The sequence below is a fragment of the Choloepus didactylus genome, chromosome 20 (genome assembly GCF_015220235.1).
Source record: "Choloepus didactylus isolate mChoDid1 chromosome 20, mChoDid1.pri, whole genome shotgun sequence".
In the NCBI taxonomy this organism is placed as follows: domain Eukaryota; kingdom Metazoa; phylum Chordata; class Mammalia; order Pilosa; family Megalonychidae; genus Choloepus; species Choloepus didactylus.
Genome location: NC_051326.1, coordinates 37,244,328 through 37,532,685, shown reverse-complemented (window position 1 = coordinate 37,532,685; position 288,358 = coordinate 37,244,328). Strand labels below are relative to the sequence as shown.

Here is a 288,358-nt window from a genome sequence, read left to right as displayed (position 1 = left end):
AAAATTTCAGTGATCTATAACTCACAATATCCTGAGATAGTCTATTTCATTATTGGACTATTTGAAATCCCTTTCTCCTCTTATTTTGAGCAGAAGTCTAATTCCCTGCAATTTCTTCCCATTGGTCTTAGTGCTAACTTTTGTACTATCTGAGAACAAGCCTATTCTTTCTTCAGCACGGTAATAGTTCAGTTATCTGACAGTTGGCATGCGCACTTTCCCCTCCAAAGTCACCTCTTTCCAAGAATAAGTATTACTCCTTTTGAGAGTAACTACCAGATCTTTTGATTATTTCTCCTTAGAATATAGATCACAAGTTTTGTTTCATTTTGTTAACCATTCCTTTTCTGATGTATTTTTACCCTCCTCAGCCTAGTCTCTGTTCTGAATGCACACATTGCCTATGCCCCCCTAAATTTGCTGACCAGAGGGAAATACACTACTCCATCGGCATTCAGCCCAGAGCAGAGTTGAGCAGGACAAGCACCATGTTTATTTGATCTTTATATCTCAAACTGTGAATTCCAAAACCATAATGCAATGTGGATGGCCCATCATTGATCTCAAAGATAATGTAAATAGCACAATATTTAACTTTAGTTAGATATCATCGACTGCTAATTTGGAGACATGGGGAAAAAAAAACGTTTGTTGGAAAAGACTGTTTATTGGAATTAGAAAGCATATTGCCAGCCTCCCTGGCAATAATTTCTGTTTTGATGTATCCTTGAAATTATTTTGGCACAGGGAAGTCTTTTTTTTTTTTTTTTTACTAGTTGAATATCTGGGACAGATCTGGTATATCTGAACATATACGGTAGATCTAGAAAATCTGGTATGGATGAAGGAAGTTGAAACAAGCTGCAAAAACTTTGGAGGTTTTCCTGTATCCCTGCTATGATTCTTGTCCTCCTCTTTCAGGGTAATGGCAAAGAGACTTGTTTTTGCCTTAATTTTCTTAAACTTGGAATCCCAACTTCCAAGCAGATCAAAGTATATTTCATATTGTACTAGAGATCTGAGCTCTGATACAGCTGTTCAGGCAAGATTCATATCCTGTGTCTCTGGGATATTCGATAGTAGGGAATTCTGAAATTGCCCCCAACTGATGTAGTTTTGTCTTCCAGGAACTGATTAGACTACTTGCTTTCTTCATTCAGCAAGGGGCTCACTTCCGAGACAACTGCATTGTCGTGAAATGAATGGTCGCTGTGAAGCAGAATGTCTTAACTTCGAAGAAAAGATTGGGGGCTGTAGAGCTGATTTAACACCATTTTGCTGCAAAAAACGGAAGAAAAATTAAAAGCAAAGAGACAACTACAAGAATGAAGTGGTGAAGATGCTCTGGCTCTGATCTCAAGAGACCAGACCTCTCTGGATTTTCTCTTTGACCTCCAAGTTTTCGCTTCTCTCAAGCTGTGTCAGTCCTGTCTCTACTGCTATAGGGATATAGCTTTTCAGTATTGTGAGATTCTTGAGGGCAGGCACTATATTTCTTTCATCTTTGCACCCTTGTAGAGGGCTTATGGGTTGACTGAGGGAGAGAGGTAGTGAATAAGTAAGTGATGGACTAAACAGATCAATGAAATAAGCATCATAAGAGAGTGAAAAAATTGGACAAGGAGTGGGGAGACCTAAGTTCTCAGGTTCTAGCTATGACTTTAACTGGATTTATGGCCTCATGGAGGTCATGCAGCCTTTTTTTCACCAGTTTCATTACCTGTAAAATGAGGAGATTGGACTAAATAATGCCTGAAGTCCCTTCTAGAACAAACATTCTGTGAAAACACTGAATATAACCACCTCAGGAACTGCACTGTCAAGTTTCCTTTCTCTTCTTGATAGAAAAAAGGATGTCTCTATACACTGCTCTAAGAACATCACTTCATAAGAAAACAGATCCACGAGAAATTCAGTTGTCTGTACTCTAATCAGCCTCCTCATTTTGGCCACTTTCCATAAAAATGCATGAAATCATTGACTGTTAGAGCCTCCAGGTCCTCAGAAATCACCTAACTCAACCCCCTGATTGACATGAAGGGATCTAGGCCATTGAATGTGAATTGACATTACTTCAGGTCACCCAGCTGGTCACTGTCATACTTAAACCTAGAACTAAGACCTCTAGTTTTTGTGGTTTTGCCTTCTTAGCATGTCCATCAAACAGTGTGTGAAGAGGACAGACATCAAAACTAACCCTTAAGATGGAACATTTCCTTGTACTTCAGGTGAATGGTTGGATGGAGGAAGGAGTTGAAACTAGCTACTAAAAATTTGGAAACTCTCTTATATCCTTCCTGTGATCCTTGCCAGCCACCCCCTTTCAGGATGACAAACTGACAGTTGGCTTTGCTCTACGTGCCTAACCTTAGAATGCCAGCTTTCAGGCAGCACAAAGGATACTATATTGGCCATTTTCATGTTAAGAAGGGATTTTACAGCATGCCTGGAGAGAACAGAAGAGACAAAATCCCTCAACAACGTTCTAGAGAATTTCCCTCCAATTCAGTTCAGCATGCTACCCAAGTCAGCTCTCCAATGATATGAACAACAACAACAACAAAAATGAGCAAAATTTCAGAAATGAGGAATGTTTATTTTTCAAAATACACAAAAGGATAACTTGTGGCTTAAACCATATGTAAAAATTATTGCACATCTATTAGGTCATGTTCTTTATTTCAGGTATTCCTTATAACTGTCTCAGATAAAACCAATGGCTTGTAAGAATCTAAATCTGTTCATGTAGGCTTTCTCCCTTATCCCTTTCTTTTATATATATATATCCCTTCTCACTTATATTGTCAAAGTTTTAAAAGCAGTATTACTTCCTACCTTCATATTCTCCTCATATCTCAATGTACAGCAATAAGTCTCTGCCTCCATCATATCACTGAGATTGCTCTTAATAGGGTCATCCATGACCTCCTCATAGTTACCTCTTATGATTTTGGTTCAATAATTACCTGTTAAGGGCTTTCAGAAACATTTGACAATGAGGCCAATCTCCTAACTCTTAAGTCTTTATTCTTTGCCTTCAAGGGCAAAAGTCATTTGGCTTTTTTCCTACCTCACTCTACTCATTCTCAGCCTCCTTTGGTGTCTCTTTCTGATTCACTACTTGCTGATATGCAGTTGTCCATGTTTTGTCTTTCTTCACTCATTCCCATTATTTTCACTTTCATCTTTATACTAAAGATGCTGTCCCAGTTATTATCAATTTCTCTTGGCTCCAAGCTCATAATTCCGTATTTTCCTATAATCATGTGGAGGCTGATACATACTGCATTTCCCAGACTCCCTTGCCAGCTTTCCCTGCCAGTGTCTCTAATGGGAGGGAAAAATTTATATTGAAAGGTAGGAAGAAGAGTGAAGAAGCTTTGTTCCTCTTTCTAGTTCCTGTCACCATTGCTCCAACAGCAGCCGATGATTGCCTCCAGGCGCCAACAATTGGTGACTGTCTTAGCACCAGCGTCACACAGATTCCTCTGAGGAACCAGTAGCATCAGGCTACATCCCCCTGGTATTCAAAGCACCAGCTGAGCTGTGCTTCCTCACCTGCTGAGCTGTGCCACCTGGGCCACCCAAAACCTGCTTGGCCACATCTGCTACTTAATGGTCTGAAATCCTGCTGCAGGTACTCCCAGCTACTACGTCTGAGCGCCATCCACAAGACGCTTCCTCCTTAAATTGTCAGTTCACACCGAGATTAAAATGTACAGTAAGAGGTGTGAGCACCAGATGTGACATGCCCCATTCTCAGAGGTCCAAGCACCAGCTGCACAGATCATACTGCAGAAATTCAAGCACTGACTCCTTGGGACCTATTTTCTGGACTCCTGGGATCCAATGGTCTGGCAACACTTCCTCTTCCCTTCTGCTCCCCTAGGCCAAGTTAATATTCAACTTAATACCCTGAAGTTATTAGTCTCTGTTCCTTTCAGCCTTCTAAAACCTATGTAACTGATTTCCTTTTATTAAATCCCTTCTATTTGAAATACGTTTTGTGGTTTCTCTTTTCTTGACTGGACCTTGGCTTATAGTAGAAAACTATATCTCAGACCCTGAATTTTTGCTAGTATTGGTCAACTGGTCATTCCTGATTTCTGACAGGCATTTTAAAAATAACTTGCCTTGTTTAAAAAAAAGTATTACTTTATTTCCAAATTTGATTCTATAGGCCATTTATTGTAACATAATAAATTACCCTAAAACTTAGGGGCTTCAAGCAATAATTACTTATCAAACAGTTTCTATGGGTCAGGAATCTAGATGTTGCTTAGCTGGATGGTTCTGTCTTGGGGTCTCTCGTGATGTTGCAGATGTCAGTTAGGGCCACCATCTTCTAAGGGTTTCACCGGGACTGACAATCAGCTTCTAAGGCGGATCACTCACATGGCCACTGACAGGAGGCATAGGTTCTTCACTAACTGTTGGCAGAAGGTCTCAGTTCCTTACCACATGGCCCTCTACATAGAATTAAATGAACATTCTCCCTATATGTTAGCTGGCTTACTCAGAGTGAGGGACCCAGGAACACAACCCAGAAACAGCAATGTCTTTTATAATCTAGCTTTGGAGGTCACCCTCCATCATTTTTGTGTATTCGAAGAATTACAAAAGTCTGCCTGAAACAGTGTGGGTGGAAACTATATAAATGTTTGAACACCAGGAGGCTGGGAGCACTGGCGGCCGTCTGGGAAGCTGTTTCCCCTGCCCCTCAATGTTTCACATCCCTCTGCATGCACATGTGCTCACCCCTTCCGAAGACCTCAAAAAGTCTCATCCTATTACGGCTCTAACCCAAAGTCCATAATCTAATTATTTAAATGAGTTCCAACTATGGAAGAAACTTCACAGGCATGATCCTTAAGTAGAGCTTCTCAAGTATAGTCTCTCTCATTTTGAAGACTTGTGAACAAAAGGGACAAGTCATCCATCTCCCATATGCAATATACAATGACGGGACAGGCATATGATAACTTCTGAAAGCACTCCTATTCAAAAAGGAGACAAAGAGGAGGCACACAGCAGTCACTGATCCATAGTATTTATGAAATCCAGCAAGGCAAATGATGCATGTTTATTGATTATAATTCAGTCCTACTTCTGCCTGGGAATGATTCTCCATGACTCTTGGCTTTACCCTCTGGCTGTTGGTTCAGTCTTCTAAGTCATCTTTCCTTTGCCATGAAAGGTGGCCTCTGCAGATGCTTTATTTCCCAGTCTGCTTCCTGCCAGTAGAATTTAGGAGATCCAAAAGTCTCTTTCCATTTAGCACTCTCTCTGACTCAGTCCAAGCTGAAGGTGTTTCTCTCAATGTAATTATTTTAAACCTTTATTGGTCTCCTGGGAATCTCACTGAGTTCACTCCATTAGACAAAAGTCACATCTGTGAATCTCTTCCAGATGAATCCTTCTTTACCTTGGGCATCTGCTGCTACTGCTGAGGGACAACATCCTTAAGCTTTTTGGAAGCCCTGTTGTTTGTCTGGGAAGTTCTCTGTGGCACCACCTTAGATCATGCCATCTTAAAGAATGTTGCCGCCATACAATCAGCTTTATCTTTAGATCAGTTTTTCTGGCAGTGCTCTGGATTTATCTTTGCATGGAAGCCATTTCTTAATTTTAGCATCATTTGCCATCTGGAGAGGCTGGGAATTTTCGGAATCTGGTTCTTTCTTCTTTACCAGAAATTTCTTTATCTGTGTCCTTTCACATTTTAGTATAAGAATAACACGGGAGCCAGGAGGTACCATTATTGTGCCTGGAAATCTCCTTAATTAGATCACAGTTCATTAAACAAAGTTTCTACGTTCCTTGTTACTATAGGTACCAGTTTTGCTAAGTTGCCACTACATCATAATGATTCTCTTCCTCCAGTTTTCAAAAACATTCTCTTTACTCCCCTTTAAGCCCTCCCTGAAGGCCTACTCAAAGGCCATCAGACTTGAATTAACAGACAATTCAATATGTCAGGCTTTCACTAACATTCTGCTCAGTCCTTCTAGCTTCTATCTTCTACCTATTTCCAGCCACTCTCACATTTTAGGATTTGTTAAGGCAGTACCCCATTTCTAAAATATTGATTATCTATTGCTACATGAAAATTACCCCAAAACTTAGCAGCTTAAAATCATAATTGACATTTATTACCTCATACACTTCTGTGGACCAGGGATCTAGGGATACTTAGATGGATAGTTTGGATTCGGATCTCTCATGAGGTTGTGGGAAAGCTCTCAATTGGGGCTGGAGTCACCTGAGGCTTGACTGGTTCTAGAGGATCCACTTTTGAGAAGGCTCGCTCACATGCCTGCTGCCAGGAGCCTTCAGTTCCTCAACATGTGGACACTTCTCTTAGTCCTGCTTGGGTGTCTTCATGAAAGGTATGCTGGCTTCTCCCAGAGCGGGGGATCCAGGAGCACAGGACTGAAGCTGTAATATCTTCCAAGGCCTAGCCTCAGAACTCATACTCTGCCATTTCCATGAAATCCTACTGATTACACAAGTCAGCCTTATTCAGTATGGAAAGGGAAAGCACAAGGGCGTGGATACCAGGAGGTAGAGATCATTAGGGGCCTTACTGGAGGCTGGATGCCAAATGAATTTCTTTTAATATTCTGAATCTTAGTAAATGTTGTTTCCATTTACCTAAACACTGAGGTGAAAAATATTGTCTACCTGTATGCCTCTTCTCTCACATATTTTGTGTGTGTGTGTTTGTGTGTGTGTGTGTGTGATTATGTCCCTGTAAATTGTATCTCAAATATTTCCCCTCCCCTCTCTCTCTAAATTGTTTTAGGCTGGAGCTTCATCCAATTTAGCCTCTGTTATTGTAATAACCTTCTTCCCAATAGGTTGCTGTGTCAATTTTTTTTCATCTTCCATGGCAATACCTGAGGCTGCTTTATAAAATTGGGATGTGATTCTGTGTGGATTGAGGAACCATTTCATTCACACACATGCACAAACACACACTAGTGTTGTCACTTGTAAGAGCCAAGCCTGATATTATACTAACACAACTAAGAGAACTCAGAATATTCAAATATTAGAACTATGAGGAACCTTAAAAATGATCGAAGTTAGTATTTTCTGATAAATATTCCAGAACCAAATTCATCATACTTACCCAGAAAATTTGTTAAAATACAGACTTTCAGGTCCCACTCCACACAAACTAAAATTTCCTGAAGTGACGCTAAGTGTCTATATTTATAAAAACAACTTTTTCTCAATTGATTTTCACATACAGTAATGACTGAGAACCCCAATATAGTTCAAAAGAGGTGCCCTTGAGAGTCAAGGACATTTAGAACTCAAATCCAGACTTCCGGTCTCCTGCACTGTTCCACATGATGAAGAGGATTTGCTAGTAAATGACCACATGATTTGACTTTCTCCTTTGCTCTGAGGATTAAAGCATGGTCCTTGCAAGCAGGAAACTGACACATTAGTGGAGGAAGCAAATATATATTAGTCAAACTAGCATACAATGTGGTAAGGAATCTGCCATGAGCAGAGGGCTGTAGAGTTCAAACCAGGGGAGAGTGGAGTGATTAATTGTTAGGACGGCTAGTAGAGCCTGGGAAGTATTCACAAACAAATGTCCAGTCACTGATAAAACCAACTGACTTCTCAACAGAGCCTAATTTCTTATGTCAGTATAGTTGGTTGTTTGTTCATAAACTTTCATCTGTTGCCAAAATGTCTGCAGCTCATGTTCCCATTTAATGGGATTTTCTGCTCAAAACTGTGCACCCACATCCTTCAAATGAACTGAGTGGCCAACAAAACAAAGACTCTCAGTCTTTCCATGTAGGCCGCTCTGCACACATAAGATACTTCTGTCCACAAATACCCCTAATGAGGTACAGAAGGGCACGTTTTATCCAGACAAAGACATTCCGAGCCACAGATGGAAGTGCTCTCTGTCTTTGGAAATGAAACCAAACTTTCTCTTCTATTCAACCATGGGAATTGTTGTCCTCTTCTTTACCATTGTCTTCTTTATGAGCCAAGTTCTACCAGGTAAATAAATAAACTTTGCTGAAGCCTTGGTAAGAGTAGCTAGCCTGAGAACTTAGGGGATCCAGTATTAAGAACAAAATCACCATTACCTATATCCTGAGAAAAGGCCTCAGAGAAAATAGGGAAGAGCCATTGTGGAGAAACCTGCAGCCATCTGACCCATCATTAGTTCTACATGACTCTCAGTGAGATGAAATGAAACCAGGGGCATTTCAAGGGCTTGAAACTCTCTCTGCTCCATTGTTAAAGGTGAATTTAATTAAGCAAGTTTCCTAGCAGATACTGATTCTGAGTAATAGGAAACAAGACTAAAATGCCTTTCCTTACTTTCGGCAAAAGTTAGTTTTCCTACAACACTGGCATAAGAGTTTACTTCAAAGCTATAGTGAACCAGGAAGAAGTTACTGACGGGAGTCTCCTTGGAAGGACTGCAGTGAGTCTAAGAAACCTCTAACGCATTACTCTTTATTCCAGTTGGTCCTTTGGGTCTGACTCTGTCCCTTAAGTTTCCATCCCATTCCAGGCTCTCCTTACTCCCTCTCCACTCTTAGTCTTCTAAAGTAGAACTTACAGGGATCAGAGACAACTCTTCACTGGAGTGGGTCCTCCTGGGAATGTAGAACCAAGGGGGAATATGCTAATTGTTGCTCAATGCAAAGTGAGATAACCTTCTTATCTTTTCCTGAGAAACAAATGCCTTGAGGGTTGGGAGGGAGTATAAAAGTGGACAATTCTCATATTTTAAGGAAACATTAATTTCTACGCTTCATACTGTTTACAAGAAGACACTTCCCAAAAGTTCCAACAGAAAGTATAATGACAGGCATGCCTATTCTTGGTAAACCCAGACTTTCCTCCCTGAATCTGTGTTTTGAGAGACTGCATACTGCTAACAGGTAGCACTTCAGAGCTGGAGGGCACTTGTGAGGCAATTCCAACATTGCTTCAGGAGGATCTATATGGAGGAGTAGAGGAGAGATTGAAGTGGAGAGAGACTGGAAGTGGGAAGCCAGTTCACTTTAGCAGATATTGAGCACCCACTGTCTCTGGGGCCCTATGCCAGGAAATACAAGGAATAAAAGATATGATGGCCTTTGCCTTCCAAGAGGTCATAGTTGATTGTTACAGTCGAGAAAACATTCAACAAACCCCCAGAAAGAACACGAGGAAGCAGAGGCTGCACAAGTGAAAGACATGACAAAAATAAATCATGATGTCAAGAGAGAAAAAAATCCAAAAGTGACACAAGGTCTATAGCCCTAAGTCACGAAGCCTTAGAGATCTGATTGCAGGAGTCGGTTTTGGGAGGGAAATCATGGGATCAGGTCAGTACTGAGAGTGTTGAGCTGTCTACGGTTTTAATCTGCAAATTTCCCCTTCTAATTTTCTCTTTGGTGTGTGTTTTCATGTGTATTTGTGTGTTTGCATAAGTGTACCTGTGTGTTTGTGTGTGTTTGCAGGTGTGTGTGTGTGAAGGGTCTGAAATCAGGGTAAGAGACACACAGAGGAGAAAGCAAAGAAGGAACCTGAACAATTCTCTGCCCCTTGACTGACAGTTATTAGTTATCTTCTATACACTGACAAAAATCATTAGTTGGAAAGACAGAAGTTTAAGGAGAATTGTATTTGCAGTCTAACCTGGTTCATTTCAACAAATATTTACTAAATACAGCACAGTTTAAAAGTCAAAACATCATACTGCATAGTTTCAGTCCTTGCTCCATTGTGTAACCAAAGGCAAGTATGCAACCTCCCTAAGTCTTTTTCCTTTTGTATAAAATGACATTAATAACAACACCAATGTGCTAAGGTTGTTAAGAGGGTCCTGTGGGATAATGCATGTGAAATGCTTAGCAGGGTACCCAGAACTTATTAAGTGCCCAACTAATGGAGTAATTAGATAGGGGAGAATGAAGATGAGGGTGAGGATGGTTCTAGCAATGACTATCATCAATCCAGCATTGCAGATATACAGTCTCTGTTCTCAGGAAGTCATTAAGTCTTCAATCAAAAATTTCTATAGAACTCACTCTTACATTTTCTCCACATATCCCTTTACATAAGCAAAGTAATTGGATTTATTTTGAGTTATCACAAAGGATAGACAAGGAGGGCTGCTAATATGTGAAAATTGCAGGAAATTATTTCCATATATTTAAAAAAAACACTTGGAATAAAACAGAAATAGTAAGAAACTGGACCATACTGCTGAGAAGATCTGTTTATCAGCATCTGGTGAAGTTCTTAGTCAACACATCTGGAGAAAGAATTAGTGCCCTAGGTGGGAGATTAGGGAGATTAGCTCAAGTGACCTGTATATCCTCTCCAGCCCTCAGACTCTATTTTTGCTCTATGTATCCTTTGTGTTCAAAACAAACAAGAAAACAACCATAGGAAACCAAAACACCAAAGAAGCAGGGATCTGTGTTAGAACATCCAGGCAAGAAGAAAGAGTTTTTAGGGTGAAATTAGATCTAGTAGGTAGAATAGGGCTATATTTAGGAAAGGGTTTGAACATCCACATGCCATAGGGAATTTTTATCTTAGTCATCTGAAAATGACTGCTCAGTAAGGAGTATTAAAGGACACTTTATGGGTAAAAAAAAAAAAAAAAAAAAAAAGCCTCAATAAATGTTTACTGAATAACAATGAATGAATGAATGAATGAGCACAGGTTCAGTAACAAGAAAGCACTCCTAGATGGATGGGATGAAAGGGAGACAGATTAGGGAAGTGTGCTTCCTTTACTCATACTGAACTCTCATCAACCCCTTACTTTCTTTCATGCACATCTTTTTCTATTTATCCATATAGCAAACAGCCATCTCACAGCACACTCACAATTACTAAACAGCTTTACAGCTACCGTGACACTCAAGTGTTCTCAAAATTCTGCCCTATTCTTCGCCTCTAGCATCGATCCAGCCATATGTGCATGTGTGGATGAAATATTTCCTCTACCCCCAACTCCATATGGGTTTGGGGATGAATGACAGGCTAGTCTAGAATTATACCTTCAAGACTGTGACTACACAACCCCACCCCATTCTGAAGAGCTGATGTGGAAGAGCCTTTGAACACTTTATGAATTAACTTGAAAATGATTTCCCTTATACTAAGGTAAAATAGATATTTTTTAAACGAATGCCAAAAACAAAAGAACAGTTAGTCTTCTTGGGATTAGCGAAGAAGCTATGTAGGTGCAAAGACCAAGAAATCATTCAGTGATAAGATGGGAAAGAGTATTAAAGATGATCTAGTCCATTTTTCTTATTGTATAGAGGAGAAAATCAAGGCCTGAAAAGTGAAGGTCTTCCCCAAAGGTGAAAACGTGAGCTAAATGTGAGAGTCAAGGCTTTCTCACTTCCTGACTTTTATTCTTCCTCTCACCCTTGGTTTCTGTTATGCATCTTCCCTTGTATAACTCTGTAAGGATTATATCCATTATATTAACTCAGGAGCACAAAAAGCTGGGAACTTCAACTTAGAAGATAATTATCTTATGGCAACACTAAAGACCCATCTGATTAGTACTTATTAAGCCTTGCCCTCAATAAATATATAGGTTTGATGGAATAAATCAATTAAAAATATTTTTAAATTTATGTCCTACATGTGTGTCATCCATATCACTGAGAGAGGAATGCTTTTGATCAAGTTTTTAAATTTCCAAATTTTAAAAACTAATTCATTTTTTGGTTTCAATGCCATGCAGTTAAAATAAAGGAAAGCATTGTGAGGTTAGAAGAGCAGAGACAATAATATTACTTATTGCCAACATGGAATGCACCAAGACCAGAGAAGAAAATGCAGGGCATAGCTGAGGAGAGCTGGGTCTAGATGGGACTGGGGAGAGCCCTCTCCCGGTGTCCGTGGGTGGCCATTTGCAACAGGTCTGTAGTTTTTCTTTCGGAAGCCTGGAGAGGAGAAGAGGATACGGAGAATGGATGGGTGGGGGTTGAAACTGAATGGGATTCAGGACACACAAGCTTCTGTTCTGTCCCTAACCCCCTTCTTCTACAGAAGGTGATCTTGGACAAATTGCTTCCTCTCCTTTGGTCTCATTTCCTTATCTGTAAAATAAAGTGATTAGACAAGAGAATTTATGATGTTCATTGTAACTCTAACTTAATGTTTCTAAAAGCAACTAGCTAAAAATGATACATTTTTAGCTAAAAATGATAAACATGATATATTGTGCTCACAATATGCAATGTACAATGCTCACTAGCAAAGAACTAACGAAACAAAAAAGTAAGAAAAATGCCCTCACTTTATTCTTGAATTCTTATAAATGAGTGACTGTATGTCATGTTTTTACAAAGCTCTTTTGTGATCTGAAAAATTTTATGGGTCAATTGTAGCAAAATACCACACATAATTCCAAGACATGTGCACTGAGAGTGATAACAAATTTCCACACAAACATGTTACCGAGTGGAAAATGGATATGTATTAACCAACTGTTCGAACATCATTTACTAAATACCTATTATTCTGGGACCTGGACTGGGTTCTGGGAAATTATAGAGAAGAATAAGACATGAAATCTGCTCTGGAGGAATTTATCACCAAGTAATGAAGTCAGATGGGGAAAAAATCATGGTAAGATACAAGAAGTACCACAAACAAAGCATGTTATATAGTGCAAGGGTGATTTATCATGTATCACAGGACATGCCAGCGCTGCTTCTTCTATAACATACCAAACTCAGATGATACTTTGATAAAGCCAATCCAGGGGCAATATGCCAATTTTAGCCCAAGGTAAATGGGCCAACCAATGTATATGGTCATTGAGCAGGTTACAGGAAGACATGTGAAAGTCAGGGATCCAAAAGCTAAGACTTCAACTGGTTTCTACCTAGTGCTCAACACTTAGAATGATCATTGATTTTTTTTTCTTTTTTTGGTATAAACATGATGCATATTTGGTCATAGGTCCATTAACTAATTGCTTTGTGAATATTGAAGAGTTAAATTCAGTTTAATAAATTTAGATCTCAATTCAATTCAATTCCATAAGCATTTCTTGAAGGTATAATAAATATATTGACCAATTGGAAGCTATTCAAATACTGGTCTTCGTCTTGCAGAATAGGAAATAAATAGAAGTGCTGGCTTTGGCTCCTATTTTACTGTCAGCAAAGAGTTTAAGAAGTTGTCAAGAAAACGGTGCACTTTGTTACATATGAAGACTACTCAGAAGAAACCACTTTTGAAATCTAGCAACCTCAATGTGTGTGACCCATCCCCAGAACCATAACTCTGAACACAAATCAAGCACTATTCAGTGGTTTGAAGAAATCTACTTGTTCAGCCCTTAAGAAGAATTTGAAGGTTTTGCTCCTAATGTTTGCAATGGTCTCTAGAGGTGAAATTTCAAGGACCTTCAGTGCCAGAGAGATCAGTAATGAGTGAAGTATCAGGATGTTAAGAAATACTGTCACAGACTATTTGCATATTCAATATGTAGGAATATTGTTCCCTTTCCCAGAAAAATATCTGCTATAACATTTTCCTTGATGTGTATCTCTTTTAGATCTGTATCGCAGTCCTGCTATGGAAAGAGATACGTATAAAGATTTTTTTTTTTATAGAAGTTTGTTTCTTCTCTGTGAAAGTCAGCAGTACATCACTGATAATAAATGAAAACTGCTCCTTTCTATCAGTTTTAGCAGAAAATTAGGAGTGGGAAAGACTGGAATAAGCTCGAAGTGTGCATGATTCCTCTAAGGGCACAGGGCTCCCCAGCTTCAGCCTTTTGTTCCTAGGTGTGCTCAGTATTGGCAGCTTTCTCAAGAATCCCAGAAATCCAAATTTTTGTGTGACATCAGATTTTTGAGTGTTGGTTTAAGAAACGAAGCAAACAACAACAAATAAGTAAGTAAATAAATAAATAAAACCACACAAGATAGTTTCAAGACCCCTCTCTCTCTCCCATGTAATTCAATAAAAAATCAGAGACTACTCAATGGTTGCAATAACCCTCTTCTCTGTGTAGTCAGGGGCAAGTTCAAGGAGATCTGTGAGCGTCCAAATGGCTCCTGCCGTCACTTTTGCATTGAAACAGAAATGCATGCTGGGAGATGTTTAGATGGCGACCGTGCTGCCTGCCTGTCATAAGTCGACCGAGAATCGAGAGTACAACTACCAAGTGAAGATTTTTTGGGGGGGAGTGGGGCTGTTTTAATATTGCCACCCTCCCTCTTCGCTTTGCTTCTCTTCCCTCTCTCTTTCCCTCTTCTCTCTTTTTTTTTTTTTTCTTGATGGGGATTCTTATGGAGTCCTCAATTAAACAAAACCCAGCAAACACAAAACCTAATTTTTAAAATTCATGTTATACATTGCCTCTTGATTACTGTTTGGTTCTCAGTATTTTCCATTTTTTCTATTGGATCTGGATGAGCTCCTGGTTGAAAATGACCTGAGTCGGGAGGGACTTTCACTGAACACCCCTTGTTTTTGCCTGAGACCACGTCCCTTCCCTCTTCACCTGGGGGGACTACTCCCCTCTTCCTTTGGGAAATTGCACTACCTCATTCAGTGCAGCCTTGCAGGTCCTGCTCCAGAACAAAGGGGCAGCACCCAGGAAACTTGTACAGTCAGATTTCCCTACATCAATCAGACTTAACCAGAAATCTGCATCATGGATAGAGTAACCCAAAAACAAGGGGCAATATTCTCCACATCCTTTTCAAAGCAGTGCTCCAGGCCTGTCCCTGTTCTCCTGGCGAGCATTGGGATTTCCTTAGTTCCCACCTTCCACTGGGCCTGCTCACTCAGCTTTTCCTTCCACCCCTCAGCCGCTGTGTTCAGTTCATATTGCTGCTGTAACAAATTACCCACAACCTCGGTGTCACAAAACAACACAAATCTATCATCTTGCAGTTCTGTTGGTTAGAAGTCTAACACCAGTCTCACTGGATTAAATCAAGGCATTGCCAGTTCTCTGATGAGGATCTAGCACAGAATCCATTTCCTTGCCTCTTCCAGCTTCCGGAGGCCACATGCCTTCACTCGTGGTCCCCTTCCTCCGTCTTCAAAGCCAGCAATGGTATGTTGAATTCTGCTCGTATTGCATCACTCCATACTCCTCTTCTGCCTTCCTCTTCCATTATTTTAAGACTCTTGTGATTACTTTGTGCATTCCCAGATAATCCAGGATGCTCTTCCTATTTTAAGGTCAATTAGCAATCCTAATTCCACTTGCAACTTCAGTCTCCTCTGCCATGTAAGGTACCACATTTACAGTTTCCAAGGATTAAAATATGGGGAGGGATAGTAGAAGGGGGGCTGCCTACCACAGCCACTGAATATTTTTCTTACACATTAATTTTGGCTCAACTTTGAGATGGTTTCTGTTGATTTAAGTAAAGAGATATGATTGATCGAGTTTCATTTTGGGTGAAAAGTTGTGAAAGTCTCCCCAGGCCATTGGGAGAGCACAGAATCAAGATATTTAACTAGATTTTATTCTACACTATACCAATTTGGGCAAAGGGAATGTTAAGTTTTGCTGCATGGACTACTCAAAATCTCAGAGAATTCAAAACTTCAGATTCAATCTCAGAAACATACACATATTCAAACCAACTCCACTCTGTTGAAGTGCCAAGTTTTCCTCAGTATTACTCTTAAAATTATATCATCAACTAAGCCCATGATATATTTCTTGGATTGCATATTATTTACTTCTAGGGATAGAAATAAATAATAAGCAATACAAGAAGAGAGCAGTTTGGACAAATGTTTTAAAACCATCACAATGAATTTCCCCTTATGTTGTAATCATGCACCCACTTTCTAAGTTCTATAATTAATTTACAAACAATTCTGTTATTTCAGTAAATTTTTCCTGTGATTCCCTCTATCTTTTCAGAATTATTTTTTGTTTTGCTTTCCATTAGACCTCCTTACCTTCCTCTGCACAAGAATTACTTCTCAAATTACTTACCTTTTTGCATCTCTCTGGCACTAATTATTAACCTATTAATTAATAGCAGATAGCTAATATTTTGATACTTCAAACTATGCTTATTATTTTTCTTCTACCCTTGTCCATATTTAAACACTTGAAACACTTGTAAGTCATTTTCTAAATAGTTGCTAGTAGTACAGCAGAGGCTAAAAGTAATGTGTAGGTCTTCTGGCTTCTATTCTATAAAACCCATGCCTTTAGGATAATTTCATGTAGTAAAAAGGAGATGAAAGAGAACAGGTATTTTGAATATTTAGACAAAGTTTCCTAAATAAGAAGTAATTAGAACAGCCACATACCCCTACCCCCGCCATCAACCAGAAAGAAGCTCTGTCCTGTCTCGCAGTGAGGAGAAGAGCTAGATGTTTACAAGTCCCATGGTGGTGAGACCCAGATGGGAATCCTGGAATTAGCACCAAGACATGAGATTATATGGAATAGCTAGGCATATAGGATGATTGGAAGCCTCCCAAAAAGTCATACGTCCTAGAAAAATAGTAGCTATCTCTTTAAAAATAACTAATATATTCCAGGTATGTTCTACAATATTTACCTGTGACAGCTAATTCACATGTCATGAAACCTATGAAATTAATACTATAATTATCCCCTCTACAGATAAGGACACTGAGACACATGCAAATTAAATAACTTTCCCAAGGCTACACATCTAGTAAGTGAAAGAGCTGAATTTAAACTCAGATTGACTTTCTCTTGACCATTATAAGGTACTGCCTTTATAATAGTGCAAGTTATATCAATTTGGATCTTAACAGGAGAAGTAAAGAACACAATACTTTAAATAGGGAAAGTTTGTGTAAAGTATTATTAACTAGACTAGGGAGTGAAATAATAAGGTATTGGCTGGAGATAAAGAAAGGGAATTCTTACAAGTATAAGATTGGCAGCTATAAGGGGCAAACATCACCCCTAGGGCTGTGATAGAATGTTCAAGGAGGGGCACTCCTTCCTCAGACTGAGAGGCAGACGTTGTTGGAGAGGACACAGATAATGTTCCCTGATGACAGAAGGGTTGCCATGGAGCTGCACAGTAGAAGTTGGTGGAAATCTGCCCCTTGGACCTGGACAAATCTACCCTCTAGGGTACCAGGGATACTGTTTATGGGGGGGAGTCCCATCAGTGGCAGTCTGCTACAAAACTGCCCGAGGTGAGAGCTGGGAAAAGCTGCTGGCCACTGGGTGCTGCTGGCTGTCATATACTGCAAGAGAAGGGCTGGGCATAGAGGTGCCACTGGTGCTGCAGGAGCCTGATGCTGAACAGGCCCCCAGACTTCAGGAGCCCAGTGCTGAAGAAGCCACACCCTGCAGGAGCTGACTGCTGGGGAAGTTGCACACTCGCCTGCAGCTGCGTCTTGGAGAAGCCATGCACATGGCAGGACTCCAGTGAGCAAGCCAGACCCAAGAGGCAAAACCTTTTTGCCTCCTGCAATGTGTTTTCAAATCCCTCCAGATTAATATGTGGCAGCTGGCAAAGGAAAAATCTTTAAAGGCCCCATGTCCTTTTTCACAGAGCATGCCAAAAGGGTGGATTTAGAATTGCAAGGCACAGTCTACTGTTTTCACTACCCAGCTTCCATATGTACTTTTTCATACACATTTGAACTTTCATGTAGAAAAACAAACAATATTGCTACTTCACAGGATACTGCTATTTTTCTTACAAGTGAGGTTCTTAACTCTTTCCCCAAAAGTAGGAGGCACACAGTCTCCTTGAATTTAGTCACAAGTGCCTTGAATATTCTGTTACCTAAAGACTAAATTGAATAGTTAACTTCCAACAACTTGTATTACAAAATTAAAAATGGCAGGGGAGAAGAAAATGGTTATCATACAGAAATAAAAACATACATACATCACAAGCAAATAGAAAACCTGCAAAGCTACCATGGTCGTCATTTTTGAAATTGAAGCCGTAATTGAAATTTCCCCATGAACAGCTTTCCCTGGCACACTAGAGCACAGATTTGGGGGCAGTTTCAGAGGGTAGATTTCCATTTTTGTATCTATGACTTCCTTCTTCCACTACCTATTCTGTACTTCCCTCACTCTCAGTCAGGACCTCGGCAGGTTGGGGTTCCTTACCTGATTATGTGGCTCAGACCTTTATTCCCAAAGGGACTTTGTCCTCAATCATCCAGCCTTTTTTTGTTTGCACACTCAGGTGTGATGCTTGTTGCCCCCAAACCCAAAAAGATCTCCGAAACGCAGTGTCTTTTTATCTTGGTGTGAGGTGCAGGGAATTATCTGTCAATTTGGAGGTGATATAGGGACAGGCTTGAGGCCATTGGACACTCAGAAGCTTCACAGAGGTGGTGGGCTCCTGAATTTTTATGAGGTTTATCTCTCATCTGCTAGCTCACATGTGGTTTACTGAGGCATCTAAGGTGCTTGCTACTTCCTGCTCAACAGAACCAATCACAAAAGTGGTCAATGTAGCAAAGCAAATGCCACGTTTTGAAGAATGGCAAGATGATCCAGATTTCTGTAGACTGTATTATTTCAGAGTGCTGGGGAATTGACATGGGATGAAGCAAAACTGTGAAGGTATAGTGTTAATCCTGCCAGACAAAAACATACTGCTTCTGTTATGAAGAAAAAGGCATTAGTCAAGTCAATAGTTGCATACCAATTTCCAGGGGCTGTGTTGATTTGTTCCAGTAAAGATAATAAGCCTAGGGCCACCAAGAACAATTAGGTACTGCCAAAGATCTCTGTGAGACAAAGCATGCTGACTGCCTGCACACCCTGCTGTTTTATCACAGTAAATGAGCCTATCTTCTCTTTGGCAGTTAAGTGCTGTCACTTGGCCTCTGATACTCTGGAATCCCATATACCTGGGACAACAGCTGCAATAAAGTCACCACCTGATGAAGTTCACAATAGTCCGAATTCATTCCCCAAGATCAATCTGACTTCTGCACTGGCCTAACCAACGTGTTAAATGTGGACGTGGTAGATATCTCCACTCCTGCTTATTTGAAGTCTGACAATAATCTCTGAAATTCCTTCGGGGGTGCAGTATTGTTTCTGATTTAGTATCTTGGAAGGGAGAGGAAGTTCCAAGGACTTCAAGTTAGCCCTTTCCACCATGATGACCCATGCGTCAGTGAGCTGATGTGGGAATTCTGTCAGGCGCTGAATATGTCCATTCCAAGTATACATTTAGGAACTGGAGAAATAACCACAGAGTTATTCATGGGCCAACTGGGCTCACTGTGGGTCAGACCTGACTAAGACTTCATCTATCGCCTGATCACTAAGTCCCCACTTTGGTGGGCCACGATGGCATTTTGGGTCCCCAGGAATTAGCATCAATTTATAGCCAATGTTCAGTAATGCCTTAAAGGACTAGGTATTTCCTTTTCCCCAGTGCACTGTCAATCTCATAAATGCCTGCAGGCCCCTTGGGGGAAGTTTGGGAGGAAGATTAATGCTTGCGGCAATCAAGGGCCTCTGGATCTGTGAATAGATTTAAGCCTGGAAACTGGGAAGTGGCCGTGAGTCTCCACTGTGGAGAACTCAGATTGGATTTTTGGCTACAAGACCTAGAGCTTTTTCTCTGTATATATATATATATCAAGCAATACTCTTGTAGGCTGCCTATCTATTTCATTCCTAGGGTCACCAAGAACAATTAGTCACTGCCAAAGATCTCTGTGAGACAAAGCATGCTGAATGTTTATACACCCTGCTGTTTTTTCCAGTTGATGTGCCTATCTTGTCTTTGGCAATTAAGTAAGTGCTGCCATGTGGCCTCTGGTATTCTGGAATCCCATCATCCCCAATGAAATTCAAGAGCCTATCTCAAGATCTCAAGTGTGACATTCCCAATACTCATGTGGACTGCAAAGAAGCACAACCACAGAGCTTTTGCAGAATACAGGTGATACTCCACCAAGCTATTTCTCAATTCATTAGTTAAAGGAGTTATCTTCTGGTCCTTCTCATGGAACACAGTTTTGTGGAGGGATTGTGCAATTCACATATGAGAAATCAAGCCCACCATTACTGTCCCCCTATACCTTTGTATTCCCTCCTCCACAATGTGTCACAGCAGCTCTGCCATCTCAACCTCACAGACTTCAGGATACTAAGGAATCCAAGTTTTAGTCAACCCTTCAAGTAAGCTGTTAAAGCCACCTTTATACTGCATGAAATTACATGTTAAATCTGAAATCTCTAGTAAGTGAACCCATATAATGCATTCAACCTTATCTAGTGTTATAGTCTTCCCACTTAGTCTAACATTCTTAGAAACTACTCCCATATATGTTCCCCAGCTTTCTTCTAATATATAAAAGCACAATCATGCAATTCTTTTGGTGTGTAAGCCATAACAGTGTACTTGTCTCCATGAGTGTGCTAAGACTGGATCCGCTTTATGGGTCTGGGGCCAACAGAGAATGGTTGTGGTGGGTCTTGAGAAGAATTGGCATCATTTTTCAAAGCACCTGCCACAGGTGAGGTTTTCACATGGTTTTTCAAGCAGTGGGAGGCTAATCTAAATGAATGAAGGAAAAGCATCTTCTACTGTTAAGAAAGACTCAGAACGGCTTGGGTGTTCAAAATCCTTAGTTTCACCTAGATATCCCCATTCCAAATGTCAGGAACCCAGTCTTTACCAATAAATAGCCTAACTTTCAAATGAGAAAGTCATTGAGGCTCAATTCAACTGCCTTTGTAATTCAGCCACCCACCCAATTACATTTTGTGTTTGATTACCAGCAGTATGAATTCTGTGGCTATAAGAAACAAAAGTCTCTTTTAGGGCTGTCATGATAATTCTAATTCTCAGACTATAACTGGAACTAAGGAGTAACAGGCCTTAACTTATAATGTTCCCTTTTAAGCACCCAAGCACAATTCATCCCTCCATATCACAGTCCTCATAGTCATGAATATGGTCATAATGTACAAGAGCAGCAGCTAGATAGGCTCCCAAGGTATGTGTTTCAGGTGACAACTGTAGTAGACTGAATTACGTACCTCTTCAAAGGAAATTTTCTTAATCTTTACCCGTGTTCCTATGGGTGTGAATTTATTTGTAAATAGAATATTTTGAAGGTGTTATCTTTAGTTAAGTTGTGACCCAAATGAATCAGGATTGGTATTAATCTATACTACTTGAAGCCTTATAAAGAGAAGAAACTAGAAACTAGAAGTCAGAGAAAGTCACAGAGAATAGCCAAATGCCAGTGGAAACTCAAGGAACAGACACAAGGAGAGAGAGATCACCATGTGACGGGAGCAGAAATGCAAGCCAAAGAACCCCAAGGATTTTGGCAAGCCAGCACCAAAATGCTACAGATTTTGGAGAGAAAGAATGAAGAATGTCCTTGCCAGTGCCTTGATTTGGGACTTCTAGCCTCTGAAATCATGAGCCAATAAATGCTTGCTGTTTAAGCCAGCCCATTGTTTAATGTTTGTCATTGCAGCCTGGCAAACTAAGAGAGCAAGTTTTCCACAGACAACTGCAGTTGGTACTTGAATAATTGCGATTCTGTCACATGTAAACCAATCCCCAGATAGCATTTCTGTGGGACTGTTTCCTGGAACTACTACTGCTGTAAATTCTGTAAACAGTTTTGATCCAATAAAAAGAGAAAAACCACAGAGATGTTTGTACAGGGAAAGTTTATTGTAAAGAATTATTAACTATAACAGAGAATTTTAGATGAAAGGGACTGACTACTAAGGAGTAAAGATTACTCTAAAGAATATAAGAATAGCAGAATTAAGGAGCAGACAACACCTCTAAAGCTGAGATAGAGTGCCCAAGGAAGAGCCTTGCTGGAGAGGGTATAACCATGAATCCCCAGATTCACTAGTTGCAGAGAAGTCACTGAATTGCTGGCAGGTGAGTGGCTGGATGGGGGTTTCCACTTACAAGTGTGGAGAGCCGTCTCCCGGGACGGGCGTAGCGCATGCGCTGTAAACCTGCTCCAAAGTCCCCCCGCCCATCGAATGAGCCAAGATGGCGCCCATATCCTGCTTCCGCTTATGACGTGCACACTCACTATTCCTATCTGCCAATTGAGTGCATATGCGTGGCGCTAGATCATTGGTTATGAGTAGAGTACTTAAGAGTTTGCCCAAGCGAACCTCGGGGAGACAGCCCACTAGGAGCCGTACCTGACGGCCACATCGAGGCTGCTCTCCCGCGAGGCACTCTGCCCCGCGTGGAAACCTGTAACAGAGAATGCTTATCTAGCTTCAGTAAAAGACTTGCTCTCGCAACCGCCGTGTGGCTCGAGTCGTGACTTCCAGCCAGGTCAGTTTGCGTGGTCTGCATCTCTCTCTCTCTCATCCCTTGTTTCTCCCCTCGCCGGCCGGGGAACAGGGGTCGAGCGGGGCGGCGCCGGACAAGTGGTGGCCCGTACGGGGAACGCTCCTCCTCCTGCCTCGCTCTCGACGGTCCCTCTGTGAGGAGAGCAGCGCTGCGCATCGAGCTTACAGCGGACTTCCCGCGCCTGATCAACGCGAGAAGGTGAGTGCGTCTTATTACATGATAGTTAGGGCCCGTGGGTTTTCAGGTGACCCCGGGGGACTCGGAAGAGCTCTCCGAGTGACTGAAGTATAGTGCCGACTGCAATCATGGGGCAGTCCGGAAGTTCACCTCTCTTAGCTCCCTTAAAGAACCTTTTGAAACAACGGGGTATCTCGGTCAGGAAAAGCTCCCTTCAGCGTTTTCTTGATGATGTTGATACTTTTGCCCCTTGGTTTGCCTGCACCGGCAGCCTTAGCCTACCCTCTTGGATGAAGCTCGGTCGCGACATAGACCGAGCGCGCCAGACGGGCGTGTGTATGGACCCGATTCTAGTACCCATATGGGAGACCGTCCGTGCGGTCCTTGAACTAGAATCGGCTGCCGGCCTAAGCCCGTCCTCTGCCTTGCAAGAAGCACGGTGCGCGCTCCAAGAAACCCAGTCAGTTTCGTCAGCGGACGGCTCCTATAAGGGCAAACCGCCGGAGTCCAGTGACTCTGACTCAGAGTCAGATAGCGATACCGACGAGGAGGCGGAAGCATCCCCGCTAATTGAGTGGGAGGAGCCTCCCGCCACACCCGTGCGGCCTTCCGCCCCGCCAATGTCTACCGCTGCACCCCCAGGGACACCCCAGCTCCCAACTGACGCCTTGGGCGGTCCCACCAAAGGACCTCGCCGAGAGCTCCCTCTAGTGGCCATGCCCAGTAAATGTAATTATCCTTTGCTGCCAGACCCGGAAACCCCGATGGGCCGGTCAGGGGAGGGGCAACCTTTGCCGTACCCCCCGCCCGAGTACACAGGCCCTCAGGACCCTTTGCCATTAGGTAGTGGTGGGAGACATTTCTGGAGATGGAACCCTTTCACAACATTTAGACCTTTTGGCATGCTGGGTGGCTACCAGCCACTTGAGCCGCAGCCAGTCTCAGAAATGTACCCGGTTATTATCAATCCCCAAGGTGGCAATCAGCATGAATCATATGATTACAAACTATTGAGGGAATTGAGGCAGGCCGTCCATCAGTATGGCCCCAATGCCCCTTATACCTTGAACATGATCGAGAACCTCTCTGCTCTAAATCATACACCCGCAGATATTTTTCAGCTAGCCCGTGCTTGCTTGCCGTCAGGCCGATTCATAGATTGGAAAGCATGGTTTGAGGAGTTAGCTGAAGAGCAGGCCGCAAGGAATGCGGCGGGGAGACGTGGCGGGTGGAATGCTGACATGCTGTTGGGGAGAGGCGCCCATGCCCAGAACCAAACGGGTTTCCCACAAGAGGTCTACGCCCAGATCTTCCGCTGTTTTGTGGGTGCCTGGAAAAAGCTAACAGGTAAGGGAGAGGCTCAGGCCTCACTCAGCAATATACACCAAGGCCCCACAGAACCATTTGCGGATTTTGTAGCCAGGATGCAAACCGCAGCTGAGAGAATCTTCTCAGATCCAGGAGTAGCAGAGACTGTGGTTAAGCAAATGATTTTTGAGCAGTGCAACAAGGAGTGCAAAGTTATCCTGGCACAAAACAGAGCAAAAAATTTGACAGAGTGGGTCAGGCTCTGTAGAGATACTGGCAGCCCTTTAACTAATGCAGGTCTAGCTGCCATGCTAGCTAGCTCCCTACAGGTGGCTACAAAAGGCCCGAGAACCTTAGGGGCAAAGTCTAACGGGTGCTATGGCTGTGGCCAATCAGGGCACTTTAAGAGAGATTGTCCCAATAGACGTCAGCCCCCTGCCACTCAACGGTTTGGCGAACCAGGTGCAGTAACCAGGCCGTGTGGCCGTTGCCACAAAGGCCCTGACCCGGTGCTCAGCTGGGCCAGAGGCTCTGTTTGTGTTTTTCCCCAGGAACCAGGACGTCAACCAGTGTGGGTTCCGGAAAGACTGGTGAGAACCGTGACATCACCTGAAGAAGCCAAGGAACAGCTGTCAGAAACGCCAACGAATATACAACCTGAACCATTAGACCAAGCCTCCGACCCTGCTGATGATGGCGACGACCGACAAGACGATAATAGTAGGACTGACCACCCCGCGGTTGCCCAAAAAGAGGATCGGTAACTCTGTTCTTTGCTCTCCTATAGCAATCCTTCTAATCTGCCTTTTTCTTTTTTTAGTGGAACTGTGGTAGCGCAGGAGAGTGGTCTTTGGGGCCTGTGGCATCATCCCCCGACCCTGGCCCCATTCTCTGCTGGGTCTCCCGCCTCTCCTGTGTTTTTCACTCGTACCCTGTCTCTAGGTCTCCACCACCTGCCTTCTGACAGAAATATTTCCTCCACAAGCTTCAACGAGTCCTTCCCCCTCACCAATGACACACTGATCCTCTCTTTTGCTAACCTCTCTGTCAAGGTTGTCAACACCACAGTTGCGGCGAATGCTACTTGTGAAACTGGTAATGGCGAGTTAAGTAAGGGAGTCTTGCTTGAATTTCTTAACGTTACAGGGAAGAGCCGCCAGTCTTGTGAAGGGATCTTGAGTAAAAATGAGACTCAAAGGTGCCTTTTCCTTCCGGGGTTTGCTCCTACAGTCTGCAACCGTTCCAAAGACCCGGATGCCTCGCCGCCCCGCTATCCTAGTGTATCGCCCAAGTTATGTCTGGCTCCCCGTCAAGGCAACCGACTGGGTTGGCCCTGTTTCTCAAGTTGTTTCACTTAACAATATCCCCTTCTCTAAGTCTAGGCGTCCAAGAGGCATACCTTACCCGAGACGTGCTACGCCGCCACAATCAGATGCTGAACTTAAATTTCCAGGCCATTCAGAAACTCCTAGCGGAGATAGATGAACTTGGACTAGAAATAGATGGACTCTGGAGAGTTCTCCAGCAGACGTGTGATACCCGATGGTTATTCGGGAGGCTTTGTGTCACCCCGGTTAGGGTGAACTTGACAGAGGAGCAGCAAGATGTCGCCGAGTGGCTCAAGGACACTTATCTCCCCAACTTCACCAATCTCTCCGACCAAGTGAAATCCGACCTTCAGGGACTTGAGAACATTAGGAAATTGAAGACTGTTAGTTTCGACCTTTCCACACTGGGCGAGACTGTAAAAAATCTGTGGGACCAAGTCACCTCTTGGTTCTCTTGGCCCAATTTGACTAATTGGATTCTCTTGATGGTGGGACCATTGGTGGGATTAGTCATTGTTAAATCTTTGCTAGAACGCCTGTTTCAAGCGCGGCAGTACCGTGTTACCACTATGATGGCTATGTCCTCCACCTTTGATACCCCCAACAGCGACCATTCTGATGGCCATACCCCATCCTGGCCGCCTCGGGCGGGGCACTCGGGAGCGAGGTTTGTAGCTAAGCGCGCAGCTGTGTCCCGGGTATAACGGGCGACGCCAGCAGTCATAATTTTTGTCTCAGGTAGGTCCCTAAGGCAGAGTCATAGTTGTGGCCAGACTTGACTCTAGCCAATGCATAGGGACGCCTAGTGACGCCTCCGACTCTGGTTAATGCTATCCCTGCCCCCGCCTTTGTCCCCCAGTTGCAAGGCAAAGCACTGCAGGGAGAGTCATGTTGTTTCCAGCTCACGGACTCTCCTGTCTCCATATGAGGTGAGCATTCTGGTCGGTGCTAGAGGCTCCGCCGCTAAATGGCTGAGACCTAGTCCAGACTCCCCAAAGCACCGGAACAAATTGTGAGCCATCTGGGTTCACGGGAGCACACTCATCACTGGGGACACTGGGTCGATATAAATAATAAAGGGGGAGATGTGGAGAGCCGTCTCCCGGGACGGGCGTAGCGCATGCGCTGTAAACCTGCTCCAAAGTCCCCCCGCCCATCGAATGAGCCAAGATGGCGCCCATATCCTGCTTCCGCTTATGACGTGCACACTCACTATTCCTATCTGCCAATTGAGTGCATATGCGTGGCGCTAGATCATTGGTTATGAGTAGAGTACTTAAGAGTTTGCCCAAGCAAACCTCGGGGAGACAGCCCACTAGGAGCCGTACCTGACGGCCACATCGAGGCTGCTCTCCCGCGAGGCACTCTGCCCCGCGTGGAAACCTGTAACAGAGAATGCTTATCTAGCTTCAGTAAAAGACTTGCTCTCGCAACCGCCGTGTGGCTCGAGTCGTGACTTCCAGCCAGGTCAGTTTGCGTGGTCTGCATCTCTCTCTCTCTCATCCCTTGTTTCTCCCCTCGCCGGCCGGGGAACAGGGGTCGAGCGGGGCGGCGCCGGACATACAAGCTCACTCATGTGATTGGAAGATCTTAAGTCCTCACTGGCTGATGTCTGGAGTATTCCATCCTTTGCTACATGGGCTTCTGCATAAGCAGCTCACAACATGACAGCTGGCTTTCCTCGGAGCAAGCAAGCAAGCAACAGGGTGAGAGGAGGCACCCAGGATGGAACTCATGGTCTTTTTGTAACCTCATCATGGGAGTGACATCCCATCCCATCTGCTGTGTTCAATTCATTAGAAGTGCATCAGTAGTCCTGCCCGTTCTCAAGGGAAGGAGATCACTCAACAGCATGAACACCAAGAGGTGGGGATCATTGGGGACCATCATAGAAGCTGCCAACTATAATATTCAAGTGAGCAGGGTTGTATTCAGAAAGTGCAATTTAGGTTTAAAATACACAATTATTATGTGAATATTCGGCAGAGGTACTAAAAGACCTATACTGAAAAAAAAATTCCAAAATCTTTAGCTGTGATTGAATTTCAGTAATGGAGTTAAAAGTAATTTATTTTTTCTAAATTTCTGTGTTTTCTACATTTTCTATAATGCCAGGTTTTTATTACATACAAACCTTTCTTTAAAAACTAATATCTTAAAAAGCCACCAGATCTAAAAAAAGGCCGAAACATGAAATCTTTTCACTTTTGGGAAATGTCTTATATCATCTCTTTTACAAAAGCATTTCATGACTTCATCATTATCCCCTCCTGACTCTTACCACTCAGTAGAAAATAAACACTATTTCTTTTGGGTTACTGTGTCCTTTACATATAACATATTATTACATGCAACCATTTAGTTTTCCGTCTCTCATCATCTGTGTGTGAACTATTTGGTTCTGGAAACTGCTGCACCCCTAGTTTCTGCCATGTTGTCTGATACATAATAGGTACATATAGTATGAACCATGATTGGTACATGTGCATTTGGAAAATAGCAAAGAGAGGAGCTAGCAGTTAGGAAATCCTGAGTCTGTGGGACAGGGAAAGCATTAACTTTCTGCCTTCTCATCCACTGAGTTAGCACCACATTTGTGTACTTCTGTCTCTGGAGAAGGCCTGTGGGGGCCTGAGTTATTCTCTTCTCGTTAGGCTCTACTAACCAAGAGCAAACCACAAGTCCAGGAATGTCATAAAAGGCCCCAGACCAGACATGCTCAGAGACTGCAGACTCCAGCCGTTGATGCCTCTTCTCATGACTGGCCCTTCCACCATGAGACTCCATTTGCTTTTCTCCACATTCCTCCTCTTTTTGACTCTCTTACCCCCAGGTAAGTTGGTGGTTGATTATAGGGAGTCTGCAGTTTTTTGGGCTACCTGGCAAGTCAGACAAGCTTCCAAAATCTGAAACTCTATATCAACAGCTATACTAAGATTACAATGGGACAGAATGGGAAAAGAGACCAAGCTCTCCTGGAATTCCTTTGCCGTTTCCCAAACTGCTTATTGAGGTAACATTCTACTCTATCCTCATTTTGTATCTTGAGATCCTTGGTTAAGCGTTGCAGTTTTTTTGTAGGCAGGTAGATCTGACAGGATTGAAGAGCAGCAGCTTCTGTCATTATAGAGATGGACAGAATCCTATCATCAGGAGTTATCAAGAATTATCGCTAAGTGAGAAAGACACAGGAATTTGCTCTTGGCTGTGGAAGGGATCCAGAGATTAGCACTGAGGAATAATACACAGCTCTCGTTGTAGAGGTGTGTCCATAGCCGTAAAAGCAGAGTAAACACATACTTTTTTACTCAAACTAGATACTTTTGGAAATGAAAGGAGTACTATGAAATTTGCACCAGGACAGCAGGCATAAACCAGAACTGTCGAAGCCAAACTGGTCACAGGGTCACCCTATATAAAGGACATATTCCCAGAGTGGGCGCACATGCTAGGAAGGGATTCTCATGAAAAATATTTGTCACACACAATAAGCACCAAAGCATAATAGCCCCATAAAATGAGGCTGGTAGGAGAAATACATGCTCTGGACTACTAATGCAAGAGTTCTAGAGGGAAAAAAATGATTGGATTGGTAAGTGGAGACAATAACACAAAAGCTGATACTTTAGATCATCAATCATTATTGCTAAAAGGTCCATTAAAGGTTATCAGGTTCAAAATCATCATTTTCAAATGAAATAACATAGACTCATAGAAGTAGTTCATAATTCTATAATTTAAGTGTTCATATATACAACTAAATTCTCAGTTGCTTGACTCCAAGCAACCATTTAAAAATATCTGTTATCCAGTTGTCTTTATCTACCGATTAAGTTAATCAGTCATCTTATATTCAACATATGAAATGTTCCAGGCACTGCTGTAGGTATTGAGTCTCAAAAACAGGTAAGACACATTACTACTACCCACAAGGATCTTAAATTTTAATAGGAAGAGACAAACATGTAAAAGAATGTGTATACCAAAATTAGTGGAAAGTATCATTGTGGCTGTTTGGCAACATGAGGTAAGAGAGATAGATAACTAATTATTTTTGCAATATTGGTCAAAGTATAAACAAAGCAAATACATAAAACAGACTCTATAAAACAAGACTTGGTTTGATAAGATTATAAAGGAAAAATGATTTGCAAAGTTAAAATTTCTAAACAGGAGACAATAGCGAAGTGCACTTCAGACAAATGAGACAACATGAGCAAAGAGACTAAGATGTGAGGACCATAGCATATTGCAGGATCGGCACACAGTGCCATGTAACAGAAGTGATCGTGCCTGCAGTTGGTGATGGAAATCAGAGGCAGTCCAAGGAGGATCATAAAGGCATACACTAAAGCATGAGGGGAGCTGATCATGTATTGGTTGTGCTCTAATAATGAAAATGGACAAGCTCATCTGGGTTTATAAATATCTCTTTAGAGGCAATGAAGAATGATAACAGGAAGGGGAAACATAAGTGAAATAAACATGCAATTGGTACAACTAAATAATAAATAATAACTCTGAGGGTAAAGAGAAGATAACACCAAAGGAATATTTAAGAACAATAAATGATTGGATTTAGTAAAAGAAAAAAAAATGACTACAGGAGAATGACAATTCTCAGGTTCCTGAACAAGGTGAAAAGGCATTAACCAAGAAAGAAAATACAGTAAGGAGGATAATTCTGTTTCTTTGTTTTTGAGATTCAGAGGGAGAGAAACAAGATCAATTTTGTCACTTGTATCTGCGTGTCTTTCAGGTGGAAATATGTAACATTATACATGGGGGCCTGATATTCAGATGAGACATTGCATCTGTAGTTACATCGTCATTTGATAATCAATTTCTAAATCTGTAGGTGTTAATGAGAATGCCTAGGGAGAGCAAATAACATGAGAAGAGAAAACAGAATAACGGGAATAGGAGAACAAAAGCAGAGAAGCCGAGGGAGTAGATGGGAAGGAAAGAGGGCAGGGGAGAGGAGGGGAAGGAAGGGTCAAGGAGTGGGAGACAAGGGAAGGGGAGGGGAGGGAGATAGTAGCACAGCAATGTAAGTACACTGAACAAAGATGACTGTGAATATGGTTGAAAGAGGAAGCCTGGGACCATGTGGGACACCAGAACAAAAGACGAACGATAAAGACTGGGACTGTGTAACTCAGGGAAACCTAGGATGCTCAACGAATTTAGTAAAAGGTACAAATATGTTTTTACATGAGGTAGAACAAACGATTGTCAACATTGCAAGGTGTTAAAAATAGGATGGCGTTGGGGGGAAATACAATCAATGCAAAAAAGAGACTATAATTTACCGAAACACTGTATTATGCTTCCTTTAATATAACAAAGGCAATATACCAAAGCTAAATGCATGTGGGGGAGGGGGGATGGGGCATTGGTGACATTGTCTGACTCTTTATTCTACTTTAGGTTAATGCTATCTTTCCTTTTTTCTCTTTCTAGCTATCAAGTTTTTTTTTGTTGTTGTTTGTTTGTTTTTTCTCTCTTTCTCCTTTCTTTTTCTTTTGCCTCTCTGCCTTCTTTGACTCTTCCTCTGTTTTATATAGATAGTGGCGATGGTGCTGAATACATAAATACATGACTCTACAGGGAACCCACAATTGTTTACTTAGGACAGAATGTACGGTGTGTGAACAAAACCATCTTAAAAGAAATGGGTTGATGAAGAAAACTTGAGGGCACTATATTGAGTGAAATAAGACAGACACATAAAGACAAATATTGCAGGGTCTCACTGATATGAACTAGTTATAATATGTAAACTCATAGACACGAAATATAATTTACCAGGGTATAGAATGAGGCTAAAGAATGGGGAGTGGTTGCTTATTATGAGCAGAATGTTCAACTAGGGTGAACTTAAATGTTTGGAAATGGACAGGGGTGATGGTAGCGTGTTGTGAGAATAATTAACAGTGCTGAAAGGTGTGTGAAGGTGGTGGAAAGTGTAAGCTCCAAGTCATGCATGCTGCTAGAAGGAAAGTTGGAGCTTAAAAGATGGGAATGTATAAAACAGTGAATCTTGTGGTGGACAATGTCCATGATCAACCAGACAAATATTAGAAATCTCTCTCATGAACTAGAACAAATGTATGATGCTATAACTAGAAGTTAATAATAAAGAGGCATATAGGGAAAAAATATATACCTATTGCAAACTATATAGTACAGATAGTAGTATTTTAACATTCTTTCATCAGCAGTAACAAATGTACTATACCAAAACTATGAATCAATAAGGGAGGGAGGCATGGTTAGGGGTATGGAAGGGTCTGAGTTTCCTTTCTTTTGTCTTTATTTCTTTTCTGGAGTAATGAAAATGTTCTAAAAATTGAAAAAATTAAATGTGTTGATGGATGTACAGCTGTTTGATGGTACCATGGGCAATTGATTGTACACTTTGGATCTTTGGATAGTTGTGTGGTATGTGAACAATCTCAATAAAATATATATAAAGGTATTGATGTATGAATTTGATGCCATACTATTTAGCACTTAAAATTTCAGTGATTCCCACCATCTTTGTTATGGATTTTACCTGTTAGCAATTAAACTAAAAAAAAATTAAAAAGAAAAAAAAATTGTACTATTAACTGTAGTCCATGGTTTAACTTGTGGTTCACTCTGTGTTGTGCAGTTCAATGGATTTTTTCTTTTTTTTTGCATGTGGTTGTCCAATTGTCCCAGCACCATTTGTTTAAGACTATCCTGTCTCCACTGAATTGTGTTTGCATCTTCGTCAATAATCAGTTGATAATATTTGTGTGGGTATATTTCTAGATTCTTTATTCTATTCCAGTGACCTGTGTGCCTATGCTTTCACTGATATCTCATGCTCTTGATTACTGTAGCTTTATAGTAAGTCTTGAAATCAAATTATGTGAGTCTCTAAACTTCAGCTTTGTTCTTTCTTTGCAAAGCAATCTAATTTAAAAAATGGACAAAAGTTTTAAAAAGACACTTCACTAAAAAGATTACATGGATTTCAAATAAGTACATGACAAGATGCTCAACATCATTAGTTGCAAATTAAAACCACAAGGTGATATCACTACATACCTGTCAGAATGGAAAAACAAAAATCTACCCACACCCTGAAATTAAAAAAAAAAAAAAACTGATAATACCAAGTGTTAGTGAGAATAAGGAGCAATTGGAACTCCCATACATTGCTTGTAGGATGTAAAATGGTGCGGCCACTTTGCAAAAAGTTTGGCAGTTTCTTAATGAAGTTGAACCTACATTTACTACAGAGACCAGCAATCCTGCTTCTAGGTATTTACCCAAGTGAAATGCAAATTTACATTTACACGATAAAACCTGTATCTGAATGTTTATAGGAACTTTATTCATAATCTGGAAAAAAAAAAACTGGAAAACTGGGAAAACAAAACAAAACAAATGGCCCTCAACTGGGGAATGGATAAACAATGAAATACTCAATTACAATAAATCAAAGTAACTATGAATACATGCAAAAACAGAGCAATCTTAAATGCATTATGCTAAGTGAAAGAAGGCAGACTCAAAAGGCTGTATACTGTGTGATTCTATTTATAAGACATTTTGGAAAAGGTAAACTACAGGGATGAAGAGCAAATGAATGGTTGCCAGGGTTAAGTGTAGAGCAAGCTTGACTTCTGTAGCATGAAGGAATTTTATGGGGGCTGTTGGAATTATTCTGCATTTTGAAAGTGGTGGCGGTTACATTGGTCAAAACCCATAGAATTGTACACCAAAAACAGTGAATTTTTCTGTATGTAAATTAAGAAATTAATAAAGTAAATGTGGAGGGGTAAAAAAAAAAAAAAAAAACAGTAGAAGAAGCTCATGATGCACCTGCTGGCCCCTCTCCCACTCCAACTTGGCAATGGTGCACAGACAGCCTGCTCTGTCATTATCGGTCCCTGGCCCTGTTCTGGAGGAAGCAGAGTACCCCCTATATGCATATTAGGGTACCTGTTTGTAGATGCCAATCAATTGGGTAGCAACCTGAAGGACTGAACCAGGAAACTGCTTTCTAAGTTGCCATGATAGTGCTTGCCCTGCAGGCAGAAGTATCTTATATAAAACTAAAGCAGTAGAAGAAGCAATTAAATCAAAGCAGCTAAAGCAGTAGAAGAAACAATTAAATCAAAGCAGCTAAAGCAGTAGAAGAAACAATCAAATCAAAGCAGCCTGGAGCAAAGGATTACCTGCATTAAGTCATACAATAGAGCTCTGAGGATGGGAAAAAATTCTTTAAGAGCAAATAGTGTGATCATTTGATTCCTGTATAATGGGGAATTCCTATGGCCACAAAAAAAGCACAGGTATAAAACAAGTTGCAGGCTCAGAAAAGGCAAAGAGAGTCATGCACTTCACATTCACCTCAGTGTGCTCTTCTTGAACAGAGGGCTAAACACTGACGAGAGCACCAGTCAACACAGAGCCAATTTCCAAAGACCACAAAAAGTGTTTTTTTTTAGTTGATTCATTTCTTTTGTTAGCTCTTGGCACTCAAAGAAATCTCTGTTATATCCTTAGCTGCATACAAATTTAAGGAACAGACATTTCAGGAATTAATCCCAGGGTTAATACTTTAAAATATTAAATAATAAGTGGGCAACACAAGATTACAAGACAAACAAAGAAACAGGAAAGATTGCCAAACCAAAACAGCAAGTAAAAATCCAGAAACTATAAATGAAAAAAGCCAGACCTAGCAAAGACCATAAAAAAATTATCCTCAGTATGCTCAAGGAGATAAAGGAAAACACAAAGAAAGAACTAAAGGATATCAGAAAAGCAATGAATGAAAATGTGAGAATCTTGAGTCCTTTCTCCTTCCTATCTAGATATATTTTTCATATATGTTCCTTGTGGTTATCATGGGATTAAAATTTAACATCCTAAATATGTAAGAATCATATTTGATTTGATACCAACTTGACTTCAGTAGCAACATACTCAGTGTCCTATATTCCTCCACCCCCTACCTTTTTTATAGTTGTTACAAATTATACCTTTTTATATTGTTTGTCTAAAACCCTAGATTTATCATTACTTTTTATATATTTGCATTTTGACACCTGTAGGAAGTAAGAAGTACTTACCTTTATTATAGGTCTTTCTTTATGCCTCTTTGAATCACTGTCTAGTGTCCTTCACTTTCAATCCGAAGAGCTCACTTTAGCATTACTTGAAGGACAGATCATGTGGTGATGAACTCCCTCAACTTTTGTTTATTTAAAAATGTCTTAATCCTTCCCTCATGTTGAAAGAAATTCTCACTAGATATAAAATTCTTGGTTGCTGTGGTAGTTTGGAGCTGTTATGTATCCCAGTAAAGTCCATGTCCTTATAATACATTCTTGTGGGTACAGACCTATTGCTGGTGGGATCTTTTGGTTAAGTTGTTTCCATCGAGAGGCGACCCAGCCAAATCAAGGTGGCTCTTAATCCATTACTGGAGTCCTTTGTGAGAGGATAAAAGGCAGAACAACTGAGAGAGAGCTTACAGAAAAACGCCCACAGAAGCTCAGACATTTGGAGAGAAGCATGGAAAACAGGATCCAGGTGAGAAGGACTAGCAGATGTCACCATGTGACTTCCCATGTGACAGAGGAACCCCGGATGCCAGCAGCCTTTCTCTGAGAAGGCATCTTCCTCTTGATGCCTTAATTTGGACATTTTCATGGCCTTTGAACTACAAATTTGTGAACTGATAAATCCCCGTCAAAAAAACCAACCCATTTCTGGTATGTTGCATTCTGGAAGCTTTAGCAAACCAAAACAGTTGGCAAACGTTTTCTTTCGGCACTTTAAGTATCTCATCCCAGTGCCTTCTTGCCTCCATGGTTCCAATGACAAATCAGCACTTAATCTAATTGGGACTCAATTGTACATAGCACAGTGATGTTCTCTTGCAGCTTTCAGAAATTTCTCCTTGTCCTTGCATTCTACTATTTGATTTGCATGTGATGGGGAGGCATTATTTTTCGAATTCATTCTTTTTTAGTGTTTTCTGGGATTCTTATATGTTCATACTCATGGTTTTGCTAAGTTTGGGAAAGTTTTGGGTCATTTTTTCTTTCACTATTCCTTCTTCCCCTTTCTCCATTTCTTCTTCTGGGACTCCTGTAAGGCATTTATTGGTATGCCTGATGGTGCCCCATAGGCGTCTTAGGCTATTTTCACTTTTTACCATTCATTTTTCTTTCTGCTTCTCAGCCTGCCTTACTTCAATTGCTTTTTCTTTGGTTTCATGAATTCTTCCTTCTGCCAGTTCTAATCTGCTCTTAAAACCCTCCTAGGAATTTTTCATTTCATTTACTGTGGTCTTTAACTCCAGTAGTTCTGTTTGGTTCCATTTTAAATCTTCTGTCCCTTTACAAAGATTCTCATGTTTCAAATTCATTGTTTTTCTGATTTTTTTAGTTTATCTGTATTTTCCTCCATGTCCTTGAGCATATTGAAGAAAATTTTCTAAAACCTTTGTCTGTTATGTCTACAGTCTGTTCTTCTTCATTGACGTTTTCTGGATTTTCATCCTCTTCCTTTGGATGGGCCATAATTTCCTGTTTCTTCATTTGTCTTGCATTCTTTTGTTGCATACTATATACATTTTACCATTTTAAAATGTTAACTCAGTGACTTATTCCCTGAGATGTCTGTTTCTTCAGTTTGTTGCCAGTTGGTGATATGACAGAGATTTCCTTGAGTGTCAGGAACTAACAAAACCAAGCAAACCTAAGCAAACAAACACCTTGCATCATCTTTGCAAACTGGCTTTGCATTGGCTGATGCTCTCCACCAGAGCTCATCCCTCCTGTCAGGAAGGCTGGCCCAAGGCAAATGCTAAGTGTATGGTGCTCCCGATCTTTTCTGGGCCTGTGTCTTGTCCTGAGCTTATGCTTGCTATTGGCCTTACAAGTTTCCCTGTTTACAGGAGATTGAATACCCCCTTTACTCCCTGGAATCAGACCTTTTCCCTATCCTGGGTATTCCATTACAAGACTTAACATAGGTACGCCTTTGCCTCAGGCCACCCACCTCAATTATTTCTTACACTTTCATTGTTTCAAGCTGCTTTTGCAAAATGGAGGCACAACAAAGAGGAGTTTCTGAAGTCAGTCTTTCCCAGCTGGAAAAAGGCCATGGACCCACTCAAGGAGAACTTGTTACCCTCAGAAGGGGCTGAAGGAGGGGTCAACTAAGGGTGCCAGGGGCTCTTCCTTTGCTGCCTAAAATTGCACTCCTTGACTCAGCCCCTGCCCAGCAAATGCAAACCCTCAACTATCCTCCACACTCTGAGGAAGCACAGCCTCTTTTTCATTTTTGAACAAAGAATGATTGCCTTTTCTTTATGCTATTTTTAGATTTATTTTTCTATATTCAATTTCTTTGGAGTGATAATCTATACAGTGTAGTTTGATAACTCAATTGATTTCCCCTTCCCATTAATAAAAAATCCACCTTTTGACCAGCAGAGATAACAGAAAGTTTACTGTAGTCAGGAGCCTCCTTTGGTAAAATAGAAACCTGTGATTCTAGGTTATCTTTGGAGCCTGGGAAAAGTAACAGAGATGAATTGTTTCATCTCTCTGTCCAAATAGCCTCTCAAGGAAAAAAAATACTTTTTGAAAAATGAGATAAAATGGTGTCTAGCGAGACATGATTTCAGGTTAGTGCGAGCCCAAAGCATACAGTAGGGTCTACATTTGTGCATCTCAATTAACAATGAGGGATTCTTTCAGTTCCCTGAGAGTAGCCCAATTATGTTACCTAATCTGTTCAGTGGTCTCATAGAGCAGGTAGTGAAGGAAATTATTACCTAAGACCACACAGGGAAGAAAGGATGTACAGAAGGGTACAAAAGAGGTTCAGCCAGCTTAAGAGAAGCATCCTGGGCATCAAGAAAAACCTACCTCCTGAGCTCCAGGCATACTTTCTTTAAGTCTCCCCCACCACTTCTGTCCTGAGTGGGATGGAGCAATGGCCACCCTCAGGTCCAGGCCCTCAGCAATCCAAAGTAGCTAATGAAAAGCAGCGATCAGTGCCCGCACCCACCCACATCATCTCAGGGAAGTGGATTTTTATGTTCCTCTCTAGTGTCAAGAAAATACACCAGGGGCCAGGCCCCATTGCTGCCTGACAGGAGGGTGGGAATGGGTGAATGTAACTGCTGTGCGGAGAGCAATTCACTGGTGTTTATTGCAGTTTATCAGCCTCTTCCTCCCCACTTCCCTGGATGCTGTACACGGTTCTATTGGACTCCAGAGTTTCAAAAGAGTTGATTCAGGCAGTCCCTGCTTAATTAATCATTATTCTGGTGTACGCACTGATTCCTGGAGCTTCTTACTCCATTATCTTTCCCAATTCCTTAACATTTAATCATGGTGTCTTACCTTCCTAATAATCTTTGATGGCAAACTCAATGCTTATCCTTAATCTGTCAAAGTCCCATGGTCTAAACTGAGAATGTGCATTTGTCTCTGCAACCACACAAGATTACCATTGTGAAACCTCATCAATGTTTTATATCAATGTAGGAGTTCCAGGCTTAACCAATTGGCACTGCGCTGAGGCCTAGAGTGATTACTCCAAGGGCATTACTGATAACATCATTTATCTTCAGGAAAGTAAATATGGCTCAAGCTTCAGTTCACAGATTTTTTTTTTAAAGCGGTAGTGTCCTGGAACACTGCCCTCCTAGTTTTTAGAATAGCAGTATCTTACAGGGCATTCTGTGGGACCCGTGTGTTCTGTAGCAGCAGCCACTTGGTAGCATCTGACTGATGACTGTGTCCAAAGCCTAAACATCACTAGCTTTTCTTTCAAGCTAAGCATAATTAATTTGTATCTTTCAAGAATTCCTCAGTTTCTGATGCATTGGTGTTTCTCTATGATTTTTGACACTACCATAGAGTTTTTCAAAGTGCTCCTTACACCATTGCAGTGGCACTGGTTGAAGTAGAAGAGGAAAGAAAAAATCACAACTGATTTTTCTTCTTATGACTTAACAGCATTGTCCAAAAATCCCAAAGCAATATTAATACAGTACTGACAGTGCGCTGTCTTTCCCTCTGATTTTAATGGGACTGAGGCTAATATTGTACTATGAAATGCTAGGTAGGTTGCTGTGTTGAGACACAATTTTAATCTGGTTAAGACAACATTCTTCTCTTCCTATTTTTCAAGTAATATTTATCAGGAGTCAGTGCTGATTTTCTTTTCAATTCTTCCCTTTTAAATGCATATTAAAATAACCTGGCTTACCTGGATATATTGCATATTTAATTCTGTTACAAGAAAGAGGAATACCATCATCAAGTTTTAATCTGAAGATAGTGTCTTACCATTCCTAGCTAGGAATGACATCAACAGGCAGATAAAAATAGAAGTTATATGATAACACTAAAAAAAAAATCTTACTTTGAAAGGGTTCATGCCATATTTCATGGAACATAAAGTACCTCATGGATGATAAATCCTTAATCTAGAGTTGAGATCAACTGAAACCATTACCTGTTCTTTTCCTACCTCTTGTTTCAGTGGACTCTTACACTTGATAGTCATTTAATGTTGAGGATTGCATCCCTGTGCCATCACTATCAATAAAGAGTTTCTTATTGAATTAACTTTTCTAGAATGTCAGTCTTCTGGTGAAAATAATGGCTTGGATTCAATGACAAATTTTCAACTTTCCAATACCCTTTGCTGTATTAGAAACAAATTGAAAAAATCACTTAGAATGTCCATTAATTTACTTTTATCCTCTGGCTGAGATACACTATGATTAAAGTACTGCTGACAACTGAGGTAGGTAATCAGGTCTAGGGGTGGAGACAAAAAGTAACCTCTGCATCTTTCTGGGATGATTGATACATTGAGATACATTTAACACTTAATTGAAAATTTCAAACATTATATTAGGATACATCAGCAACCCAACTGAAACCTTCACTTTATCCATTCTCTAAACAGAAAGGGAGAAAGAAGGAAGTAAAAAGGTGAAATGCTAAACATTTTAAAAGAAGAATTACCATCTGGATCCTGAAATGAGCTGAAGTAAGGCAACTGCAAGATCAGAAAGATGGATCTGCATGCTTAGCATGGCCTACAAGCCATACATGATTTTGGTCCTTTTTACTTATCTAACCACATTTTCTTATCAAGCTTATTTTGCTTCATTCACACCAGCTTCTTTCTGTTCTTCAAATAAATTAAGCAAGGGCCCTTGCTCTTGCTTTTCTGTATACATACAGTGCTCTCACCTGGATGTTTGATTGCATTTCCCATTCTCATCATCCAGGTCTAGGTTCAAAGGCAACATCCTCATAAAGTCTTTCTCAGTCCATCTTACCAACTTCTTCCCCCAGACTATCTCGCCCATTATTGTATCATTTTGTTGTAACCACTTACCACTTTATAAAGTTACCTTATTAATTTATTTTTTATGGTCAGATTTTCTTCATTGAATATAAATTCTATGAGAATAAGAAAAATTTCTGCCTTTTTCACTTTTTTATTACTAATACAAAGAAAAATGTCTGGTGAATAAAAGTAATGAAGAAATTAATATATTAAAGACATATTTTTGACCATCCACTTGTTTCACTATAAAATCTACTGAAGTTTTTTTTCCTTTTCTTTGAAGCCTTAGTTAGCAAGGCCAAGAATTTACAAGAAAAGGAGGAGGGCATTTAACACTTAAGCTGTAGGGTAATGTGGAGAAGGAACCTGGGCATCAGAGTGATAGTGCAGTTAAAAAAATTCCTTTGTCCCATTTCTTTCCCCACCTCCAGACCCCCAGAAATGCTCACACAAGAGCCCTTCTGTTTCCACACTTAAGCATGTATATGGTTTTACATTTTATTCATGTTCTAATTACCTCACTGACTCTCTTCTACAGTAAGAAGTGGTTTGGCTGCTGCTGAAGGCCATTGCGTCAATCTCTCCGGCAGTTGCAGAAGAGACACCTGCAGACTGGTAGAGGATCAGATCGGTTTCTGTCGGAGAAGGTGGAAATGCTGTAGAAAATGGTGGACTCTTCTGCCAGTTCCAACACCAGTGGTCAATTCAGATTATCAAGAACCCCTTAGGCCTAAATTGAAATGAAACAAAGAAAATCCTCAGAAGGAAGTTCTCTGCATCTAGGAACACTAGAGTATATATATTGAAAACTACCAGCCTCATTACCATCTTCTATTTTCTCTTGTCAGTGAAACAATAAATGCTGGTTCTAAATATATCCAAATGCTATTTCTTTGTGACTGATTTGGAGATCCAGACATCTCGTCTTCAATGGGAAAGACCATTTATGAGAAAAAGAATTTTTTATTGTCATACAAAGACCAAAAGATTAACAAAGAGAGTTTACAAAGATAAATATATAATTAAACAAAACATTATTAAATAGACACACATAAAGGACAAGGAAATGGAAAGGCATAATGTAGAGTAAATCCAGAAAATATTGGGAGAAGGGCTGTAGATGGGGAAAGGAGAGAAAACTGGAATAAGGGCAAGAGGAAATAATTGGGAAGAAAATGTAAAGATTACAACTGAATGGCAGATAAGTGGAAAGAGGTGAAAATGAGAAAGTAGCCTCTCTAAGAGAAATTTATGCTAAGTATTTTAAAGTTAAAATTTCAAATAACAAATAGATTTTTGATGTTTTACTCCTGTAAACAAAGCTTGTGATCTCTTAGAGCTCCTCAATATTTTACTCCCCTAGATAAATATTTCCCCTTCTTAGAACCTAAACATTTTACTGTAAATATTCTGACCTCTTTCAATCCTAGGCCATCAGTGCCCCCTTTTCAAGCAGATGTTTTGATGTTTAATACCTTCTAAATGCAAGTCAGCTTCCTCCTTAGTGGCACAAGTTATCATCTTCTCTCTTGAATGGAACAAGACTTCTGCTCTGCTGCAGACATCAGAAGTAGCTCTTTCAAGGAGTCTTCATTTTCATTCACGTATAAAATAAAGCTTGTAATTTTGATGATTAAGGAAATGTAGTTTGGTGGTGAGAGCCCCCTTTTCTTCCTAAAATGAAATTCTTATGAACTCCTTATTTTTAAATTATCACCATGTGGACACTCTCCACAATACTTTTGTATAACCTTGTCTACATTAGGGCAAATATGACCTAAAAATAGTGGAGTCAAGGTCTACATGTGTGAATGGTGAGAGCTCTTGACGGATTGCTTTCCTTTCTTCCTCTTTATCTCCTCTCCACTACATGAAGTAACATGCATAATCACCACACCTGAGTTGCTTTCAGTTTAGAAAAACTATATCTTTTTCGGTACAGATGACAAATTGAGCCTCTCTACCTTTCTGTCAGTCCAGTCCAATATTTCTCATCCATACCTGGATTACACAAAAATTGGGTGTGCAATTTTTGTCCTTGGCTAAATTAACTTTTAATGAGTATTCTTGAAGCTAAAGGTTGAAAAGAAAGCCTCAATTTTTTAAAATTCATTTTTAAAAATTCATTTAAAAAGAGTATGGCCCCCATTGTCTATATTTTCTAATTGGCATTCCAGAGATGAACCAGAGCTAGTTGTTCTTCCAGAAACATGCTGTTTAATATAACTAAGGGGGAGAAATGGAAAAGTGCTATCCTGATTAGATGGAATCATAATGATTGTGAGAAAAGGAAGATTCTAAAAGAAAGACAAAAATCCTTGCAGAAACACAAGAAAAGTTTCAAAACTTAATTGAGGTGATCAAGGAACAATATGTAAGAATATTTCCCATGTATTTGTAAAAATCCCACCAAAGACCAAGCCCTCTCAATTTGTAATGGCTACGTCACCAAACATTGCCTTGGAACATGTTAGAGAAGTGTAACGATGATACAAATTCTGGTACTGGGAAAATGAGTGCCTGAAGAGGCTGAAGCAACTCCTGTGTGTTTCTCAGAAATCAAAGACCGCTAAAGGGATCCTTTCACTGGTCACCAAATTTCCCCTCTATGAAAATTAAAGGAGTTCTATTAATCTGCCTCAACATAAGGGTATGCTGTTGAGGCATTATCACCAAAGTCATTGTGACAATAAGAGAGAACAGGAAGTAATAGATTTAGAATTCCAAGAGAATTTTCTGTGACAGGCAAATGCCAATTTGCTTCCAGTTCTCCCACCCCCGTCTGCTGCCTTACCACAAGGAAAATATTCTTCATGGAGAAATTTCACTTGACTCAGATCGAAGTCATCATTTCACTGAACATATTTTATAACTCAAATATAAAGCCTTAAACCTTACATTTCAGTGATGTAATCTATATCATCCCCAAATTGTCTGGCAAGTGATGCAAAACTATGTTGTGTAATGTAATTAAGTTGACATTGCAACAAAACAGGCCTTAAGCAACTAAAAGTCTTTCCAAATATCTCAATGAAAATGTGTGTTGCAATTCAAAGAACTCTAGAACTCAGATCAAGTGAAATATCTTCCAGTTATTTTTTGTAGTGCTTCCCTTCCTCCATGGGCGAATACATTGCCACCTTGTTAACACAGATTCCCTTCTGTAATAAGTTGATTTTTAGCATAAGTGTAGTACTGGCAGGTCAACAGTGGACCCCACACCAACACCTCTGTTTCAGCTAGAGGTCTGGATATATGATTTGAAAAATCTGGAAAAAGAATGCCTAGCATTTAGATGAGCTGCAGCCTAGAAAGTTCTTTTAAACACATTCCTGGCTTTATAGTACACTGTAATGCCATTATAGCAATTCATTTTTGTGTGTGTGGTGGTTTTTTTTTTTTTTTATATGTCCCAAACTGTGAATTGGGGATGGAAGAATGACAAGCTTTGGCCACATCACCACTGCAGCAAAACAAGATGAACAGACTGCTGGAGTGACGCCAAAAACATGGTGACATAAAAAGCTACTGAAAACCTCTCCCCAGAGACTTGGTATAAAAAAGAAAAATTCTCACTTGTTCAGAACCCTGGAGGAAGTTATAGACTGGAGAAATATCCCACAAATGCTGCATTAAAGAAAGAGATAAATATCAGGTAGGAAACTTTTGTCCTGGACTCGCCAGTCCAGTCCCCACCCCCTCACTCAGTCCCAAACAGCTCAGTCCCAGAGGCAGCAGCCTGGATCCTTCCTGCCTCCCACCTGGGACACAGACGATAAAATCTCTCACAGAAGTGAAACAGATCCCCACCTATATCCAGATGCAGAGACCCAAGCCCAGAGGGACCCACGGCAGGACTTAAGCCATGGTGGAGGGTAGAATATAAAAGGGCAATAAGCAGTAGTTTCCAAAAGGGATGCTTAGGGAAGGAACAGCAGAATTTTTCCCCAAAGCAGCAAGTAGCCAGACAGAAGCTGTCTGAATCAACTGTTTGGGGACCTGGGGGACAGGAGAAGACACTTCAAAGTCAGGTCAGTGAGGGATGAAAAGTCTGAGTAAACATGGTCGGAGACTGTGTTCCCAGCTCCGGCTCCTGGTTTACATCCCCCACCCTTGTGGAAAACAGCAGTGGGAGGCCCAGGTCTTGCCTGGAGGATGGCTGCATGCTGGGGTAGCTTGGGGAATCCTTCACCACAAGTAAAGATGGGGACACAGTCCCAAACTGAGCAAGATTTTGGCTGGCAAAGTGAAGGCACAGGAACCCCACCCACAGTATCATCCCTGACTAGTCAAATGCTGCAGGGTTCCTGGAGGGAAACAGCTTCTGGGGACAATTAAGTCATTAAACAGTGACATCTGCTGGGCAGGACAGAAAGTGCAGGGAAACTGCAGGGCTTTTCAGAGCCTCTCCAAAACTTTTCCTAAGCCCATCAGAGCTGGTTTACACACCCTGCATGGGCACCTGTCCCTAATTTGGTTGACAAAAACTAGTGACCCAACTGGAAAAGCAGTACCCTAATACAAATCCAGGCAACAACTAAATTCTAGACAAGAGAGAGAAACTGACCCTCAGGGTAGACCTGTTCCAGTTTGCTAATGCTGCTGTTAAGCAAAATACCAGAAATGGATTGGCTTTTCTAAAGGGGGGTTATTTGGTTACAAAGTTACAGTCTGAAGACCACAAAGTGTCCAAGGTAAGGCATGAACAATTGGGTACCTTCACTGAAGGATGGCCATCAGCATCTGAAAAACCTCTGTCAGCTGGAAAGGCATATGGCTGGCATCCGATTGCTCCCAGGTTGCATTCAAAATGGCATTCTCCAAACTGTCTGCATCAGCTTCCAACAGTTGTCTTCAAAATGTGTGCTTCAGCTACAGCAGCAAGCTCCTTCTGTCTGAGCTTCTATAAGGCTCTAGTAAACTAATCAAGGCCCATGCTGAATGGGTGGGGCCATACCTCCATGGAAATCATCTAATCAGAGTTATCACCTACAATTGGGTGGGTCACATTTCCATGGAAACAACTTAACCCAAAGATTCCAGCTTAATCAACACTAAAATGTCTGCCCACACAAGATTGCATCAAAGAACATGGAGTTTTGGGGGACATAATACAACCAAACATTGAACGGAGTAATAGATAAGTCTACTATAACAGTTGTTGACTTCAAAACACCACTCTTTCCAACATCTAAACAGAGGATCAACAAAAAAACAGAGAACCTAAATAATATGATAAAAGAACTAGATCTAACAGACACCCATAGAACCCTGCATCCCAAAACAACAGGATATACATTCTTCTCAAGGGCTCATGGAACATTCACCAGTTTAGACCATATTCTTGGACACACAAAAAAGGTCTTAATAAATATAAAAAGATTGAAATTATACAAAACACTTTCTCTGACCAAAATGGAATGAAGCTGGGAATCAATAACGAACAGAGAACCAGAAAATACGCAAGTATATACAGGTTAAATAGCATGCTCTTAAATAATCAGTGGGTCAAAGAAGAAATTGCAAGAGAAATCAGAAACTATCTTGAGATGAATGAAAATGAGAACACAATGTATCAAAACTTATGGGATGATGCCCTGTGCAGACGCAGTCACCCCAGTGCTGAGAGAGCCCTGGCAGGAGCTGACAGCTGGGTGCTGAGCAGCTGAGTGGGCCCATGGTGGACAGGGGGCCAGGCCAGGGCCAAAACTTGGATGGCAGAGCTGCCATGTCTTTCATGATGAGAGATTTTGTGGTGTTCTCTCTTCTCTGTGTACTTGATAGTTTAGGTAGTGAAGAGATGGCTGACAGTGTCAAAATCTTTCTCTGGATCTTGGTGGGGAATCAAAGACTCCATCTGGGGCATTTGTACCATCTCAAAGCTATATGTTTAAATCCAGCAAAAGAGAGAGGAGCAGTGGTGAAGAGCAAGTAGTTTCTTAAACCAGTGGAGAGCCCAGAGCATAGAACAAAAGCAGGAGAGTGAACCATGATACTGTTAGTAGAATTTTCCAATGCTGTGCTTAGAATGGCAGAGTATTCCGGTTCAATCTCCTCTTGTTTTATCAAGTGTTTATTCCTGTGTTTCAGACAGTAACAGCACAAATTATTGATGACGCATTGCTGCATGGAGACATTTGGTTGTGGCTGGAATTCTTCTGTATGTCAATTTTCAGTGCTTTTTGTGTGCGCCCCCTGTTTGTGCTTAGCAAAGTTGTCAAGCCCATTTGGTTTCAGGATATAGCTGATCTGGCATTTGAGCTATCAGGGAAGAAGCCTCAATCATACCCTAGTGTCAGCAAAATAATTGCTGACATGCTCTTCAACCTCTTGCTGCAGGCTCTTTTTCTCATCCAGGGGATATTTGTGAGTCTCTTTCCCTTCCATCTGGTTGGTCAGCTGGTTAGTCTCTTGCATATTTCCCTTCTCTGCTTTTTTTTTCTTTTTTTATCACTTTGAATGTCACTAGTTCAATAAAGGAATTGAAATGAACCAGCAGTTGTCAAATTTAGAAAGGAACTTCCCTTACTATTTTTTTGGATTTGGTTTGCCCCTGGCTTTTCTCACAGCAACGCAGTCCTCATACATTATCAGTGGCTGCCTCTTCCCCATCTCTTTCCCTTATTCATTACCGGTACCAATTAAGCAAAGACCCCCAGTGAAACATAACTTTTCCAGTGTGCCTATTCTCCTTGGTGGTCTTCATAAGCAACAGACTCTTCCACAAGATGGCCTGTCTGCAGTCTGCCATGAGTAGCTCAACCCCTGCAGAGAAGTTCACTTCACTGCATCCATCAGTTGCCAAATTGAAGGCTGCTGCAGGCCACTGAATCTCCTGCTATCTGAAGAGGGTGGATGGGATTGGAAGAAAGCTATAGTAGATCATTTCCCTGTTCATCTTCCCCTACCCTGGGAAGACAGGTCCCACTCTGCCAAGGGCCTTCTGCATTTTCCCTTCTCTTTAAGAAATTGGAAATTTTGTTTCTGGTGCATGCAAGGCAGAATATCCTGACACCAGTATGTGGGTTTTTAAAACCACTGTGAGTCTGAAAAGACCATGGGTTTTTCTGCAGCAATTTTCCAACATTTGCCAGCCCCCGTATCTGGACTGATTTGAGTACTTTGTTTTTCTCCCTGTGCCATTTACCCTCCTATCTCCCCTTCCTGCCTTCCACCACCCATGGATGAATAAATTGTGTAAATCTAGACTTTGTAATTTGTGGATTTGTTATTTTCATTTCTTTCTGTGAAGTGCATACATCAGTTGTGGGGGTAAAGGATTTGTTCCTAGTCATTCCCTTTATAGCCATCACTGACTTGTTTCTTGTAACTCAGATTAGATTTTGGTCTCTTGCTCCACTGCAGAAAATGTGCCTGAAGACATGGGATGGGAGGAAAGACCTCCCAGGCAGATTTGCTGTTTTTTCCCCCATTTTTTATTGTGAACTTTAACATATATACATAACAGTGATAACTTTCAATGTACAATTTCACAAGTAGAGAGCCTATCTCAAAGAATGTCATGGGTCACAGTTCCACAACTTCAACCATTTCCATTATTATAAAATATAACATACACACATAAATGTGTCATCTCTCAATATACAGCTCAATAAACAATCATATAGGTAATCTCAAAAACTGTTATGTATTGCAAGTCCACAATTCCAGTTCTTTCCTTATGATGCAATACAAAGTATTCACAGAAAGGTGAAGACCTTCAAGGCACAAGTCCATGAGCAGCTATAGAGCAAATCCCAAGGGATGCTATAGGCTACAGTTCCACCATGTCATTTACCTCCTTCCAGCCATTCCAACACCCCAGCATCCAAGAATATATCTATAACTATATAAAGTTTCAGTATTCATAGAACTTTGTTCAATTTTATCTTGTTTGTTGCTACTCCTCCCTCTCACATAATTTCTCTCTCCATCTTTGGGGTGTCTAGGCAGTGAACACCCTAACTTGTTCATATTTTAAAAGGGTGTTGACAGTATGGGGAAGGGGTTCACATCTAATAGTTGATCTTAAAAGAGATTGTTTCCTCTGGGTTTTAGGACTTGTCTGGTATAGGTGGAGGATTTAAGTTTCTTAAGAATAAACTTAGTGAGTGAAACTTTTATAGAGTCTCAGATAGGCACCTGAGTTTCTTTAGGATCCTTAGAACTACCGTTGATTTGGGTTTGGCATACTGTGGCCATTTGAAATATCTAGCTGAAGCTTGCCTAAGAGTAAAATTCAGGATAGCCTCTCAACTCTTTGAAATCTCTCAGCCACTGAAACCTTATTTTGTTACCTTTCTTTTCCCCATTTTGGTCAAGAAGTCACCCTGAATCCCTTGATGCCAGGGCCAGGCTCATTCCTTGGAGTTGTGACCCCCCTTGCCAGGCAGACTCACTTCCCTGAGAATGGGTAATGCATTTGTTTGCAGAGTTGGGCTTAGAGAGAGAAAGTCCACATCTGAGCAACAAAAGAGGTTCTCTGGAAGTGACTCTTAGGCATAACCACAGGTAAGCTTAGTCTCCCCTATACAGTCATAGGTTTTGCAAGAGCAAGCTTCGAGATCAGGGGCGTAACTTATTAGGTAGGGGGTTCCTAATTTCACATAGCATATGTTCTGTCCAAGATAAACAATCAATTTCTCACAATTTCTCACAATGTACAATCATCACTCTCAATTTTAAACAATTATCAAAACCCAAAACTCCCCAAAGATCTTATCACACCCTAATTACTTATCCTGGTATTAGTGTGGTATTAACAAGGTATTTCCATTAAGTGTAGTCCATAGCATAAAACAGGAAGATTTTCCATATACCACTCTGTTAATAACTCTTTGTACCAGTGTCATAACTTAGAAGTAGATCATGCAAGCACCTATTTATCTCTGTAATGCTAATCTATGGGATACATACCTTTAAAAAATCCCTTTTAATCATGTTTGCATTCAAATCTGCTGTTGTTTGTCTGTAGTATACTTTTAATTTGATCTACAGTATCTCTTATTTCCATAAGAACTGCTATTTTTCTATTTACTCTTTCAAGTTCTTCCTTATGGCCTTCTAGAGTCTTCTTGATGTCTTTAGATCTTTAGCCAACACATTGAAGAGGTTTTGGAGATTTGCATGTACTTCTTTGAGTAACTTTTGCTCTATGTTCTGTGTCTCCTTCAGCTTTTTAATTTGGTCATTTGGCTTGTCCATATTTTCTAGGATCTTCATATGCTTTGTGATTTTCTATTGACTTTATGGCATTTTCTTATCTTGATAAGCTTATTTTGGGGAAATGCAGGACTATTTTGAAAATTTATACAAGATTTTGTTAGAACCACAGCTTGATGGAGAGTGAGTGACTTTCCCTTGCTTCCCAGCAGATGGCACTAGTGAGTCACTTCTTCCAATCAAGCTTGCTCTTCCCTGACTGTGGGCTGCATGCTGGGTGGTTTCCAAACCAGATGGAAGGCCAATCAGCCCAGCTGTTCTCTGTGTGCACTGGGGACTCCCATCCCTGGGGCTGGGGGTGGGCCTAGTGCAGTTTGGCAGAGAGTCCACCTAAGGGCACAGTGGGTCTGTATGACTCCCAGGATTCTGTGTGGATCGCTCTCAGCTGTAGGACTATGTATCTCACCCTACCCAGCCCTCAGCCAGCTCAAAAGTGCTCCTGTCCCTGACTGCCATGTGTCTGCGAGCCTCTGGGTTGTGGAAGGGGCTCCTTGTGCTTCCGTGTGGCACCCTCACTTATCCCGACCTCTCACACAGGCACACTTTGGGTCTTGTTGAGAAAGACTAAATGCACCAAGTTTTCTGTGTGTGGTCAATACAGTTCCACTGGTTCCCAAGTTCTGTGATGGGAGGTCCTGGCCATGGAGCTGGGAAGGTTTATCTCCCAAGATAATTGCAGAGAAGGGTGCTTGGCAGTGCAGGCCTCTTCCCTCCCCTGCCCAGCCAGCTGACTAATAACTTGCAGCCCCAGCAGTCATCCCAGTCAAATAAACTCACCCCATCCCTTATATTTTCAGAAGCAATTTCTCTACTTTTTCAACCAAGTTCCCACCAAATATTTTAGAGGTCATTGTCTGGCCACTCATTCCCTGGAACTGCTGTTCTAGTCATTTCTGCCTTTTCTCTAGTTATTCCATGGGAAAGAAATATGCTCTGTCTCTCCTATTCTGCCATCTTCCTGGAAGTCTGCCCAAATGATTTTTTTTTTTTTTGTCTTTTCATTTCTGGTTTATTTCATTCAACATATTGTCCTCAATGTCCATTCACCTAGTTGCATACTTCACTTTATTCTTTCTTGTAGCAGCTCAATATTCCATCATATGCACATACAACAGTTCACCATTCCATTCATCAGTTGATGTACCCTCAGGCCACCTCCATTCACTGCAAATCATGAATACTGCCACCATAAAACTCACTGTGCAAATGTCCCTTTGTGTCCCTGTTTTCAGTTCTTCCAAGTATATACCCAATAACAGGGTTGCAGAGCCATATGGTAACCCCATGCTAGCTTCCTGTGGAAACATCACACTGCCCTTCAGATGGTCTGCAGCATTCTACTTCACCACCAGCAGTGACTAGGTACTTCCTTCTCCTCATGCATTCTCCAGAACTTGTATCACTCTGTTTACTTTTTAGACAGTTTTATTCACACACCATACATTCCCCCCAGGTAAACAATCAATGGTTCCCTGTATAATCACATAACTATGCATTCACCACCACTATCTATATGAGGACATTTCTTTTTCTTCCACAAAAGAAGAGGAAGAGGTAAAACAAGAACAAAGAATAAAGAAAAAGAAAGAAAACATGATGACAAAAAGAAAACAAAAGAAAAAAATTAAAATAAAATAAAACAAAATGAAAAAAACAAAAAGATACCACCAACACCAAGAATCCCGTAACCCTCCCTTATATCCTCCTCTTATAGACATTTAACTATGGTATATTGCCTGTTTTAAAATTAATGGAAGCATATTACAATGTTGCTGTTAACTATAGAGTCTAGTTTGCACTGATTGCTTTTCCCCCAATACAACACCTTGCAAAGTTAGCATTTATTTGTTCTCCCTCATGTAAAAACATTCTTATAATTGTACATTTAATCACAATCATTGACCACTCTAGGTTTCACTAAGTTATACTATCCCAGTCTTTATCTTCTATCTTTCCTTCTGGGGTCCTATATGCCCTTAACCTTCCTTTTTCAACCATAATTACAGTCATCTTTGTTCAGTGTACTTACAATATTGTGCTACTATCACCCAGTATTGTGCTATCCATTTATGGATCTCCACAATCAGTCCTCTTGAACCTTCTATACTCCTTCAGCATCAAATGCCCAATCACTACCCTCTTTTTTTCTCCTGGTATCTTCATTTCTATACTCTTCTCCAAACCTCTCTCTCCTGTATTTTCCTATCTGTTTGTAGCACACCTTTTAGTATTTCTTGTACAGGAGGTCTCCTGTTCACAAACTCTCTCAGTGTCTGTTTATCTGTAAGTATTTTAAACTCTCCCTCATTTTTGAAGGACAGTTTTGCCAGATATAGGATTCTTGGCTGGCTGTTTTTCTCTTTCAGAATCTTGAATATATCATACCACTGTCTTCTTGCCTCCATGGTTTCTACTGAGAAATCCACATTTAGTCTTTTAGAGCTTCCATTGTATGTGCTGGATCGTTTTTTTCTTGCTGCTTTCAGAATTCTTTTTGTCTTTGATACTTGACAATCTGATTAGTAAGTGTCTTGGAGTAGGTCTATTTGGACCAATTCTGTTTGAGGTATGCTGCATTTCTTGAACCTGTAATTTCATGTCTTCCATATAAGTTGGAAATTTTTCATTGATTATTTCCTCTATTATTTTTTCTGTCCCCTTTCCATTCTCTTTTCCTTCTTGGACACCAATAACATGTATATTCATGTGCTTAATCTTGCCATTCAGTTCCCTAAGACCCTGCTCATATGTTTCCATTCTTTTCCCTATCTGTTCTTTTTTGCATAGATTTCAGATGTCCTGTCTTCTAGTTCAGTAATCCTTTTCTCTGCCTCTCCAAGTCTGCTTTTGTATGTCTTCATTGCATTTTTCATCTCTACTACTGTGCCTTTCATTCCTATAAGTTCTGCAATTTGTTTTTTCAAGCTTACAAATTCTTCCTTATGGTCATCCAGTGTCTTCTTTACAGCCTTCATCTCTTTCGTCACATTTTGTTTCAACTCATTGATTTAATTTAAAAGATTTCTTTGAACATCTTTAATTAGTTGTTTCAACTCAAATCTCAATTGAGGTGTTAGTTTGTTCCTTTGACTGGGACATATCTTCATGTTTCCTGGTGTGGCTCATGATTTTTTGTTGACTAGGTATCTGATTTTCTTGATTGGTTTATTCTGGAGTTTGCTTTCTGTTGTTTGCATTGGGTTTTCTTGTTGGTTTTCTTTGATCTCTACCATGTCTTTGTTTCTCTCACTGGTCTGTTGTCAGATTGGCTCTGTCCCCCAGGCTTCCCCCAAAATCAGGCTCCCACCATGGCCTGCCACAGGGATGGGAGGTAGATACTTGTCAGCCCAGAAGTTAACTGGATGTGGTAATATAGATCTGCTGGATTCCAGTGGTGCTGTTTTCCACAGACCAACAAGTCCTGGGTTTGTTTTAGAGCCCTGCTTTAACAGTTGTGTTGTCCATATTTCTCAGCCAAAACAGGGCTGTGTTTCTGTGCAGGGCATGTAGACTAGCTCCTGTCATACTAATAAAGGGTCTGGAGCATCTTTTTAAAAATGTTTCTATTCCCTTGCACTTTCCAGACTGTCCAGCAGATGGCAAGGTTTGGTAACGTAATCATCTTCAGAGGCTGCTATGCTTCTGAGCTTAGGCTGTGTCCACACAGGTGAGCTGAAACTGTGGGATTCCTATGCCCTCACTTTGCTGGCAAAAATCTGGCTCAAAATGGGGCTCCATCTGTGGCAAAGTACTCAGTACTTCAGCCATCCCCAAGAAAAGGACACAGCCTCTGGCTGCTGCTTCCCTCAAGGGTGGGGGAAGCGCTTTCAGTCACAGAGCTGGAAACAGTCTCTGCCCATGTTTTCTCAGTCTCTTTGTTCCTTACTGACCTGAACCTTGAGATGTCCTCCCCTGTCCCCCAGGTCTTCAAATGGTGAGGGTAAGTCTCACTGCTGTGAGAGATTTTGTAGTCTGTGTCCTTGGTGGGAGGGGTCCCATCTGCTGATTCTGTGCCTTTCCCCCACTGAGACCAAGCAAGGGGGAGTGGAAAGGACTGACTGGTCTGGGACAGAAGATTCCTACCTGATATTTCTTCTTTTTCTTCAGTTTGGCCTTTGCAGGCCTTCTCCAGTCTATATCCTCCTCCAGAATTTCAAACAATTCAAAATTGTCCTTTTATTCATTGATCTCTGGAGAGGACCCAATTGATTTTCAGTGGTACCCATTGTTTTGTTTTGTTTTGTTTTAGAAAAGCCAGCATGAAGCTCTTTTATTGCAATACCTCAAAACTCATATGTGGTGCAGGAGATGGGAGGGTGGAATGGGGTGGCACCAACAATTTCTCTCACCAAATCACTAAACAGGTCAACAAAGGGGTGAGAAGCAGAAGGAAAATCCAGGGAACTTTGAGATCAGCAGCAGGGCTGAGCATCAAAAACAAACAAACAACAACAGAAAAAAAAAAACAGGAGATGCTGAAACTGTGATGACCAGCATCATTTTCTTAAGAGAACACTCAAGGATTTTTCAGATGGCTGGGCTTTATTGGGTGTTATTAGACTTACCCTCAAAGCACAAGCAATGAAAGAAAGCATGGCTAAATGGGAACTCCTCAAAATCAAATACTTCAGTACTTCGAAGGACTTTGCCAAAAGGGTAAAAAGGCAACAAACTCAATGGGAGAAAATATTTGGAAACCAAATATCTGGAAATCAAATATCTGCTAAGGGTGTGATATCCAGATATATAAAGAAATCCTACAATTCAACAATAAAAAGACAAAAAAAAACCCAATGGAAAAAATGGGCCAAGACATGAATGGACATTTTCTCAAAGAGGAAATACAGATAGCTAAAAGCACATGAAAAGATGCTCAGCTTCCCTAGGTATTAAGGGAATGCAAATCAAAACCACAATGAGATATTATCTCACAGCTCTTTAAAATGGCCACTACTAAACAAACAGGAAACTATAAGTGTTGAAGAGGATGTTGAGAAATAGAAACACTCCTTCACTGTTGGTGGGAATGTAAAATGGTACAGCCATTTGGTGGTTCCTCAGGAAACTATGTATAGAGTTACACTACAACACTACAATCCAGTAATCCCACTACTCAGGACATACCCAGGGACACAAACAGATATCTGCAAACCAATGTTCATAGCAGCATTGTTCACAATTGCCAAAAGTTCAAAACAACCCAAGTGTCTATTAATAGTTGAATGGAAAAACAAAATGTGGTATATACATTCAATGAAGTATTACCAGCCATAAGAAGGAATGTAGTCCTGAAGCACACAACAACATGGATGAAGCTTGAGGACATTTTGTTAAGTGAAATAAGTCAGACACAAAAGGAAAAATATTGTAGTATCTTGCTGATTTGAACTAATTATAATATGTAAACTCAGAACATAAAATATAGAATATAGGTTAGCAAGCTATAGAATGAGGCTAAAGAATGGGGAGCAGTTTCTTAATATGTGCAGAAAGTTTAACTAGGGTGAACTTAAATATTTGGAAATGGACAAAAGTGATGGTAACTGGTTACTGTGAGAATAATTAACAGTGCTGAATGGTATGTGAATGTGATGGAATGGAAAACTTTAGAGTCATGTATGTCATCAGAAGGAAAATTGGATGTTAAAACATGGGAATCTATAACATAGTAAATCTTTTGGTGGACAATGTCTGTGATTAACTGTACAAATATGAAAAAATTCTTTCATGAACTAGAACAAACGTATGACACTATTACAAGAAGTTAATAATAGAGGGGTGTTCTAGTTTGCTAATGCTGCTGGAATGCAAAACACCACAAATGGATTGGCTTTTATAAAAGGGGCTTTATTTGGTTACACAGTTACAGTCTTAAGTCCATAAAGTGTACAAGGTAACGCATCAACAATTGGGTACCTTCAATGGAGGATGACCAATGGTATCTGGAAAACCTCTGCTAGCTGGGAAGGCACGTGGCTGGTGTCTGCTCCAGAGTTCTGGTTTCAAAATGACTTTATCCCAGGATGCTCCTCTCTAGGCTTCAGCTTCTCTCCACAGTGTCAGTCTCAGTTGCTCTTGGGGCATTCTTCCTCTCTTGGCTTCTCTGGAGCAAAAGTCTGCAATGGGTGGGGTAACACCTCCATGGAAATTATCCAGTCAGAGTCATCACCCACATTTGGGTGGGTCACATCTCTTTGGAAACACTCCAAGAATTACAATCTAATCAACACTGATACATCTTTTCACACAAGATTGCATCAGAGAACATGGCTTTTTCTGGGGGACATAATACATACAAACTAGCACAAGGGGTAAATGGGGAAAATATTTCTACTGCAAATTATGGACTATAGTTCACAGTAATATTTTAATACTTTTTCATCAACAGTAACAAATGTACTACACCAATACTATGGATCAATAATAGGGGTGATAAAGGGTATGGGAGGACTCAGGTTTCCCTTTTTATTTTTTTTTATGGAGTAATGAAAGTGTTCTAAAATTAATCATGGGTTTGTATGCACAACTATATGATGATACTGTGAGCCAGGGGTTGTACATTTCAGATGATTTGCACAGTGTGTGAATATATCTCAATAAAACTGCATTAAAAACAAAAACAAGATAAACTGAATCCTTGTAAACAGGGAAAATTGCCTAATGTGTTCCCTAAAACTGCTGTATACATTTTTATATTCTTGATGTATATATCAGTTGTCTAGTGCCAACTAGAAATAACCTCCTTATTCAAGTCTCTCTTCCTACAAATACCTTATAATTGGTCATGTACTAGTAATAAAGTATTTTGTCTTTTGGTATTTTTATCATTTTAAATAAAAATGTCCACATGATATTTGATTTACACCAGGCCTTAACACCTACCTAAATTTTTTTGGCTGCTTGGCATGCCACTATTGGCCTAATAATTCAAAATGTTGGCTAACTTCTATAAGAGATCTTATGTATGTGTGCAAAGTTGTGGATGGGTGTATTTGTTTCCAACTCTTTTGTTCAGACCCAAATTACTAGAATAGAGATATCTGAGCTAGAGAAGGACCTTTATAAATAAACCAGGGATATGAGAACAGTGCCCTTATGCAATAAGTGATACCACCAAGGACCTACAAATTGAGCTATGATCTCTTCTTTCTGTAGTACCACTAAAGTGAAAGGCTCATGAGCTTCTTATACTGGATCAAAGTGTTGTTTTATTTCATTATCAATGAAACTAATTATGTTAATCTGATCCTTATATAAAAGAATATTCATAAAAATTAAAAGTTAGATTCTCCACTCCTTGTGATAGGAACAATCCATTAGTTGGTTTGATGGATGCCTGGCTTTGGGGTTATGGTTTCATTAAAGGTTATTGTTAAATATGGATTAATAATCTTAGCAAGAATATGGATAGTCAATGCATTTATTATGTGAATAAGTTACTCAAAGTTTAAGAGACCCAATAAATGGCCTACTGAAGGGTGGAGATAGAATATCAAAATTAGGTGTAACCCAGCTCAAGTATCTTCTTACATTTAGTGTCCAACTTATATGAAAAATATCTTTAAGCTGTAGAGTTGTGAGATACTCAAACTACAAAAAGAATGCAGAAACTCTGACTGACTGCATGCACAGCAGATTTGTACCTTGCTTACCTGAGGAAATAGCTTCTCTAATTTGAATAAAGGAAGTGATTGCCCCCATGGTTTAAATTGCTAGGCTCCCTCTCTCCTTTTCCCTTTTCTTTAAAATAATAATGGAGCATGTAGTTGACTCCGTGTATCTACATATAATAAACATGTGGATTATATGATTCAACTATATACTTTTATACCAATCCATTTGAAAACCAAATGAAATAGACCAAAATATCAAAAAAAATATAAATTACCAAAAGTAGGTAAAGAAAACCAATAGAAAATAATCATTAAAAAATGGAAATTGTAGCCAAAGCCATCTAAGAATCTGCCCTACCCTCCCTGCACCTATGACACAAGCTCTTTGTAGTTATATAAGCAAGTTCTACTAAATCTCAGAGAAATGTTCAATACCATCTTGTATTTCAGAGCATAGTAATATATGGGGACCCATACGTTTATTTTAGGAGGCTAGTTTATTCCTTATATCAAGGCAAGAAAATTAAATTACATGCAAATCTTGCTTATGAATATAGAGGCAAAAACCCTAAGCAAAAAATACGAGGTGATTGAATCTAGTGGTGTATTAAAAGAAAAACACATCTTGATCAAGTAGGGTTTATTTGAGAAACCTGAGTTTGGTAATCAATGTAACTATCAATGTAACTCACTGTATTCACAAATTAAAGGGGAAAATCATTCAATGGATATTAGGAAGACATTTTATAAAATGCAACATCCTTTAATTACTAAAAATAGAAAAAAAGGATATAAAGTTTATCTACCATAAATATACAGCAAAAACTATACTTGATATTTCTTTAGAAACACCATCGTTAAGGTAGGAAGTAACACAAAAATGTCTGCTTTAGCCACTAATAATCATAATCCTACTGAGGGCCTACCCAGTGCAATAAGATGAAATATGAGAGCTAGACATATAGGAAGGAACAAACAGAAGGTATTAACTGAAACATGAAATCTTTGTTCTCTCTGCTCCCCTTGCCTCCATTCACACATTTTTTTTTTAACACAAAAGGAGCATAAGGTATTTGCCTTTCTATACCTCAATCTTATACATAGGATATCTCTATAGGTACATATACACTTGCCTAATTCTTGATTATAGCTGCATAGAATTTTATTATGTGAATTAAGTTTATTTAACCAGCTCCCTCCAAAAAATATTAGGTGTAACTACTGTCATTGGGAGAGCATATTTATAGCTTAATAAACATACAAAAAAATCCTAAGGGAATTAACCTACAAAAGAAGTTCATTAAATAAAACTATGGAAGTTGAATTTCAGACACTAAACAAGTGCTCAAAGTCTTCTTTTCAGTTTTTAAAAATGTAACATAAACAGAAGACAAAACAGCAATATCAGTAGGAAAGAAGGTAAAGGTCATAAATGTGTTTAAATGTCATGTAACTCTCCAGGAGAAGAGTAAAAGTATACATTAACTATGGACTTTCTCTAAGTAATTGGACAGTGTCCAATTACTTATATATGGTGTTCTGGCTTGCTAATGCTGCCTATTATGCAAAATATGAGAAATACATTGGCTTTTATAAAGGGGGGTTATTTGGTTACAAAGTTACAGTCTTAAGGCCATAAAAGTGTCCTTGCTATGGCATCAACAACAAGTATATCTTCACTGAAGGAAGACCAATGGCACCCGGAAAATGTCTGTTAGCTGGGAAGGCATGTGACTGACATCTGCTGATCCCAGGTTGTGTTGCATCTCCGATCTCAGCTCCTGTGCATTCTTCAAAGTGTCCCTCTTGGCTGTAGCTATCTCCAAAATGTCACTCTCAGTTGCTCTCTGTTCTAGTTTGCTAATGCTGCTGGAATGCAAAACACCAGAAATGGATTGGCTTTTATAAAAGGGGTTTTATTTGGTTACACAGTTACAGTCTGAAGGCCATAAAGTCTCCAAGGTAACACATCAACAATCGGGTACCTTCACTGGAGGATGGCCAATGGTGTCTGGAAAACCCCTGTTAGCTGAGAAGGCATGTGGCTGGTGTCTGCTCCAAAGTTCTGGTTTCAAAATGGCTTTCTCCCAAGACATTCCTCTCTAAGCTGCAGTTCCTCAAAAATGTCACTCTTAGTTGCTTTTGGGTTGCTTGTCCTCTCTTAGCTTCTCTGGAGAAAGAGTCTGCTTTCAACGGCCATCTTCAAACTGTCTCTCATCTGCACTCCTGTGCTTTCTTCAAAGTGTCCCTCTTGGCTGTAGCAAGCTTGCTCCTTCTGTCTGATCTTATATTGTGTGCCAGTAATTTAATTCAGACCCACCCAATGGGTGGGCCAACACCTCCATGGAAATTATCCAATCAGAGTCATCACCCACAGTTGGATGGGGCACACCTCCATGGAAACACTCAAATAATTTCAGTCCAATTAACACTAATAGGTCTGTCCACACAAGGTTACATAAAAGATAATGGCATTTGTGGGACATAATACATTCAAACTGGCACACTATCCAAATGTCACTTACAGCTGCTCTGCATCTTGGCCTGTGTGGCTCTTTTTAAAGTACTCCAGTGATCCAATAAAGACCCACCCTGAATGGATGGGGTTACACCTCCATGGAAATAATCCAAAGAAAGGTCTCACCCACAGTTGATTGAGTCACATCTCCATGGAAACATCCAATCACAAGTTTCCAACTTAATTAACATTAATACATTTTCTGCCCACATAAGTTTGTCTTAAAGATAATGGCATTTTGGGGGACATAATACATACAAACTGGCAAATATGGTAAATACTTAAATTCAAAATTAATTAAGAGAAATGGAATGATTAAAAATAATCAAACCAAAATAAGGCAAAAGAGATGATGAATGCAAAACATAGAGTGAAAATTAAATATATGAGTAACTAAATTAAATGTAAATGGATAAAATCTTTCATTTAAATACTAAAGATTTTCAGACTAGATATAAATGAATAAAGCAAAACGAAACCAAAATCAACTCTGTTGTATTTTAAAGATGCTGAGATAGAAGACAGGGATACAGAAAATTTGAAATTAGAGGTTTGGAAGAAATAATATCATGCACACCTCAACTAAAAGAATGATGAGGTGGAATTTACATACAATAAAATTTAAACTTTACAAGTGTACAGCTCAATGAATTTTGACAAACATATATGAATATGTAGCCAACAAAATCATCAAAACCTTTCCATCTTTCCAAAACTTTACCTTGTTCCAGTTTGTAGTCAGTTTCTATTCTCACCATCACATTATCAAACGTTGACCTGATTCCTTTCCCTATGTTTTTGCCTTTTCTAACAATCATATAAATGGGAACCTGCATCATATAGCACTTTGTGTCTTGATTGATTAACTAAGCATAATGTTTGAGAGGTTCACCTATGTCAATGTTTAAACCACTAGTTCATTTCTTTTTATAGGTGATTAGTATTCCATTCTATGTATCTGCCACAACATCAGTTCACCAGTTGATGGATATTTGGTTATTTTAAGGGCTATTATCAACAAACCCATTATAAGCCTATATGTGCAGCCATTTGAGTGATAAATATTTCATTTCTTTTGGATAAATTAAGGGAGCATGATTCCTGAGTCATATGGAAGATGTATATTTAACTTCATAAGAAAATTAAAAACTGTTTTCCAAATATCTGTGTCATTTTGGATTCTCACAGAAATGTATGAAAGTTTCAGTTGTCCTACAATCTCACTAAAACTTGATATTTTTATTTTTGCCATTGTAGTAGATATGTATTTTATTTCATTGTGATATTGACTGCATTTAACTATTTCTTTGTAACGTTTTAATATATTTATCATTCTTGTCTCTATTTTTGTTAAATCATTTTTATTCAAATATTTTTGTTCAAATCATTTGCTAATTTTTAATAACAGGGTTTTTCTTCATATTATTGAGTTGTAAGAGTTCTCAATATGAACTTCTTATAGGTACTTTGTCAGATAGGCGATCTGCAAATATATTCTCTCAGGCTGTCACTTTTTTTTTAATTTCTCAAGAATGTCTTTTGAGTACTAAGAAATCTTTTTCCTAACCAGAGCCCATAAAGATTTTATCCAATGTTTTTCTAATAGTTTTATTGTTTTAAGTCATATATTTAGGGTTGTAATCTCTTTTAAGTTGTGGGTTTACAGAATAATCATGTAGAAAATACAGCATTCCCATATAACCCCATCCCCATTATTAACACTTGGCTTTAGTGTGGTATATTTGTTACAATTAATGAAAGAATATTATAATTATACTCTTAACTATAGTCCACAGGTTACATTTAGGGTGTATATTTTTTCCATATACCACCTGTGCTTGTTTGGAGCTGTTACATACCCCACAAAAGGCCATGTTCTGTTAATCCATCCCTGTGGGACAGACCTATTGTGGGTGGGACCTTTAGGTTCTATTGACCTGTGACCCAGTCCACTCAGGGTGGGTCTTAATCCCTTTGCTGGGGTCCTTTATGAGGATGAGAGAGAGAACTCATCAGAGACACCTGTAGACAGTCATTGAAACCAGACCCAGGAGAGAAGGACCAGCAGACTGTGTGCCCTCCCATGTGACAGAGGAACCCCGGATGCCAGCAGCCTTTCCTCAGAGAAGGTATCTTCCCCTTGATGCCCTAATTTGGACATTTTCATGGCCTTAAAACTAAATTTTTAACCTAATAAAATCCCATTGAAAAAGCCAACCCATTTCTTGAGTACTACATTTTGGCAGCTTTAGCAAACCAAAACACCACCCTATTATTAACACTTGCATTAATGTGGTACACTTGTTATAATTCATGAAACAGCATTTTTATAACTGTACTGTTAACTAAAGTTGTTTACAGTGGAGTTCACTGTGTTGTACAGTTGTATGTCTTATCTATAATTTTTATTCTACTAACACATATATGACCTAAAATTTCCCCTTTTAACCACATTCACAAGTGTAATTTAGTGATGTTAGTTACATTCACAATGTTGTGCTGCCATCAGCACCACCCATTTCCAAAATTTCACAAGCAATTCAAATGGAAATTCTGTACAATTTAAGCATTAACTCCCATTCCCTACCCCCACCCCAGCCTCTGGTAAACTATATACTAGATTTTAACTCTATGAGCTTGCTTAATATAACTATTTCATAACAGTGAGATCATACTGTATTTGTCCTTTTGTGTCTGGCTTATTTCATAGTTCATAGTTCATCCACATTTTGTCATATGAATCAAAATTTTATTCCTTTTTCATGATTAATAATATCCCATTGTATGTGTATACCACATTTTGTTTATCCACTCATGGTTCACACTTGAGTTACTTCTACCTTTTGGACATTGTGAATAATGCCACTAAAAACATCAGGGTGCAAATATTTGTTTGAGTCCCTGCTTTCAATATTTTGGGTCAAATACCTAGTAGTGGGATTGCCAGGTCACATGCTAATTCTATACTCACCATTCTGAGGAAAGGACAAACCATCTTCCACAGTGGCTGCCCCATTTTGCATTCCCACCAGCAAAGAATGAGTGCTTCTATGTTATCACATCCTCTCCAACACTTGTAATTTACTGTTTTTTTAAAGAGTAGCCATTCTAGTAGGTGTGAAATGGTATCTCTGTGTGTGTGTGTGTGTGTGTGTGTGTGTGTGTGTGTGTGTGTGTGTGTGTGTTTGGGGGGAGATTCTTTTTTTCTTTATTAGAGAAATTGTGGGTTTACAAAACAATCATGCATAAAATACAGGATCCCCATATACCACCCTGTTATTGACACCTTGTATTGGTGTGGAATATTTGTTACAACTGGTAATCACACATTTTTATAATTGTACTATTAACTATATATAGTCCATGGCGTAACTTAGAGTTCACTGTGCAGTGAAGTTCCAAGGATTTTTAAAAATTTTTATTCTGTTACCATATGTACTGGTTTGTATATATTATGTCCCCCAGAAAAAGCCATGTTTTTTGATGCAATCTTGTGGGGCAGACACATTAGTGTTGATTAAGTTGGAATCTTTGGATTAGGTTGTTTCCATGGAGATGCACCCCACCCCACTGTGGGTGATAACTCTGATTGGATAATTTCCATGGAGGTGTGGCCCCACCCATTCAGCATGGGCCTTGATTAGTTTACTAGAGCTCTATATAAGCTGAGACAGAAGGAGCGAGCTTGCTATAGCCAAGAGGGACACTTTGAATAAGGCAGAGAAGCTGAGAGAGCAGCTGCAAATGAGAGACAGTTTGAAGATGGCCGTTGAAAGCACACTTTTGCTCTGGAGAAGCTAAGAGAGGACAAATGCCCCAAGAGCAACTGAGAGTGACATTTATGAGGAACTGCAGCCTAGAGAGGAACATCCTGAGAGAGCCATTTTGAAAACAGAACTTTGGAGCAGACACCAGCCACGTGCCTTCCCAGCTAACAGAGGTTTTCTGGACACCATTGGCCATACTCCAGTGAAGGTACCCAGTTGCTGATGTGTTACCTTGGACACTTTACAGCCTTAAGACTGTAACTTTGTAACCAAATAAGCCCCCTTTTTTAAAAGCCGATCTAGTTCTGGTGTTTTGCAAAAAGGCAGCATTAGCAAACTGGAACACCATATAAACAATCTAACATTTCCCCTTTTAGTCACATTCAGATATATTATTTCAGTGCTGTTAGCTACGTTCACAATGTCATGCTACCGTCACATCCATCCATTACCTAAACATTTCCATCATTGCAAATAGGAGCCACGTACATTTTAATCCTTAACTTCCCATTCTCTATTCCCACCCCATCCCTTGGTAACCTATATTCCAGATGATAACTCAATGAGTTTGCTTATTCAAATCAGTGAGATCATACAATATTTGTCCTTCTGTGTCTGGTTTATTTCACTCCACACAATGTCTTCAAGGTTCATCCAAGTTGTTGCATGTATCAGGATTTCATTCCTTTTTATGCCTGAATATATTCCATTGTATGTACATCCATTCATTGGTTGATGGACACCTGGGTTGCTTCCATCTTTTGGCAATTGTGAATAATGCCACTATGAACATCAGTGTGCAAATATCTGTTTGAGACCCTGCTTTCAATTCTTCTGGGCATATAGCTAGTAGTGGGATTGTTGGGTCATATGTTATTTCTCCACTTAGTTTTCTGAGGAAAGCTGTCTTCCACCATGGCTGAACCATTTTACATTCCCACCAGTACTGAATGAGTGTACCAATTTCCCCACATCATCTCCAATACTTATTTTTTGTTTTCTAATAGCAGCCATTCTAATGGGTGTGAAATGGTATCTCATTGTAGTTCTGATTTGCATTTTGTTAACAGCTAATAATAAACATCTTTCCATGTGTTTTCTGACCATCTGTGTATCTTCTTTGAATAAATGTCTATTCAAGTCTCCTACCTTTTAAAAATTGGGTTGTTTGCCTTTTTATTGTTGAGTTGTAGGACTTCTTACATATTTTGGATATTAAACCCTTATCAGATAAGTGATTTCCAAATATTTTCTCCCATTGAGTAGGTTGTCTTTTCACTTTCATGATAAAGTCCTTTGATGTACAAAAGTTTTAATTTTGATGTGGTCCCATATACCCACTTGGGCAGTGGAGGCTGAGCTCCAAAGGAGGTGAGGGCCGAGTGTTCATTTTTGAGTTTCCAGGTGTGAGAAGATTAAGCAAAGGCAGTGGACCCTAACAAAAGCCTCTCTGTGCCTTGTAAAAACACCTACAAAAATGGGAGTTTAGGGGAAACTTCATGGGTCCTATAAACTGTTGTTCTGTCTCTGCCAAAAAAAAGGTAACCATGAACTAAGTAATCAAAAAATAATATGAGGACATGCATACATGTGTGAGGAGCAAACTCAGGAAATAATAAATGTACTAAAATTTGAAATCTTTTTTCTGTGTGGACACACTTCTCTGAAACCTTCCATTTTAAAAATGACATGAGCAGTTTCATTTGGCCCTTGGGAAAACTTATTTCCACACCAACATCAAACCCTAAAACTAAGGATTGCAATGAATAAATATAATTCTGATTATACGTCCATAAATGGTCAAAGTGTAGCTATAAGATAAAAAATGATTGTTTGATGTAAATACTAGAGTATGTATATTCATTAAATGCAACAATAGACAAGACAATAAAAAGAAAGCATATATTTATGTACTCTGAATTTATTCTTTTTTTCTACTTGTGCTGTGCCTTATTAGAAAGGGTTTAAAGTAATGGTGGTTTTTTCTAGCAGTACAGGCACTGCTCAAAGAGTTGTGAAATTAGAATTTGGAGATGGCTTTCTGATGCCTTTTACAAGCCATGTTGGAAAATCAGCTCATTAGAGCCTCAATTCATTTGAGGAAGAGAGGAATTAGTAATATTAAAATTTATCAACCATCTTTTCCTCCAGACTTAAAACTATTTCTAAGTCACACACATGTAAGGCAACCACCAAAAAAGAATTTCATTAATAGTTCTGGAACATAAGGCATAACATTCCAAAGAAGACAAACTAGAAAATAAAGCTCACTTTATTATCTTATTAATATCTGTTCATAGATTTCTGTCATTACAGGGGTGGAAGAAAGGATAAAGCCCAGTTTGTCCCAATACCCAGGATAATTATTATGATATACATTATAGTCATGAATAGAAGAAAACAGTGCAAGGAGAGGAGTTGAAAGATACCCTTGAGTTTGCAAACATTAAATAGTAGCAAAAGAGTTTTGTTATAGTAAAAGAAAATCTTGCTACATCTCAATGACAAAAAGCAAACAACCCAATTTTTAAAATGGGCAAAGGATTTGAATAGGCATTTTTCCTATCGAGAAGATACATAGATGGCCAACAAGCACATGAAAAGATGCTTCATTAGTCATTAGGGAAATACAAATGAAAACCACAGAGGTTGGCCACTTTGGACCCACTAGGATAGCCTTAATAAAAGTTTAAAAAACAAAAAAGGAAAATAACAAGTGTTGATGAGGATGTGGAGAAACTGGAACCACACTGTTGGTGGGAATGTAAAATGGTAAAGCAGCTATGGAAAATAGTTTGACAGTTCCTCAGTATGTTAAACATAGAATTATCATATGACTCAGCAATTTCACTACCAGATATATACACCAAAGTATTGAAAACAAGAGTTCAGACAAAACCTTGACATGAATGTTCACAGCAGCATTATTCACAACAGCCAAAAGGTGGAAACAACTCAAATGTCCAACAACTGACGAATGGGCAAAGAAATGTGGTATAACTGTACAGTGGAATATTATTCAGTCATAAAAGGAAATGAAAAACTGATACAAGCTACATCATAGAGGAACCTGAAAAACATTCTGCTGATTGAAAGAAGCTAGACAAGAGGCTGCATATTTTATGATTCTATTTATGTGAAATTTCCACAGAGGCAGAAAACCATAGAGACCAAAAGCAGACAGTGGTTGTCAGAGACTGGGGAGAGGCAGTAAAGAGGAGTGTCCGCTTAATACAGGGTTCCCTTTAAGGGTAAGGAAAATTCTGGAACTTTTTAAAGGACTGATGGCTGCAAATTGTTGTGAATTTACTTAATGTCACTGAATTATATGCTTTAAATGGTTAAAATGGTAAGTTTTATGTTAAGTATATTTTATCATAATAAAAAAAAGAAAACTTTGACCATGTTTGAATTCATATGATATCAATAAAGGAACCATTAATGACTGCATTGTTAAAATCCCCTTCATTTCAGAGAAAGTGGCTCACCCGAGGACATATGGATGGTTAATTATAGTTCTAGCAACCGGGTCTCCTAACAGGCCTCAGGAGGGCTTTCTTTTACCACTGGAATGAGTTGTGATGATAAATACACACACAAATCATCCCAGTCACCATTGTGTAAAAAAGAATATATTCTGATTTTGTTTGTGAATTCTAAAATAAATTCTTTGGGCTCTACCTTTGTATCTTTATGTGGCAAGGACGATTCTTCCTGGACTTCCTGGATCCCAGAGACAATTGTTTTAAAATCAATAAAGAGAAAGGGACTGGATTCAGCCACAATATTTTCAAACAAAATAAAAAATATTTCACTAATTGTATAAAATTGAGACTCTATCATCACCAGCATAACAATCTCTACAATCTCAATAAACTTCGATAGTTGTTGAGACCAGACTCGTCATCTCCCCTAGAATTTCAGCTCTTCCTCCGTAAAATGAAGCACTATGATTTTAAGTTCCACAGAGTCTGAAAGTTATGCAATTCTTTGATTCTATCTCTAAAACTCAGTAACAACAATAATACAGTAATAATGACAAGTGACCAATGAATTAGCTGCCAAAAAATCCCTATTAGAAAAAGACCATCATAATGAAATCGTATAATGGATCCAGGATGGGGTATATTTCAGTGACATTTCTGCAGTTCTAATTGGGCCAAATGGGAAATACGAGGCAAAGGAGCTTATAAGTGAGATAAGATGACCAAATAGAAAATCTTTATTTTATATAATTGTTTAATCATAATACCTTGCTTTTGTACATTTTATAAGTAAAAATTAACTTTCAGAAGCTTTGTCTGTCCTTCAGCAATTCCATAATCTAGGCAGGGCAGTTGTCATTATCCTAGTTTTAATAGCTAAGGAAACAGAAGCAGAGAGAGGTACGAGGTGACAAGAATTATACAACTCTACGCCATAGTATAGGGTCCTCTGATTCCTGGTGCAAATTTTTCCCCCACATATTTTGGCCAATATTTAAAATCTATGTGCTAATTTTTCACTGCCATACCTTTGTTACCTTGTGCTGTTGTTTTAACTCACAGACCCTCAATATTGGCATCCAAACATCTGTGAATCCCTTGGCAAGAGAAGAATGTCATTCATTGGTTGATATCGATGTTCTATGCTTCATCAAGGAAGTGACCCATATTCACTGTAATACACTATATAAAAGGACAACCATCTGCATTATTCTATTTTTAACAATCTTAATCCAGTTCTTTTTCTATTATTTTAGATCATGGTAAGGAAAATTTCCATTCATTAAAGAGCTGAGTATTGATTTTTTCATCAGAGAAAACTGGACCAAACTCCATTGCATAAACTTTCTTTCTATGAATTTTTGTGCAATTTACTTAGCCTAGATTTCTGTACCTGGGTAATAGGAATAATAGGAGTTACTTCAAAGAGTTGTTTGGGAATTATAAATCAGGTTAGTAAAATTCCAAATACCATGTTCACTATAGGTGTGTTTATTAAATGGTTAGCATTAACTGGGGACAACTCTGTGAATCAGATCTCCTTTCTAGTTCTTGAAAGATGCTTTTACTCTTTGGATAGGGACAGACACATGGCAACTGGATTCCTCATGATGGCAGACTATGCAGTATTCAGTGACACAAGGAGAGAGAAACGTCTCTTGCCCCTTTCCACTACTGTCTTCTGGAAGACTCCCAGGGTTTTGCCATTGCTGCCCAAATGTTTTATAGAGTTTTCTTCTCCAATTTCAGTCTAACTAGTTTCATGAAATGAATGACTGGATACAGTTAGAATTGGGCTGGGAACTGTTCACATCCACCTGCCATCCAGCTGATTCTGAGATGGGGTTCTAGTACTACTAAATAAATGGAGTATAAAGCTAACCACTCTTTCTCACTCACTTATTTTTGCAGTATAATGTAAGCTCATGGGCAGAGATTTTTGCTTGTTCCTTGTATGTTTAGCACTTAGAACAGTGATTGGTACATAGTGAGCGATCAATATATGCCTGTTGAATGAGATCACCTGATTGCCAACTGTGCTGGTTTGGACATATCATGTACCCTGTGAAAGCTACGTCCTTTTAATCCATCTTGTGGGATCTTTGAGTTAGGTTGTTTCCATGGAGATGTGACTCGCCCAACTGCAGGTAAGACTTTTTGATTATACTGTTTCCATGGAAGTGCTACCCCACACATTCAGAGTGGGTCTAAATTAGATCACAGGTGTCATTAAAAGAGCTAAAAGCTGACACAGATGTTAGATGCTTGGAGACACTGAGCGATGCAGACAGAAGGATGTTTGGAGATGCTAAGCTAAAAGATGAAGCCCAGAATTTGCCCTGCAGAAGCTAAGAGAGGTCCCCCAGATGCTTAGAGAGAAACGTCCTGGGAAAAAGAAGCAAGGATGGTTAGGAGCTGAGGGAGAGGAGCTAAGAGAGACCCAGAGACATTTGGGAGAATGCCATTTTGAAATGCAACCCAGGAGAAAAGGAACAGCAGATGCCAGCCATGTGCCTTCCCACCTAACTGAGGTGTTCCAGATGCCATTGGCCTTTCTTCAGTGAAGGTTTCCTCCTGCTGAAGCCTTAGTTTGGACACTTTTATGGCCTCATAACTGTAAATTTGTAACCAAATAAGCCCCCTTTATAAAAGCCAATGCATTCCTGGTATTTGGCATAATGGCAGCATTAGCAAATTGGAACAGATTTTGGTACCACAGAAGTGGGGCACTGCTGAGTTTGCAAATACCAAACATGTCGGAATGGCTTTTTAAATGGACAAGGGGAAGATTCTGGAAGAATCATGAGAAGCTTGATAGAAAAGGCCTAGATTGCTCTGAAGGGACTGTTGGTAGAAATATGGACTCTAAAGATACTTCTGATGAGGACTTAAACAGAAATGATGCATGTGTCATTGCAAACTGAAAGAAAGATGATCCTTGTTTTAAAGTGGCAGAGAATTTGACAAAATTGAGCCCTGGTGTCAGATGAAAGGCAGAATTTGAAAGTGACAAGTTGGAATACTTAACTGAAGAGAACTCCAAGTTAAATGCGGAAAATGCAGCCTGGATTCTCCTTGCAGCTTATAGTAAAATGCAACAGGAAAGAGATAAGCTGAGAACTGAACTCTTGGGAACAAGGAAACCAGAAAATGATGGCCTGGAAAATTCCAGGCTTCCAGGATGAGAGGCCCAAGAGGCTAGTGATGCACATGAGGATTTACTGAAACCTGAAAGCATCCACTCATTTCAGTACAAGCCAGGATTAGAGATGGAGTTATCCAGGAATGATTTGTGGAAAGTCCTATTGTCTGATGGTTTTGACTCTTGTATGCTGCATGCCAAGCCAACAAATTTGTTATGAGATCTGTATAAACAGAACCACCGCCAGTCTGGACTTGAGGGGATGGAGAAGGGACAAGTTGATGGAAGGATGACTTCAAGGGCAGAACCATGGAAGCTAAGGTCTGGAGTCAGGAAACCTTGGGCCTGTAGAGCAGACTGACCCTTGTATGTGGATAGGGTGATTTTAAGAGTGCCCTGGAGTTTTAGAGTGCTGCTGCTTAAGGGTTCTCAGATGCCTGGAGAATTGAGGGAACTTGGCCGTTCCATTGTTCAGAAAGAGTGTTGGTGACCCAGGTCTCAGAGAGGGTGGAGCACATTCCCTGGGGAGTGGGGAGAGCCTGGCCACCACCCCACTGTTTGGAGAGGGAAGAGCCTTTGACCCAGAGATGCAGAGTCTGGATGGCACCCTGATACTTGAGGAGGGTGGGGCAAAGAAGAAGGTGGTTTCCCCAATGCATGGATATGTTGGCGCACTCACCCCAGCATTTGGAGAGAGTAAGGCTGTCTCATAAGCCTTTGGAAAATGTGAGACTGCCTCTCTCTCAAGCCCCAAGGATACAATGTGATTCTATAAATAAAGCTCAGACTTTGAAATCTAATAAAGTATGCTCTGCAGGTTTTAGGAATTGTTTTGGTCCTGTGACCCGTTTTCCTTTCAATTTCTCCCTAAGGCAATGAGAATGTTTATCCTATGACTATCCCTCCTTTGTGTATTGGCAACAGATAAGTTGTTCTGAGTTTCACTTGCCCACAGTCAGAGGAGAATTTTGCCTTAGAACAAACCATGCCTGTAACTAATTTTGATAAGACTGTGTACTTATCTATTGTTACTGAAATGGTTTAAGTTTTTGTGATATTGTGATGGAATGACAGAGCATGTCAATGAAAGAACATGTCTTTTTGGAGTCCAGAGGGTGGAATGTGCTGGTTTGGATCTATTATGACCCCCAGAAAAGCCATATTCTTTAATTGCAATCTTGGGGGGCAGACTTATTAGCTTTGATTAGGGTGTGACCTCTTGATTGAATGTTTCCATGGAGATTTTACCCTGCTCATTCAGGGTAGGTCTTAATTAGTTTACTGGAGTCCTTTAAACAGAGCTCACACAGAGAGCAGAGAGAAGAAAATGCCTTGGGATATGCTATGCTAAGCCAGGACACACAAAAACTGAAGGAGACGACAGAGGTGCTTAGAGATGCTTGGAGATGCAGACAGAAGGACATTTGGAGACACTAAGCTAAGAGATAAAGCCAAGAGTTTGCCCCAGAGAAGCTCAGAAAGGACCCCCAGATGCTTAAAGAGAAAGTCACTGGAATCAGAAGTTGAAAGCAATGCAACCTGGGAGCAAAGGACTAGCAGATGCCAGCCACGTGCCTTCCCAGCTGCCAGAGTTGTTTCAGATGCCATCAGCCATTCTTCAGTGAAGGTATCCTCTTGTTTGCCTTAGTTTGGACACTTTTATGGCCTTAAGACTGTAACTTTGTAACCAAATAAACACCCTTTATAAAAGCCAATCCATTTCTGGTATTTTGCCTAATGGCAGCTTTAGCAAACCAAAACAACACAAATAGAACTCAAATCAACAAAGGACCAATGGAAAAAAAAGCATTAAACTAAAAGTAAAGGGATATTTGGAAGACTCAGGAAAAGGTCTGTTCTTTGAAAAAGATCCACTGCAGGAATCAGAAGACAAATTTCTCTTATGTATCGAAAAAGAAGTAGCATCCATTAATTAGGATCACATATTTATAGGAACAAAACAAATTACAATAAAATGACAACAGGCTAAGATGAAAAAGAAATTGGGAAAGTAAAGAAAAGTTGACGATAGCGAGGAAGAGTTGATACTTGAAAATTGGGTAGATAGGTGAGGACCATATTTGAGTTGGCATTCCAGACTGGGGAAGAAAAAGACACATATATGAAAGCTATTAGAGAATGTGAGATATGAAAGTCATAGGAAGGTAACTCAAGCTAAAGGTTTATAAACTTAAAAATTTTAAAGAAGAAATAGTAGTAAAATACAATTTTTAAAATCTTCTATGAATTAAAAAATGACCAGAATGAGCCAGTTAATGGGGCTTTCTAATTTTCAAGTAAAACCAATAAAATTAGAATTGACGTTAGACAGGCCTTAACAAAACTTTTGAAATAAAAACAAAAATATAAAAACAAAATCAGGTGTCTTATCAAAGAACAAGAGCAGACTTGCCTTTTCCACTACACAAAATTCTAGATGAGGTATGGCACCATTGAAATTTTAAGAGGAAATTTTTGTTTCAAGAATTTGGTTTCACGTCATTTACCTTTCATAGGTGAAAAAGAAAATCATTCTCAAATGTTCAAGGCATCAGAAAATATTTCATCCAAGTGCCGTTTTTGAAAATATTATACATTTTATTTTCTTTCCTACTTTTCTTTTTGAGAAAAGGAATGCCAGATATTAATTTCCTCCTTTAAATTTGGCCATGTTCAAACCCATTTTCAATGTTTCTTTCCTCACTACAAAGGCTACACATCAAGCTGAGGACAGAAAGTGTAACTATGTCCTTGACCTCTAAATCCCTATGACTTTGACATTCTGTTGGTTCCTCAAGTCACATTTACCAGTCAAAGCATATAGTCTTGGCTAAATTCATCTTTGCCTCCTCAAAGTCTATTTCATGTTTACACTTCTTCAGTCCAAACTGGGTTTTAACTTCTATTGAAGCATTTCTTACCTCATCAGGTGGCTACTTCACCATACACAAAGTTTCATGTCCTATCCCAGGGGAATTATCTTACATTCTCCTAAAAACCATAGGACAGTGCCTCAATTGTCTATGATATTAATAATTTCTCTATTCGACAGATACTTGCATCAAGTGCTTGGTTCCTAGACATCTGAATGACATCAACACAGCCCTTGGTTTAGCCCAAGTGAAATAAACTGGGTGATCACCTGACGTTTTGCTGGGGCAGTTGTTTTTATGCTTCGGCTAATATCCTTACCACAATATCCCCTTGCAATTATGTTCCCACTGACTTTCTACCATGCCAGAATCTACATAGGTTCTTTCTCTTCTGTTTCTTTTCTGTTTTTCTTCCGGTTGCTTCTCAAGAGATAAAAAATGACCAAACAGCACACTCAGCCTCCTTTCCTTCTAGCCCTGGAAACTCCTTAGAGCTTTCTTTCCAATATCCTAAATCAGTTTTTTAGTTACTTCTTACAGTCTTCCAAATTAGAGGGGGAGAAGATTGGGGCAATTATTTATCATTTTCCCATAGTCCTACACCAAATTCTTGTCCTGCTTCCTCACAGGTCTTCTTTCTCTTCCAGGATCAACATGATGTGGGCACAGAGGATCCTGTTAAGCTCCCACAATCACCAGTTACTTTTATCTACTGGGCTATCTGCATGACTTACTGAAATATGTCCCACAAACTAGTTTTCACCAGTTGTGGACATGCTACCTGCTTGCCAGGATATGTTACTCATACATACAATATACCTCATTTGATTGTTATGAACACTCTGGGTTTGGAAGGGCAGGTGTATGTGTGCTCACTGTGCTCATCAAGAGTTAAACAAAACATCAACACGATTATTACTGCAGCTGGGACTAGAACCCAAGTATCCTTCATTCCCACTAAGTGCTATTTCTTCAACTCACATATTTGTCTAAAAGACTCCTTTGGGACTGACCGAGCCATTTGACCTGCCTCAGGCAAAGCACCTTCTTCAGAGCTTGTCATGGTGGGACTCAGAGCCTTAGACTCTTGATATCTGTCCTCATTTGGTGTCTATCTCTCTGAGTTTGCTGCCAGGAAACATACAAGACACAAATGTATGTTCTCTTCTAATAGTCAATGTAGTACAAGATGAAAAAGAAGTCCTATACTTGGAGTCAGGAGTTGGACCAGGGTCCTGGATATGTTACTGGGTCTCCACCTCTCCACCCTTAATCTATCCTACTATGAAATAGAAATAACTGGCCCATTCTGGGTACCTTGGATAGAAAGGTAGGAGGTAGTGATTAGGATTTCCTCAGAGTGTTCTTAGATCTGTAATGACAGAGAAAGGAAGAGCAGAATAGGGGCCAAACAGAAATGAAGTCCATAGGAAGAAGATGGGAGAGGAGAAAGCAGATCCTCTGATCTCTTTCCTGATCTCCAGAAAGCTTAAAGGGATTGTCCAGATGTGTCCCCAAAGCACCCAGTGATGCCTTTATTCTTCACAGAGCCATTTAAGCAGATCCCTCTGATGGAAGCACCCTCTGCCTCACCGTGGGTCTATACCTTGTTTTCTGCAGCCAGGACAGATCCCACCCCTATTGCCCTCATAGGCTATGCTAATGTTACTCATCTGACCCCAGGGAATTTTTTTGTTCTGTCAAGAAAGAGGTAGACTGGGTTAATGGATGTGGACTCTCTTCATTTGTACACACCAATTTTTATTTCTGTTCTTATTACTAAGGGAGATCACTAGATTTGGTAGGTAATTTCATAAGACCCAAGAGACAAGGCTAGGCCAGGTTAGAGCAGGCCAAGCTTACAGAGCTGTGGTGACCATTGTATGTGTGGACAGGATCCAAATTTGGGGATGGTCATTTTAAAGTCACAGGAAGCAAAATGGGGATGTGTTTGACTGAGCCTGCCTACACACCCCCTCCCAACCAGCAGACCTTGGGCGTTGAGAAGGAAACAGATAGGGAATCTCTGGGGGCTGAGTCAGAGGGATCAAAGCCCATGTAACGCCTCTAGGAGTACAGTGGGACACCATGTGTGCATGTGGGAGTGGAAGGCAGAATGGAAGGCAGCCAGGTGTATTACGACTGGCTCTGCAATGACCTAACAACTTGCTGGCTTAAGATTCTCTTCCCACCAGGGCACAACTGGTGTCCATAAAGCCTCCTCATGGCTTAGAGTCCTGCAGTAAAAAGTTTCTGTGTAACGAACAGGGTAAGAATAACTAATAGAGTCGCTGGTGCAGAACCGACCTGAAGAGGTCATTATGTTCACTCCATTGTCTCCAAGTAGAACCGAGAAAAAGACCACAAAATGGTAGAAAAAAAGGTTTTTCCTTTTATTATGAATCTTACAGTAAGCACCAAAATCTATCCAGGTAAAATGCTTTAGTATTTTACCATCTTAATGTCCAAGAAATTCTTTCTTATGTTAAATTTATGACTCTCATAAATTAAGCCTACTACAGTGTGTCTGTGTACTCTGAGCAAATTGTATCTTCATTGACATATACATGTATATTTAGCCTTAGGTATATCAATTTCATCTTTTAAAATGTATATTTAAAATTTGAAAGTGATACAATGATGACAGTATTTTTAGAGATAAAATAATTAAAATTCACCAATAATCTTAACATGGGAACCTAAAAACATTTTATGCTTGTAGGCATTCTTTTCACAATTATTTTTACATGGAATAGATGAAAATTTGTATCTTTTAATTTTTAGGACAGAAAAATTATCTCAAAATTGTTATCTTATGCATTTTCATGATTTTTCACTGCTTTTGTATTCATTGTTTCTAAGGTATAAATTGTATGCCTTTAAGTAGATGCCCAATAGTTTGTTAAGATTTTGTTCCATTTAGGGCAGTTAGATTTGTTTCAAAAAGTTTCTTAAGATATCTTTGTTATTTCCTAAGGGTTATTTTCTGAAAAGCAGGATAACTGAGTCAAGGAGTACAAGTATTTTCTGTCTTGTATACATATCAACAAATTGTTTTACAAAAAGGTCATATAAAATTGACAATGCTGCTGGTTTTGCACATAAGTACTAGTTTCATCATACCTTCTCTATAACTGGATACCAGCTTCGTGTGCTAGTGTGCATGTGCATGCGCATGTGCACGTAAGAATTAAAGATGCAGCACATTTATTCAGAAATAAGCATAGAAAGGCAGTGTTCTCTAAAGGGTTCTGTATATTTATTTTTGTTCTCTCTGAGCCCTGGAACCCTGATTGTAACCCAGATAACTATACATAAAAATTTCTGAAAGGATTCTTGACTTGTGGGAATTAAACAAAGATATAGAGATGGCAAACTCAAATTTTTGTAGCATAAATTATAAACAGTCTACTAATAGTTAACATAAGCCTAAAAATAAACACTTCTTGTGAGTCTTTCATAACAAGTTCATCTATCAGATCCCACTATTTTCTTGGTATGGATCTTTCAAGATATCAAATTAACTTGAGTAAAGATACCCTGCACAAAAGTATAAGATAAACAACAGACTGGTTCTGTCAAAGGAACACACTCTTTCCTTCCCACCCCTCAATAGCTGACCCATCCCACCAAGAAAAAAGTAGGGATTAGCAGTCAGTATAAAACTATCAGAATCTTAAGGGAATCAACAAGTTAAGAAAGTGGAGAGACTTAACTGAACTGGAATAGTTGCCATTTCAACAGCAAAAGTGTAGAGAATTTTTTTTTATAGTTAATATTTATTGTTCTTAATGTTATTTGAGAAGATATGGTTTGATCAATAAAATGAAAATTGGATTCCAGGAAGAGGGAACATTTTGAGAAAGAGAAAAAACTATTTGAAAAAATAGAAATGCTTAAAGTTAAATTAAATCTAATTCTGAAATTGAGAGTCCAAAAATAGTGAAAAATAGAAAGGTACTGCTGAAGGAGGAATTGGTATCTAAAAGAAAACATGCGAGAAGTAGAAAGCAAAAAAGGAAAGGCACGGAAATTATGGGTGAAAGGTATTAGATCGGGATGATATTTCCAGAATAAATAGGGTTTAATCACTAGGAATTCCAGAAAGAGATGAGGGAATTGATCAAGGAAAGAATATGTAAGGTTAAATATCCCAAATGTAAAAAGAGCGCAAATACATAGATAAGAATACAGTAGGAACCCAATAAAATTATTAAAGCTTACAGAAGAGAAAAAAATCAATAAGCAAATTTAAAAGTATTCAACTACCGAGAAAACAAGGATATGCCTATTAAAGCAGTGAGTTAGCACCCATCAGAGTGTAAAAAGTTATATAACTTTTAATAATATTAGGGGATGGCAAGGGTGTGGAGAAACAGATACTTTAATTCACTGTTGATGGGAGTATAAATAGATATACTCTCTCTAAAGAGTAATTTGTATCTATTAGGGTTTTAAGCATACGCACTCTATAACCTAACAATATCAACTCTGCATATCCAACTGAAAGAAATTCCTGTACATTTTTATAAAGATGTGTTCTAGTTTGCTAATGCTGCAACTGTTTCACTTTCTGGAGAGTTCCTTTCCTCTGTTCCTTCTATAAGACTCCAGGAGTGTTCTGGTTGTTTTTCTGCAAATTTTCCTCCCCAGAGACTATGATTTGCTCAGTTGCTTTCCCAGGCTCAGTGCCAGCTTTTCCCTACAGTTTTCAGTACTGGAGTCCACCCTGCCTTACAACATTTCAGTCTTCCCCTTTTTCCATGTGGTTTTCTGCCTCTAGTTACTACCCTGTTAGGGTATCCTGCCTCAAGTTGCCAGATGGGGTCAGTGTTCAAAAGCTAATTTTTTAGGGTGCACCAGCGATTAGACTGGGTTGGGTGCATGCACCACTTGCCTACAGTTCTACCATGGGTCTCTTGTTTCCTGGGGGCTGTTTTGTATGAACACACTCAACAACCACTAGGGCCCCGCCCCGGGTCCATGTGGCCTTGGGTCCCTGTGCCTGAATGTGCACAGGGCTCTAAGGAGCTTCCGTGAGTGGCTCTGTGGTCCACGACCCTGGCAGGAGGTCCCCAGGCTGGAGTGGTGTTTCTGCGTGATTCTTAAGCCACGTGTGACTGAGTGTGGGGAAGGGATACAGACTGGCTGTTTCAAGTTGCCAATCTTCTACCCTTTTTTTTGGTGTTTTCTTTTCCTTTGATTCAGCATTTGTGGAATCATTCTCCAGTCTCTATTGTCCTTCAGAGTTCCAAGCACGTGGATTTGTCTTTTTATTTAGTTGTCTCCAAGAGGAAACTTGCCTGAGGATAGCTTACATCACCCTCTTGATGACATCACTTTTGACTCCAATCCTTTAATTTCCTTTCTCTACTTCTCTTCTGGGATCTCTCCCCACGTGTCTCCATTCAACCCTTCAATTGATGTCTGTGAGTGCCTCAGGCCCTTCCAGTTCAACGTGTCTAAAACCAATCTCACAATGTCCACCCTACTCCTGCTGTTTCCTTTCCTGCATGTATTGCCTTCGTTAACAAAACTGTTTTCCACCCTGTTCCAACCCAGATTAGCCCCAAGACCAAAGAACACACCTGGAACATAGTTACCCATGAGTTTAATTAGGGACTTACAAACAGGAGACGATTCTTCTTGATGTCTGGTTAGGAAAGTAAAGTCAGTGCTCCATGCAGAGACAGAGTGGAGTGCCAAGGTGGGGGGTGAGGGGGTAGTGCTTATAAAGGGTCATGACACAGAGTTTCTCATGAGATTTGGTTACAGCAAGGTCTCACGAGATTAGGTTACTATGATGGTTAGCTTCACGTGTCAGCTTGGCCAGGTGATGGCACCCAGCTATCTGGTCAAGCAAGCACTGGCCTAACTGTTGCTGCAAGGATGTTTGTGGCTGGTTAATAAACCAACAGGCTGGTTTATTAAGTCATCAGTCAATTGGCTGCAGCTGTGACTGATGACTCAATGAAGAATGTGTCTTCCACAATAAGAGACTGCAGTTGGCTGGATTTAATCCAATCAATCAGTTGAAGACTTTTAAGCGAGACAGATAGATGACCTTCACTTCTCCTTCAGCTCACCAGTGAAGCATTTCCTGAGGAGTTTGGTGAAGTTGCCAGTTCGTTTCCTGACAAGTTCATCAAACATCTTCATTGGAGTTGCCAATTTGCTGCCTGCCCTACGGAATTTGGACCCGTGCATACCCACAGTTGCGTGAGACACTTTTATAAATCTTATACTCATAGATATCTCTCATTGATTCTGTTTCCCTAGAGAACCCTAACTTATACAGTTATCAACAGTGATTAGTGGAGGGAAGTTTTCATGCTTAACCCCCTGAGGTGGGGAGGAGCCTGATGATATTTAACATCTTTCCTGGTCATGAAGGGAGGTGGCTGCGAGCAGCTCAGAATGGAGTAGGGGGTGGGGCCCCGGGCCCTAAGTCCTCACACACCCCATGGCTGTTCTTTCTTCTTTGTCCTCTGTATTTTCTGTCACCAAATCTGTAAACTCAGTCTCTTTAACGCCCCTTTTTTGTAGTCCTCTTGTTCAAATCCATTATCTCTGCTTTAGTAATTGAAAGGATCTCCTATTGCAATCATCTCTTATCTGATCTTCCTGCCTCTAGTCTCACACAATTCTGGTTCCATCCCCAATTCTGTTGTTAGATTGAATATTCTAAAGTTAAACGTGTGATTATGTTGCTCCTCTGAAGTACCTGACAACCTTCTCTTAATTAGTAGTCCCAAGGTCTTTAGCATTACTTCTGCTTTCTTTGACAATTTCAGATTATCTTTATATACTGGCCTCATTTTCTACTTCTAATTAACCCCTCTCTTTTCTGGTTTTGCTTAACTTCTCTCCATTTACTTAACAAACCATTCATTCCTGTGTCTATGGCTTTCAACGAACTTACCCTCTGCCTAGAAATCCTTGCCTCTCTCTTTCAACTTAACAAACTCCTGCTCATGCTCCAAAACTCCACTCAAATTTCCCCAGGATCTCTTTCTTAATTCTCCCAGGCTGATCTAATAGGCTACATTTATCTGTTCCACATATTGCCTTGGCTATATCCACATGATAACATACGTAGCATTTCATTTTATTGTGTTTATTTGTTTAGATGTTTATCTCCACACAAATCTTATTCCTGTTTCCAATTCATTCCATTTCTCAGTGCTTAAAATAAAATCCAGTACTCAAAAAATATTATCAAATGAAAGAACAAATGACTTGAATGTTTTCCTATGAAAATTTATTACATCTATATCTACCAGCACAAATTGTGTGATTTTGAAGATTCTATAAATCTCAAGCTAAGTCACTTCCAAAAGATGATTTCCTATAAAATCATATGTAACCAGATTTAGCCTTGTCTTGTGCTACAGTGAAATGCTCAGCTTGCCTGCTTCAGATAGCAATGCCTCCACTCCTTCATGCTCAGCCACTTTTCCAGAAAACTCACACCTGAATTGATGACTTGGCTCAAGAAGACAGGCAGGTAGAAAAGCTTTGGCTCCTATGTCAGCAACTTCAGTTCATATGTACACAGCAGGCATCTTTCTTTTTAGAACAGTAGCCCACTTGTGATTCCATAAAATTACAATATTCTTGACAGAAGCCTTCACTTTTCTTGCAGTTGATAATTTTGAAATCTGGTTCAAGGTCTGTACAAAGAAATGTCCAACATTAGCCTCCATAGATTGTCTGAAGAATCAAACTGTTCATTTTAGCCATTAGGGATATGATAAAGGGTGGCCACAGATAGAAAACAGATTTCTGTGGTTCATATCGAGTTCTAAACTATAAAATCCACTTCAAATATATAGCTCTGTTTCTTACAAGACAGAGATTTAATTCTTCAGACCCATTATCTATCAAGTTCAGGGCCCAATTCAACTTGGTCATCTCTGGCAGATGAACCTAGAATCATCTAAACACTGCTGAGAACTTTCACATTTTTTCTAGGCATCCTGTATCAAAATCGCAAAATACTCACTGTTACAAATCCCTTCCTTGTTTGGATTCAAAACTCCCTCTCTGTGATTTTCACTCTCTGGTTTTGTTGGGCCCTCTGGATGCACACTAAATAAGCCTGTTCATCAGCTATATGACAGCTCTTAAATATTTGAAAAGAGTTGTGTCCTCTAAGTATCCTGGTCTCATAACTAAATATGTCACTTTTTCAAATGTTTCAGGTAGATTTTCATAGCTTTCTGCCTATCCTCATCTCGACACTCTCCAGTAGGAAAACAGAGAGAGACATACACCTTCCACTAATAAGAGAAGACCAATATTATTTTACCTACTCACTGTCCAAACCAGTGTTTGCCCTCTGGCCTCTATTCAGTCTGCATCTTTAGTCAACAAAACTAATTCTAAAATATGACTATACTTGGTATCCTGAATTTAAAGGGTAATATAGGGTTTAGAATAAGATAGTTGTGAATTCACACAAATTTTCTGCTATTGAGGTGGTATGTGACCTTGAGAATGTTACTTCTCCTCAAGGAGGTGCAATTCTTTCATCAGCCAACTAGGGATGATAATACTCATTCTCTAAGCTTGTTTGAAGTCCAGCAAAGTACCTGATGCTTATTATATGCAAATAATTATTGTAATATTAAATTGGTTGGGGCACACTCTGGTCCTAGGAGTCTCTGGCCATAGAATCTCCTAACAACTCAGCCAAGGCAAGAAGAGAAACAGCTGGGAAAGAGAAGTAGAATCTTTGAGGAAAAGAGCCACATTGCTGTCCACATCCCCTGCCCATTAGAATCTGCCTGCAGCAGCCCTGAGCTCTGCAACATCAGGGATAATGTGTCTTTAAAATACTAGTGTTTTTTACCACAAATACTTTGGAGACCATATAGATGGAGTCTAATCCTGGCTCAGCTACTTTTTAATTCTGTTAGCACTTTGGGAAAGTTTATCAATCTATTTTCTTACTTAGCGTCCTGATTTGCAAAGTAGGGATAAAAATAGTACTTATGTCATAAGGTTGTAGTGAAGATTAAGTCAGCTAACCTACAGAAAGCTTTAGAACAAAACAGCACAGGGTGAGCACTGTATAAATGTTAGATATGATTATGATTACGATTGATTATGGTTAGAAATGACAATGTCTTAATCATTTTGATTACCACATTAACTCATAAGATACTAAAATTATGAATCCTGTGTTACAATAAAGATGAATTCATAAAAACATCTTGTCCCTTCAGCAATTTTTTCATAAAACAAACCAATTTCCCTAATTATTTATTCAAGAAATATATATTGAGGGCCTGCAATGTGCCACATATCATTCTAGGTGTTGAACTTATCATAGTGAACGTGGAACTTGATCCCTGTGGTCATGGACATTATTTTCTACTGGGGTTTATGTTTCCCACTAACTTTCATTCTGACTTTGGAGACATAGTGCAAAAGGGATATAGTGTAAAAGGGAGAAAAATCACCTAGTCAAGGATCCTCAATAATTGGATCCCAATCAATGGCCAATCCTAACAATATTTATTCAATCTCCAAATTGGTTTACTCTATCTCATGTCTCTCTTCATGTCTTACATGACTTCAGAGAGAAGAGATTCTATAATCTCTCATCCTTACTCTTGGTGATTTTGACAACAGCATCCTTCTAGTAGTATCAGCCTTGACTTTCAGCCTTCTCCCCATCTTTCTACTCCAGAAAACATCCCTGTTAACAACTACCCCCCCTTTCTACTCCAGAAAACATCCCTGTTAACAACTACCCCCCCATCCCTCCACACATACATGTACACATTAGGAAAATAATCAGTCATTCACTCTTCCTTAGGGAAAAGTTACACTCTCTCAGCTTGGAGACACACTAGCATTTTAAAGACACACTATCCCTGAAGTTGCAGAGCTCAGGGCTGCTGCAGGCAGATTCTAATGGGCAGGGGATGTGGACAGCAATGTGGCTCTTTTCCTTAAAGATTCTACTTTTCTGCTCCAGCTGGATTAATGTGGTTTCTGATACGTCAGAGGCTTGTAACATAGAGAAGGAGGAGGAGAAAGTAGACCAGAAATTTCTTATTGATTAGGATTCCTATGAGCTGACTTTGTGCTTTCAGAGTCATTTGGCAGGAGAATGCAACTCCATTCCAGCTAATGCTCACTCCTTCCTCAGTCCCCAAGCATCAGGAAACCTCTCAGGCAAGTTGTTGATGGCTCTTGGCCCCAAAAGTTTCCCTCTTCAACAGGACCAAAGGTCCCAAACAATGGGATTTTATTAACCATATAACCATAAAAAAAAAAAAAAACATGTAAACATTCTATATCCCCCAAATCATTAGGAGTTCAAGCCCACTGAAAAGCAGCAGCAACTTCAGAGTCACTTCTGCCATGGGAGAAAATAATCTGACCGACTCTTGCCTTGAAGATTTTTGAGGCAGAAGAGACACCGGTCCATTGCTGCCCATATAGCAAGAGATACATTAAGTTCTCCAAGAGATTGTGACGAAGCCTGTATCTGATAGCTTGAGGTGTGGGCAGGGACATGTACTCTATTCCTCAGAAGGATAATGGGCTCTCGGTTAACCATAGCTCTTTCCAAAAAGTTTCTTTAAAAACTGTCTCTCACTTTCCACTCACTCTTTACCATTGAATACACTTGATATGGATGAGGATTTAAGACATGTCTCACTGGTTCTTCATTACCTAATTTCTACTGAATGGTCGACATCTCAACTCACTATACTCTTTTGAATCTCAGCTGGTAATCCCATTTTAACACCCTCCTATTTACAGTCAGTTAATAACTCTCGAGGGGGAAAGGGATTGTAGAAAGAGAGAAAGAAAGGAATACAACAGATGGGCAAAAAGAAAAAGGCTCTGCAGATTTCTATTCATTTGGTAAATTAATTCACTTGCTCATTCCTTTAAGGCAAAACTGTTTTGGACTCTTTAATGTGCTACGGCGGAGTCTGAGGACAGTCTCTGGATGAAGAACTCCGTGTCTAGTGGGGAAACAGGCAAGTAAACATTTATTTAAAATTCATTACAATAAATTCTTAGTAGGCTATGCACAGAGTGATTTGGGAACCTAGAGGAAGACGCAACCAATGAAGGCCTCAAGACACAGTGGAGGTCTTGAGCTAAGGTGAGATACTTTCCATGTAGACTTTGTGCAAATAAATGAAAGAGCAAAGTATCTTCCAGGAATTATGGATGTGGCAAGAGTGGCTTGAGTTCTATAGGGGTGACAGAAAATAGTGGGAAATGTGGGTAGGATTAGTCGATGCCAGATTGATAAAGACTTTTTATGGTGGGCTAAGTGTTTGGGGATTTATCCTCTTAATCACTCATTTCAAACTATGTTTTTTGGAATCTTATTTCCCTAGACCTCAACTGACATTTTATGCCAGTACATTGAACTAAGAGGACTCTTTCCCCAATTCAGAGAAAAAGCAATTAAGAGAATTTTCTTAGTGATAAGTGTTATTTTCAATACCATTTTCCTAAACATTTTGTGCCAACTCCCACTTTTATGTGTCTAGTATTTTTCCCATTTCCCACTTTATATTATTGGAATTATCAATATTTTAAAATACATACTCTAAATTTCATCATGATTTCTAGGTTCTTCACTAACAAGTGTAAGAACCACTTTGCCAGATAAGGGGTATTATTAAATGTTTGTACATAAAAAAATGACTCCTTCAGAATAATAAAGGTGGAACAGATTTGGAGGCTGTTTTAGTTTCCTGGGCTGCTCAAGCAAATACAATAAAATGGGTCAGGTTAAACAGTGGGAATTTATTTCCTCATGGTTTGCAGCCAGAAAAAAGTCTAAATCAAGGTCTCACTAAGATGATGTTTTCTTCCTGAAGACTGTGGCATTCTGGGGCTGGCTGCTGGAGATCTTTGGTCCTTAGTTTGCCACATGGCAAGGTACATGGAAGTATCTCCAGGTCTCTCCCTTCTCCTCCAGATTCTATTTCAGCTTCTTGCTTCCCATGGCTTTCTTTCACTCTGTCTTCATTTCATTCTCTTATAAAGGGCTCTAGTAATAGGATTACAACTCATCCTGATTTGGCTGGGCCACACCTTATAGGAAGTAACCTCCTGAAAAGGTCCTACTTACAATGAGTTCACACCCACAGGAATGGATTCAATTTAAGAATGCATTTTTCTGCAGATATATAGAGCTTTAAACCACCACAGAGGCAAAGAAAATAAACGTTATTTGGGGCTTATTCACTTTGAAGTATTTGCAGCAATGCTGGAATTAGAAGCGAGGAGGCAATTTGTGAACCACAACTGTATGGGATTTAAATGACACCATGGGAATGAATATAATCAACCAGGAAAGCATTTCTAGTGAGAAATGAACATTCCCAGCCCTTAAAGGGCAAGCAGAGGAGAAAGCACTAGCAAAACAGATTGATAACCAAAGAAGGAAAGGGAGTAGCAGGGAACAATACTATCACAGGAACTAAGAGAAGAAGCAGTTTTAAAAAGAGAATGGCAAAACGTTTCAAATGCTAATGAGAGTACATCATTCAGGATGGGGAAAGGAGGGAAGCGAATTGACTTCCATAATTTGCTGATCCTGCCAGGACTGGACTGAGGTCTTTAAAAATATATCATTACATTTGTCAGATGTGGAAATTAGGATGTTACTGATGCCCTTATCATGGTATCAGTCTGTGTATTGCACTAAACTGGACTTGTAGAGGACACTAAAGATAATCTACTAAGTCTTGTGCATTAAGAAGAACTACATGCTAAGTATGGACATTACAGGCATAAATAGGAAGGTAAATAAAAATTCAAGAGAGTACATGATGCCTCAATTGAGAAATGTGGGAAGAAACAGGGAGCACAGGATGTCAAAGAGAGAAATTGGTATATTTTAAAGGGAGTGGTCAGGGAAGGCTTCTGAAGTATGCAAATGGGAAGACTTGACTAGATTCTTGAAAGATGAATTTAGTAGGCAGAGATGATGGGTGAAATAATTCTATGGGAAAGGTACCGTATATCTTGGTAGTTGACTTCTCAGTTCCATACAACCAGACAACCGGGGTGGTATACTGGAAAGAGCATGGACTTTGGAATTACACAGAACCAGGTTGAAATCTTGACTCTGTCATTACTAGCTGCATGAACTTGGACAAGTTATTTCAAATCTCCTCAGTTTCCACACTAACCAAATGGGAAGAATACTGTCTCTTAGATTTTCTCTTAGACTAATTGGTATGTACCTAGTTTCGTGCCTGGTTTATATTTGTTATGCAAATTCATATTTCATTTTTCCTTTCCCTGGGGAAAGTAGCCTGCCAGCTGAGTCCATCCTCTGCCATTCCAACCCCAGGAAGACTTCCCTGAACATTCCTTTAGCACCTGGCACTTGGCAGGTATTCAGGAAATTCCTGTAGCATGAAGGAATTTCAAGGCAATGAAGTAATGGCATGGCCACCAACTCCAGAAAGAGAAGAACATTCTACTCTGGATCCTCTCCTCTGATTATCAGGTTTGGGTACATTCAGAGATTATAAAAGTGGGCTAAGATACTTCTCCTTCTTAATTCCTCAAGGCTCCCAAGTTTTCACAGATCTTCAGTGATCCAGCCACAGGGCTCTGGAAGACCCCCAGAGCCTTTTTCCTGACCCATCCCGACAGGTGGGGCACACTGAGCCTTTCACATTGTGTCTTCCTGAATCATGGTATCCCTGATCAGATCTACTGCTCAGCCTCTCCCCTACCAGCATGATCACATGCCTGTCTATTCATCTATTAAACATTTACTGCATGGATGAACTTTGCACACACTTTATTACATGACTTACCTTCATAAGGGGGAGTGCGTGGTGGTAAATAGTTTCTCTTTAGTGGGTGTGAACCGCGTTTTACTTGGTGGTGAACCAGGTAAGACTCTTTTGTCCTTTGTCTGGGAGATTCTTCCCTGGATTCTCTGGGAACCTCGGTGCTTTCATAGTTGACATATTTGGCTCTGGACAATCCTGCTTAAGAGCAAATAAACAAAGAAAAATCTCAGAGCTCTCCATTCAGCAGACCCATGAGGATGAAGTACACACTCTAAGGAATGAATGAAAGTGGCGGATGGGTTGGGGTGAGTTGGTATAAATGTTATTTGTTTGGGGGGGCACATTTGTGAACATGTGCATGCATGTGTGTATGGGTGTGACAGACAGAAAGAAAGAGAGAGTGATGGAGGGAGGGAGGGAGGAAGGAAGGATGAAAGGAAGGGAGAAAACAAATGATATGTGAAAAGGGTGGGTAGTGGAGCAATGAACCTAAGTGTGTCACGAAAACCAAGCTGAGCATTCCCCTAGGTAGGGTGTCACTAACATAGTAGTCGTTGAGACCCCTGAAATTTAAGGTTCTTCCTGACACAGACTGTCCTTGACTGTAAGGGGAGGGGAAATGTTAAGGGGTAAGAAAGTGGAGTCAGCTGAACTACTGCTCCTCTTGGGGAGCCTCAGGGGCCAGTGCTGTCAGCATATTCAAAGCATCATTTACAAAGTGGGCTTGAGAGACTCCTGCAGAGAAACCCACCGAGGATATGTGCTCCCAGAGCTTGGCCTCCCACTGTCAAGCCTGGACTGCTACCCTGGAAATGACCACTGTGGAGAGCTCCTGGCACCCAGGCCCAGCTTGCATTTCTATTTTACCTGGAAACAAAAGGCCCACAAGGAGAAGGCTGGCAAATGGAGGGAGAAAGAGCTTCATCTCAGCTGAGGGGACTGCAAGGAGGGGAAGTTACTAGTGCAGGTGGGCAGGCAACAAGGTTTCCTTTATAGAGCTGAGCTGGGTGGGTGGGCCTGGAGCAGGGGAGAGCTGCATTCCAGAATGATTTCTCAGTCACACAAGAAAAACAGAGATGCATTATTTCTGCCAGCAGAACAAACACTTGAGCTATTTTCTCAGGAAGTGTAATAATATGCCTGAATGCTTTGGGTGGGTTTGGTGGATAAGAAAGAAAAGGGAAAGAGAAGAGTAATGGAAAGACAAAAGAAACAGAGAAACTAAATGTCATTGTCACAAAATCACCACTTTCCTCAAGTGCTTCTCAATAAACCCCCGTAATTTACTAAAATCATGATGTAAACAAAACTGCCCTGTTGATTCTATCCTGTCTCCTGGACATCATTATTTATTGTACACAAAAAAGCATGCAGAACAAATTAAACATCTAAGATACAACTTGGTTTTTGAAACTGTCATATCCAAAGTCATTCTCATTCCTGTTCTTTCTTTTCTGATTCTCTCCATGTCTCTTTGCCTCCTCCACTACCTCTTCCTCCCTTTTAACCTACCCTTTTCCTGTTTTAATTTATGTGAGTCTTCTTCATTTTCCTTTCTCCTTTGTATTTTCCTCTCCCCCTCAGCTACCTGACTGCCCATTCTCTCTAATTAAATTCTGGTCAAAAAAATTCAATAACTGAATCTGGGCTTTCTCTTCTGGTAATAACTAAGCAAAAGGCTTAGTTTCCATTTCCCTTCATTTCTTTTTAGCAAGCATGGGGTTTTCTGTTCTATATTATATCACACATGCACAATCCAAGCAGGCCATTCTGGAAGTTAAGTGTAGTAGAAAGGCTTTGGTTCAAGAACTTTGTAATCATATAACATCCAATATGACATCAGTGGGGAATGGAAAGAACAGGGATTACCCCATGCTTCTCACATGCGTATACACTTGGTCCAGAGAGAATGTCTTAGGCCATTCGTGTGCATGAGAACACTTACACTCCTTCTGGAGGAAGCTGAAAATAGATGGAGGAAGAAGGCGGCCGCAGCAACTACATCAGAGATCTGGGCATCCAAGCTAACAACGAGGAGGTCAGAAGGTTCCAGGCCATGGACAGATGTGCCCAGAGGTGGACCCAGCAGCCTAATGCAGCAATCATCTTTAGTTCTCAGGACAGATTTGAGAAAAAGTTGCAGAGAGGGGCTGGTCAGGGAGAGCATTAGCATCATTCACATCCTTTTATTCTAAGGCATTGGGAAATCTTCCAATTCAAAGAGGAGACTGGGACCCTGGCCAAGACGAGAGGTAACTGGCACGTGAATATGAGTCATTAATCACTGATGCCTCCAGAGTCTGACAATTGGATATCGGAAGAAAATAGATGGTCAAGAAGAGCAGAGTAAAGCTGCTGCTACCTCAACTGTAAATGAAGGTTTCTTATTCTGTCATCTACATACATTTTTTTGCTTTCATGTTCTAGTCCAGTGGATATTTCTTACAGTGTGTTTATAATTATTTAAGCTTCGTATTGGGATCCATTATAAAACTGATGCAAATTTTAGGGTATATAGACAACTTATTTCTACAGTTGGTTGTCTTCCCTATAAAAAGAAAAAAAGAGAGAAACCAAGCCCATTCTAATATTTAGATGTTAATATTGATGAATCATCAATCAAAATCATGAATCAAAATATAATGACATTTTGGTAACCATTACTCTGCTGAAGGAATGAGTTCTAAGTCATTCAACTCATTTGCTTTATTTTAGATAAAGAAACTGAGCCCAGAAGAGTTAGATCTCACTTCTTCTAGATCTTAAGGAAACAAGCCTGTGAGAGATAAGTCCCCTCTCCCAAATTCTCAAATGTTCATCCTTGGAAAGGAGTGACCTGTGAAAAGCTAGTTCTGCTCTGATAGAGAAAAGTTGGTGAAGTCATTATAAATGCAGTTGGTATTATTTCTGTCAGCACAGAACAATGTTCTGAGCTCCAGTAATCTTCTGTCAGCATTCTGTGTTCTAGAAAAACCAAATTCCAGCTTATCTGCTAGAAGCCACATCCATCCTGAGGGGGAAGATGGCAGAACCCATTACAGAAATTCTAACCATTGGTTCCAATTCTGTCTTTTTGTTGTTGTTCACACAACTAATAAATAGTAATGCCTAGTATGTGAGAGCTTGAGTCATTTAAACTAACTAGGGGGTGGGGGCAAAGTAAAACGATAAAGGGATAAAGGGTGCATTGCCAAAGAAGCCACTCCCCAACACTTATCCCTGATGGAACTTACTGGAAAATGCAAAAACACAGGGGTGAGATTTCAGCATTGGCACATCTTCTTTCTTCCTTCCCAAGTGGTATCCCATTAAATCCTGGAAAATATGATAGTGAGAGAGGAAACAATATTGTAGCCCAGTTTGGACTCAGAAGATTTTCTATAATCAAATTTGAATTATTCTATTGCATTATTGAATGGCCCAGAGAAACTTATCCTGGATGAGACTCACTGAAAATGAAGCAAAGATTCTTATATGGATTTTCTTATCTATAATTTTCAGACTGTATCATGCTAAAAATCCACAAGGATTATTTGGGCCTTATTTACATAGGCACAGATGCCTCTCTAGGAAAAATAACTTAATATATAGAAAAGATAAACATAAAGATTAGAGCCCTCTTTGGAAAAGGAAGTCAGGAAAATTACATGGTGTGAGAGAAACTGCTTTTGGATAGTGGTAAAGTAATTAACTTAGGAAAAAATTGGGCAGAGGTCAGGATATTTGCTGCCAAGAACATTATTAGTTGTTTTTTTTTTCCATACATGGGATCACAGAATGATTACTGATCTTCAATTCTGAACTCCAGTCTTCAGATCTAAAGTCCATCCTTGGAAAAAAGAAGATAAATAGCAAAATCATTGAGTTTCTGATTGTGTAATAACATCTCAAGTACAAAAACATTAAACATTTCCTGCCAAATCAGTAAACTATAAGATAGAGCAACCTACTTTTGTTCTGTTTCTATTATGCCAAGAAATTAAAAAGTTAGTGTGACTTTGTAAATCCCGTCAGAACTGAGTGTAGGAGTTCATTAATATGCTATCTGATTTGTATCTAAGGGACTGTTATAGTTTCCTTGGCTGCTCAAGCAAACACCGTGAAATGGGCTGACTTTAAACAGTTTCAAAACTGGGAAAATGTCCAAATCAAGGCATCATCAATGCAACATTTTCTGTAAGACTGTGGCATTCTGAGGTTGACGCTGGTGGCCCTTGGTCCTGGGCTCCTCTGTCACATGGAGTGGTAACCGGTGGCCTCTCCTGGCCACTCCATTCTTTTCTGAGTTCTGTTGAATTTCAGCTTCTGCCTTCCATGGCTTTTTTCTCTTTCTTCTGAATTTCATTCTGTTTAGGCAGGTCTCCAGTAATGAGATTAAGACCCATCCTGATTGAGGTGGGCTACACCTTAACTCAACTAACCTCATCGAAAGGCCCTACTTAAAATGGGTTCATGCCCACAGGAATGGATTAAGTTTAAGAACATGTTTATCTGGGGAACATACCTCCAAACCACCACAAGGATTACTTCAAAATACAGACCATTTTGGAAGTGAAAGAGACACTAATTTACATGGGACAATAGGACAAGCAAAAACCAGGACTCTTCAGAGAAAACCAGGATCTAAGATCATCCTCATCTTACCTGCAATAATTTTCCTTTCTGCTTATCAGAAGTCTGACCCTTACTGCTGGAGGTATTAAAGTTAGTAGAAGTCCCTTGCTTTGCTGAACTGTCATAATGGGAAGTAAAATATGGCCTCTCCCTTGGCAAAGCATAAAATTGAAAATAAGAAAGGAGACAAAGAAATAATTGTAGAATGAGGCCAAAAGTTGACTATGTGTTTGTGTTTTTGTGAGAATGGCTATATCACAGATGGGAAAATCAAGGTAAAAATAGGTTAAGTAACTTTCCCAAAATTACCCACTGAGTGGTAGAGCTGAGATTCCAGGTTTTATGCATTCAGGTGCTGTGCTATGCTGCTGTACAAATTGTACTTGAGAAGTGATGTTTTAGGCCTGGTCCTGCCATTCACATATGGGCTGACTTTACAAAAGCCACTTAACAACTTTGAGCCTTAGTTTCCATACCTAAAAGGTGAGGATGATGACACTTGCCAGGCTTAAACCAGGAGCTTACTGTGAGAATCAAAAGACATTAAATAAAGGGAAGTACTTTGTAAAATACAAAGTATGAGAGTAATGAAGACAGACACCAACACAGCAGAAGAAATAAAATAAATATGATATTGTCCTATAGAATACTCTATATCCTGGATTTGGCATATGGCATCCTTGGGTGTTTGACAGGATCTTCTATCCCCTGCAGTTGCTGTGGTAAGATCTAGAGGCTGTCCTAGATTTAGGTTTGATTTATGGCACAGTATTTTTTTTAGGTGGAACAGCAAGTAGAAAACAGAAGTGTTATAGATGGCTACATGAAGATTCATTATGTCACTGGCTTCCTCCCAGAGCAGAGTCTTACATCAGGTTTGGTGTCCCACCTGAGAAGGAATTCACAGATGGGACAGGCTGGCAGCAAGGTGATAACAAGGCTTTCTTTGAGATGTTATGGAGGGCACCGTCAGGCTGGAGCCTCCGAGCAAAGAGACTGCTCCCAGTGGGCTACAGCTCAGACAGAGTTGTAGCTTAGGTAGTGTTACAGCTCAGAATAACACTCACCAAAGAACATCAGCAATGGCAAACTCAGGAGTCTCTCCCAGTGAGTTCAGTCTTGGTCTTTTACTGGCTAAAGGGTGGAGGGCTTAGACACTTGATGTTTTAAGATTGGCTGATTTTTATGGAAATAAGGGACTGCACTTGGTCAAATGGGGACCAGCTAAGAGAGACTTGTGATTGGTTCAATAGAAGGCCATTTTGATTGGTGCTTGCATTCCAGGCTATCTTGATTGGTCCATAAAGGATGGTTCAAGATTGGCTCATTTGCAATCCTAGTTCCGTGTCTCCATTTCTGCCAGCCCAAGGTTCCCTATTCTAGCCTGCCTCAATTATACTGTTTTTGGTAAAAAGTATACAATCCAGATGAATAGTTCATACGTGGCATTGTGTTCATCTATTAGGAATCACATATCAGGTTGTCTTTCTTTTTTATTTAAGGGACTATTGCTATTCATCAGCTAGATCATTATTTTAATAGGTGTTGGCAAAATGATGATACTCTCATTCTATCACTTCTTCCTCATTTTTTTTTTTTTTTTTTTACTCTGAAATACTTGTGCTTTTATTAGTTTTTATGCTACAGTTATATCACATTGCTAGTATCTTGAAGTTAATGATGGCTTATTTGACTCATGCTTTCTTTTTTTTTTTTTTTTTTTAATCATCATTTTATTGAGATATATTCACATACCACGCAGTCATACAAAACAAATTGTACTTTCGATTGTTTACAGTACCATTACATAGTTGTACATTCATCACCTAAATCAATCCCTGACACCTTCATTAGCACACACACAAAAATAACAAGAATAATAATTAGAGTGAAAAAGAGCAATTGAAGTAAAAAAGAACACTAGGTACCTTTGTCTGTTTGTTTGCTTCCCCTACTTTTCTACACATCGATCCATAAACTAGACAAAGTGGAGTTTGGTCCTTATGGCATTCCCAATCCCACTGTCACCCCTCATAAGCTACATTTTTATACAACTGTCTTCGAGATTCATGGGTTCTGGGTTGTAGTTTAATAGTTTCAGGTATCCACCACCAGCTACCCCAATTCTTTAGAACCTAAAAAAGGTTGTCTAAAGTGTGCGTAAGAGTGCCCACCAGAGTGATCTCTCGGCTCGTTTTGGAATCTCTCTGCCACTGAAGCTTATTTCATTTCCTTTCACATCCCCCTTTTGGTCAAGAAGATGTTCTCCATCCCACGATGCCGGGTCTACATTCCTCCCCGGGAGTCATATTCCACGTTGCCAGGGAGATTCACTTCCCTGGGTGTCTGATCCCACGTAGGGGGGAGGGCAGTGATTTCACCTTTCAAGTTGGCTTAGCTAGAGAGAGAGGGCCACATCTGAGCAACAAAGAGGCATTCAGGAGGAGACTCTTAGGCACAAATACAGGGAGGCCTAGCCTCTCCTTTGCAGCAACCGTCTTCCCAAGGGTAAAACTTATGGTAGAGGGCTCAACCCATCAAACCACCAGTCCCCTATGTCTGTGGTCATGTTAGCAACCATGGAGGTGGGGTAGGCGAATACCCCTGCATTCTCCACAGGCTCCTCAAGGGGGCACTACATCTTTTTTTTTTTTTTTTCCTTGTTTGTCTTTTTTCTTTTTTTTTTTTTTTTTTTTTAACTTTCCCTTCTTTTTTCAAATCAACTGTATGAAAAAAAAAGTTAAAAAGAAAACAAACATACAATAAAAGAACATTTCAAAGAGACCATAGCAAGGGAGTAAGAAAAAGACAACTAACCTAAGATAACTGCTTAACTTCCAACATGTTCCTACTTTACCCCAAGAAAGTTACATACTATAGCAACATTTCAGTGAACTTGTTCCTACTACATCCATCAGAAATTAACAGACCATAGTCATTTCTGGGCATCCCCAGAACGTTAAATAGCTTATCTGTTCTTCTTGGATTATTGTTCCCCCTTCCTTAATTGCTCTCTACTGCTAGTTCCCCTACATTCTACATTATAAACCATTTGTTTTACATTTTTCAAAGTTCACATTAGTGGTAGCATATAATATTTCTCTTTTTGTGCCTGGCTTATTTCGCTCAGCATTATGTCTTCAAGGTTCATCCATGTTGTCATATGTTTCACGAGATCGTTCCTTCTTACTGCCGCGTAGTATTCCATCGTGTGTATATACCACATTTTATTTATCCACTCATCTGTTGAAGGACATTTGGGTTGTTTCCATCTCTTGGCAATTGTGAATAATGCTGCTATGAACATTGGCGTGCAGATATCTGTTCGTGTCACTGCTTTCCGATCTTCCGGGTATATCCCGAGAAGTGCAATCGCTGGATCGAATGGTAGCTCTATCTCTAGTTTTCTAAGGAACTGCCAGACTGACTTCCAGAGTGGCTGAACCATTATACAGTCCCACCAACAATGAATAAGAGTTCCAATTTCTCCACATCCCCTCCAGCATTTGTAGTTTCCTGTTTGTTTAATGGCAGCCATTCTAACCGGTGTTAGATGGTATCTCATTGTGGTCTTAATTTGCATCTCTCTAATAGCTAGTGAAGCTGAACATTTTTTCATGTGTTTCTTGGCCATTTGTATTTCCTCTTCAGAGAACTGTCTTTTCATATCTTTTGCCCATTTTATAATTGGGCTGTCTGTACTATTGTCATTGAGTTGTAGGATTTCTTTGTATATGCAAGATATCAGTCTTTTGTCAGATACATGGTTTCCAAAAATTTTTTCCCATTGAGTTGGCTGCCTCTTTACCTTTTTGAGAAATTCCTTTGAGGTGCAGAAACTTCTAAGCTTGAGGAGTTCCCATTTATCTATTTTCTCTTTTGTTGCTTGTGCTTTGGGTGTAAAGTCTAGGAAGTGGCCTCCTAATACAAGGTCTTGAAGATGTTTTCCTACATTATCTTCTAGGAGTTTTATGGTACTTTCTTTTATATTGAGATCTTTGGTCCATTTTGAGTTAATTTTTGTGTAGGGGGTGAGGTAGGGGTCCTCTTTCATTCTTTTGGATATGGATATCCAACTCTCCCAGCCCCATTTGTTGAAAAGACCATTATGGCTCAGTTCGGTGACTTTGGGGGCCTTATCAAAGATCAGTCGGCCATAGATCTGAGGGTCTATCTCTGAATTCTCAATTCGATTCCATTGATCTATATGTCTATCTTTGTGCCAGTACCATGCTGTTTTGGCAACTGTGGCTTTATAATAGGCTTCAAAGTCAGGGAGTGTAAGTCCTCCCACTTCGTTTTTCTTTTTTAGAGTGTCTTTAGCAATTCGAGGCATCTTCCCTTTCCAAATAAATTTGATAACTAGCTTTTCCAAGTCTGCAAAGTAGGTTGTTGGAATTTTGATTGGGATTGCATTGAATCTGTAGATGAGTTTGGGTAGAATTGACATCTTAATGACATTTAGCCTTCCTATCCATGAACATGGAATATTTTTCCATCTTTTAAGGTCCCCTTCTATTTCTTTTAGTAGAGTTATGTAGTTTTCTTTGTATAGGTCTTTTACATCTTTGGTTAAGTTTATTCCTAGGTACTTGATTTTTTTAGTTGCTATTGAAAATGGTATCTTTTTCTTGAGTGTCTCTTCAGTTTGTTCATTTCTAGCATATAGAAACATTACTGACTTATGTGCATTAATCTTGTATCCCGCTACTTTGCTAAATTTGTTTATTAGCTCTAGTAGGTGTATCGTTGATTTCTCAGGGTTTTCTAGATATAAGATCATATCATCTGCAAACAATGACAGTTTTACTTCTTCTTTTCCAATTTGGATGCCTTTTATTTCTTTGTCTTGCCGGATTGCCCTGGCTAGCACTTCCAGCACAATGTTGAATAACAGTGGTGACAGCGGGCATCCTTGTCTTGTTCCTGATCTTAGAGGGAAGGCTTTCAGTCTCTCACCATTGAGTACTATGCTGGCTGTGGGTTTTTTCATATATGCTCTTTATCATGTTGAGGAAGTTTCCTTCAATTCCTACCTTTTGAAGTGTTTTTATCAAAAACGGATGTTGGATTTTGTCAAATGCTTTTTCAGCATCTATTGAGATGATCAATTGATTTTTCCCTTTCGAGTTTTTAATGTGTTGTAATACATTGATTGTTTTTCTTATGTTGAACCATCCTTGCATGCCTGGGATGAACCCCACTTGGTCATGGTGTATGATTTTTTTAATGTGTCTTTGGATTCGATTTGCAAGTATTTTGTTGAGGATTTTTGCATCTATATTCATTAGGGAGATTGGCCGGTAGTTTTCCTTTTTTGTAGCATCTTTGCCTGGTTTTGGTATTAGATTGATGTTAGCTTCATAAAATGAGTTAGGTAGTGTTCCATTTTTTTCAATGTTTTGAAAGAGTTTGAGTAAGATTGGTGTCAGTTCTTTCTGGAAAGTTTGGTAGAATTCCCCTGTGAAGCCATCTGGCCCTGGGCATTTATTTGTGGGAAGATTTTTGATGACTGATTGGATCTCTTTGCTTGTGATGGGTTGGTTGAGGTCTTCTATTTCTTCTCTGGTCAGTCTAGGTTGTTCATATGTTTCCAGGAAATTGTCCATTTCTTCTACATTATCCAGTTTGTTGCCATACAGTTGTTCATAATATCCTCTTATAATTTTTTTAATTTCTTCAGGATCTGCAGTTATGTCACCTTTTTCATTCATTATTTTGTTTATATGGGTCTTCTCTCTTTTTGATTTTGTCAGTCTAGCTAGGGGCTTGTCAATCTTGTTGATCTTCTCAAAGAACCAACTTTTGGTGATATTTATCCTTTCTATTGTTTTTTTGTTCTCTATGTCATTTATTTCTGCTTTAATCCTTGTTATTTCTTTTCTTGTACTTGGTTTAGGATTGGTTTGCTGTTCATTTTCTAGCTTCTTCAGTTGATCCATTAGTTCTTTGATTTTGGCTCTTTCTTCCTTTTTAATATATGCGTTTAGTGCTATAAATTTCCCCCTTAGCACTGCTTTTGCTGCATCCCATAGGTTTTGGTATGTTGTGTTCTCATTCTCATTCGTCTCTATATATTTAGCAATTTCTCTTGCTATTTCTTCTTTAACCCACTGATTGTTTAGGAGTGTGTTGTTTAACCTCCAGGTATTTGTGAATTTTCTAAGTCTCTGATGGTTATTGACTTCTAATTGTATTCCATTGTGGTCAGAGAATGTGCTTTGAATAATTTCAATCTTTTTAAATTTATTGAGGCTTGTTTTATGTCCCAGCATATGATCTATTCTGGAGAAAGTTCCGTGAGCACTAGAAAAGTATGTGTATCCTGTTGATTTGGGATGTAATGTCCTGTAGATGTCTGTTAAATCTAATTCATTTATCAGATTGTTTAGGTTTTCAATTTCCTTATTGGTCTTCTGTCTGGTTGATCTATCTATAGGAGAGAGTGATGTGTTGAAGTCTCCCACAATTATTGTGGAAACATCAATTGCTTCCTTTAGTTTTGTCAATGTTTCTCTCATGTATTTTGTGGCACCTTGATTGGGTGCATAGACATTTACGATTGTTATTTCTTCTTGCTGAATTGCCCCTTTTATTAGTATGTAGTGGCCTTCTTTGTCTCTCAAAACATCCCTGCATTTGAAGTCTATTTTATCTGAGATTAATATTGCTACACCTGCTTTCTTTTGGCTGTAGCTTGCATGAAATATTTTTTTCCATCCTTTCACTTTCAGTTTCTTTGTGTCCCTGTGTCTAAGATGAGTCTCTTGTATGCAACATATTGATGGTTCATTTTTTTTGATCCATTCTGCGAATCTATATCTTTTAATTGGGGAGTTTAATCCATTTACATTCAACGTTAAAACCGTGAAGGCATTTCTTGAATCGGCCATCTTATCCTTTGGATTATGTTTGCCATATTTTTCCCTCTCTCTATTAATATCCTTTATTGTACCCATACCGAATCTCTTTAGTACTGAACCTTTCTCCAAGTCTCTCTGTCCTGTCTTTGTTTCTCTGTCTGTAGGGCTCCCTTTAGTATCTCCAGTAGGGCAGGTCTCTTGTTAGCAAATTCTCTCAGCATTTCTTTGTCTGTGAAAAATTTAAGCTCTCCCTCAAATTTGAAGGAGAGCTTTGCTGGATAAAGTATTCTTGGCTGGAAATTCCTCTCACTCAGAATTTTAAATATATCGTGCCACTGCCTTCTCGCCTCCATGGTGGCTGCTGAGTAGTCACTACTTAGTCTTATGCTGTTTCCTTTGTATGTGGTGAATTGCTTTTCTCTTGCTGCTTTCAGAACTTGCTCCTTCTCTTCTATGTTTGACAGTGTGATCAGTATATGTCTCGGAGTGGGTTTTTTTGGATTTATTCTATTTGGAGTTCGCTGAGCATTTATGATTTGTGTATTTATGTTGTTTAGAAGATTTGGGAAGTTTTCCCCAACAATTTCTTTGAATACTCTTCCTAGACCTTTACCCTTTTCTTCCCCTTCTGGGACACCAATGAGTCTTATATTCGGACGTTTCATATTATCTATCATATCCCTGAGGTCCATTTCGAGTTTTTTCAATTTTTTTCCCCATTCTTTCTTTTATGCTTTCATTTTCCATTCTGTCATCTTCCAGGTCACTGATTCGTTGTTCAACTTCCTCTAGTCTTGTACTATGAGTGTCCAGAATCTTTTTAATTTGGTCAACAGTTTCTTTAATTTCCATAAGATCATCCATTTTTTTATTTAGTCTTGCAATGTCTTCTTTATGCTCTTCTAGGGTCTTCTTGATTTCCTTCATATCCCGTACTAGGGTCTCATTGTTCATCTTTAGTTCTTTGAGTAGCTGCTCTAGGTGTGTCTCTTCTGGTCTTTTGATTTGGGTGCTTGGGCTTGGGTTATCCATATCGTCTGGTTTTTTCATATGCTTTATAATTTTCTGTTGTTTTTGGCCTCGTGGCATTTGCTGACCTTGATAGGGTTCTTTTAGGGTTTGTAGACCAGTTGAAGTCCTTATCTCTAATTTATCAGATCTACAGCTTCGTGGAGTACACTTTCTCTAACTAACCAGCAGGTGGCGTCCACGAGCCACCTGTTCTCCACAAGCCAGATCTCCCCTGCTTAGCCTTTTTGGTGAGTGGGGGAGTGAGTCTTGTGGGGCCCAATTGGTGTCCCAAGCTTGCGTGTGTAGTTGGTGTTGCCTGCCCTGTATGTGGGGCGTGTTTCTGGGCAGTCGGGGAGGGGGGTGGCCCTAACAATCAAATCTCCCTGATGATCCTAGAGTTTTAAAGCTACTGCAATAGTCTAATCCTTCAGTTCAGTCCTGCCACAGTTTGTCTCTGCCACTGACCCACAAGTCTTTGGTATTGGCGTATGGCTCCTGAGACTTGCAAGTGGGCCCCTCTTCCAGGCCGTGCACCCCGGGTCCTCTGTTGAGGGATGACTGTGCTATGTCACAGGTGAGTGCCGTCCCCCCAGGGCAGTTCTGGGCTGCTGGGCTGTGTTGGGAGGCTCCCAGTCTGCTCAAATGATGGCTGAATGGGGCTCTGTTAATTCACACTGCTCCCCCTTCCCAGCTCTGGGACATTCAGCTGAGGTTGCAGGGAAGGCTAATGTCCACGCCCAGTTTTGTGGTGTGTGCCTGTTATTTGAAGCACTTCCGTCACACTGGGTTGTCTGGGGCAGCTCTGGGCTATGGGGCTGGCGATGGGCAGGAGTGTTTCCTGTCCACCAGGATGGTGGCTGTGAGCGGACACCCCCCTTTTCTTGGGAAGTTGTGTTGTTTAGTGAATTTTCTCAGCCACTGGATTATTGCCTTTTGTCTCAGAGCTCTCTTAGTTCTGCTCTTGACTTGACGTGCCCAAATTTCAATTCTTTGAAGCTTTCTGTATTGAGCTTCTTAGAGTAATTGTTTTAGAAAAAGCAAAAAGGATTTAAAAAAAAAAAAAAAAAAAAAAAAACGGCCCTCCTCAGAGATCTAATGGGTTATTGAAATGCTAATAGACAAAGCAACCAGGGCCATTAAGGAAAGGTGCCCAAGGCAGAGAGATCAGCCTTGCTTCGGGATTTGCATATGCGCCTCAAGGCCTGATCTCTGCCCTTCCCCTTTCTGTGTTCACCAGAACTCCAAAAATCCTCTGCTTTTATTTTGGAGTTTTTCGTGTTGTTTTTTTTCTATGCCTGTCTCCTCTCTGCTGGGCTGGCTGCTCTCAGAGTCTCTGGTGTCTGGCCTCAGTCTATCTATGGTTGGAGTTTGAATCGGTAGAATGAGTTTCCGATAAGAGCAGCCACTGCAATTCTCCCTTCTCCTTCCTGGAGCTGACAGCCCCTCCTCCCACGGGACTGAGCCTGGCAGGGAGGGGCGCGGGTCCCCTGGCCGCAAAAACTTACAGATTTCGCTGATCTCAGCAGTTCCACGTTTTCATGAGTGTTGTATGAAGTATGCCCAAAGACAGATTGCTCTGTGGTGTCCAGTCCACGCAGTTCCTGGCTTTCTACCTACTTTCTTGGAGGAGTAACTAAAACATACAGCTCACCAGTCTGCCATCTTGCCCCGCCTCCCCTATTTTCCCTTCCTCATTTTTTAAGAGAAGCTTTCCCTCATAAGCCATTTGTTACCCTAAAATAGAGTTTGGACAGGAAAGCCAGTTTGAATGTTTTATTATTATTCCCCTTTCTTTACCAGATTTCAGGATAATGAGCTTGGATGCAGTCCATTCAACAACTTGCTCAGAGCTGCTCTCTGTTGTCATCTTCTGGATACAACACTCCGCAAATGCACACTTAGATCAACTCCTGAGGTTCCAACTGTATCCTTTTCATCACATATCTTCTTTTTTGTTTTCTCCCTTGAGGTACATGTTTTGAAATACAGTGTATTCCAAACAAATTGTACTTAATATTGATTTTGCGTTTTAATTAACCAAAGACGTACATAACTGCTGAACCGAACTTCTGATCAGAAAAGAAAACCAATGTTATCAAGATAAATTGATATAATTCAAGCAAAAAAAAAATTTTGTGATGCTTAATTTATGCTGATGGCTAGAGTGTGTGCGCTTGTGTGTGTGTGTGCGTGTGTGTGTACACACACACAAATATTACATATATATATTTTGGCTTTTAAAGTATCAAAACTAGCTCTTCAACCTGCATTGGTGTCCTCCTTTATCACAGTGAGAGAAGGCCAGTTTGGGGCTCAGAAGCCTTGGACCCTGCCATCCAGCTATAATATACTTGCATTGGCTTTGCACAGAGTGGTTGTTCAGCAATCCTTGTTTAATAATTGTATCAATGATTGAAATTGGGGATGCTCTAGGCATAGAAGACTCAGGAACAGAAAGCACACAGAGCCAGCCACCAGCCACTCTAAGGACCAGGAGCCTTGTGGGGTTAGGATTTGACAGAAGGATACAGTATGTGGACATTCTATTTTCGCAAACAGCAAGATTATGTGTTGGGATATCTTCCAATTCTGTGTTCTTCTTTCTTACATTTCTTCCGGCAGCGAGCAATTCCACAGCCACATATCTTGTCCTCATCAAAGAAGCTTCTCACTAGGTAGCAGAATGAGTCAGTATGATTAATTGTGCCCTAGCACTTAGCACTTAGAGGCAAGATGTTGGCAGCATATTTTTCAGGAGCATGACTGAAATTGATTGTAGGGAATTCCGGGCATTGGTGGTAGAGGATCCACACGATAGTGGTTTCCCCAACAACCCCCACCCTCACCCACATCCCTACGTGATTGGCTTGAACATCTGCTTCCCATCCAGGTTGATTTTTGTTATTATCGTTAACATAAGGTGGCCCAGGTCATTTCCCTTCTTTAAATCCCTATAATAGTTTGGTATTATTTTTGTTTTGTTTTGTTTTAATTTTATTGTTAAAATACATATAATATAAAAATTGCCATTTTAACCATTTTAAGTGTGCAGTTCATTGGCATTAGTAAAACTCACAATATTGTACAAGCATTACTACCACCATTACCAAAACCTTTCATCACCCCAGATACTCTGTACCCATAAAGGAATAACTCTTACCATTGCTTTTTGATTAAAGCCACCCAAACCCCTTATCATGTTCTACAAAGCAGGAATTTAGAGATAAGGTTTTGACCCTGGACCACCTTTTTCAAACTCATTTTGTTCTACCATGGCCCTCACTCTTTCCATTAAAATCACACGAGCCTCCGTTCAGTTCCTTGTACGGTAGCTCTTTGCTGTCTCGCTGCCTTCAGGTACATTGTTCCCTCTGCCTGGAATACTTTTCTCTCCTCCCACGAATGACCTCTTTGAACACTTAACTCTCAACACAAAGGTCACAATATCAGGGAATCTCTCCCTGTCCTCCTCATTTGGTTAAGTACCCCAAAACTATTACCTGTCTATGGAAATTTTTTATTCTTTTATAGGTATCTGTCCCAAGTTGTAGTTGTATATTTATTTTTCAGTTATTTAGTCTTCTCAATTGAGCTGTAATTTCTCTAAGTGTAAAGATCTTACTTATGTTGCTCATCTTTATATACCCAGTACTTAACACATAACAGTGCTCATAAATACCCATTGAAAAAAATGATTAGAATAGAATAAAACAGAAGGGAACAGAATGGAATGGAATGGAATGGAATGGAATGGAATGGAATGGAATAGAATCCTGATCTCTTGGTCCTTGGGTTAGGTTATTGAAAGTCTCCAAGAGTACTCTCCAAGGCTGAAAGCAGCTTCTTAAACCTACAGCTAATTCACATGCCAAACTGGTAGCATCTTACAGCTGTCCTGGGAGAGCCGAGGAGCCAGGTTGGTGGTGGAGATGAAAGCTACAAGGTGCATCAGAATAGCCTCTCTGTAGAGAAACTGGCTTGTGATGGGTGTATTGAGTGATGCCTCCTGGCACTAGGCAGGGAACCAGATTTGGGGAAGGAGAAGGGGGAACAGATGGTCTGATGTAGACAGCCAAGGCCACACGTGACCCTCTTTGCTGATATCCAGGACTCAAGGGTCCTTATTTCACCTGATCTCTCTCCTTTCCCATATTCCACAAAGCAGAACTGGCAAGATCACTCAAACTGCTTATCCTTCACCAGGGTTTTGTTGTCTTCCCATGTCCTAGAAAAGAAGAGTCTCCAATTTTCTATGGTTAGAGTGCAAGTGGGGACTAAAAAGCTGTTTAACAGAATGTACCTGATGGAATGCTGAGGTGGGTAATTGTTGGGATTTCCTCAGTTGTGAATGAGATGAAAAGTCTGTTTTAACTGCAACCTTCATTCAAAAGCAAGCCCTAGTGATCTATGTCAATGAAAAGGGAGTAAAGTGAGCTGAAATATTATGCTGAATTATTATGTGGAAGTTGGTTATCATACATAAGACTTCTCAAATGTTTGGCATCAAGCACTTTACGTCCTGCAGTTAGAGAAGTAAGAGGCCCCAAGGTGAGCTTACAGAAAATGAAGCCTAGAATTAGAGGAGAAGCAGAATAGACTAGAAATAGAGTGTAGACTTTAAAACATTAGCTTGTCAAGTTCAAGCAAAAGGTCAAGCAAGCTTCATAGGATGGATGCTTTGTTTAGAGATGCAGAATTAAGGCCCGGAGAAGGAAAGGGTCTAACCTAAAGTCACACAACTCAGTGGCAAAGCTGGAATGAAAATTCAGGTTTTTTGTCTTACAGTCTGAGTAAAAACTGCAAAGGGAAGAATACAGGTTCAGAATTCACATCCTAGGCAATGAATACATTCTAGGCCAGACCAGATTTTATTGGATCTTTTTCTTCCATAACTGCTCGCTGTCCTATACACCCATATCCAGACCTTGTGGACATCAATTTGTGGGACTTAAAGGGGCTGACAGTTGTGAGTGCCAAAGTTACCAAAAGAAGGGACAGCAGGAGAAGGAGGGTGGGCAGTGCACCAGAGTTCACACTCAAACCCCTTCTCTTCCACTGTACTCCCAAATCTTCTTCTTCCTAAAGGCCTTCCTCACAATGGGACTGTAGAAGCCAATCTGGATCTGACCGAGCTGACTTGGTGGCGCAATGGAGGGACTGGAAGAAAATGGAAGTGCTGCCCAAGTTGGGGAATTGTTGCCTTGCAAGATTTGTGGAAGAACGTTCTTTCCAGTAGCATTAAAAAAACATGGACCTATTTGCCAGAAAACTGCCACTAAAAAACGGAAGACTTTTGATTCAAGCAGACAGAGAGCTGAAGGAACTGATATTCCAACAGTAAAACCTCTTAAGCCTAGGCCAGAACCACCAAAGAAACCATCTAATTGGAGAAGAAAACATGAAGAATTCATTGCCACCATAAGAGCAGCTAAAGGACTTGATCAGGCACTTAAAGAGGGAGGCAAACTTCCTCCTCCTCCTCCTCCTTCTTATGATCCTGATTATATTCAGTGTCTGTATTGCCAGAGGAGATTCAATGAAAATGCAGCTGATAGACACATAAATTTCTGTAAAGAACAGGCAGCACGTATTAGTAATAAAGGCAGATTTTCTACTGATACCAAAGGAAAACCGACTTCCCGGGCACAGTATAAGCCTCCTACAGTTAAAAAGTCAAATTCTCCTGGAACTACATCATCAGGATCTTCACGATTACCACAACCAAGTGGCACTAACAAAACTGTTGTAGGTGTGCCTTCAGGTAAAATGTCTTCAGTTAGCAGTTCTTTGGGAAACAAACTTCAGACCTTGTCTCCCTCCCACAAAGGGATAGCAGCCCCTCATGCAGGAGCTAGCGTTAAATCTCGAAATACCACACCACCCAGTTTGGCAAGAAATCCTGCCTCAGGTGTGCCTACAAGTAAAAGAAAAACATATACTGAGAGCTACATAGCCAGGCCTGATGGAGACTACATATCTTCACTTAATGGCGGAAACATTAAAGGTATTGAAGGAAATTCATCTGGATATTTACCAAAATTCTGCCATGAGTGTGGAACCAAATACCCTGTTGAGTGGGCAAAATTCTGCTGTGAATGTGGCGTTCAAAGAATGGTTCTTTGAACAAAATCCACAAGAAAACAAGCTAAGTCCAGAGTTTTGTGACTGTTGCTGCGTGGACGACTAGAGCACTTCCTCTAGTTATTTAGTACTAAAAATATTCAGAATACCTGTTCCAGTAGTTTTTGGAGCATAATCCTTTGGCTGTGTAATGTGTGTATGTGTGTATATATATGTGTGTACATATATTGTATATAATAAATACCTGATACTCCAAACTGCCATTCAAGGAAATATTCACTTACCTGTCAGAAAATAATTTCAAATGGAATCATTAACTTAGCTGTTAATTTCTCGTTGTTGTTAAGTGCAGTTAAGTATACCTCCACAAACTTTCAAATTCTAGTGTTTAGCCAAACTTTAGGATGATTATTACTTTGAGCAAAAAAATACACATTTTTCTTATTGGTGCCTATCTTTGAGTAGTATCATAGTAGTTGAGATGCTTGGAATTTTGCAATTTAAGATAAAATTTTTAGTTATATTACTTATGTGAGGTCATTTTCCTATAGAGCTCTTAAACACCTAATTTTATAAATCTTAAAAAATAAGAGAGAAGAAACTCTGAGGTCTATTTTGCTCTTTACTCATGTATTAATTACATAATTTAAAGATCCTTACTCTTTTTTTAAAAAAATGTAATTATGCAATTCTTTTCAGAATGACAAGGTTGAAATTACAAATGTATTTTATCCTATTAATAACTGATTAACTATGAGTATGAGTTAAACATATTCATTCTTCCAATTGTGTCTCCAGAATTTCACATTTTCTTTTCTATAACCTCATGTCTGAAGATTAATTTTAATTTACTACTACATTTTTTGCAAAATTTGAAAATACAGTTATTTAATGTACAATGCACAAAATTTCTTGCAAAATCTTACAAGTTGAAAAGTATTTTTTATGAATCTGAATTTGGAAGAAATTACTTTAAAAGCTTTTAAAGCAAACCACCTCACCTAATAAAAAAAATTATGGTAATTAATCATTAGTGTAGGTCATGCAGGTAAAAAGTGCTTGAATTTTAGACCCTTGAAGCAGAGTTAGATGTAGTTATAAGTTAAGAGAATATCTAGTTTTTTCGTACTCATATTCTCTGTCTGTGTTAAATCTTTTTTTTTTTTAATGGAACACTTCATGAATTTGCATGTCATCCTTGCTTGTGCAGGTACTGTGCTAATCTTTTCTGTATCATTCCAATTTTAGTATATGTGTCACTGAAGCAAGCATTCTGTATTAAATCTTGAAACACCATTCACATCACAATAGAGACAATGAAAATATGTAATTAAACATTCACAAAATATTTAATTATACTTTATCCATAACCTTGACCAAAATACAGTTTAAATCATTGTTATATTCAGTGTCACTTAATATTTAGTAGTAGACTTCTTTGATTGCTTTGCAGCCATATTCAGTACTTCTCCAGTAATTTCTGTTCAATTAAACCTCAGAGAGCTTTGATCTTACTTTAAAGGTACAGATATTATATATTTTAGGTGGTTTCTAGCTTCTTGATTTTGATTCTGACCAACTTAGAAATTTGTGGCTTAGAACTTTCTAATTCTCTAATTCTGAAATTTATGCTTATACTTTATAATTTTATTCATTAGTAACTTTTTTTTTTTTTTTTACTTTTGCTAGAGGATATAAACTCAGTGCAGTGAGAATTGCCTCTTATTTACCTTAAAATTTCTTTCCTGATTTTTATTAGTTTTTTTCTGATTATTTTTATTCGATTATATTGGTCAAAAATAAAATAAAATTGGCCCAACACTAGAATAAACAGTAAGAACTTTAGGAGACTAATGGACATATTAAAATTCCATTTCAGAAATTTCTGTTCTATCCTAATTTTTATTAATTATATGAAGAACATTAAACTCTTGTTATTTAGAACTGAGTACTATTTTCTATATAATTTTTTTCAAGTATATTTTTAAGAGTATGAAATTTTTTTGTCTGCCAAGGGAGATGATTTTAAATTAAATAAGCTGGTTGATGTTTATTTCTCACCAAATTTTACAGTAGCAAATAAATATTTAAATGTACTACATGGAAAATGAGTTGGTAAGAAATCTCCAATTCCAGAGTCCAGAGATTATTAAAAAAAAGTAAGTAGGTGAAATATTTATGCATTACGTAACATGTTGTGACACTGTATTTAAATGCATTTTTACATTACTTGCATTTATTATTCTCATGTTGGTTTGTTGTGCAATTGTTCAGTTTTTAAGAAATTTTCCTAGACCTATGCATCATTTATTTTATTTTTATTTATGTTCACAGGTATTTGACAGTGTTATAGAATAAAAAATGATTTTAAGTTTAAAATAGAACTGTAAAAATTGCTTATATATTATTCTGAAATTTATTAGCTTGAAAAAGTAAGATTATCGTGGCTATTGTGTCTCTTTTCCACTGTATATATTTTTTATTGCCAGTAATGTCTCTTCATTTTTCAATCTGTTCAATAAAGACATGAAGCACAAAAAAAAAAAAAAAAAAAAAAAAAAAGAAGCCAATCTGACACAGACCCCAGCAGCCAAGTACAGGCAATGGCGACCAGCTTTGCACAAGCATCGCCCTGTTCTGGAGGAACCCCTGATCTAGACTTTCTATCTCAACAGGCTCTGTGCTTTGGGATCATAGGTTGAAGGGAATCCAGTTTTTTTGTTAAGTCAATTGCAATCATATTACGGCAGAACCCAAAGGGGGAGCTGGAATATACTGATAACAGAATTACAGAGAAGTGTCTGCTGGAAATGATCAAAGAAGAAAGAACTAGGGAACATTAAGGGAATCTGCACCTTCTGGCAAAAGGAATTAACTCACCTGAAACACCACAGACACAGTTTAGGAGGGAGAGAGGGGCATAGTTGGCACCCTTCAGAGGCACAGAAAAATCTTCTGGGTAGTTTGGGTGTGAGGATTGGTTGGAGTCTATGAGTTAAAACAATTAGTTTTAGTCCCAGCACAACCAGACTTGCTGAACGGCGCTGAGAAAGTCATTTCCCTTCCCGTGACTCATTTAACGCAGCTTTTTAAAGGAGAGAGACTAGATGATGTCTCAGGCCCTTTCCAAGTCTAACATTATAAAATTGTAAGTTCTAGGCTCACAGACTAACAGAGTCCAGGCGATGACTCACAAATCAGGTTAGCTTTGGCATTTCCTCCAGAGTCCAATGGCACCATTATTGGTGTTATCAATAAATTTGCTTTTTACCTACTAAAATTAATCTTATATTTATCTTTATCCTAATCCTCTGTCTCGTTAAGAAAAGGTATTGTGAAATTCACTCCAGGTCAGGACCGGCTACCTAATTTGTGGGGTCCAGTGCAAAATGAACACGGAGGTCACTTGTTTGACAAGCAGGGGAAAAGTACTGTGAAAGTTACCAAAACATAAAGCTTTTTCCTTTCTTCTGAGGTCTCTGTCAACCTGTCATGGCATTTCTTATTTGAACTCCCCCCCGGGTAGAGGGATACTGTCAGGGCAAGTGCAGACGCTCCCAGGCTGCTCTCCCAACCCAACCCCTGCCCTGCCGTTCTGCACATGTGTGCGCGGCCCTCCCCTTCTGGATTCCTGCTGCAGGCGACAGCCCTCGATCTGCTTTGCACCAGCAAGGGGCGGAGAAGTCCAGCCTGGCATCTGGGCCGAACCCCGACCTGCTAACGTGGCCGGGTCACTTCCACGGAGCTTGCAACCTCTGTGCGCACTGGATACTTGGATTGGGGGGTGGGCGAGAGGCTCGCTCGCCAGCTGCCTACCTGTGCCGCTGCGCTGTCAGCCCACAGAGGCGATAGTCGCCTCCAGAAAGTGCCTGGAGACATGAAGAATGCGGGAATTCGAACCCAAGCCTCCCCTCGCCCATGCCCAGGTTCCTGCGGGGTGTGGATGGTGGCAGCGGTTGCTGGGAGAGGATGGGAAGGTGGAGGCCAGGCGAGGTCCAGGTTGCCAGGAAGCAGAAGCAGGATGCTGGGAACCTTCCTGAGAAGGAGAGGAGGAGGCTGAAGGAAATCTCCCCCCTGGGAGCTGAGGTTTCAAGGCCCCAGTGCATGCTCCATTGTCCCATCGGGCTTAAGTTACAGAAAACACATCCAGCGATAAAATTATTAAAAATCTCAATACAGTTACTGACTGCAGAGAATTAAATTCCAAGCTCAGAGCTCTTCTAAGAGCCGGGTACCACGCAAATGCACTGGTCATATGTCATGAAACCAGCCCTGCTACAGGTTATGAAAAATGCCTAAAAACTGAACATCATTAGGCTCAGCCCTATTAGCTTGTGTTAGCGCAACTGAAATTTTTGCAAGCCACAGAAACAAACATAAACATATCCACAGTTTTACCTTTCATTACTCAGAAAAGGTACATAATTAATGAGTTGTCTTGAAAAAGAGTTTACAGAAAAGTTGGGATCAAAGTTGGACAGAGAGATAAAAGGTAATACTAGTAACAATAGACACTGTGCTAAACACTTTACACACATCATCTTGGTTAATCCTCTCAAATATCCTTTGAAGTAGGTACCATTATTATATCCTCATTTTAAAGATGAGGAAACAGATTCCAAAAAGATAAGCAACTTGTCCAAGGTCATATACTTGGTAAATCACTCTTTCCAACCTCAGGATCTACTTTTTTCATTGTTCTATTTTACGTTCAAAACAGGCAACCAGGTGGGAATCAGCAGGACTTATCTGGGGCAGCAGTGATATAAACATTATGTTTGAGATCCAAGTTCGTAATGAATTAAAAGAATTATTTTTGAGCTATAACTATAAAGCATAATTAGGACTTTGCTCTACTAGGTGATATTGGTTAAAGGCACAGGATTTCAGCGCTAACTTGGCAAAATGATTGCTATCCCTCTCTTTCTCCCTGTGTGATGTTCATAGACAATAAAAGTGAAAGAAAGGAAGGCCTGCATTTATTGAGCTCTTACAGGGTACCAGGCCCTCTTCTAAACATTCTATATCTTCAAAATGTTTATGCCTAATAATCATAACTAGGTTCCTACAACAACCTTGCAAGACAGGCAGGGTAAGTGGATTGCCCCTTATTTGATAGATAAGAAAATAGAAGCTGAGAGAGGTGAATAACATGCTCCCAGTCCTTGGATTACACATGTGATGGTTAGGTTCATGTGTCAACTTGCCCAGGTGATGATGCCCAGATGTCTGGTCTAGCAAGCACTGGCTTAACCGTTACTGCAAGGATACTTGTGGCTGGTAATAAACTAGAAGGCTAGTTTATTAAATCATCAGTCAGTTAATTGCATCTGTGGCTGATTATATCAATGAAGGGAGTATCTTCCATAATGAGAGAATTCAATCAGCTGGATTTAACCCAACCACTTGAAGACTTTTAAGGGAGAAGAGAGAGAACCTTCAATTCTTCTTCAACCAGCCAGCCTCTCCTGGGGAGTTAATCAAAGACCGTCATCAGAGTTGCTAGCTTGCTGCCTGCCCTAGTTGCTGACTCATGCATCCTGCCCTATGGAATTTGGACTTGTGCACTCCCACAGTTGCTTGAGACACTTTTATAAAATCTCGTATTTACAGATATCTCCTGTTGGTTCTGCTTTCCTAGAGAACCCTAATACAGTATGACAGGAGCCTGGATTTCCAACTCCTAGTCTGATGTTATTCTCACTACTCCAGTCAGATTCCCCCAAATATAAGGCAATGTAGAGGCCAAGTCTTTGATGTCAGTCCTTGATCTGGGGAAATGGAGCATGAAAATTTGCTTTCTTTATTGAGTCACTTCACCGACTAAGAGCATATCCCATTGCTTTCAAATATAAATGAGCCTCTTGTCCTCTCAAAGAGATCCCAATCTCTGCTCTGAAGAGCGTCCCCTCACAGGAATGGCCCCAGGCATGAAGATATTTTATTTTATCTTTGCTTTTTTCTTCATTTTGAATCAACTTCCATCAGGTAAATGAAAATGAATGAAATTTTGGTGGAGCAGATCATAAAGCTTGATGACTCTTCTATATACCATCCTAAAATTGCAGGCGACAGCATCCCCTTATTTTTCTCATGGGAAATTCTTGAACCTGTAGTGGTGTTTTCTAAGAGCAAATTGCATGTTTATTCCTTTTTTGTTTTTCTTAATCCTGATCTCACTGGTTACCAGAAATGTTGGCCTTGAGAAATAGTATAAAGACCCTATCTCTGTGGTCTGCTGTCCCTTGAGGTGCAATCTGAAATAGAGTGTGGGGTTGGGAACACCATATTATACAGGGGTAATTTCCTGCGTTGATTTTAATTTCCAGTATGTGCTGTTTTGCATTTAGGTTGCAAGGCAGGATTTGATTATTCCCAGCCATTACCAGGAGGTAAGTTAAACCCCTTACACATGTATAACTTAAATATAATATTTCCTTTTCTCTTAGGATCCCTGGGTCTGTCAGCTAACTATGACTTCTGGGGACAAATAGGGAATAAAGATAGTAGTGAAAACAGAATTTCTCAAAATCCCAGCCAATTAACTCTTTTTTCTTCTCTTCCTCTTGCCCCCAACATCATATTTGGATTATCCATTTCACAGAGAAATGTATTCATCACTGGACTGTAATTTTGACCCCAGAGATTTGGACCTGATGGCTTTTTTTAATAGGTCATAATGCTAACTAAAACAGGGCAATGGGCTCAATCTTTGTACCATACAATTAACACTGTTAAGAGAACATGCCTGCTCAACTCTTACAGTCTTTGCTCCTAAATCTAGTAAAGTGTGTCACAGAGGTGTACCATTGGACTAGGGTGGATCAAACAGAAGAGTAAGGGTGGTTTAGTAAAAAATCATCACCATTACAGAACAGCTATTCAAAATGAACAGCCTGTTGATATTTTGTAGAGTCATACCAGAAGATAGTACATTGTAACCAGAACTGAAAGAAATATTTCCTGGGTGATTGTGAACAAAATTTAAAAGTGTTTAAACTTAGAATTTTAGAGTGAGAAATATTAAGGTTGCTAATAGTCATTGAGTGCTTGCTATGCACCAGACACCATATTAACACCTTTATATGGATTATATCATTTAATCTTCAAAACATCTCCATGACTTTGATACTTTAAAAACAATATTTTTAAGATGACAAAGCTGAGATGTAGATAAGTAGTTAAATAATTTTCCCAAGATTGTAGAAGTAATAAGTGATCAGCTAGGCATCCAACTCAGGATCCCAGTGTCACAAGATTTAAGTCTGATTCTCAATTAGATAAAATTATTCCTAGCTAAGGTGACATACAAAATATTTAACAAAGTTAACATACAAAATATTTAACAAAATTTTTAACAAATATTTAACAAAATATTTAACAAATTTAACAACCAGCATTGAACAATCAGACCATACTCTGGTTTGAAAAGAGCAGATGCTCTCATAAACAATCATTTTGCCAGTGCAGTGTGTTACCAGCTGAATAGAAGTCCTCCATGTAAGCATACCCTGAGAGGGTTATCAGCGTGGCTGGGTAGGAGAATGGGTATTCTAATCAGGCAGGAAATGGGCATCTACAGATAATCCCTGGCATTCTAAATAGCAGGCCAGATTAGAACTACAACATAATTCCATAGCCTATCTGATTGTAAGGCTGAAAATGCTGATTCCTCTCTGCTTCAGTAAGGAAAGCCTCAAAAAGTAGTGTCGATGAGGCCCCCTAAATCTAAGTTCATCGCTTGATGCAACTTAATGCACAGACACACCAAACTGGTGATGGAGGGAAAGGAGGTTTATTTACGCTGGTGGGAGGGCAGGGGAAACTTCCCAAATCGGTCTCCCAGTAGAGATTTTTCACTTGCATTTATACAGGTTAGAGACAAAGAAAGATAATCATCTTGGGTAACAGGTAACAGGAGTCTGGAGAACTTCATTAGCTCATATCTCAGTTATTTCCCACTTCCTTTAGGATTTACCTCCTCTGAGATACCTGGGGCATAGTGCCTCCAAGTCTGGGGCAATAGATGAAAGCCTATTCATATCTGGGTACAGACTTTACGTATTGCTCCTCTGTGAGACTAGAGCTCAAATTCACAACTTGCTTACAGTTTTAATGTTACATTTAAAATGCTAACACTAGAGCAGGCTGTGACATGAAAGCATAGCTCTTGTTAAGTACAGGGGAAAAGATGGAGCTTATGTAAGCTGAGACAAAGAGACTAATGTAGAATGGCATCTTCAGCAGAACTTCAGATTATGTCTTCCCTTACCTCCAATCAAGTTATGATAAAAGTCACCAGGGACTTCATTTCACAGTTGACATGAACTCTCACCACAACATGTGATAAATGCAGAGAAGTAAGGAGAAGAGGGAAGTGATGTAAGTCTGGGTCTACTGAATTAGAGCAAATGGGGGGGGGAGTGATTGGACTCCCACAGTGATTCCACAGAAGCAAGGACAGTCTCCAGAGACCACAGCATGAGCAAACACAAAGCAAGAAACAATGAACATGAACATAAATGTCTTTGGGTGAGTATTTAGAAGTGATGTGGGCAGTCTCAGGAGACCTAACCCCTACATCGCAGTGTGAACTCAAGGAGAATGCACTAGGTCTAGCCACCAGAATGGGATCAGCTATAGCAAGGGTATGTTACTAAGCCTTAGTCTGAGAGTGAGGGGCATGTGGTGAGATAGAGAACACAAAGAGCCTGAAGATTTGAAATAACCACTGAGAATAGAAAAGTAAGCTATCTAGAAGCACAATGAATGATTGCAAATCTCAAAGCAGTGGCATTAATCTGTGAGGTTTAATGTTCTGAGACTACTGGGAAGTTGGTGGTGGATGGGAAACAAAATAAGGGGCTACATCATAGATGCTGTTCCTGGAGAACCAGACCAGGAAATAAATGATTCTTGGAATGCAAAGACACTATCTACCCAATCCCTGGAAGTTAACCTGAAAAATTCTTTGTGATTTTGTTTAAAAAGTTCTACTTAAAGTAACAACAACAACAAAAAAGCCAATTGAATAAATTGTTTGTCAAAACAAATAAAAAATGTAGACTGGTATTCCTAGAGACCCCCTTTGACAAATGAGAAAGTTGAGATACAAAGAGATCAAGCAATTTATTGCAGACACATGGCCATTTCTAGGCCCAGACAAAAATTGAACCTGTCTCTTAAATCCACCGCTAAGGAATTGTTAAAATCACCAAGATATCCCTCACATATTCACCTGGCAACCTTGTACAGTCGTATCAGGTATGTATTTTTAGAATTCTGTAATATATGATACTGTCCATGTGTGCTTACTTCTGAGCCATGTAAGATTATAAATTCATGGGGAGCCAAGATTTTGTACACCCGTTTCTTAAATATTACCTGTCCCCAACTGCATACTGCAAAAGCAGGAGCTCTTTGAAAAAATCGCAGTTGGTTCTTGAAAGATCCTTTTGATAATAGTAAGTACAAACTCTCTCCTCTTCTGGTGGCCTCTGACCAGTTCCCCATTTCCAGAGAGTGCCAGGGAAGCCATATCAGCAGCTCTCTCTTGACACAGGTGAGTCAGCTGTCTGTGAGCCATGCAAACTCGGTCGGGGCAAATGCAGGAGGATATGCTTGGAGAATGAGAAGACTGTTGGAAATTGCAAGGGCAACTTTTACTGTTGCCGACGGAAGGTCATATAAACCAGACCAGCAGCCTTCTGGCCTCAGAAGCAGGACTGGAAATTCAAGGAAAATGAAGAGAACTTATGTGCCTTAATCAGGTCATATAGTGAGTGAATTGCACGGTCATTCGCATTGCTTTCTCTCTTTGCTTTATGCCTTTGCTTATTTTTTAAGATAATGTTTTTAACATCAAGCTCAAAGACATACCTACAGTTAGTGCACACCTAATAGCTACTCATTTAATCAGATAGTACTACTATATATTTGTGGAGTACCTTATAACTTATGAATCCTTTTCCCATGCTTTTCTTATCTGCCTCAAGATTATGTTATGAGGTAGGTTTAATTATTAACATTTGAGGAATACTAATATTTGAGGAAATTGACTTCCTTAAGGTCATAGCTATGAACCAATAGAGGACAGGTATGTCACTGTCATGTTCTGTGTATCTATCTGTACTAACACTTACAGAATTAATAGCACATAAATGGAAAGAGCATTCCCATCTGTGTTAATGGAGTTATGATTCTATAGAACACAAGAAATTCTTTTTATTGAAATTATTTTTTGGTATCCAAATATGTTGTCATTCATTGGTTTGAATACTTATGGTATATTTTTAAAACCACTAACATCTACCCAATTAATGCCCGTGACACCAACTTTGTGTTTCTCTTCTTGCCCATGAATGAAGATGGTTAGAGACTAATTTAAAATGTTCAATGTGCAGAAATGATTGAAATAAAATTTTTAGCTTCACAAAATAAAGGTCAAAATTATCAGTCCTATGACTAGTGACTCAAATTTGATCATTCACTTTTAACATGAGATTGAACAATATTTTGCTTAACTTTTGTGCCTATCATTTGTCTCTGCATTCAGGTCCATTCGCTGTTCTTTCCCTGCTCTGTTCTGTATCAGTTGGTACTATTCTCTGCAAACTGCATTTTCCAGGCTTCCTGGCTTCTGGCCAATTTCAGTTAATATGAGATTTTGAAGGGAGAGTGGTAGATGGGAGAAAAGGAGAATTCAGGGTATTTCTCTCCCTCTCTCTCTCTCTCTCCTTCCATCCCTCTCTCCCTCCCTCCCTCCTTCCCTTTCTGTTCTGCAGCGGCTCCATCTCCTCTGGATTGGATTGGATTCTGCTGTAGGATTCCAGCTCCTAGAGCAAAGCCCCTGCCTCTGTGTTGTCAGCTCTCACTTGGCAGCCCTACTGTGGGTCCAGCTCCTGGGCTGACACCAAACCTCCTGTTTTTCCACTAGCCATGGAGTAGTGGGGGATTCTGGCTGTGGCCAATTTAGGGTTGCTTCATGCCTCCAGTTTTGCACTTTAAGCTTTTCCAACACCTTTTTAGCTAACTGTCCATATTGGCTTCTTTCTATTGAACTACCTGGCATAGGAACCATTGTCATGCTGGATCCTGACTGATTCAATTTTTACGTTGACTCAATTGTCATAATAATGTACTCTAGATCTATTTACATGTGACTTATTGTTCTCCAAAAGAGAAATGTAATCCTTGTGAAGCCTAGAGTGTTCCTTTCCTTCCCACAGGAATTACCTCAAGGAAGTCATTCATGAGGGAAATGGGGTATCTGGTCTTAGGAGTCAACACCTGAGTAATCATCTGCTGGCTGAGTCTTTTCACTCCCAAAGTCTTCACACTGAGGGAGCAGCTGACTGCCTATAGAGAATCATGAAACTGGGATAGTCTCTACTCACTCCAAGTACTGCATCACTTGACTCCCTAAAATGGAAAATGCTGTTGAACTCGTTGAAGTTTAAGCAGTTTCCTTAATAGAAGGATTCATGTGCATGTCTCAGATTCACACCTAGCCGTGGACCAGTGGTTGCATCCTGATATTACCTTACTAATGACCTCGTGGAACACAGTCTTATGCCTAAAACTGCAGCGGCACCTTCCATGGTTGCTCACTTATGCACTGGTTGTTTCCTTTTCTATTGCTCTCTCCTCTCTACTGCACTTGAACCATTTTTAGATTTCTTTCCCTCCAATGCCCCCTTCTTCCCTGAGACACTGAGTCCTTCCTATTAATAATAAAGTCTCAACCCATATGAGCTTCTTGTTACTTGAAAATTCAGCCCTTTCAGGTGTCAACTGGATGTTAACAGCTTTCTGAGACCCGTTTCTATTTATTCCATAGGAACTTCAGAGATCTGGTCTCAGTTTCTGCTGGATCTGCTGAAAGGGGAGAGTGAGCCCTTGTCTTTTAAACGGTGGGTGTATCAGAGGGAAATGGTGAGGAAGAAGAGGCACTGATGTCGCTGATTTTCTCCTAAAGTTATCTCTACCCTATTAATCTGCATGAGGGGTATACAGCTCTCCTGTTTAGCATGGCTAACCACACACTGCCACTACCACATTACCCATTCCTAGATCTAGATTCCGTTTCAAAGTTCCCTCACAATTCCTGAATGGATATGAACTAATGCCTATAGAACAAGAGTGAACAAATTGATCTGAATTCAAAAAGACAAAGGGCAAAACACTAGGTTTCATTAAGTCTCACATTCCCAACTGAGGTACTGGACCACCAATGAAGGATTAGCAAGGAAGGTGACCAAGAAATATATTTTGAAACACTTAGCCTTGAATCTACTTGACAAACACAGAAAGGAATTAAAACTTTGGAAATGTGTTAATGTGCTGTGATAGTGAATTTACTCTGCCTGTTAGGGAGGAAGGGTGAGAAAAACATCACTCTCACATCAAGCCTTATGAGGCAGGCTTCAAGAAGCTACTTCGAGAACTTGATGGGCTTCCCCTATGGAACTCATGTCTAACTCACACCTGAAAAAAACTACAGCCAAAAAGCCCTGGCTGGAGCTACCTGTGATGTCAGGACATGAAAGGAGCAGCAGTGGTAACAAAGTTAGGTGTGGCAAGGGCTGCAAGTCCCATGGACCCAGTGAACGATGCAGGGCACTGGGCTGAAACCATCTTAAAGGGAAAAATTCCTGGGAACGTGTCCTGCCAGGGCAAATGATCCAGCAGGAAATTGTTTTAGGATATAGACCTGGGAGAAAAAGAATTGTGGTAAATTCATAGGCGGTCAACCGGAATGAATATTAGTCATTCAGGAAACTGTGTGATGCAGTGGGCCCTGCAGGAGCCTCAAAAGAATACATCAATGTGCTCCCCATAGAGAGGTTCACCTTAGAATACTGCTGTAGTCATTTTGTTTTACTGGGTAACAATGTATCACAAAGTAGGAGCCTAAAACAGCACACATATAATATCTCACACTTCTGGGCACAGTGTGACTGGGTTCTCTGTTCAGGGTCACACAAGACTGAACTCACACTGTTGGTTCCATGCTCTCATCTGAGACCTGAGGTCCCCTTCCAAGTGCATGTGGCTGTCAGCAGAATTTAGGTATTTGCAGTAGGAGGACAGAGGTGCCTGCTTTCTTGCAGGTTATCAGCCATTCTCATCAACTAAAGGCTTCCTGGCATTCCCTGGCATGTGAGGCTCCATAAAATGCCACTTTGCCCCTTCAAGTGGAGCATCAAACACCAGGAACTCAATTTTGCCTAATTTTCTGCCATGTTAAAACAAGGATCACCTTTCTTCCAGTTTGCAATGACACATTCATCATTTCTGTCTGAGACCTCATTGGGAGTATTTTTAAAGTCCATATTTCTATCAACAGTCTCTTCAAAGCAACCTAGGCCTTTTCTATCAAGCTCCTCACAATTCTTCCAGAACCTCCCCCTTATCCATTTACAAAGTCATTCCAACATGTTTGGTATTTGTAAACTCAGCAGCACCCCACTCCTGGTACCAAAATCTGTTCCCATTTGCTAATGCTGCCATTATGCAAAATACCAAAAATGGATTGGCTTTTATATAGGGGATTTATTAGGTTACAAATTTACAGTCTGAAGGCCATAAAAGTGTCCAAACTAAGGCATCAACAAAAGGAAACCTTTACTGAAGAAAGGCCAATGGTGTCCTTAACATGTCTGTTAGCTGGAAAGCTTGTGGCTGGTGTCTGCTGGTCCTTTGCTCCCAGGTTGCATTTCAAAATGGCTTGCTCCAAAATGTCTCTGGGCTTCTGTCTCTTTTAGCTACTCTCAGCTCTCTGCTTGGTTCTCCTGGGTCATTTCTCTCTAAGCATCTGAGGGTCCTCTCTTAGCTTCTCTGGGACAACCTCAGATTTGTCTCTTAGCTTAGCATCACCAAGCATCCTTCTGTCTGCATCTCCCAGCATCTCCAAGCATCTGGATCTGTGTTGGCTCTTAGCTTCAACCTGGGGCACACTCTGGATTACATATCTTAGCTTCTCTCAGCTTCTCTGAGTTCCTTATCTCCATGAACTCTCTTAAAGGACTCCAGTGATCTAATCAAGACCCACCCTGAATGGACAGGCCACACCTCAATGGAATGATCTAATCAAAATAGCTCACTTACAGTTGGGCAAGTCATATCTCCATGGAAACAACCTAATCAAATGTGCTCACAGACATTGGGGACTGGTGGTTTGATGGGCTGAGCCCTCAGTCATGGGACTTGCCCTTGGAAAGACTATTACTGCAAAATTAGAGGCTAGGCCTGCTTATAATTGTGCCTAAGTGTCTCCTCCTGAATGCCTCTTTGCTGCTCAGATGTGGCCCTCTCTCTCTAGCTAGGCCAACTTGGCAGATGAAATCACTGCCCTCTCCCCTACATGGGATCTGACACTCAAGGGTGTAAATAGCCCTGGCAATGTGGAATATGACTCCCAGGCAGGAATCTGGACCTGGCATCGTGGGATGGAGAACATTTTCTTGACCAAAAGGGGGATGTGAATTGAAATGAAATAAGTTTCAGTGGCTGAGATATTCCAAAAGGAGCCAAGAGGCCACTCTGGTGGGCACTCTTACGCACAATATAGATAACCCTTTTTAGGTTCTAATGAATTGGAATAGTTAGCAGTAAATACTGAAACTATCAAACTACAACCCAGAGCCCTTGAATCTTGAAGACGATTGTATAAAAATGTAGCTTATGAGGGGTGACAATGTGATTGGAGAAGCCATATGGATCACACTCCCCTTTGTCTAGTGTATGGATGGATGAGTAGAAAAATGGGGGCAAAACAAAAAAAGCACCCAGTGTTCTGTTTTACTTTAATTGTTCTTTTTCACTTTAATTTTTATTCTTATTACTTTTGTGAGTGTCATAAAGAAAATGTTCAAAAATTAATTTTGGTGATGGATGCACAACTATTTAGTGGCACTCTGAACAATTGATTGTATGCTTTGTATGACTGCATGGCATGTCAAGTTATCTCAATACAGTTGAATTATTAAAAAAAAAGTCACACCCTAATAAAAAAGATTAAGAAGTCTGTTATCACATGATTGCATTAAAGAACTGGCTTTTGTGGGGAACATAACAGATCCAAACTGGCACATACCCTATATATACATGTGAGCACTTATATGTATAAACCACATTTTACACTGGCAAAAGCCAAACAGAGACACAGAGACCATAACAGACTAATCTGACACAAATACTTTTTAAAATCCTAAACAAAATAGTAGCAAGAGAATCCAGCATTAAATTAAAAGAGATGTATATCATAACCAGGAATGCAAAGTTGATTAGCTATTTTAAAACTTAAAACTATAATTCATCAATTAGTAGACCTAAGGAGAAACTATTACAATCATCTAATAAATGCTGAAAAAGCATTGTTCAAAATGTTGTGATCATTTTTAATTTTTTCAAAAATAATTCAGTATGATTTGTATAAATGGATACTTCCTTAACATCATACACATGTGCATACACACACACACACATTCCTTAGTTCAAAGGTCAGTCATGTTTTATGGAGATACGAAGCATCGTTAGGAAAATAAGGCAAAGAAAACAGCCAGTGGTCAGAGTATTGGTTAATATTGTACTTGAGGTACCAACTACTAATTACTTAGTATGGATTAATGAAATTAAACAAAGGAAAGAAATTCAAAATATAAAAATTCTTGAAAAGAAATATGAAAGTTCTTTAAAAGCAGGAATCTTTGTTCTCTTCATTACGACTCTTAAGCACTAGTAGTTTCTCAATAAATATTTGTTGGATAGATGAGTGAATAAACAAATGATGTGAAACTCTGTATATGGAGATGATGATAAGATTGTAAACCCAAGAGGAAAAGCAATTATCAACTTGAAAAATTACTATAAACAATGAGAGAATTCAGTAAGGTGACAAAGTCGCAAAATTAAAATAGAGAAATTAACATCTTTCTCATATACCAAAAGCAAATATTTAGAATATATGAAGAGACACAAATTTTTTAAAGCTAGGAATAAATTTAACAAAGAATGTGGAAGACTTCATATAGAAAACTTTAAAATATTACTGATCCTAAACAATGACATGGAACTGTGACACATGATATTCTTTGAAATTTGCTCTCTAACTACTTGTTAAATTGTACTTTGAAAGTTATAACTGCTGTGTATACGTGTTAAAGTTCACAATAAAAAAAAGCATTAAAAATAAAAGTTTTCCTTTTTAGTCAAACCAATTGCCACTACATTTCACATGGAAAAACACAAACAAAAATAGTCACATACACACACAAAAAAAACAACCCTGAAACAGATCAATGAATAGAGACTAGAACTACCATGTGTTAACACACACACAAAAAAAGTAAAGCAGTATATTATAGTAAGAATGTACGAATGGATAAGACCAGCTTCTCAAACCTGTGGAAACTAGCCTGGAAACTCTCAGTGAATGGGATGCCTGATGCTAAAGCAACCACGTGCTTGGAAAACAACAACAACACTTTATGTGGCTTATTGGATACTGTCAGTCAACCTACATTAATCCCAGGGAAGACCCCAATTCAAGTGATGGGGATATGGAAAAACCAAACAGAAGAGGGAAAGATTTCTATTACCTTCCTGTAGTAGTGGAAGATTAGCCTAAATGTGGTAGGGCACAATCCAAGAGCAACCTGTCACCTTTCCCTGGGACCCACAAATAAACCCTGTGCTGGGGACTGTTAACCGGCTCCTAGGACCAGATGAAAAATGTGGGCTGACTCCCTACTTGGTAGTGGCTTGAGGTAAAACACATCTCCTAGCAGGGGTTGGACTGCTGGCACTTTCCTTCTCCTTTTGCATATGTAAGCTTTCCCTGGAGATAATCTGGCTGATCCCCACTGTTATATCTGTTCCTGGCAAGGAGGAAGCATCATCACTCCATTACGATTCAGGAGGTGTGCATGGACCATCTCCCTGTGTCAGCTGTGGATTGAGACCTGCTGGCGTGGGGGACCAAGGTCCATTAGAGAAGCTGACCTCACTTGATCTCTTTTCTACATAAGGAAACATTTTCTATCCTGTGTCTGTGTGAGTCCTGCTTTTGCTGGGACCCCAACACATGCAAACCATGGAGTGGATTAAGACCGTAGGACTTTTGCTCCTGGTGCAGGCATTCTTATGCTCTTGTTACCCTCTAGGTGTGAGACCCATCCTCCGATGTGATCATAGGTATCTCTTTCTGATTGAGAGTTTAGCACAGAAAACAGGGTGCCAACATTAAACATTGTAGAAATAGACATGCTGCAACACTGAGCTAGGGAAATTATCAAGGAAGAACCACATTGTACAATAGCAAAGGCCAAACAGAGACACTTGGAGATGCCCTAATAATCCAGGGATGTTAATAGCAAGCAAATTGGATGCTGTGGTAGTCTGAAGCTATTATGTACCCCAGAAAAGGCCATGTTCTTTTTCTAAATACAGTTTTATTGAGATATATTCACATATCCTACAATCATTCACACTGTACAATCAACTATTCACAGAACCATCATACAGTTGTGCATTAATCACAAGAATCAACTTTTGAACAATGTCCTCACTCCAAAACAAAAAATTAAAATCAAAAAAGTAATACCCAAACTATTCCATCCACCCCATCCTACCCTATTTTTCACTTAGTTTTTGTCCCCATTTTTCTACTCATCTGTCCATATACTCGACAAAGGGAGTGTAAGCCATGAGGTTTTCACAATCACACAGTCACACCATGTAAGCTACATAGTTATGCAATCATCTTCAAGAATCAAGACTACTGGGTTGCAGTTTGACAGTTTCAGGTATTTCCTTCTAGCTACTCCAATACACTAAAAACTAAAGAGGGATATCTATATAGCACATAAGAATGCCCTCCAGAGTGATCTCTCAAGTCCATTTGAAATCTCTTAGCACCTGAAACTTTATTTTGTTTCATTTCACTTCCCCCTTTTGGTCAAGAGGATTTTCTCAATCCCATGATGCTAGGTCCAGACTCATCCCTGGGAGTCATGTCCCATGTTACTAGGAAGATTTATACCCTTGGGAGTCATGTCCTCATGTAGGGGGGAGGGCAGTGAGTTCACCTGCCACATGGGCTTGAGAAACAGAAGAAGGCCATGTTGTTTTAATTCATTCCTGTGGGTACAGACCTATTGTGGGTGCGACCTTTTGATTAGATTGTTTCCATGGAGATGTGACCCTCCCAATTCAGGGTGAGTCTTGATCCTCTTGCTGGAGTCTTTATATTATACAAGGACAAAACACATGCAGAAGCTAAGAGATCAAATTAAGACAAGCTCAAAGAAAAAGCCCCAGAGAAGCTGAGTGGAACTGGAAGCAAGGAACCTGGGAGAGAAGGACCAATAGATGTCATCATGTGCCTTGCTATCTGACAGAGGAGCCCGGACTTGCAGCAACTAGTTTTCAGAGAAGATATCCTGTTAATGCCTTAATTTTGACATTTTCATGGACTTAGAATTGTAAACTTATAAGTTCATAAACCCCCATTGGAAAAGCCAAACTCATTTCTGGTATATTGCATTCTGGCTGCTTTACCAAACCAGAACAAATGTTGTGGAAATTAAATAAATTTCTAATTCGATTAAAGTAAGGAAAAGTGAGGGTAAGTCAACATGTCCATATCCTGTACAGAAGAGCAACAGCACATGGTACCTCACAGTGGGTTACAAAGAATCAAAACTACCCTACACCCATTTCAGCCATAATCCCACACACATGGATATTCAGTATCATCACCAGAGGTATGTAAGTAATGGAAGGACATCCAGGACCGAGTTAAAAACCACAGTATAATTTGAGCTCTCCATCTACCATACCACTTCAGAGTTGGAATCATTGTGAGCTTGGATGTACTGTCAAAAGATCAGTTAAAATTTACAAGCAGAGCTTATAACACTAGGCTGTATACCTTACTGAAGAAGCCTGATATGATCAGTGTGACTGACCCACTGAGGTATCCAACTAATAATTTCTTAATGAAGGTTAGCAAAATGAATGGGTGGTCAGTGGGCTAGTGATGCACATAGCATCCTGAATGCTGACAAATCTTTCTTTCTTTCTTTCTTTCTTTTTTTGTGCCCTAGCTGCTATTCTTGGGCATGACAGGATGAGTTTGGAGCTGCCCCAAGTTGAGCTTAATTCGTCCCAATTCCATACTTCAAATGCCATAAATTTTAAAATTTATTTTCCTTTGGGATGATTTGTAAAATCAATTTGAGTATTCAACTAGTGTACTAGTTTCTCGTGGCTGCTGTAAGAAACTACTACAAACTTAATGCCTTAAGACAACACAAATTGATGCTCTTACAATTCTGGAAGTCAGAAGTGTGAAATTGGTCTCACTGGACTAAATTCAAAAGTGTTGACAGGGCTGTGTTTCTTCTGGAGGATCTGGGGAGAATCTGTTTCCTTGCCTTTTCCAGCTTCTAGAGGCCACCTGCATTCCTTGGCTTGTGGCCCCATTTCTCCATCTTCAAACCAGCAATGACTGGTCAAGTCTCTATTACAAGGTCAGCGCTCTCTGGTTCTCCCTCTTCCACCCTCCTCTTCCATACTGATAAGGACCCTTGTAATTACAGATAATCCAGGATAATCTCTTCATCCCAGGGTCCACTGTGTAGCAACCTCAATTTCACCTACAACTTTAATTCCCCTCTTGCCATGTAACCTAACATATTCAGCTTCTGGGCATTAGGAGGTAGATCTCTTTGGGGAGGTATTATTCTGCCTACCATAGCTTGGTAAAACAAATATTATTCGTCAGGTGAGCATAAAGCTACATGGAAGAACTATTGAAGAAATTAATCCCTTGTTTCAACTATCTCCCGCCAATTCTGTGTGTTGCCTTTTTGTTACTAGAATGATGTCTTCTAATAAAAGGGAATTCTTAATCTTAATTTAATCTTACATATGGATTTTCCCCTTTGGTTAGTACTTTTTTGTGTGTCCTGTTTACAATAGTTTTGCCTACTCCAGAGTAACGAAAATATTCTCCTATATTTTCTTTAAAAGATTCTTTTACTATTCACATTTTACCTGAATTTTTTTTTAATTTTATTTTAATTTTCTATGGCATAAATAAGAGCTGAGATTCATTTTTTTTTTCCTAAATGAATTTACAGTTAACCCAGTACCAAACCAGTCTTTGGAGGGGCCAGCCAGGGCACCAGGAGATCTTACCTCTTTTCAGTTCCCTCTTCCATCATTCAGCACTCACCTTGTTCCAGCACTCTTTTACTTTTTTTGTTCAAACTTCTGTGGGGGGGGGGTGTGGATTCCTGAAAGCTTCTTATTCTACCATCTTGTTCAAGGTCCCCAACTGTTACCTGATTTTTAAATCAACTTTATCAAGGTATAAGTTATGTAAAATTCACAGCCTCAATTTAAAGTGAAAGTTCTGATGAGTTTTTGACAGATATATGCACCTGTGAAACCACGAACACAGTAAAGAACATTTCCATTGCCATCAAGTTTTTTTGTGCCTCTTCAAAGGTGAAGCCTATTTCTGCCCTTGGCTTCAGGCAATCACTGACTAGATTTTTTGCAAATATATTATAGTTTCCATTTTTCTAGAATTGTATATCCTTTATACTCTTTTTTCCTTCATCTTCTTTCTCCCAGCTTAATGATTCTTATATCCATCTATGTTGTTTGATAACAGTAGCTCAATCTTTTTTTGTGGGTTAGTATTCAATTACATGGATGTAAACATTTTGTTTATTTAGTCACCTATTGTTGGTCATTTGTGTTATTTCCAGATTTTGGGCTGTTGTGAATAAAGCTTCTCTTAATGTGTGTACTAGTCTTTGTGCAGGCATGTTTTTAATTTCCTTGGATATATATCTAGAAGTGGAATTGCTGGGTCATGTTCAAATTTATAAAATTTTGTCAACAAGCATTTCAATATGATGGTATCATTTTATATTCCCAACACCAGTATATGATTCCAGTTTCTCCATGTTTACAACAACATTTATGTTGTCAGTTTTTTTTTTAATTTAAACCACTGCAATGGCAATGATATCACATTGTCACTTTAATTTGCATTTCTCTGATGACAAATGATATTGAGCATCTTTTCATGTGTTCGATTGCCATTTATATACTTTCTTTTGTTAGGTATATGTTTAATTTTAGCCTGCTTAAAAATCAGTTTGTTTGTTTTGTTATTATTGAATTTTAGGTGTTCTTTATGTATTTTGGAAACAAATCTATAACATATATATGTTATATAATAGATATAGACATGATAATAGACATTTTCCAAAATATAGCTACCACTTCATATAAATTTTATATAATATATGTCACATAGATAATACATACAAAATATTTTCTCCCATTTTTAGGTTACTATTTAATTTCCCTAATGGTGTCCTAAAAAGAGTAAAAGTATTTACTATTGATAAAATCCAATTTATCAATCTAAAAATTTTATATTGTGTGCTTTATGCAGCCAAGAAGTCTCTGCCAACATCAAGGTCACATGCATAGTTTAGGGGTTAGCCAGAGTTATGGGCAGAGTTTACACATAGAACCTAGAATCCCCTTCTCTGGCTCTCTTTCATTTCCTGTACTTTCCTCTTCCCTTCCAGTGGCTGTGGCTACCTTTGGTTCTGACCTCTGTGTCCTAAGTGAAAAAATATGGCAGAGAATTTTTTCCTGGAGTGATAGCGTCTCCATGATACATTCCAACCACAGAAAACTCACTCTGTGTTGGTCCTTTTCTCCAAGTTTTGACTTTCCTCCATAATCTGTCTGCCTTTATTTCAACTTTCATATTCTTCAGATAGTTCTTCCTCTGATCCCAAGATTTTACTTGTTATCAATGGAAGAGTCGCTTATTAGGAGTTCACATTGCTTCACTGGAAATGGAACTCTTCACTTGATTTTTAATCTTTCAGATAACTCCCCCATTTAAAAAGCTTGAATTTGTGGTGGGGCAAGAGGACAATGTAGAGAGGTGTGGAATTTAGTTAGTCCTTTAGAGCAACTAGGAAACAACCAGGAACAGCTAGTAAATAATCTGGAAAAACTGTTTGGGGGATATCCATGACTGGACACACATCACATACCAGTCTGCTGGGAGCAAGGGAAGGTAGCTCAACCAAGCTCCAATCATGGTTTTAATTAACAAATTTGGACTACTGAATACAAGCTATGAACACAGATAAACCCAGAGCAAGCAGGAAAGGAACCCTGAGGTCTCTCTTGGCAGAGAGGAGGTGGAACTGAAGGAAAAATAAAAAAAGAAAGAAAGAAAGAAAGGAAGGAAGAAAGAAAGAAAGAAAGAAAGAAAGAAAGAAAGAAAGAAAGAGAAAGAAAGAAAGAGGCTTTTGGAGTTTTCCAACTTCAGAATACTGGAAAAGGACTGTGAGCCAAGAAGAGGGGCACAAAGAGCCAGGTACCAACTCTAGCTCATGACTGGTGAAACTGGGGGGCTGGGGCTGGCTCTGAAAGGGGGATTTATTTTCTCTCTCTCTCTTGCTCTCTCTTAAACTATTCTAAGTAGCTCATTAGAGAAAGAGTTGGTCATTTTTAACTGTCAGCACTGACCCAGGCAAGATGGAGTTAAGAAAGGCCTGAGAGAAAAGGTTAGGAGTCAAGTGAAGGAGATAATTCCCTAAAGGGCATATCTTCCCAAAGGAAAAGGGGGTAGGCCCCAGCTCAAGTGGCAGCCCTTTTTCAGGGTATTCAGACCCCAGGTGCTGGAAAACAAAACAAAAGCAGAAACATGTTATGCTTGCCTTAACCAGACATCTGGCAGGGACAGGGACTGCTGAAAATTAAAGGAACTGCATCTCTTTATACTGATGGGGCACTGTGGGATGACAAGCTCCACCTGCTGGGCAGGATAAAAAAAGCACAGAATCTAGAGCCTTCACAGGAAAGTCTGATAACCTGCTGGGTCTCATCCCCAGGAAAACTTGATACTGATTACATCCTCCTCCTGAGGCCTGGGCCTGTCTGGTCTGGGAAAATCTGTGTGGGGTTCATAATATCTGGTAGATGCTTTTCAAAAAAAATCGCTCCATATAGGCAGGACAAGAAACAGGAAAATGAGCTGAAAAATTCTTATCAGTTAAACAGAAGCTATACTATAGGTCTAGAATAAGATAACCCAAACACCAAAGAACAGAGAGAGAACAAAGCCAGCCAACAAGAAAACCCTAGGTTAAAGAGTGAAAATGACCTCTAGGATAAACTAATCAAGGAAACAAGATGCCTAGAGAGAAACCAAAAATTATGAGTCACACTAGGAAAAACAAACATAAGGCCCATTCAAAGGAACAAACTAAGACTTCAAATGAGATGCAAGATCTTAAACAACTAACTTAAGATGTTAAAATAAACATGTTAAATCAACTCAAAATAAAATAAGATAGGACATACAAAATCCAAAAGACAAAATGGTAGATGGTAGCACAATATTGTAAGTACACTGAACAAATCTGAATATGAGTAGGGATGGAAGAGGAACCCAATGGGGCATGTATGACAGCAGAAAGAAAGACAGAAGGTAAGGAATAGGACTATGTAACTTAGCAAAACCTACAATGGACAATGATGTTGATTAGATATAGAAATATAAGAATGTTTTTACACGAAGGAGAACAAATGAATGTCAACATTGCAAGGTGTTAAAATGGGATGGTATAGGGAAAAATACAATCAATGCAAATTAGAATCTATAGTTAACAGTAACATGGTAATACACTTCCATGAATGTAACCGAGGAAATATATAAGAGCTAAATGTCAAGAATAGAGGGATATAAGGGGGGAATATGGGATTCTTGGTGGTGGTGTTTCCCATTTATATTATTATTTTTTTATTTTTTATTTTAAAATTTTTTATTCCCCATTTTTTTCCTCTTCTTTCTTTGTGGAAGAAATGGAAATGTCCTCATATAGACTGTGGTGGTGAATGCATAGCTATGTGATTATACCAGGAACCATATATTATTTACTTTGGATGGATTGTATGATGTGTGAATAAAACTCTTTAAAAAATAAACAGAAAGATACATGTGCTAGAGAAAATGTGGAGAGAGGGATATACCTCTTCACTGTTGGTAGGGGGTAGAATGAAGCAGCCCAGCTGGAGGGCAGTGTGGTGGTTCCACAGTGGCTAAGCAAAGGGTTGCCGTATGATCCTGCAACTCCCTTATTATTTATATACTTGGAAGAACTGAAAGCAGGGACACATATGGACATTTGCACACTGATGTTTACAGCAGCACTATTCGTTATTTGCAAAGGAGGTGGCCTAAGTGTACATTGACTGATGAACAGAAGGGTGAACTGTGGTGTATGCATACAATGGAATATTGAGCAGCTGCAATAAGGGATGATGTTGTGAAGCATGCAACTAGATGAATGAAACTTGAGGACAGTATGTTGAGTGAAATAAACCAGAAACAAAAAGATTAATATTATAATGTCGCACTAATATGGGCTAACAATAATGTGCAAGCTCTAAGAATTGAATCTGGAAACATGGGTTATCAGGAGGCGGCTTATGTAAATCTTAATAGATTGTAAGCTCTTACAGGAGTCACATTACTCATGGGTTATAACAGTTATTCCTAACTTTTGAGATGTTGAGCTGTTTGTGTGTGAACTGGTTGGTCTTGGAGCTTTGGGTGTCTCTGTGGCACCTTGGACTTGGAGCCATAGTTTGGCAGCTGTGAGTGTTGCAATTGCCCCTTGAAGCAACTGTTAAAGAGGCTGAAAAGATCAGACTTCAATTGGAGATATGAACAAAATGGACTTGGTTGAGACTGGGGTAGATCAGACTAAAGGGTAGAGGATGATATTAACTGTGTTTTAAAACTTCGGCTTCTGTGTGGGATCAAAGAAAGAGATGTTTCTTTGGTGCAAAATCTATATTTTCTATTACATACTGTTCTAGTTTGCTAATGCTGCAGAATGCAAAACACCAGAGATGGATTGGCTTTTATAAAAAGGGGGTTTATTTGGCTACACAGTTACAGTCTTAAGGCCATAAAGTGTCCAAGGTAACACATCAGTAATCGGGTACCTTCACTGGAGGATGGCCAATGGCGTCCAGAAAACCTCTGTTAGCTGGGAAGGCACGTGGCTGGCGTCTGCTCCAAAGTTCTGGTTTCAAAACGGCTTTCTCCTAGGACGTTCCTCTCTAGCAAGCTTGCTCTTCTTCACTCACTCACAGCTGCACTGAGTTCCATCTCTTTGAGTCAGCACATTTATATGGCTCCACTGATCAAGGCCCACCCTGAATGGGTGGGGCCACGCCTCCATGGAAATATCCCATCAGTTATCATCTACAGTTGGGTGGGGCGCATCTCCATGCAAACAACCTAATCCAAACGTTCCAACTTAATCCCCACTATTATGTCTGCCCCACAAGATTGCATCAAAGAATATGGCTTTTTCTGGGGGACATAATACATTCAAACCGGCACACATACTATGTAATTTAACTTGATAGTCAGTTTACCCAAACACCATAATTACATGGAACCTTGAATTAGGAGTGAGATCTGGTTGGTTTGTACAGGTTAGTGTGAAGCCCCAATACATCCAACAGTAATTTGGTCAGAGAATAAAAAGTATTTGCAAAGCCCCATTGAGGGACTGGGGGGAAATGTGGAAATATTAAACTTCCCCAAGTGGAGAATTCCTGATATTCTTGCAAGCATTGGAAACTACCAGTTTAGTAGGGTGAGCCCTCAATCCTGGGGCTCACCCTTATGAAGCTTTTTACTGCAAAGGAAAGGTTAAACCTACTTATAATTGTGCCTAAGTGTCTCCCCCAGAGAACTTCTTTTGCTGCTCAAATGTGGCCTCTCTCTCTAAGCCAGCTCAACAGGTAAACTCATTTCCCTTCCCCTCCCCCATGTGGGACATGACTCCCAGCAGTGTAAATCTTCCTGGCAATGTGGGACATGACTCCATGGAATGAGCCTGGCCCTGGCATTGTGGGATTGAGAAAGCCTTCATGTACCAAAAGGGGAAAGTGAAATGAAACAAAATAAAGTTTCAGTCACTGAGAGATTTAAAATAGAGTTGAGAGGTCATTCTGGAGGTTATTCTCATGTACTATAGAGATATCCACTTATAGTTTTTAGTGTATGGGAATAGCTAGAAAGAAATATCTGAAACTGAGGCTCTGAATGAGTGTGGGTCTCTGCTGCTGACAGATTGGGCACTCAGCAGTGACTGTGGCCAGTTCGGCCTTGGTGAGTGGAAGTTCATGTTGCTGAGCCCATGCATAACCTCCATCCCTACCACCATGATCACTTTGTTCATAAGCCCATTGGGCAGTAACAGCAGTGGCTGGGGAAAGAGGCTGAGTGGTATCCACAGAACGAATCATTTTATACACTCGGTTATTAAAATCTTCCTCTGCTGAAGTGACCCTCTGGTGAGCATTCACTTGGGACACAAATATCCTCATGTTTTTTGCTCACTCAGAAAATTCTATCCACATACCTCTTTCCCAGACTTCTTGTCACCAATTTTCCAATCATGTTCCTTCCAAGTCCCTGGCCATTCCAGCCAAACCATTAACAACAGCCCATGACTCAGTATACAGACATACCTCTGGTCATTTCTCCTTCCAAGCAAAATGAACAACTAGTTGCACTGCTCAAAGTTCCACCCACTGGAAGGATTTCCCCTCACCACTGTCCTTCAGGGACATCACAGAAATCCCACTTTCAGGTATACCTGCATATTGTACAGAACTATCTGTAAATCAGGCCGAAGTTTTGTCTTCCTCAGTCAACTGATTGTAAGGAACTCCCCAAGAGGCCATAGATCTGGGCTGGGACAGAGAAGGTAATGTGGCAGAAGTGGGGGCCATGGGCATTTGGGCTATTTCCTCATGTAACTTACTTTGCCTTCAGGAAACATATGAGCCCTATCTTGTATATACCACTTCCATTTTATGACGGAGTGCTGCTGTGCACACCCAACTTTATGGCTTGGTGGGTTCAGACAACATCCAGCGCACAATAGGTAACTCAGATCTCATGGTAACTTTGTGGCCCATGGTTAAGTGTTCTGTCTCTACTAAGATTCAATAACAGGCCAAAAGCTGTTTCTCAAAAGGAGACTAGTTATCTGCAGAGGATGGTAAGGCATTACTCCAAAATCCTAAAGGCTTGTATTGTGATTCTCCTACAGGAGCCTGCCAAAGGCTCCAAACAGCACAGCATCTCTATTTCCTACTGACACTTCCAGCACCATTGGATCAGCTGGATCTTATAGTCTAAGTGGCAGAGCAGCTTGCACAGCAGCCTGAACCTGTTTCAGAGCCTCCTCTTCTTCCAGTACACACTGAAAACTAGAAGCTTTTCTGGTAACTCAGTAAATGGGCCAGAGTAGCACATCCAAATGAGGAATATGTTGTCTCCAAAATCCAAAGAGGCCAACTAGGCATTGTGCCTCTTTCTTGATTGCAGGAGGGGCTGGATGCAACAGCATATCCTTCACCTTAGAAGGAATATCTCATCATGCCCCACACAATGGACACCTAGAAATTTTACTGAGGTGGGAGTTCTCTCTATTTTTGTTGGTTTTATCTCCCATCCTCTGACACACAAATGCCTTACCGATAAGTCTAGAGTAGTTGCTACTTCTTGCTCATTAGGTCCAATCAACATAATGTCATCAATATAATGGACCACTGTGATGTCTTGTGGGAAGGAGAAATGATCAAGATGTTTGCAGAAAATATTATGACAGGGCTCGAGAGTTGATATACCCCTGAGGTAGCACAGTATAGGTATACTGCTGGTCTTGCCAGCTGAAAGCAAACTGTTTTTGGTGGACTTTACTAACAGCTATTGATAAAAAAGCATTTTCCAGATCAATAGTTGCATACCAGATACCAGGGGATGTGTTGAACTGCTCAAGCAATGATACTACACCTGGAACAGCAGCTGCAATTGGAGTCACCACCTGGTTAAGTTTATGATAATCCACTGTCATCCTCCAAGACATGTGTTTTCTGCATGGGCCAAATAGGAGAGTTGAATGGGGGATGTGGTGGGAATCACCACCCCTGCATCCTTCAAGTCTTTAAGAGTGGCATTAATCTGCAGTCCCTCCAGGAATCCAATATTGCTTCTGATTTACTATTTTGCTAGGCCTCCAGGTCATCAGAGATCACCTAACTCAACCCCCTGATTGACAGATGAAGTGATCCAGTCCCTTGAATGTGAAGTGACTTTACTCCAGGTCATCCAGCTGGTCACTGTCATATTTAAACCTAGAATTAAGACCTCTAACACTGTGGTTGTGCCTTTTTAGCATGTCCACCAGACATTATGTGGGAGGACAGATAATCACAAGTTACCTCTTAAGATGGAACATTTCCTTGTACCTCAGGTGAATGTTTGGATGGAGGAATAAGTTAAAACCAGCTGCTAAAAATTTGAAACTCTCCTATATTCCTCCTATGATCCTAGCCACCCCGTTTCAGGATGATAAACTGACAGTTGCCTTGGCCTTACTTGCCTAACTGTAAAATGCCAGCTTTCAGGCAGAGCAAAAGACACTTCATTGGTCATTTTCATTATAAGAAGGGACTTTACAGCATGCCCTCAGATGACAGAAGAAAAAAAATCCCTCAGCAATGTTCCAGATTCAGTTCACCAAAAAATGAAATAATTTCAGAAATGAGGAGAGTTTATTTTTCAAAATACACAAAAGAATAATTTGTAGCTTAAGCCATGTGTAAAAATCATTGCATCTTTATTAGGACATATTCCTTTTTTTTTTCTTTTTTTTTTTTTTTTTTTAGGAATGCCTTACAACTGTCCCAGATAACAGCAATAACTTGTAGGAATCCACTTCTGTTCATGTAAGCTTTCTCTCTTCTCCCTTTCTTTTTTTTTTATCCCTTATCACTTATATTTCCAAAGTTTTGAAATGCAGTATTATTTTCTATATCTTCATATTCTCATCTGCTTTCATACCTCAATGTATAGCAATAAGTCTCTGCCTCCATCACATCACTGAGGTTGCTCTTAATAGGGCCATCAGTGACCTCCTTGTAGTTACTTCTAATGATTTCGGTTCAATATTAATCCTTTTAGGGCTTTCAGAAGCATTTGACAATGTGACCAGTCTCTTAATTCTTAAAGTCTTTCCTCCTTTGCCTTCAAGGATAAAAGTGTCTTGATTCTTTTCCTACCTCACTCTACTTGTTCTCAGCCTTCTTGGTGTCTCTTCATGATTCACTACTTGCTGATATTGCAATTGTCCATGTTTTGTCTTTCTTCACTCATTCCCATTATTTTTACTTTCATCTACATACTAATGATGCTGTCCCAATTATTACCAATTTCTCTTGGCTCCAAGCTCACACTTCTATACTTTCTTCTAATAATGTGGAGGCTGATACACACTGCTTTTCCTAGACTCCTTTCCCAGCTTTCCCTGCCAGTGTCTCTAATGGAAGGGAAAAATTTATATTGAAAGGTAGGAAGAAGAGTGAAGAAGCTTCGTTCCTCTTTCTAGTTCCTGTCAGCATTGCTCCAACAGCAACAGATGACTGCCTCCAGGTGCCAACAATTGGTGACTGTTTGGCACCAGCCTCACAATATTTCTCTGAGGAACCAGCAGCATCAGGGCTGTATTCCCTTGGTATTCAATGCGCCAGCCAAGCTGTGCTTCCTCACCTGGCCACATCTGAAACTTAATGGTCTGAAATCCTGCTGCAGGTACTCCCAGCTCCTATGTCTGAGCACCAACCACGAGACGCTTCCTCCTCAAATTGTCGCTGCCAAACAAAATTGAAATGCACAGAGGTGTGAGCACCAGATGTGATATGCTCCATTCTCAGAGGTCCAGGCACCAGCTGCACAGATCATACTGCAGAAATTCAAGCACTGACTCCTTGGGACCTATTTTCTGGACTCCTGGGATCCTATGGTCTGGCAACACTTCCTCTTCCCTTCTGCTTCCCTAGGCCAAGTTAATATTCAACTTAATACCCTGAAGTTATTAGTCTCTTCCTTTCAGCCTTCTAAAACCTATGTAACTGATTTCCTTTTATTAAATCCCTTCTATTTGAAATATGTTTTGTGGTTTCTCTTTTCTTGACTGGACCTTGACTGATAATAAATACAAAACTACATCTCAAAACCTGAATTTTTGCTAGTATTAGTCAACTGGTCATTCCTGATTTCTGACAGGCATTTTAAAAATAACTTGTCTTTAAAAAAATTTATTACCTTATTTCTAAATACGATTGTATAGCAATTTATTGCTGCATAATAACTTACCCTAAAACTTAGGGGCTTAAAGCAATAGTTATTTTATCAAACAGATTCTGTATGTCAGGAATCAAGGGGCTGCATTGCTGGGTGGTTCTGGCTTGAGGCCTCTCATGAGGTTGCAGATTAGCTATCAGTTAGAGCCACTGTATTGTAAGAGCTTCACTGAGACTGATGATTGGCTTCTAAGATGGTTCACTCACGTGGCCATTGACATGAAGAGTAACTTCTCACTAACTGTTGGCAGAAGGTCTCAGTTCCTTACCACATGGCCCTCTACACAGAATTACATTAGCGTTCTCACTGTATGTCAGCTGGCTTCCTCAGAGTTAGGGACCCAGGAACACAACACAGAAATACAATGTCTTTTATAATCTAGCCTTGGAAGTACGCTCCATCATTTTTGCATATACTAAGAGTTACAAAAGTCTGCCTGAAACAGTGTGGGTGGAGACTACACAAATGTTTGAACACCAGGAGGCTGGGAGCACTGGCGGCCGTCTGGGAAGCTGTTTCCCCTGCCCCTCAGTGTTTCACATCCCTCTGCATGCACATGTGCTCACCCCTTCCGAAGACCTCAGAAAGTCTCATCCTATTTCAGCTCTAACCAAAAGTCCATAATCTCAATATCTAAATCCATTCCAAGTATGGAAGAAGCTTCACAGGTGTGATCCTTAAGTAGAGTTCCTCAAGTATAGTCTCTTTCATTTTGAAGACTTGCGAACAAAAGGGACAAGTCATCCATCCCCCACATGCAATATAGTCTAACAGGGCAGGCATATGATAACTTCTGAAAGCACTCCTACTCAAAAAGGAGACAAAGAGGAGGCACACAGCAGTCACAGATCCCTAGTAATTATGAAACCCAGCAAGGCAAATGATGCACATTGATTGATTATAATTCAGTCCTACTTCTGCCTGCGAATGATTCTCCATGGCTCTTGGCTTCAACCTCCGGCTGTTGGTTCCATATAAGTCATCTTTCCTTTGCCATGAAAGGTGGCCTCTGCAGATGCTTTATTTCTCAGTCTGCTTCTTGCCAGTAGAATTTGGGAGATCCAAAGTCTCTTTTCATTTAGTACTCTCTCTGACTCTTTCAGTACAAGCTAATGATGTTTCTCTCAATATAATCATTTTAAACCTTTACTGGTCTCCTGGGAATCTCACTGCATACACTCCATTAGACAGAAGTCACATCCGTGAATCTCTTCCAGATGAATCCTTCTTTACTTTGGGAATCTGCTGGTACTGCTAAGGCACAACATCCTTAAGCTTTTTGGAAGCCCTGTTGTTTGTCTGGGAAGTTCTCTGTGGCACCACCTTAGATCATGCCGTCTTAAAGAATGTTGCAGCCATACAACCAGCTTTATCTTTAGACCAGTTTTTCAGGCAGTGCTCTGGATTTGATCTTTGCATGGAAGCCATTTCTTAATTTTAGCATCATTTGCCATCTGGAGAGGCTGGGAATTTTCGAATCTGGTTCTTTCTTCTTTACCAGAAATTTCTCTATCTGTCTCCTCTCACATTTTAGTATAAGAATAACAAAGAAGCCAAGGGTTACCTTCACTACTCTACCCGAAGTCCCTTGATTAGATCACAGTTCATTAAACAAAGTTTCTACTTTCTGTGTTACTATAGGCACCAGTTTTGCTAAATTGCCACTATATCATAATGATCCCCTTCCTCCAGTTTTCAATAACAGTCTCTTTACTCCCCTTTAAGCCCTCCCTGAAGGCCTACTCAAAGGCCATCAGACTTGAATTAACAGACAATTCAATACCTCAGGCTTTCACTAACAATTCTGCTCAGTCTTTCCAGCTTCTATCTTCTACCTATTTCCAGCCACTCTCACATTTTAGGATTTGTTAAGGCAGTACCCCATTTCTAAAATATTAATTATCTATTGCTACATGAAAATTACCCCAAAACTTAGCAGCTTAAAATCATAATTGACATTTATTACCTCATACACTTCTGTGGACCACGGATCTAGGGATACTTAGATGGATAGTTTGGATTGGGATCTCTCACGAGGTTGTGGGAAAGCTCTCAGTTGGGACTGGAGTCACCTGAGACTTGACTGGTTCTAGAGGATCCACTGTTGAGAAGGCTCGCTCACATGCCTGCTGCCAGGAGCCTTCAGTTCCTCAACATGTGGACACTTCTCTTAGTCCTGCTTGGGTGTCTTCATGAAAGGTATGCTGGCTTCTCCCAGAGCGGGGGATCCAGGAGCACAGGACTGAAGCTCTAATATCTTCTATGACCTAGCCTCAGAGCTCATACTCTGTCATATCTGTTAAATCAATTGAGAAAAATTTGTTTTATAAATACAGACACTTAGCGCCACTCCAGGAAATTTTAGTTTGTGTGAAGTGGGGCCTGTAAGTCTGTATTTTAACAAATTTTCTGGGTAAGTATAACGAATTTGGTTCTGGAATATCCATTGGAAAGTATTGACTTAGATCATCTTTAAGGTTTCTCCTAGTTCTAATATTTGAATATTGGGAAGAAGCTTATTATAATAATAGAGGCTAAATTTGATGAAGCGCCAACCTAAAACAATTTAGAGAGGGAAGGGAAAATACTTGAGATACAACTTACAGGAGTATAATCACACACACACACACACACACACACACACACACACACACACATGCTTTCTTCTCAATAGGATGCTCTGTTAATTTTGCTCATCCTCCATGACAATTCCTGAGAACACTTTATAAAATTGGGATGGGATTTTGCATGGATTGAGGAAAAGTTTCACCCTTCCATGCTATTTGCATTCACACACATGCACAAACCCACACTGCTATTGTCACTCATAAAAGCCAAACATTATATTTATACTAACACAACTAAGAGAACTCAGAATATTCAAATATTAGAACTAGGAGAATTAGGAGAAACCTTCAAGATGATTTAAGTTGATATTTTCCAATGACTATTCCAGAGCCAAATTCATCATACTTACCCAGAAAACCTGTTAAAATACAGACTTCCAGGCCCCACTCCACACAAACTGAGATTAGCAGAAGTGGAGCTAAGTGTCTGTATTTATAAAACAAATTTTTCTCAATTGGTTTTCACACAGTAATGATTGAGAGCCCCCAGTATATATATTCAACAGAGGTGCTCTTTAGAGTTAAGGACATTTAGAACTCAAATCCAGACCTCCAGCCTCCATGTTCAGGGACACTTCACTGTCCTATACTTGTTCCCCGTGATAAATAGGATTGAGAGGAAATGACAACATGATATGACTTTCTCCTCAGCTCCGAGGATTAAAGCATGGTCCTTGAAAGCAGGAAACTGACACATTAGTGGAGGAATCAAATATATGTTCATCAAACCAGCATATAGTGTGGTAAGGAATCTGCCATGAGTAAAGGGCTGGAGAGTTCAAACCAGGAGGGAGTAGAGAGATTAATTATTAGTAGGGCTAGTAAAGCCTGGGAAGCATTCGTTAACAAATGTCCAGTCACTGATAAAACCAACTGACTTCTCAACAGAGCCTAATGTTTAAAACAATATAGTTGCCTTTTTGTTCATAAACTTTCATCTGTTGCCAAAATGTTTGCAGCTTGTGTTCCCATTTGATGAGGTTTTCTGCTCAAAACTGTGCACCCATATCCTTCAAATGAACTGAGTGGCCAACAAAACAAGGACTCTCAGTCTTTCCATGTAGGCCATTCTGCACACATAAGATACTTCTGTCCACAAATATCCCTAATGAGGTACAGAAGGGCACATATTATCGGGACAAAGACATTCTACTGGGGAGCCACAGACGGAAGTTCTCTCTGCCTTTGGAAATGAAGCCAAGCTTTCTCTTCTCTTCAACCATGGGAATTGTTGTCCTCTTCTTTACCATTGTCTTCTTTATGAGCCAAGTTCTACCAGGTAAATAAATAAACTTTGCTGAAGCCTTGGTAAGAGTAGCTAGCCTGAGAACTTAGGGGATCCAGTACTAAGAACAAAATCACCATTACCTATATCCTGAGAAAGGGCCTCAGAGAAAATAGGGAAGAGCCACTGTGGAGAAACCTGCAGCCATCTGACCCATTCATTAGTTCTACATGACTCTCAGTGAGATGAAATGAAACCAGGGGCATTTCAAGGGCTTGAAACTCTCTCTGCTCCATTGTTAAAGGTGAATTTAATTAAGCAAGTTTCCTAGCAGATACAGATTCTGGTTAACAGGAAACAGGCCCCAAATCCCTTACTTACATTCTAGCAAAAGACAATTTTGCTAAGACACTGGCATAAGGGTTACGGCAAGGCTATACTGGGCCCAGGAAGAAGTTACTGATGGCAGTGTCCTTGGAAGGACTGCAGTGAGTCTAAGAAACCTCTACTGCATTGCCCTATAATCCAGTTGGTCCTTTGGGTTTGACTCTGTCCCTTAAGTTTCCATCCCACTCCAGGCTCTCCTTACTCCCTCTCCACTCTTAGTCTTTTTAAAGTAGAATTTAACACAGGGATCAGAGATGACTCTGAACTGAAGTGGGTCCTCCTGAGCATGCAGAAACAAGGGGGAATATGGTACTTATGCAAAGTGAGATCCCTTCTTATCTTTTCCTGAGAAACAAAGGCTTTGAGGGTTGGGAGGGAGTAGAAAAGTGGACAATTCTCTTTCATTTTAAGGAAACACTGATTTCTATGCTTTATGCTGTTTGCAAGAAGACACCTCCCAAAAGTTCCAACAGAAAGTATAATGGCAGGCATGTCTATTCTTGGTAAACCCAGACTTTCCTCTCTGAATCTGTGTTTTGAGAGACTGCATAGTGCTAACAGATAGCAATTCAGAGCTGGAGGGCAGCTTGTGAGGCAATTCCAACATTGCTTCAGGCGGATTTATCTGGAGGAGTAGAGGAGAGATTGAACTGGACAGAGACTGGAAGTGGGAAGCCAGTTCACTTTAGCAGATATTGAGCACCCACTGTCTCTGGGGCCCTATGCCAGGAAATACAAGGAATCAAAGATATGATGGCCTTTGCCTTCGAAGAGGACACAGTTGATTGTTACAGTTGAGAAAACATTCAACAAACTCCCAGAAGGAACAGGAGGAAGCAGAGGCTGCACAAGTGAAAGATATGACAGAAATAAATCATGATGTCAAGAGAGAAAAACATCCAAAAATGACACAAGTTCTGTAGCCCTAAGTCACTAAGCCTTAGAGATCTGATTGCAGGAGTCGGCTTTGGGAGGGAAATCTTGGGATCAGGTCAGTACTGAGAGTGTTGAGCTGTCTACGGTTTTAATCTGCAAATTTCCCCTCCTAATTTTCTCTTTGGTGTGTGTTTGCATGTGTGTTTGTGTGTTTGCATAAGTGTACCTGTGTGTTTGTGTGTGTTTGCAGGTGTGTGTGTGTGAAGGGTCTGAAATCAGGGTAAGAGATACACAGAGGAGAAAGCAAAGAAGGAACCTAAACAATTCAACTCTGCCCTCTGACTGCCAGTTATTAGTTATCTTCTATAGACTGAGAAAAATCATTAGTTGGAAAGAGTATTTTAAGGAGGATTGTATTTGCAGTCTAACCTGGTTCATTTCAACAAATATTTACTAAATACAGCACAGTTTAAAAGTCAAAATCTCATACTGCGAAGTTTCAATCCTTGCTCCATTGTGTAACCAAAGGCAAGTATGCAACCTCCCTAAGTCTGTTTCCTTTTGTATAAAATGACGTTAATAACAACACCAATGTGTTAAGGTTGTTAAGAGGGTCGTGTGGGATAATGCATGTGAAATGCTTAGCAGGGTACCCAGAACTTATTAAGTGCCCAACTAATGGCAGTAATTAGATAGGGGAGAATGAAGATGAGGGTGAGGATGGTTCTAGCAATGACTATCATCAATCCAGCGTTGCACACATACAGTCTCTGTTCTCAGGAAGTCGTTAAGTCTTCAATCAAAAACTTCTATAGAACTCACTCTTACATTTTCTCCACATATCCCTTTACATAAGCAAAGTAATTGGATTTTTTTGAGTTATCACAAAGGATAGATGAAGGAGGGCCACTAATATGTGAAAATTGCAGGGAATCATTTCTATATATTTAAAAAAAAACTTAGAAAAAAAACAGAAATATTAAGAAACTGGACCATACTGCTGAGAAAATCCATTCATCAGCATCTGGTGAAGTTCTTAGTCAACACATCTGGGGAAAGAATCAGTGCCCTAGGTGGGAGATTAGCTCAAGTGACCTGTATATCCTCTCCAGCCCTCAGACTCTATTTTTGCTCTATGTATCTTTTGAGTTCAAAATAAACAAGAAAACAACCATAGGAAACCAAAACACCAAAGAAGCAGGGATCTGTGTTAGAACATCCAGGCAAGAAGAAAGAGTATTTAGGGTGAAATTAGATCTAGTAGGTAGACTAGAGCTATATTTAAGAAGGGATTTGAACATCCACATGCCATAGGGAATTTTTATCTTAGTCATCTGAAAATGACTACTCAGTAAGGAGTATTGAAGGACATTTTATGGGTAAAAAAAAAGCCTCAATAAATGCTTACTGAATAACAGTGAATGAATGAATGAATGAGCACAAGTTCAGTAACAAGAAAGCACTCCTAGATGGATGGGATGAAAGAGAGACAGATTAGGGAAGTGTGCTTCCTGTACTCATACTGAACTCTCATCAGCCCCTTACTTTCTTTCATGCACATCTTTTTCTATTTATCCATATAGCAACAGCCATCTCACAGCACACTCACAATTACTAAACAGCTTTATAGCTACAAAGACACAAAAGCACTCTCAAAATTCTGCCCTATTCTTTGCCTCTAGCAACGATCCAGCCATATGTGCATGTGTGAATGAAGTATATCCTCTATCCCCAACTTCACATGGGTGTTGGGACGAATTGCAGGCTAGTCTAGAATTATACCTTCAGGACTGTGATTACACAACCCCACCCCATTCTGAAGAGCTGATATGGAAGAGACTTTGAACACTTTATGAATTAACCTGAAAATGGTTTCCCTTATACTAATGTAAAATAGGTATTTTTAAAATGAATGCCAAAAACAAAAGAACCGTTAGCCTTGTTGGGATTAGCAAAGAGGCTAAATAGGTGCAAAGACTAAGAAATCATTCAGTGATAAGATGGGAAAGGGTATTGAAGAGGATCTAGTCCATTTTTCTTATTTTATAGAGGAGAAAATCAAGGCCTGAAAAATGAAGGACTACCCCCAAGCTGAAAAAGTGAGCTAAATGTGAGAGTCAGGGCTTTCTCTTCACTTCCTGACTTTCACTCTTCATGTCACCTTCGGTTTCTGTTGTGCTGCTTCCCTTATATGACCTGAAAGGATCATATCTACTATATTAACTCAGGAGCACAAAAAGCTGGGAACTTCAACTTAGAAGATAATTGTCTTATGACAACATTAAAGACCCATCTGATTAGTATGTATTAAGACTCGCCCTCACTAAATATATAGGCTTGACGGAATAAATCAATTAAAATATTTTTAAATGTATGTTTAAATAAATCAATTAAAATATTTTAAGTGTACATCCATATCACTGAAACAGGAATGCTTTTGATCAAGTTTTTAAATTTCCAAATTTTAAAAACTAATTCATTTTTTGGTTTCTATGTCACGCAGTTAAAACAAAGGAAAGCAGTGTGAGGTTAGAAGAACAGAGGCAATAATATTACTTATTGCCAACATGGAATGCACCAAGACCAGAGAAGAAAATGCAGGGCATAGCTGAGGAGAGCTGGTTCTAGATGGGACTGGGGAGAGCCCTCTCCCGGTGTCTGTGGGTGGCCATTTGCAACAGGTCTGCAGTATTTCTTTTGGAAGCCTGGGAGAGGAGAAGAGGATACAGAGAATGGACGGGTGGGGGTTGAAACTGAATGGGATTGAGGACAATGAGCTTCTGTTCTGTCCCTAACCCCCTTCTTCTATAGAAAGTGATCTTGGACAAATTGCTTCCTCTCCTTTGGTCTCATTTCCTTATCTATAAAATAAATTGATAAGACAAGAGAATCTATGAGATTCATTGTAATTCTAACTTAATGTTTCTAAAAGCAAATAGCTAGAAATGTCACATTATGCTCCCAATATGCAATATACAAGGCTCACTAGCAAAGAACTCATGAAACAAAAAAGTAAGAAAAACGCCCTCACTTTATTCTTGAATTCTTATAAATGAATGACTGTATGTCATGTTTTTACAAAGCTCTTTTGTGATTTGAAAATTTAATGCATTATGGGTCAACTGCAACAAAATAGCACACATAATTCTAAGATGTGTGCACTGAGAGTGATAAATTTCCATACAAAGATATTACAGGATGGAAAATGGATATATACTAACCAACTGTTCCACCATCATTTACTAAATACATATTATATTCTGGGGCCTGGACTGGGTTCTGGGAGATATACCGAGAAGAATAAGACATTAAACCTGTTTCGGAGGAATTTATCACCAAGTAATGATGTCATATGTGGAACAGTCATAGGAGGATACAATAAGTACTACAAATAAAGGATGTTCTAAGGTGCAAGGGTGATTTATCACACATCACAAGACATGCTAGTGCTTCCTTTTCTATAATATACTAATCTCAGATGATCCTTTGATAAAGCCAATCCAGAGGCAATGTGCCAATTTTAGCCCAAGGTAAATGGGCCAACCAATATATATTGTCATTGAGCAGGTTACAGGAAGAGATGTGAAGGTCAGGGATCCAAAAAACGAATTGCTTTGTGAAATTGAAGAGTTAAATTCAATTTAATAAATTTAGATTTCAGTTCAATTCAATAAGCATTTGTTGAAAATATAATAAATATCTTTACTGATTAGAAGTTATTCAAATATTGGTCTTCACCTTGCAGAATAGAAAAAAAAAAAAATAGAAGTGCTGGCTTTGGCCCTTATTTCACTGTCAGCAAAGAATTTAAGAAGTTATCAACAAAACAGTACATTTTGTTATATATGAAGACTACTCAGTATAAACCTCTTTTGAAATCTAGCAACCTCAATGTGTATGACCCATCCCCAGAACCAGAACTCAGAACATAAATCAAACACTATTCAATGGTTTGAAGAAATCTACTTGTTCAGCCCTTCAGAAGAATTTGAAGGCTTCGCTCCTAACGTTTGCAATGGTCTCTAGAGGTGAAATCTCAAGGACCTTCAGTGCCAGAGAGATCAGTAATGAGTGAAGTATCAGGATGTTAAGAAATACTGTCACAGACTACTTGCATATTCAATATGTAGGAATACTGTTCCCTTCCCCAGAAAAATATATGCTGTAACAATTTCCTTGCAGTGTATTTCTTTTAGATCTATATTTCAGTTCTGCTATTGCAAGAGGTATGTATAAAGACATTTTCTTCTGTAAAAATTTTCTTCTACTCTATGAAAATCAGCAGCAGAGCACTGATATTAAAAAAAAAAAAAAAACCTGCCCATTGCTATCGGTGTTAACAGACAATAAGGAGTGGGAAAGACCGGAAGAAGCTCGACTGTGCATGCCCCTTCTAAGGGCGCAGGGTTACTCAGCTTCAGTCTTTTTGACTGTGTGTGCTCAGTATTGCCAGTTTTTTCAAGAATCTCAGAAATCCAAATTTTTGTGTGACATCAGATTTTTAAGTATTGGTTTAAGAAATGAAGCAAACTACAACAATAACAACAAAATAAAACCACACGAGACAGTTTTAAGACCCCTCTCTCTCCCGTGTAATTCAATAAAAAATCAGAGACTACTCAATGGTTGCAATAACCCTCTTCTCTGTGTAGTCAGGGGCAAGTTCAAGGAGATCTGTGAGCGTCCAAATGGCTCGTGCCGTCACTTTTGTACTGAAACAGAAATCCATGTCGGGAGATGTTTAGATGGCCGACTGTGCTGCCTGCCTGTCATAAGTCGACCAAGAATCGAGAGTACGACTACCAAGTGAAGACTTTTTTGGGGGAGTGGGGTTGTTTTAATATGGCCACCCTCCCTCTTCTCTTCCCTTCGCTTCCCTTCTTTCTCCCTTCTCTTCTCTTCTCTTCTCTCTTTCCCTCTTCTCTTTTTTTTTTTTTCCTGATGGGGATTCTTATGGAGTCCTCAATTAAACAAAACCTAATTTTTAAAATTCATGTTATACATTGTCTCTTGATTACTAGTTGGTTCTCAGTATTTTCTATTTTTCTATTGGATTTGGATGAGCTCCTGGTTGAAAATGACCTGGGTTGGGAGGGACTTTCACTGAACACCCCTTGTTTTTGCCTGAGACCACGTCCCTTCCCTCTTCACCTGGGGGGACTCCCCTCTTCCTTTGGGAAATGGCACTACCTCATTCAGTGCAGCCTTGCAGGTCCTGCTCCAGAACAAAGGGGCAGCACCCAGGAAACAGATTTCCCTACATCAATCAGACTTAACCAGAAATCTGCATCATGGATAGAGTAACCCAAAAATAAGGGGCAATATCCTCCACATCCTTTTCAAAGCAGTGCTCCAGGCCTGTCCCTGTTCTCCTGGCCGAGCATTGGGATTTCCTTAGTTCCCACCTTCCACTGAGCCTGCTCATTCAGCTTTTCCTTCCACCCCCTCAGCCGCTGTGTTCAGTTCATATTGCTTCTGTAACAAATTACCCACAACCTCGGTGTCACAAAACAACACAAATTTATCATCTTGCAGTTCTGTTGGTTAGAAGTCTAATACCAGTCTCACTGGATTAAATCAAGGAGTTGCCAGTTCTCTTATGAGGATCTAGCACAGAATCCATTTCCTTGCCTCTTCCAGCTTCCGGAGGCCACATGCCTTCACTCATGGTCCCCTTCCTCCATCTTCAAAGCCAGCAATGGTATGTTGAATTCTGCTCGTATTGCATCACTCCATACTCCTCTTCTGCCTTCCTCTTCCACTATTTTAGGACCCTTGTGATTACTTTGTGCATTCCCAGATAACCCAGGATGCTCCCTCTAATTTAAGGTCAATTAGCAATCCTAATTCCACTTGCAAATTCAATCTCCTTTGCCATGTAAGGTACCATATTTACAGCTTCCAGGGATTAGAATATGGGGAGGGGCATGGGAAAAGCATTATTCTGCTTACCACTACAACTGAATATTCTTCCTACACATCAATTTTTGCTCATGTTTGAGATGGTTTCAGTTGATTTAAGTAAAGAGACATCATTGATAGAGCTTCACTTTGTGTGAAAAGTTGTGGAAGCCTCCCCCTGGCTGTTGGAAGTGTGCAGAATCAAGATAATTAAAGGTATATTAACTGGATTTTATTCCCCACTACATCTATTTGGCCAAAAGGGAATATTAAGGTGTGCTGCATGGATGTTCCAGTTTGCTAATGCTGCTGTTACACAAAACACCAGAAATGGAATGGCTTTTATAAAGGGGGCTTATTTGGTTACAAAGTTACAGTCTTAAGGCCATAAAGTGTCCAAGGCAAGGCACAACAATAAGGTACCTCCACTGGAGGATGGCCATTAGCATATGGAACTGTCACTCACAGTTCCGTGGGTCACATCTCCATGGAAACAACCTAATCCCAATATCCCACAAGATTGGATTAAAAGATCGCAGCTCAGAAGGCACGTGGTGGCATCTGCTTGCTCCCAGTTTGTTTTCAAAATGGCGTTCTCCAAAATGTTGCTCTTGGGGCATTTTGTCCTCTCTTAGCTACAGCTTCTCTTCAAAATATCACCCTCAGTTGCTCTGCATCTGGGCCTGTGTGGCTCTTTTTAAACTACTCCAGTGATCCAATAAAGACCCACCCTGAACAGGTGGGGTAACACCTCCATGGAAATTATCCAATCAAATGTTTCACTCACAGTTGTTTGAGTCACATCTCCATGGAAACATTCAATCAAAGGATTCCAATCTAATCAACACTAATTAAGTCTGCCCCCATAAAACTTCATCAAAGATAATGGCATTTTGGGGGACATAATACATCCAAACCAGCACAAGTATCTTCAATGAAGGATGGCCAATGGCGTCTGGAAAACCTCTGTTAGCTGGAAGGCATGTAGTTGGCATCTGCTTGCTGCCAGGCTGAGTTTCAAAATGGTGTCCTCCAAAATGTCAGTGTCAGCTCTCAACAGCCATCTTCAAAATGTCTAAGTTGCAGCTCTGAGGTCCTTCTGTTTGTGAGCTCTTTTATAAGACGCCAGCAGACTAATCAAGACCTACACTGAGCCACACCTCCATGGAAACATTCAATCAGAGGTCACACCCTAACCAAAGATGTCACTCCCAGTTCTGTATGTCACATCTCTATGAAAACAACCTAATCCCAATATCCCACGACATTGGATTAAAAGATCATGGCTTTTTCTTGGGGGACATAATATATTCAAACTCGCACAATGGACTATTCAAAATCTCAGAGAATTCAAAACTTCAGATTCAAAATCTCTGAAACTTACTCAAATTCCAACCAACGCCACTCTGTTGAAGTGTCAAGTTTTCCTCAGTGCTACTCTTGAAATTTTATCACCAGCTAAGCCCCTAATATGTTTCTTGCATTGCATATTATTTATTCCTAGGGGCAGTGCCTGCCTGGAAGAGATGCGGTTTGGAAAAATGTATTAAAACCATCACAATGAATTTCCCCTTATGTTGTAATCATGCACCCCTTTCTAAGTTCTATAATTAATTTACAAACAGTTCTGTAATTACAGTAAGTTTTTCCTTTGATTCCCTCTATCTTTTCAGAACTTTTTTGTTTGTTTTGTTTTCAACCAGCCCTCTTTACCTCGCTCTGCACAAGAATTATTTCCCAAATTACTTGCCTTTTGCATCCTTCTGGCACTAATTATTAACCTATTAATTAATAGCAGATCAATAATATTTTGATATCTAAACTTATGTTTATTATTTTTCTTCTGCTCTTGTCCATATTTAAACACTTGAAACACTTGTAAGTCATTTTCTAAATAGTGGCAAGGGGTAGAGCAGAGGCTAAAAGCAATATGTAGATCATTCTGGCTTCTATTCTACAAATCCCAAGGCTTCAGGATAATTTCACATAGTAAAGGGGACACAAAAGAGAGAAGGTGTTTTGATTGCTTAGACAAAGTTTCCTAAATAAGAAGTAATTATGAAATATTTCCTGACTTCTTCATTATCCCCTCCCAACTCTTGACAGCCTTTAGAAAATAAGCACTTTCTTCTTTTGGATACCTGCATCCTTTACATACAACATATTATTGCATGCACCCATTCAGTTTTCCATCTCCCATCATCTGATTGTGAACTATTTGGTGCTGGAAAGTGCTTCACTCCTAGTTTCCGCCATTTTCCCTAACACATAATAGGTGCATAAAGTATGAACAATGATTGGTACATGTGCATTTGGAAAACAGCAAAGAGAGGAGCTAACAGGAAATCCTGAGTCTGTGGGACAGGGAAAGCATTAACTTTCTGCCTTCTCATCTACTGAGTTATCACCACATTTGTGTACTTCTGTCTCTGGAGAAGGCCTGTGGGGGCCTGAGTTATTCTCTTCTCGTTAGGCTCTACTAACCAAGAGCAAACCACAAGTCCGGGAATGACATAAAAGGCCCCAGACCAGACATGCTCAGAGACTGCAGACTCCAGCCGTTGATGCCTCTTCTCATGACTCGCCCTTCCACCATGAGACTCCATTTGCTTTTCTCCACATTCTTCCTCTTTTTGACTCTCTTACCCCCAGGTAAGTTGGTGGCTGATTATAGGGGTTCTGCAGTTTTTAGGGCTACCTGGCAAGTCAGACAAGCCTCCAGAATGCAAAACTCTACATCAACAGCTATACTAGGATTACAATGGGACAGAATAGGAAAAGAGACCAAGCTCTCCTGGAATTCCTTTGCCATTTCCCAAACTACCTATATTTTTTAAAAAAAATGTTTATGAGTTAGCAAAGAACTACCAGTTTTTATTTTTTTAAATCATTTAACAAGAAAAATATTCAACCAAATAAAAAAAATCAGAATGGATTAATTAATAATAAAATAGTCAACTTAAAATATCAGCCCTTTTACTTAGGTTCAAGGAGGCCAATAGTTCCCATTTAAACAGCAGAATTGCACAATTGATATTTTTGCTATATTTGATGGCACAGAAATATAAAAGTCATACAACTTCCACTGAGAGACTACTTGCCCTCCAGATTAGAATTCATATAATTGCCTCTTAGGCTTTTAAAAATCATGTTATATTTTGAAATATATGCACAACTACTCTGATAATGAGAACACTTTTAAAACAATTCTTATAGAAAACAAAATATTTCAAAATAATTTTGTGGTATGTTAGACTACTTAAAGAAACTTAGCAAAGATGAAAAGTAAATTACAAGAATTATAGTCTCTTGTTTATAGCAACCACTCAAATAAAATATTTGATTTACAAGAAACAGAATGCAGACCTTTTTGGTTTTTGATTATAGTTGCTAGCTAATGTGTTCATGACTACAAATGGGAAGCAAATATGATTATGTTCAAAAAATCTGGAATGGGAAAAACCCAAAATACCTCTTCAAAGTTTTTCTTGTCCTTGCTTTCAAGTCAAGACAAAAAACTCAGCAGTTGAAAGGATGGTGAAAGACTATGGGACCCACTAAAATAAAATTGTGGTTAATTTTACCTATTACATTCCTGAAGTGCTAATTGAAATAAGTATGATATTTTATTACCAAGTAACATTCTATAGTAAGTTTTCAGAAAAACAGTGCTTAACAGATTCACTTACAGATTAGTCATGGTAGCCTTTAGATAGACAGAACATCTTATTTTTACTCTTTAACTTGCAACCTTAAAAAAAGAAAACACAATATAAAAGAATACATATTTTATGACAGCCGGCCAGGCACTTAACTTGGAGAAAGAGATGTTCAGATTTTGAGGTAACCTAACATTGCCAAACTGCCTATTGGAATAACATTCTACTCTATCCTCATTTTGTATCTTGAGATCCTTGGTTAAGTATGGCAGTTTTTTTGTAGGCAGGTAGATCTGACAGGATTGAAGAGCAGCAGCTTCTGTCATTATAGAGATGGACAGAATCCTATCATCAAGCATTATCAATAATTACTGCTAAGTGAAAAAGACACAGGAATACTCCCTCCTAGGCACTTGGCTATGGAAGGGATCCAGAGATTAGCACTGAGGAATGATACACAGCTCTCCTTATTGGAGAGATGTGCCCATAGTCATAAAAGCAGAGTAAACACATACTTTTTACTCAAACTAGATACTTTTGGAAATGAAAGGAGCACTATGAAATTTGCACCAGGACAGCAGACATAAACCAGAACCATCAAAGCCAAACTGGTCACAGGGTCACCCTATATAAAGGATACATTCCCAGAGTGGGTTCCAGAAACAAGGCTCTAGTCCCCAGGGAGGGATTAATGAAATGATCAAGGGCTGGTGCACATGCTAGGAAGGGATTCTCATGTAAAATATTTGTCACACAGAATAAGCACCAAAGCATAAAGCTAGCCCCATAAAATGAGGCTGGTAGCAGAAACACATGCTCTGAACTACTAATGCAGGACTTCTAGAGGAAAAAAAATGATTGGACTGGTAAGTGGAGACAATAACACAAAAGCTGATACTTTAGATCATCAATCATTATTGCTAAAATATCCAATAAAGGTTATTAGGTTCAAAATCATCATTTTCAGATTAAATAATTGAGGCTCATAGAAGTAGTTCACAATTCTATAATTTAAGTGTTCATATACACAACTAACTTCTTGGTTGCTTGACTCTAAGCAACCATTTAAAAACATCTGTTTATCCAGTTGTCTTCACTGATTAATCATTAATTAATCATCTTATATTCAACATGTAAAATGTCCCAGGCGCTGTTTTAGGTATTGAGTCTCAAAAACAGGTAAGGCACATTACTACTACCCACAAGGATCTTAAATTTTAATAGGAAGAGACAAACATGTAAAAGAATGCAAATACCAAAATGAGTGGAAAGTAACAGCATGGCTGTTTGGCAACATGAGGTTAGAGAGATAGATAACTAATTATTTTTGTGAGATTGGTCAAAGTATAAACAAAGCAAACAACAAAACAGACTTCACAGAACAAGGCTTTTCCTTATAAAGGAAAAATGATTTGCAAAGTCAAACATTCACTAAACAGGAGACAATAGTGAAGTGCACTTCAAACAAATGAGCAACATGAGCGAAAAGACTAAGTTGTGAGGACCATAGCATATTGCAGGTTCGGCACACAGTGCCATGTAAGAGAAGTGATCATGCCTGCAGCTGGTGATGAGAATCAGAGGTAGTCCATGGAGGATCTTAAAGGCAGGCACATGCTAAAGCATGAGGAGAACCTACATGTACTGGTTGTGTTCTAATAGTGAAGATGGACATGCTCATTTGTAGGCAATGAAGAAGAATAACAGAAAGGGGCAACTTAAGTGAAATAATCATGCATGTTTAGTTGTAGCTAAACAATAAATAATAACTCTGTGGGTAAAGAGAAGGTAACACACCAAAGGAATATTTAAGAACTATAATTGATTGGATTTCCTAACAAAAAAAAAAAAAACAAAAACTGACTACATGAGAATGATAATTCTCAGGTTCCTGAATAAGGTGAAATGCCATTAATCAAGAAAGGAAATACAGTAAGGAGAATAATTCAGAGAGAGAAAAACAAGATAGATATTTGTCACTTGTATCTGCATATCTTTCAGGTGGAAATGTGTAACATTAGACATGGGGGCCTGATATTCAAGTTAGAAATTGCAACTGAAGTCACATCATCATTTGACAATCAATTTTTAAATCTGTAGGTGTAAATGAGAATGCCAAGGGAAAGCAAATAACATGAGAAGAGAAAACAAAATAAGGAGAATAGGAGAAGAAAAAGAAGAGAAGCCAAGGGAGTAGATGGGAAAGAAAGAGGACAAGGGAGAGGAGGGAAGGAAGGGCAGAGGAGTGGGAGAGAAAGGAAGGGAAGGAAAGGGAAGAGAAGGAAATGGAATGGAAGGGAAGAGAATGGAAGGGGGAAGTAGAGAAGAGAAAAGAGAAGCAGTGATAGAACCATGAAAATGTCACATATATTGGATGAATGAAAAATAATTGCTAAGATCTGTCAAATAATTAAGAAAAATATTTGTATTTATTAATATCAAATTGAGTCAACAGCAAGAATTTCAAGAAATTACATTAAACTTATGATTTATAATTTATAACTCAGTAAAATTATAACTCAAATAAGGTCATTAGTATTTATGGTTATGGGTGTTCTTTTTTACTTTTATTTTTTATTCTTATTTTCACTTTTCCTGGTATAAGGAAAATGTTCAAAAAATAGATTGGGCTGATGAATGCACAACTATATGATGGTACTGTGAACAGTTGATTGTACACCACAGATGATTGCATGATATGTGAATATATCTCAATAAAATTGAGTTTATATATTACATATACATATACATATACATATATCTTCACAATAAGTTTCTGGGGATTGCCAGAGGTACACTGTAATGGTATGAAGACTTTATGGAAATGTGCTGGAAACATTACTATTATTACTATTTTTACTGATGACAATTACCAGTTCCTTTTGTGTGATATGGTGCTGGTTGTCTTTCTTCCCTTTGCCAACAGCCCTGGCATCTTCATGCATAACCCAAAATCATAATTTTGAGGGTCAAAGTCATTGGTGGGAAAATGGGCTTTTGGCTGAAAGAAAATTTGGTTCCCAAGCTCAAGAAATGACTTCTACCTCTGTTCCAGAGTTCAGTCAGGAGCAATCTGCATAGTGTTTGGTAAAATGCTCAATAAAAAATATTTTGCAGCAAGAAAGAGAGTGAGGAGAGCTTATTTTCTGATCTTTTAAAGAGGAATGTCTATAAAGTCATAGAAAAAGTTAAGATAGACTAAGCTTTTCTGCCTATCCTTCTGAAAATAAATATTAGAACTTTGGAGATGCTAAGAGACTATAAGATAAACTTTCCAAAGAAAAGAGCCTATAGGAGGACTTTCAGCATTTACAGCTTCTTTGTTCAGAAATAATCAAAAAAGAAATGTGAATGAGAAAAAATAATTGCAAAAACCATTTCATGTTAACTAGGATTGAAGAGGAATGTGAAAAAAAAAAAAAAAAAAAAAAGAGATACATGACTCCACACAGGAAGTTCCCAGAACACTTCTAGGAGATGAAGGGCACACCCTGAAGTACAAACTTGAAACCATTTCTCTGCCACAGAAGAACAAAATTTAAGAATTATTATGGTGCTGTCTTGGTCAGTAAATGACATGAGAAACAGATAGTTTGGTCTAAACTGGTTCATGCAAAAAGTTCTATGTGCAATCCATAAATTATCAGTGAATTTGGAAGAAGAGAGAATAGCCATATATCGCTTTACCTCTAATGGTTTGAAAAAGGTAAAAGTTAAGAAACTAATATAAGGCTTTCAGTTAACCAAGATGGCAATGTAACAAGCTCCTGGTACTATTCCCACAGAGAATCTTTGGACAACTAGCAACAACTGGCAGCCATCTGCCTCAGAACTCCAGAAAAGAGTTAAACAGTTTCAATAATTGAGTAACAACTTTAAAAACAGTAGGAGAAGCTCAAGATGCATCTGCTGGCCCCTCTCCCACTCCATCTTGGCAATGGTGTGGAGACAGCCTGCTCTGTCATTGTGGGCCCCTGGCCCTGTTATGGAGGAAGCAGAGTAACCCCCATATGCATACTAGGGTACCTGTTTGTAGATGCCAATCAACTGGGTAGCAACCTGAAGGACTGAACCAGGAAACTCCTTTCTAATTTGCCATCATAGTGCTTGCCCTGCAGGCAGAAGCATCTTACATAAAGCTAAAGCATAAGAAGCAATTAAATCAAAGTAGTCTGGGACAAAGGATTACCTTCTTTAAGTCATACAATAGAGCTCTGAGGATAGGAAGAAATTCTTTCAGAGAGAATAGTGAGGTCATTTGATTCCTGTAAAACAGGGAATTCTTAAGGCCACAAGAAAGCACAGGCACAAGACAAGTTGCAGGCTCAGAAAAGGCCAAGAGGATCATGCACTTCACATTCACTTCAGTCAGCTCTTCTTGAACAGAGGTCTGAACACTGGTTGAGAGCACCAGTCAATGCAAAGCCAATTTCCAAAGACCATGAAAAGTGGTTTTTTCTGAGTTGGTTTCTTTGTTTTGATAGTTCTTGGCTCTCAAGGAAATTGCTGTTATATCACTAGCTGCATATAAACTTAAGGAACAGACATTTCAGGAACTAAATCCTAGGGTTAAGCAATTTAAAATATTAAATAGTAAGTGAGTAACAGAAGATTACAAGACAAAGAACAGGAATGATAGCCAAACCAAAAGAGCAAATAAAAATCCAGAAAATATCAATGAAAAAGGCCAGACTTTGGACATACAAAAGACCATAAAAAATTATCCTCAATTTGCTCAAGGGGATAAAGGAAAACACAGAGAAAGAACTAAAGGATATCAGGAAAGCAATGAATAAAAATATAAGAATCTTGAGTCCTTTCTCCTTCCTACCTGGATATATTCTTCATATATTTTCCTTGTGGTTAGGGGGTTAAAATTTCACATCCTAAATTTAAAACAATCATATTGATTTGATACCAACTTGACTTCAATAGCATACATATTCATGGTCCCAAATCCCTCCAACCCCTCCATCTTTTTTGGTATTTCTGCAAATTATATCTTTGTACATAGTTTGTCTAAAACCCTATATTTATCATTACTTTTTGTGTATTTGCATTTTAGCACTTGTAGGAAGTAAGAAGTGGAGTTACATACCAAAAATTAAAATAAAATAAAATAAAATAGTACTGTCATTTATTCTTAACCAAATGGGTACCTTTACTATAGGTCTTTATTTCTTTATGCCACTTTGAATCAGTGTCAAGTGTCCTTTACTTTCAATCTGAAGAGCTTACTTTAGCATTGCTTGAAGGACAGGTTATGTGGTGATGAACTTCCTCAGTTTATTTGAGAATGTCTTAATCCTTCCCTTATGTTGAAAGAAAGTCTCACTAGATATAAAATTCTTGGCAGCTGTGGTAGTTTGGAGCTGTTATGTACAGTAGAGGCCATATTCTTATAATCCATTCTTGTGGGTGGGACTTTTTGGTTAGGTTATTTCAAATGAGAAGTGACCCATCCAATTCAACATGGCTCTTAATCATTTTTTGGAGCCCTTTGTAAGAGTATAAAAGGCAGAAACACTGAGAGAGAGCTTAGAAAAAAATGTCCACAGGAGCTCAGACATTTTAGAGAAAGACATAAAAAACAGAACCCAGGAGAGAAGGACCAGCAGAAGTTGCCATGGGCCTTCCCATGTGACAGAGGAACCTCTGATGCTAGCAGCCTTCCCTTAGAGAAGTATCTTCCTCTTGATGCCTCAATTTGTATATTTTCATGGGCTTAGAGCTGTAAATTTGTAAACTAATAAATCCCCATTGAAAAAGCCAGCCTATTTCTGGTATACTGCAATCCAGCACCTTTAGCAAACTGAAACAGTTGGCAAAAGTTTTCTTTCAGCACTTTAAGTCTCTCACCCCACTGCCTTCTTGCCTCCATGGTTCCAATGACAAATCAGCACTTAATCTAATTGGGACTCCTTTGTACGTAATAGATTGATTTTCTCTGGCAGCTTTCAGAATTTGCTCCTTGTCCTTTGCATTTCACTCTTTGATCTGTATGGATGGGGGCTATTTCTTTTCAAGTTCATTCTGTTTAGTGTTCTCCAGGATTCTTGTAGGTTCATTGTCATGTTTTTGATAAGTTTGGAAAAGTCTTTGGTCATTTTTTCTTTTACTATTTCTTCTTCCCCTTTCTCCATTTCTTCTTCTGGGACTCCTGGAAAGTGTATATTGGTATGCCTGGTGGTGCCCCATAGATGTCTTGGGCTATTTTCACTTTTTATAAATATTTTTGTTTCTGCTTTCATCCTCCATTTCAATTGTCTTTTCTTCAAGTTCATGGATTCTTCCTTCTGTCATTTCTAATCTGCTCTTGAAACCCTCCTGGGAATGGTTCATTTCATGTATTGTGGTCTTTAACTCCAGTAGTTCTGTTTGGTTCCTTTTTAAAATTTCTATCTCTTTACTAAGATTCTCATGTTTTCATTCATTGTTTTTCTGATATTGTTTCTCTGATATCCATTCATTATTTTTCTGATATGTTTTAACTGTATTTTCCTCCATTTCCTTGAGCATATTGAAGATAATTTTTAAAAACCTTTGTTGGGTACGTCCAAGTCTGGTCTTCTTCATTGATGTTTTCTGGATTTTTATCCTCTTCCTTTGGATGGGACATCATTTCCTATTTCTTCATTTGTCTTGCATTCTTTTGTTGCATACTATATACATTTTACCATTTTAAAATGTTAACTCAGAGATTTATTCTCTGAGATGTCTGTTTCTTCAGTTTGTTGCCAGTTGGTGATATGACAGAGATTTCCTTGAGTGTCAGGAACTAACAAAACCAAGCAAACCTAAGCAAACACCTTGCATCATCTTTGCAAACTGGCTTTGCATTGGCTGATGCTCTCCACCAGAGCTCATCCCTCCTGTCAGGAAGGCTGGCCCAAGGCAAATGCTAAGTGTATGGTGCTCCCGATCTTTTCTGGGCCTGTGTCTTGTCCTGAGCTTATGCTTGCTATTGGCCTTACAAGTTTCCCTGTTTACAGGAGATTGAATACCCCCTTTACTCCCTGGAATCAGACCTTTTCCCTATCCTGGGTATTCCAGCACAAGACTTAAAATAGGTAAGCCTTTGCCTCAGGCCACCCACCTCAATTATTTCTTACACTTGCATTGTTTCAAGCTGCTTTTGCAAAATGGAGGCACAACAAAGAGGAGTTTCTGAAGTCAGTCTTTCCCAGCTGGAAAAAGGCCATGGACCCACTCAAGGAGAACTTGTTACCCTCGGAAGGGGCTTGTCTTAGTTTGCTAATGCTGCAGAATGCAAAACACCAGAGATGAATAGGCTTTTATAAAACGGGGGTTTATTTCACTACACAATTACAGTCTTAAGGCCACAAAGTGTCCAAGGTAACACATCAGCAATCGGGTACCCTCACCGGAGGATGGCCAATGGCCTCCGGAAAACCTCTGTTAGCTAGGAAGGCAGCTGGCATCTGCTCCAAAGCTCCGGCCTCAAAACGGCTTTCTCCCAGGACGTTCCTCTCTAGCAAGCTTGCGCCTCTTCAAAACATCACTCCCAGCTGCACTCTCTTTCCTCTTTGAGTCAGCTCATTTATGTAGCTCCACCGATCAAGGCCCACCCCGAATGGGTGGCGCCATGCCTCCATGGGAACATCTCATCAAAATTATCTCCCACAGCTGGGTGGGGCACACTCCAAGCAAATCCAACCAGCACCAAAACTTCTGCCCCACACAAGACCACAAAGATAATGGCATTTGGGGGACACAATACACTCAAACTGGCACAGGGCTGAAGGAGGGGTGAACTAAGGGTGCCAGGAAATCTTCCTTTGCTGCCCAAAATTGCACTCCTTGACTCAGCCCCTGCCCAGCAAATGCAAACCCTCAACTATCCTCCACACTCAGAGGAAGCACACCCTCTTTTTCATTTTTGAACAAAGAATGATTGCCTTTTCTTTATGCTATTTTTAGATTTATTTTTCTATATTCAATTTCTTTGGAGTGATAATCTATACAGTGTAGTTTGATAACTCAATTGATTTCCCTTTCCCATTAATAAAAAATCTACCTTTTGACCAGCAGAGATAACAGAAAGTTTACTGTAGTCAGGAGCCTCCTTTGGTAAAATAGAAACCTGTGATTCTAGGTTATCTTTGGAGCCTGGGAAAGGTAACAGAGATGAATTGTTTCATCTCTCTGTCCAAATAGCCTCTCCAGGAAAAAAAATACTTTTTGAAAAATGAGATAAAATGGTGTCTAGCGAGACATGATTTCAGGTTAGTGCGAGCCCAAAGCATACAGTAGGGTCTACATTTGTGCATCTCAATTAACAATGAGGGATTCTTTCAGTTCCCTGAGAGTAGCCCAATTATGTTACCTAATCTGTTCAGTGGTCTCACAGAGCAGGTAGTGAAGGAAATTATTACCTAAGACCACACAGGGAAGAAAGGATGTACAGAAGGGTACAAAAGAGGTTCAGCCAGCTTAAGAGAAGCATCCTGGGCATCAAGAAAAACCTACCTCCTGAGCTCCAGGCATACTTTCTTTAAGTCTCCCCCACCACTTCTGTCCTGAGTGGGATGGAACAATGGCCACCCTCAGGTCCAGGCCCTCAGCAATCCAAAGTAGCTAATGAAAAGCAGCGATCAGTGCCCGCACCCACCCACATCATCTCAGGGAAGTGGATTTTTATGTTCCTCTCTAGTGTCAAGAAAATACACCAGGGGCCAGGCCCCATTGCTGCCTGACAGGAGGGTGGGAATGGGTGAATGTAACTGCTGTGCGGAGAGCAATTCACTGGTGTTTATTGCAGTTTATCAGCCTCTTCCTCCCCACTTCCCTGGATGCTGTACACGGTTCTATTGGACTCCAGAGTTTCAAAAGAGTTGATTCAGGCAGTCCCTGCTTAATTAATCATTATTCTGGTGTAGGGACTGATTCCTGGAGCTTCTTACTCCACTATCTTTCCCAATTCCTTAACATTTAATCATGGTGGCTTACCCTTCCTAATAATCTTTGATGGCAAACTCAATGCTTATCCTTAATCTGTCAAAGTCCCATGGTCTAAACTGAGAATGTGCATTTGTCTCTGCAACCACACAAGATTACCATTGTGAAACCTCATCAATGTTTTATATCAATGTAGGAGTTCCAGGCTTAACCAATTGGCACTGCGCTGAGGCCTAGAGTGATTACTCCAAGGGCATTACTGATAACATCATTTATCTTCAGGAAAGTAAATATGGCTCAAGCTTCAGTTCACAGATTTTTTTTTAAAAGCGGTAGTATCCTGGAACACTGCCCTCCTAGTTTTTAGAATAGCAGTATCTTACAGGGCATTCTGTGGGACCCGTGTGTTCTGTAGCAGCAGCCACTTGGTAGCATCTGACTGATGACTGTGTCCAAATCCTAAACATCACTAGCTTTTCTTTCAATCTAATCATAATTGATTTGTATCTTTCAAGAATTCCTCAGTTTCTGATGCATTGGTGTTTCTCTATGATTTTTGACACTACCATAGAGTTTTTCAAAGTGCTCCTTACACCATTCCAGTGGCATTGGTTGAAGTAGAGGAGGAAAGAAAAAATCACAACTGATTTTTCTTATGACTTAACAGCACTGTCCAAAAATCCCAAAGCAATATTAATACAGTACTGGCAGTGCGCTGTCTTCCCTCTGATTTTAATGGAATTGAGGCTAATATTGTATTATGAAATGCTATGTGGGTTGTTGTGTTGAGATACAATTTTTATCTGGTTAAGACAATATTCTTCTCTTCCTGTTTTTCAAGTAATATTTATCAGGAGTCAGTGCTGATTTTTTCAATTCTTCCCTTTTAAATGCATATTAAAATAACCTGGCTTAACTGGATATATTGCATATTTAATTCTGTTACAAGAAAGAGGAATACCATTGTCAAGTTTTAATCTGAAGATAGTGTCTTACCATTCCTAGCTAGGAATGACATCAACAGGCAGATAAAAATAGAAGGTATGTGATAACACTAAAAAAAACCCTTACTTTGATAGGGTTCATGCTGTACTATACAGAGCTTAAAGTCCCTCATTAATGATAAACCCTTAATCTAGAATTGCGACCAAACTGAAGCTATTACCTGTTCTTTTCCTGCCTCTTGTTTCAGTGGACGTTTACACTCAAAAGTCATTTTATTTTAAGGATTGCATCCCTGTGTCACCACTATCAATAGAGAGTTTCTTATTGAATTAACTTTTCTAGAATAGAGGTCTTCTGGTGAAAATAATGATCTGCAAGCAATGACATATTTTCAACTTTACAATACTCTTTGCTCTATTAGAAACAAATTGAAAAAATCATTTAGACTGTCCATGAATTTACTTTTATCCTCTGGCAGAGATGCACTATGATTAAGGTACTGTTGACAATTGAGGTAGGTTCTTTCTCAGTCCATCTTATCACCTCCTTCCCCCAGACTATCTGGCCCATTATTGTACCATCTTGTTGTAACCACTTACTGCTTTAGGAAATTATCTTATTCATTTATTTTTCTATGGTCAGATTTTCTTCACTGAATATAAATTGTATAAGGATAAGAAAAATTTCTTCCGTTTTCACTGTTCTATTACTCACACAAAGAAAAACGCATGGTGAATAAAAGGCACTCAATAAATATTTGTCAGATTACATTTATATAAAGGAGTCAAGTAATGAAGAAATTAATATATTTAGGACTTATATTTTGTCCATCCCTTTGCTGTTTCACTATAAAATTGAATGAAGTTTTTTTTTTCTTTTCCTTTTTTGAAGCCTTAATTAACATGGTCAAGAGTTATAAGAAAAGGAAGAAAGGGTTTAACACTTAAGCCATAGGGTAAAGAGGAGAAGAAACTTAGGGATCAGGGTGACAGTGTAGTTAAAAAATTCCTTTGTCCCACTTCTTCCCCCACCTCCAACCCCCAAGAAATTCTCATACAAGAGCCCTTCTGTTTCCACACTTAAGAACGTTTAGGGTTTTACATTTCATTCATGTTCTAACTATCTCACTGACTCTCTTCTTCTGCAGTAAGAAGTGGTTTGGCTGCTGCTGAAGGCCATTGCCTCAATATCTTTGGCAATTGCAGAAGAGACACCTGCAGAACTGTGGAGGAGGAGATCGGTGCCTGTCGGAGAAGGTGGAAATGCTGTAGAAAATGGTGGGTTCTTCAACCAGTTCCAACGCCAGTGGTCAATTCAGACTATCAAGAACCCCTTAGGCCTAGATTGAAATGAAACAAGGAAAAACCTCAAAAGGAAGTTCTCTGCATCTAGGAGCACTAAAATATATATATTGAACACTACCAGCTTTATAACTAACTTCTATTTTCCCTTGTCAATAAAAGAATAAATATTGGTTCCAAATATATCCAAATGCTATTTCTTTGTGACTGATTTGGGGATCCAAATATCTCATCTTCAATGAGGAAGCCCATTTATGAAAAAAAGAATTTTTTATTGTCACAGAAAGACCAAAAGATTAACAAAGAGTTTGCAAAGATAAATATATAGTTAAACAAAATATTATAAAATAGACACACATAAAGGACAAGGAAATGGAAGGGCATAACGTAGAGTAAATCCAGAAAATATTGGGAGAAGGGCTGTAGATGGGGAAAGGGGAGAAAACTGGAATAAGGGCAAGAGAAAACAATTGGGGATAAAACATAAAGATTATAACTGAATGGCAGATAAGTGGAAAGAGATGAAACAAGGAAGGGAAAAGAGAAGTTGAAGACGAAAGTAGCCTCTCTAAGAGAAATTTATGCTAAGTATTTTAAAGTTAAAATTTCAAATTGCAAATCAATTTTTGATGTTTGATTAATATAAACAAAGCTTGTGATCTTTTAGAGCCCCTCAATATTTTACTCCCCTAGATAAATATGTCCCCTTCTTAGAAACTAAAGATTTTACTGTAAATATTCTGACCTCTTTCAAGCATAGGCCATCAGTACCCCTTTTCACACAGGCATTTTGATGTTTAATAACTTCTAAAATGCAAGTCATCTTCCTCCTTAGCGGCACAAGGTATCATCTTCTCTCTTGAATGGAACAAGACTTCTGTTCTGTTACAGAACATCGTAGTTCTTACAAGGAGTCTTACAAGAAGATAATTAGAACATGAATGAAATGTAAAACTGTAAACATTCTTAAGTGTGGTAACAGAAGGGTTCTTGTATGAGCATTTCTTGGGGGTTGGGAGAGGGGGAAGAAGTGGGATGATGGAATTTTTTAACTACACTCACCCTGATTCCTAAGTTCCTTCTTCTCTTTACCCTAAAGCAAAACCTGCAATTTTGATGGTTAAGGAAATGTGGTTTGGTGGTGAGGACCCATTTTTTACTGAAATGAAATTCTTTTGAACTCATATTTTAATTATTAGAGTGTGGACATTTGTCACAATAATTTTGTATAAGCTTGACTATATTAGAACAAATTTAACCTAAAACTAGTGGGGCATACTACAGGTAAAGGTCTAAGTGTGTGAATGGTGAGAGCTCTTGATGGCTTAGATTCATTGCTTTCTCTTTACCTCCTCTCCACTACTTGGGGCAACATGGATAAACACCACACCTGAGTTGCATTCAGTTTAGAAAGACTGTCTTTTTCAGTACAGATGATAAACTGAGCCTCTCTACCTTTCTGTCAGTCTAGCCCAATATTGCTCATCCATGCTTGGATTACACAAAAATTAGGTGTACAATTTTTGCTCCTTGGCTAAATTAACTTTTAATGAATATTCCTGAGTCTAAGGGTTTAAAAATAAGCCTTGATTTTTCTTAATTCATTTAAAAAGAGTATGGCTCCCATTGTCTACATTTTCTAACTGGCATTCCATAGATGAACCAAAGCTAGTTGTTCTCCTGGAAATATGCTGTTTAATGTAACTAAGGGGAAAAAAATGGAAAAGTGCTATCCTGATTAGTTGGAACCATAATGATTGTGAGAAAAGGAGGATTCTAAAAGAAAGACAAAGATCCTTGCAGAAAGACAGGAAAAGTTCCAAAACTTAATTGAGGTGGTCAAGGAAAAATTTGTAAGAATACTTCCTATAGTATTTGTAACAATCCCACCAAAGATGAAAACCTCTCAATTTATAATGGCTACATCACCAAACACTGCCTTGGAACATGTTAGAGAAATGTAATGATGATGCAAATTCTGGTACTGGGAAAATGAGTGCCTGAAGAGGCTGAAGCAACTCCTATATGTTTCCCAGAAATCAAAGACTACTAAAACAATCCTTCAATTGTCATCAAATTTCCCCTCTATGAAGATTACAGGAATTTTATTAATCTGCCTTAACACACGAGTATGCTGTTGAGGCATTATCGTCAAAGTCATTGTGACAATAAGAGAGATCAGGAAGTAACAGATTTAGAATTCCAAGAATATTTTCTGTGGCAGGCAAATGCCAATTTGCTTCCAGTTCCCCACCCCTTACCACAAGGAAAACCTTCACGGAGAAATTCCACTTGATTCAGATCAAAGTCCTCATTTCACTGAACACATTCTATACCCGAATATAAAATCCTAAGTAGCAATACAAAACTATGTTGTTTAATATGATTAAGTAAACATGGCAACAAAACAGGCCTTAATATATCTAAAAATCTTTTCAATTATCTCAATGAAAATGTGTGTTGCAATTCAAAAAACTCTAGAACTCAGATCAAGTGAAATATTTTCCATTTACTTTTTGTAGGGTTTCGCTTTGCCATCTTGCTATCAAGGATTCCCTTCTATAATAAGTTGATTTTTAGCATAAGTGTAGTACTGGCAGGTCAACAGTGGACCCCACACCAACACCTCTAGTTCAGCTAGAGGTCTGGATATATGATTTGAAAAATCTGGAAACAGGATTGCCTACCATTTCGATGAGCTGGGCTCTAGGAAGTTCTTTTAAACACACTCCTGGGTTTATAGTACAATGTAATGTCTTTGTAGAAACTCATTTTTTTGTTGTGTGTGGTTTTTTTTAAATATGTCCCATACTGTGAATTGGGGAATGGAAGAATGACAAGCTTTGGCCACATCACCACTGCAGCGAAACAAGACGGACAGCCTGCTGGAGTGATGTCATCAACATGGTGACATAAACAGCTACTGAAAACCTCTCCCCAGAGTTTCTGTGAAAAAAAGGACAATTGTCACTTGTTAAGAGCCCTGGAGGAAGGTATATACTGGAGAAGGATCCCACAAATGCTGCATTAAAGAAAGAGAAAAATATCAGGTAGGAAACTTCCATCCTGGACTGGCCAGTCCTCTCCATGTCCCCTCACTCAATCCCACACAGTTCGGTCCCAAAGAGAGAAGCCAGAATTCCTCCCACCTCCCACCTGGGAAACAGACTATAAAATCTGTCACAGCAGTGAGACAGATCCCCACTTATATCTAGATGAAGAGACTCAAGCCCACAGGGACCCACAGCAAGCAGGACCTAAGCCATCTTGGATGGTGGACTACGAAAGGGCAATAAGGAGGAGTTTCCCAAATGAAGGCTTAGGAAGGAAATGGCAGAATTTTTCCCCAAAGCATCAAGTAGTCAGGCAGAAGCTGTCTGAATCAACTGTTTGGGGATCTGGGGGACAGGGGAGGAAACTTCAAGGCCAGGTTAGTGAGGGATGAAGAGTCTGAGAAAACATGGTCAGAGGCTGTATTTCCAGCCCTGGGTCCTGGTGCCCAACCCCCACCCTTGAGGAAAACAGCCGTGGGAAGCCCAGTACTTGCCTGGGGGGCAGCTGCAGTCTGCAGCAGCTGGAGGAACCTTCCACTACAAGTAAAGAGGGGGAGACAGACCCACATTGAGCAAGATTTTGGCTGGCAAAGTGGGGCACTGGAATCCTGCAGTTTCAGCCCCACCTGGCCGGATGCTGCAGGGTTCCTGGAGGTAAACAGCTTCTGAGGACAATTAAGTTACTAAGCTCCGCCACCTGTTGGGCAGGCCAGAAAGTGCAGGAAAACTCCAGCGCTTTTCAGAGCCTCTCCAGAAACTATCCTAGGCTCCTCAGAGCTGCTGTCCACACCCTGCCTGGGTACCTGGCCCTGATTTGGTTGAGAAATACTAAAGATCCAACTGGCAAAGCAGTACCCTAATACAAACCCAGGCAACAACTAAATTTTAGACAAGATAGAGAAACTGACCTTCAGAATAGACCCAACAAGATAATCAGATGACTAGATATCAGCAAAAAAATCATAAGGCATAGTAAAACTCAAGAAGAAATGGCCCAGTCAAGGGAACAGATCAAAACGTTGGAAGATACACAGAATCTGGAGCAACTAATCAAAGGTGTGCAAACAAATCTCCTGAATCAATCCAAAGAAATGAAGGGAAATGGGTATAAAGAGATAAAGGATATTAAGAAGACACTAGAAGAGCACAAAGAAGAATTTGAAAGAATACATAGAAAAATAATGGACATTATGGAAATAAAGGACCCTATAGATGAAATTTAAAATATAGTGGAGACACACAACAGCAGATTTGAAGATGCAGAAGAAAGAATCAGTGAGCTAGAAGACAAATCAACTGAATTTGAACAGACAAAAGAACAAATGGAGGAAAAAAATGGAAAAATTTGAGTAGGGCCTCAGAGAATTGATTGATAACAAAAATCACACAAATATATGCATCAAAGAGTGTCCCAGAAGGAGAAGAAAAGGGAAGAGAGCCAGGAAAAATATTCAAAAATATAATGGCTGAATATTTCCCACCTTATAAATGACATACATATGCAAATCCCAGAAGCCCAATGTACTCCAAACAGAATAGATCCAAATAGATCCACTCCAAGACTACATAGTAATCAGATTGTCAAATGATGGAGAGGAGAAAATTCTGAAAGCACCAAGAGAAAAATAATTCACCACAAACAAGGGAAGCCAAAAAAGCTAAGTACTGATTTCTCATCAGGCACATGGAGGCAAGAAGGCAATGGTACAATATATTTAAGACAGTGAAAGAGAAAAATTGCCAGCCAAGAATTCTCTATTCAGCAAAGCTGTCCTTCAAAAATGAGCAAGAGTTTAAAATATTCACAGATAAACAGAAGCTGTGAGAGTTCATTAATAAGAGGCTAGCCCTGTGAGAACTACTAAAGGGAGTGCTGCTGGCTGAAAAGAAAAGAGAGGAGAGGGAGGTCTGGAGAAGGGTTCAGAATTGAAGAGTATTAGTAAGGGTAATTTAAAGGATAAAGAGAGAGAGAAAAAATAGATCTGACAAAACCTAAAAGATAAAATGGTTAAATTAAGAACTGTCTTTACAATAATAACTTTGAATGTTAATGGACTAAACTTACCAGTCAAAAGACATACTTGGCTGAATGGATTTAAAAATACGCTCCATCTATATGCTGCTTACAAGGGAATCATCTTAGACCCAAAGATATAAATAGGTTGAAAGTGAAAGGATGGAAAAAGACATTCTACACAAATAGTAACCAAAAAAAAAAAAAAAAAAAAAAAAAAAGCTGGGGTAGCTATACTATAGACTTTAAATGCAAAAATATTATTATAAGAGATAAAGGACACTATATATTAATAAAGGTGGTAATTCACTAAGAAGAAATAACAATCATAAATATCTGTGCTCCTAATCAAGGAGCCTGAAAGTACATGAGGCAAACACTGGCAAAACTAAAGGGAGAAATACATGACTCAACCATAATAGTGGGGGATTTCAAAATACCACTCTCACCAATAGATAGAACATCTAAACACAGGATCATCAACAACAACAACAAAAACAGAGAACCTAATACAATAAAAGAACTAGACCTAACAGACATAACAGAGAACACTGCATCCCAAAGCAGCAGGATATGTATTCTTCTAAAGTGCTCATGGAATTCTCCAGGATAGATCATTTGCTGGGAAACAAAAGAGGACTTAATAAAATTTAAAAAATGGAAATTATACAAAGCACTTTCTCTGACCATATTGGAATGAGGCTGGAAATCAATAACAAAGAGAACCATAAAATACATGAATATGTTAAACAGATCACTCTTAAATAATCAGTGGGTCAAAAAAGAAATTGCAAGAGAAATCAGTAAATAACTTGAGACAAATGAAAAGGAGAACACAATGTCTCAAAACTTACAGGATGAGTGTGGACGTGCCACCCCAGTGCTAGGAGAGCCCAGGCAGGAGTTGGCAGTCAGGTGCTGAGCAGCTGAGCAGGCTTGTGGTGGGCGAGGGGACAGGCCAGGGCTGGAACCTGGGTGGCAGAGCTGCCAGCTCTTTCACAATGAGAGATTTGGGGGTGCTTCTCTCTTCTCTGCGTAGTTGATAGTTTGGGTAGTGAAGAGATGCCTGCCAGTGTCAAAATCTTTCTCTGGACCTTGGTGGGGAATCAAAGACTCCATCTGGGGCATTTGTGCCATCTCAAAGCTAGATGTTCAAATCCAGCAAAAGAGAGAGGAGCAGTGGTGGAGAAGAGCAAGTAGTGTCTTGAGCCAGTGGAGAGCCCAGAGCATAGAGCAGAATCAGGAGAGTGAACCATGATGCTGTTAGTAGAATTTTCCAGTGCTGTGCTTGGAATGGCAGAGTATTCTGGTTCAGTCTCTTCTTGTTTTATAAAGTGTTTATTCCTGTGCTTTAGTCAGTAACAGCACAAATTATTGGTGCTCCATTGCTACATGGAGATGTTTTGTTGTGGCTGGAATTCCTTACATCAATTTTCAGTGCTCTTTGGGTGCTCCCCTATTTGTAATCAGCAAAGTTGTCAATGCCATTTGGTTTCAGTATATAGCAGATCTGGCTTTTGAGATATCAGGAAGGAAGCCTCAACTCTACCCTAGTGTAAGCAAAATGATTGCTCACATGCTCTTCAACCTCTTGTTGCAGGCTCTTTTCCTCATCCAGGGGATATTTGTGAATCTCTTTCCCAACCATCTCATTGATCAGATAGGTAGCCTCTTGCATATGCCCCTTCTCTACTCTTTTGTACCACTTTGAATATTGCTGGTTCAATAAAGGAATTGAAATGCACCAGCAGTTGTCAAATATAGAAAGGAACTGGCCTTACTACTTTGGATTTGGTTTGCCCCTGGCTTTTCTCACAGCAATGCAGTCCTCCTGCATTGTAAGTGGCTGCCTCTTCTCTATCTTCTTTCCCTCATTCATTATCAATGCCAATGAAAGAAAGACCCCTGGCAAAGCATACCTTTTCCAGTTGTGACTCTTCCTCTTGGTGGTCTTCTTAAGCAACAGACTTTGACAAGATGGTCTATCTGCAGTATACCCAGAGTAGCTCAACCTCAGCAGAGAAGTTCTCTTCACTGCATCCATCAGCTGCCAAACTGAAGGCTGCTGCAGACCACTGAATATCCTACCATCTGAAGGGGGTGGGGGAATTGGAAGAAGACTGTGGTAGATCTTTTCCCTGTTAACATTCCCCTACCCTGGGAAGCAGGACCCACTCTGCCAAAGGCCCTCTGCCTAGTGCCTTCTCTCTGAGAAACTGGAAATTTTCCCTCTGGTGCATGTAAGGCAGAATCTCCTGACACCAGTATATGCGTTTTTAACACCACTGTGCATCTGAAAGGACCACAGGTTTTTCTGCAATTTTCTGGTGTTTGCCAGCCCCTGTGTCTGGGTTGATTTGAATACTTTGTTTTTCTACCTGTGCAGTTTATCCTCCTACCTCCTCTTCCTGCCCTCCACCACCCTTGGATGAATTGATTTTGTAATTCTATCTTTTGTAATTTGTGGATTCGTTATTTTCATTTCTTTCTGTGAAGCGCATACATCAGATGTGGGGATAAAGGATTTATTCCTGGTCACTCCCTTTATAGCCATGACTGTCTTGTTTCTTGTAACTTGCTCCACTACAAAAAAAAAAAAAAAAAAAAAAAAATGAACCTGAAGACACAGGATGGGAGGAAAGACCTCCTGGCCAGGTCTGCTGGGTTTTGAGGAGTGATTTTCTTTCTTCCCCTTGAAGATGAAAAACTTTTTCACTGGTACATTTAAAGTTCCCCAAGTGTGGGGGAGTACCAATTCTGGACAAGTGCCACTGAAATACAGACTGGTCAGAGAACCTACATCTTTAAACTCTAAGAAGTCTGAAATTTACGTTGACCACTGCTGTGTCTGTCTAGTATTTCAAAGGAATATTGGATGATATGAATAGGAACTCACAGGGTAAGCTTATTAAACATATTATACATGTGATTTTTGGCCTTTTCCTGTCATTTTAAGAGACTAAATGTGGGGGATAGGGTGGGCAATTGTACAATTTTAAAATATCACAAACTTGAGCTGTTTCAAAAAAAAAAAAACTTATGGGAAGTAATGAAGGCAGGGCTGAGAGGGAAATTTTTAGCCCTAATCACCTACATTAAAGAGCAAGAAAGATCTGAAACCAATGACTTAACTGAACAAATGGAGAAACTGGAGAAATAACAGCAAACTAATCCCAACGCAAGCATAAGGAGAGAAATAACAAAGATTAGAGAAGAAATTAATGAAATAGGGAACAAAAAACAACAGGGAACAAGAGAGAGAAAAACAAAAGCTGGTTCTTTGAGAAGATCAAAAAAGTCAACAAATCTTTAGATAGACTAATGAAGACAAAAATAGAGAAGATACACATAAATAAAATCAGAAATGAGAGGAGAGGCAATACCACGGACCCCAAAGAAATAAAAACAATTATAAGTGGTTAGTATGAGCAACTGTATGCCAACAAACTAAACAACTTGGATGAAGTGTACAACTTCCTAGAAACACTGACTCTAGAAGAAATAGAAGACCTCAACAAAGCAATCACAAGTAAAGAGATCAAATCAGTCATCAAAAACCTACCATCAAAGAAAATCCCAGGACTGGATGGCTTCACAGGTGAATTTTACCAATCATTCCAAGAAGAATGAATACCATTCCTGCTCAAAATCTTCCAAAAAAAATGAATAAGAGGAAACACCACCTAATTCATTCTATGAAACCAACATTACTCTAATATCAAAGCCAGATAAAGATACTACAAGAAAAGAAAACTTCAGACCAATATCTCTAATGAATATAGATGCAAAAATCTTCAAGAGAATACTTGCAAATTGAAATCAAAAGAATATTAAAAGAATTGTACACCATGGCCAAGTAGTTTTTATCTCAGATATGCAAGCGTGGTTCAACACAAGAAAATCAATTAATGTAATACACCACATTGAGAAATCAAAAAGGAAAAAACTGCATGATCATCTCGATTGATGAAAAATAGGCATTTGACAAAATCCAGCATCCTTTCATGATAAAAACAATTCAAAAATTAGGAATTGAAGAAAACTTCCTCAATATGATAAAGGGCATGTATGAAAACCCCACAGTAAGCATCATACTCAATGGTGAGAAACTGAAAGCTTTCCCCCCTAAAGTCAGGGACAAGACAAGGATGCCCACTGTCACCACTGCTATTTAACATTGTGCTAGAAGTTCTACCTAAAGCAATTAGGCAAGAAAAAAGAAATAAACGGCATCTAAATTGGAAAGGAAGAAGTAAAACTGTTACTATTTGCAGACGGCATGATCCTATGTTTAGAAAATCCTGAAAATACGACAGCAAAGCTACTTGATATAATAAACAAGTTCAGCAAAGTGGCAGGATACAAGAGCAACATGCAAAAATCAATGATGTTTCTACACTATAGTATTACAGTATCTGAGAATGTAATAAAAAAATTCCATTTACAAAAGCAGCTAAAAGAATCAAGTATCTAGGAATAAACTTAATTAAGGATATAAAGAACTTGAACACAGAAAACTACAAAATATTGCTAAAAGAAAACAAAGAAGACCTGAATAAATGGAAAGGCATTCTGTATTCATAGATTGGAAGGCTAAATGTCATTAAGATGCCAATTCTATCCAAATTGATCTACAGATTCAATGCAATGCCAATCAAAATTCCAGTAGACTACTTTTCAGAATTTCAAAAGCTAATTATCAATTTTATTTGGAAGGGGAAGAGGCATCAAATAGCTAAAACATTGAAAAAGAAGAATGAAGTGGGAGATACCACACTACCTGACTTTAAAGCATATTATAAAGCTACAGCAGTCAAAACAGCATGGTACTGGCATAAAGATAGACATATTGATCAATGGAATCAAATTGAGAGTTCAGAAAAAGAAACTAAGATCTATGGTCAATTGATTTTTTTTTATTGTGACGCATAACATATATACATAAAAGTGATACCTTTCAAAGTACAATTTAACAAGTAGTTATAGGGTAAATTTCAAAAAAATATTATGGGTTACAGTTCCACAATTTTAGTTATTTCCTTATTGTGAAATATATATACAGAATGGTGATAACTTTCAAAGTACAATTTAACAAGTAGTTATACAGCAAATTTCCAAGAATATTATGAGTTACATTTCCACCATTTCAGTTATTTCCTTCTAGTTGTTCTAATACCCTAAATATTAAATTAAAAAAATTATATAAAGATTCAGTATTTGTAGGCCTTTGTGAAATATTACCTTGTCTATTGCTACTCCTCCGTCTCATTTGGTCACCATCTCAATCTGCAGGGACATCTGGGCAGTGACCACCCTAAATTGTTCATATTGAAAAGTGCTAGCCAGTGAAGCATTTCCTGAGGAGCTCATCGAATATCTGCATCAGAGTTGCCAGTTCACTTTCTAAGGAGTTCATTGAACACCTTCATTGGAGTTGCCAGTTCGCCGCCTGCATTATGGATTTGGACCTGTGCATTCCCACAGTTGTGTGAGACACTTTTATAAAATCTTATATTTATAGATATCTTTTGTTGATTCTGTTTCCCTAGAGAACCCTAACTAATATACCAGATAAGTCCCAAGCCCAGAAGCAACAGCCTCTTCAAGAACATCAACCAGATGTATCCCCCTTCCTCAGTATGAGGATAGCCAAAGAAGTGAAGGTCCTCTAACTTTCTTGCTTAAAAGTCTTTAACTGATTGGATTAAATCTAGCTGATCAAATTCTCTCATTGCAGAAGACATTGCCTTCATTGATGTAACCAGTCACAGCTGCAGTCAATTGACTGATGATTTAATGACATAGCCTTCTGGTTTATTAACCAGCCACAAATGTCCTTGCAATAATGGTTAGGCCAGTGCTTGCTTGATCAGACACCTGGACACCATCACATGGGCAAGTTGATACATGAACCTAACCATCACAATCCACCCCTTGCCAACTTGGCAGTTATACTTATCACCTTAAACCATACTTTATCTCTAAGTAGAGAACAATAACAGACATATATTTCACCTAACAATACTCAGCTGTCCTGCGTACAACCAGAGATGCACAAAATCTCTCAAAAATAGGGTGCAAGTCCTTGGGTGACATTAACTCTTAAACCCGATTTCCTTTAACTTAAATACTGCAAAATGAATGATACAGCTTATGTCATATGATAAGGGGATAAAATAGAGAAGAAAACAAAGATATTTGCTTTACAAATACAAACATAATCATAACAAAACAAGGAGGAAATATTCATGCCATCATAGTCCTCTTTTCTGAAACTGGTCACATGGTAGTAGTTCTTATTTATCACTACCTTCATCCACTACCCATTCCATGTTCCCTATACCCTCAGCAAGCACTTCAGCTGGCTGTGGTTCTTTGCCTGGTGGGGTGACCCAAACCTTCATTCCTGAAGTTTCTTGGCCATTGATAGTCCTGCCTGGATTGGGTTGTTTCAGTTCTCATTGACTTTAATCACAGGGCATGGTAGTATTAAGAGACACCCTAGAAGGTCTCCTGTATTCCAGGAAAACTCTTCTTTACCTCCATTGTGCAGTTGCAGTGCTATTTCCCCTTGATAGTCAGGATCAATCACTCCGGCCAGTACCCTTCCCTGCCTGTTGATTGAGAGGTGTAAGAATCCCAAAGGGGTCAAGTGGCAGTCTTAACTTCCAGTTCAATGGGATTATTGTTGGGTTTCCTGGTGGAAGCACTCCTCCCTTTGGAACTAAGACTTGTAAACCAGCAGAGCTTAAGCTTGCAGAGACAGGAAGCAAATGAGGCATCACTTCACTATTTTATACAGTCCTATGTTTTATCTTTCATTTTTATTCTACTAACATATATATATAACCTAAAATTTCCCCCTTTTAACCACATTCACAAATATAATTCAGTGCTATCAGTTACACTCATTATTAGACTAATAAGTCTAATAAGACATTAGACAGACTTAAAGTCAACTGTCCTAAATATTCAAGTAGCTGAAGAAAACCAAAGAACTAAGGAATACCAGGAGAAAACTGCATTTCCAAATAGAAAATATCAATAAAGAGATATAAATTATAGAAAGGAATCAAATACAAATTCTGGGCTTTCAAAGAACAATTACTGAAATGAAAAATTCACTAGAAGATTTCAACAGTAAATTTCTGCAGGCAAAAGAAAGACTAAGCCAATTTGAAGATAGGTCAATGAAATTATCCAGCTGAAGACCAGAGAAAAAGAATGAAGGAAAAAGGAGTACAGCCTAAGAGACCTGTAGGACACCATGAAGCATACCAACAAAAATAATATTTGAAGAAATAATGGTAAAAAATATAACAAAGTTGATGAAAAATATGAATCAACATATCCAAGAAGTTCAACAAACTCAATCTAGGATAAACTCAAAGAAATTCATGCCCAGATACATTATAATCGAACTGTCAAAAGTCCAAAGATAAAGAGAGATCCCTGAAAACAGCAAGTGAGAAACAACTCATTACATACAAGGGATCCTTAATAACACTAGCAGCTGACTTGTTAGCAGAAACCATGAAGGCCAGAAGACAGCTGGATAACACATTTAAAGTGCTGAAAGAAAAAAGAATTTGACCAAGAACTTTATATCCAGCATGGAAATTCTTCAAGAGTGAAAGAAAAATTAAGATATTCCCAGGTAAACAAAAACTGAGGGAATTCATTGCTAGTAGGCCTGCCAAATGAAAATACTAAATGGGGCCTTCTGGATGAAATGAGAGGGATGAGAGGACACAAGGTAGTAACTCAAAGTCATACAAAGAAATAAAGAACACCAATAAAAGTAGCCAAAATAGATACACAGGTCAATGTAAAAGTCAGTATTTTATATTTACTTTAAAACTGCTTTTTTCTACATTATTTAAAATACATATGCATAAACAATAATTACAAGTCCATATTAATGGGCACACACCATATGAAGATGCAATTTGTAACAATAAAAACATAAGGGAAGGGGACTAGAAGTATATAAGAACAGAGTTTGTATGTTATTGAAAACCAAGTTATTATCAATTCAAAGTCGATTTTTGTTAATTTAGGATTTTAACTGCAATCAACAAGATAACCACTAAGAAAATTTAAAATAAACTGAAAAAGATATTAGGAGGTAATCAACATGGTAAACGAGAAAAATGCAATTAAACACAAAGAGAGAGATAATGGAAAAACTGAGGAACATTAAAAAAAAACATTTAAGACATAGAAACCAATAGCAAAGTGACAAAAGCAAAGTCTTGCTTATCATTTGTCATTCAAAATCTAAGTTAATTATATTCTCCAATCAAGCAGCAGAGTTGGCAGAATGGATTAAAAAAAAGCATGATTCAAGTATATGCCATCTACAAGAGACTAACTTTAGGTTCAAAGACACAAAAATGGAAAAAGATATGTCAAGCAAACAGTAAAAAAAAGAGAGCTGGGGTGACTGTATAAATATCAGATAGAGGAGACTTCAAGACAAAAATTGTTGAAGGAGACAAAGAAGTTCATTATATAATGATAAAAGGGTCAATCCATCAAGAATATATAACAATTATAAATATATAAGTACCCCAAAATACATGAAGTAAAAACTGACAGACAAAACTGAAGGGACAAATAGTTCAGAAATAAAAACTGTTGACTCCACACCTTACTCTCACTAATGGATAAACAACTAGATAAAAGATGAACAAAGAAATTGAAGACTTAACACTATAAATTAAACCTAACAGACATATATAAAATATTCTGCTCAACAATAGAATATATATTCTTCTAAAATGCACATGCAACATCCTCCAGGATAAACCACATTTCATGCCACAAAGGAAGTCTCAATAAATTTTAAAAGATTGAAATAATACAAAGTATCCTCTACAACCAGGATGGAATGAATTTAGAAATCAGTGACAAAAAGAAATCTGGAAAATTCACAAATATGTGGAGATTAAACAACATATTCTTAACCAGTGGCTCAAAGAAAAAATCACAGTGGAAATCAGAAAATACTTTGAGGTTAATTAAAACAAAAAACACAGCATACTAAATCTTAAGGGACGCAGTGAAAGCAATGTGGAGAGTGAAATTTAGAGCTATAAGTGCTTTCATTAGAAAAGAAAGACAGGCTCAAATCAATAACCTTAACCTTCAATCTTAAGAAACTGGGAAAAGCAGCACAACTAACTCCAAATTTAACAGAAGAAAAGAAATAATAAAGATTAGAGTGGAGACAAATGAAATAGAATATATGAAAACAATAGAGAAAATCAACTAAAACTGAAAGTTGGTTCTTGAAAAGATTAACAAAATTGACAAACATTTATGTAGACTTAGCAAGACGAGAGAAGGCTCAAATTACTAAAAGTAGAAATCAAAGGAAAACTATTACTACCAAACTTACAGTAATAAAAAGGTTATAAGACAGTACAATGGACAAATGTATGCCAACAAATTAGATGACCTAGATGAATTGTATAAATTGCTAGAAACAGACAAAAATTACCAAAACTAACTCAAGAAGAAATGAAAAATCTGAATAGAACTATAACAAGGAAAAAAGAGTCAGCAAATTTAAGAAAAAAAAAAAACACTTCCAACAAAGAAAAACCCAGAACCAAGTGGCTTTACTGTGAATTGTACCAAATGTTTGAAGAATTAACACTAATCCTTCTCAAATTCTTCCAAAAATAGAAGAGGAAGGAACACTTCCTAACTCATTCTATGATGCCAAGATTACTCTCATGCCGAAGACAAAGATATTACAAAAAAGAAAACTATAGCACCAATAACCCTTATGTTCTGGTTTGCTAATGCTGCTGGAATGCAAAACACCAGAGATGGATTGGCTTTTATAAAAGGGGGTTTATTTGGTCACACAGTTACAGTCTTAAGGCCATAAAGTGTCCAAGGTAACACATCAACAATCAGGTACCTTCACTGGAGGATGGCCAATGGTGTCCGGAAAACCTCTGCTGGCTGGGAAGGCACGTGGCTGGTGTCTGCTCCAAAGTTCTGGTTTCAAAATGGCTTTCTCCAAGGACGTTCCTCTCTAGGCTGCAGTTCCTCCAAAATGTCATTCTTAGTTGCACTTGGAGTATTTGTCCTCTCTTAGCTTCTCCGGAGCAAGAGTCTGCTTTCAATGGCCGTCTTCAAAATGTCTCTCATCTGCAGCTCCTGTGCTTTCTTCAAAGTGTCCCTCTTGGCTGTAGCTCCTCTTCAAAATGTCACTCTCAGCTGCACTGATTTCCCCCTGCTTGCCATCTCACACATATCACTCCACTGATCAAGGCCCACCTTGAATGGGTGGGGCCATGCCCCTACGGAAATCATCCCATCAGAGCCATCACCCACAGTTGGGTGGGGCACATCTCCATGCAAACAACCCAATCCAAATGTTCCAACTTATTCCCCACTAATATGTCTATCCCACAAGACTACATCAAAGACAATGGCATCTGGGGGACACAATACATTCAAACTGGCACATCTTATGAAAAAAAGAATGCAAAAATCCTCAACAAAATAACATGAAACTGAATCCAACATCATGTTGAAAGGATTATATACCATGACCAAGTAGAATTTATTACAGAAATGCAAGGTTAGTTCAATATAGAAAAATCAATCACTATAATACAACTTATTAATAGAATTAAGGATTAAATATGAATATATCATAATAATCATAGATGACTATTGAGGAAATTGCAGTGCCCTTCACTCTTTCTTGGATTTTTTAACTCATCTGATCTCACAACCTTGCTATGTGGGACAGTTATGCAGAGGTTCAGTAACAGAAGAGAAAATGTTAGTTTGCAATTTAAAGTAGTGTATACACCTATCAGATGCTATTAAGAACATTGCAGAGAGGAGGGGCAAGATGGAGGCATAGAGAGGTGTGGAATTTAGTTAGCCCCCTGGAGCAACTAATAAACAACCAGGAAAAGCTAGTAAATAATCTGGAACAACAGCTGGGGGACAACTGTGACTGTCCACATACCATACACCAACATGGATTGGGTGGAATGGTTGAGATTGCAGCATAAAAACTGTAAGTTATAATTGCAGAACCACGCCAGGAGCCCCCTGCCCCCATGGCAGGCTGAACTGCAAGACCTCGCTGTGAGAGAAAGCAGCATTCCCAGAGCGACTGAATATAGTGCAACCCAGTTCAACTGGGGTTTTAATTAACAAACGTGGACTGCCGAATACAAGCTACAAATAGACAAACCCCTAACAAGCAACAAAGTACCCTGAGGTTGCTCCCAGTGGAGAGGAGGTGGGGCTGATGGAAAAAAAAATTAATTAAAAAAAAAAATACAGAGGCTTTTAGAGACAACTGACCATAGAGAACCAGAAAATGTCTGTGCCCTGGGAAAGGGGGCCCAGAAGACTGGGTGCTCTCTCTGAGTGATGGGCAAAACTGGGGGTCTGTGGACCAGCTCTGAAAATGGGCTTTCTTTTCCTTTTGCTCTCTCTCAACCTGAGTGACTCAGTGGAGAAAGCCTTGGCCATTTTCAGTTCACAATGCTCTGACCCAGACAGGGGTGGAGTTAACAGAGTCAGAAAGACAAAGGAGCAATTCAAATACAGAGAATAACTCCCTAGGGGTGTGTGCCAGTTTGAATGTATTATGTCCCCCCAAATGCCTTTATCTTTGATGTAATCTTGTGGGGCAGATTGATTAATCTTTTTGATTAGAGTGTGACCTTTTGATTGGATGTTTCTATGGAGATGTGACCCACCCAACTGTAGGTGATAACTCTGATTAGATCATTTCCATGGAGGAATGGCCCTGCCCATTCAGCATGGGCCTTGATTAGTTCACTGGAGCCCTATAAAACCTCAGACAGAAGGAGCAAGCTTGCAACAGCCAAGAGGAACACTTTGAAGAATGCACAGAAGCTGAGAGAGTAGCTGCAGATGAGAGACAGTTTGAAGATAGCCGTTGAAAGCAGACTCTTGCTCCAGAGAAGCTAAGAGAGGACAAACACCCCAAGAACAACTAAGAGTGATATTTTCGAGGAACTGCAGCCTAGAGAGGAACGTCCTGGGAGAAAGCCATTTTGAAGCCACGTGCCAGTTAACAGAGGTTTTCTGGACACCATTGGCCATCCTCCAGTGAATGTACCCAATTGTTGATGACTTACCTTGAACACTTTATGGCCTTAAGACTGTAACTTTGTAACCAAATAAACCCTCTTTATAAAAGCCGATCCATTTCTAGTGTTTTTTTTTGCATTCTGGCAGCATTAGCAAACCAGAACAGGGTGTACCTTCCCTAAGAGGAAGAAGGTGGGGCCCAGCTCTAGTGCCTGCCCTCCCTTCAGAACTCAGACCCCAGGGCCTGGGGGAAAACAGTCAAAACAGAAATGACCTAAGCTGAAAACTAAAGGGACCACACCTCTTTACACCAGTTGGCAGCAACAGGTTGACAGGTGCCACCTGCTGGGCAGGTTAGGAAAAGCACAGCGGCTAGAGGCCTCACAGAAAAGTCTGTCAATCTAAAACACACCCTCAGGGAAACTTGGTACTGAATATAGCCCCATTCTGAGACCTGAAGCCATTCTGGTCTGGGAAAATCTGATTGGAGTAACCAAGGAAACCAGATGCCTAGACAAGAGAAAACTACAAATTACACTAGAAAAAAATGAAGATATGACCCAAAGGAACAAACTTACACCTCAATTGAGAAACAGTTGAGATATTGTTTCACTTTAATGAAACAATTAATTAAAGATTTTCAAATAAATATGATAAATCAATTCAAAAACCAAGTCAATGAGTTCAGGGAAGATATGGCAAAAGACATGAAAGATACAAAGAAAACACTGTGTGAACATATGGTAGAGACTGAAAGTCTGAAAAACCAACTGGCAGAATCTATGGAAATGAAAGGCACAACAACACAAGAGATGAAAAACACAATGGAGACATACAACAGCAGAGTTCAAGAGGCAGAAGAAAACATTCAGGAACTAAAAAACAAGGCACCTGAAATCCTACACACAGAAGAACAGATAGGGGAAAGAATGGAAAAATATGAGCAATGTCTCAGGGAACTGAATGACAAATGAAACACATGAATTTGTGTTCCAGAAGAAGAGAAGGGAAAAGGGGCAGAAGCAATAATAAATGAAATAATCAATGAAAATTTCCCATCTCTTATGAAAGACATAAAATTACAAATCCAAGAAGCATGGCATACCCCAAACAGAATAGATCTGAATAGACCTAGGCCAAGACACTTAATAATCAGATTATCAAATGTCAAAGACAAAGAGAGAGAGAGACAAAGAAGGCCACTACATACTAATAAAAGGGGCAATTCAGCAAGAAGAAATAACAATCGTAAATGTCTATGCACCCAATCAAGGTGCCACAAAATACATCAGAGAAACACTGGCAAAACTAAAGGAAGCAATTGATGTTTCCACAATAATTGTGGGAGACTTCAACACATCACTCTCTCCTATAAACAGATCAACCAGACAGAAGACCAATAAGGAAATTGAAAACCTAAACAATCTGTTAAATGAATTAGATTTAACAGACATATACAGGACATTACATCCCAAATCACCAGGATACACATACTTTTCTAGTGCTCACGGAACTTTCTCCAGAATAGATCATATGCTGGGACATAAAACAAGCCTCAATAAATTTAAAAAGACTGAAATTATTCAAAGCACATTCTCTGACCACAATGGAATACAATTAGAAGTCAATAACCATCAGAGACTTAGAAAATTCACAAATACCTGGAGGTTAAACAACACACTCCTAAACAATCAGTGGGTTAAAGAAGAAATAGCAAGAGAAATTGCTAAATATATAGAGACGAATGAAAATGAGAACACAACATACCAAAACCTATGGGATGCAGCAAAAGCAGTGCTAAGGGGGAAATTTATAGCACTAAACGCATATATTAAAAAGGAAGAAAGAGCCAAAATCAAAGAACTAATGGATCAACTGAAGAAGCTAGAAAATGAACAGCAAACCAATCCTAAACCAAATACAAGAAAAGAAATAACAAGGATTAAAGCAGAAATAAATGACATAGAGAACAAAAAAACAATAGAGAGGATAAATATCACCAAAAGTTGGTTCTTTGAGAAGATCAACAAGATTGACAAGCCCCTAGCTAGACTGACAAAATCAAAAAGAAAGAAGACCCATATAAACAAAATAATGAATGAAAAAGGTGACATAACTGCAGATCCTGAAGAAATTAAAAAAATTATAAGAGGATATTATGAACAACTGTATGGCACAATGCAGAAGAAATGGACAATTTCCTGGAAACATATGAACAACCTAGACTGACCAGAGAAGAAATAGAAGACCTCAACCAACCCATCACAAGCAAAGAGATCCAATCAGTCATCAAAAATCTTCCCACAAATAAATGCCCAGGGCCAGATGGCTTCACAGGGGAATTCTACCAAACTTTCCAGAGAGAACTGACACCAATCTTACTCAAACTATCAAAACATTGAAGAAAAGGGAACACTACCTAACTCATTTTATGAAGCTAACATCAATCTAATACCAAAACCAGGCAAAGATGCTACAAAAAAGGAAAACTACCGGCCAATCTCCCTAATGAATATAGATGCAAAAATCCTCAACAAAATACTTGCAAATCGAATCTAAAGACACATTAAAAAAATCATACACCATGACCAAGTGGGGTTCATTCCAGGCATGCAAGGATGGTTCAACATAAGAAAATCAATCAATGTATTACAACACATTAAAAACTCGAAAGGGAAAAATCAATTGATCATCTCAATAGATGCTGAAAAAGCATTTGACAAAATCCAACATCCCTTTTTGATAAAAACACTTCAAAAGGTAGGAATTGAAGGAAACTTCCTCAATATGATAAAGAGCATATATGAAAAACCCACAGCCAGCATAGTACTCAATGGTGAGAGACTGAAAGCCTTCCCTCTAAGATCAGGAACAAGACAAGGATGCCCGCTGTCACCACTGTTATTCAACATTGTGCTGGAAGTGCTAGCCAGGGCAATCCAGCAAGACAAAGAAATAAAAGGCATCCAAATTGGAAAAGAAGAAGTAAAACTGTCATTGTTTGCAGATGATATGATCTTATATCTAGAAAACCCTGAGAAATCGACGATAAAGCTACTAGAGCTAATAAACAAATTTAGCAAAGTAGCGGGATACAAGATTAATGCACGTAAGTCAGTAATGTTTCTATATGCTAGAAATGAACAAACTGAAGAGACACTCAAGAAAAAGATACCATTTTCAATAGCAACTAAAAAAATCAAGTACCTAGGAATAAACTTAACCAAAGATGTAAAAGACCTATACAAAGAAAACTACATAACTCTACTAAAAGAAATAGAAGGGGACCTAAAAAGATGGAAAAATATTCCATGTTCATGGATAGGAAGGCTAAATGTCATTAAGATGTCAATTCTACCCAAACTCATCTACAGATTCAATGCAATCCCAATCAAAATTCCAACAACCTACTTTGCAGACTTGGAAAAGCTAGTTATCAAATTTATTTGGAAAGGGAAGATGCCTCGAATTGCTAAAGACACTCTAGAAAAGAAAAACGAAGTGGGAGGACTTACACTCCCTGACTTTGAAGCTTATTATAAAGCTACAGTTGCCAAAACAGCATGGTACTGGCACAAAGATAGATATATAGATCAATGGAATCGAATTGAGAATTCAGAGATAGACCCTCAGATCTATGGCCGACTGATCTTTGATAAGGCTCCCAAAGTCACTGAACTGGGTCATAATGGTCTTTTCAACAAATGGGGCTGGGAGAGTTGGATATCCATATCTAAAAGAATGAAAGAGGACCCCTACCTCACCCCCTACACAAAAATTAACTCAAAATGGACCAAAGATCTCAATATAAAAGAAAGTACCATAAAACTCCTAGAAGATAATGTAGGAAAACATCTTCAAGACCTTTTATTAGGAGGCCACTTCCTAGACTTTACACCCAAAGCACAAGCAACAAAAGAGAAAATAGATAAATGGGAACTCCTCAAGCTTAGAAGTTTCTGCACCTCAAAGGAATTTCTCAAAAAGGTAAAGAGGCAGCCAACTCAATGGGAAAAAATTTTTGGAAACCATGTATCTGACAAAAGACTGATATCTTGCATATACAAAGAAATCCTACAACTCAATGACAATAGTACAGACAGCCCAATTATAAAATGGGCAAAAGATATGAAAAGACAGTTCTCTGAAGAGGAAATACAAATGGCCAAGAAACACATGAAAAAATGTTCAGCTTCACTAGCTATTAGAGAGATGCAAATTAAAACCACAATGAGATACCATCTAACACTGGTTAGAATGGCTGCCATTAAACAAACAGGAAACTACAAATGCTGGAGGGGATGTGGAGAAATTGGAACTCTTATTCATTGTTGGTGGGACTGTATAATGGTTCAGCCACTCTGGAAGTCAGTCTGGCAGTTCCTTAGAAAACTAGATATAGAGCTACCATTCGATCCAGCGATTGCACTTCTCGGTATATACCCGGAAGATCGGAAAGCAGTGACACGAACAGATATCTGCACGCCAATGTTCATAGCAGCATTATTCACAATCGCCAAGAGATGGACACAACCCAAATGTCCTTCAACAGATGAGTGGATAAATAAAATGTGGTATATACACACGATGGAATACTACGCGGCAGTGAGAAGGAACGATCTTGTGAAACATATGACAACATGGATGAACCTTGAAGACATAATGCTGAGCGAAATAAGCCAGGCACAAAAAGAGAAATATTACATGCTACCACTAATGTGAACTTTGAAAAATGTAAAACAAATGGTTTATAATGTAGAATGTAGGGGAACTAGCAATAGAGAGCAATTAAGGAAGGGGGAACAATAATCCAAGAAGAACAGATAAGCTATTTAACGTTCTGGGGATGCCCAGAAATGACTATGGTCTGTTAAATTCTGATGGATATAGTAGGAACAAGTTCACAGAAATGTTGCTATATTATGTAACTTTCTTGGGGTAAAGTAGGAACATGCTGGAAGTTAAGCAGTTATCTTAGGTTAGTTGTCTTTTTCTTACTCCCTTGTTATGGTCTCTTTGCAGTGTTCTTTTATTGTATGTTTGTTTTCTTTTTAACTTTTTTTTTCATACAGTTGATTTAAAAAAGAAGGGAAAGTTACAAAAAAAAAAAAAGAAAGAAAGAAAAACAAGGAAAAAAAAAAGAATGTAGTGCCCCCTTGAGGAGCCTGTGGAGAGTGCAGGGGTATTCGCCTACCCCACCTCCATGGTTGCTAACATGACCACAGACATAAGGGACTGGTGGTTTGATGGGTTGAGCCCTCTACCACAGGTTTTACCCTTGGGAAGACGGTTGCTGCAAAGGAGAGGCTAGGCCTCCCTATGGTTGTGCCTAAGAGCCTCCTCCCGAATGCCTCTTTATTGCTCAGATGTGGCCCTCTGTCTCTGGCTAAGCCAACTTGAAAGGTGAAATCACTGCCCTCCCCCCTACGTAGGATCAGACACCCAGGGGAGTGAATCTCCCTGGCAACGTAGAATATGAGTCCCGGGGAGGAATGTAGACCCGGCATCGTGGGACGGAGAACATCTTCTTGACCAAAAGGGGGATGTGAAACGAAACAAAATAAGCTTCAGTGGCAGAGAGATTCCAAAAGGAGCCGAGAGGTCACTCTGGAGGGCACTCTTACGCACACTTTAGACAACCCTTTTTAGTTTCTAAAGAATTGGGGTAGCTGATGGTGGATACCTGAAACTATTAAACTACAACCCAGAACCCATGAATCTCGAAGACAGTTGTATAAAAATGTAGCTTATGAGGGGTGACAATGGGATTGGGAAAGCCATAAGGACCACACTCCACTTTGTATAGTTTATGGATGGATGAGTAGAAAAATAGGGGAAGGAAACAAACAGACAAAGGTACCCAGTGTTCTTTTTTACTTCAATTGCTCTTTTTCACTCTAATTATTATTCTTGTTATTTTTGTGTGTGTGCTAATGAAGGTGTCAGGGATTGATTTAGGTGATGAATGTACAACTATGTAATGGTACTGTAAACAATCGAAAGTACGATTTGTTTTGTATGACTGCGTGGTATGTGAATATATCTCAATAAAATGATGATTTAAAAAAAAAAAAAAAGGTAATGTTGAATATAAAGCTCTCTGCCAACTGGGCTTTTGTACTGATTGTTCTCCCTTCCCCTCACCATCCTCATAATCTATTTCCTGCCTGTCCTGTGCATGGGGAAGGAGGTTCATGGGGAACTGTACTCCTGGCTCCATGCTGGGGACACTAGTAGGAATCACAGGAGGAAGGGAGAAAGAGTTCTTCTCCTACTACCATCCTGCTTCAGCGCTTGATTCTGGGCACACCTGCATCCCCCTATAACTAGCTTCTGCCCAGCAGCCCCTCCGCCACAGCTCCAACTCTCAACTGGCTTCACAGACATTGCTTCCTAATCCCTTGCTAGTCCCTGGATGCCTCCACATTCCTTGTTGTTCTCTTAACTCTGTCAACCCTTCTTTAAATACTCACTTTATTAAATTATGTTCAGAGCCTCATCTGAGTGTACCTTCTGTTTGCTGCTGATATCCTGACTGAAAAAGGGTCCCAGGACCTAAACAACATCATATCATGATCTCTCTAGCTCACTGCTCTTAGAGTCATGAAAGTTTACTGCCTTCATAGTCATAGTCAAACTATTTGCTTCTGCCTCAGTTTTCTCATGTAGCACCCCCAACTTGGCCTGAAATATCCTTCTAATATTATTCATTCATTTCAAATATAACTTTCAACTCGACAACTCTATAAAGTTTTCTCCAATTTATTTGACACTGTATTAACTGGAAAAGGAAATAATGTCAATTCTTCCCTTTGTAAGTCAACAGGATACCAATATTCTGTGTATAATAAATAATTAACTATCAAAAAAAAAAAAAAAAAGACAAAGAGAATCCTGAAAGCAGCAAGAGAAAAGCAATCCATCACATCAAAAAGAAGTTTGATAAGACCATGTACAGATTTCTCAGTAGAAATCATACAGGCAAGAAGGAAGTAGTGTGATATCTTTAAGATGCTGAAAGAGAAAAACTGTCAACCAGGAATCCTATATTTGGAAAAACTGTCCTTCAAATGTGAGGAAGAGTTTAAAATATTCTCTGACAAACAGACAATGAGAGAGTTTGTGAACAAGATACCTGCTCTACAGGAGATACTAAAGGAAGCACTACAGACAGACAGGAAAAGACAGGAGTGAGAGGTTTGGATCACAATTTTGGGTGATGGCAGCACAAACAGTGTAAGTACACTGAACAAAGATGACTGTGAGTATGGTTGAAAAAGGAAGGTTAGGAACATGTGGGATACCAGAAGGAAAGAGGAAAGATAAAGACCAGGACTGTATAACTCAGTGAAACCTAGGGTGCTCAACAATTGTGAAAAAAATGTACAAATATGTTTTTATGGAGAACAAATGTACAAATATGTTTTTATGGAGAACAAATGAATGTCAGTCTTGCAAGGTGTTAGTAATGGGGTGGTATTGGAGAAAAAATACAATCAGTACAAACTAGAGACTATAGTTAACAGAAGCATTGTATTATGCTTGCTTTACTATAACAAAGACAATATACCAAAGCTAAATGCTTATAAGAGGGGGATATAAGAGAGGGATATGGACCCTTGGCATTGGTGATGTTGTCTGACTCTTTTATTGTACTTCAGTTTAATTCTATTTTTCCTTTTGTTGCCTAAAAAAAAGAATATTGTACATATGTGACATTGGCCTCTATTTTAAGAAATGAAAATTAAAACACAGCTTTTTGAAAAATGGGCCTTAGGCAGTTCTCCTATCCTTACTGTGGAAAACAGTGGATTCTGGAAGAGTTTGCTTATGTCAAATGACTTCCAATAAAAAGACTTTCTACCCTCAAATGATATTATTTCTTGGCCCCCTCAAAAAGAGATTGGCTAAAGGTACCAATCTGTGGGGAATTTGAGAGCCCATACAAAAAAAGAAAGGTTTAGCTATTTAGTTTACTATAATTTAGTTAATTTGTTACCAAATTTAGAGGCTCTGGGGTTTGGAAATATTCCAACGGAAGCTGTTTTATTTTATTTGTTAAGCTTCAATGACCAAGAGGAACCTCAACCCCCCGAAGTAAATAAAAGGCTCTGTTACCACTATCCCTGATCATTTACCTCTCCACTGGGCACTCAACCATGAGACTCCATCCCCTTCTTTCTGTTCTCCTCCTCTTTGTGACTATAATGCCAAAAGGTAAGATGGTGAATGATTTTAGAAGCAGGTTTCTCAGGAGACCTACTGGCTGCTCATTTATACAGTGACCATGCCAATTTAGACCCCAATTCAAAGCCTTGGCACATCAGAAGTCCAATATAATCATCTCCCTTAGAATTGATGAGGCCAAATTGAGAAGCAGGTCAAGAAGCTCCTATAACAGAAAATGGGATCCAAGAAATTCATAATTAGAAAATGGAGCCCATTGGCAAGATATAGGTGGAGAAACTTTAACATGTAACTTAAGGCTTAGTACATAAAGCAAGTAGCTAACAATAGGGACCCCGCTCTACAAAAAAGAGTGAAGATGAAAACCACTGGTTGAGAGTTAGATAGTGAATGGAGCTAATACTGAGTCTCTTGGAAAGGGATTATCTGTGAGGGGTAGAAGTTAAATAAAACAGAGCTCAACAAAAAAAGGCCTGCATCAAGTTACAAAAGACAGATATAAATTCAGGAGCAGGGCAATTCAGGAAAGCATAAACACTGGAATGAAACTTCCACGGCAAAGTTTTAAGGAAAAGGCAGATAATGGAGGAAGCATTTTAAGAATCTGAGTTACTTAGTGCCAATGATTCAGAAGTCTGAATACTAAAATGTAGAAATAAGTGAAAGTGTAATGTAGTTATATTCAGGCTGTTTCATCCAGATTCTGGTAATAATTGATAAAGTGCTTTTTTCCACTGTTAATGGAAGAATGTTCATACCCCTAAAAATATTACCTACATTCAGTGAATATAAATTAAGTTGGATAACCAACTCTCTTCATTGGCTCATCTCAGATTCTTTTAAATATAATCAAAGCTACTTGCCTGTTTAATCTTTCCTTAATCCATGAATATCTTGGAATCTGCCTGACATATACTGACATATAATTGCCTCTTCCTGAAGGAATTTATGTAATTCTTCTGTGGTTTTGAACTTATTTCAGAAGAAGACATAGTGAGACACATTTTATTGAGCCCTGAAAGAAAATTAAATGACTGCAGTAACTTAAAATTAGCACTTTAATGTTAAAGACTTCCGTTTTACATATAATAGAAGTGACGCTCACATAAAGAATATTTTACCAAGTTCACACAGATAGTTGCAACACTGGCATTAGAATCATGTGTCTTTACAGTTGGGTCAATGTTGTTTCCATCAATCTACGGGTGTAGATATGAACATAAAAATAGTAACCTTGATTTCTGTCAGAATTCTTGCCTGAAAATCTCCTAAGTGGACACTGAGAAAACAAAGGAGATTTTCAAAGTTCCTTTTTGGGGAGATACAATGTCTTCGGAACTTACCTCCAGACGTTTTTCCTTCAGCATTTGAGGTGAGCAAGTCAAATCAGATTAACATTTTGTCATCATCATTGGTCCACTTATGCTAGTATCCAGATCTGTATTCCTTGCAATCAGATAAACGGATATGAATTATCAGATAGCTGAAAGCACGTGACCTAAGACCTTTAGTTTTCCATGGTTGATGTGTGAGTACAGTCTTTGTTTATGTTTGCCCTCCACCACTTAGGCTAAATTGAGCTTAACATATATGATTGTATTTTCCAGGGCCGTAGCCCATGTTATAAGTCTGGTTTTGAAAAAGGGTCAGAGAGGGCTCGACCTCCTGGAAGTGAGGTCTGGCCAAAGCCCACCATGACAGTGGGAAAAGGGATATGGCAATGCTTCATTCCTAGTGTAGGATGCAAATTGAGAAAAGGGATGACCTGCGAAAAATAACAGAAAAAACACGGGAATATAGAAGCACAGGGCATCTGGGACTAAGGTTTAGAAAAGCTAATATCGGTAATGACAAGACTGTACAACCACAGATACAACAGTGCATCCAAGATTAATGAAAAGATAGCAAAAATTGGGCTGGAGCCAAGAGGTTTCTGCAAGGACTAAGAGGAACAAAATTGGGTACAATGGATTAGAAATACGTTACAAGGAACTGGTTCCAGTTTTTATATTCCCAGTCACTCCTTATATTGATTTTTACCCCCAAGACATTAAAGTCCTCAAGAATTTCTTCTGGAAGTTCTCCTACATGTGCATACAAACATACACATACACACATCTGCCTATAGGCATCCTTACTTACAGCCTTGCCAAAGGAAGATTCTAGACTAAGAGTGGCTCCCTAAAGAAAAGTAACATCTTTATCCCACTTTCTCTTAGTTTATTTCTTTCTATTTCTATAAATTCTTTACCAGTGTGCTTGAAAGGAAGCTAAAATTATTGATATCCAATAAAATATAAGCTCAAATTTCCAAACATCCTGAATACAGAAGACAAAATATTCTTGACCCTTCAGCATCCTTAAGCTTTTTGCTCATGTCATTACCCCACACAGTCCTACTGGCTGGACCACATAGCTTTATTTTTTTTACTGTCAATTACCAAGACCTTTCTTGGAGTTGCTGAAACTCCAGGACCATTCACATTATACTCTGCATATATGGAGCGCACTCCCCTACATGCACTGGACAACCCCTTATCATGGTTTTTCCATCTATCTTCCTCAGGCCTAAGTAGAGATCTGCTGCCTTTCTGACAATTTGCTCTTTATTTATTCCAAGACTCTGAGGTGCTGAATATCATGAGTTAATTTTTCCTGCAAACTTCTGTTACCACCAGTCTCTGCCTCTTTCTTTTTCCATTACTTTTTTAGAGCCTGTGACCTAAAACTTTTGGATCTTAGATCTTTTTGACACTGGGAAGGGGAAGGCCATGGAGAATTGCAGTGAGATGTAAAGAGAAGATCGAGCCCTTCTGGAAAAATACTGAAAAGAATCAACTAGAAAAGAGTGTAGGGAGTATAGAAAGGTCTCCTGAGAGAGCCTATGATGCTTGACCTTTAAGGAAGAATGCCTTGTGTATTTGTGTGAGTATGGGGGGGGGGGTAGGAGTGTGCAAGAGAGAGTGTGAATGTGTGTGTGTGCATGTGTGAGGGGGGAAGAGAGAATGTGGGTGAGGTCAATGAATACCTAACGGTATTCAATAGTAACAAATATTTATTGAGCACCTATTATTTTTACAGAGACTGTGCTATTAGTTACTCAGGGTACAATGGGAAATAAGAGAAAGAGCATCTTCCCACAATGCAGAAGATAGACTTTAGTCAAATGATTACACAAGTTGATACATAACTATAAATTTTAATAAGTATAATGAAGAAAAAGAACAGAGTTGTTATGGGTGCATATAATATAGAGTCATATCCTATTTGCAATATCAGAGAAATCTTCCTCAAGGCACAACTTTTTTATTTGAAAACTGAAAGATAAGTAGTAGCTAATGAATTCCTTGCAAGGAGCCCTCAACATTCCTTGCAAAGACAGTGTAATGGCCCTATGGAGAAGAGATCTCAGTGTGTTCAAGGAACTGGAAGAAGGCCAAAATGAAAGGGCACTAACTTGTACTAGAAAATGTGCCACGTTTTCTCATGGAATTATGCCAAAGTAAAAATTAAATAATTTCAATGCTAGGTCTATAGAGAACCAGTTTAAGAATAAGGAGGCCAAAGTAATCAGAATTTACTCTTTACCACGGGAAATAGAAATTACTAGTATCTAGATCACCCCCGAGATTTTCAGTTTAAATATACAAACTAGGGGTATCTATGGGTTCTAGGTAGCCTGCAAGCCCCTACAGTTTCTTTGGCATATCTTTTCTCTTTGTCTTGCTACAGCCACAATTCTTTCTTCAGTTTCCTGCTCCCTATTCCCACAGGGAAAGAGTTTCAAGTTTATAGATAATCACTTCTTGAGTTAAACACATTCAGTTAAGCCTGAGAGATCACCAACAACTACAGGAAAATAGTGAAAGGTATAATTAACAATCATGGGGAATTAGGAAATCAAAAGGTAATAATTTTTCAATCTGTTAATTACTGTGGACTAAATATAACTAAACCTAATCTAGCTTTTTGAGAATCCTCTAAGTCATAATCTTGTTTTGACTTAAGAATGTGCACTGCCCAAAATCTCTCTGTGCCCCCATCTGTAACTGAACCAAGGCCTCTTTCTACTAAGCTCCTATTCTAGACGCCAATATCCCAACTCTGTTAAGGCAGGATCCTGAAGTATAAGATAAAAACCAACAAATATGGTGAAGAAAGTACATCATTGAAGGCATGAAGAACTCAGAATTCTCAAGCAGAAAACTTCAGAACCAGGGTCCTTAATGTGACAATAGATATAGGTCTGGTAGACCAGTTGGACATCAAACTCTCCTTCTACATTAAACCTAAATATGCAGATCTAAGTTTTTAATGGTTCTCATTGAGGTAACATTATCATCCTGAGTGCATAGTGGGATTCCCAGTAAATAATTTTTTGGCATCAAGAGATGAAAAGAGAGGAAAAACATGCTCATTGTTTGCAATGTTATCATTCTTATGATGCCAATTGCATGAGCTTCTGATTTCACTGACTGTAGCTTATCTGCTCCCCCAGTCTACGGATTCTCTGCAATGCCTTTGTACCTTCTCCTTCTAAACCAAATTCTACCAGGTTCCACATGCTAAAGACTTCTGACACTCTCAGAAATTCAACATTAGAAATCTTAACTTGAGGGACCTCATAATAGATTTGGGCTGCTGAACCCAAATCCTAATTCTATAGTTTCAAACTCTGTGCAAGCTGCATAATCTCCATACTCCTCAGTTGCTTGTCTGTACAGTAAGCATAATAATAGGACTAACCTCAAAATGTCCATAAGAAGATTCAATGGGCTAATCAACCTAAGCACTTCAAACACTTCCCACAAAAAAATACTAAATATGTAACTGCTACTATATAGTCTTAGTTCCCCAGGTAACCAAACGTTTTATCGGGTTAATTTTGGCAATATCAGTAATCCAGAGAGAAAGGATGACCTGAAACTACTGCCATAAAAGTCAGCTGGTATTGTAACTCAGGAATGATGGGTGGCTGCAAAAGGACTAAAAGCAGGGAGAGGAACAATGAATAATAGCCAAGAGCTGAGAAAGATGGGGCATCAGTGTCAGAACAGATACTGGGCTTCTGTCAAGTACTTCTATACTAAGGAAGGTAGATGGGAAGATGAGGAAAATAAACTCAAAAATACAAAACAAAATGTCAGGATATAGCCAGGCTATTGAAAGTAGCATCAACAAAGAAGTAAGGTTAAGAAGTGAAAATAAACAGAAAACAACAAAATAAAGTATGAAGAACAAAACATTACTTGGGGTTGGAAGCTGTGTTATTCTCTCCCCCCCCCTCCCCCAGATATGACAAGAACCGTGCAGAGGCCTGTCTTTCAAGTCACAACATCTCCTTCCTCCAGGGGAAGTGAGATCAGTTCTCCTTTGTTCCTCTCAAAGCAGTTAGGCCTTGAATATGGATTACTCAAAGGTCTTGTAAATTGGACAGGAGGGAATCCTTTTCAAATGACCCAGGACACCTTCCCAATCATGTTGACAACAAATAGCCACCTACCTTTCCTCCTCTCTCAAGTGAGAACAATCTCTCTAAACGGTCCTAGAAATCAGCCTGCCCCCCTCCAAGGTGTGTATGGTCCCACATTCTTTGTGAAAAAGATTCTTCTTTGATCTACGTTTCTGATATTTTCATTACCTATCACCTCTTCTATCTCAAAGCTATCCTTTTGAGGGTTTTTTATTTATGCATATTTTCAATAATTTGATAGTGAATTAATGAAGTAATCAAACCTCTTCCCATGCAGCGAGAACTGGCGTTGTCCCGGGAAGAAAACAGTGTGTTCTCTTGAGAGGGGTGTGCAAAGACGGAGGATGTACCTCCACAGATGATACCATTGGTGTGTGTAACGAAGAGAAAAAATGCTGTAGGAAATGGTGGATATTTGAACCCTATCCAACACCGATTCCCAAAGGAAAATCTCCTTAGATGGGAGAAAACTGTAAGCCCTTCAAATTCCAGAACCCATGAATAAATTGTGTGGACTACTGTTTAACCCAGTTATTTGTCTCCTTCAACTGAAATAAATGTTGATCTAATTCTGCATGTCCTGGTCCCTCAGGCATTTCTTCTTGAATCACATGCAAGCCTCTTAAGAACAACAAGACCAAACTGAATAATAGAGGAAGGAACCACATACTCTAAATATTTTGTGCAAAATACAATTTTCCAAGAAAAAATTAAATTATTAAATATGCAAAATAATAATGGTATAAAATATTAGTAGGTAGTGTTTGATTATCTGAAGTAGAATAGCAGCCTTCCTCCTTATCTGGTTCTGAAAAAATAGAAAATAAAAATAATGATAATTGGAGAAACACTACCACTTTTGATCCAGTTTGCTAATACTGCAAGAATGCAAAACACCAGAGAGGGATTGGCTGTTACAAAGGGGGTTTATTTGGTTACAAAGTTACAGTCTTAAGGCCATAAAGTGTCCAAGGCAACACATCAGTAATCGGGTACCTTCACTGGAGGATGGCCAATGGTGTCCGGAAAACCTCTGTTAGCTGGGAAGGCATTGTTTTCAAATGGCTTTCTCCCAGGACTTCTTTCAAAGGCCATCTTCAAAACGTCTCTGTAAGCTTCGGCAAACTCCTTCTGTCTGAGCTCTTATATAGGGGTCTAGTAAACTAAACAAGGCCCATGCTGCATGGGTGGGACCATGCCTCTATGGAAGTTATCTAATCAGAGTTATCACCTACAATTTGGTGGGTCACATCTCCATGGAAATAACCTAATCCAAAGGTTCCAACTTAATCAACACTAATATGTCTGTCCCCACAAGACTGCATCAAAGGACATGGCTTTTTGGGGAATGTAATACATCCAAACTGGCACAACTTTCATTACTATTAGAGAACTGCTGAAGGAAATGGATTAAGGCCTGTTAACCTAGTGGCCTTGCTGATACTGCACCTGAGAATTAGGCACACTACTCACCTAGTCATACAAACACTGAACTAAGACAGGTCTCCCCTATACAATGTTCCTCCCTGGAAGAGCTGAAAGGAATGTAGGCTCAATCCCAGGAGGAATGAAACGTGGAGGTGAGAACTGAGCCTGCCCAGTTAATTCGTCCCAAATTTACCACCAAATAATTCCACTTTCTGGAGCTAAGAAAATTAAAGGGGCAGGAAAAGGCCAGCAGTGTTGGGACAGAAAAAGGCTGCAAAGATGGAAAGAATCTTCTAAACTGAGGACAAGTTGCCTCACCAACTAAATTCACAAACCTTTTGTTCCCTTAACCATAAAGCATATGATCAGTTAAACGGGAGGGTGTGCTGTCCCTCTGAGCAAAGGGGAGATAAAAGGTCTATTAAAATAATTATCATCCCACCTTCATTGGGCCTTTTCCTCAATAATAACCACAGCTCTTTCTAGTATCTCTCAGAACCCCTTATGAACAGCTTAGAATTTGGTGTCAGAATAATATAGTAATTGAATCTTCTCCAAGAATATACTGTACACATAGCTGAAAATTTACATCTTATTTCCTTTCTCATCTTAAACTGTATGCCACCACATTGTCCAACATAGCCTGCCAGAAATTCCTCAATAATGACATATCAAGATACTTGATTTAAAATGCATCCATTTTCTCCTATAATAAAATGCTAATAAAATAAAGATATAAACTCCTCTCCTTATAAAATTTCTAGGCAGAAATTCATTTTCAAAGATTGAATCGCTGTCAGTTAAAGCTCAAAGATACTAGACTCCAAATGAATTACTACCTGAAATGAAATTATCCTCCCCTTATTAGTTGAAAGTCCAAAATACTTACATTCCATAAAAGTGAAAAAACCATCATCACCTATTTCTTATTCTCCACATCAAAGTTCTTTCAGTGATGTTAATTTCAAATCCCAGTCTCATTTTTAAAATCTTTTAGCAAACAAACAAACAAACAAACAAACAAAACAGGTAGGGGAAGTGGAGAAAATAAAAAACAAAGAGGAAATTCAGGAAATCTAACATTTAATTCTAACTGGTTTTGGCCAAAAACGCACTTATGATGTTCCTTATTGTACTGCATGGTATTGGTGTCAATCAAGAAGAAAATTAAGGTACAAGACAGTAAGATACATAGTAGATGGTATTTTTTTAACCTTGGCACTATTGACATTTAGAGCAGGACAATTATTTATTGCAGAGGGCTATCCTGTATATATTTTAGGATGATCACCACCCTCCTTGGAGTCTACCAACTAGATGCCCCCTCCTCAATTTTAACAACCAAAAATACCTCCAGACATTACCAAAGGCACCTGGGGGCAAAACTGACCCCACTGAAAACCACTGTATTAGAAAAAAACATCAGTTAAAGATGGAAGTAAATAGGAATTTGAATAGTCATTTAAATAGTAACCTTTCCTTGTAAATTTTATAAAACTTTATATAATATAAGGCCAGGAAAGTCTTCTGGTTGTCCAAGGATGAATTATGTCTCTTTATTTGAAAGATGTAAATCCGAAGATAACATCTTTGATTTTTAATGTTGTGCTAGCTGTTACAAGTACCTGATATGATTGTATCCACTGTGGGTTGAGGACTATATTTCTCTCTCTCTTCCAGAGAACCAGAAAGCCAAGTTTTAGGGTCATTTAGGATGAAGTTGAAATGGCCTTTGCTGTCCATATCTGTTGATTATGTGACTGGGTGAACTACATGCACTGTCTCGTGCTATTTATCTAAGTTTGCTTGTAAATGTCCATGTCTACTGTATAAGTTACATGACTATGTGCATGGAACATATTATTACTAATTCCTAAGGGAAGATTTGATGAATCTCAGAAGGAGTTGATTTCATTGTCACCAAAAGGCAAAGGCAATATTACATATTATGAAAGTTTGGGATTTTCTTAGACTTTTCTCATAGTTTCATAATTCCATTTCTTCATTCCACCTTTCTGAATATTGGATATGATAGAGACAATGGAATTTCTGAGTAAACAGGAATTTATGCAGATATTTGAAACAGTCTCAATAAAATGAGTTTCACTATCATTAGAAAAATATTGCAACTACCCATATTGGAAATATAAAATAAAATATTCTTATACTGTCAGAACCACAGCTCATTGAAGGAAAAGTTTCAATTTATTTTAAGACTAAGTAAATAATGACTAAAATGCATACAAAAAGCACTGTGTCACCCGTCAAACAGAATAAAAGGGACCAGGTTTACCTTTCTAGCTGACACAACTAAAATGCTGATGAAATATTTTTTCATCAGGCAACAAGTAACAGGAATTCCTGAGAAATAACAAACAAACAAGTTGAGTCCTATTTCTGGTATACTGCATCTTGGCAACTTAAACTACAACAGTACACAAAGTACAACTGCTCTGTTCCAAATCTTCAAGCTGACTCTTGCACTGCTTTGTGTCTCAATTAACAAAGCTCAGTGACAGCAAAGCCTGTAGGGAATGCTTATTCAAAGTACAGGTGCCAGAGTGACGCTCAGGGTCATCACCCCACCAGGGTCTGCAAAGACAGGTGATCTCTCCTGAAGGTCTGAGGAAAGAAGGGAGTGGAGGGCACAGCACTGGGCTTGAGGATGGGGAGAACAGGAGGGGCCCAGACAAGGAAAGTGACTGCTTACAGGACACACTTCTCATGGTTGGGTCCTAGTAGAACAGAAAAAAAGAAAGCTTAACTGGCCACACGTTGGTCACTTGGGATCTGAGTCTTTTTCTCATTTTTGTCTGTCATCTGTTTCATGTAATACCCCGCACACATACACACACACATGCACACACATACACACTACTGCCAAAGGTCTCTACTTTACCAAAACCCTCCCTCCCCAAACATACATAAACACACACACACAGGAGAATCCAAACACCAATATGGCACACCCTCAGACACGGACACAGGCACACTAGAAGCACAGACCTCACACACCAACAAGCCCCTCTCTCAGACCTAGTTTCATCTCTGAGCCAAAGCTGCTGAGTTGCCCATACACAGGCCATGGAACCAGATCCTTTAGTGCCCAAGGGCTCTTGAAGAGCCTCTAATCCAGCGCCTTCAGTTTACAGATGAGAAAACAGAGGCTATGAGAGGTCAGGTCATTTGCTAATGATTCCATGGCTTGTTTGTGGCACAACTGGGCCTGGAATCCCCTACCACACACTGGTCTGGTCTCTTGCCTGAAGCCTCCCGAGCTGAGCTTTCCTCCCTGCAAGGAGATGGTCACACTCTCATCCTCTGTCCCAGGCCCCTCCTGAGCTGGGATCATCATTCCTTTCTGAGGGGCTCAGCCTGGCCTGCAGGGCAAATGGGAAAACTGCAGAGAAGAGGATGAGGGTCCTCACTCATGCCTGTGTCACCTGGAAGTCAACGTCCTGGATGGGAGAGCAGGAGTCTGAGCAGATACCAACTCCGTGTTAATCCAAGTCTGACTCAAGCAGGATAGGAGGGTAATAAACCACATGAGAAGGTTCTACCCTAAAATATGTTTGATGTGTGTGTGTTGCTGAGGGTGAAGGAGGGCTTGTAGGGTTTGATGGTTCAAATGTTCAATGATTCTCTGATCTAGAAGCTCCACTTAAACACCTGCTATCCGTGTTTGATAAAGACCCATAAACTCTCTGCTCTCCATCTGCCTGACTGTTATTATCAATGACAAGGGACACATGTAAGCATCATTTGTTTCTTGTAAACAGCCTAGAATACAAACCTTCTTCTCCAAAACCACATTCTGTTGCTGTCTCATATTTCCTTTCAGACCATTTCCCTTTCACCATACTTTTGAGCACAGTCACATTCACTTTCTTCTGAAATCATAGGCCACGGGAATTCATGCTGTCTGTAAGTAGGTTGCCAGATGGTAGATGGTGTACTGATTCTATCCTGGCCCTGAGCATAAGACAGGCAAGATTAGTCTCAAAGTGGAGGACAAGAAAAGAGTTTCTTAAGGCGTTATTTTAAATGACAACAGGTTTGAAGTCAAGATGACAATAGGCACTGGATGCCTTGCTACAGTCTAAAAAAAAAACAGAAAGAAAGGTATTTTATTCTTAATTATTATTTATAAGCACATTTAAAAAAAAAACTAAAAGCACTTTCCTTAATGTCACTAGAGATTCCTAGAAATTTTTCTCCCAGAAAGAAGCCAAGGAAAAGAACGTCCAGTGGCAGGACTGTGAAGGCTGGAAGGTGAGCTGAGAGAGAGTGACCTGCTCCCAAGCAAACAAATGGGTTGACAGGCTTCTTCTGGTTGTGGATAATGTTCAATTCTACCTGTAAAACCAGGCCTGGAAGTTGGTTTTTAAGCCATCCATTTTTCTTTCCAGATTTTATACCTACCCCAATAAATTGGGGACCAGGGAAGGATGAAGAAAGGCTGAGATAAATTTTTACCTATAAATGTGGATTCCTGAGATCAAAACACACACTACGGAAATCATGGGGAAAGGTTATAACTGGAAAGAAACTTCCCAAATGTACCTCCTCCCCCATCCCCAAATCATCTCACAAAGACTCAGGCAGAAAACACCCAAGAGATGCAGACTGGGAAGCAATAGTGTAGCTATTTATGCAAAGCTCAGGAATATGAAAAAAAGAAAGAGTAAGGCAGGTGGACATAAGACAGTGGGAAACCTGGTGTTAATGGCCATGAGGGTAGAACAAGGACGGGACAGCAAAAGCTGAAATAACTGACTCTGGACCTCAGTCATTTCTATTCACTCATCAGTTCACATTAGCATTAAAACATGATTTTAGCTCTTACCTTGTGCCAACGACTATTCTAAGTGCTTAAGATTCAGCAGATGATGATGACGATGATGACAATGATAATGACAATGACCAAAAAAAAAATACAATAATAATACTTTAGAGTTTTTCAGGCTTTTCTCTAACAACTTTACAAGGCTTTTATTATCTTATCCTTACAACAACCAAAGGAAGATGAAGATAAGAAAAAAATTGACGGCAGAGCAGTAACTTCCCAGTCACACTCCCAAGGACAATGCCCTCAGCAGACAAGGTCCCAGCGCTCAGGGAACTTTCAGTCTCTTGAATGGAACGGGAATTAAAAAAGCAGGTGGTAGAGTTGATGATCTTCCTGGAAATTGTTTGCATTTTCTATTATGAATCCTGACTTTTTCTTTCTTAGTTAAGAAGAATGAATTGATTTCATCTTAACTTCTTTCTTACCTTGTCTTCCTTCAACTCCATATTTTCATTTATTGCATATCCTATTGACATAAACAGTATACCTTTTAAACATATATTTAAATGAGTATTTTCATATTAATACTGAGTTCATTATCCATAATCCCCACTTTCCCTTCATTCTTCATAAATTGCCATGTTTTGTTGAACTTTTAAGGGAATTATAATCCCAAATGCCAATTAATATATTATTTTAGTTCACTCTACTTTGTTTAATTGTGTTTCTTAACAATAGCCATAAAATGTCCAACATTATTAACAACCATTATTGGAAAAATAATCAAAACAAAATATAAACAGTTTTAATGAGTCTGATTCCAATTCTGTTTCTTGATTCCTATGTCTTCTTCTTACAGGGGTTCTTTTTTATTTTACTTGAGTATGTCCTCAAGCAATTTCATTTTCAAAATAGATCCATGTACAGTAAATTTGCTGTCTGTGAACACCAATAAAAGATCATGTGTCCCCACAAATATGAATTATATATTTGCTCAGCATAGAATTCTACATTCAAGTTGTTTTCCCCCATAAATGTAAAAAATGCCATCTGGTATCGAAGGTTGCAAGTGAGAAGTCCTATGCCAGTTTGATCATTGCCCCTTTGTAGCCATTTTTCTCTTTTTCTAGAAGTTTTTACAGTCATGTCTTGATGTCTTAGATGCCCACACATACACACTCACATATATTTACTGCTAAATATTTAGGCAGACGAGTAACAGGAGGCTTATCAAGTTCTTAAGAAGCATCATCACATATAAAAAACAAACATGGACACCTTGCAAGTAGACACATGCTGTAAGTAGAGGGCAGTAGGTAGATCAGAGGAACATCAAAGTGCCCCTGGGGTGACAGGAGGACCTTGGGTTGAGCATCCTCCCTCACCTACTGACACAGTTTAGGACAACACTGTCTTTCTGCAGATCCTTCTATAAATACAAGGCTGACTCTCTTCCCTCTCTAGCACACTCAGGCTCCTGCTCTCCCATCCAGGTCGCTGACCTCCAGGTGACTCAGCCATGAGGACCCTCGCCCTCCTTGTTGCCGTTCTCCTGCTGACCCTCCTGGCTCAAGGGGAGCCACTCAGAGAAAGTGCTGTTGAGGTTCCAGCCCAGGAGGACCCTGAGCCACAGGACCAGGATGTGGCCATCTCCTTTGCAGAAGATGGAATCTCAACTCGAGCGGCCTCAGGTGAGAGACCAGACCAAAGTGCTGTAGGGGATCTCAGTCCCAGATGTGCCACAAACAAGTCATGAAAGCACTAGTAAATGAGGGCCTTCAGTTTAGAGGCTCCTCTAGGGTTCCTGGAACACTAAAGAATTTGGTTCCAGGAGATGTGCGTGTTACATCTGGTTTAGCTTGTCAGTTTCACAAGCTAAACCAGGCCTAATAGAGGAGTTCATTAATACATGAAGACTTGGCTTAAAATCCAGTGTGTGGATGAGGTGAGGTGGGATGAGAGGTTAGTAACTCTGAGTTTGAGAAGTATACTGCAGGGGTAGTATTAAGCAAGTAAATTATATACTAGAATGGGAAAAGAAGTATGGTCCTGCACAAGCAATACATAGCTAGTAAGATTTATTTTGCTCTATGACAAAAACGTGATTTCTTTCATTCTATTATGATTGGTAATACCTTGTTCGATTATGAGTAGACACTGCTTCTTAGAGTATCTCCACTAGTCTGGCTCTGCCCTTATTCTTTCCCACCTTTCCCACTGTGCCTGACACTCCACTTCTTTCCTCAGACTCGCGGAAGGACAGCTACTGCTCTTGCAGAATCAAACGCTGCCGTAGGTCTGAGCGTGGATCTGGGTACTGTATTATCAACGGCGTTCAACACAAGCTTTGCTGTCGCTGAGCTTTGTTAATTGAGATGCAAAGCAGTTCAGGATTCAGTTTGAAGACTTAGAAAAGAGCAATTTTATTCTCAGTACTTTGTACTTCTCTTATTTCTCTAACTAAAATAAAGTTCACACATTAACCTCACTGTGTTCGGCGTTTCCTTATTTGTTTGTTTGAGTTTGCACATGGCTTATTTGTGCTGTCTAATTTTATTGTGAATTATGTCCTGAATGGTCTGCATTAAGAGGAACCAGCCTTTGCTTCACAATAGCCCACAACCTGAGCATCAAACATCAATTTTAAAAAAATCAAAAAGAAATACAACAGTAAATGGTCAACTTCAAAGTATAGAATTCTACATGTTCATAATCATACAAAAGAGGGAAGTTACTGTAAAGTTTAAGAAAAGGTGGTTGTTCATTCAAAGGAAAAGTGGATATAGTAGGCTGCTACATGCCACATGCGAATATTTTTCTTATTTTAAGTAAATGTGTTAAATATAAGTATATAATTTTCCTATCTGTATAAACAGGAGAGAGCAAACTAAAGATTAAGTGAATTACATAAAGGAAAGAGTGAAATGTGAACTGAGGATAGACTGAGCAGCCTTAATGCTCTCAAATAAAATCAGAAAGAATCAGAGCCCAGAAGCTGATCAATTTGGTGATACACAATAATCAGTGAAATAGAGGGTCTCCCAGTAGACATGAAAAGAATAAATTAGTCCAATGCGCTATACAGGAACTGTTCACAACCCTCCACACTTTCCAAGATATTCATTTTATTAATTATAATAAACCCATACCAATTTCAACAAAATTCTAGCAGGAAGACACATGTGTTTAATAATTCCAATGAACAAAGTCAATATAACATAATGACAAGACAATTGCTTATAAACCGCCTGCCAAGCAAAGCTTAAAGAACACATTATTTGTGGGAAAGGAAAGTTTTCAATGCTAAAATTTCTATAAAAAGTAGGTACTTAAGAGTACCATGACATGACAAAGAAAAACATGTTTATTATTTACAATACTAATCAGACCATAGGGTTTGTATCATCTTAGAAACACAACCAAGTTCAACAGTCAGCTATGCAACCACAGAACCTGCAACCTTGTCTAACCTAAAACGGGTCCGGTAAGATTACAAAAACCCTAGGAAAGAGTAAAATCCACACAAATGAGAAAAATGTTAAATCTACTTTTGTAACAGTTTTGATATAATGGGATAAATGAATTTGTTATTGTTCTTGAGTACGTTTATCTGTTGTTTAAGGTGTTAGAACAGTTCAAAAAAATCAGGCACACTAAATTTATTATCTAATGTAAACTTTAAGAGAATTTAAATAATCAAATATGTACAATTTTTGATTCTCAAAATAAACACTTTTGGTTTTTAAAAGTATTGATTAAGCATCAAACTTAGTGCAAATAATGGTGAGTTTTTTTCTCTGTGCATAATAGAACTTCCAAGATATTAAAGAATCTACCAGTGAACTGCAGCCTGGTCCTGCTTCTCTCACCTGAAGCTCCGTGATCAGAGCTCCCTTCCCCACCAAGGGGCTGGCGGGAGCCTGGTTCTCAGCCTTCACATTCCCCCTGAGTAGGGACGAGGCCAGGAACTGGAGGGCCAGCAGGAGAATGGTACTGAGGAGGGTGAATGTTCTCATTCCCCCATCTAGCAGGCAAGACTCTCCAGCAGTAGGGATCAGAATAGAGAGTGAAGAGAGCCCTGTGCACCAACTGTGCATAGTTGGTATACCAAGGTCAGGTTGGAGAGATGAGGGCATGGGGTGAGAGGGGGTGGATTTCTGAGTCCTTCCTCTTGCCTAAAAGTCATTTCATGATCCTTATTTAGCTCCTTGATTCATGGCTCAAACAACTACGTGTTTGGTCTCTTTTACTATAAGACTTTTCGATAAACTTCCTGTTCCTCCATCAGCCTTTACATTTCTTGGCTACAATGTGGGGTCCATGTCAGGTCTCTGCTGTTCCATTCAGCCTGACAAGGGTAAAAACTCGTCATCTTCCTAGACAGACCCCTCAGTGCCCAGTTTTCCCTTGAGGCTGAGATCATCATCTCACCTCACTGCAGTGATCAGGGGACAGGAAAACATGGAGAAGTATTCTAAGGTTATGGGGAGAGCAGCCCCCTCTCACAATAAGAACAAAATTAATGTTTCTTCAGTCTCCATCTATGAAATGAACACCAAGGATGGGATCAAGAAGATGTCAGTTTATCAAAACAGAGATAGACAGAAAATGTATTTCACCCTCTGGCAATGAGAAGCTTTTTAGAGTTGAATAAAAATTTTCAGCTTGGCATTGACCTATTCACTCAGGGTTAAAGGAAAAGGACTCGACCACCATCCAACCACATCCTGCCCATATCTCCTTGTCTTTCAATCCCACACATTCCCTCGATCTTACACACTTACCCCAAGCATTCTAACTCAGTTTTTCCTGCTATGTTCTGCTGGAGAAAATTCAAACAATCACACAAATCAATAGTGCCCACCTGAGCTGGACCATCAGTCTCAGCACCAATATTCTAAGTGTCCCAAGGTTCCTAAGGGACCTTCTTCCCAGTCTTCAGAGGCTTTAATCATATCCCAGTTCCTCCATTCTATACCACATTTCTCCACTTTATTATTTCTGAAATTCTACATGCATCTTTTATCTACACACAAATGTAAGGAGGTAGTGGTTTTGCTTTCTTTTATGTTGATCAACTTGTATAATTGTATAATATATAACAGGTTAGAATCAAGAAAATGCCTTGATATGGTGAGTACCCATTAATCACCTACATTGTGTCAGGCATTGCACCAACTGTCATATTTGCTGCATATCACGTCACACCAGGAGTAAGGAGGAATGATGATCTGGATTTGGTAGAGGAGGAAACTGAGATGTGTAAGGATCTAGGCCTCCGTTCTTAGGTCTCTCCCCCTCCACAGACCATGGTCTCACGGTCTGCACATCAGTACCTCCAAACTGGGTCAAAACTTCCCTACTCTTACGCATTCTACTTCACCTTGCACCTCACCTTTAACTGATGATCTTGCCATCTATGTCACGGAGAAAATAAATTTATTAGATAGGAATTTTACAGACATCATACTATCAAACCAACTTAATGTACCTATACAGTATTTGCAAACTTGTTCCTTCATGGAAAGTCATTTTCCTCTTCTCAGCTAATCACTACCACCCCCATCTGTGCTGCTGATGACATCCCCTACCTTATCCTCAGTAACTTCTGGAATCAACTAATTGTTCTTCTTTCTTCTGCATTTTCAAATAGTTCATCTCTTTCTCATAAATATTTTTAAATACATAAATCATTTAAAAATGTTATTTAATCTCACACCACCTGCAACTATCATCCATCTTTCCACCTCTTCATAACTAAACTTTTTGGAAGAGTTGCCTATATCCACTATTTCATTTTAACTCCATTTACTCTCTGACCTACTGCAATATGGCTTCCACCTCAAACCCTCCGCCGAAACTGCTCTTGCCAAAGTCACTGTGGCAAACAGTATGGTTTGCTATATAATAACTGTTCTGCCACCCTTTACTTGCTGGCAGAGTCCATCCCTTATCTAGATAAGGTTCCAAGGGCCAGATTCTTCTTCCCTGACCTTCTTTACAGCTATGGCATATGTTTGTGATCCACCTCTAGGCAACTGGAACAGAGGAGATGTCTGCTGGTGGGTGATTTTGGAGAAGACTTTCATCTTGAACAAAATGGAGGCAACTCCAAGTAAAAGAAGTGTTTGCAGTGGTGGGACAATGTGATGTTTGCCACTGATGCAGTCATCTTAAAATCTTGAGGGAAAGGCCAAAGGAATTACAGAGGGGCATCTACTCCTTTGGTTATCATTACCGTGCATACGATACCAAACAGCAGATCTTAGTTTCCTACCCATATATTTCTAGGGTGCACTAATCCTGGATCAATCTGAGATAGGAAACTGATAGCTAATGATCAGCAAACCCAGGGCTTCCTTGCAGATCTCCCTGTCTCCAAAATACATGCCCTAAACACTATGCCAGGGGTTCTCAGAGTGTGGCTGGCAGGAGCTGCTGGGGTCCAGAAGTCAACAGATCAAGTGGGCTGAGCATTTTGGCAGGTTCAGAGGGAATCTGCTGAAATAACTTTGATAAAAAATATATTTGAAATATCAGATCAATTAGATTGTCATTGAAATCCTGCTACATTCCTCATAAGCACGGCATTCAGAAACATCTCCACATACATTAAAAAACTGTGTGGCTTTAGTGTGTCAGCAAACAACTAATTATTTCTAATGTATTTTCAAATCACCTTTATGGTATTGAACATATTTGTTCAATTAGTTTGTTGCTTTGGTTAGTTGGTTGCTTCTTTTTTGTGATAAATCCTCAATGAGCAAAAATAGAATAAGAATACACAAGTATTTCACAAAGTGTTAAAGTTTTGATGAAAATAGTAACAAATACTACAGCTGAAAAAAAATCAATAAGGAAAAAGGTAAGCAAGTCTTCAATTTGAATTTTTTAAGTGGGAACATGTATTTACAGGAATGAAACATCTTGCCAAACTGTAAGCTTGGTGTTCTGCTTGAACATAATGATGTCATATGGAAAGGGGAATCTTTTTGCAGCACATATTCAGATAGTGGAGTAGGAAGATGGGCTATCATCATCTTTATTGTTATACTCAATAACTCAGTGATAAATGCAAATAGGCAAATAGAGATATGAAAAGGCAACAAATTAATCAAATGGTCTTCCAGTGCATTCTACACCTGTGCTTCAAATACACATGTTGGGATATATCTCGGAGGCGGGGCAAGATGGAGGACTGGTGAGCTGTATGTTTTAGTTACTCCTTCAGTAAAGTAGGTAGAAAGCCAGGAACTACGTGGACTGGACACAACAGAGCAATCTGACTTTGGGCATACTTCAGACAACACTGATGAAAATGTGGAACTGCTGAGATCAGCGAAATCTGTAAGTTTTTGTGGCCAGGGGACCCGCACCCCTCCCTGCCAGGCTCAGTCCCGTGGGAGGAGGGGCTGTCAGCTCCGGGAAGGAGAAGGGAAAACTGCAGTGGCAGCCCTTATCGGAAACTCATTCTACTGATCCAAACTCCAACCATAGATAGACTGAGACTAGATACCAGAGAATCTGAGAGCAGCCAGCCCAGCAGAGAGGAGACAGGCATAGACAAAAAAAAAACAGCACGAAAAACTCCAAAATAAAAGCGGAGGATTTTTGGAGTTCTGGTGAACACAGAAAGGGGAAGGGCAGAACTCAGGCCCTGAGGCTCATATGCAAATCCTGAAGAAAAGCTGATCTCTCTGCCCTGTGGACCTTTCCTTAATGGCCCTAATTGCTTTGTCTCTTAGCATTTCAATAACCCATTAGATCTCTGAGGAGGGCCCTTTTTTTTTTTTTTTTTCTTTTTAAATCCTTTTTTCTTTTTCTAAAACAATTACTCTAAGAAGCCCAATACAGAAAGCTTCAAAGAATTGCAATTTGGGCAGGTCAAGACAAGAGCAGAACTAAGAGAGCTCTGAGACAAAAGGCAATAATCCAGTGGCTGAGAAAATTCACTAAACACCACAACTTCCCAAGAAAAGGGGGGTGTCCGCTCACAGTCATCATCCTGGTGGACAGGAAACACTCCTGCCCATCACCAGCCCCATAGCCCAGAGCTGCCCCAGACAACCCAGTGTGATGGAAGTGCTTCAAATAACAGGCACACACCACAAAACTAGGCGTGGACATTAGCCTTCCCTGCAACCTCAGCTGATTGTCCCAGAGTTGGGAAGGTGGAGCAGTGTGAATTAACAAAGCCCCATTCAGCCATCAGTTCAGCATACTGGGAGCCTCCCTACACAGCCCAGCAGCCGAGAACTGCCCTGGGGGGACGGCACTCACCTGTGACATAGCACAGTCATCCCTCAACAGAGGACCAGGGGGTGCACGGCCTGGAAGAGGGACCCACTTGCAAGTTTCAGGAGCCATACTCCAATACCAAGGACCTGTGGGTCAGTGGCAGAGACAAACTGTGGCAGGACTGAACTGAAGGATTAGACTATTGCAGCAGCTTTAAAACTCCAGGGAGATTTGATTGTTAGAGCCAGCCCCCTCCCTGACTGCCCAGAAACACGCCCCATATACAGGGCGGGCAACACCAACTACACTTGCAAGCTTGGTACACCAATTGGACCCCACAAGATTCACTCCCCTACTCACCACAAAGGCAAAGCAGGGGAGAACTGGCTTGTGGAGAACAGGTGGCTCGTGGACGCCACCTGCTGGTTAGTTAGAGAAAGTGTACTCCACGAAGCTGTAGATCTGATAAATTAGAGATAAGGACTTCAATTGGTCTACAAATCCTAAAAGAACCCTATCAAGTTCAGCAAATGCCACGAGGCCAAAAACAACAGAAAATTATAAAGCATATGAAAAAACCAGAAGATATGGATAACCCAAGCCCAAGCACCCAAATCAAAAGATCAGAAGAGACACAGCACCTAGAGGAGATACTCAAAGAACTAAAGATGAACAATCAGACCATAGTACGGGATACAAAGGATATCAAAAAGACCCTAGAAGAGCATAAAGAAGACATTGCAAGACTAAATTAAAAAATGGATGATCTTATGGAAATTAAAGAAACTGTTGACCAAATTAAAAAGATTCTGGACACTCATAGTACAAGACTAGAGGAAGTTGAACAACGAATCAGTCACCTGGAAGATGACAGAATGGAAAATGAAAGCATAAAAGAAAGAATGGGGAAAAAAATTGAAAAAATCAAAATGGACCTCAGGGATATGATAGATAATATAAAACGTCCGAATATAAGACTCATTGGTGTTCCAGAAGGGGAAGAAAAGGGTAAAGGTCTAGGAAGAGTATTCAAAGAAATTGTTGGGGAAAACTTCCCAAATCTTCTAAACAACATAAATACACAAATCATAAATGCTCAGCGAACTCCAAATAGAATAAATCCAAATAAACCCACCCCGAGACATATTCTGATCACGCTGTCAAACACGTAAGAGAAGGAGCAAGTTCTGAAAGCAGCAAGAGAAAAGCAATACACCACATACAAAGGAAACAGCATAAGACTAAGTAGTGACTACTCAGCAGCCACCATGGAGGCAAGAAGGCAGTGGCATGATATATTTAAAATTCTGAGTGAGAAAAATTACCAACCAAGAACACTTTATCCAGCAAAGCTCTCCTTCAAATTTGACGGAGACCTTAAATTTTTCACAGACAAACAAATGCTGAGAGAATTTGTTAACAAGAGACCTGCCCTACTGGAGATACTAAAGGGAGTCCTACAGACAGAGAAACAAAGAAAGGACAGAGACTTGGAGAAAGGTTCAGCACTAAAGAGATTCGGTATGGGTACAATAAAGGATATTAATAGAGAGAGGGGAAAGATATATATGACAAACATAAACCAAAGGAAAAGATGGCTGATTCAAGAAATGCCTTCACGGTTATAACGTTGAATGTAAATGGATTAAACTCCCCAATCAAAAGATATAGATTCACAGAATGGATCAAAAAAAATGAACCATCAATATGCTGCATACAAGATATTACATCTTAGACACAGGGACACAAAGAAATTGAAAGTGAGAGGATGGAAAAAAATATTTCATGCAAGCTACAGACAAAAGAAAGCAGGTGTAGCAATAGTAATCTCAGATAAAATAGACTTTAAATGCAGGGATGTTTTGAGAGACAAAGAAGGCCACTACATACTAATCAAAGGGGCAACTCAACAAGAAGAAATAACAATCATAAATGTCTATGCACCCAATCAAGGTGCCACAAAATACATGAGAGAAACACTGGTAAAACTAAAGGAAGCAATTGATGTTTCCACAATAATTGTGGGAGACTTCAACACATCACTTTCTCCTATAGATAGATCAACCAGACAGAAGACCAATAAGAAAATTGAAAACCTAAACAATCTGATAAATGAATTGGATTTAACAGACATATACAGAATATTACATCCCAAATCACCAGGATACACATACTTCTCTAGTGCTCACAGAACTTTCTCCAGAATAGATCATATGCTGGGACATAAAACAAGCCTCAATAAATTTAAAAAGATTGAAATTATTCAAAGCACATTCTCTGACTACAATGCAATACAATTAGAAGTCAATAACCATCAGACACTTAGAAAATTCACAAATATCTGGAGGTTAAACAACACACTCCTAAACAATCAGTGGGTTAAAGAAGAAATAGCAAGAGAAATTGCTAAATATATAGAGACGAATGAAAATGAGAACACAACATACCAAAACCTATGGGATGCAGCAAAAGCAGTGCTGAGGGGGAAATTTATAGCACTAAACGCATATATTAAAATGGAAGAAAGAGCCAAAATCAAAGAACTAATGGTTCAACTGAAAAAGCTAGAAAATGAACAGTAAACCAATCCTAAACCAAGTAGAAGAAAAGAAATAACAAGGATTAAAGCAGAAATAAATGACATAGAGAACAAAAAAACAATAGAGAGGATAAATATCACCAAAAGTTGGTTCTTTGAGAAGATCAACAAGATTGACAAGCCCCTAGCTAGACTGACAAAATCAAAAAGAGAGAAGACCCATATAAACAAAATAATGAATGAGAAATGTGATATTACTGCGGATCCTGAAGAAATTAAAAAAATTATAAGAGGATACTATGAACAACTGTATGGCAACAAACTGGATAATGTAGAGGAAATGGGCAATTTCCTGGAAACATATGAACAACCTAGACTGACCAGAGAAGAAATAGAAGACCTCAATCAACCCATCACAAGCAAAGAGATCCAATCAGTCATCAAAAATATTCCCACAAATAAACGCCCAGGGCCAGATGGCTTCACAGGGGAATTCTACCAAACTTTCCAGAAAGAACTGACACCAATCTTACTCAAACTCTTTCAAAACATTGAAGAAAATGGAAAACTACCTAACTCATTTTATGAAGCTAACATCAATCTAATACCAAAACCAGGCAAAGATGCTACAAAAAAGGGAAACTACCGGCCAATCTCCCTAATGAATATAGATGCAAAAATCATCAACAAAATACTTGCAAATCGAATCCAAAGACACATTAAAAAAATCATACACTATGAACAAGTGGGGTTCATTCCAGGCATTCAAGGATGGTTCAACATGAGAAAATCAATCAATGTATTACAACACATTAAAAACTCGAAAGGGAAATATCAAATGATCATCTCAATAGATGCTGAAAAAGCATTTGACAAAATCCAACATCCCTTTTTGATAAAAACACTTCAGAAGGTAGGAATTGAAGGAAACTTCCTCAACATGATAAAGAACATATATGAAAAACCCACAGCCAGCATAGTACTCAATGGTGAGAGACTGAAAGCCTTCCCTCTAAGATCAGGAACGAGACAAGGATGCCCGCTGTCACCACTGTTATTCAACATTGTGCTGGAAGTGCTAGCCAGGGCAATCCGGCAAAACAAAGAAATAAAAGGCATCCAAATTGGAAAAGGACAAGTAAAACTGTCATTGTTTGCAGATGATATGATCTTATATCTGGAAAACCCTGAGAAATCGACGATACAGCTACTAGAGCTAATAAACAAATTTAGCAAAGTAGCGGGATACAAGATTAATGCACATAAGTCAGTAATGTTTCCATATGCTAGAAATGAATGAACTGAAGAGACACTCAAGAAAAAGATACCATTTTCAATAGCAACTAAAAAAATCAAGTACCTAGGAATCAACTTAACCAAAGATGTAAAAGACCTATACAAAGAAAACTACATAACTCTACTAAAAGAAATAGAAGGGGACCTTAAAAGATGGAAAAATATTCCATGTTCATGGATAGGAAGGCTAAATGTCATTAAGATGTCAATTCTACCCAAACTCATCTACAGGTTCAATGCAATCCCAATCAAAATTCCAACAACCTACTTTGCAGACTTGGAAAAGCTAGTTATCAAATTTATTTGGAAAGGGAAGATGCCTCGAATTGCTAAAGACACTCTAAAAAAGAAAAACGAAGTGGGAGGACTTACACTCCCTGACTTTGAAGCTTATTATAAAGCCACAGTTGCCAAAACAGCATGGTACTGGCACAAAGATAGACATATAGATCAATGGAATCGAATTGAGAATTCAGAGATAGACCCTCAGATCTATGGCCAACTGATCTTTGATAAGGCCCCCAAAGTCACTGAACTGAGTCATAATGGTCTTTTCAACAAATGGGGCTGGGAGAGTTGGATATCCATATCCAAAAGAATGAAAGAGGACCCCTACCTCACACCCTACACAAAAATTAACTCAAAATGGATGAAAGATCTCAATATAAAAGAAAGTACCATAAAACTCCTAGAAGATAATGTAGGAAAACATCTTCAAGACCTTGTATTAGGTGGCCACTTCCTAGACTTCACACCCAAAGCACAAGCAACAAAAGAAAAATTAAATAAATGGGAACTCCTCAAGCTTAGAAGTTTCTGCACCTCAAAGGAATTTCTCAAAAAGGTAAAGAGGCAGCCAACTCAATGGGAAAAAATTTTTGGAAACCATGTATCTGACAAAAGACTGATATCTTGCGTATATAAAGAAATCCTACAACTCAATGACAATAGTACAGACAGCCCAATTATAAAATGGGCAAAAGATATGAAAAGACAGTTCTCTGAAGAGGAAATACAAATGGCCAAGAAACACATGAAAAATGTTCAGCTTCACTAGCTATTAGAGAGATGCAAATTAAGACCACAATGAGATACCATCTAACACCGATTAGAGTGGCTGCCATTAAACAAACAGGAAACTACAAATGCTGGAGGGGATGTGGAGAAATTGGAAGTCTTATTCATTGTTGGTGGGACTGTATAATGGTTCAGCCACTCTGGATGTCAGTCTGGCAGTTCCTTAGAAAACTAGATACAGAGTTACCATTTGATCCAGCGATTGCACTTCTCGGTATATACCCGGAAGATCAGAAAGCAGTGACACGAACAGATATCTGCATGCCAATGTTCATAGCAGCATTATTCACAATTGCCAAGAGATGGAAACAACCCAAATGTCCTTCAACAGATGAGTGGATAAATAAAATATGGTATATACACATGATGGAATACTACATGGCAATAAGAAGGAACGATCTCATGAAACATATGACAACATGGATGAACCTTGAAGACATAATGCTGAGCGAAATAAGCCAGGCACAAAAAGAGAAATATTATATGCTACCACTAATGTGAACTTTGAAAAATGTAAAACAAATGGTTTATAATGTAGAATTAGGGGAACTAGAGATAGAGAGCAATTAAGGAAGGGGGAACAATAATCCAAGAAGAACAGATAAGCTATTTAACTTTCTGGGGATGCCCAGGAATGACTATGGTCTGTTAATTTCTGATGGATATAGTAGGAACAAGTTCACAGAAATGTTGTTATATTAGGTAAATTTCTTGGGGTAAAGTAGGAACAGGTTGGAAGTAAAGCAGTTATCTTAGGTTAGTTGTCTTTTTCTTACTCCCTTGTTATGATCTCTTTGAAATGTTCTTTTATTGTATTTTTTTTTCATACAGTTGATTTAAAAAAGAAGGGAAAGTTAAAAAAAAAAAAAAGAAAAACAAGGAAAAAAAGATGTAGTGCCCCCTTGAGGAGCCTGTGGAGAATGCAGGGGTATTCGCCTACCCCACCTCGATGGTTGCTAACATGACCACAGACATAGGGGACTGGTGGTTTGATGGGTTGAGCCCTCTACCATAGGTTTTACCCTTGGGAAGACGGTTGCTGCAAAGGAGAGGCTAGGCCTCCCTATGGTTGTGCCTAAGAGCCTCCTCCCGAATGCCTCTTTGTTGCTCAGATGTGGCCCTCTCTCTCTGGCTAAGCCAACTTGAAAGGTGAAATCACTGCCCTCCCCCCTACGTGGGATCAGACACCCAGGGGAGTGAATCTCCCTGGCAACGTGGAATATGACTCCCGGGGAGGAATGTTGACCTGGCATCGTGGGACGGAGAACATCTTCTTGACCAAAAGGGGGACGTGAAAGGAAATGAAATAAGCTTGAGTGGCAGAGAGATTCCAAAAGGAGCCGAGAGGTCACTCTGGTGGGCACTCTTATGCACACTTTAGACAACCCTTTTTAGGTTCTAAAGAATTGGGGTAGCTGGTGGTGGATACCTGAAACTATCAAACTACAACCCAGAACCCATGAATCTCGAAGACAGTTGTATAAAAATGTAGCTTATGAGGGGTGACAGTGGGATTGGGAAAGCCATAAGGACCACACTCCACTTTGTCTAGTTCATGGATGGATGAGTGGAAAAATAGGGGAAGGAAACAAACAAACAGACAAAGGTACCCAGTGTTCTTTTTTACTTTAATTGCTCTTTTTCACTCTAATTATTATTCTTGTTATTTTTGTGTGTGTGCTAATGAAGGTGTCAGGGATTGATTTAGGTGATGAATGTACAAGTATGTAATGGTGCTGTGAACAATCGAATGTACGATTTGTTTTGTATGACTGCGTGGTATGTGAATATATCTCAATAAAATGAAGATTTAAAAAAAAAAAATACACATGTTGGTTAATTTTTCCTTGACCCTTCTCCTACTCCTACACAAGTATAAACAGGGACCTAAGATATTATCACTCCCCAGAGCTGGCAATAGGCATCCATTGCAAACTCAGCATTTCCATGTTTCTTCTTCTGTTATTGGAGACCCTAACTGTTGCCAATGCTTCTTTTCTCTATATTTCAGTTTCCCTTGTAATGACTTCTGCTCTCTGCTTAATTTCTGTCTTCTAACCTCTTTCCTTGCAAACAACCAGTGATTCCTTCTGTGCTATTCAACTGAGAAGTGCCCCCAGAGGTGGATTTCATATGTTCAGGTGACTCAACATATGTAATTTTCTGCCCTGTTGGATAAAAATTATGCATCAGGTCACCTCCTATGCAACTGGTAGACCAATGGCACAGGTGGACTACTGACAAAAGGTCAATTCCTGCTGCAGATCATGTGACCAAGGAAATAAGGCATAATAGTTCTGAACAGGTAAGCTGAACTGAAGATCTACTTGGAGGAGATGTGTTCATGGAAGGTATTCTAAGTGTACTTGCAAGTGGGAATTAGACCTGTCATATATCTTACTGGTTGGTTCCAGTGCAACTCATATAATTTGTGATATGATAAAATGGCTTTCCTTTTGATCTTGGTTCAGCCTTAGCCTAATTTGAACTTTACCCAGTGTGCACCTAACTCCAAATCTGGATTCATTTTACCTGAAGTTTGACAATGTCATTACCCTCACATCATTAGATGGAGCAAGAACATCCTCCTTCCATCACCTGAAGAGGCAATTCCAAGGGTGTGATACCTCCACTAGGTTAAAGTTTCATCACCTTGGGGATGATCTAGGCCAGGGAATAATTTCAGAGAAAAGCAGTCCCATCTCAGGCAAGCAGAGGTTTTAGTGTTCCTGACCTTATGGAACCAGTGGTTTCTTGTTGAGGTGAGCAGATAAAAGGAGTGCAACAGATATTCAGGCAGGTGGGAACAGGAGGGGTTACCATTGTCCTTCTCACCATTAGTGCAGACAGCAGGCAAATACACCCATGCAATAAGTGGATTCACTAGATCAGACAGTCATCAAAGCCACCGTCCATAAACATAGAGGAGGATTTCACATGGCTTGGCTCATCTGCCCCACCCTGCTTCTAATTCAGGTAGTCACAGAACTTAGAGTGAAAATTTCTCAGAATGACTGATATTTCATTGGTACATCTCCAAATAGACATATTAAAAACAGGGCTCTCTGGCTAAGCCAACTTGAAAGGTGAAATCACTGCCCTCCCCCCTACGTGGGATCAGACACCCAGGGAAGTGAATCTCCCTGGCAACGTGGAATATGACTCCCGGGGAGGAATGTAGACCCGGCATCGTGGGATGGAGAACATCTTCTTGACCAAAAGGGTGATGTGAAAGGAAATGAAATAAGCTTCAGTGGCAGAGAGACTCCAAAACGACCCGAGAGATCACTCTGGTGGGCACTCTTACGCACACTTTAGACAACCTTTTTTAGGTTCTAAAGAATTGGGGTAGCTGGTGGTGGATACCTGAAACTATTAAACTACAACCCAGAACCCATGAATCTCGAAGACAGTTGTATAAAAATGTAGCTTATGAGGGGTGACAGTGGGATTGGGAATGCCATAAGGACCAAACTCCACTTTGTCTAGTTTATGGATGGATGTGTAGAAAAGTAGGGGAAGCAAACAAACAGACAAAGGTACCCAGTGTTCTTTTTTACTTCAATTGCTCTTTTTCACTCTAATTATTATTCTTGTTATTTTTGTGTGTGTGCTAATGAAGGTGTCAGGGATTGATTTAGGTGATGAATGTACAACTATGTAATGGTACTGTAAACAATCGAAAGTACAATTTGTTTTGTATGACTGCGTGGTATGTGAATATATCTCAATAAAATGATGATTAAAAAAAAAAAAAAAAAACAGGGCTCAATTCCTTCACTTCTAAGAGACACATAGGGTGCTATGGTCCCTTCAGAAACTCTCATGTCCAGGAATCTCAAACCATGAAGATCCTTATCACCCTCAATGTCAATGGATGAAACTCTTCAGTCAAAAGGCAGAAACTGCCAGAATGGAGAAGGAACATGACCCAACTAATACACTGTTTACAAAGACTCACCATATAATGAAACAAGTAGTTTGGAAGTAAAAGGATGCAAAAAGAAAAATACCATGCAAGTAGTAACTAGAAGAGTGCTGAGGTAGTTAAACTAAAATCAGATAAAATAGACTTTAAGTCAAAAACTGTTATGAAGGACAAATAAGATCACTACATACTGATTAAAAAAACAATAACTCAATAAGAAAGCCTGATTATAAATATACATGCACCTAATGGCAGAGCACCAAATATATGAAGCACATTTAACAGATTTGAAGGGAGAAATAGGCTTTTCTACATTAATAGGAGACTTCAATATACCACTTTCAGTAATTGATAGAACATCTAGACAGATCAACAAGAAAACAGAAGAATTGAACAATGCTATACACCAGCTAGACCTAACAGACATATATAGAACACTTCACCCAAGAGCAGCAGAAGACACTTTCTTCTGTAGCACATGTGTGTTGATCCCCAGATTAGAAAATATGTTTGGTCACAAAACAAGTCTTAATAAAATGAAGTATATGGAATCATACCATATTACCTTCTTTGACCACATGGAATGAAGCAGAAATCGATACCAGAAGGAGAACTATAAAATTCACAAATATAAGAAATTAAAAACACATTTTAAATAACCAGTGGGCCAAAGAAGTCACAAGGGAAATTAGGAAATATCTTGACTTGGTCCCTTCCCATCCTTGTCTAACTTTACTCCATCTTGTAGCAACACATCTCTTTTCCCCGACCCCACTGCCATAGACACATCACATATTCATACCTGTTACCTATTTCTCTATAACAAAATATCTCATGAAAAACACAAAGGACTTGTCTAGGGTCAAAAAATTACAGCCTGTTAGCCAAGTATGGTGCAGCTCTAATGAAAAACATCCACACCCATTCAATTACATATTGTCTACAGTTGCTTTCATGCTACAGAAATTTTTCCATTTGTTATTAAATTTAAAGACTTTGGAAAAACCAGATCCCTTGACCATTCAGGCCAATTCTTTCAGTTTTCAAATGAAGAATGGTGAAAGCTTTTCCTCTAAGATCAGGAACAAGACAAGATGTCCACTGTAACCACTGTTAACACAAAATTGTACTGCAAGATGTAGCCATAGCAATTGTCAAGAAAAAGAAATGAATCGAACCAAAATCCGAAAGGAAGAAATATCACTCTTTCTTTGCAGTTGACATGATCTTGTACAAGGAAACTTCTGAGAAATCCCCTACAAAGCTACTGGAATAATCAACTAATTCAGCAATTGGTGGGGTACAAGATCAACATGCAAAAATCAGTATTGTTTCTCTACATTAGTAATGAGCAATCTGAGGAGGAAATCAAGGGAAAAACCCATTTTCAATGGTATCTAAAAAAGCAAATATCTAGGAATAAATTAACCAAGCATGTACCCAGAGCACTACAAAATATTGCTAAAAGAAATCAAAGCAAACCTAAATAAATGGAAGGATAGTCCACCCCAGGGAATGGTATGCTATTTTTAAGATGTCAATTCTACCCAATGGGATTTACAGATTCAATCCAATCCTAGTCAAAATTCCAACAGTACTCATTGCAGGAATGGAAAATCCAATTAACATATTTATATGGAAGGTTAAGGGACCCATAATAGCCAAAGCCATCTTGAAAAAAGAAGATCAAAGTTGGAAGACTCACACTTCCCAGTCTTAAAACTTATTACAATGCCACAGTGATCAAAACAGCATGGTACTGGTGAAGGAAAGACATATAGAGCAATGGAATCAAACTGAGAGTTTAGAAATCAGCCCTTGTTTATAGCCAACCTATTCTTGACTAGCGTATGAAGTCCACTCAATGGGAAAAGAATGGTCTCTTCAAAAAATGGTGCTGGGTGAACTGGATATCCACATGCAAAAATGAAGGTGGACCTTGACCACACACTATATACAAATATTAACTCTAAATGGATCAAAGATCTAAATATAAGATCCAAACCTATAAAACTACTTGAAGAAAACACGGAAGCATCTTCAGGACCTTGTATGAGGCTATGGTTTCATACACTTTACACCAAAAGTATGAGCAACACATGACATCATAGATAAGTGGAATGTTATCAAAATAACTTCTGTGCATCAAAGGATTTCATTGTGAGAGTAAAAAGAAAACATTTATCTTCTTATACAATCAGAGAAAATATTTGGAAACCACATATATAATGAAGGTTTCATATCCAGTTTTTAGCAACCAAAAAAATCAAATATGTAGGAATAACTTAAGCAGGTATGTAAAGGACTTATCCACAGAAAAGTACAAAACATTGCAAAAAGAAATAAAGGAAGACCTAAATAGAAGGGAGGACATATCGTGTTCATCAACTGGAAGACTAAATGTAGCTAAGGTATTAATTTTACCCAAAACCTTTACAGACTCAGAGCAATCCAATCAAAATCCCAACAGTTTACACTGCAGAAAAAGAAAAACCAATAATCAAATTTATTTGGAAGGGTAAGGTGCCCTGGATAGCTAAAATCATCTGGATAAAGAAAAATGAAGTTGGAGGTCTCACACTTCCTGACTTTAAAGCATATTACAAAGCCTTAGTGGTCAAAACAGCATGGCACTGGCATAAGGATAGATATAACAAAAAATGGAACTGAGTTGACAGTTCAGAAATAGACCCCTTTATCCACAGCCAATTGATTTTTGATACAGCAGCCAAGTCCACACAACTGGGTCAGAACAGCCTCTTCAACAAATGGTGCTGGGAGAACTGGGTATCCATATCTAAAAGAATGAAAGAGGATCCGTATCTCACATCTCATACAAAAATTAACTCAAAATGTATCAAAGACCTAAACATTAGTGTTAAGACCATAAAAAACTTTGACAAAAATGTAGTGAAATATCTTAAAAGATCTTGTGGTAGAAGGTGGTTTCTTAGACCTTACACCCAAAGAACAAGCAATGAAAGAAGAAAGAGATAAATGGAATCTCCTCAAAACTGAATATTTTTGCATATTGAAGGACATTGTTAAGAAAGTGAAAAGGCAGCCTACTCAATGGGAGAAAAGATTCGGAAACCACATATCTGATAAGGGTTTGATATCCAGAACATATAAAGAAATCCTACTTTCAACAATAACAACAAAACCAATTTTAAAAATGGGCAAAAGACATGGATAGACACTTTTCCAAAGAGGAAATACAATGGCTAAAAATCATATGAAAAGATGCTCAACTAAAGAAATGTAAATAAAAACCACAAGATACCATTTCACACCTACTACAAGGGCCATTATTTAAAGGGGGGGGGGGGGGTGAGGAGAGAACTAAAAGTCCTGGAGAGAATGTGGAGAAAAGCAAAACTTATTCACTGTTGGTGGGAATGTAGAATGGTATAGCCAATCTGAAAGAAGCTTGGCAGATTCTCAGGAAATAAGTAAAGAATTGCCATACGAACCAGCAATCCTGTTCCTAGGTATATACATGGAAGAACTGAAAGCAGGAACATGAATAGTCATTTACTCACTGACGTTTAGACTGCCATTTTTCAAGATTGCCAATAGATGGAAATAACCAAAAGGTCCATCATCTGAGGAGTGAATAAACAAGCTGTGGTATGTACAGACAATGGAATATTATGCAGCTGTAAGAAAGAATGAAGTCATGATGCATTGCAACAATGTGGATGAAATTTAAGGACATTATGTGAGCGAAATAAGCCAGAAACAAAAGGACAGGTAGTGTATGGTCTCACTAGTATGAAATGTAATAAGCAAATTCTGAGAGTTAAATTCAAGAATATAGATTATCATGAGATAGAAAGAGGGTAGAGACTGGGAAATTGATGCTTAAGGAGTACAGAATGTTTAATAAGGTTGATTGTAAATATTTGGAAATGGCTTGTAGATGCATCATCTCTCCTCCTCTGTCTTCACATGACCTTCACCCCTATGTCCATCTATCTCTACTTCAGACAGACAGCTTCTCCTGGGGAATTCAACATCATTTTCATCAAGTTTCAAGCATGCAGCCTGACCTACGGATTCAGATTTGTCAATCCCTGTGGTCACATGAACCAATTCAACTGATACTGGCAGTTTCTTGTGAATTGAAATGGATACCTACCTACCGTATAGCCAGTAATGCCATTCTGGGGAGTTTCTCCAAAATAATGAAAACATAGATCTACAGAAACACACATACAAGAATGTTCCTTACAGCTCCACTAAGGGGTGGAGACAATATCACACTCTCTATAGTGTGATGTAAGCAGTATAGACCCTGGAGTCTCAGGATGTCAGTCTAATTCCAAGGCTATCTCTAACTATAGCCACACAACTGTAAGCAAAGTACTCAACCATCCTATTCTTCATTTTCTTCATGTGTAAAATAAATAATAGAACTTACTTCAACATATTGTGAAATTAAATGAGTAAAGCTCATGAAAAAGTGCTGGAAAGAGGAGGTGCTTAAAAATATTACTTACGTGATGGTGGTGGTGGTAATGATGGGGACACCAATGTGGAAAGGAGACTGGGTGGTAGAAAAGTTTTATCCATCACTATATCCATTGAGTGCCCTCAATGCCCACTGCTACTGCCATCCTCTCAACTCATGCCAAAATCTCCTACCAATCTGAAAGGTATTTCACAAGACATTTCCTACTGCTTTTTGCTCTGGCACCAAGGTCCTACTGTGAGTCTTCCCTATACTCTCTCTTGTCACTACACACAGAAAAAGTGAGGATAATACAGCCCATAGGCCAAAACTGGGCTGTCAGTGTACATCAATAGGGGCATTAAGGTATCAAGCAATAATGCAGAAAATAAATCATTAGCCTCTCTCTATTAATGAATGGAACAATATAAACTTACTGTGCAATGATCAGTGGATCTCTCCTGAAGGACTGAAGAAAGAAGGGCAGTGGAGGGAGGGGAGAAATAGAGGGTTCATGGGAATGGAGCAGCTCAAACAAGGAAAGTGACTGCTTACAGGAGGCATCTCTCACAGGTCCTATTAGACCAGAAAAAAGAAATCTTAACTGGCCACATGCTGGTCACTTGGTACTCCAGTTATTAGGTTACAGAGTTACAGTTCTAAGGCCATAGAAGTGTCCAGACTAAGGCAGCAACAAAATGATACCTTTACTGAAGAAAGGCCGACGGCGTCAGGAACACCTCTGTCAGCAGGGAAGGCACGTGGCTGAGTCTGCTAATCCTTTGCTCCTGGGTTGTTTCAAAATGCCTTTCTCCAAAATGTCTCTGGGCTTCTCTCTTAGCTCCTCTCTCTTGGCTCCTGTGCATTCTTGCTTCTTTCTCCCAGGGTGTTTCTCTCTAAGCATCAGGGGACCTGTCTTAGCTTCTCTGGGGCAAACTCTGGGCTTCATCTCTTAGCTTAGCAACCCTAAACTTCCTTCAGTCTGCATTGCCAAGCATAGGTGCCTGCTTTGGCTCCAGAGTTTTCTTAAGTACTCCAGTGACCCAATCAATGGAATTAATTTAATTAAAGATCTCACCCACAGTAGCTTGAGTCACATCTCCATGGAAACACTCAATCAAAAGGTTCCACCCAACAAGACTGGATTAAAGATCACAGCTTTTCTGGAGTCCATAACAGTTTCAAACCAGCACACCTGGATTCTGAGGCTTTCTCTCATTTTTCTCTGTCATTTGTTTCATATAAGACCCCGCCAAGAAGTAAAATGGTGCAGCTCCTCTGGTGAGCAATGTGGCAGTTACACAGGAGGCTAAGTATAGGGGTGCCATATAACCCTGCAATCCAGTTATTACGTATATACTCGGAAGAACTGAAAGCAGGAACATGAATAGACATTTGCACGCCGTGTTCATGGTGGCATTATTCATGATTTCCAATGGAGGGATGTGGCCCAAGGGTACCTCAACTGATGAGCAGAAGAGGGAACTGAGGTGTATACATATGATGGAATATTGTGTGGCTGCAGAAAGGAATGAAGTCGTGAGGCATGCAATCAGGTAAATGAACTTTGAGGACATTATGCTGAGTGAAAGAAGCCTAAAACAAAAGTACAAGTATTGTATGGTCTCACCAATATAAGCTAACTATAATGAGCAAACTCTGATAAATAAGTCTGAGAGCATAGGTTATCAGGAGATAGAAAGTGGGCAGAGGTTGGGCAATCAATGATTAAGGAGTACAAAATGTTAAATAAGGCTCACTGGAAAGGTTCCTAGATTATAAGCTCTTACAGTGGTCACATTTATTCCTGAGTTTTAACTGTTACCTCTAAATTCTGAGATGCTGTGCTCTTTATGTAAAACCTGATATTCTCTGGAATTTCAGGTATCTATGTGATACCTGAGAGTTAGAGTTCTGCAGCTCTGAAAGTCAGCATTACTCCACACAGCAAGAGTTTAAAAAGCTGAAAAAGAGATAATACTTCAATTAGACATATGAATGAGGATGATCTGGTTAGGACTAAGGTAAATCAGAATACAAGGTAAATGATGATACTGTCTTTATTTTAAAATTTCCACTTCTGTGGGAGACCAAAGGAAGAGATGCTTATTTTGTCCAAAATTTAAGTTTTCCTTAATACACTATCTAACATAACCTGGTCAGTTTATTTAAACAACCTAATTAGGTGGAATCTAGAATAGGGAATGAGATCTTGTTATTCTTTATAGGTTATTGTAATACCCTGATAAATTCCAGAGTATTTTGGGCAGAAAATAAAAAAGTATTTGCAAAGTCCCTTGAGAGACTGGAGAAAAAATGTGCAACTATTAAACTTCCCCACCTGGGGAATTCCTGATATTCTCTCAAATATTAGGGACTTCTAGTTTAATGTTAAGCACTCAATATTGAGACTTGCCCTAATGAAACTTATTTTTGTAATGGTGAAGCTAAGCCTACTTATAATTATGCCTAAGAGACACCCCCAAAGAACCTCTTTTGTTGCTCAGATGCAGCTGCTCTTTCTAAGCCAAACTCTGCAAATAAACTCAGTACCCTCCTTCCTACATGGGACATGACTCCCAGGGGTGTAAGTCCCCCCGGCAATGGGGGACATGACTCCCAGGGATGAGCATGGTGCTGGCATTGTGGAATTGACAATGCCTTCTTCACCAAAAGGGGAAAGAGAAATTAAAACAAAATAAAGTTTCAGTGTCTAAGAGATTTCAAGAGGTCATTCTGAAGGTTACTCTTATGCAAGCTTCAGGCAGATATTGCAAATTGTCACAGTATGCCAAGCCTCAGCCAACAGTATTCCTGAAACTTTAAAGAATACACTGGGCTCTAAGACGTTAAAAAAGATTTACATATTAAGTTTATTTTTTCAGAAACTTAAAGGCTCCAGATGGCTCCTATGCCAGATAAGACCTGAAGCCCGGAGGTACCAGTCTCTCCGAGAACATCAACCAGTTTCATTCCTGTACCCTATAATGTTGACAGCCCTTTTCAGCATGAAGAAGTAACTGAGAAGTTAGAATTCAACAAATGATTATGACTATTGACTCATTATGTATATTTTTCTTTTCAGTTTATAGTGTATTAGAATAACCAGAAGGAAATACCTGATTATTGAATTGTTACCCAGTAGACTTGATCATTGATAATGATTGTATAACTATACAGCTTTTATCTCATGATCATGGGATTATAAAAACCTTGTGACTGACACACCCTTTATCGAATGTTGCAAGAAGTCCTATGCCAGTTTGATCATTGCCCCTTAGCAGACATTTGCCTCTTTCACTAGAAGGTTTTACAGTCATCTCTTGATATCTTAGATACCTATACACACATATTTTTACTGGTAAATAGTCAGACAGACAAGTAACAGGGAGGCTTATCAAGTTCCTAACAAGCATCATCACACTGAAAAACAAACAAGGACACCACGCAAATAACGCCATAAGTAGAAGGCAGTAGGCAGATAAGAGGAACATCAAAGTGCTCCTGGGGTGACAGGAGGACCTTGGGTTGGCCATCCTCCCTCACCTATTGACACAGTTTAGGGAAACACCTTCTTTCTGTGCATCTGTCTATAAATACAGGACTGACTCTCTTCCCTCTCTAGCACACTCAGGCTCCTGCTCTCCCATCCAGGACACTGACCACCAGCTGACTCAGCCATGAGGACCCTCGCCCTCCTTGTTGCCGTTCTCCTGCTGACCCTCCCGGCCCAAGGGGAGCCACTCAGAGAAAGTGCTGATGAGGTTCCAGCCCAGGAGGACCCTGAGCCACAGGACCAGGATGTGGCCATCTCCTTTGCAGAAGATGGAATCTCAACTCGAGAGGTTTTAGGTGAGAGACCAGACCAAAGTGCTGTAGGGATTCCAGTCCCAGATGTGACACAACAAGTCATGAAAGCGTTAGTAAATGAGGGCCTTCAGTTTGGAGGCTCTTCTGGGTTCTTGGAATATTAGAGAATTTTGATGCAGGAAATGTGAGTATAAAATTCAGCAGGTACAGTTTCAGAAGTTAAACTGTACCTATTAGTAGAGCTCATTAGTACATGAAGCCTGGCTTAAAATCCAGTGTGTGTGGAAGAGGTGGAATGAGAGGTTAGTAACTCTGAGTTTGAGAGGTATACTGTAGGGGTGGTATTAACAAGCAAATTATATACTAGAATGGGTGAAAAACTATGATCCTGCACAAGCAACACATAGCTAATAAGACTTCTTGTGATCTATGAAAAAAATGTGAATTCTTTCATCCTATTATGATTGATATTATATTGGTCAATTATAAGCAGACTAATCACTTGTTAGAGTATCTCCAATAGTCTGGCTCTGCCCTCCTCCCTCCCACCTTACTCACTGTGCCTGACACTCCCTTCTTTCCCCAGACGCTGAGGGGAGTATCACCTGCTCTTGCAGAACCAGAAACTGCAAATCCTCTGAGCGTACATCTGGGACCTGTTCTATCAACGGATTTCGTCACAAGCTTTGCTGTAGCTGAGATTTGTTAATTGAGATGCAAAGCAGTGCTGGATTCAACTTGAATATCTAGAGTAGAGCACTTTTACTCTATGTACTTTTTCTTATTTCTCTATCTAAAATAAAGTTCAGGCATTAAGTTCAATATGTTTGGTCTTTGCTTATTTGTTTGTTTGGGTTTCCATATAGCTTGTTTTTGCTGTCCAATTTTATTGTGAATTCTGTCCTGAATGGTCTACATTTAAAAACACCTACCATCCCTACCAGTAATCCACAATTTGAGCACCGGAAATTAATTTTAAAAAAACTAAAAAGAAAAATAATGGGCTTATTAGTCAATTTAAATCTATAGAATTCTACATGTTCATAATGCTACTCAAAATAGGGAAGTTACTATAAAGTTTATGAAAAGGAGGTTATTGATTCAAAGGAAAGGTGGATCCAAAAGGCTGTTATTTTTCTTTAATTTTAATAAGTGGGAGGTCATTGATACCTATGAGTATTTTTATTTTAAGCAAATGTGTTAAATATAATTATATAATTGTTTCTATCTGTATAAACAGTATAGAGCTAATTAAAGCTTAAGTGAATCATATGCAAGGAAAGAGTGAAATGTGTACTCAGGAGAGACTGGCCACCTTCGTGCTCTTAATTACTGACCAGGAAGAAGCAGAGCCCAGAGGCTGATCAATTTAGTGACATACAATAACCAGTGAAATAGAGGGTCTCCCACTAGACACAAAAAGATAAATTATTCCAATGTCCTACAACACAGGATCTGGTCACAACCCTCCACAATTTAAGATATTCATTCTATTAATTAAAATAAACCCATAATAATTTTAATAAAATTCTAGCAGGAAAAACAGAGGTGTTTAAAAATGCCAATGAACTAAGTCAACACAGCATAATGACAGGACAATTGATTATAAACAGAATACCAAGCAAAGCTTAAAGAACACCTTCTGTGTGGGAAAAGAAAGTTTCAATGTTAAAATTTCTATGAAAAGCAGGGATTTAAGAGTACCATGACATGGCACAGAAAAACATTTTTATTATTTAAAATAATAATCAGTAATTGGGGTTTGTGTCATCCTAGAGACACAACCAAGTACAAGAGTCACCAGACCTGCAGCCTCGTCTAGCCACATCTTGGGTCTGGTAAGATTACAAAAACACTAGGAAGGAGTAAAATCCACACAAATGAGACAGTTAAATTCACTTTGGTAACAGCTATGATATAATGAAATAAAAGTGTTACTGTTCTTGAGTCTGTTCATCTGTTGTTTAATGTGTTAGAAGAGTTCAAAACAAAGCAGGTGTACTAAATTTAATACCTAATGTAAATTGCTTAAGAGAATTTAAATAATCAAATTTTTATAAATATTTAATTCTCAAAATAAACACTTTTGGTTTTAAAAAGTATTGATTGAGCATTAAACTTAGTGCAAATAATGGTGAGTTTTTTCTCTGTGCATAACAGTCCTTCTAAGATATTGAAGAATCTACCAGTGAACTGCAGCCTGGTCCTGCTTCTCTCACCTGAAGCTCCATGATCAGAGCTCCCTTCCCCACCAAGGGGCTGGTGGGAGCCTGGTTCTCAGCCTTCACATTCCTCCTGAGCAGGGATGAGGCCGGGAACTGGAGGGCCAGCAAGAGATTGGTACTGAGGAGGGTGAATGTTCTCATTCCCCCGTCTAGCAGGCAAGACTCTCTAGCAGTAGGGATCAGAATAGACAGTGAAGAGAGCCCAGGTCCTGTATATAAAGCCTTCTTTATGGCAGCAAAGGGAACTGTGCATAGTTGGTGTACGAGCTCAAGTTGGAGAGATGAGGACGTGGGGTGAGAGGGGGTGGATTTCTGAGTCCCTCCTCTTGCCAAAAAGTCATTTTGACGTTCATTATTTAGCCCTTTGCTCATGCCTCAAACCCACTACATGTCTGCTCTCTTTTATTAAGAGAATTTTAGATAATGTTCCCATTTCTTGGCTACAATGTGGGGTCCATGTCAGATCTCTGCTGTTCCAATCAGCCTGACAAGGGTAGAAACAGTTGCAGTCTTCCTAGACAGACCCTTCTGTGTCCAGTTTTCCCTTGAGGCTGAGATCATAATCTCACCTCACTGCAGTAATCAGGGGACATTAATTCCATGGAGAAGGATTCTAAGGTTATGGGAAGAGTAGTCCCCTCTCTATTGCCTCAGGTAAAGACTCACAAGAAGGAAAAAAATGAATGTTTTTTCAGTCTCCATCTATGAAATTGAACACCAAGTTTGGGATCAAGAAGACATCAGTTTGTCCAAACAGAGATAGACAGGAAATGTATTTCACCCTCTGGCAATGAGAACATTTGTAGAGACGAATAAAAATTTTCAGCTCATGAGCCCTCTGTCTTGGGGCTGGCTCCTATGAAGCTTGTTGCTGCAAGGAGAAGCTAAACCTGCTTATAATGGTGCCTAAGAGACTCCCCCTGATTGCCTCTTTCTTGCTCAGATGTGGCCCTCTCTCTCTAACTAAGCCACCTTGGCAGGTGATCTTGCTGCCCTCCCCTCTACATGGGACCTGACTCCCAGGGGTGGCAACGCAGGATATAACTCCAGGAGATGAATCTGGACCCAGCATCATGGGACTGAGACCATCTTCTTGACCAAAAGGGGGATGCAAAATGAAATGAAATAAATCTTCAGTAGCTGAGAGATTTCAAATGGAGTCAAGAGGTCACTCTGGTGGACATTCTTATGCACTATAGAGATAACAATTTTTAGGTTTTAATATATTGGAATAGCTAGAAGGAAATACCTGAAACCATCAAACTCCAACCCAGTAGCCTTGACTCTTGAAGATGATTGTATAACAATGTAACTTACAAGGGGTGACAGTGTGATTGTGAAAACCTGTGGATCGCACTCCCTTTATCCACTGTATGGATGGATGAGTAGAAAAATGGGGACAAAACCTAAATGAAAAATAGGGTGGGATGGGGGGGTGATTTGGGTGTTCTTTTTTTATTTTTATTTTTTATTCTGATTCTGATTCTTTCTGGTGTAAGGAAAATGTTCAAAAATAGATAGGGGTGATCAATGCACAACTATAAGATGGTACTGTGAAAAGTTGATTGTATACCATGGATGACTGTATGGTATGTGAATATATCTCAATAAAACAGAATTTAAAAAAATTTCAGCTCAGCAGGGACCTATACAGGCAGGGTTTGAGCAAAAGGACTTAACTATCATCTGACTACATCTTGCCCATATCTCCTTGTCTTTCTGTCCCACACATTCCCTCATTACAAACTTATCCCAAACAATTTGTCAGATTCTCCTGCTATGCTCTGCTGGAGAAAATTCATACAAACACACAGCTCAATAGTGCCCACCTAAACTGGACCACCAGTCTTAGCACCAATATTCTAAGGGTCCCAAGTTCCTAAGGGACCTTCATCCCAGTCTTCAGAGAGGCTATAATCATATCCCAGTTCCTCCGTTCTACACCGCATTTTCCCACATTTACTATTTCTGAAATTCTACATCCATCTTTAATCTACATACATATGTAAGGAGGTAGTAGTTTTGTTTTGTTTTATATTGATCAACTTCTATAATTGTGTAATAGATAGCATGTTAGAATCAAGGAAATGCCTTGATATGGTGAATACCAATTAATCACCTACATTTTGTCAGGCATTGCACCAACTATCGTTTATGCTGCATATCATGCTACACCAGGAGGCTGGAGGAATGATGATCTGGATCTGGGAAAGGGGGAAACTCAGATGGCCTAAGGATCTAGGCCTCCATTCTCAGGTCTATCTACCTCGAAAGACCATAGTCTCATAGTCTACCCACCATTACCTCAAAACTGGGTCAAGTTTCTCTATTCTTCCTGCATATTCTACTTCTTCACCTTGCACCTCACCTTCACCTGATGATCTTGCCATCTATGGAACAGAGAATATAAAGTCATCAGATAGGAACTTCCCAGACATACTACCAGACCAACTGAATGTACCTGTTTGCAAACTTGTTCCTTCCTGGAAAGCCATATTCCTCTTCTCCAAGGCTAATCACCACCATCCCCATCTGTGCTCTAGACCACATCACCGACCTTATCCTCAGTAACTTCTGGAATCAACTAGGTATCCTTCTTTCTTCTGTATTTTCAAACAGTTCCATCTCCTTCTCATAGATATTTTTAAATGCATAAATCTTGCATTAAAATATGTTTTCTTTAATCTCTCACCACCTGCAGCTTATCTTTCTGACTTTCCTCCTCTTCATAACTAAACTTCTTAGAAGAGTTGCCTATATCCACTATTTCATTTTAACTCCCATTTACTCTCTGACCTACTGCAATATGGCTTCCACCTCAAACACTCCCCTGAAACTGCTCTTCCCAAGTTCAGTTGTGGCAGACACTATAGTTTGCTATTCAGTAATTGTTCTGCCCCCTTTTTACCTTCTGGCAGAGTCCATCTCACCTACATTATGTTCAGGGGCCACACTTGCTTTTCTAGCCTTCTTTATACCTAAGGCATATGTGTGTGATCCATTTCTAGGCAACTGGAACAGAGGAGAACTCTGTTGGTGGGTGATTTCGAGAAGATTTTCAACTACGATAAAAATGGAGACGACTGCAAGCAAAAGATGTGTTTGCAATCATGGGACAATGTGATGCTTGCCTCTGATGAAGCCATATTGAAACCTTAATGGAAAGACCAAAGGAATCACAGAGGAGCATCTACTTCTGTGGTTATAATTATCATGTATCCAATACCAAACAGCAGGTCTTTATTTCCTAAACTTATAATTCTTGGGAGCTCTTTTCCTGGATCAATATGAGATAAGGAAACTGACAGCCAATGATTGGCAAACCCAGGGCTTCCCTGCAAGTCTCACTGTCTCCAAAACACATGTTCTCAGCACTATGCCAGGGTTTTTCAGAGTGTGACTGGAAGGAGCCGGTGGAGTCTAGGAGTCAAGAGATCAAGAGGGCTGAACATTTTGGCAGGTTCAGAAGGAAGTGTGCTGAAATCCTTTGATATCAATTACATGTGAAATATCAGATCAATTAGATTGTCATAGAAATCCTGCTACTGTCTTCATAAGCGATGCATTACGAACATCTGCACATGCATTAGAAAACTGTGCAGTTTATGTGTCAACTAACACTTAATTATTGCTAATGCATGTTCAAATCACTTACATGGTATTAAATACATTTTTTGAATTAGTGTTTTTCATGGTTACTACTCTTTTCTGATATATCCTCAATGAGCAAAAATAGAATAAGAATGCTCAAGTGTTTTATAAAGGCTTAAAGTTCCAGTGAAAACAGTAACAAATACTACAGTTCAGAATAAATCCTAAGGGAAATAGTAAATAAATCTCCATTTTGAATTTTTTAAATGGGAACACGTATGTACAGGAACCAAACATCTTGCCAAATCTGAGGAGAATAAGTATGGCCCAAAGTAGAACACCATTATGTCTGAAAGTCAGATTTTCTGAACTCACAATCAATTATCCTTATCCCCAGTAAATTGTCCACTATATTATTTTACCCAAAAGTGGCATGAGGTCTTTCAAAGACCACACCCTCCATTTATACCATGGATTCCTCCCACTCTCAGCTGCCGAAGAGTTTGTTTCTGCAATCATTCTCTCTCACTCATACATCTACAATTTCATTTCCATTTGATTGCTCCTGTCAGCATCAAGAAATGCTCTATAAAATATTATCTATTAAAATGCCTTCCCTTGACTCCACCTTCCTTACAAGTAACTACAATAACAGCACGTTGTCTCAAAAACACACACACATCTGTGACATGAGTGGAGCCAGAAAAGAGACCATAGTCCAAACCTGGGATCTGACTAGATGGCGGGGCTGCCTGCAAGATTACAAAGAAGCATAGTGTTTGCCGGCAGAACCAGTTCCTGGTACGAAAGCAGAACCAGATGAGAGCAACGCCCGTTATCTTCTTGTGGTCATTGCTGATCCCCAAGGTCCTCCTCTGAAGGAGGGACTTTCAAACTTCAACTGTTCCTTCCAGAAGAATACCCAATGGCAGCCCCTTAAACGACCTTTCATGACCAAAATTTATCACCCTATTGTACACAAGTTGGGAAGAATATCTTTAGATATTTTAAAAAATAAGTGGTCCCCAGCACTGCAAATCCGCACAGCTCTGCTACCAAGCCAGGCTTTGTTAAGTGCTCTCGATCCAGATGATCCATTAGCAAATGAAGTAGAGGAGCAGTGGAAGACCAATGAAGTCCAAGCCACAGAAACAGCTAGAGCATAGACTAGGTTACATGCCATCAATAATATTTAAATCGATCTGATCAGCAAGTCTGCATAAGCTCTGTTCTGTCAAGACTTCTCCCTTTATTGTTTGCATTTAATGAACACAGTCTTAGAACCATTACAGAAAAAAAAGCCCAGACATCTTCAGTCCTTTGGTGATTAAATTAACAAATGTCTGTCTTGTTGCAATTCACTGTTTTAAGGCATAAGCAGAGACTAGAAGCATCACCTGGATTGTTGCAAAAGGTTTAAAGGAGTGACCCCCTTCTGCTTTTATTGATTTCCCCTAGCATGATTTGAGTAGAAAGCACTGTGAATGATAGTAGTTGTCAGGCTTCACTGCAGGGGTGTGGTTGTTTTACTTTATTTTTATTTTTATTTTTGAGGAGGAGGTAGTTTCATTTTAACTTCATGAGCCCCTTTCCCCCTTTTTTATGGTGAGCTAAGTAAATGCATTGGTTAAGAGCAGCTAACCAGTTGCTCTTCAGAATATACCCTCTAGCCAAGTCTAACTTTATGTAGATGCTGTAGATGGACAAGCTTGATTGTTTGAACCAAGATGGGAACTATCACGGCCCTCACTAATAACATTTTGACACTGCTGTCAAGCGTAGAATCCTTCCTTTAAAACAAAAAAACAAAACAAAACAAAACACTAGTGACCATTTTCTATGGCTTGTCTGGAAACTTCTGTAAATCATATGTTTTTATTTGTAAGAAAAATAACTGTACTCTCTTTGTCCCCTACCTCACTGCTCACTCCCACCTCACGCTACTTTCAGACTTCCTTCTACCGCAATACAATGAAAGAGCACTTTTCAAATCATTAACACCTTCCATAGTCCCCAATTCTAATGTCAGTTATCTACATTCATGTTTCTAACTTCTCAGCTCTATTTGTTAATTGATCATTCTGTCCTTCCTGAATACTTACGGCTTTTCTTCTCTGGCATCTGCTCCAAAACATAGGACAACCTTCTTTGATTTAGTGACGCAAACTTAAAAAGAGAGACTTCTACTCATGAGTACCAACTGATAAAATTGATTCTGTTGGGCAAAATTTTGAATTTCATCACCTCCGATATAACCAACCAGCCCAACGACAGGTTGCTCCTAGGAAAAGGCCTATTTCTGTTGTGGATAATGTAACCAGGGAGGTGGGGTCACAGCTCTCTGAGTAGGTAAACTGAACTAAAGACTATGCTCAAATAAGCAATGGCTCAAGAGGACCCCAAAACTGGGAAGCATAACTATCAAATCACTTGATTAGTGGATCACAGGAAATTCAAGTAAATAGGTCATAATAAAATATTTTCTTCATGATCATTGCCCAACCTTAGCCAGATTTGACCTCCGCTAATTCCTCTTAATTCCAGACTATGCTTCGTTTTACTTCAAGCGTGAAGACAATATTGTTCTGACCCCTACACTCAAGCATGAGCACACCCTTCCCACCATCCTGAAAAGCATGATGACTGCCCTTGCCTATGACCCTAATAATATGTGGGGGTTCATTATTTTAGGGAAAAGGATGTGGCCCAGGGACCTAGACCTTAAGGAAACACTGCAATGAGCAATACTTTAGAGAGTAAGAGGTTCTGTAAGCTTGGTCTTCTACTAGAAAATAATGATGTCTTATGGAAAGGGGGACCTTTTTGCAGGAGATATTCAGATGGTTGAGGAGGAAGAAGGGCTATCATCATCGTTACTGTAATCCTCATTAACTCAATGAGAAATGCAGATATCAGGCAAATAAAGATACACAATAAATTAAAGAGAGGTTTCAAAGTGACAATAAAGGCAACAAATGAATCAAATACCATTGTCCCAGTGCACTCTACACCTGTGCTTCATATACACATATTGGTTAATTTTTCCTTGACCCTCTCCTAATAGGTATAAACATGGACCTATGATACTATCACTCCCCTGAGCCAGCAATAGGTATCCATTACTTCCCAAACTGTTGCTTTGCCATCTTGCAAACTCAGCATTTCTGTGTTTCTTATTCTTTTACTGGAGAACTTAACTGCTCTTAGTGCCTCTTTTCTCTGTATTTTAGTTTCTCCCATAATGACTCCTACTCTCTGCTTTATTTCTGTCTTCTGATCTCTGCCATTGCAAAAAACCAATGATTCTTTCTGTACTATGCAATGTAAACTGCCCCCAGAAGTGGGTTCCATATGATCAGGCCAATCAACATATACTATTTTCTGCCCTATTGGATAAAAATTTTGCATCAGGTCACCTCCCATGCAACTGGTAGACTAATGACACAGGTAGCCTTCAGACAAAAGGCCAAGCCCTGCTGCAGAAAATGTGACCAAGGAGATAAGCAAATAGTTCTGGACAGGTTCACTGAGCTGAAGATCTACCTGAAGGAGATGTGTTCATGGAAGGCATTCTGAATATACCTGCAAATGGGAATTAGACCTTTCAAATATTTTACTGGTTGGTTCCAGTGAAACACAAATAAATTGTGACATGATAAAATGCTTTTCCCTTTGATCTTTGTTCAACCTTAGCCTGATTTAGACTTTACCCAGTGTGCATCTAATTCCAAATCTGGATTCATTTTACTTGAAGCATGACAATGTCATCGCCCTCACATCATTAGATGAAGTAAGAACATCCTCTTCCCATCACCAGAAGATGCAATTCCAAGGTGGTGATACCACCACTAGGTCAAGGTTTTGTCACCTTGAGGAAGATCTAGGTCAGGGAATAATTTCAGGGAGTAACAGTCCCATCTCAGGCAAGCAGAGGTTTTAGTGTACCTTACCATTCTTGTGGAATCAATGATTTCTTGTTGTGGTGAAGTAGAGAAGGGAGTGCAACAGATAATCAAGCAGGTGGGAATAAGAGGGGTTATAGTTGCCTTACCACCATTAGTGTAGACAGTAGGCAAGTTGACCCATATCATAAGTGGACTCCTAGATCACAGTCATCAAAACCAACTTCCATAAACACAGCAGGAGGATTTCAAATGGCTTGGCCCACCTGCCCCATCCTGCCTTTGATCCAGGTAAATACAGAATATAGGAAGACAATTTCTCCAAATGATTTCTATTTCATTGGTACACCTCCAAATAGACATTTTAAAAAACAGAACTCAATTCCTTCAACCCTAAGAGACAAATAGGCTGCTGGCCCCCTCAGAAACTCTTAAATCCAGATGTCTCAAAGCGATGAAGATCCTCATCATCCTCAATGTCAATGGATGAAACTCTCCAGTCAAAAGGCAGGGATTGGAGCGGGGCAAGATAGCAGAGTGGTGAGGTGTGGAATTTAGTCATTCCTCTAGAGCAACTGGTAATTAGCCAGGAAGTGTATGAAACAGCATTCTCGGGGTCTCCAGTGACCAGTCACACATCGTACACTAGCCTGGAGTGAGTGGAATAGCTGAGGTCGCAGCGAAATTTCTATTTACAGAAAGCCTCAGATATTTTCAACTGGCCCCAGAACACAATCAACCTAGTGGGAGAGACAATTTTCCAAAGGGCATAATTCCCCAAGAAAAGGGGGTGTGGTCCAGCTCAATCGGCAGCCCTCCTTCAAAGAACTTGGAGCCCAGGGCTGGAATTCAAACACCAGCTCCAGTCAGCCATGTCCCCAACAGGCTCAGAGCCTGCAGAAAACTAAAGGCACTGCACCTCCTTACACTGGTGGGGGAGATGCAGGCTGGCAAGTGCCACCTGCTGGGCAGCATAGGGAAAGCACAGAATCTAAAGGCCTCAAAGGAGGGTCTCATTCTCAGGGAAACTCCATACCCTCCTCCTGAGACCTGGGCCTCTCTGGGCTGGAAAAACCTGACTGGGGTTGATCATATCTGAAGAGACAAAAAAAGGCTACACAGAGGCAGGATAAGAAAGAAAAAACCAAGGGGTAAAAAACTCTGATTAACTAAACAGAACCTAAGTTAGAGGTCAAGAATAAGTTGAACTGAACACCAAAGGTTAGAGAACAAAGCCAACTAACTAGAAAACCCTAGGTAAAAGAGTGAAAACAAGCTCAAGAATAAACTAATCAAGAAAATCAGATGCCTAGACAGCTCAAGATAATGAGTCACACTGGGAAACATGAAAATATGGACCAGCCAAGGGGACAAACTAAGAGTTCAACCAAGATACAGGAGTCAAGACAACTAATACTAAATCAATTCAAGGAACTGAAGGAAGAACTAATTAAAGATATTCAAACAAATCTCCTAAATCAATTCAAAAATCAACTCAATGAAATGAGGGAAGATATGGCAAAAGAGATGAAGGATATAAGGAAGACACGGGATGACCATAAAAAAGAATTCATAAATTTGAAAAAACAAATTGCAGAACTTATGGGAATGAAGGGAATAATGTAGGAGATGAAAAACACTTGGTGGGATGCAACAGAAGATGTGAACCAGCAAAAGAAAGGATCAGTGAATTGGAAGACAAGACATTTGAATTTACACACACAAAAGAACAGATGGTGAAAAGAATGGAAAAATATGAGCATGGTCTTCGGGAGATGAGTGACAACATGAAGCACATGAAATACATGTTATGGGTGTCCCAGAAGAGGAAGAGAAAGGAAAAGGTGCAGAAAGAATAGTAGAAGAAATATTCACTTAAAAATTCCCAACTTTTATGTAAGACAGAAAATTACAGATTCAAGAAGTTACAGCATACTCCAAATAGAATAGATCCCAATAGACCTGCTCTAAGACATGAACTGATCAGATTGTCAAATGTCAAAGACAAAGAGAGAATTCTAAAAGCAGCAAAGAGAAAAGCAACCCTTCACATGCAAGGGTAGTCCAATAAGATTATGTACAGATTTCTCCACAGAAACCATGGAGGTGAGAAGACAGTGGTATAATATATTTAAGATACTGAAAGAGAAGAACTGCCAAACAAGAATTCTATATCCAGCAAAACTTTCCTTCAAAAATGAGGGAGAGATTAAAATATTTCCAAACAAATAGACACTGAGAGAGTTTGTGAATAAGAGACTGGCACTACAAGAAATACTAAAGGGAGTGCCACTGGCTGATAGGAAAAGACAGGAGAGAGAGTTTTGGAGAAGAGTGTAGACATGAAGATTATCAGAACAGGTAAAAGGAAAAAGAAGAAAATGACATGACATATAAAATCCAAAAGACAAAATGGTAAAAGAAAGTACTGCCCTTGCAGTAATAACACTAAATGTCATTGGATTAAACTCCCCAATAAAAAGACAGAAACTGGCAGAATGAATACAAAAATAGGACCCATCTCTATGTAGTCTACAAGAAACTCACTTTAGACATAAGGACAATAATAGGCTGAAAGTGAAAGGTTGGAAAGAGATATTTCATGCAAACAGAAACCAGAAAAAAAGTGGGAGTAGCTATATTAATATTAGACTAATTATACTTGAAAAGTAAAACAATTAAAAGAGACAAAGAAGGACACTATATATTAATAAAAGGGACAATTCGTCAAGAAAACATAGCAATCATAAAAATTTATGCACCAACTCACAGTGCCCCAAAATTCATGTGGCAAACACTAAGGACACTGAAAGGAGAAGTAGATACCTATACAAATATAGTGGGAGACTTCAACACACCAGTCTCATCAATGCACAGAACATCTAGACAGAGGATCAATAAGGAAATGGAGATATCAAATTCAATAAATGAACTACACTTAACAGACATTTATAGAACACTACACACCACAACAGCAGGATACACATTTTTATCAAGTGCTCATGGAACATTCTTTAGGATGGACCACATATTGGGTCACAAAGCAAGTCTCAACAAATTTAAAAATATTGATATTACACAAAACACTTAATCAGATAATAATTGAATAAAGCTGGAAATAAATAACAGGCAGAAGATAGTAAAATTCACAAATATATGGACACTAAACAACATACTCTTAGAAAACCAGTGGGTAAAGGAAGAAATTACAAGAGAAATTAGTAAATACCTGGAGGCAAATGAAAATGAAAACACAACATATCAAAACTTATGGGATGCAGCAAAGGCTGAGAGGGAAAATTATTGCCATAAATGTCTATATTAAAAGCGAAGACAGAGCAAAAATTGAGGAATTAACTGTTCAACTGCAGGAACTAGAGAAAGAACAGCAAACTAACCCCAAAGCAAAGAGAAGGAAAGAAATAACAAAGGTTAGAGCAGAAATAAATGAAATTGAGAATAGGAAAAGAATAGAGAGAATCAACCAAAGCAGAAGTTGGTTCTTTGAGAAAATCAATAAAATTGATGGACACCTAGCTAGGCTAACAACAACAACAAAAAAGAGAGAAGACACAAATAGATGCAATCAGAAATGGGAAGGGAACATAACTACTGACGCTGCATAAATAAAGGAGATAATGAGAATATACTATGAGCAACTACATGCTAATAAACTAGACAACTTAGACAAAATGGACAACTTCATAGAAAAGCATAAACAACCAACATTCTCTTGAAAAGAAATACCTGGCATTGTGGGACAGAGAACATCTTCTTGACCAAAAGGGGGATGTGAAAGGAAATGAAATAAGCTTCAGTAGCAGAGAGAGTCCAAAAGGAGCCGAGAGGTCACTCTGGTGGGCACTGTTACGCACAATTTAGACAACCCTTTTTAGGTTATAAAGAATTGTGGTAGCTGGTGGTGGATACCTGAAACTATCAAACTACAACCCAGAACCCATGAATCTCGAAGACAATTGTATAAAAATGTAGCTTACGAGGAGTGACAATGGGATTGGGAAAACCATAAGGACCACACTCCACTTTGTCTAGTTTATGGATGGATGAGTAGAAAAATAGGGGAAGGAAACAAACAAACAGACAAAGGTACCCAGTGTTCTTTTTTACTTTAATTGCTCTTTTTCACTTTAATTATTATTCTTATTATTTTTGTGTGTGTGCTAATGAAGGTGTCAGGGATTGATTTAGGTGATGAATGTACAACTATGTAATGGTACTGTGAACAATCAAATGTACGATTTGTTTTGTATGACTGCATGGTATGTGAATATATCTCAATAAAATGAAGATTAAAAAAAAAGTTATTAAAAAAAAAAGAAAGAAAGAAAAGAAATAGACGACCTCAACAAACAAATCACAAGTAAAGAGATTGAGTCAGTCATCAAAAAGATCCCAAAAAAAGAAAAGCCCAGGACCAGACGGTTTCACATGTAAATTCTACCAAGCATTCAAGAAAGAATTAGTACCAATACCAATCCTGCTCAAACTCCTCAAAACATTTGAAGAGGAGGGAAAGCTACCCATCTCTATCTATGAAGCCAACATCACCCTAATACCAAAATCAGACAAACATACTACAAAAAAGAAAATTATAGACCAATCTCTTTAATGAATATAGATGCAAAAATCCTCAACAAAATACTCACAAATCGAATCCAGCAACATATTAAAAGAATTATACACCAAGACCAGGTGGGGTTTATTCCAGGTATGCAAGGCTAGTTCAACACAAGAAAATCAATTAATGTAATACACCACATCAATAAATCAAAGCAGAAGAAACACATGATCATCTTGATCAATGCAGAAAAGGCATTTTTCAAAATTCAACACCCTTTCTTGATGAAAACACTTTAAAGGACAGGAATAGAAGGGAACTTTCTCAATATGATAAAGGCAATATATGAAAAACGCATAGCTAACATCATAATCAATGGGGAAAGAATGAAAGCTTTCCCTCTAAGATCAGGAACAAGACAGGGATGCCCACTGTCACCACTGTTATTCAACATTGGCTGGAAGTTCTATCTAGAGCAATTAGGCAAGAAAAAGAAAAGGAATCCAAATTGGTGAGGAAGAAGTAAAACTTTCACTCTTTGCAGATGACATGATCCTATATGCAGAAAATCCAGAAAAATCTACAGCAAAGCTACTAGAGATAATCAATGAATACAGCAAAGCGGAAGGCTACAAGATCAACACAGAAAATCTGTAGTGTTCTTATCCACAAGTAATGCACAACAAGAGGAAGAAATCAAGAAACAATTCCATTTACAACAGCAACCAAAAGAATCAAGTATTTAGGAATAAACTTAACAAAGACCACAAAAGAAACTGCTAAAAGAAATCAAACAGGACCTAAAAAAATGGAAGAACATACCACGTTTATGGATTGGAAGACTAAATATAATTAAGACATCAATTCTACCTAAACTGATTTATATATTCAATGCAATACCAATCAAAATCCCAACAACTTACTTTGCAGAAATAGAAAAACCAATAACCAAATTTATTTGGAAGGACAAGGTGTCCCGAATAGCCAAAAATATCTTGAGAAAAGGGAACAAAATGGGAGGTCTCACACTACTTGACTTTGAAGCATATTACAAAGCTACAGTGCTCAAAACAGCATAATACTGGCATAAGGATAGATATACCAACCAACGGAATCGAACTGAGTGTTCAGAAAAAGACTCTCTCATCTACAGACAATTGATCTTTGGTAAGGTAGTCAAGCCAAAGCAACTGGGACAGAGCAGCCTCTTCAATAAATGGTGTTTGGAGAACTGGATATCCATTTCCAAAAGAGTGAAAGAAGACTCCTATTTCACACCTTATACAAAAATTAACTCAAAATGGATCAAAGACCTACACATTAGCCTAAGACCATACAATTCTTAGAAGAAAATGTAGGGCAATATCTTAAAGATCTTGTGATAGGAGATGGTTTCCTAGGCCTTATATCCAAAGCACAAGCAACCAAAGAACAAATAGACAAATAGGATCTCCTCATAATTAAACACTTTTGTACATCAAAGGTCTTTGTCAGAAAGGTAAGAAGGCAGCCTATGCAATGGGAGACAATATTTGGAAACCACATATCAGATAAGGGTTTGACATCCTGAATATATAAAGCGATCCTACAACTCAATAACAGAAAGACAAACAACCCGATTAAAAAATGGGCAAAAGACATGAACCGACACTTTTCTGAAGAGGAAATACAAATGGCTCGGAAAAAATGTACATCTTTACTGGCTATTAGGGAAATGCAAATCAAAACCACAATGAGATATCATCTTACACCTACCAGAATAGCCATTATCCAAAAACCAGAAAATTACAAGTGCTGGAGAGGATGTGGAGAAAGAGGTATACTTGTTCAATGTTGGTGGGAATGCAGAATGGTGCAACCACTCTGGAAGACAATGTGGAGGTTCCTCAGGAAGCTAAGTATAGATTTGCCATATGACCCAGCTATTTCATTACTAGGTATATACTCAGAGGGACTGAAAGTTAAGACATGAATGGATATTTGTAAACCAATATTTATTGTGGCCAAGAGATGGAAACAGGCCAAATGTCCATCAGTGGACAAGTGAATAAACAAACTGTGGTATATACATATGACAGAATATTACCCAGCTGTAAGACAACAAAGACTTGGAACATATAATAATGTGGATGAACCTTGAGGACATTATGTTGAGTGAAGTTAGCCAGAAACAAAAGGACAAATACTGTATTGTCCCACTAATATGAACTAACATTAATGAGCAAATGTTGAGAGTTAAAAGCTGATAACACAGGCTATCAGGAGATAGAAAGAGGGTAGAGATCGGGCATTTGATGCTGAAAGACTACAGAATGTTCAGCAGGATTGACTGTATAGATCCAGAAATAGATAGTATAATACTGTGTGATGGTAGCACAATATTGTAAGTGCACTGAACAAAGATGTCCTTGAGTAAAGATGAAAGAGGTTGGCTAGGGGCATGAATGACACCTGAGGTAAAGCTAGAAGATAAAGACAGGGACAGTTTTAACTTAGCAAAAACTGGAGTGGGCAACAATTGTGACTAAATGTACAAATATAAAAATGTTCTTGCATGTGGGAGAACAAATAAATGTCAGTCATACAGAGTATTGATAAGGGGAAGGTATAGGGTAAAAATATATTCAAAGGAAACTGGAGTCTATGGTCTACAGTAACATTGTAATATGCTTCCATCAAATTTAACAAAGGCAATATACCAAAGCTAAATGTGCATGAGAGGGATATATTAGAGAGGGATAAGGGATTCTTGATAGTGGTGTTGCTGTCTGACCCTACTATTTATATTGTATTGTATGATACTTTATTTTTCTTTTTATTATCTTTTTTATTACTCATTTTGTAGTAATTAATATGTTCAAGTGCTGACTGTGGTGATAAATGCACAACTATATGATGATACCATGAACAACTGATTGTACCCTGTGGATAACTGTATGGTATGTGAATATAGCTCTATGAAACTGTACAAAAAATATAAATAGGGATAAAAGTGCTGGAGAAAACATGGAGGGAGGGCTGTACATATTTACTGTTGGTTAGGTTGGAGGCAGAATGGAGTAGCCTTTCTGGAGGACAGTGTGGTGCCTCCACAAGAAGCTAATTATGTGGGTGCCATAAGGTCCTGCAACCTCATTAGGTGGCATACACTTGGAAGATCTGAGAGCAGGGACATGAATGCACATTTGCACACTGGTGTTTATGGAGGCAGTATGCATGATTTGCAATGGGTGGAGGTGGCCTAAGGGTTCATCGACTGAGGAATAGAATGTGAACTGTGGTGTGTGCATACAATGGAATATTGAGCAACTATGAGGAGGAGTGAAGCTGTGACGCACACAATGCAATGCAACAAGGTGAATGGATCCTGCAGACTGCATTTTGAGTGAACTACGCCAGAAACAAAGGCAAATACTATAATGTCTCACCAACATGGACTAACTACAATATGTAAACTCATAATTGAACCTTAGAGCACAGCTTATCAGAGGAATGCTTATTGTAATGGTCCCTAGACTGTAAGTTCTTAGAGCAGTCACATCTATTCCTGAATGTTAATGGCTATCTCCAATTTCTGAGATGCTGCTCCCTTTCTGTATAACCTGATCAATCCCTGGAACTTTGGGTATCTGTGCGACACCTGAAACTCAGAGCTAGAGCTCAGAAGATACGAATGTCAGTATAAGTGCATACAGCAACTGTTTAAAAAGCTGAAAAAGAGTCCAGACTTCAATTAGAGATATGAATGAAGCAGACCTAGTTAGGACTAGGGCAAACTGGGCCAAATGGTAAAGGATGATACTGACTGTGTTTTAAAACTTTAACTTCCATGTGAGACCAAGGGAAGAGATGTTTATTTGGTGCAGGATCTTTATTTCCTAAACAATTTAACTCATACAGTATGTTCAAATACCATAATTACACGGAACTTTGACTAGGAAGTGAGACCTGGTAGGTTTTTACATGTTAGTGTGAAATAGCAACACATCCCAAAGTAATTTGGGCAGAGGATAAAAATATATATGCAGGGCATCCCTGAGGAGCTGGGGGAAAATGCAGAAGTGTTGGACTTCCTCACCTGGATTGTTGCTGATGTTCTCACAAACATTGAGGACTGGTGGTTTGGTACACCGAGCCCTCTATCTTGGCACTTGCCCCTATGGAGCTCATTACTGCAAAGGAGAGGCTAGAACTGCTTATAATTGTGCCTATGATCTCCCCTGGTTAACCTCTTTTTTGGTCAGATGTGGCCCTCTCTCTCTAGCTAACCCAAGTCAGCAGGGGAGCTCACTGCCCTCCCCCCAACATGGGACCTGACTCCCAAGGTGTAAATCTCCCTTGGCAATGCAGGATATGATTCCCAAGGATGAATTTGGACCCAGCATCATGGGATTGAGAACATCTTCTTGACCAAAAGGGGGATGTGAAGTCAAACAAAATAAAGTTTCAGTGGCTGAGAGATTCCAAACGGAGTCGAAACTCTGGTGGGCATTCTTATGCACTATATAGATAACTCTTTTTAGGTTTTAAGGTATTGGAACAGCTAGAAGTAAATACCTGAAACTACCAAACTCCAACCCAGTAGCCTTGACTCTTGAAAATGATTGTATAACAATGTAGCTTACAAGGGGTGACAGTGTGATTATGAAAGCCTTGTGGATCGCACTCCCTTTATCCAGTGTATGGACGGATGAATAGAAAAATGGTGACAAAAAAATTAAATGAAAAACAGGGTGGGAAGGGTTGATGATTTGGGTGTTCTTTTTTTACTATTATTTTTTATTCTTATTTTTACTTTTTCTGTTATAAGGAAAATGTTCAAAAAACAGATTGGGCTGATGAATGCACAACTATATGATGGTACTGTGAACAGCTGATTGTACACCACAGATGATTGTATGATATGTTAATATATCTAAATAAAACTGAATATTTTTAAAAAGGCAGGAATTGCCAAAACGGAGAAACATGACCCAACTATCTACTGTTTACAAGACACTTTCCATATAATAAAAGACACAAATGGGTTGAATGTGAATGGATTTTTAAAAAATACCAATCAAATGGTAATAAAAAAGAATATTAGGGTAGTTATACTAAAATGATATAAAATATGCTTTCAGTAAAAACTGTTATGAAGGAAAAAGAAGATCATTGCATACTGATGAAATAATCACAACTCAACAAAATATCACACTTAGAAATACATATGCACCTAATGGCAGAATCCAAAATATATGAAGCGAATTTGACAGATTTGAAGGGAGAAATAGATCTACATTAATAGTAGATGTCAATCTACCACTTTCAGTAACGGATCAAACATCTAGACAGAAGAGCAATAAGGAAACAGAAGACTTGAACACTACTAGTTGTTTAACTAATATTCAACTAGTGTTGAATACTCCAACTAGACCTAACAGACTTATATAGAACTCTTCACCCAAGAACAACAGAGGACAAATTCTTCTCTAGCACACACGTGTCAATCCCCAGATTAGAAAATATGTTTGGTCACAAAAAAAGTCTCAATAAAATGAAGCATATAGAATCATACCATATTATCTTCTTTGACCACATGGAATGAAGCAAAAATCAATACCAGAGGGTGAACTAGAAACCTCATAAATATGAGGAAATTTAAAAAGCATTTTAAACAACCAATGATCCAAAGAAGTTACAGAAAATTAGGAAATATCTTGACTTGTTCTGCTCCCATCCTTACCTCTCTCTACTCCATCCTGTAGCAAAATTTTTCCTTCTTTCTCCCACCCCCCTGCCATACACACATCCACATATTTATATCTTTAGCTTTTGCTCTATATCAAAATATCTCTTGAAAAAGACAGATGTCTTATCTAGAATCTTATCTAGACTACAGCCTGTTGGCCAAGTCTGGTATAATTCTGTAGGAAACATCCATACTTATTCCAGTAAATATTGTCTAAAGCCACCTTTATGCTACAGAGATTTTTCTATTTGTTATGAAATCAAAAGCCTATGGAAAAAGAAGATTCCTTAGTGATCATCCAGGAAAATTCTTTTAGTTTTCAAATGAAAAAGGATGAAATCTTTCCCTCTAAGATCAGGAATAAGACAAGATGCTCCCTGTCAACACTGTTATTCAGCATTGCGCTAGATGTCCTAGCCATGGCAATTAGGCAAGAAAAAGAAAGAAATAGAATCCAAATTGGAAAGAAAGAAGTAACTCACTCCCTCTTCGCAGAAGACATGATCCTGTACATGGAAATTTCTGAAAAAAACCCTACAAATCTACTGGAATAATCAGCTTATTTAGCAAAATGGTGGGGTACAAAATAAACCTGCAAAAATTGGTATTGTTTCTCTACACTAGTAATGAGCAATCTGAGGAGGAAATCAGGGGAAAAATACTTTTACAATAATAACTAAAAGAATGAAATATTTAGGAATAAATTAACAAAGGATGTAAATGATTGGCACCCAGAATGCTACAAAACATTGCTAAAAGAAATCAAAGCAAACATAAGTAAATGGAAGGACATTCCATGCTTGTGGAATGGTATACTAAATATTGGTAAGATGTCAATTCTACCCAAAGCAATTTAGATATTCTACTCAATCTTCATCAAAATTCCAACAGCACTATTTGCAGAAGTGGAAAATTCAGTTATCAAATTTATATGGGAGGGTAAGGGATCCCTAATATCCAAAAACATCATGAAAAAGAACAACAAAGTTGGCAGACTCACACTTTTCAATCTCAATGCTTATTATAAAGCCGCAGAAATCCTAACAGCATGGCACTGGCACAAGGAAAGTCATGTAGACCAATGGAATCAAATGGAGAGTTTAGAAATCAACCCTCACATTTATGGCCAATTGATTTTTGACTAGGGTATGAAGTCCACAAAATGGGGAAAGAATAGTCTCTTCAAAAAGTGGTCCTGAGTGAACTGGATATCCACATGCAAATATGAAGGTGGACCTCAACCTTACACTATATACAAATATTAACTCTAAAGGGATCAAAGACCTAAATGTAAGATCCAAACCTATAAAATTACTACAAGAAAACATAGGGAAGTATCTTCAGGACCTTGTGTTAGGCAATGGTTTCTTACACTTTACACCAAAAGTATGAATGACACAATAAACAATAGATAAATGAAATTTTATCAAAACTAACTTTTGTGCATCAAAGGACTTCATTGTGAAAGTAAAAAGAAAACCTATATCTTTTCATATAACTGGAGAAAATACTTGGAAACCACAGATAATAAGGATTTAATATCCAGTTTTTTGCAACCAAAAGCATCAAGTATCTGGGAATAAAATTAACCAAGTATATAAAGGACCTATCCACAGAAAACTACAAAATACTGCTAAAAAAATCAAGGGAGACTAAAATAGAAGGAAGCACATATTGTATTCATGAATTGGAAGACTAAATATAGCTAAGTTGTCAATTTTACCCAAAATGATTTACAGATTCAAAGCAATACCAATCAAAATCTCAACAGTTTACCTTGCAGAAATAGAAAAACCAATAATCAAATTTATTTGGAATGGTAATGTGTCCTGAATAGCTTAAAACATCTTGAGAAAGAGAAATGAAGTTAGAGGTTGCACATTTCTTGACTTTAAAGCATATTACAAAGCTACAGTGGTCAGAACAGCATGGCACTGGCATAAGGCTAGATACACCAAACAATGGAATCAAATTGACAGTTAAGAAATAGACCCCCATCCATGAAATATTTATTTTTGACAAGCTGTCCAAGTCCACTGAACTGGGACTGAACAGCCTCTTCAACAATTGGTCCTGGGAACTCTGCATATCCATATCCAAAAGAATGAAAGAGGATCTCTATCACATATCTTATACAAATAGTAACTCAAAATGGATTAAAGACCTAAACATTAGCACTAAGACCATAAAACTCTTGGAAGAAATTGTAGGTACATGTCTTGCAGATCTTGTGGTAGGCATGATTTTCCAGACCTTTCACCCAAAGTACAAACAATGAAAGAAGAAATAGATAACTGAGATCTCCTCAAAATTGAATACTTTTGTGTGTAAAAAGACTTTATCAAGAAAGTAAAAAAGCAGCCTATTCAATGGGAGAAAATATTCAGAAATCACATGTCTGATAAGGGTTTAATATCTAGAATAGACAAAGAATTTTACTAGATGTATACTCAGAGAAACTGAAGGCTGGGACATGAGTGGATATTTGTACACTGATGTTTATAGCAGCATTAGTCATGATTGCTAAGAGACAGAAACAGCCCAAATGTCCAACAATGGAACAGTGCATAAACAAACTGTGGTATATACATACGATAGAATATTACACAGCTGTAAGACAAAATAAAGTCATGACTCATGCAACAATGTGGATTTACCTTAAGTATGTTATGTTGGGTGAAATTAGTCATAAACAAAGGGACAAATACTTCATGGTCTCACTAATATGAACTAACTAAAATGAGCAAACTCTGAAACTTAAATTCAAGAGCATAGGCTGTCAGGAGGTAGAAAGACAGTAAAGATTGGGCATTTGACGCTGAAGGAGTACAGAACATTCAACAGGATTAATTGTAAAGATCCAGGAATGGATAACACAATACTATCTGATTGTAGCATAATATTTTAAGTATAATGTACAAACTGAATGTGAGTATGGTTGAAGGAGGAAGGCTAGGGTCATGTATGACATCAGAAGGAAAGACAGAGGATAAAAACTGGGACCATATAACTTACGAAAACCTAGAGTAGATAATGATGGTGATTAAATGTAAAAATAGAGAAAGTTTTTACATGATGGAGAACTAGTGAAAGTCAGCATGGCAAGGTGTTGAAAATGGGATGGTATATGGGAAAAAATACACTCAATGAAAACTAGGTTATATAGTTAACAGTAACTTGTAATATTCTTCCATTAATTGTAACAAAGGCAATATGCCAATGCTAAATGTCAGTAGAAGTGGGATACAAGGGAGAGGTATGGGATTCTTATTGTTGTTGTTTCTCCTTTTTAATTTTTTTAATTCTTTATTCTTTTACTTTTTTTCCTCTTATTTCTTGCAGAAGAAATAGAAATATTCTCATATAGATTGTGGTGGTGAATGCATAACTTTGTGATTATACTGGGAACTATTGATGATTGCTTAGGATGGAGTGTATGGTTTGTTAATAAAACTGTTTAAAAAATAAGCAGAAAGATACAAGTGCTAAAGAAGATGTGGAGAGAGAGATATACCTATTCACTATTGGTAGGAAAGTAGAATGGTGCAGCCCCTCTGGAGTACATTGTGGTGGTTCCACATGAAGCTAAGTATAGGGTTGCCTTATGATCCTGTAACCCCTTTATTTGGCTTATACTTATAAGAACTGAAAGCAGGGACATGAATGGGCATTTGCACACTGATGCTTATGGTGGCAGTATTCACGATTTGCGATGGATGGTGGTATACTAAGGGTACATCGACAGGTGAATGGAAGGGCAAGCTGTGGTGTGTACATGCAATGGAATATTGAGTGACTGCAAGAAGGAATGAAGTTGTGAAGCATGCAACTAGGTGAATGAACCTTGAGGACTTTATGTTGAGTGAGATAAGACAGAAATGAAAGAACAAATATTGTAAGGTCTCACTAATATAAAATAAAATGAGCAAATGCTGAGAATATATTGAGAGCATAGCTTATCAGGAGATAGAACATGGGCAGAGATTGGGCAATGATGCAGGAGTACAGAAAGTCCAATAAGTAAAGATTCCTAGATTGTAAGCACTTAAAGCACTCACATCTATTACTGAGTTTTAACTGTTATTTAAGAGATATTTTGGGGTACAAAATTTATATTCTCTGTAGCACATTGTCTATTTAACCTGTCTGGTCAGTTTATTTAAATAACAAAACTACATGGAACCTAAAATAGGGAATGAGATTTTCTTATTTTATACAGGATGACGTAATACCCCGATACATCCTAGAGTATTTTGGGCAGAAAAGAACAAAGTATTTGCCAAGTCCCCTTGAGGGACTGGGGAAAATTGTGGAAATGTTAAACTTCCCCACTTGGGAATTCCTGATATTCTCTCAAGCACTAAGGACTTCTAATTTAATAATTCAAGCCATTGATCTTGATGCCTGTCCTTATGAGACTTATTCCTGCCAAGGAGAAGCTAAGCCTACTTATAATTATGCTTAAGATTAACCCTCAAAGAACTTCCTTTGTTGCTCAGATGTGGCCTCTCTCTCTCAGCCAACTCTGCAAATAAACTCAGTACCCTCTGCCCTACACAGGACATGGCTCCCTGGGATGAGTGTGGCCCTGGCATTGTGGGATTGAGAAAGCTTTCTTGGACCAAAAGGGGGAAAGAAAAATGAAAAAAAAATAAAGTTTCAGTGCCTAAGAGATTTCAAATAGTGTTGAGAGGCCATTCTGGAAGTTATTCTTATGCATTATATAGATATTCCTTTTTAGTTTCTAGTATGTTTGAATAACAAGAAGGAAATACTTGTAACTGTTGAACTGTAACCCACCAGCCTTGATTCTTGATGCTGATTATATAACTATATAGCTTTTATCACATGACCATGTGATTTTGAAAACCTGGTGATAGATACTACCTTTATCAGTAAATGGACAGATGAATAATAAAATAAACACAAAATATATATATAAATAATAGGGGGAAATAAGGAGTCTGGACTGTTTGGGGTGTTCTTTTTTATGTTTATTTTTTTCTTTATTTTGGAGTAATGAAAATGTTCTAAAATTGATTGTGGCAATGAATGCACAACAATATGATGATACTGTGAGCCACTGGTTGTATACCTTGGATGGATTATATGGTATGTGAATATATATCAATAAAATTGCATTAAAAAATTAAAAAACAAAACAAAAACACCATAGTACTGGCATAAGGATAGATATACAACCAATAGATTCAAATTGGCAGTTCAGAAACAAATCCTCTCATCCATAGCCAAGTGACTTGACAAGGCAGCCAAGTCCAATCAACTGGGACAGAACTACCTCTTCAACAAATGGTGCTTGAAGAACTGGATATCCATATCCAAAGGAATGAAAGATGATCTCTATTTCACATCTTATACAAAAACTAATCCTAACTTGTATCTTATACAAAAATTAATTAAAAATAGATCAAAGACCTTAACATTAGAGCAGACCATAAAATTCTTCAAAGAAAATGTAGTGAAATATCTTGAAGATCTTGCGGTAGGAGGTGGTTTTGTAGACCTTACACCCAAAGCAAAAGCAATGAAAGAAGAAATAGATAAATGGAATTTCCTCAAAATTGAATACCTTTGTGCATCAAAGGACTTTGTTAAGAAAGTGAAAAGGCAACCTAATCAAATGGGAGAAAATATTCAGAAACCACATATCCAATAAAGGTTTAATATCCAGAATATATAAAGAAAGCCTACAATGCAACAACACAAAGACAAACAACCCAATTTTTTAAAATGGGCAAAAGACATAGACACTTTTCCAAAGAGGAAATCCAAATGGCTACAAAGCATGTGAAAAGAGGCTCAACTTCACTAGCTATTAGGGAAATGCAACTCAAAGCCACAATGAGGTATCATTTCACACCTACAATAATGGCCATTATAAAAAAAATTGAAAGAAAACTACAAGAGCTGGAGAGGATGTGGAAAAAGAGCAACACCATTCACTGTTAGTGGGAAGGTTGAATGGAGCAGCAGCTCTGGAAGCAGTCTGGCAGTTCCTCAGGAAGCTAAGTATAGAATTACCATATGATCCAACAATCCAGTTCCTAGGTCTATACATGGAAGAACTGAAGGCAGGACACATATAGATATTTGCACACTGATGTTTAGAGTGGCATTATTCAAGATTGCCAACAGATGAAAACAACCCAAATGTCCACACAAACTGTGGTATGTACATACGATGGAATATTATGCAGCTGTAAGAAAGAATGAAGTCATGATGTATGCAACAACGTGGATGAAACTTGAGGATATTATGGTGAGCTAAATAAGCCAGAAACAAAAGAACAAGTACTGTATGGTCTCATAATCCAGTTTGTTAATGCTGTCATTTTGCAAAACACAGAAATGGATTGGCTTTTAAAAAGGTGGTTTATTTCATTACACAGTTACAGTCTTAAGGTCATAAAGTGTCCAAGGGAAGGCATCAACAATTGGGTACCTTCACTGGAGGATGGCCAATGGCATCAGGAAAACTTCTGTTAGCTGGGAAGGCATGTGGCTGACATCTGCTCCAGAGTTCTGGTTTCAAAATGGCTTTCTCCAAAATGTCAGTGTCAGCTTCCAACAGCCATCTTAAAAATGTGTCTCTCAGCTGCAGCTTCTCTGTGTCTGGGCCTGTGTGGCTCTTTTTAAAGTATGCCAGTGTTCCAATAAAGAACCACCCTGAATGGGTGGGACAACACCTCTGTGGAAATAATCCAATGAAAGGTCTCACCCACAGCTGATTGAGTCACATCTCCATGGAAACACTGAATAGGTTCCAACCTAATCAACACTAATACATCTGCCCCCACAAGATTGCTTCAAAGAACATGGCTTTTGGCAAAACATAATATATCCAAACTAGCACATCTCGCTAGTATGAACTAAGTATAAAGAGCAAACTGTGAGAGTTAAATTTGTGAGCATAGGTTATCAGGAAATAGTAAGAGGGAAGAGAATGGGCAATTGATGCTTAAGGAGTAGAGAATGTTTAATAAGGTCTATTGTACATGTTTGGAAATGGCTTGTAGATGTATCACTCCAATTTCACCTCTACTGTCTTCACATGGCCTTCTCCCCTGTGTCCATCTACCTCTACTTCAGACAGCCAGATTCTCCTAAGGAATTCAAAATCATTTTCATCAAGTTTCAAACTTGCAGCCTGCCCTACATATTTGGATTTGCCAATCCCCATCTTCACAAGAACCTACTCGACTAATACTAGCAGTTTCTTGTAAATCAAAATGGATACCTACATTATATCCAGCAATTCCATTCTGGGGTATTTCTAAAAAATTTTGAAAACATTGATTCATAGAAAGACATGTTAAAGAAGGCTCCTTGCAGTTCCACCAGGAGGTGGAGACAATCTCATAAAGACCCTGTAGTGTGATGTAAGCAGTACAGGCTCTGGAGTCTCAGGGCCTCAGTCTAAATCCCAAGGCTGCTTCTAACTAGCCACAAAACTGTAAGCAAAATAAATACTCAACCATCCTGTGCTTAATTTTCTTCATGTGTAAAATAAATAATAGACTCTACTTCAACATGTTGTGAAATTAAATGAGTAACGCTCATGAAAAATTGCTGGAAAAAGGAGGTCCTTAAAAACATTAGTTATATTTTGATGGTCATGGTGATGTTGGGCTATGCAGGTTTGGATATATTATGTCCCCCACAAAGCCATGATCATTTAATCCAATCTTGTGGGATATTTGGATTAGGTTGTTCCATGGAGATGTGACTCACACATCTGATAATTTTGATTAGATTATTTCCATGGAGGTATGGCCCTGTCCATTCAGCATGGGTCTTGATTAGTTTACTGGGGTCCTTTAAGAAGAGTCACACAGGCCCAGATACTTGCTGACTCTGGCTGATGCTTAGCAACACTTGGACATGCAGACAGAAGATGTTTGCTGAAGTTTTGGGAAGGCAAGCCCAAAGTTTGCTCTGGAGAAGCTGAGAGACAAGCTTAGAGACATTTTGGAGAAAGCCATTTTGAAACCAGAACCCTGGAGCAGACGCCAGCCACGTACCTTGCCAGCAAACAGAAGTGTTCTGGATGCCATCAGCCAATCTTCAGTGAAGGTACCTTCTTATTGATGCCTTAATTTGGACACTTTTATGGCCTTAGAACTGTAAATTTGTAACCTAATAAACCCCCTTTGTAAAAGCCAATCCATTTCTGGTATTTTGCATAATGGTAGTATTAGCAAACCGGAACATAGCGACATCAATCTGGGGTGGTGTAATGTGTGTAGGAGAAGAGGCTGGGTGGCAGAAAAGTTTTATCCATCACTGTGTCCATTACGTGTCCTCATTGTCCACTGCCACTGCTATCCTCTCAACTCATGCCCACATCTCCTACCATCTCAAAGGCATGTCCTACTGCTATTTGTTCAGAAAAGACATCAGGCTCCTACAGTGCATCTTCACCTAACTCCCTCTTTCTTGCCACTACACCTAGACTAAGTGAGGACGATGCAGCCCACAGGCCAAAACTGGGCTGTAGGTGCACATCATTAGGGGCATTAGGGGATCAAAGCAATAATGCAGATGATAAAGCACTGACTTCTCTCTATTAATGTCTGAAACAATACAAACTTACCAGGCAGTATAAAAATTAAAGTTAAAAAAAAAACCCAACACACCGATCTTATGGCTAAAACTTCATTTTGGAAAAAGAAAGAATAAGTCACATGGTACACAAAGTAAAACTGCTCTTTTCCAGATCTTGCGTGGCTTTGGGTATCAACAAATCTCAGTGACAGCAAAGCCTGTAGGGAACACTTGAAACTACAGGTGCCAGAGTGACACTCGGGGTCATTGCCCCACCAGGGTCTGCAATTGCAGGTGGATCCTCCTGAAGGCCTGAGGAAGGAAGGTTTGTGGGGGGCACAGTACAGGGCATGAGGGAGGAGCCAGGGGAATGAGAGTAGCCCAGAGAAGGAAAGTGACTGCTTAAAGGAGGTAACTGTCAAGGGTCCTATTAGAGCAGAGCAAAGAAATCTTAACTGGCCATGTGTTGGTCACTCGGGATCTGAGTCTTTCTCTCATTTTTTTCTGTCATTTTTTTCATATAACACCCCAAACACACTCACTAAGAGACACATACACATGCACACTACAGCCCCAGGTCTCCACGTTACTAATACCCTCCCTCCCATACATACATAAACACACACACATAGGAGCATCCAAACATCCATACTGCACACCCTCAGACATGGACACGGGCACATTAGAAGTGCAGACCCCATGGACCAACAAGCTCCTCTATCAGACCTGGTTCCATCTCTGAGATGAAGCTGCTGAGTTTCACATACACAGGCCATGGAACCAATTTCTTTAGTGTCCAAGGGCACCTGGAGACCATGTAATCCAATGTCCTCAGTTTACAGATGAAAAAACACAGGCTATGAGAGGTCAAGTCATTTGCTAATGATTCCATGGCTTCTTTGCTGCACAACTGGGCCTGGAATCCCCTAACTTAACACATTAGTCTGGTTTCTTGGCTGAAGCCTCCCGAGCTGAGCTTTTCTTCTGCAAAGGAGATGACCACACCCTAACCCTCTGTCCTAGGCCCCTCCTGGGCTGGAACCTCATCAATCCTTTCTGAGAGGCTCAGCCTGGCCTGCAGGGCAAATGGGAATTTGTGGCAAAGAGGACAAGGGTCCTCATGGCTGTGGTCACCTGGAAGTCAGCATCCTGGATGCGAGACCAGGAGCCCGAGCAGATAGCAGCTCTGTGTTTATTCAAGCCAAGTGGAGCACAATTGGAGGGTAATAAACTACGTGGGAAGGGTGTACCCTAAAATAGGTTCAATGTGAGTGTGTTGCTGAGGGTGAAAGAGGGCTTGTGGGGTTTGATGGATGAAACCTTCACTGATTCTCTGATCTCGCAGCTCCACTTAAACACCTGTTATCCATGTTTGATAAAGGCCAATAAACTCTGTGTGCCCATCTGTCTGTCCTTTAACTTCAATGACAAGGGACACATCAAAGCATCCTTTATTTGCTGGAATAGCCTTAAATACAAAACAACTTCTCCAAGCCCAAATTCTGTTGCTGTCTCATATTTCCTTTCAGACCATTTCCCTTTCACCATAATTGTTAGCACAGATGCATTCATTTTCTCCTTAAATTCTTTAATCATAGGCCATGGAAATTCATGCTGCTTGTAAGTAGTTTTCCAGATTGTGTTTGGATGTCCAATTTCTGTCCTGGCCCTGAGACTAAGAGAGGCAAGTTTAGTCTCAAAGTGGAGGAGAAGTTTTGTCAGGCTTTATATTAAATGACAGCAGGTTTGAAGTCAAGAGGACAATAAGCACTGGATGCCTTGCTACAGTCCAGAAAAAAAAAAAAAAAAAGGAAAAAGAAAAGTATTTTATTCTTAATAAGCACATTAAAAAAAACTAAAAGCACTTTCCACAATTTCACTTGAGATTCCTAGAAATATTTCTCCCAGAAAGAAGTCAAGGAAAAGGACGTCCAGTGGCAGGACTGTGATCAAGGCTGGAAGGTGAGCTGAGAGAGAGTGACCTGCTCCCAAGCAAACAAATGGGTTGACAGGCTTCTTCTGGTTGGTGGGGAATGTTCAATTCTACCTGTAAAACTGGGCCTGGAAGTTGGTTTTTAAGCCGTCTATTTTTCTTTCCAGGTTTTGTACTTACCCCAATAATTTGGGGACCAGGGAAGGATGAAGAAAGGCTGAGGCAAATTTTTACCTATAAATGTGAAATCGCGGTATATAAATCACACATGACAGAAACCATGGGGAAAAGTTACAAATGGAAAGAAACTTTCCCAAATGCACTTCCTCCTGGGTCCCCAACTAATCTCATGAAGACTTGGACAGAAAACACCCAAGAGATGCAGACTGGGAAGCAATAGTGTAGCTGTTTATGCAAAGCTCAGGAATGTGAAAAATGAAAGAGTAAGGCAGGTGGACATAAGACAGCGGGAAACCTGGTGTTAATGGCCACGAGGGTAGAACAAGGACTGGACAGCAAAAGCTGAAATAATTGACACTGGACCTCAATTGTTCCTGTCCATTCATCAGTTCAAACGGGTATTAAAACATGATTTTAGCTCTTACTTTGTGCCAACCACTATTCTAACCGTTTAAGATTCAGCAGATGATGATGATGATGACAATGATGGTGACAAAAACGATAACTATGACGATAATAACATTTTAGAATTTTCAGGAATTTCTCTAAATACTTTACAAGTTTTTATTATTTTATCCTTACAAAAGCCAAAGGGAGATGAAAATAAAAAGAAAAACCAAAAAGCAGAGCAAAAACTTCCCAAACGCACACTGACCAGGACAAATCTCACAGCAGACAACGTCCCAGCCCTCATGGAGCCTTCAATCTACTGAATGGAACAGGAGTTAAACAAGCAGGTGGTAGAGCTGATGCTTTTAAGGGAAAATTGTTTACATTTTCTATTACGATTCCTGAATTTTTCTTTCTTATTTAAGGAGAACAAACTGATTTCCTTTCTCCTTTCTTCTTATCTTTTCTCACTTTCACGCCATCTTTTTGTTTATTATATAGCCTATTTATATATACTTTCGTTAGTAAACATTACATAAACATGTATTTAAGTGAGTATTTTCATGTTAATACTGAGTTCATTATCCATAATCCACACTTTCTCTTCTTTCTTGATATATTCCCATGTTTAGTTGAACTTTGGGGAATTATAATCCCAAATGTCAATTCAAATATTGTTTTAATTCATTCTACTTGGTTTAATAATTTTTTCTTAACAATAACCTTAAAATGTCCAATCTTATTATCTACCATTAATGGAAACAGAATCTAAGAAAACATAAACAGTTTTAATTAGTCTGCATTCAACTATGTTTCCTTATTCTTATGTCTTCTTCTTACTTGGATTCTTTTTTTATTTTACTTGAGTATGTCCTCAAGCAATTTTTTTCAAAAGAGATTCTGTACAATAAATTTGCTGAGTCTGTAAACATCCAAAAAAAGACCATTGCCTCCCCCAAAATATGAATTATATATTTGCTCAGCATAGAATTCTACATTCAAGTTGTTTTTCCTCAGAAATGTAAAAATGCCATCTAGCATCAAATGTTACGAGTGAGAAGTCCTGTGATTGATCATTGCCCTTTTGTAAACATCTTTCTCTTTTTATAGGTTTTATAGTCATGTCTTGATGTCTTAGATGCCTACACATACACACTCACATATTTTTACTGGTAAATATTCAGGCAGATGAGTAACAGGGAGGCTTATCAAGTTACTAACAAGCATCATTACATATAAAAAACAAACATGGACACCATACAAGTAGACACATGTTGTAAGTAGAGGGAAGTAGGTAGATCAGAGGAACATCAAAGTGCCTCTGCGGTGACAGGAGGACCTTGGGTTGGCCATCCTCCCTCACCTATTGACACAGTTTAAGGAAACACTGTCTTTCTGCAGATCCTTCTATAAATACAAAGCTGCCTCTCTTACCTCTCCAGCACACTCAGGCTCCTGCTCTCCCATCCAGAATTCAGCCATGAGGACCCTCGCCCTCCTTGTTGCTGTTCTCCTGCTGACCCTCCCGGCCCAAGGGGAGCCACTCAGAGAAAGCGCTGATGAGGTTCCAGCCCAGGAGGACCCTGAGCCACAGGACCAGGATGTGGCCATCTCCTTTGAAGAAGATGGAATCTCAACTCGAGAGGTTTCAGGTGAGAAACCAGACCAAAGTGCTGTAGGGATTCCAGCCCCAGATGTGCCACAACAAGTCTTGAAAGCACTAGTAAATGAGGGCCTTCAGTTTGGAGGCTCTTCTGGGGTTCTTGGAATATTAGAGACTTTGGATGCAGGATATATGAGTGTGAAACTCAGCAGCTTCAGTTTCAGAAGCTAAACCAAGCCTAATAGAGGAGATCATTAGTACATGGAGTCTTGGCTTAAAGTTCAGTGTGCATGGATGAGATGGAATGAGAGGTTAGTATCTCTGAGTCTGAGAGGTATACTGTAGGGGTGGTAATAAGCATGTACATGATACACTAGAATGCGACAAGAACTATGACTCTGGATGAGCAACACATAGCCAGTAAAATTCCTTTTATCTATGAAAAACTGAATTGTTTCATCCTATTATGATTGGTATTATATTGGTCGATTACAAGTCAACCCATCGCTTCTTAGAGTATCTCCAATAGTCTGGCTCTACCCTTCTTCATTCCCACCTTCCCAACTGTGCCTGACACTCCCCTTCTTTCTCCAGGTCTTCGGGAGATACGCACCTGCCACTGTACAAAGGGACTCTGCAATTACATTGAGCGTAAATCTGGGAACCGTACTATCAAAGGCGGCATTCTTCAAAGGTTTTGCTATCGCAAAAAGGTGCTAGATTCAATTTGAAGATCTGGAAAAGGGCAATTTTACACTCAGTACTTTGTACTTTTCTTATTTCTCTATCTGAAATAAAGTTTGAGCATTACCTCAATATGTTTGGCCTTTCCTTATTTGTTTGAGTTTGCATATGGCTTATGTTTGCTGTCCAATTTTATTGTGAATTCTGTCCTGCATGGTCTATATTAAGAGGAATCTGCCTTTGCTTCCCAATAATCCACTATCTGAGCATTGATATCAATGAAAAAAAAAAAAAAAACAAAGAGAAAAATAATGCATTAACTCAACTATTCAAAGCTATAGAATTCTACATGTTCACAATGCTACTCAAAAGAGGGTAGTTACTATAAAATTTATGAAAAGGTGCTTGTTGATTCAAAGGAAAGGTGGATAAAATAGACTATTACCTTTCTTTAATTTTAATAAGTAAGAAGTAATTGATACATATGAATACTTTTATTTTAAGTGTGTTAAATATAAATATATAATTTTTTCTATCTGAATAAACAGGATACAGCAAACTAAAGCTTAAGTGAATCACACACAAGGAAAAAGTGAAATGTGTACTCTGGAAAGACTGAGCAGTTTTTGTGGTCACAATTAATGATCAGAAAGAAGCAGAGCCCAGAAGCTGATCAATTTGGTGATACACAATAACCAGTGAAATAGAGGATCTCCCACTAGACACAAAAAGATAAATTAGCCCAATGTCCTTTAAAGGATCTGGTCACAAACCTCAATACTTTGGAAGATATTCATTCTATTAATTATAATAAGCCCATACTAATTTTAATAAAATTCCAGCAGGAAAAACATAGGTGTTTAATAATGCCAATGAACTAAGTCAACATTACATAATGACAGGACGATTGTTTGTTTGTAAACCAACTGCCAAGCAAAGCTGAAAGAACATCTTATGTGTGTGAAAGGAAAGTTTTCAATGCTAAAATTTCTATAAAAAGCAGTGATTTAAGAATACCACAACATGGCAAAGGAAAACATTTTTATTATTTAAAATAATTATCAGTCCTTGGGGCTTGTATTATCTTAGAGACACAAAAGACCAAGAGTCAGCTACACAGCATCAGAACCTGCAGCTTCATCTAGCTCCTCTTGGGTCTGGTAAGATTACAAAAACCCTAGGAAGGAGTAAAATCCACACAAATAGAAGCAAAGCTAAATCCACTTTTGTAACAGTTAAGAAAAAATGGAATAACTTCTTTTCTAATTGTTCTTGAGTATGTTTATCTGTCTTTTGAGGTCTTAGAAAAGTTCAAAACAAAGCGGGTATACGGGTATACTAAATTTATTATCTCATGTAAATTGTTTAAGAGAATTAAAATAATCAATTTTTACCACTATTTAATTCTTAAAATTAACACTTTTGGTTTTCAAAAGTATTGACTGAGCATTAAACTTAGTGCAAATAATGGTGAGTTTTTCTCTGTGTGTAACAGTCCTTCCAAGATATTAAAGAATCTACCAGCAGCCTGGTCCTGCTTCTCTCGCCTGAAGCTCCATGATCAGAGCTCCCTTCCCCACCAAGGGGCTGGCGGGAGCCTGGTTCTCAGCCTTCACATTCCTCCTGAGCAGGGATGAGGTCAGGAACTGCAGGGCAAGCAAGAGAATGATATTGAGGAGGGTGAATGTTCTCCTTCCATCTAGGAGGCAAGACTCTCTAGCAGAAGGAATCAGAATAGAGAGAGAAGAGGGCCCAGGTCCTGTATATAAAGGCATCTTTGTGGACAATAAAGGGACTGTACACAGTTGGTTACTGAGGTCAAGTTGGAGAGATGAGGGGTGGGGTGAAAGGGGGTGGCTTTCTGAGACCCTCTGTTGCCTAAGTCATTTTCATGTTCCTTATTGAGCTCCTTGATTCATGGCTGAAACCACACTTGTGTGGTCTCTTTTACTATAAGAATTTTCGATAAACTTCCTGTTCCTGCATCAGCCTTCATATTTCACGGCTACAATGTGGAATCCATGTTGGCTCTCCGCTGTTCCACTCAGACTGACAAGGGTAGAAACTCTTGACGTCTTCCTAGACAGACTCCTCAGTGTCCAGTTTTCCCTTGATGCTGAGATCATCATCTCATTCACTGCTGTGATCAGGGCACATGAACTCCATGGAGCAGGACTCTCAGGTTATGGAAAGAGTAGCCCCCTCTTTATTACCTCAAGTAAAGACTCACAATAAGAACAAAATGAATGTTTCTTCAGTCTCCATCTACGAAATTGAACACCAAGTCTGGGATCAAGCAGATGTCAGTTTACCCAAACAGAGATCGACAGAAAATGTATTTCACCCTCTGGCAATGAGGAGTTTTTACAGTTGAATAAAAATTTTCAATTCAGCACAGACCTATACAGGTAGGGTTTGAGGAAAAGGACTTAACCATCATCCAACCACATCTTGCCCATATCTCTTTGTCTTTCTGTTGCACACATTCCCTCCTTCTTACACGCTTACCCCAAGCAATCACTCAGATTCTCTTGCTATGTTCTGCTGGAGAAAATTCATACAGACACACAAATCAATAGAGACCATCTAAACTGGACCACCAGTCTTAGCACCAATATTCTAAGTGTCCCAAGGTTCCTAAGGGACCTTCTTCCCAGTCTTCAGAAAGGCTATAATAACAACCCAGTTCCTCCATTCTATACCACATTTCTCCATACTCAGTGTTTCTGAAATTTTACCTGTATCTTTTATCTACATGCAAATGTAATGTGACAGAGGTCTTGCTTTGTTTATTTTGATCAACTTGTATAATTGTGTAATAGATACCATGTTAGAAACAAGGAAATGCCTTGATATGGTGAGTACCCATTAATCACCTACACTGTGTCAGGCATTGCACCCACTGTCCTATTTGCTGCATATCACGTCACACCAGGAGGGGGAGGAAACTGAGATGTGTAAGGATCTAGGCCTCCATTCCCAGGTCTCTCCACCTCCACACACCATGGTCTCACGGTCTACACACCACTACCTCCAAACTGGGTCAAACTTCTCTATTCTTCTTACACATTCTACTTCTTAATCTTGCGCCTCACAGTCACCTGAGGACCTTGCCATCTATGGCACAGAGAAAATAAAAGTCATCAGATGGGAACTTTCCAGACATTGTGCTCCCAAACCAACTAAGTGTATCTATATTTACAACCTTGCTCCTTCCTGGAAAGCCATTTTCCACTTCTCCAAGGCTAATCATCACCATCCCCATCTGTGCTCTTGACCACACCTCCTACCTTATCCTCAGTAACTTCTGGAATCAACTGGTTATCCTTCTTTCTTCAGTATTTTCAAACAGTTCCATCTCCTCATAAACATATTTAAATGCATAAATATTTTTTAATGTTTTCTTTAATCTCTCACCATCTGCAGCTAACATTCCATCCTTCTTCTCTTCAAACTAAACTTCTTGGATGAGTTGCCTACCTCTGCTATTTCATTTTAACTTCCTTTTAGTCTCTGACCTACTGCATATTTCTGCCTCAAACACTCCCCTGAAATTGCTCTTGCCAATGTCACTGTAGCAGTTGCAATAGTTTGTTATTCAATAACTGTTCTGCCCCCCTTTTACCTGCTGGAATAGTCCATCCCTTACCTACATTAGGTTCAGAAGTCCAGATAATTTATTTGTTGCCCTGCCTTATAGCTAGGGCATATGTGTGTGATCCACTTCTAGGCAACTGGAACACAGGAGAACTCTGTTGGTGGGTGATTTGGACAGGATTTTCATCTATGATATAAATGGAGACAACTCCGAGTAAAAGATGTGTTTACAATCATGGGACAATATGTTTGCCACTGATGCAGCCATACTGAAACTTTGTGGGAAAGGCCTAAGGAATTACAAAAGAGCATCTACTCCTGTGCTTATAATCACCATGCATCCAATACCAAACAGCAGGTCTTTATTTCCTGCTCATATATTTCTTGAGAACTCTAGTTCTGGATCAATATGAGATGAGGAAACCGACAGTTAATGACTTTCAAACCCAGGATTTCCTTTCAGGTTCACTGTCTCCAAAACAAGTGCTCTAAACTCTATGCCAGGGTTTCTCAGAGTGTGGCTGGCAGGAGCTGGTGGAGTCCAGGAGTCAATAGATTAAGTGGGCTGAGCATTTTGGCAGATTCAGAGGGAAGTGCACTGAAATAACTTTGATATCAATTATATTTGAAATATTAGATCAATTAGATTGTCATAGAAATCCTGCTACTTTCTTCATAAGCACTGCATAAAGAACATCTGCACATACATTAAAAAAAACTGTGGTTTTATTGTGTCAGCTAACAATTAATTATTTCTAATGTATTTTCAGATCACCTTTATGGTACTGAATATACTTGTTGAGTTAGTTTGTTTTTTTGGTTACTACTCTTTTGTAATATATCCTCAACGTGCAAAAATAGAATAAGAATGCACAAGTATTTCATCAAGTGTTAGAGTTGTGATGAAAATTGTAACAAATACTGCAGCTCAGAATAAATCATAAGGAAAATAGTCAATAAGTCTCCATTTTGAATTTTTAAAATGGGAACATGTATGCACAGGAACAAAATATCTCACCAAATCTGAGGAGAAAAAGTATGGCCTGAAGTAGCATAGTGAAATCTCTGAAAGTCAGATTTTCTGAACTCACAATCAATTACTCTTCTCTCCAGTAAATCCTCCACTGTATAATTTTATCCAAAAGTGGCATGAAATCGTTCAAAGGCTAGTCCCTCCATTTGTGCCTTGGCTTCCTCCCATTCTCATCTGCCCAGGAGCTCGTTTCTGCAATCATACTCTCTTACTCCTGAGGAAGTTTAGATGTAGGAAAAACATCTTGCAGGCCCAAAGGCACCTTCAGACCCGGTGAGGGGAGTAGGGGGGGAATCTGATAAGAACATTCAGGCTCCTGAAACCCAAGGAGTTTGAACAAAGCAGGACATATTATTCAACCACAGGGCATGGAACAATCACAACAGCCAATCTACAATCCTTAATTTGAATATTTACTCAGTCTATCACAATAGCTCACTTACAACCTTTAATTTACATATTCACTAAATAATCACAGTAGCCTAATGGCAACCCCTATTTTGAATGTTTACCCATGAATCACAATGTACAAAACATCTCAAACCCAACCTCCCTTTGATTAACCTTTTAAAAAACCCACGTGCCAAAAAACGTGCATGCCTCTCTCTTGAGCCTGGCCCGCACACACCTCTTGAGCATACACTGTCTTTCTCTTCAATAAACTTTTCATACTTGCTTATACCCACTTGTCTCACCCTTGAATTTTTTCTTGAGTTGAGATGGTGGGCCTGAACGGAGCTCCAGTATCATCTTCCAAAATGAGAACAGAGTTCTGGTAACAACTCATACATCTACAATTTCATTTCCACTTGATTGCTCCAGTCAGCATCAACAACAACAACAAAAATCCACATCTGTGACGTGAGTAGCGCCAGAGTCCAAACACAGGATCTGACAAGATGGCGGGGCTGCCCGGCAGGATTACAAGGAAGCCCAGCATTTGCCAAAAGAACCAGTTCACGGTGTGAAAGCAGAAACAGATGAGAGCAATGTCCATTATTTTCATGTGGCCATTGCTGGTCCTCAAGGTCCCCCCTCTGAGGGAGGGACTTTTAAACTTCAACTATTCCTTCCAGAAGAATACCCAATGGGAGCCCCTAAAGTATGTTTCACATCCAAAATTTATCACCCTAATGTAGACAAGTTGAGAAGAATATGTTTAGATATTTTAAAAAATAAATGGTCCCCAGCACTGCACATCCTCATGGTTCTGCTACCAAGCCAGGCTTTGTTAAGTGCTCCAACTCCAGATGGTCCATGAGCAAATGAAGTGGCGGAAAGTGGAAGACCAATGAAACCCGAGCCACAGAACAGCTAGAACATGGACTAGGCTAGATGCCATCAATAATATTCAAGTTGATCTGATCAAGTGTGTATCACTTCTCCTGTTCTGTCAAGATTTCTTCATTTATTGTTTGCATTTAATGGACACATTCTTAGAAACATTACAGAAAAAAAAAGCCCAGACATCTTCAGTCCTTTGGTGATTAAATTAGCAAATCTCTGTCTGTCTTGTCGCGATTCACTGTTGTAAGGCATGAGCAGAGGCTAGAGGCATCATCTGGATTGTTGCAAAGGTTTAAAGGAGTGACTCCCTCCTGCTTTTATTCATTTCCCCCAGCATGGTTTGAGTAGAAAGCACTGTGAATGAAAGTAGTTGTCAGGCTTGGCTCCAGGGGTGTAGCTATTTTTTATTTTATTTTATTTGTATTTTTGATGAGGGAAGTAGTTTTATTTTAACTTCATGTGCACCTTTCCACCCTTTTTATGGTGATCTAAGTAAACGCATTGGTTAAAAGCAGCTAACCAGTTGTTCTTTAGAACATACCCTCTAGACATGTCTAACTTTATTTATACCCTGTAGATGACAATCTTGATTTTTTGAACCAAAATTGGTACCATCACAACACTCACTAATAACACTGTGACTTTTGCTGTCAAGTGTAGAATCCTCCCTTCAAAGAAGAAAAAAAGAAAAAAACTAGTGACAATTTGTATGGCTTGTTTGGAAACTTCTTTAAATTGTATGATTTATTTTTAAAAAAAAACTCTCTCTCCTGCTTTGTCTCTTACCTCACTGTTCATTCTCTCCTCATCCTACTTCTTTCAAGCTTCTGTCTACTGCAATACACTGAATGAGCACTTGTCAAGTCATCAACAACCTTCATATTGCCTGAATCTAACGTCAATTCTCTATATTTATGTATCTCACTTCTCAGCTCTATTGGCTCTAATTGATCATTCTGTCCTTCCTGAACACTTACTGCTTTTGTTCTCTGGATTCTGCTGCAAAAAAGAAATGACAACCTTCTTTGTGTTTAGTAACACAAACTTCCAAAAGAGAGACTTCTACTCATGAGTACCAGCTAATAAAATTGCTCCTGTTGGGCAAAATTTTGAATTTTGTTACCTCTTTTCTAACCAACAAGCCAACCATAGCCTGCCCTTAGAAAAGGCCTATTCCTCTTGCAGATAATGAAACCAGAGAGGTGGGGTCATAGCACTCTGAGCAGGTAAACTGAGCTAAAGACTATGCTCAAAGAAGCAAAAGCTCCAGAGGACCCCAAAACTGGGAAGCATAACTAACAAATAATGTGATTGGTGGGTCACAGGAAATTCAAGAAAATAGGTCATAATAAAATATTTTCTCATTATCATTGCCCAAACTTAGCCTGATTTGCCCTCCACTTTATTTCTCTTAACTCCAGACTACGCTTCATTATACTGGAAACATGAAAATGATATTGTTCTGACCCCCTACACTCAAGCATGAGCACACCCTTCCCACCATCGTGAAAAACATGAGGACTGCCCTTGCCTATGACCCTAATAATATGTGGGGTTTTCATTACATTAGGGAAGAGGGCGTGGCTCAGGGACCCAGGCCTTAAGGAAAAACTGCAATGAGCAACACCTTAGAGAATAAGAGGTTTTGTAAGCATGGTCTTCTTCTAGAAAATAATGATTCCTTATGGAAAGGGGGACCTTTTGCAGCAGATCTTCAGATTCTGGAGCAGGAAGAAGGGCTATCATCATCTTTATTATTATTCTCATTAATAATAATAAATGCAGATATGAGGCAAGTAGGGATATAAGATAAATTAAAGACAGGCTTCAAAGTGAATGAATCAAATGAATGAATGAATCAAATGAATCAAACACAGTCATCCCAGCACTCTACATCTGTGCTTCATATACACACGTTGGCTAATATCTCCTTGACCCTCTCCTAATGGACAAGTATAAATATTGACCTAAGATATTATCAGTCCCCAGAGCCAGCACTAGGCATACATTACTTTCCATATTGTTGCTTTGCCATTTTGCAAACTCAGCATTTCCATGTTTCTTCTATTACTGGAGACCTTTACTGTCCTCAGTGCTTCTTTTCTCTGTATTTTAGTTTCCCCTATAATGACTTCTACTCTGATTTATTTCTGTCTTCTGACCTCTGCCCTTGCAAACAACTAATGATTCTTTCTATACTGTTCAAATGAAAAGTGCCCCCAGAAGTGGATTCCACATGATCAAGCCAATCAACTTATGCTATTTTATTCCCTATTGGATGAAAATTTTGCATCAGGTCACCCCCTATGCAACTGGTAGACTAATGACAGAGATGGCCTTCTAACAAAAGGCCAATTACTGTTGCAGATAATAATGACAAAAGAGATAAGGCATAATAGTTCTGAACAGGTAAACTGAGCTGAAGATGTACCCAGTGGAGCTGTGTTCAAGGAAGGCACTCTGACCATACCTGCCAGTGGGAAACAGACCTATCAAATGTCATTCTGGTTCCAGTGCAACTCACATAATTTGTGATATGATAAAATGGTTTTCCCTTTGATCTTTGTTCAGCCTTAGCCTGATTTGGACTATACCCAGTGTGCACTTAACCCCAAATCTGGATTCATTTTCCTTGAAGCATGACAATGACATTTCTCTCACATCATTAGATAAATCAAGAACATCCTTTTCCCATCACCTGAAGAGGCAATCCCAAGGGGTGATATCTCTACTAAGTCAAGGTTTCATCACCTTGGGGATGATCTAGGCCAGGTAATAATCTCAGAGAATAGCAGTACCAACTCAGGCAAGCAGAGGTTTTAGTGTCCCTGATAATTCTTAAGGAAGCAGTGATTTCTTGTAGGGGTGAATGGAGAAAGGGAGTGCAACAGATATTCAGGCAGGTGGGAATAGGAGGGGTTACCACTGACCTTCTCATCATTAGTGCAGACAGCTGGCAAACAGACCCATGCAGTAAGTGGACTCACAAAAGCAGACGGTCATCAAAGCCACTGTCCATAAAGGAAGCAGGAGGATTTCACATGGCTTGGCTCATTTGCCCTACCCTGCCTCTGATCCAGGTAATACAAAATACAGAGTGACAACTTCTCTGAACGATTGATATTTCATTGATCCACAGCCAAATAGACATATTAAAAACAAGGCTGGATTCCTTCACTCTTAAGAGACATAAGGTTGTTAGGGTCCCATCAGAAACTCTTAAATTCAGGTGTCTCAAAGTCACAAAGGTCCTCATCATCCTCAATGTAATAGGATGAAACTTTCCAGTGAAACGGCAGAGATTGTCAGAATGGAGAAGGAAACATGATGCAACTATATACTGTTTACAAGAGATTCAACATATAATGAAAGACACAAGTAGGTTGAAAGTGAAAGGATGCAAAAATACCATGAGAATAGTAACCAAGAGTGCTGGGATAATTATACTAAAATATGACAAAATAGACCTTTGTCAAAAACTGTTATGAAAGACCAAGAAGATCACTGCATACTGATGAAATATGACAACTCAACAAGACATAACAATCATAAATAAGAAAGCAGCTAATGGCAGAGCCCCAAAACATATGACACAAGTTTAACATATATGAAGGGAGAAGAGATAGATCTACATTAATAGCAGGAGACTTCAATATACCACTAGCAATAATGGACAGAACATCTAGACAGAAGATCAATAAGGAAACAGAAGACTTGAACAATACTATACAACAACTAGACCTAACAGACATATATAGAACACTTCATCCAAGAGCAGCAGAAGACACATTATTTTCTAGCACACATGTCAATCCCCAGATTAGAAAATATGTTTGGTCACTAAACAAGTCTCAATAAAATGAAGTATATGGAATCACACCATATTTTCTTCTTTGACCACATGGAATGAAGCAGAAATCAATACCAGAGGGTGAACTAGAAAATTCACAAATATGAGGATTAATAAAGTATTTTAAACAATCAAAGTTCCAAAGAAGAAATCAAAAAGGAAATTTGGAAATATCTTGACTCCCATCCTTGTCTATCTCTACTCCATCCTGTATCAAAACGTTTCCACCTTTCTCTCAGCCCACTGCCATACAGAGATCCACATATTCCTACCCATAGCCTTTTGCTCTGTATCAAAATATCTCTTGAAAAACACAAAAGTCTTGTCTAGTGTCAAATAACTGTTAGTCAAGTCTTGTAAATTCTATTGGAAGATATCCACACACATTAAGTATATATTGTCTACAGTTGCTTTCAAGCTACAGAGATTTTTCCATTCATTATGAAATCAAAAGCCTATTGGAAAAGCTGATCCCTTAGTGACCATCCAGGCTAATTCTTTCAGTTTTCAAATGAAGAATGGTGAAAGTGCTCCCTCTAAGATAAGGAAAAAGACAAGATGCTCCCTGTCACTACCATTATTCAGCATTGTACTGGAAGTCCTAGCCAGAGCAATTAGGCAAGAAAAATAAATAAATGGAATCCAAATTGGAAAGGAAGAAGTAAATCCCTCCCTCTTTGCAGTGAGGGAGTTCCCTGTTCATGGAAAATTCTTAGAAACCCACTACAAAGCCACTGGAATTATCAACTTATTCATCAAATTGGTGAGACACAAGATAAAACTGCAAAAATCAGTATTGTTTCTCTACACTAGTTATGAACAATCTGAGGAGGAAACCAGGGAGGAAAATCCTTTTACAACAGTATCTAAAAGAATAAAATATCTAGAAATATACTAACCAAAGATGTAAGTGATTTGAACCCAGAAAGCTACAAAACATCTCTGAAAGAAATCAAAGCAAACTTAAATAAATGGAAGGACATTCTGTACTCATGGAATAGTATACTAAATATTGGTAAGATTTCAATTTCACCCAAAGTGATTTACAGATTCAACTCAATCTTAATCAAAATTCCAACAGCATGATTTGCAGAAATGGAAATTCAAGTTATCAAATTTATATGGAAAGGTAAGGGGCCCCTAATATCCAAAGCCATCTTGAAAGAAAAGAATAAAGTAGGCAGAGTCATGCTTTCCAATCTCAAAGCTTATGACAAAGTCACAGAAATCCTAACATCATGGTACTGGCACAAGGAAAGACATGTAGACCAATGGAATCAAATGGAGAGTTCAGAAGTCAACCCTCACATTCAGGAGCAACTGATTTTTCACTAGGGTATGAAGTCCACACAAAGGGGAAAGAATAGTCTCTTCAAAAAATGGTGCTGAGTGAACTGGATATCCACATACAAAAATGAAGGTGGACCTCAACCTCACACTATGTACAAATATTAAACCCCAAAGGATCAAAGGCCTAAATATAAGATCCAAACCAAACTACTGCTAGAAGAAACCATAGGGAAGCATCTTTAGGATCTTGTGTTAGGCAATGGTTTCTTAACTTTACACCAAAAGTATAAGCAATACCACAAACAATGGATAAATGGAATACTATCAAGATTAATTTTTGTGCATCAAAGGACTTCAGTGTGAAACTAAAAAGAAAACCTGTATCTTTTTATAGAAAGGGACAAAATATTTGTAAACCACATATCTGATAAGGATTTAATGTCCAGTATATAGCAGCCAAAAGAATCAAATATCTGCAAATAAAATTAACCAAGAATAAAGGACCTATCCATAAAACACTACAAAACATTGCTAAAAAATATCAAGGAAGACTAAAATAGAAGGAAGGACATACTGTGTTCATGCATTGGAAGACTAAATATAGTTAAGATGTCAATTCTACCCAAAATGTGATTTACAGATTCAAAGAAATAACAATCAAAATCCTAACAGTTTACCTTGCAGAAACAAAAAAAACAATAACCAAACTTCTTTGGAAGGGTAATATCTCCTGACTAGCTAAAAACATCTTGGGAAAGAGAAATAAAGTTGAGGCTCACACTTCCTGACTTTAAAGCACATTGCAAAACTACAGTAGTCAAAACAGTATGGCACTGGCATAAGTATAGATATAACCAATAATGGAATCGATTTGACAGTTAAGAAATAGTCCCCCATCCACAGAAAATTTGTTTTTGACAAGTTGTCCAAGTTCACTCCACTTGAGCAGAATAGCCTCTTTAACAATTGGCGCTGGGAAAACTGCATATTCATATCCAAAAGAATGAAGGAGGATCCCTATCTCACATCTTAAACAAAAATTAACTCAAACTGGATCAAAGACCTAAACATTAGAGCTAAGATGATAAAACTCTTGGAAGAGTTCTATTAGAGGATAGAACATGCTCAGGTGTGACTATGGTTCATTAATTTTCTTTTGGTATAGTAGAAGTATATTGGAAGGAATGAAGTTATTTCAGGATATTTGCTTTTCCCATTGATTTGCCTTGTTTTGTTTGGAAATGTTTTTTATTTGATAAAATTTTAAAAATTTAAAATAAAAAGATAAAATTTAAAATTTCTTGGAAGAAATTGAAGGTAAATATCTTAAAGATATTGTGGTAGGAGATGATTTCCCAGACCCTATACCCAAAGCACAAGGAATGAAAGAAGAAATAGGTAAGTGGGATCTCCTCAAAACTGAGTAATACTGCATGTAAAAAGATTTTGTTAAGAAAGTAAAAAGACAGCCTACTCAATGGGAGAAAATAATTGGAAACCACATATTTGATAAGAGTTAATATCCAGAATATATAAAGAAATTTACTAGGTATATACTCAGAGGAAATGAAGGCTAGGTATGAATGGACATTGGTACACTGATGTTTTTAGTGGCATTGTTCATGACTGCAAGACATGGACACAGCCCTGATGTCCACCAATGGATGAGTGGATAAACCAACTATGCTATATACATATGATGGAATATTATACAACTGTAAGACAGAATGAAGTCATAACTCATGCAACAATATGGATGAAACTTGAGGACATTATGTTGAGTGAAACAAGCCAGAAACAAAAGGACAAATACTGTATGGTTTCACTAATATGAACTAACTATAACGAACAAACTCAGAGTTAAATTTGAGAGCATAGGTTCTAATGAGGTAGAAAGAGGGTAGAGATTGGGCATTTGATGCTGAAGGGGTACAGAGTGTTCAACAGGATTGATTGTAAAGATCCAGAAATGGATAGCACAATACTATCTGATGGTAGCACAATATTGTAAGCATAATGAACAAACGGAGCCACTGATTATATACTTTGGATGGATTTTATGGTGTGTGAATATATCTCAATAAAATTTCATTAAAAAATAAAAAACAAAAGAAAAACACCATAGTACTGCCATAAGGATGGATACATTGACCAATAGAATCAAATTGACAGTTCAGAAACAAACCCTTCATCCACAGCCAATTGATTTTTGACAAGGCAGCCACTTCAATCAACTGGGACAGAACAGTTTGCTCAAAAAATGGTGCTGGAAGAATTTGATATCCCTATCCAAAAGAATGAAAGATAATCCCTATCTCACATATTACACAAAAATTAAATCAAAGTGGATCAAAGACCTAAATATTAGAGCAAAGACCATAAAACTCTTAGAAGAAAATGTAGCAAAATATCTTAAAGATCTTGTGGTAGAAGATGGTTTCCTAGACCTTACACCCAAAGCACAAGCAATGAAAGAAGAAATTGATTAATGAAATCTCCTCAAAATTGAATATTTTTGTATATCAAAGGACATTGTTAAGAAAGTTAAAAGGCAGCCTACGCAATGGGAGAAAATATTCATAAACCACGTATCTGATAACTTTATATCCAGAATATATGAAGAAATCCTACATTCAACAACAAAAAGACAAAAAAAAATTTTGTTAAATGGGCAAAAGACACTGATAGAAACTTTTCCAAAGAGGAAACACAAATGGCTAAAAAGCATATGAAAAGTTGCTCAACTTCACTAGCTTTGAGGGAACTGCAAATAAAAACCACAAACAGAAGATACCATTTCACACCTACCAGAAGGGCCATTATTTTTAAAAAAGAGAAAACTACAAGTGCTGGAGAGAATGTGGAGAAACAGCAAAACTTATTCACTGTCAGTAGGATGTAGAATGATGCAGCTAATCTGGAAGCATCTTGCAGATCCTCAGGAAGTAAGTATAGAGTTGCCACATGAGCCAGCAATCCCATTCCTAGGTATATACATGGAAGAGCTGAAAGCAGGAACATGAATAGTCATTTACTAACTGATGTTTAGACAGGCATTATTCAAGATTGCCAATAGATGAAAATAGCCCAAATGTCCATCATCTGATGAGTGGATAAAAAAACTGTAGTTTGTACATATGATGGAATATTGTGCAGCTGTAAGAAGGAATGAGGTCATGATGCATGCAACAATATGGATGAAACTTAAGGATATCATGTGAGCGAAATAAGCCAGAAACAAAAGGACAAGTATTGTATGGCCTCACTAGTATGAACTAAGTATAATATGCAAACTGTGAGAGTTAAATTCGTGAGCATAGGTTATCAGGAGATAGAAAGTGGGTAGAGACTGGGCAATTGATGCTTAAGGAGTACAGAATGACTAATAAGGTTGATTGTAAATGTTTGGAAATGGCTCGTAGATGCATCACTCCAATCTCTCCTCCACTATATTCACATGACCTTCTTTCCTGTGTCCATCTACCTATACTTCAGATAGCCAGTTTCTCCTAGGGAATTCAACATCATTTTCAACAAGTTTCAAACTTGCAACCTCCCCTACAGATTCGAATTTGTCAATCCCCATTATCGTGTGAACCAACTAGATTAATACTGGCAGTTTCTTGTAAATTGAAATGGATACCTGCCTTATATCCAGTAATTCCATTCTGGGGCATTTCTCCAAAATAATGAAAACACAGATCCACAGAAAGACACGTACAAGAATGTTCATTGCAGCTCCATCAGGGGGTGGAGACAATCTCACAAAGATCCTGTAGTGTGATGTAAGCAGTACAGGCTCTGGAGTCTCAGGGCCTCAGTCTAACTCCCAAGGCCGCCTCTAACTAGCCACACAATGTAGGCAAAATATTCAACCATCTTGTGCTGCAATTTCTTCATATGTAAAATAAATAATAAAACCTACTTCAACACATTGTTCTGAGATTAAACATAAGAGTAAAGCTTATGAAAAAGTGCTGAAAAGATGAAGTGCTTAAAAAACACTAGTAATATGATGATGGAGCTAGTGATGTAGGGACACCAGTCTGGGGTGATGTCATGTGTGTGGGAGAGGAGGCTGGGTGGTAGGAAAGCATTATCCATCACTGTGTGCATCGAGTGTCCTCAATGTCCACTGCTACTGTCCTCCACTCAACTCATGCCCAAATCTCCTGCCATCTCAAAGGCATTTCCTACTGCTTTTTGCTCAGGCAAGACATCAAGCGCCTACAGTGAGTCTTCACTGTACTCCCTGTTTCTTGTCAGTACACCCAGACTAAGTGAAGAAGATGCAGCCGACTGGCCAAAACTGGGCTGTAGATGCATTTGGGGCATTTGGGTTTCAAGCAATAATGTAAACAACACAGCATTGAAATCTCTGTATTAATAGTGTAACAATAGAAACTTACCATGCCATATAAAAATTAAAGTAAAAAAAAAACCCAACACTCTGAGTTTATGGCTAAAACTTGATTTTGGAGAAAGAAGATAAGTTACAAGGTACACAAAGTAAAACTGCTCTTTTCCAGATCTTCAGGTTGAATCTTGCACTGCTTTGGATCTCAATTAGCAAAGCTCAGTGAGAGCAAAGCCTGTAGGGAATGCTTATTGAAAGTACCGGTGCCAGAGTGATGCTCAGGGCCATCACCCCACCTGCAATGGCAGGTGGCTCTTTCCTGAAGGCCTGCGGTAAGAAGGGAAGTGGAGGGCACAGTACTGGGCTTTAGGGAGGGGAGAACAGGAGGGGCCATGGGAACGGAGCAGCCCAGACAAGGAAAGTATCTGCTTACAGGACACATTTCTCACAGGTCCTAGTAGAGCAGAAAAAGAAAGCTTCACTCAGGATCTGAGCCTCTCATTTTTGTCTGTCATTTGCTTCATATAACACCCCACACACTCTCTCAGACACACTACACTTATGCATGCACACAGGCGCGCACACACACACACACACACACACACACACACTACAGCCCAGGGTCTCCACCTTACCAAAGCCCTCCCCTCCACATACTCACATAAACAAACACACATAGATGAATGCAAACACCTATACGGTCACACACTCAGACACAGACACAGGCGCACTTGAAGCAGAGACCCCTTGTCCCAGCAAGCTTCTCTATCAGACCTGGTTTTGTCTCTGAGCTGAAGCTGCTGAGTTACACGTACACAGGACAGGGAACCAGTTTCTTTAGTGCCCAAGGGCTCTTGGAGAGCCTCTAATCCAAGGCCCTCAGTTTACAAGATGAAAAAACACAGGCTACGAGAGGTCGAGTCATTTGCTAATGACACCATGGCTTGTTTGTGGCAAAAGTGGGCCAGGATCCCCTACCACACATTGGTCTGGTATCTTGCCTGAATCCTGAGCTGAGCTTTCCTTCTGCAAAGGAGATGGTCATACTCTGATCCTCTGTCCCAGGCCCCTCCTGGGCTAGAACCTCATCATTCCTTTCTGAGAGGCTCACCCTACTCTGCAGGACAAATGGGAATTTGAGGCAGAGGGTGAGGGTCCTCATGGCTGTGGTCATCTGGAAGTCAGCGTCCTGGATGAGAGGGCAGGAGCCCAAGCAGAAACAAGCTGTGTTTATCCAAGTCTGAGCAGAGCAGGATTGGAGGGTAATGAACTATGTAAGAAGGGTCTATCTTAAAATACGTTTGATGTATGTGTGTTGCTGACTGTGAAGAAGGCCTTCTGGGGTTTAATGGTTCAAACCTTCAATGCTTAACTAATCTGGCACCTCCACTTAAACACCTGTTATCCGTGTTTGATAAAGGCCCATAAACTCTCTGTGCCCATCTGTCTGACCATTAACTTCTATGACAAGGGACACATCAAAGCATCCTTTACTTATTGGAATAGACTTGAACACAAAACTTCTCCAAAACCACCTTCTGTTGCTGTCTCATATTTCCTTTCAGACCATTCCCCTTTCACCATAATTTTTAGCACAGACACATTCATTTTATTCTTTTTTTTTAATCTTCATTTTATTGAGATATATTCACATACCACGCAGTCATACAAAACAAATCGCACTTTCGATTGTTCACAGTACCATTACATAGTTGTACATTCATCACCCAAATCAATCCCTGACACCTTCATTAGCACACACACAAGAATAACAAGAATAATAATTAGAGTGAAAAAGAGCAATTGAAGTAAAAAAGAACACTGGGTACCTTTGTCTGTTTGTTTCCTTCCCCTATTTTTCTACTCATCCATCCATAAACTAGACAAAGTGGAGTGTGGTCCTTATGGCTTTCCCAATCCCCTTGTCACCCCTCATAAGCTACATTTTTATACAACTGTCTTCGAGATTCATGGGTTCTGGGTTGTAGTTTGATAGTTTCAGGTATCCACCACCAGCTACCCCAATTCTTTAGAACCTAAAAAGGGTTGTCTAAAGTGTGCGTAAGAGTGCCCACCAGAGTGACCTCTCGGCTCCTTTTGGATTCTCTCTGCCACTGAAGCTTATTTCATTTCCTTTCACATCCCCCTTTTGGTCAAGAAGATGTTCTCCGTCCCACGATGCCAGGTCTACATTCCTCCCCGGGAGTCATATTCCACGTTGCCAGGGAGATTCACTCCCCTGGGTGTCTGATCCCACATAGGGGGGAGGGCAGTGATTTCACCTTTCAAGTTGGCTTAGCTAGAGAGACAGGGCCACATCTGAGCAACAAAGAGGCATTCCGGAGGAGGCTCTTAGGCACAACCATACGGAGGCCTAGCCTCTCCTTTGCAGCAACCATCTTCCCAAGGGTAAAACCTGTGGTAGAGGGCTCAACCCATCAAACCACCAGTCCCCTATGTCTGTGGTCATGTTAGCAACCATGGAGGTGGGGTAGGCGAATACCCCTGCATTCTCCACAGGCTCCTCAAGGGGGCGCTACATCTTTTTTTTTTCCTTGTTTTTCTTTTTTTTTTTTTTTTTTTTTAACTTTCCCTTCTTTTTTTTTTTTTAATCATCATTTTATTGAGATATATTCACATACCATGCAGTCATACAAAACAAATTGTACTTTCGATTGTTTACAGTACCATTACATAGTTGTACATTCATCACCTAAATCAATCCCTGACACCTTCATTAGCACACACACAAAAATAACAAGAATAATAATTAGAGTGAAAAAGAGCAATTGAAGTAAAAAAGAACACTGGGTACCTTTGTCTGTTTGTTTCCTTCCCCTACTTTTCTACTCATCCATCCATAAACTAGACAAAGTGGAGTTTGGTCCTTATGGCATTCCCAATCCCATTGTCACCCCTCATAAGCTACATTTTTATACAACTGTCTTCAAGATTCATGGGTTTTGGGTTGTACTTTGATAGTTTCAGGTATCCACCACCAGCTACCCCAATTCTTTAGAACCTAAAAAAGGTTGTCTAAAGTGTGCGTAAGAGTGCCCACCAGAGTGATCTCTCGGCTCGTTTTGGAATCTCTCTGCCACTGAAGCTTATTTCATTTCCTTTCACATCCCCCTTTTGGTCAAGAAGATGTTCTCCGTCCCACGATGCCAGGTCTACATTCCTCCCCGGGAGTCATATTCCACGTTGCCAGGGAGATTCACTCCCCTGAGTGTCTGATCCCACGTAGGGGGGAGGGCAGTGATTTCACCTTTCAAGTTGGCTTAGCTAGAGAGACAGGGCCACATCTGAGCAACAAAGAGGCATTCCGGAGGAGGCTCTTAGGCACAACCATACGGAGGCCTAGCCTCTCCTTTGCAGCAACCATCTTCCCAAGGGTAAAACCTATGGTAGAGGGCTCAACCCATCAAACCACCAGTCCCCTATGTCTGTGGTCATGTTAGCAACCATGGAGGTGGGGTAGGCGAATACCCCTGCATTCTCCACAGGCTCCTCAAGGGAGCACTACATCTTTTTTTTTTCCTTGTTTTTCTTTTTTTTTTTTTTTTTTTAAATTTCCCTTCTTTTTTAAATCAACTGTATGAAAAAAAAAGTTAAAAAGAAAACAAACATACAATAAAAGAACATTTCAAAGAGACCATAACAAGGGAGTAAGAAAAAGACAACTTACCTAAGATAACTGCTTAACTTCCAACATGTTCCTACTTTACCCCAAGAAAGTTACCTAATATAGCAACATTTCTGTGAACTTGCTCCTACTATATCCATCAGAAATTAACAGACCATAGTCATTCCTGGGCATCCCCAGAATGTTAAATAGCTTATCTGTTCTTCTTGGATTATTGTTCCCCCTTCCTTAATTGCTCTCTACTGCTAGTTCCCCTACATTCTACATTATAAACCATTTGTTTTACATTTTTCAAAGCTCACATTAGTGGTAGCATATAATATTTCTCTTTTTGTGCCTGGCTTATTTCGCTCAGCATTATGTCTTCAAGGTTCATCCATGTTGTCATATGTTTCACGAGATCGTTCCTTCTTACTGCCGCGTAGTATTCCATCGTGTGTATATACCACATTTTATTTATCCACTCATCTGTTGAAGGACATTTGGGTAGTTTCCATCTTTTGGCAATTGTGAATAATGCTGCTATGAACATTGGCGTACAGATATCTGTTCGTGTCACTGCTTTCCGATCTTCCGGGTATATACCGAGAAGTGCAATCGCTGGATCGAATGGTAACTCTATATCTAGTTTTCTAAGGAACTGCCAGACAGACTTCCAGAGTGGCTGAACCATTATACAGTCCCACCAACAGTGAATAAGAGTTCCAATTTCTCCACATCCCCTCCAGCATTTGTAGTTCCCTGTTTGTTTAATGGCAGCCATTCTAATCGGTGTGAGATGGTATCTCATTGTGGTCTTAATTTGCATCTCTCTAATAGCTTGTGAAGCTGAACATTTTTTCATGTGTTTCTTGGCCATTTGTATTTCCTCTTCAGAGAACTGTCTTTTCATGTCTTTTGCCCATTTTATAATTGGGCTGTCTGTACTATTGTCATTGAGTTGTAGGATTTCTTTATATATGCAAGATATCAGTCTTTTGTCAGATACATGGTTTCCAAAAATTTTTTCCCATTGAGTTGGCTGCCTCTTTACCTTTTTGAGAAATTCCTTTGAGGTGCAGAAACTTCTAAGCTTGAGGAGTTCCCATTTATCTATTTTCTCTTTTGTTGCTTGTGCTTTGCGTGTAAAGTCTAGGAAGTGGCCGCCTAATACAAGGTCTTGAAGATGTTTTCCTACATTATCTTCTAGGAGTTTTATGGTACTTTCTTTTATATTGAGATCTTTGGTCCATTTTGAGTTAATTTTTGTGTAGGGGGTGAGGTAGGGGTCCTCTTTCATTCTTTTGGATATGGATATCCAACTCTCCCAGCCCCATTTGTTGAATAGACCATTATTACTCAGTTCAGTGACTTTGGGGGCCTTATCAAAGATCAGTCGGCCATAGATCTGAGGGTCTATCTCCGAATTCTCAATTCGATTCCATTGATCTATATGTCTATCTTTGTGCCAGTACCACGCTGTTTTGGCAACTGTGGCTTTATAATAAGCTTCAAAGTCAGGGAGTGTAAGTCCTCCCACTTCGTTTTTCTTTTTTAGAGTGTCTTTAGCAATTCGAGGCATCTTCCCTTTCCAAATAAATTTGATAATTAGCTTTTCCAAGTCTGCAAAGTAGGTTGTTGGAATTTTGATTGGGATTGCATTGAATCTGTAGATGAGTTTGGGTAGAATTGACATCTTAATGACATTTAGCCTTCCTATCCATGAACATGGAATATTTTTCCATCTTTTAAGGTCCCCTTCTACTTCTTTTAGTAGAGTTATGTAGTTTTCTTTGTATAGGTCTTTTACATCTTTGGTTAAGTTTATTCCTAGGTACTTGATTTTTTTAGTTGCTATTGAAAATGGTATCTTTTTCTTGAGTGTCTCTTCAGTTTGTTCATTTCTAGCATATAGAAACATTACTGACTTATGTGCATTAACCTTGTATCCCGCTACTTTGCTAAATTTGTTTATTAGCTCTAGTAGCTGTATCGTCGATTTCTCAGGGTTTTCTAGATATAAGATCATATCATCTGCAAACAATGACAGTTTTACTTCTTCATTTCCAATTTGGATGCCTTTTATTTCTTTGTCTTGCCGGATTGCCGTGGCTAGCACTTCCAGCACAATGTTGAATAACAGTGGTGATAGCGGGCATCCTTGTCTTGTTCCTGATCTTAGAGGGAAGGCTTTCAGTCTCTCACCATTGAGTACTATGCTGGCTGTGGGTTTTTCATATATGCTCTTTATCATGTTGAGGAAGTTTCCTTCAATTCCTACCTTTTGAAGTGTTTTTATCAAAAAGGGATGTTGGATTTTGTCAAATGCTTTTTCAGCATCTATTGAGATGATCAATTGATTTTTCCCTTTCGAGTTTTTAATGTGTTGTAATACATTGATTGTTTTTCTTATGTTGAACCATCCTTGCATGCCTGGAATGAACCCCACTTGGTCATGGTGTATGATTTTCTTAATGTGTCTTTGGAGTCAATTTGCAAGTATTTTGTGGAGGATTTTTGCATCTATATTCATTAGGGAGATTGGCCGGTAGTTTTCCTTTTTTGTAACATCTTTGCCTGGTTTTGGTATTAGATTGATGTTAGCTTCATAAAATGAGTTAGGTAGTGTTCCATTTTCTTCAATGTTTTGAAAGAGTTTGAGTAAGATTGGTGTCAGTTCTTTCTGGAAAGTTTGGTAGAATTCCCCTGTGAAGCCATCTGGCCCTGGGCATTTATTTGTGGGAAGATTTTTGATGACTGATTGGATCTCTTTGCTTGTGATGGGTTGGTTGAGGTCTTCTATTTCTTCTCTCTTCAGTCTAGGTTGTTCATATGTTTCCAGGAAATTGTCCATTTCCTCTACATTATCCAGTTTGTTGCCATACAGTTGTTCATAATATCCTCTTATAATTTTTTTAATTTCTTCAGGATCTGCAGTTATGTCACCTTTTTCATTCATTATTTTGTTTATATGGGTCTTCTCTCTTTTTGATTTTGTCAGTCTAGCTAGGGGCTTGTCAATCTTGTTGATCTTCTCAAAGAACCAACTTTTGGTGATATTTATCCTCTCTATTGTTTTTTTGTTCTCTATGTCATTTATTTCTGCTTTAATCCTTGTTATTTCTTTTCTTCTACTTGGTTTAGGATTGGTTTGCTGTTCATTTTCTAGCTTCTTCAGTTGATCCATTAGTTCTTTGATTTTGGCTCTTTCTTCCTTTTTAATATATGCGTTTAGTGCTCTAAATTTCCCCCTTAGCACTGCTTTTGCTGCATCCCATAGGTTTTGGTATGTTGTGTTCTCATTTTCATTCGTCTCTATATATTTAGCAATTTCTCTTGCTATTTCTTCTTTAACCCACTGATTGTTTAGGAGTGTGTTGTTTAACCTCCAGGTATTTGTGAATTTTCTAAGTCTCTGATGGTTATTGACTTCTAATTGTATTCCATTGTGGTCAGAGAATGTGCTTTGAATAATTTCAATCTTTTTAAATTTATTGAGGCTTGTTTTATATCCCAGCATATGATCTATTCTGGAGAAAGTTCCGTGAGCACTAGAAAAGTATGTGTATCCTGGTGATTTGGGATGTAATGTCCTGTATATGTCTGTTAAATCTAATTCATTTATCAGATTGTTTAGGTTTTCAATTCCCTTATTGGTCTTCTGTCTGGTTGATCTATCTATAGGAGAGAGTGATGTGTTGAAGTCTCCCACAATTATTGTGGAAACATCAATTGCTTCCTTTAGTTTTGCCAGTGTTTCTCTCATGTATTTTGTGGCACCTTGGTTGGGTGCATAGACATTTACGATTGTTATTTCTTCTTGCTGAATTGCCCCTTTTATTAGTACGTAGTGGCCTTCTTTGTCTCTCAAAACATCCCTGCATTTGAAGTCTATTTTATCTGAGATTAATATTGCTACACCTGCTTTCTTTTGGCTGTAGCTTGCATGAAATATTTTTTTCCATCCTTTCACTTTCAGTTTCTTTGTGTCCCTGTGTCTAAAATGAGTCTCTTGTATGCAACATATTGATGGTTCATTTTTTTTGATCCATTCTGCGAATCTATATCTTTTAATTGGGGAGTTTAATCCATTTACATTCAACGTTATAACCGTGAAGGCATTTCGTGAATCAGCCATCTTATCCTTTGGTTTATGTTTGTCATATTTTTCCCCTCTGTCTATTAATATCCTTTATTGTACCCATACCGAATCTCTTTAGTACTGAACCTTTCTCCAAGTCTCTCTGTCCTGTCTTTGTTTCTTTGTCTGTAGGGCTCCCTTGAGTATCTCCAGTAGGGCAGGTCTCTTGTTAGCAAATTCTCTCAGCATTTGTTTGTCTGTGAAAAATTTAAGCTCTCCCTCAAATTTGAAGAAGAGCTTTGCTGGATAAAGTATTCTTGGCTGGAAATTTTTCTCACTCAGAATTTTAAATATATCGTGCCACTGCCTTCTTGCCTCCATGGTGGCTGCTGAGTAGTCACTACTTAGTCTTATGCTGTTTCCTTTGTATGTGGTGAATTCCTTTTCTCTTGCTGCTTTCAGAACTTGCTCCTTCTCTTCTGTGCTTGACAGTGTGATCAGAATATGTCTCGGAGTGGGTTTATTTGGATTTATTCTATTTGGAGTTCGCTGAGCATTTATGATTTGTGTATTTATGTTGTTTAGAAGATTTGGGAAGTTTTCCCCAACAATTTCTTTCAATACTCTTCCCAGACCTTTACCCTTTTCTTCCCCTTCTGGAACACCAATGAGTCTTATATTCAGACGTTTCATATTATCTATCATATCCCTGAGGTCCGTTTCGATTTTTTCAATTTTTTTCCCCATTCTTTCTTTTATGCTTTCATTTTCCATTCTGTCATCTTCGAGGTCACTGATTCATTGTTCAACTTCCTCTAGTCTTGTACTATGAGTGTCCAGAATCTTTTTAATTTGGTCAACAGTTTCTTTAATTTCCGTAAGATCATCCATTTTTTTATTTAGTCTTGCAATGTCTTCTTGATTCTCTTCTAGGGTCTTCTTGATCTCCTTTGTATCCCGTACTATGGTCTCATTGTTCTTCTTTAGTTCTTTGAGTAGCTGCTCTAGGTGCTGTGTCTCTTCTGGTCTTTTGATTTGGGTGCTTGGGCTTGGGTTATCCATATCGTCTGGTTTTTTCATATGCTTTAGAATTTTCTGTTGTTTTTGGCCTCTTGGCATTTGCTGAACTTGATAGGGTTCTTTTAGGATTTGTAGACCAATTGAAGTCCTTATCTCTAATTTTTCAGATCTACAGCTTCGTGGAGTACACTTTCTCTAACTAACCAGCAGGTGGCGTCCACGAGCCACCTGTTCTCAACAAGCCAGTTCTCCCCTGCTTTGCCTTTGTGGTGAGTAGGGGAGTGAGTCTTGTGGGGTCCAATTGGTGTACCAAGCTTGCGTGTGTAGTTGGTGTTGCCTGCCCTGTATATGGGGCGTGTTTCTGGGCAGTCAGGGAGGGGGGAGTGGCTCTAACAATCAAATCTCCCTGGTGATCCTAGAGTTTTAAAGCTGCTGCAATAGTCTAATCCTTCAGTTCAGCCCTGCCACAGTTTGTCTCTGCCGCTGACCCACAAGTTCTTGGTATTGGCGTATGGCTCCTGAGACTTGCAAGTGGGCCCCTCTTCCAGGCCGTGCACCCCAGGTCCTCTGTTGAGGGATGACTGTTCTATGTCACAGGTGAGTGCCGTCTCCCCAGGGCAGTTCTGGGCTGCTGGGCTGTGTAGGGAGGCTCCCAGTCTGCTGAAATGATGGCTGAATGGGGCTTTGTTAATTCACACTGCTCTACCTTCCCAACTCTGGGACAATTAGCTGAGGTTGCAAGGGAAGGCTAATGTCCACGCCCAGTTTTGTGGTGTGTGCCTGTTATTTGAAGCACTTCCGTCACACTGGGTTGTCTGGGGCAGTTCTGGGCTATGGGGCTGGCGATGGGCAGGAGTGTTTCCTGTCCACCAGGATGATGGCTGTGAGCGGACACCCCCCTTTTCTTGGGAAGTTGTGGTGTTTAGTGAATTTTCTCAGCCACTGGATTATTGCGTTTTGTCTCAGAGCTCTCCTAGTTCTGCTCTTGACTTGACCTGCCCAAATAGTAAGTCTTTGAAGCTTTCTGTATTGGGCTTCTTAGAGTAATTGTTTTAGAAAAAGAAAAAAGGATTAAAAAAAAAAAAAAAAAAAAAAAAAAAAAACGGGCCCTCCTCAGAGATCTAATGGGTTATTGAAATGCTAAGAGACAAAGCAACCAGGGCCATTAAGGAAAGGTCCACAGGGCAGAGAGATCAGCTTTTCTTCGGGATTTGCATATGCGCCTCAGGGCCCTTCCCCTTTCTATGTTCACCAGAGCTCCAAAAATCCTCCACTTTTATTTTGGAGTTTTTCGTGTTGTTTTTTTTCTATGCCTGTCTCCTCTCTGCTGGGCTGGCTGCTCTCAGATTCTCTGGTGTCTGGTCTCAGTCTATCTATGTTTGGAGTTTGGATCAGTAGAATGAGTTTCCGATAAGGGCTGCCACTGCAGTTCTCCCTTCTCCTTCCCGGAGCTGACAGCCCCTCCTCCCCCGGGACTGAGCCTGGCAGGGAGGGGCGCGGGTCCCCTGGCCGCAAAGACTTACAGATTTCGCTGATCTCAGCAGTTCCACGTTTTCATGAGTGTTGTATGAAGTATGCCCATAGTCAGATTGTTCTGTGGTGTCCAGTCCACGCAGTTCCTGGCTTTCTACCTACTTTCCTGGAGGAGTAACTAAAACATACAGCTCACCAGTCTGCCATCTTGCCCCGCTCATTTTATTCTTAAATGCATTAATACACACCATGGGAATTCATGCTGTCTGTAAGTAGGTTTCCAGTTTGTGGGTGGGTGTACTGATCCTATACTGGCCCTGAGAGTAGGAGAGGCAAGATTAGTCTCAAAGCAAGGACAAGAAAAGACTTTCTTCAGGCTTTATTTTAAATGACAGCAGATTTGAAGTCAAGAGGACAATAAGCACTGGATGCCTTGCTAAAGAATTAAAAAGCAAAAACAAAGGTATTTTATTCTTAATTATTATTTATAAGCACATTAAAAAGCTAAAAGCACTTAGCATAATGTCACTAGTGATTCCTAGAAATTTTTCTCCCAGAAAGAAGCCAAGGAAAAGGATGTCCAGTGGCAGGACTGTGAAGGCTGGAAGGTGAGCTGAGAGAGAGTGACCTTCTCCCAAGCAAATAAATGGGTCCACAGGCTTCTTCTGGTTAGTGGGGAATGTTCAATTCTACCTGTTGATATTGGGCCTGGAAGTTATATTTTTAAGTGGTCCATTTTTCTTTCCAGGTTATATACCTACCCCAATAATTTGGTGACCAGGGAAGGATGAAAAAAGGCTGAGATAAATTTTTACCTATTAATGTGGAATCTGGTTGCTCAAAACACACATGACAGAAACCATGTGAAAAGGTTACATCTGGAAAGAAACTTCCCAAATGTACCGCCTCCCCCTCCCAACTCATCTCACAAAGACTCAAGACAGAAAACACCCAAGAGATGCAGACTGGGAAGCAATAGTGTAGCTGTTCATGCAAAGCTCAGGAATGTGAAAAATGAAAGAGTAAGGCAGGTGAACATAAGACAGTGGGAAACCTGGTGTTAATGGCCACGAGGGTAGAACAAGGACTGGACAGCAAAAGCTGAAATAATTGACACTGGACCTCAATTGTTCCTGTCCATTCATCAGTTCAAATGGGTATTAAAACATGATTTTAGCTCTTACTTTGTGCCAACCACTATTCTAACCGTTTAAGATTCAGCAGATGATGATGATGATGACAATGATGGTGACAAAAACAATAACCATGACGATAATAACATTTTAGAGTTTTCAGGCATTTCTCCAAACACTTTACAAGTTTTTATTATTTTGTCCTTACAAGAATCAAATAAAGATGAAGAACAAAAAACTGAGGGGCAGAGCAGTAACTTCACAAACACATGGACAAGGCACAAAGGTCTCAGCAGAAAAGGTCCCTGATCTAGTGGAACTTTCAACCTACTGAAGAGGACAGGAATTAAATAAGCAGGTAGTAGAGCTGATGATTTTCTTGGAATTTTATTTGCATTTTCTATCATGATGCCTGACTTTTTCTGTCTTATTTAAGAAGAATTATGATTTCCTTTTTCCTTCCTTCTTATCTTTTCTTACTTTCACTCCATCTTTTTATTATATATCCTATTGATATATTTATATATATAGTATATCCTATATATTTATTATATATTTTTATATATCCTAATATATTTATATATATTGTATATCTTACATATTTATTATATATCCTATTGATATACAGTTTTCATTGGTAAACATTATACCTTTTAAACATACAGTTAAATGAGTATTTTCATATTAATATTGAGTTCATTATCCATAATCCCCACTTTCTCTTCTTTCTTGATAAATGCCTGTTTTGTGGAACATTTGGGGAATTATAATCCCAAATGCCCATTCATATATGGTTTTCATTCACTCTACTTTAATAATTTTTTCTTAACAATTGCCTTAAAATGTCCAACCTTATTATCAACCATTAACAGAAAAATAATCTAAACAGAATATAAACAGTTTTAATGAGCCTGTTTTCAACTCTCTTTCTTTATTCACATATCTTCTTCTTACTTGGATTCTTTTTTATTTTACTCAAGTATGACCTCAAGCAATTTTTTTTTCAAAAGAGATTCATGTACAGTAAATTTGCTGAGTATGAACATCCAAAAAAAAATCATTTTCCCCTCAAAAAATGAATTATATATTTGCTCAGCATAGAATTCTACATTCAAGTTGTTTTTCCTCAGAAATGTAAAAATGGACATCTAGTATCAAATGTTGCAAGCAAGAAGTCCTATGCCCATTTGATCATTGCCCCTTTGTAATCATTTTCATCTTTTTCTAGGTTTTACAGTCATATCTGGATGTCTAAGATACTTACACATACATACACACATATTTTTACTGGTAAATATTAAGGCAGATGAGTAACAGGGAGGCTTATCAAGTTCCTAACAAGCATCATCACATATAAAAAACAAACATGGACACCATGCAAGTAGACACATGTTGTAAGTAGAGGGAAGTAGGGAGATCAGAGGAACATCAAAGTGCCTCTGGGGTGGCAGGAGGAGCCTGAGCTGGCTATCCTCCCTCACCTATTGACACAGTTTAGGACAACACTGTCTTTCTGCAGATCCTTCTATAAATACAAGGCTGACTCTCTTCCCTCTCCAGCACACTCAGGCTCCTGCTCTCCCATCCAGAATTCAGCCATGAGGACCCTCGCCCTCCTTGTTGCCAGTCTCCTGCTGACCCTCCCTGCCCAAGGGGAGCCACTCAGAGAAAGCGCTGATGAGGTTCCAGCCCAGGAGGACCCTGAGGCACAGGACCAGGATGTGGCCATCTCCTTTGCAGAAGACGGAATCTCAACTCGAGAGGCTCCAGGTGAGAGACCAGACCAACGTGCTGTGGGGAATTCCAGTCCCAGAAGTGCCACAAGTCATGAAAGCACTAGTAAATGAGGGCCTTCGGTTTGGAGGCTCCTCTAGGGTTCTTGGAATACTAGAGAATTTGGATGCACTAGATGTGAGTGTGAAACTCAGCAGCTTCAGTTTCAGAAGCTAAACCAAGCCTAATAGAGGAGCTCATTAGTACAGGGAAGCTTGGCTTAAAATCCAGTGGATGAGGTGAAATGAGAGGTTAGTAACACTGAGCTTGAGAAGTATATTGTAGAGATGGTATTAAGCAAGTAAATTATAAACTAGAATGGGAGAAGAACCATGATCCTGCACGAGCAACACATAGCTAGTAAGATTTCTTTTGACCCATGAGAAAAATGTGAATTCTTTCATCCTATTATGATTGGTACTATGTTGGTTGATTATAAGTAGACACATCTCTTCTTAGAGTATCTCCAATAGTCTGGTTCTGCCCTCCTCCTTCCCACCTCACCCATCATGATAGACCCTCCCTTTCTTTCCTCAGATCTTCAGGAGAGTAGCATCTGCTATTGCAGAAAGAAACTCTGCAATTTAATTCAGCGAAAATTTGGAGGCTGTACCATCAACCGTAGCATTCTTCAAAAACGTTGCTGTCGCAAACCAGCACTGGATTCAATTTGAATGCCTGGAAGAGAGCTATTATATATTTTGTACTTTGTACTTTTTCTTATGTCTCTATCTAAAATAAAGTTTCAGCATTCTCTCAGTGTGTTTGGCCTTTGCTTATTTGTATATTTCAGTTTGCACGTCTTATTTTTGTAGTCCCAATTTTGTTGTGAATTCTGTCCTAAATGGTCTGCATTAGAGAACCTGCCTTTTACTTCCCAATAATCCACAATGTGAGCATCAAAATCAATTTTTAAAAAAAGGAAAAAGGAAAATAATGCACTAACTGATCAATTTGAAGCCTTGGAATTCTACATGTTGATAATGCTACTCAAAAGAGGGAAATTACTATAAAGTTTACGAAAAGGTGGTTGTCAATTCAAAGGAAAGATGGATACAATAGACTGTTACTTTTCTTTAATTTTAATAAGTAGGAGATCATATGAATATTTTTCTTATTTTAAGCAAGTGTGTTAAATATAAATATATAATTTTCTATATATAACTTTTTCTATCTGTATAAACAAGATATAGTGAACTAAAGCTTAAGTGAATCACACACAAGGAAAAAGTGAAATGTGTGCTCAGGAAAGACTGATCTGCCTTTGTGGTCTCCATAAATGATCAGAAAAAAAGCAGAGCCCAGAAGCTGATCAATTTGGTGATACACAGTAACCAGCAAAATAGAGGGTCTCCCACTAGACGCAAAAAGATAAATTAGTCCAATGTTCTATACGCAATCTGGTCACAACCCTCTACACTTTTGAAGATATTCACTCTATTAATTACAATAAACCCATACTAATTTTAATAGAATTCTAGCAGGAAAAATACAGGTGTTTAAGAATACCAATGAACTAAATCAGCATTGCATAATGATGAGACGACCGTTTGTAAACCGACTGGCAAGCAAAGCTTAAAGAACACCTTATTTGTGGGAAAGAAAAGTTTTCAATGTTAAAATTTCTTACAAAAAGCAGTGATTTAAGAATACCATGACATAGCAAAGGAAAATATTTTTATTATTTAAAATAATAATCAGTCCTTGGGGTTTGTATCATCTTAGAGACACAAACAAGACCAAGAGTCAGCTACACAGCATCAGAACCTGCAGCCTCATCTAGCTCATCTTGGTTCTCGTAAGATTACAAAAACCCTAGGAAGGAGTAAAATTTGGACAAATGAGAAACAAAGCTAAACGCACTTTTGTAACAGTTATGGAAAATGGAATAAATTATTTTCTTGTTCTTGAGTATGTTTATCTGTTGTTTCAGGTGTTAGAAAAGTTCAAAACGAATCAGACATTCTAAATTTATTACCTAATGTAAATTGTCTAAGACACTTTAAATAATCAAATTGTTATTAATATTTAATTCTCAAAATAAACACTTTTGGTTTTCAAAAGTGTTGTTTGAGCAATAAACTGAGTGCAAATATTGGTGAGATTTTTCAGTGTGCAAAAAAAGTCCTTCCAAGATATTTAAGAATCAACCAGTGAACTGCAGCCTGGTCCTGCTTCTCTCACCTGAAGCGCCATGATCAGAGCTCCCTTCCCCACCAGCGAGTTGACAGGAGCCTGGTTTCCTGCCTTCACATTCTTCCCAAGCAGGGGCAAGGCCTAGAACTAGAGGGCCCGCAAGAGAATGGTAATGAGGAGAACTTTCCCCCATCTAGGAGGCACGACTCTCTAGTAGTAGGAATCAGAATAGAGAGTGAAGAGGGCCCAGGTCCTGTACATAAACACATCTTTGTGGAAGAAAAGGGAACTGTACATAGTTGGTGTACAGAGGTCAAGTCGGAAAGATGGCGGGGGTGGGGGGTGAGAGGGGGTGGATTTCTGAGACCCCTGTGTTACCTAAAAGTCATTTTGATGTTCATTATTTAACCACTTGGCTCACGGCTCAAATCCACTCTTTGCGCTTACTTTAATTACAAGAATTTTGGATAATCCCTGTTCCTTGATGAACCTTTATATTGGGCAGCTACAATGTGGGGTCTATGTTGGGTCTCTGCTGTTCCATTCAGGCTGACTAGGGTAGAAACTCATGTCGTCTTCCTAGACAGACCCCTCAGTGTCCCGTTTTCCCTTGAGACTGAGATCATTATCAAATTTCACTGCAGTGATCAGGGGACAGGAACTCCATTGAGCAGGATTCTCAGGTTATGGGGAGAGTAGCCCCCTCTCTCAGGTAAAGACTCACAGTAAGAACAAAATGAACATTTCTTCAGTCTCCATCTATGAAATTGAACACCAAGTCTGGGATCAAGCAGATGTCAGTTTATCCAAACAGAGATTAACAGAAAATGTATTTCACCCTCTGGCAATGAGGAGCTTTGAGAGTTGAATAAAAATTTTCAGCTCAGCTTAGACCTATACAGGCAGGCTTACAGGAAAAGGACTCAACCACCATCCAACCACATCTTGCTCATATCTCCTTGTCTATCTATTCCACACATTCCCTCCTTCTTACATACTTACCCCAAGCAATCTGTCAGATTCTCCTGCTATGCTCTGCTGGAGAAAATTCATGCAAACACACAACTCAATGGTGCCCATGAAAACTGAACCACCAGTCTCAGCACCAATATTCTAAGTGTCCCAAGGTTCCTAAGGGACCTTCTTCCCAGTCCTCAGAGGCTTTAATCACATCCCAGTTCCTCCATTCTATACCACATTTTTCCACATTTATTGTTTCTGAAATTCTACATGCATCTTTTATCTACATGCAAATATAATGTGATAGTGATTTTGCTTTGTTTTATGTTG

The 288,358-nt window shown here is 39.2% G+C and overlaps 7 protein-coding genes, 1 non-coding gene and 4 pseudogenes across 9 annotated transcripts in view; 10 read left to right on the top strand and 2 right to left on the bottom strand.

Annotated features, from left to right (window-relative positions):
• The window catches only part of DEFB107B (defensin beta 107B), a 3,845-nt gene extending 2,542 nt beyond the window's left edge, over positions 1 to 1,303 (top strand). The window contains exon 2 of the mRNA XM_037813229.1: positions 1,161 to 1,303. Coding sequence (XP_037669157.1) covers positions 1,161 to 1,303 — 143 coding nt within the window. The remainder of the gene's footprint in view (positions 1 to 1,160) is intronic.
• A 6,673-nt stretch (positions 1,304 to 7,976) lies between these two features.
• LOC119516467 lies at positions 7,977 to 14,195 on the top strand (annotated as a pseudogene).
• A 31,122-nt stretch (positions 14,196 to 45,317) lies between these two features.
• Positions 45,318 to 46,225, top strand: LOC119516771 (annotated as a pseudogene).
• A 33,261-nt stretch (positions 46,226 to 79,486) lies between these two features.
• LOC119516773 (sperm-associated antigen 11-like) lies at positions 79,487 to 227,589 on the bottom strand. 2 transcript variants are annotated; one of them, XM_037813224.1, is made up of 4 exons: positions 227,560 to 227,589; positions 89,173 to 89,254; positions 85,961 to 86,134; positions 79,487 to 79,810 (listed from the first exon to the last, which is right to left on the bottom strand). In XM_037813224.1, exons 2-4 carry the CDS (start codon positions 89,246 to 89,248, stop codon positions 79,677 to 79,679), a joined length of 384 nt encoding a protein of 127 aa, XP_037669152.1. In that variant the 5' UTR covers positions 89,249 to 89,254; positions 227,560 to 227,589; the 3' UTR covers positions 79,487 to 79,676. The 2 variants fall into 2 exon arrangements, with proteins under 2 accessions (XP_037669152.1, XP_037669153.1); XM_037813225.1 differs by lacking the exons at positions 89,173 to 89,254; positions 227,560 to 227,589 and adding an exon at positions 86,807 to 86,864.
• On the top strand, positions 103,498 to 107,020 carry LOC119516770 (zinc finger C2HC domain-containing protein 1A-like). The gene has a single exon (XM_037813223.1). It carries the CDS (start codon positions 103,576 to 103,578, stop codon positions 104,548 to 104,550), a length of 975 nt encoding a protein of 324 aa, XP_037669151.1. The 5' UTR covers positions 103,498 to 103,575; the 3' UTR covers positions 104,551 to 107,020.
• LOC119516999 lies at positions 105,670 to 105,778 on the bottom strand. The gene has a single exon (XR_005213428.1). It is a non-coding gene; the product is annotated as a U6 spliceosomal RNA (small nuclear RNA).
• Positions 110,427 to 114,198, top strand: DEFB105B (defensin beta 105B). Its single transcript, XM_037812788.1, has 3 exons — positions 110,427 to 110,496; positions 110,859 to 110,900; positions 114,071 to 114,198. The coding sequence occupies exons 1-3, from the start codon at positions 110,427 to 110,429 to the stop codon at positions 114,196 to 114,198; spliced, it is 240 nt and encodes a 79-aa protein (XP_037668716.1).
• LOC119516464 (putative beta-defensin 108A) lies at positions 138,649 to 144,725 on the top strand. Its single transcript, XM_037812787.1, has 2 exons — positions 138,649 to 138,706; positions 144,568 to 144,725. The coding sequence occupies exons 1-2, from the start codon at positions 138,649 to 138,651 to the stop codon at positions 144,723 to 144,725; spliced, it is 216 nt and encodes a 71-aa protein (XP_037668715.1).
• Positions 157,712 to 160,692, top strand: DEFB109B (defensin beta 109B). The gene is made up of 2 exons (XM_037812786.1): positions 157,712 to 157,721; positions 160,487 to 160,692. Exons 1-2 carry the CDS (start codon positions 157,712 to 157,714, stop codon positions 160,690 to 160,692), a joined length of 216 nt encoding a protein of 71 aa, XP_037668714.1.
• On the top strand, positions 166,722 to 167,786 carry LOC119516772 (annotated as a pseudogene).
• LOC119516775 (beta-defensin 130B-like) lies at positions 185,972 to 191,931 on the top strand. The gene is made up of 2 exons (XM_037813228.1): positions 185,972 to 186,029; positions 191,750 to 191,931. The coding sequence occupies exons 1-2, from the start codon at positions 185,972 to 185,974 to the stop codon at positions 191,929 to 191,931; spliced, it is 240 nt and encodes a 79-aa protein (XP_037669156.1).
• Positions 227,590 to 229,585: 1,996 nt separating the features above from the next.
• On the top strand, positions 229,586 to 230,042 carry LOC119516278 (annotated as a pseudogene).
• The last annotated feature ends 58,316 nt before the right edge of the window (positions 230,043 to 288,358 follow it).

What these genes read in the sequence shown, in the direction of transcription:
- DEFB105B (XM_037812788.1), top strand. Translation starts at nt 110,427, where the DNA reads ATGGCCCCAGGCATGAAGATATTTTATTTTATCTTTGCTTTTTTCTTC. An exon ending in TTTGAATCAACTTCCATCAG is followed by an intron (nt 110,497 to 110,858) that starts GTAAATGAAAAT and finishes TTTTGCATTTAG; the next exon opens with GTTGCAAGGCAGGATTTGAT. An exon ending in TTCCCAGCCATTACCAGGAG is followed by an intron (nt 110,901 to 114,070) that starts GTAAGTTAAACC and finishes CTCTTGACACAG; the next exon opens with GTGAGTCAGCTGTCTGTGAG.
- LOC119516775 (XM_037813228.1), top strand. Translation starts at nt 185,972, where the DNA reads ATGAGACTCCATCCCCTTCTTTCTGTTCTCCTCCTCTTTGTGACTATA. An exon ending in TGTGACTATAATGCCAAAAG is followed by an intron (nt 186,030 to 191,749) that starts GTAAGATGGTGA and finishes CTTCCCATGCAG; the next exon opens with CGAGAACTGGCGTTGTCCCG.
- LOC119516773 (XM_037813224.1), bottom strand. Translation starts at nt 89,248, where the DNA reads ATGGGATACCACTTGGGAAGGAAGAAAGAAGATGTGCCAATGCTGAAA. An exon ending in CTGTGTTTTTGCATTTTCCA is followed by an intron (nt 86,135 to 89,172) that starts GTAAGTTCCATC and finishes GCTCTTAAGCAG; the next exon opens with GATTGTCCAGAGCCAAATAT. An exon ending in ACGCACTCCCCCTTATGAAG is followed by an intron (nt 79,811 to 85,960) that starts GTAAGTCATGTA and finishes TTCTTTGTACAG; the next exon opens with ACCTTGAACCAGATTTCAAA.
- LOC119516770 (XM_037813223.1), top strand. Translation starts at nt 103,576, where the DNA reads ATGGAGGGACTGGAAGAAAATGGAAGTGCTGCCCAAGTTGGGGAATTG.
- LOC119516464 (XM_037812787.1), top strand. Translation starts at nt 138,649, where the DNA reads ATGGGAATTGTTGTCCTCTTCTTTACCATTGTCTTCTTTATGAGCCAA. An exon ending in TATGAGCCAAGTTCTACCAG is followed by an intron (nt 138,707 to 144,567) that starts GTAAATAAATAA and finishes TTCTCTGTGTAG; the next exon opens with TCAGGGGCAAGTTCAAGGAG.